General features: G+C 30.9%; 9 protein-coding genes across 22 annotated transcripts in view; 2 read left to right on the top strand and 7 right to left on the bottom strand.

The window, feature by feature from the left end:
• Nucleotides 1–253, bottom strand: part of LOC129920688 (uncharacterized) — a 4,873-nt gene extending 4,620 nt beyond the window's left edge. The window contains exon 1 of the mRNA XM_056002171.1: nt 143–253. Coding sequence (XP_055858146.1) covers nt 143–169 — 27 coding nt within the window. The 5' untranslated portion in view covers nt 170–253. The remainder of the gene's footprint in view (nt 1–142) is intronic.
• A 2,364-nt stretch (nt 254–2,617) lies between these two features.
• Nucleotides 2,618–9,090, bottom strand: LOC129920707 (uncharacterized). The gene is made up of 6 exons (XM_056002246.1): nt 9,005–9,090; nt 5,149–5,301; nt 4,753–5,080; nt 4,001–4,184; nt 3,295–3,927; nt 2,618–2,906 (listed from the first exon to the last, which is right to left on the bottom strand). Exons 2-6 carry the CDS (start codon nt 5,273–5,275, stop codon nt 2,628–2,630), a joined length of 1,551 nt encoding a protein of 516 aa, XP_055858221.1. The 5' UTR covers nt 5,276–5,301; nt 9,005–9,090; the 3' UTR covers nt 2,618–2,627.
• Nucleotides 9,091–26,608: 17,518 nt separating this feature from the next.
• On the bottom strand, nt 26,609–41,239 carry LOC129920525 (uncharacterized). Its single transcript, XM_056001820.1, has 12 exons — nt 40,711–41,239; nt 40,080–40,280; nt 33,520–40,009; nt 33,178–33,452; nt 32,619–32,748; nt 31,748–32,283; nt 31,312–31,689; nt 30,711–31,009; nt 30,053–30,103; nt 29,875–29,977; nt 27,143–27,220; nt 26,609–26,765 (listed from the first exon to the last, which is right to left on the bottom strand). Exons 1-12 carry the CDS (start codon nt 41,236–41,238, stop codon nt 26,733–26,735), a joined length of 9,102 nt encoding a protein of 3,033 aa, XP_055857795.1. The 5' UTR covers nt 41,239; the 3' UTR covers nt 26,609–26,732.
• Nucleotides 41,240–50,445: 9,206 nt separating this feature from the next.
• On the bottom strand, nt 50,446–80,415 carry LOC129920510 (mucin-2). Its single transcript, XM_056001793.1, has 4 exons — nt 79,606–80,415; nt 61,889–61,939; nt 51,669–61,539; nt 50,446–51,603 (listed from the first exon to the last, which is right to left on the bottom strand). Exons 1-3 carry the CDS (start codon nt 79,706–79,708, stop codon nt 53,678–53,680), a joined length of 8,016 nt encoding a protein of 2,671 aa, XP_055857768.1. The 5' UTR covers nt 79,709–80,415; the 3' UTR covers nt 50,446–51,603; nt 51,669–53,677.
• A 14,747-nt stretch (nt 80,416–95,162) lies between these two features.
• Nucleotides 95,163–133,769, bottom strand: LOC129920692 (calsyntenin-1). Of its 2 annotated transcripts, none has more exons than XM_056002187.1 (11): nt 133,656–133,769; nt 131,683–132,017; nt 104,732–104,874; nt 98,630–99,130; nt 98,445–98,552; nt 98,084–98,381; nt 96,670–98,019; nt 96,487–96,570; nt 96,276–96,409; nt 95,465–95,588; nt 95,163–95,371 (listed from the first exon to the last, which is right to left on the bottom strand). In XM_056002187.1, exons 2-11 carry the CDS (start codon nt 131,798–131,800, stop codon nt 95,313–95,315), a joined length of 2,919 nt encoding a protein of 972 aa, XP_055858162.1. In that variant the 5' UTR covers nt 131,801–132,017; nt 133,656–133,769; the 3' UTR covers nt 95,163–95,312. The 2 variants fall into 2 exon arrangements, with proteins under 2 accessions (XP_055858162.1, XP_055858163.1); XM_056002188.1 differs by having other exon boundaries at nt 133,673–133,767.
• Nucleotides 133,770–139,278: 5,509 nt separating this feature from the next.
• LOC129920691 (zinc transporter ZIP9) lies at nt 139,279–144,910 on the bottom strand. The gene is made up of 4 exons (XM_056002186.1): nt 144,409–144,910; nt 144,073–144,349; nt 143,901–144,002; nt 139,279–140,123 (listed from the first exon to the last, which is right to left on the bottom strand). The coding sequence occupies exons 1-4, from the start codon at nt 144,502–144,504 to the stop codon at nt 139,594–139,596; spliced, it is 1,005 nt and encodes a 334-aa protein (XP_055858161.1). The 5' UTR covers nt 144,505–144,910; the 3' UTR covers nt 139,279–139,593.
• Nucleotides 144,911–152,278: 7,368 nt separating this feature from the next.
• On the top strand, nt 152,279–174,631 carry LOC129920690 (dual specificity tyrosine-phosphorylation-regulated kinase mbk-2). Of its 13 annotated transcripts, XM_056002184.1 has the most exons (7): nt 152,407–152,781; nt 153,828–153,987; nt 162,585–165,166; nt 165,298–166,253; nt 166,312–167,044; nt 170,245–170,276; nt 172,723–174,631. In XM_056002184.1, the coding sequence occupies exons 3-6, from the start codon at nt 162,898–162,900 to the stop codon at nt 170,259–170,261; spliced, it is 3,975 nt and encodes a 1,324-aa protein (XP_055858159.1). In that variant the 5' UTR covers nt 152,407–152,781; nt 153,828–153,987; nt 162,585–162,897; the 3' UTR covers nt 170,262–170,276; nt 172,723–174,631. The 13 variants fall into 13 exon arrangements, with proteins under 13 accessions (XP_055858153.1, XP_055858154.1, XP_055858151.1 ...); XM_056002176.1 differs by lacking the exons at nt 170,245–170,276; nt 172,723–174,631 and adding an exon at nt 152,320–152,400 and having other exon boundaries at nt 152,581–152,781; nt 166,312–168,453; XM_056002185.1 differs by lacking the exon at nt 170,245–170,276.
• Nucleotides 174,632–181,851: 7,220 nt separating this feature from the next.
• On the top strand, nt 181,852–185,098 carry LOC129920703 (procathepsin L). Its single transcript, XM_056002229.1, has 6 exons — nt 181,852–182,067; nt 182,487–182,639; nt 182,702–182,952; nt 183,065–183,200; nt 183,266–183,426; nt 184,866–185,098. Exons 1-6 carry the CDS (start codon nt 181,951–181,953, stop codon nt 185,059–185,061), a joined length of 1,014 nt encoding a protein of 337 aa, XP_055858204.1. The 5' UTR covers nt 181,852–181,950; the 3' UTR covers nt 185,062–185,098.
• Nucleotides 185,099–185,310: 212 nt separating this feature from the next.
• Nucleotides 185,311–206,547, bottom strand: LOC129920556 (zinc transporter ZIP3). The gene is made up of 2 exons (XM_056001878.1): nt 204,515–206,547; nt 185,311–185,541 (listed from the first exon to the last, which is right to left on the bottom strand). The coding sequence occupies exons 1-2, from the start codon at nt 205,923–205,925 to the stop codon at nt 185,360–185,362; spliced, it is 1,593 nt and encodes a 530-aa protein (XP_055857853.1). The 5' UTR covers nt 205,926–206,547; the 3' UTR covers nt 185,311–185,359.
• Between the last annotated feature and the right edge of the window lie 8,643 nt (nt 206,548–215,190).

The following is a 215,190-nucleotide window of genomic DNA, read 5'->3' as shown; positions in this document are numbered from 1 at the left end:
AGTCATTCAAGAAGCACCTTTAACTGTATTTTATAAGAATTAAAATTTAAGATGCTATTGACTTAAGTTTAAAATTAAGATGTTAGTTTTTTTTTGTTTTTTGTTAGCTCTTAATGTCAATTGAAGCAAAACAAAAAAGAACCTTTTTCCTCAAAGCGAAATTATCCATCTACACAAAAATTTAAAAATATGTTTGTGATAAAACCTTTAAATGTAGATATTTATACAAAATAAAAACAAAACAAACTGACTGTTGTTGTTAAAAAAACAACGTATAGTTAGCACAAGTTTTCGAATACTTTTGAGATCACTTCTTGCAATGTATCGCCTTTTTATTATTACTCCATTTAAAATTCACTAGCAATTGTGTTGGCAAGCAACACAAATTCACACGGGATCTCTGTTGGAACAATGTGTTTTTTGTTGTTTTGAATTTCCCATGGACTGGGGCATTCGATGGTGGCGCGTAGGTTTACAAATAAAATTTTGAAACAATGCTTTTGAGAAACGAAATGAACATATACACTCCATGTTTCAGACAAATCTAATTAAGTTAAGTTGACTCACAAAGTTTTTTTTAATAGTTTCCATATGAAATGCTTGAATAAATAAAATCTGACATCAATCTTGTAATTTGGAGTGTAGGTACATTTGTCCATGACTTACAAGGGGAACTAAAGCGATATTATTTAATTGCATTAATTTTGTAAAATATGTATCATGGGCTAAATGTGTGAGCCTGTGTTAAATAAATTTAGGTATCAGATCAGGGTTGGGGTCAAAATCCCGAAAAACCGAAATTCCGAAAACCCGAAAACCCGAAATCGCGAAAATCCAAAATCCCGAAAACCCAGAATCCCGAAAATCCAGAATCCCGAAAACCCAGAATCCCGTTAATCCAAAATCCCGAAAACCCAAAATCCAAAAAACCTAGAGTCCCGAAAGACCAAATCTGGAAAACCCGAAATCCAGAAAAGCCAAAAACTTAAAAATAATACACAGATTAAATAACAATTATTTAAACATACAATTATTATAACTTAAATATTAAAACTCTTAATTGTATATCATAATATGATATTGATAATTATCATCATAGAAAAACTCATCATGGGGAAAAGCCATACAAAAAAAAAAAATGAGAGGGAACATTTTTGGCAGTTGTTATTTTTAGTTTTTTAAATTGGTTTTCTTGACAAAATGTTCCTTGTGATAAATTGTCATTGTTTAATGGGCTGATGTTTTGCTGAGGTTGGGGTCGAAATTCTGCCGAGGTCAAAAGTCTTTTTTCAAAATGCTGCTTTCAAAATTCTCCTTAACAAAATTCTACTTTTCATAATTCTGTTTTTTACAAAATTCTACAAAAATTTTCGAAATCCTTTTTTAATATTTTGCAGAAGAACCATTTTCTCACAAAAAAGAAAACAGAATTAAGAGAATTCAAGACAGAATAAAAAAGCTGAGTTTTCAAAAACAGAATATTCGTTAAAAAAAGCATTATTTAGAAAACCTGAATTTTGAAGTCAGAGTTTTGACCAACTCCCGTTTTGCTGCTTTCATCTCTGTTATAAAAAATCCTTACATTCGTTTTGTTTGATTCAGTTTGTTTGATTTTGGGCAAAGGGAAATGAAAACAATTGTTGCATTTTTTTTTCATATATGTCTCTATATTGTTTGATCTTAAAAATTAATTAAAAATTTTTCATAGAGTAATTGAGCGTTTTGTTTTATATATATTGTGAATGTGGATGTAAGTATAATTGAAATACACATACATAATACATATTGTATATGTACGCTTATTGTTTGGTATTATATTTTTGACGACAAAACAATTAGCTTCAGTTACACTTTTTTTTGGTTTTAAGCAGATATATGGTATGCAAATTCAAATCACTTATCTAATTAAACTTAAATCAATTGAGGGAATTTAAAAAATGCAAAACGGTGCAAACTGCCATTTAATTTACTAAACATTTCTTCAAAATTGCAACATATACATGGGTACATATTTACATACAAAAATATACAATTCTACGTTGTTCTTTTTATTTAACTTAATAAACACTCCTTGCGATTGTCAACTATCAATTGATTAAAAAAAAATAAAATAAAAAAATAGTAGATAAATACTGAAATTTGGTGTTTTAAAATCTGTTCAACTTTTTAATAGAATTTTTGAGTTTCATTTCAATTTATAAAAATAGCATCATTTCTTGTTTTGAAAATATTTTCGAATATTGTATTGAAATTTAATTTTTATCAATTGATATCTGTTAATAGCAATAAGGGTGATTTTTTAAATGTGTATGCAAGTTTAAAAAAAATTTATATTTTAACATATGGTGCCCTTGTCAAAGAGCCATTGTCATTAAAATGTTTCCAGAAAAAAAAAATGCAAAACAAAAGAAATTCTGTACGCATTTTTAAATTTTAAGGTTCATATCTACATATACATCTTACACACATATTCAAATGTGACGTAACTATAACAATATATTTTATTTTTAAATTGAACTTTTCAAATAACACACTCACACACACACGCATTAAAAGTGCTTGTTTTGTCATATACAGAAAAATACACATTAATCTCCTATGTTTATTTAGTTTTGTCACATTTATTGCTAATAATCACTAACCGATATATCTAAAAGGTTATCAAATAAATCGTCGCAACGGCTATCCATACTACGCAAATATAAAAATGCCTCATCAATTCCATCAATGTATGGCCGAAAACTATTACTTTCGGATAATGTTGAAACCGTACAATACGGTTCGGTCATTTGCTCCACAATAACATTTGGTTGAGTTTGATTACTACCAATTGTTGTGTCATTGCCAAGATACGATGATATAACGACACTTTCACATGGTTCTGGTATTTCATCTTCAGCAAATACCTGTGGAATTGAGAAGAAAATACATTTTACAATATTAATATGGTTTTAAAAGTCAACAAACAATTTTGCTTCAGTAAAGCTTTACAACATACTAAATGTAGCTACTGTAAAGCTCTATAGAAGCATTATAAATCAGGATGCAATTTATAGTAAAAATCTACTCCAAAATTGTATTAAATTTCAGAGTTGGCTTAAAAGCCAACAAGCAATTTTGGTTCAGTAAAGCTTTATATAACATACTAAATGCAGCTAATGTAAAGCTTTAAAATAGCAAAATTATAAATATGGATGCATTTTATATTAAAAATCTAATCCAAAATTCTATTAAATTTTAGAGTTGGCTTTCTCTGGTTAAAAAAAAAAACTGTGCTAAAAAGTTAAGTCTTACATTCACTTGATGTTGTCCAATGTCACAAATATTCATGCTCGGTACACCAAGATCAGCTGCAGTTGAATTTACAATAATTGTACCTAATTCATACTCGGCGTCGGAACATAAATTTGGAGAGTTTGATAAATTATTATAATTATTACTATCGACATTGGCTATAAAAACATCTTGCAGTTTGATTGAACCGTTTATATCATAAGGGCACATTCGACTATTATCGTCAATAGTTGTTTGATGATTTGATGATGACATAATGGACGACAAAAATTCTGAACTCATAACATTCTCCTTTTGTATGATTATATTTTGTTGTACATCGAGCTCATCCAACACAAATTCGTCAACATTATCTTTTTCTAGTCCTCCATTTTTTATGTAAGGAGGTATCGTTGATGATGATGTGTTGATAATATCTTTGTTGGATGTGATTTTCTGATTTTTGGCTTCTCCACCATCATTATTTAATGTGTTTCGATTTTTGTTCGATGATTTTCGATTTCGAATACGTTTGCGATCACATTTTTTTGGATCAATACCGAGCTCCCAAAAACCGCCCTTCCCTTTTTCGTATTTACTGCGATCAATTTTTTTGAAACAATGATGCAATGACAGATTGTGTCGTATTGAGTTCTAAAACACAAAAAATAATATTGTTTAAATTTGTTGATAAAATTCTAGAAAAACAGAAAAAAAAAATTCTTACATTCCACCGTTTTCGAACTCGAAAAAAAGCAAATTTTGATTCTATCCAAGAGCATATTTGTTGAAGTGTCATCCGGCCATTTTCCACCATCGCCATACCTATGATGTGTGAGTAGTTGAAAGGTGGTTTCTCATCTACATCCGTTTGGTAAATATCGGCTGCAAGATCGTACTCTGCTATGTCTCTAAAATAAATAGATGTAAAAGTTGAAAGTTTGTGTATCAACAATTTGAAAGCAACCAAAAACACTAGGAGTTATGAAATTACCACCGAAGAAATTGATTTTGCTTTTAAAAACATTCTGAAGTTACACTGAGGAGGAAAAAAACTCACCGTAGAATGAAATACTTAATACATCGTTGAAAAAAAGATCAACTCGATTTATCATAGGACAACTCATCATGACCCAAATTTCATCACACATTTTTTTTGAGGTCATTTTTATTTGAATATTCTTTTTTTTGAGGATGAATTTTAATTTTTTTTTCTCTTGCTGAAATGTTTTTTGCGTGGAATAGTCATTTGATAAGCTATCCATCATGAGTTGTCTTATGATTAGCTGTGAATATCCACAGCTGAAATCTATGGGTGGAGCAGTTGAGTGGAAGAGTTCAATATCTTCTATAACAGTAATTTTTATAGCAATCTCGGTACTAACATTGGGAACAATCAATTTCTTTTGCGATAACTTTCTACATATTTATGTTTTTTTTTTTCTTTTTTTTTTATGTTTTTTTTTGTCAAGCACTCACTTTTTAACTTTGTCCAAAAATGTATTATATCGTTCCGAAGGCGTTGGTCTCTTTTGTTGAGGAGGTGAGGTACTATTTTCCTCCGTAATTTTGGAATTAAGTGCAACCTTTCCATTAGTAGTGCTTTTACGATCTAAGCAATCGTCATCAACGATTGGCCTTACAGAATCGGGCCATGTTAACAGCTCATTTCGCAATTCCGTCAGCCATGTTAAATTTGTTAATTCTTCTGACTCTTCGCTGCAACTTGAGGCTGCATCACTCATCATATTATGACCTGATAGAGAACATTCCACTGAATTTTCTGATAGCACGGACGGCGTTAGACCTGTTTATATTCGATGAAGAATAAGAAATCTTATTAATAAATTAAAACGGCTTTGCTGCTACTCTTACTTCTTTGGTCTGTGACAATATTGTGGTTGTTATTGGTTGAATAAGGCTTTGGAATATTAAACAGATTAAAAACACATTTTATGTTATTTTGAAGAAGTTCTGTTTGGTTTTGTTCCACTGTTGACATAGCTTGAATTTTAATCTTTGATTTACCTGTAGATGAAATTAAATTCAATTCTTTCAATCTATCAAAAAAATAAATATGATTTTGATGTTTCTTCTTAAAGCCGTTTTGAATAAACTGAATCCTATGCATCTAATTAATCCAGTAGTCGCTTAGATAATTAATCAAACAAATGTTCCCTTTCTTCCTTTTACTCGGCGTTGTTATGATCTCGATGTCGAGAGGATCATAACTCTCCCACTTATCTTCTTCACACTAGTGAATGGCCTGTGGTAGAGATAAGCTAAGTCCTGATTTTTCAATCACAGGTATATCTTTGACTGTGATTTTAAACTGTGATTTTTAACGGGGAGCAAGACGTGATTTTTCAAGGGGGATCCTTCCCAAGCCATACGTGATTTTAAAACGTTAACCAAAACATTAATAATTTATCGAACGTGCTTGTATTCCGGTGAAAACAATTCATGTTTACACAAGAACTGTTGCAAAAGTTGTTTTGGCAAAAATCACAGGCTAAAAATAATTTCCAATGCATTTTTGCGTGAATTCTGGTCAAAACAATTCTGCCCAAAACAACTTTTGCAACAGTTCTTGTGTACTTGGAATTCTCGCAAAAATGCATTGTAAATTATTTTTAACTTGTGGTTTTTTTCCCAAAAAAAACTTTTGCCTAGTGTAAATTTCAAACAAAGAGATCATTTTTATGATTGATTTGTGTGAGAAAAATCAAATAATATCCTAGAACGAAGTCGTTCAAATCACATTTAGCGTAAAGCGAATACTGAATTCACTTTTAAGTTAATCACAGGTTATCTATGAACTGTTCACAGGTAGTGATTGTGATTAGTTATTTACAGGTTAAAAATCATAGGTCGTGGTTTTTTGCTCATCTCTAGCTTTTGGGGTTCTCCAGATCAACATCAGAAATCGACGGCAAACCTCCCGATTTGGTTTTTTGTAATTTCTGAGGCCAACTAAATTCTGGTGTTTTTGCATTTGCTTGTATCAGGAGTTTTCAGGCCTACCTTTCTTCTTACTTCGTATCAAACAAAATGTTAACTAGCAGGATTATTAATTCAACGCTGGCAGAACTGTCAGTAGAGGGACTACCTAAGGCGACGCGGCGCACTACCACTTCTCCCATAAAACTTTGTAGCAAATTTGCTGTTGAGATATTTGAAGGTGGGGAGTTACAGTGTGATGAATTTGCTATTGTCTTACTAGAAAAGCATCGCAGCGCCCTAAAAAATCACTACCAATATGCCTTAAACAAGCTAACAAATAAGATCTGTTCCTCTTCTCTAGAAAATACAAAATTCCTCATGTAGAATCCCCTTCCATTAAAGGTATCATTCTCTGACTAGTCAAAATATTTATGTTTGGTCTTAGATAAAAAGCTAAAGCCTGGTACGCTGTTCGGGCTAAATTTTAGCAGAGAAAAAATTCCCATACAAGTCATCGATAATTTGTATGGGATCCATTTTAGCTCTGCTAAAATTTTTCGATAATTTGTATGGGAGCTAAAATTTAGCGCGAGCTGCGTACCAGGCTTAAGCTGGAAACCTTACATTCAAGAAAGTATCAAAATGGCCACAGTGGCACTTCTCTCATGTAAAAAAGCCATATGGAAAATAAATTCTCTGAATAATGGTGGACTCGTAAATTGTGTTATGTTTATTTATGATATATTGTCTTACCATAATAAATGCCCCGATTTACTTAGTGTTTTAAATATTTATGTTCCAAGAAGAAATATTGGAAAAGTAGACAATTCTTTTTTATTCCTTTGCACAGATGTAATTATGGGTTAAATGAACCATTCTCAAGATGTATGTGATTATTTAATGAATTAAATTTTAATTTAGATAAAAGTCATGAAAGAAATGTATTTAAATTATCATTAATTGAAAATGTAAATATAGTAGGTTAAGATAATAACACCGGCACACAAAAAAAAAAAAGTGTCATGAACCAGAAACCAGACCTATCTTTCTATATGTTTTTGGACCCGCTGAATCCGAATTTCAAGTCCGTTTGGCCCTGTCACCCTCCAGTTTTGAGTAATATGCAAAAAAACTCAAAAAAAGGTAGTTTTTGGGGTCTTTTTTTACACTTTTCTCAAAACTGGAGGGTGACCGGGCAAAACGGACTTGAAATTCGGATTCAGCGGTCCCAAAAACATATAGAAAGATAGGTCTGGTTTCTGGTTCATACAACTTTTTTTTTTGTGTGCTAGCACTGTCGCGACATGTCGCTGTCATACCCGGCACACAAAAAAAAAAGTTTCATGTACCAGGAAGCAGACCTATCTTTCTATATGTTTTTAGGACCGCTGAATCCGATTTTCAAGTCCGTTTTGCCCGGTCACCCTTCAGTTTTGAGAAAAATGCAAAAAACTCCAAAAAAGTCATAAAAATTCAAACAAAATGCACTCACAGCTCAAAACTGGAGGGTGATGGGGCCAAACGGATTTCAAATTCGGATTCAGCGTGCCCAAAAACATATAGAAAGATAGGTCTGGTTTCTGGTTCATGACACTTTTTTTTTTTTTTGTGTGCCGGTGTAATCAATCTGTAATAGGAAACTCGATAGATGAATGAAATAAATAAATAAATGGGAGCTTAAATCTCTCAAGCTTCACCCTGTACTTGATCTGAAGCGCTCCAAATAATTAACATGTATATCTAAACGATCACAAATCGGCTTCATAATATGTGTCATACAAGTCAAATAAGCAAGCACCCAACACGCCTTGGAATATATTCTAACGATTTCCGAAGAAGCTGTGCATGGATAGATGAGGAGGAGGTGGGCGCGATTCGGCACCATCTCTATGAATGTCCTACGAATGATCGTAGTAATCTGGCAAATAAAGACAAAGGTAATCTCACTCGTTTTATTATAGGAGCTCGAAATGGATTAACGACTAGGAAGAACGTTCATTGTCGTAACACAACGGACGGACCAACCATCATGATCTAACGCAACCTAACCTTTCCTTTCGAAATTCAAAGTTCCACTGTTTAGACATCAATAAGCTATATATTTAGCACCATTTAAACAGAAAAGTCTACAAAACTAAAAGGTTTCACTGTAGACTGCTGGCTAGGGAAAATGATTTTCAACAATTTGAGGTGCCATTGAATTAGCCAAAACCGATATTTGTTTCACTTATAGTCTAATAATTTGGGTACTGCGTCGACTTTAAAGAATAATTTTCAAAGAAGAATAAGCTGGACTCGTAAATATTGGCAAAAATGTACAAAGTTATACTCATATTTTAAATGCGATTCTAACTTACACTGGAGTCTAAAATTATTACCCAGGTTAGAAGCAGCTCTTTTCCATTGAAAAATGATTAAGAAGTGGGTCTAAATTGTCTATGAATATGATATACCTCAATCTATCTTAAAAGCAAGAAAGTTACAGCTTATAATGAACTATGAATTAGCCCATTATAACTATTGTGTTTACTTAGCAACATTTAATGAATACTGAAAAAAGAAGTCAAATTCAGCTTCAATACTAAATACACGTAGATGAGACTTCTCGACCGAACTTTTCTGTGATTCTCCAACAAATATGATTGTCTTTTTTTATGCGCATTTGTTTCTATACTCAATTAGTTAAATGTGCTAAATTAAATTCTTTAATTAAATATTTTTAAGCAATTATACGCCCCGTAAGCCCATGCCCGCGCCCGAAAACTTTTCTTTATTTTATGATACTCACTAGTTCTAATTTTGAGCTTTTATAAAAAGAATTACATAAGTTGGCAAGATCTTCAAATCACATTTAGCAAAATTATTCACTTTTATAATATTGTTTTTATTTTCTTGTGTTTTGTCTCCTTTTTTTTTAAATTAATATTTTCAATAACTGTTTTATATTTCACACTTAAAAATATTTTATTTCGTTTAAACTTGGAGAGCAGAAAACTTCGTTTTAAGTAGAACTACTACTATTATTGGACAAGGATATTCGTCTTTTGACACGTAAGCAACTTTAAAGGTCTTGTAAGTTCTCGCAGACGACACACACTAACACCATAATAAGAATATATGAATTGACCACCGCCCACTAAAAGGATATTTTTTTTTATTATTTTTCTTCCACACTCAAAAATATTATTATTTTTTAAATAAGTTCCTATTTTTTTCCAGATTTTTTTTTTTGTTTTTTTTTTTTTGAAATTAGAGGTCATAAAATCTTAAGGACTTTGACGACAGAATACTTTTAATTAACCAACCGTTGGATGTAGCAAATTCTTTGTTCTTATTTCTTCTCCGCAGTTTTTTTTATTTTGTTGGCTCTAATAGAGGGTCTTTCTAAGCTCGTGAGAACATATTTTTAAAGGACTTATACTTGTTCGGTCACTCTTTCATTGAATTGGATTGTGTCCGTCCGGCAAATGTTAATACAAAAATCATTCAGCAATTCTAGTGTGCAGTATGGGTTATTCTAAAGGGGTACTACTACATTGGTACATATTTTCCCTACAAAAAAAAAAACGGCTACTTATAGACAGAAAAGTGTGACTATACATTAATTGCACTAGCACAGGGCTCTCCATACTTATATACACATAAAGACCAAGGGGTCATAGTTTACAGGTGACATACAAGTGAAACAATTGATAGGGAACCCATTAGAGGTTTACTGTATGCGGTAATCCAGAGTTGGTCTGCGGGTGAGTTGTTGGTTGAGGGCCAAATATATTGGAAGTCGAATTAATTGAATAAGGTGATGTGGAATAACATTTCTATGTTTAGTTTTATAAATTTTGTTGTATACTGGAGCGATTTTCTTTAAACTTGGTAGTTATTAGTTTTATAAGTTTTTCTAGATTCAATCGAAATTGAAATTTTATTAAGTTTAATACGAAAATTGTTTGTAAAAACAAGTTAAAGTAGCTTAAATTTAAAATTATGAACAAAAATAATGAATTTTGGATTTCTTTAAAATACATATAGGTATAGCTATTTAATTTTTTTAGGTAGTACCTATTTAACAATTTAGTTAATCGTGTCCTCTGATATGTTCTCACCAAGGCGTATTTAACTTATTAGTCCGTCCTGGTAGTGTATGTTGAATTCTGTTTTACACCACCGTTTTATTTTTTAAGTTGGTTGGTGGTCAGTTTAGGGCATTTGTTCTTAGTTTTTTTTTTTTCACAAAAACAACCCTTCTTGCTCAGGTGGTTAAAAAAAAATAGGGTATGATGAATATAATAAAAAAAAAGTAATTCAATACCCAATTTTGGTTTAGTTTATATTCAAGATAAATATACTTTTACTAAGCAGTTTCTAAAAAATTCAATATGTTTTTTTTCGTCTTCATGAGAAAACAAAAATAAAAAGACATTTTATAGACCTAGATTTGCTGCTCAGTATTTTATTAGATCTGAATTTTTAAATTTTCGACTCGCAAATATAAGTTGGCCAACATTTTCGGGGCCGATCATAGTATTTTGAGAAAAAACTTGTACAATAGTATGGTATAAGAAGAAAGAAAACAAAAACCAAAATAATGAAAATAAATTCATAATTTTTGTTTTGTGGACTTTATGAATAAAATTCAATTTAAAAAGTTTAAAAGTATAGGTACTTTTCAAACAAATATAGAAAATTCTGCAAAAAAAATAAAAAAGGGTTTGGAAACGTAAACAAACGGCCGCTTGTCTATCCGTCTGTAGTCTGTACGTATCTCGAATTACAGCGTAAACTACTGGAGCGATTTTCTTCAAACTTGGTAGTAAACAGTTTTGGACTATTCATTAGGGGAAAAATTAAAATTTTTTCTTGCAACCAAAACTAACGGTACCTGTTTCTTCGAAAACGGCTCTAACGATTAAGATTAAATTTTTTTTGTTTAGTATTACACATTAGAGACAACTTTTGTAGTTAAAAAATATTTTTCGTAATAAAAGTATTAAAAAACACATTTTTGGATTTTAAAAAATATATTTAAAAAAATTTGTTTAAATTTGTCAATTTTTTTGAAAACGGGTTGATAAATTTTATCGATTTTTTACTTGCGATATAGGTACTATAGGGCAAGTTTAGAATTCGTAAAAAAATCGAACTCGAGATAACAATTTTACATGACATTACGATGATGGAGAATGCCAAAAAAGTGGGTCCGGCAATTCTGTCTGTCTGTGTGTCTGTCTCTATCTGGAGCTGCAGCCTAAACGAGTGAAGTGATTTTCTTCAAACTTGGTAGTTAGCAGTTTTTGGTGATTCCCTAGAGGGGAAATTGAAATTTTTTTTTATGACCAAAACTAAAGGTACTTGCCATATAACGGAAATAGAAAAGTTAATTTTTGTGTGTAGTACTACACATAAGAGCCAACTTTTAAAATAAAAAAAATATTTTTTGTACAGTTATTAATGGTACCTGTCATAGAACGGTTTTTTTCGTTTCTGAATATCTCGTACAACATTAACCCTATTTAAATGAAAATTTTTATACAAACGTGTGTAAGTAAAGATAATATTAAGAATTTAGAAAATTTTCAAAAAACCCATTTTTTTAAGATAATTTAAAATGGAGTTTAATTAATTATAAAAACAGATTTAATTTTTTTATACTACTTATGAAATTTCTTCAAAATATCAAATTTTAAATTTCTTGAATAAAAAGCTTTAACATTATAGTTACTTTAAGCATAAGAGCAAGTACGTGCGACCCCAGTCGTGCAATTTATTTTTAATGTGTTGAACGACGCCACGTTTTCTTAAAAACGGCGTGCCTACCAAAAAAGTTAGAAAATTTAGTTTTTTTTAGAGTTTGCAGATCGAGCTAGAAAGTTCTCTATGAGATTAATTTAATCAAGAAAATACACCAAATTGTTATTGTTGATTTTGTAAATGCAAATTATAAAATAATTCCTTGCTTCGTTGTCTTTTGGTGGTATAGTTTTTTTTTTTCGTTTATAGTAATAGTTTTTATGCTATAAAGTCAAACCGGTGTCAACCGTTATTAATTGAAATTTAATGGAAAAATTATAAATTAATTACTTTCTTTAAAAAAAACGTTGACCAGTTTTCCCATAGTAGGTACATAAGGTTCTAAAATACAATAATATCTATTTTATTTTGTGATCATAAAAAATATATAACTTTGTCTGATTTTTTCTCAAAAAAAAATCAGAAACAGAAACATATGTAGCACTCGAAACGTAGAATCACCCTGTAGCAATCACTTTTGTCATATCTATTAAAGTTTAAAAAATTAAGATATGACAAAAATCAACCTCTTCTTGCAAATGTCGAATTGGGAACTTTTTTATTTACAATTTTTTAACTGTCTGTCCTTGCAATGAATTTGAATTTTCAGTTTATAAAAAAAAAAAAACTATCCTTATATACCCTATTCTTGATTACTTAAATTCTCTTCTAGTTTTCTCTTTGTCATGAATTCCACATTCACCAACCACATGCTTGCATTTATAACTATTTTTTCAATTGAAACCTTGATTGCTGCGTCGCAGCAGGTGCGCTCTATCTAATATACCACCTACTCGCAGGAAAAGGACACCGTCCTTTTCGTCCTTTAGATGAATTTGGACATAAAACAGTGGAAAAGGCACTGTCACTCATGCATGACGCATTTTATCGCGTCAAGAGTCGTGACTACATACATAGACCAGAGATACCACTCTTATCATTGGATATACAATATAAGGGCACTCTGAGCACCACCGCGTGAGAAGGTAGTTTGTATCATGTATATATGAACATACTATAATTACAATTGATCCACTTCACCAATTAAAGTTGCTGTGCAGGTGGCGGTGGTGTGTGAGAAATTGAAAAGAAAAGTTCTCGTCTCGAATTCAGTGCCATTAGAAAACGACACACAAACATGTTGTGATTTATGCAACTGATTGTGAGAAATATTAAAAAAAAATTTTTTTAAAGTGATTCCATTTGTATCAATAAATAATTGTTTTGTTGAAAGGACCATGGGAACTTTTGTATGGACTTTGGGCCCATTTTAAACATTGCTCAACAGTGATGAAACGTACGTCAAGCAAAATGTCTTGGAGAGTACTTTATTTTATTATATGGCGGTAAAGTCGAAATCGAGCGCAAAAGTGGTGTTTTTGAGCATTTTATATTTTATAAAAAAGTACTCAAAATGAAACAAAATTATTAAAAAAAAGTGGCAACACTTACTATAAAGTGTTTCACCTTTTTTAAAAGCTTGACATTTGACTTTTAATTCAATACTAAAATGAAGTTATTTCTACTAATAGTTTTCGAAAGAAATGAATTTTAAACAAAAAAAATGTTATAAAATAAATTAAAAACAAAATATTTACTACTAACTTTTTTTTCACTTTTTCTGACATTAAGTTTTAAAATGAGTTTTTTTTAAAACACTGATTCTCAATTAATCAAGCACTGAAAACCAAATATTTTTATCTCACCTAGTTTTTAAGAAAATCGAAAATAACTATAACTTGATTCTTTTTCAAAGGATTTTTATGTTGAGTATTTACGCTGATTTTTTTTTTTTTTTTTTTTTTTTGAAGTTAACGAAAGAAGAATATATGGAGTCCGAATAAATGACAGCCAGGTCTCCCATTTTGGCCACTTTTTATTTATTTATTATTAAAATGCTTTATTTTCAAAAACTATTTTGAGTCCAGTGCCGTCTGTCTGAGTATTTTATTTTTCTAAGACAAATTTATATAAATATCACAAGATTTGAACATTTAATGTTGAGCAAACAAGGACAAGTTATAAAAAAATTATAAAACCATTTTCTTGATTTCTGATTTCGTAAAAGATCCCATAAAATCGTTTAGGAAATCTTGATATCAAAATAAGGAAAAATTATGAAAACTCATTTAAAAAAATTTAATTTTTTTTGAAAAATCAATATTTTCAAAACCATCCAACGAATTTTTTATCTGTCCCGGGTTTCGCTTCCAGAAATATGGTCACCGTAAGTATAGGACAACTTCCTAGGAGGTGGCTGATATCTTCACGCTCTCTTATGTTGCACAAGCTGCATAGTTGTTCCACATCAGCTCTATGTGGACGATAATTAAGACATAGCAGTTCACCCCTAGCTTTAAAAATTGTAGATATTTCACTTCCGATGAGTGAGCTGCTAAAGTAGTTTTTCTCGCAATGGTTGTGGTTTAATGCTCCATACATGACTCTAGCTGAGGAATTTTGTGCCTGTTCTATAAAATTTTGCCTTTTTGCGTCATCCACTTTCTGTATCAGTTGATAAAGTTGGGGCTTCCAAGAATTGAGGTTCACAAGGTCTAGAGAAAGCTCATATCCACACTCTTTACCTAGATTGTGCCATTTCGCAAACCAAATTGAGTTGTTTCTGATGACTTGAATAGCAGTCTTTTTTGGGAGCCGATTATCATCCATTTCTACAACTCTTAGTAGATAATCAATTTGTAGTTTGAGGGTTGTCATGAAGAGCTCAGACAGGCCAGTCTTTAGATTGAACATATAATTTGGCACTGTGCTAGGTAGTTTAAACATTTTCTTAACGTAGTACCTCAGCAAGGATTCTACTGCCTCATCTTTTTGTAACCCAAAAATAACGGCTCTAGCAGTTCCTTAAAAAAACTTTGTATTTAGCTTGATGAAGTATGCAATTGTTGTTAAAAACTCTTTTCCAGTAAACTGCTATAGCAGCTTTGGCCTTTTTTAATTTACTGTTTATGTGTTTTTCCATGTTTAAATTATGAGTAAGTGTGATGCCGAGATTAGTATAATCTTTAACTATTTCCAATGGTTGTAGTTTAAATCAGTGTTGCCGATTTAAAAATAAGCAAAATGGCCCCTTTTTATTTATTGCTAAACTTTTTGTTTTAAAAGATGACAAATTATGGAGAATTATAAAAGAATTATAAAAGATAGAACAGTTGGCTTCAATTAGGAACTTAGATCTGGTTTCTGATTTCCAGCATTTAGTCGAATTGAATTCCGAGAAAATAATTGAGAAATATAAAATGCTTGAGGCTGGATCTGCGGACAAGGTTCTTGAAACATTTTTTGAAATTCATGGTGTAGAAGAATTTTGGCATGCTATCGCGGGTTATTTAAAAATGCTTTGGATGAAATTATGTTTGAAAACTCTTCTTAGCAGTGCCTCAATTAATTAATTAAATAATTTTATTGTTATCAAATCAAAGAACCACCCAAGATACCAATAATTTTATGTTATCAGCCACATCCTCTTAATTTCAGTGGGTCCTTTGTCTATCATGTTCAACCAAAAACAAGCTAACAGCATCATTTACAAATAAACCTTAGCTTATGGCACATGATATCAGGGTATTTTTCGTTGCTGCATCTCATGGAACACCAAGACGATCAAACTTCCCTGAAAAAAGTTTTGGTTGAAAAAGCACTTTATTGTTTGAAAATAAGAATCGTCATAGCAAGTTCCGGGGATGGTTTTTTGAAAAAAAATTTCATATTTGTAATATAGGTTGCAAAGTTGCAGTTAGATCGCATAATATTACAATTTGAATTCAACAAAACAGGGTTTTTCAGAACAAAAAACAACCAAAAATAAACACATTTTCTCGAACTGTTTGTTTATTTTTCTTTGAACAAAAGCCTCTATTTTTGTTTGTATTTTTGCTCTGAAAAACTCTGTTTTGTTGAATTCAAATTGTAATATATTGCGATCTAACTGCAACTTTGCGAACTTTTATACATTTTTGAAAACTAGAATAACAGGGCAACTTTTTAAAATAATAAACCATTCTCACACCGTACAAATTTTTTTTGCGGTGTTGCTCTCAAATAAAAGTTAGAAATTGATTTTTTATAAAACTTGAAACTGTTAGCTTATTTGCAGCGAAATGGCGTATGGGATAAAAAACATTTTGATTAATTAATTGTTCCTAATTATTTGCCAATGTTTTTGTAAAAGAATTTAAAAAAATAAAAATCAATAATGGGCGCAGGAAGCAAAATACTGTTGCAAAGTAGGGATTTTTCGAAATTTCACAAGAATTGCATTAAATCGAAAACCGTAAGGATTTGGGATGAACAAGTTACCAAATTCTGAGAGCCCTTAAGTTCTCCTATCAGCAAATTTCGTTTGATCCATTACTTTTGGGACACCCTGTATATTGGATTTGGTATTTGAATTGGAGTTTCGTTTCTCTTATGTTTCAGTCCCAAATATGAAATGCGAGTAACGACAATGTTCAGAAAGTAACGTTTCGTTACTCGTTACTAAAAAAAAACCCTCATCTAATTAACGATTTGCTACAGCTGTAGTCGGGGTAACTGTAATTGTATTTTCTATAAACAAAACATTGATAGCCCTGTTCCATTGGATGGTAGACTATTCATGAAAAGATAATTAGTAGATTTATTACTACAAATAACACATGGACCTTCGAGTAGATAGATTGTGTGGTTGCTGGTTGGTAGTAGGGTAAGCGGGGGTACATTTGACAACGGGGCACATTTGACTTTGCATTTTTCGGTATGATCGGGCCCTTAATAAAGAATAGTTTGGATGATGAAAGAAGATTAGTTTGATTTAAAGACATTTAGTGAAATTTCGCAGTCTTTCATTAACTTTTCGCGGAGTACCACGTGTTTTCTGTATTTCTGATCTAATTTTTGACCACAGGTATGTAAGCGATTTTTGAACCTAAAAAAAAAGTTTTTTTAATGGTGAATCAATATTTTGATAGCACTATGCTTAAAGTTTAGTAAATTAAAACCAGCTTTGTAAAAAAATAGTACTTATTAGTTATTGAAAAAAAAAAAAGCAAAACAGTTATGAGGCCCCTTTGGGGCACCTTTGATTTAGGGGAAATATATATTAAATAAATTATTTAAAAATAAATCGACATCAATTAATTTTGAATAAGATTTAAATGGAGGGATTTTTTGAAATATTTTATGGTTTTTTGTTTTTTCTTCGTCTTTTTAGAAAATTAATTTTTTGATTTATATTTTTCTTTATATTGTTTAGTAGATTGTTTAAAACCAAAAATTTATTTTTTTTTCTAATCAAACAATACACGAGCAAGATCCGCTGATAGTTTTAAAAATATAATGCACACTATGTGGGGTTTAATCCACCATTGTCAAACGTACCCCTTTTAAAGTCAAATGTGCCCTGGGCCCTAGGCACTTTTGTTTTTAGAAAACTTTTCTTTTTAATGTTGAAATGGTGTAAAACAAAAAGATTTACTAATCTTGAATAGTGAATAAATCAAATAAAAAAAAAAAACATTGGAAAACATTAAGAGTTTTCGAAAATACAGACCTTCAAAAACTAAATGTCAAATGTACGCCCTTCTCCCCTACTGGATTTTTACTCATAAGTGCACTACCACCTCCAAAGGAACGCGGCCGATGTTACTTTTGTTCCCTGATCTTTCAATTTTTTAAGTGTTTATGATTTGTAGGTCGCAACTTTAATTGAAGTCAGACGAATTTGTAATATATAAGAAAAAAAATATTAATAGGAAGAAATCAGCAATGGCAAAAAATCGCTGCAGTATGTGTCTGATTCACGTGCTTTGCGGACGTACCTTCATTTATTTATTTTTGATTTAGAATTTTTATAGTTTGAATAAGTGGCCAAAATGGGGGAGACCTGGGTGCCACTTATTCGGACTTAATATATTCTTCTTTCTCTTTCGTTAACTTCAAAAAAGTCAGCGTAAATACTCAACATAAAAATCTTATGAAAAAGAATCAAGTTTTAGTTATTTTAGATTTTCAAAAACTAGGAGACATACAAATATTTGGTTTTCAGTGTTTAATGAATTTAGAATCAGTGAATTAAAAAAGTCATTTAAAAACTTAATGTCACAAAAAGTGAAAAAAGTTAGTGCTAAATATTTTGATTTTAATTTATTTTTTAAAATTTTGTTTTAAGTCATTTTTTCGAAAACTATTAGTAAAAATAACTTTATTTTAATATTGAATTCAAAGTCCAAATGTCAACCTTTTAAAAAAGTTGAAACACTTTATAGTAAGTGTTACCACTTTTTTTATAAAATTAATTATATCCAAATAAGATAATTCTTTACATATCTCAAATATTTTCCTAAAAATTTAATACAAATTATAAAAGTGACAACTAAAACTGTCAGTCACAGCTGTCAGTCTGACAAGTTTCAGCCTTTATAAGAATATACTTATAAGGCCTTTTAGAGATAGAGCTTGTATACTTCTTCAATACATGTCTTATCGAAATTTAAAAAAAAAAGAACAACTACAAAAACAAAAAATAAACTTTTCTTTTTCAATTGGTTTTGATTTGATTTTAAATCATGAATTTTATCTTCTAATCTGAAATTATATATTACATTCCATTTGTTTTTGGTATATGTATCTATTAATAATAATTTTAAAAGTACATATATAATTTTTTACCACACCCAGGAATCGAACTTCTTATCTACTAGCCATCCTAGTATATTCATTAATGAAATCAAAAACTTAATCAGTTCAAAATGCAGAATTGTCAAAACAAAAAAATGTCCGAGCTAAATTATTTAATGTCAAAGGCAAAAAGTGTCCGATTAGATTATTCAATATCAAAACCAAAAATAAAATACAAAACATGATAATTTCTGTAAATCTTCTATAAATTCATTAACCAAGCTTATCCGAAAAACAAGCTTTCTTCGGTTAAGTTTCTTTAACAGTATTTAAACCACTTATTAGAAGTTGTTAAACAAGTTCGAACTTGTTTAAGCAATTAAATTCTGAAGCAAGCTCAATACAAGGTGCATAAAATGTAGAACCTGCGAGATATCAATTTACAGAAGCTGTTGTGTTAGTTGGGTAACGACTGGTTGTATAATGGTGGTTCAGTTTTGGTTCAAGAATTCAACTCGGCGAGTTAGCTGTGGATCAACTTTGGTTCAAGCATGGATTTTGTTATATAACCTTGAACCACTGCTTAACATAAACTTTACCACCGAAAAGCCAGTTGTACAAATATTTAATCCGTCGAGCAGCTACTTTTATCTTCTACGTTTCCACTGAGCAAACAGGTGTCCAAAATCAGAACACCAATCCATTCCACAATAGCACAATTTTTTTCGCTACGCAAATTATCTCATGCCGTCTTATTTTATCTTTTGTGCACGTGTAAGTGCCGGGCTACACGGTGATTTTTCAATCACCGCCGTGTAATTGGAACGTGATTGGGCTCAACACTGTGTAGCCACCGCTTAAGTTTTTTTCTTGATTCGATTCGTTTTACCTAAACATTTAAGAGAAAACCTTCAGCCTCCATTGGATTTTTTCAATACATGTTCATGAACTGGGCATCTTTCATTCCCGTTCCAAAAAATTCTTAAATTTCGATTTTTTGGTGTGTGAATTTGCGTTAAAATTTTTCATCTTGGTTTAATTTTGCGAGATTTGCGTGGTGAATAATGGGTTAAGATTTATCTGCTTTGAAACGCAGTAAAATTTCGACTAAGGTAAATGTTTTAACAATGCCTAAAAGGTTTTTTTATTTTTTGATGGTTTCCCGGAATATAAAACATTCAAAAATGGTGCAGAAAGCTTAGGGCCAGTGAAATAAATATTTAATCTCTGGTTCGGCAACTTTTGTCTTTTGAAATAGGTTGTAAAGCTGGGGTTACCCCACAAAATAGGGGCCCCCACAAAAAAAAAAAAAAAACAAAGAACCTGCATCATTTAGTTGCATTCCTTTGGGAACATTTATCTACTGCTTAGTACTTCGAACTACTTAGAACTACTTTTGCTGTATTGAAAAAGTAGTTCAAAGCTGCTTTAAGTACCAAGCAGTAGATAATAATTATTCCCAATAGAACGCAGCTATTGTAATCATGAAAAATAAAATGTATGACTGGGTTGCTCAAAGTTTTAATTTTTTTTCATAAAAATTTGTTTAATGTAAAACTATGAGAAAAAAAAAAGTAAAATTCCTCCTTCTAAGGCAAGAAACAATACCTTTAGTGAATTTTACCACCAAATTCAATTTTATTGGTTTGTACTTCAAAATAATGCGTTTCGCTTAGGAACAACAGTTGGGCTCATCAGTCAGATGATGTGGTACACTTTTATAATACGCAAAATTTTAGTTAAAAGTCCACGAAAAAAAAAAACAAATTTTCTTTAACATATTGTAATTTTCAATCAATACCGAAAACCAAGATTTCAAAACAAAGCAAATAGTATAAATTTCATATTACGAAAATTATATGTATGTATTTCCAATCCAAAAATTTCAAATCTTCTTAGAAAGCTCACCTCAACGTACCTACATTAAGAAAAAAGCTAGTATGAGAGTTTTTTCTGAAAGTATTAGCAATTCAAAAAACTATCTTAATACCTATTTCAGAAATTCCCGTTTTTAACTGAAAGCCAAACTTTGTCACAATGTTATTCGAAATATGTAAGATATCCAGTCAAAATGAGATTTGTAATTTATCTCTTCTAAGAATAAGGTAAAGCATATAATATCCAAAAATTTCAAGTGCATAAATTTAATTTTATTTAAACTAATAAGGAACACATATCTTTGGCGCCGCCGGGTACAAAGGTGTTAAGTCAGATAATGTAGTTTTGAGGAAAATGAAATTGAAGTTTCAATTTTTGTTTATAAATCTGAATATTATTATTTTTAAAAAGTAATGATGAAGAAACATTATTTATAACATCAATTTTGATATCCATATGCTGTTGACCAGAAAATGACCGTTTTAAAAAAAAACTTGTGGTGACTTATGGCAATTCCATGGTAACTCACGTTACATTCACAAAAATTTCCAACACATAAATAATTTTTTTTTGTCAATTTTAATGTAAATTGATACGAAATTACTATCCATGAATAGAGCATAACTATTACTTTCATAATTAACTAAAAAAATTTACTTTATTTTTAACATTTGCTTGGGAAAAATAAAAGTTTGATGGTAACTCACGTTACAAAAATCGGACACGAATTTTAAGAGTCCGACAGTATGAAGTTTTTATGTGAAATTAAGAATCTTTATTTGTTTTTAATGAAGATTCCATACATAAAAAATTACAAGCTTTTAATATAAGTGACAAAACGAAACATTTTTTCAATATTTCGAGGAAAATTTTTAAAATATTTAGGTAACTCACGTTACATTATTTTGGTAACTCATGTTACCTGTGATTTGTAGTTGTAAATGTAAAGAAAAGATGCATTTTCACTCAATTTTTTTTTAAATCGAATATTGTGTAACGAAGCTTGCTTAAATGTTAATTTATTTTACCAATAACGAGGGGGTTATGTCATCGTCACTATTAGACTCATCATGTTTTTAGTTTCCTTGTTTTTCCGTCATTTTCATCTGAAATTCTGTTGTTGGCAAGCTTATGCTAAAAAAATGCTTTAAGATTATTTAAACTCCCTGAATTTGATGTCTATCCATAAGGGAATACAACAAAGAATCTCTTCTTGCAACTTGCAAAAAGAGTTGACGTTTGTAAATAGAAATTTGCTAATAAAAAAAGTAAAAAAGACTGCATAATTTGTTCAAAATTCGTGTCCACTTTTTCATGAAATTACCCCTTAATACTTTAGAGCCATTTAGTCTTTAAAAATAAACTTGGTCCAAAGATGTTAAGTCAAGAAAAATCTTTGTTTACGTTGATAACAAGGTTTAATTTATAAAAGAAAGTTGAAAATATTAATTTGATTAATTACCACATGTGAAAATTCTTTTTAAAATAATATAATCCTGTAGAAAAATCGCTTTTCGTTTTTTTTCTTTCTCTTGACTTAACGCTTTAGGATCAATTTTTGTATTTAAAAATTAAAAATGAATGCAAAAACAAAGGAGTTAAGTCAACTTACGCCTTTAGTACCATACAATTTAAAATTTTTTTGACTTAAACCCTTTGTACGGAATCATTTCTAACGGAAGGAGATACGCTAGAGCTATGGTGATAGGACCAAACGAAAGAGAAAAAAAAAAACTGACTGAAGTCCAATAAAAATCCGAAAATCGATTTTTTTTACTTAACCCCTTTGTATTACTATGTTATTTCTAAGCCGCTGATAGACTTTTCTTGCAACAAGTTTCTTACTGAGTCGATACAATTTAAATTTGAAGAGTTAAATATTACGAAATACCTTGTCTCCTTCTGTGTGAAACAAATTAGCAATTAAATCTGCCCAAAGTACCTAACCCCATGAATTTGCGGCTTTATAAAAATAAGCTCATAAAAAGTAAAGGAAAAAGATTTTTGTTGGATCCCTGAACCCTGACCTAAACGCTTAATATAAACAATTTTGAATTTCGTCATTTTATATTAATTCTGTTTCCAAAGAAATGATTGGAAAAGCATCCCAGCACAATTCCATGTTTAAAGAAACTCTATGCCGAAATAAAACAAAATATTATCCCTTTGGGATGTTGAAAATTGCAACGTCAAGTGAGTTTGATATCGTCAAAAGGTAAAAATGCCAAAAATTAGTTGAAGTAGATCAATTGGGTGGATGCCATCACAAAATATCCATAAAAACTGATAGGCGAATAAAGAGTTTTTTGATAAAAGATCTTCTATTCCTTATAAATTTAAAACAATCCAAAATAATCTTTATTTTATTTTGGAAATAAATTAGCTGAGATGGGCGCCCCCACTTTTTTGCAGCCCCGGGGCCCCTCAGCTTTAAATCCGGCCCTGTTCATGCTTGAAACAAACTTGATCCACAACTAATCCATTGTGTGTGGTGCTTAGTCTAGTAATTTTTCATTTAATTTGAAAAACTTTTTCCGTCACACTTGAACATTAGAAAATTTGAACTGTTGTACTTTTTCACTTTCTCAGTAGAGTGTAGTTAAACCTTTACAAAAAGACCAAAAAAACAAGTGTAATCTGGTCCTTAGGTGAACCAAACCGGGAAAGTGAAACAATCCAAAAAACCCTTGCACACACACGACACACCATAGGTAATATTCCCGGTATTTCATACAATGGAATTTACCAAGCTTGGGTTTGTGTCTGTGATTAATTGATGTATACCAGAGGTTCCGGTTTTTGGTATATACTGAAATTTATGTTTCTGTTTGTGATTAATCGATGCTTTTTTGTTTGGGGTGAAATTATGTACCTATGGTGTGTAGTAAATGGAAATACCGAAAAAAAAGAATGAAATTGGAAATCAAACCAAGATATTTTCGGATCAAGATCAAGATCTCGAAACAAGATTTGGTTAACAGATATGAGCTCATAATGAATAGGCCTATCCATTTATGTAAAAAAAACATACAAATCTACTTTTTTAGGATTTTCGAGAAAAAATCAAGGTCTTACCTAAAAAAAAATCCATTTCAAACTTTTACTCCAAATCCATCGAGTGATGCATCAAAAGCAGCTCCAGTTTTTAAATAACTCATAAAAAAGTCACTTACAACTTTCTACAACTTACCGTTTAGAAGATAATTTTTGTTACCATGTTATTTAACCCTTTTCTACCCTATTTATATTTTATTTTTAGAAATCCTTTCTAAGCTTTCAAATAATCTATAGTAGATTTTGTCTTAATATTTTAATGTTGTATTGCTTCCTTAAATATTCAAATAAAAACGCCATTTATCATCTTCTTCAGGGCTATTATAAAATTATATATTTTGCTGTAACATACCTCGAAATATATTGGCAAATAATTTAAAATAAATATGACCTTTTTATTTGATTGATTGATATGGCCGATTTATTAGACATCATCAAGTCAAAGAAAAAAAAAAAAAACACAAACAAACAAAACAGAAAATAATAAATTTTTATAATAATTAAATTTATTAAAAAAAATTCTTCTCGATATGAGATACTAGTGTTATAAATTTAGCTTAACTTTAGTATGGCTAAGATAATAAATCTGAAACTCAATAAATATTTTTCGTAACATTATGTAATTACGTAATTTTAAAATTAAAATGAAAGTCGTTGGATAGATATTTATTATATAAAGATTATCTAAATGGCTTTTGTTTTAAACTTATGTTTAAATTTTTATTTTTAATTAAAAAATGTACTTTTTAAGGATTTAAGCTTGATTTTAAGCATTATTTCTATGCCTAACTTTAAGCCAAATGTGAATTTAATGCAAGTAAAAATCAAAACGTATAGAAAACATTTTTAATTATTTATAATAAAATTTTAGAACATAATTTATTTAAAAATTAAAAGAACAATTTCGATACAATATTTGTCAAACCAAGGTCGTGTTTGTTCAACTTTGGTGAAAGGCAAGGTCATGACGAACTCTTACAATAAAGTTAGTTTGTTTTAGAAATGAAGTTTTACGAAAAAAAAGAAAAAAAGAAAAATCATTAAAAAATAAACAAAAAAAGTTACTAAACTGTGAGAGTAGTTTTACACAAATGATAATTTTTTTTTCTCAATTTTATTATTTTATAATATTTTTATCGACTGATTATTATATTTACTATCGTTTTTTGTTTCAGCTAATACTATAATTTAGTGCTAAATACTATGTATTAATTACACTGTGTTACAAAATAAAAATCATGTCAATTACTTTGGAAGTGACCTATCAGAAGTTGTAGGTATTACTGAGTACATCATATTTCAGTACTTGAAATTTTTCGTAGACCGTTCATTTCCAAAACACGAAATGAAGTTTCAAACGATCTCCGAACTCTGAAAAACGATGAAAAAATGTTGTACTTTGAGATTCAGCCCATAAAATCTGCACCCAATTTGGTGCTTGAGCATAATAAAAAAAATATTTTCAAAAAGAACAAGTACTCCTCTGTTAAGAACTTAAAAAAATTTGAAATTGACCGAAAAATGGCTGAGTAAAAAATCGTTGAAATCTGAAAACATTGAAAAACAGTTTTTTGACGATAACTTGAAATTTTGGGGGTTTACGAAAAATTTCAAGTGGTGAAATATGATGTACTCAGTAATACCTACAACCTCTGATAGGTCACTTCCAAAGTAATTGACATGATTTTTATTTTGTAACACAGTGTTATTACATTTTTTAATGAACTTTTTTTTTAATTTTCTTTTACATAGTTTAAAAACCATAGTTTAAAATCAATAAAAACATATATTCGAATATAACAATGATTATTCATACATAAATAAATAAATAAATAAATAAGTAAATAAATAAGAAAACACATAAATAAATTATAAAAAATTAAAAAAAAAATAAATAAATAAATAAATAAATAAATAAATTACTCAACAAATTAGTAAAAAAAAATTAATAGATATATGAATACAAAAATAGATAAATATTTTAATAATTTCATATTCTAAATTTGTATTCACTTTTTTTTGTGACTTTTATATAATTGTAAAATGTATATAAATATTTGGTTCTTCTGGTGGGCTGCTGCTGATGTGTAATTACTTGAATTATGTTTTGTTTGATTTTGTAAAACCGAAAAATAATACGGTATTAGCACAGCCGAAAATCTTCATTTGTGAAGGTTCAAAACTGGTAATTTTGTAAATCATTTAAATGAAGGATGTAATCTTTAAATTAAAAAATCATCATAAGGCAATAAAATAAACAGCAGCCCACTGTAGAAACATTTTTTTTTATCTTATTAAATCCAAAACAACATATTGGTCAGTAAGTATGAGGGTTTTCACCTACAACGAGCAAAACATACAATATATTTCATCTTCAAAGTAATTTATTGTTTAACCGTAATTTATTTCAAATATCGCCCGTATTGCGATTAAATACTATCAATTGATAGTTGGTAAATATTTATGGAAAAACTGGTCAACTTTTCATGTAATTTTTTCAATTAGATATTAACTTACAATGGTTGACACTATCAGCTGTTTTTTTTTTAACTTTTATTAGTTAGATGCAAAAATTTAATTCTGATCAACTATCAATTGATAGTTGTTGTAAATCAAATTAAACGTGGGTGGAAACTTTTGTGCTTTACAAAAAGTTATTAGTAAACATCTTTAAATTTAAGTATTGTGGATTTTCATCTGCACACGTAGGCAAGTTTTTAAGAATTTCCACTCAAAACCTAATGAAGATGATAATATATGAGCATACGACCAGTTATTGAAATGAATAATAAAAAAATATTTTTTTTTTAAATGGCGACTGTGGATTAGTAAATTGAATAAAAACTAAATTCTTTAAAAAATAAAATAAAATAAGTTTCTTAAATTTTGAAAAAAAAAACAAAAATTCAAACCAAATGTTTTTAAATTTGATTAATTTTAAATACTTAAAAAATTTACATTAAATAATTTAACTTTAAAAATAAAAAATATATGACATATTGTCTAACTGTACAACAGTTTTGTTTTTTTCTTAATTTAATCTTTTGTGGTTTCGCAGATATTTCAGCTACTATTTTGAAGTAGTTGCATATTTTGTGTTGTTTCACTCAAATCTACATAAATTGGTTATACTGCTGTTGGCACAATTTTATTTGTGAAATAATTAATTCCATGATATTCTAAAACGAATCAAAGCCTGATACATCACTATCCTGAAAAAAATAATATTTAATTTTTTATTGTTCAATAAAAGGAAAATAAAGAAAAATAAATGATTTATGGAAATGTTAAAAAAATATTGAAATTGTAGAGTACAAGTTTCCGCCATCCGGTAGGCCTTTTATTGGGGGCTCTAGCGCTAGTAACAGTTTTCCTTGTATATGGCCTTACAGATGCTACTATTGCTTCTGTAAAGCTTTAAACAAGCAGAGTTGTTAGTTGAAGGAAAACAACGGTCACAAAATCCTAAGATATCTGCGTCTTAATGCATTTATTTTTTACTATGTTAAGGCTTGGATTAAATTGAAGTTTAATAAGCAGTTAACATAAGTATAAATTTTTACTTAATTAAAGGGGTTTAAAATCTTACTCTATCAGGCTTGTAAAGATGCGTATGAGGAAGTAAACAAGTCGAGCCCACGTCTCGTTCAGCCATTGTATTTGCTTCCTTAAAAAATAAAAGATATACTTTAATAGTAGTATCGTTCGAAAATTTATAATTAGCAATAATTACACTGTGTTACAAAATAAAAATCATGTCAATTACTTTGGAAGTGACCTGGCAGAGGTTGTAGTTATTACTGAAAACATCATATTTCGGCACTTGAATTTTTTCGTAGACCCTCAAAATTTCAAGTTATCGCCAAAAACCCGTTTTCAACGTTTTTAGATTTCAACGATTTTTTACTCAGCCATTTTTCGGTCAATATTTTTTTATTATGCTCAAGCACCAAATTGGGTGTAGATTTTATTGGCCTAATCTCAAAGTACAACATTTTTTCACCGTTTTTTAGAGTTCGGAGACCGTTTTAAGCTACATTTTGTGTTTTGGAAATTCTTTTTTATAAACAGTTTTATTGCTTTTTTTATGCTTAATCTTTTATTCATTAAAATCAGTTAGAAATTGTAGAGGTAATGGTTTTTTTACTCGAGAAAGAAATTTATTTTTACAACTAAAATATACAGATCCGCATCATTTTTAATGCGGATTGCGAATGTATGGAGCAAGTTCATTCACGTGAATAGTGGAATACCGAACAACAGATATTACCGACGACGTGAGTTCGGATTTACCCCATTAAAAACAGAATAGTATTTTTGGAGATTATTCCCCCCGATGGATAGCAGAATAGGTCTGTTAATTTTTAAGCGATTGCATAGATTTTAACGCAGGCCTGGCATGGGGAGCGAACCAAGAAATTTCGTAACGAAAAGTTATTACACCACACACTTAGGTAATTCGCTACACGTGTATAGTATGTGTGTATATGGTACGATTGTACGAAGCTTTCATTGATCGTTTGTGTGAATGGTTTAAGTTCAGACAGGGGGGTTATATAAATTGTGTTAGACAACAAAGAGACAACTTTTTGTGATTTGTGAACGAGTAAAGCGTTGCGTTGCGATTGCGATATTAAATCAGAAGAGAAAAAGTATTTTTGTGTTTTCTTTTTTTTTGATCTTGACAAGTCGCTGCCTCAAAACTATAATGTTCTATGTTTCAAAAAAATGTTTCGAGAAAATCGACTACAAAGTTTGGAGTATCAGAATTTCACCCTTTATGTATGTATTTTTGCATAAAAATAGAAAATTAACTACGGTAGCTGGATAATCTATCAATTCAAATGCTAAAATTTCTTTTTTGATGCTGGAAATCTGTTTAATTAACGTTTTTCTGTTTTGACATAGAACATTTATTTCATTTCCTTGCATTTCGGGTTGATTTTTTTGTTCTATGTTCGACATACAACATTATAGTAATGAGTATGGTATATGAAAATAACCAACTTAAAGTCAAGACAAACAATATTTTTGGAGTAATTATATTGCTTTTTAAGCTTTTTGTTGTTTTTTTTTTTTTTAACCATAAATTTAATGAAGTGCATTATGTCCAAGCAAGTTCAAAGATTTCAAATTAGTATTTACCAAGAAATTAGCAAAAAAATATAATTACACAGCAATTATTTAAATAAACATTCAAGTGAACCTTACTTACAAACTATTGCTGATTACTGTCAGTAACTTTTTCAAAAAAGCCATAATCGACTTGCCGCATGACCTTTCAATATTGCTTTAAAGGATTTTATTTTGGAGTCCGGCAGCTAATTTTTAAATGTAAAATGTTCTATGTAACTTAAAAGTAGTCATTTTTGTATGGGGTTCAAATGAGGCAAATTGTTCTATGTCAACTAAGAACTTTATAGTACTGAGTATAAGCCATTATATCCGAAAATTTAATATTTGTTTTGGCCATAAATATTGTATTAAGCCAAAACTAAAATTTTTGTGGACACAGTCTTGTAGCCATTGAAAAGACGAAAATTTTGATATAAAAAAGTCATTTTTTTCCATTTCTTCGACATAGAACATTATAGTTTTGAGGCAGCGAAGTGTATGACATGAGATTGTGTGTATGCATGTTTTCAAATGTGACCTTGTTGTTGTATAAGAATTGATAGTTAGATACATAACATATTCATTGGTTTGGTGTAGTGTAGGCAAACAATTTATAATTGCATAAGTTGAGAAAAAATGCAATGCAATAGCTTTACCGCGGCAGTCCTCGAGTGCCACAAGTCTTTTTTTATTTTATTCAGCAAAAATAGAACAATAAAATTGCTTATACAAAAAATGTTGCTTAAAACGGTCTTTGAACTCTAAAAAACGGTAGAAAAATGTTGTACTTTGAGATTCAGCCCATAAAATCTACACCCAATTTGGTGCTTGAGCATAATAAAAATATATTTTCAAAAAGAACAAGTACTCCTCTGTTTAAAACTGTAAAAAATCTGAAATTGACCGAAAAAGGGCTGAGTAAAAATCTTTGAAATCTGAAAACGGGTTTTTGACGATAACTTGAAATAATACCTACAACCTGTGTAATACCTACAACCTCTGCTAGGTCACTTCCAAAGTAATTGACATGATTTTTATTTTGTAACACAATGTTATGAATATACTATTGCAACTAACAATTTTTCTTCAATATATATTTCCATCTGTAAAGCTTAATTGAAGCAAAATTGATTATATTGTCGGAATGTATGTACAATATATTAAGTCTTTATACAATTTCTGTGGATATTTGTTGTTGAAACTTACATCATTGCCATTGCTCTGTGATAATTGTCTTTCATACGTACAACGAAGTGACTTTGTTGGTGCTTGAATTGTGGTTTCATTAAAGGATCTTGCTTCAGCCGCTCTATAAAATTAAAATAAAAGAAAAAAAAAAATAAATACTTTGTTACTTTTTTTTTTTTTTTGTATTGTAACTTACAATTCGTTTTGTTGAATTGTGTCAATCCAGACATCCATAGAATCAATAAATCTACGTAAAAATTAATTTAATTTCTTTAACATTGACATTAAAATAAATAAAATGCACGAAATGGCAGCGCGAACTTGGTCAAAACTTTTATATAAAAATTTTTAAGTAAATATAAAAAAAAAAAAAAATAAAAAAAAATGTACAGCTAATCGTGTCATAGTCACCATCTCCATCAGTCACAGCCAACAATCAAAGGACAATTGACAACAAGGAATGTTTCATCAAGACACAATGACAAAAAAAAAATAATAAAAATAACACCACCAATCACCAAAATAATGAAACATTTGAATAAATTAAACTCAAAATAAATTTGTGATGACTTTTCCCATGATGAGTTGTCCTATGATGATGTTATGTACTGTGATAGATCTGATTTATAGTCAATAACTGTAACTTTATTTATTAAAATTGTCAGTATTTTTAAATGTTGTCAATCAGGCAGACGGCAATGCGATGCTCAAATGATTTTGAAATAATTGTATTTATTACATAGACGATATTGTAAACAAAAATCAAAGTTATTAAATAAATCGAATGTGATAGATCCGATTGATCTGATTAAACAATTGAGAGAAACTGGAAAGTAGGACATTGTAATACATACTTGTCTCCATCCTTATAGTTATTGTATTGTAATTGTGTGTCCTTGTAGTTGAATTTTTGAAAATTCATATCTGCAGCCGAATCGTGCAATGACAAATTTGTCGTTGAACTAGATGTTTGTTGTTGTTGTTGTTGATTCACGATACTTCCTACCGTTGCAGAAACTTCAAATCCTGCTGATACAAGGGCACCGGTGTTCTTTGTGAGCAGAGCACCGTGACTCGAATTGATAGTGCCGCCACCACTGGCAACACCAGCAATTGCCGTAGTAGTTGGTTTATTTGAATTCTTATTAAATATCTTAAATTGAGCAAAAGAAAAGATAACACAAAAAAGGTTTATATACACAAAGGAATAAATAATGAAAATTATTTTTATTTTTAAGCGGAGTTATTGAATATAATTCAATTGAAAAGTTTAAGAGACCTCAACTCCATATGCATCTAACTGATGAGCCCACTGTCATACCTGGGCAAAACGCATAAATAGTTGTGGTCACTTGAACTTTTTAATTGAATCAAATAAGGTTTTTTAAACACCAAATTTTTGTTTTTATCAACTACTATCAAATGATAGTTGTGAACGGCAATATGGTTTCTTACTTTGTCATTGTTGCAGTGAAATGTTGATGCCTTCGAACTGGAACCACAAGTATCTGACGGGACAATCTTTAAGTGAGCTTCATTATTATATTCTGTAAGATCTAAGCCATCAGCTTGGGTCTTTGATGAGGTTTGGGCTAAAACAGAATGATGGTATTTGGCTCTAGGAATCATAACAGTTAAGGAGCGATCATTTTGTTCGGGGAAATTGTGGTGCTGGTGCTGGCTTGTTTCTGAAAATGATGGAACAAGAAGTCCTGATGAAGGATGACCACGCTGATTGATTATCTTGGTTGGCTTTAGACTATGATGTTGATTTTGTGGCTGCGTGTGATGGTGGTTGGTGTTCTTTGAAACGTTTTGCTTTTTAACGTCTCTCTAAATAAAATTAAAAAATAATTTGCAAAAAAACAATAAACAAAATATATAACCAAACCTTCAAAACATATGGAAGCGAGTTCTCGCTACCCTCACTGCTCGAATCTTTAATCATTGCACGTCTATCGATTGTAAGATTTTTAGCTGATGATGAACCATTGTTTTTCGGAGCAATTATTTGCATGCCCGACATAAATGACTGCATATTGTTATTGTCTCTATTGCGGCGTGTACAGGTAATGAGCACACAAAACAGCAAAAGAATAAAAAGTATCGTTCCTATTGTTATCAAGGCAATTAGGACAATTTTTAAATTCAACTGACATGATGCACCCGTGTACCATGAAAAACACTCGCATACAACAACCATTGGTTGTTGTTGCTTAGTTTTATTTGATTGAATACATTTGCCATGAAAATGGCATTTTTCACATCCAATAACTTCGGCTGAACAAATTCGGCCCGGATAGATGGAGTTCTCTGATAGATCGACGAATCCTTCTTGACAGCTGCACGTGTATGTCCCTTGGAGATTGAAGCATCTTGAATTTTCAGAACAGTCATGGAACTGATTATGAGCGCACTCGTTGAAATCTATGCGTGTGGAGATGTTAATAAAGGCAAAACAATTTTTTAGGCAAATATTTCTTTTAATGTTTTTTTTTTTTTTTTTAATTTACTAGAGCCAAAGATAACTATTATCCTTCACCCGTATTGTGATTGTCAACTATCAACTGGTTGTTGATAAATGCTGAAATTTGATATTTTAAATTTTTTAATTTAATTTTCAATTCGTTTCGATTGATTCACAAAACATTTGTAGATATAAAAATTTAATATTTTTTTATCAAATACCAGTTGGAAGCTGTAAATCGGTATGAGGGTGCTTAACTGAATTCTAGAATATACAGCTAATATATTTTTCTTACCATTAACTTGCAATGAATTAACGCCATTTTGAGTGGTAAATGTTTCTGTTCCACCTAAACTGAAGCTATTCAGACGCAGATATTTTTTGAAAACATCAACCAGTCTTTTTTCATCACTGCTGTCTGATAACTATAAAGAAACAAACACTGTTAATTCCATTCAATGCTTTAAGGTCGGCGGTATTCGAGCTCATAAATTAAATTTTTGGAAATTTTCGGAGTCAAAAATCATAATTTAAGAGCGCTCAAACCTAACTTAGGAGCGCTCGAAAATTAAGTTTTTTAGTTTTCGGAGTCATTAGTCATAATTTAAGAGCTCATAAGTCAAGACCGCTCAGAAATCAAGTTTTAAGATTTTTTTTTGTTGCATCAATCACAACTTAACGAGCTCATATAGCTTAAGAGCGTTCATAAATTAAATTTTCAGAGTTTTTCGGAGCTAGCAATCATAACTTAGAAAGCTCATAAATAAATTTTTCAGAGTTTTTTAGAGTCATCAATCATAATTTATGATCTCATAACTCAAAAGCGCTCATAAATTAAGTTTTCGGAGCTATACCGACACACTACTATTTATTTTTACCTGAATAAGAAATTTCCCCAAAATGCCACCTTCAGTTTCCGGAGAATTGGTTATATCGAAGGAAGTTACATGAACTCCATGATAGACATCACGCAGATCAGATTGCATAATCATTCGATCGACAGCGTTGTGAGTTATGTCAGCTAGTTCTTTGAATTCATTGGAATCTCGCTTGCGGTATTGCTCATTGAAGTGTAAAATTTGTTTGCTTATTCTATGTATAGGAATCTCTAGTGCATAGGTATATGTTGCTAAGAAAGAGATAGATAAATATATAATTTTGATGAACAAAGAGAAAATCGAAGAAAACAAGCTTACGTCTGCATGGTCGATCAGGGAACATACGGGCAAAGCCAGGACGACATAGACACTGCATGCGATTGTTAATAAGTTGACAAAGCTCGTTTCGCGATGCCTTGCATAATGGCCTGCATGTAGCATTAGGAGTTAGTCCAACGATGGATGATGTTGGATCGTCGTTATTATTAGATCTTGGTGGAGCTGCAATAAGAACTCCGCCAAGAAGTACATGATTAACCTCATTTTCTTCGGCCTCTTCATCTCTTGTTGGAAAATAATCAAATGTAATGTTGTAATCGTAGTCTAGTTCGATGGAGTTTGGGCTTTCAGCAGGAATAACTTTTTCACTGCCGTTATTAACGCCACCGGCAATTGCATTTATATTTTGCGGGGTGTCCATCATCGAAGGGCTGATGCTGAAAATTCCACCTTGGCTATTTTTATCCGTCATAACCACAAAAATACTGTTGTTGTCAAAATCTTGAGTAAGATTTGCATTAATTTTGGATACTGCTGTGTCAAAAGCTTTTGTCGGTGTTGTCGAAACTGGAATAGCTGGAATTCTTAACGTTTCAACGGAGTCATTTTCACTTTCTCTACTTGCTAGCAAAACATTGTCAACAACTTCTATCGTTGGTTTGATCTTGGCTGCAGGCCGCTGCTGTGAATGATGGTGATGGTGGTGATCCTCATAGTCTTCATAATGGATAATTTGGGTGGCCGTGGCCGTTGCCGTGGCGGTTGTTGTATGGCTTTCTGTTACTCTAGTTGGCTGCAATAGAGTGTGCGTTTCGGTGACAGTATCAACCAATGTTGAAGTTTTTGTTTCTGTGAGTGTTAGAGTTAGGGTCTGGGTAACTGGAACACCGAGACTTGTTGAGATACTAAGTTTTGTTGTAGTTACAGTTAGATAATGTGGTTTTGTTATATATTTTGTAGGGAAAATAATTGAAGAAGAGCTTGATGTTGATCTGGCTTGTGTTGGAACCATAAACTCTATGAAATCAGTTTTAATACCTGAATTTGTTGCTAGAGTTGGTAGCATAATTGTAGACTGTTGCTGTTTTGGATGGTTTTGGTTCGATTCGGATTGTTTTGTTTTTTTGTTTGTCTTTGGTGAATTTGTTTGCTTTAGGTTTTCTGTGAAGCTATTTGCAAGCGACTTAGTTTGATAATGTTTATCTGGTTTTTCTGATCCTTCAATTAAAATCTCTTCTGGAATTTCTTGAGCTTGAGCTAAGAATATCATTGACTCTTGATTTGAGTCTGCTGCTGCTGATTTCTCAATGCTCGAAGTCGGCGGTAGTTTTTTAACCGTTTGTGATATTACCTCAAGTTTTTCTTTGATCGATGGAACAGCAGCAACTTTAGCGGTAGAAGGTGTTATTGTTGATGTTTTCTGAATAAATGGATACAATGAAGTTGTTGCTATGGAAAATTCTGCAGGCTTTTTAATCAAAGTTTGTGGTCTAGTTGGTTTAGCTATAGCTTTTGTTGTTGTTGTTGTTGTTGTTGTGTAATTCGGCGGCTTTTCACTGATATTTGGTTTCGGTTTTGGTTTCTGGTTGCGTGGTTTTGTCGTACTGGAATTGTATTTTGAATATATGGAACCACTAGTAGTTGTTCGTATCAGCTTCTTTAGCGCCGGACGAACAGTTGGGCTTCGATTTCTTTCGGTCAAGTTCAGATTGAAATTGCCAAAACTATTTGGCTGTATTGTAGGCTTTAAGTTATTAATTGGTATTGATGGTGCTGATGCTGCTGATAGTGGTGGTGGTGGTGGTGGAGGATTTAGACCTAAAACTTTTTCTGTCTGAGGCTTTATTGAAAGTTCTTTTGGCGGTTTCATATCCGTAGAGGGCTCCGAAGCAAACTGATATCGATCTTTGTTATTCTTATAAATCGGGCGCTCTGTTCTCATATCGGCAAGTGTAAGTGTTTGAATAGTTGTTGTGCGCTGCTCAAGCTCATCAGTGGGCATAAATTTATGATTGTGACTGTTTGGATTGACAGTTTCATGATAATCGAAAACGTCTGCATATGATATATTACGATTACCGTTGTCATTAGGTTGGTTTAGCACTTCCATTTGGTTAAGATCCAATTGTGTTGTTATTGGTGATGGAATGTCTGTTACTAAAGTAATGGGCGCCGTAGGCGTTTTCGAAGGTTTTTTCGTTCTCTTTGTGTATTTAGGATTAAATGGGGTCTCAGTTTGATGCGAAGGACTCGTTAGAATATTATTATACTGTTGCTGTTGTTTAGCATCATTTTTTGTCGAATCTACTACTGGTCGTGTTGGTTGTTCAAGTATAGCATTTTGGGTTTGATCTGTCGCATGTGGACGGCCTTTGAACCCTTCACCATTATGATATACTAATTTTGGAATAGTAGTATTTTTAAGAGGCGATTTTGTACTGATTTTGCTTGTTAGTGGTATAAATGGTCTACCAGACGATAGAAGATTTATTAAAGTTGTCAAATTTTTAAGTGACGGTGGTGGAAGCTGAGTATCTAAATCATCCATATGATTTATAGTACTTGGTGATGGCTGAACAGGAATTGGGGTTTTCGTAGTTGAAGAAGGGTGAGTTGGCGGTTGTGACTTTGAGGGTTTAGTTTTAGTTATTTGCGACGACTCGAAAATTGTCTCATCATTTGAAGAATTTGAGATTTCTTCTTCGTCTCGTTGACTAGCTGATGGCAGCACACCTATATTCAAAGACGACGAAGGATTTTGATCATCAACTCGATTTGAATCATCTTTTGTTGGATGAAGAAGTCTATTTGGCAATTTATTAGAAGAACCTTCTTCATTAGGCGAGTTATAGAACAGATTTACAAGAGGCATATGATCGCTTACAGGTGGTGGCCTGTTGGGGCCCTGAGAATTTTGTTTGTCGACCATGATGTTTGAAAAAGGTTGAAATTGCTGATGAATATTTGGTTTGACCTTTGCAAATATTTGAAGTGTATCTTCTGTAGTTGTTGTAGTTTTTTTAGATATTAATTGAGTTGGAAAATTTTGCGAGAAGACTTTTTTGGCTGCTGAATTGGATGAAGATTCTATGTTTGCTCTTATTGGAATAACATTTGGATAGGAATGATAAGTTTTGTTGTTCGAATGCGAAAAGCTCAGTGAGTTAGGTTTATTTTGCGTGGTGTGATGGCTGCTATCGAAAAAGAAACTACTTTCTAAAGGCTTCAAATATTCTACAGGAAGCTGTTGTTGTTGTAGTTCTTCTTCTTCTTCATGTTGTTGTTGGTGTTGATGTTTTTGTTGTTGACGTTGTTGAACCTGTTGTTTTTGTTGCTGTTGTTGGAAGTATTGTTTTTGCTGTGTTTGTGGTTGTTGGTTTTGTTGGTGTAATTGACCGAATTGTTGTTGTTGTTCTCCTTCTATATTATGTTTTTGTTGGTGGTGTTGATATAGCAGTTGTTTTTGTTGTTCGAATTGTTGTTGTTGTGTTTGTGGTTGTAGCTGTTGTTGCTGCAGTTGTTTTTGGTGATCGATTACTATTTCACCTTCGGAAAGTAATTGATTTTGTGAAGAACCAACTGAAGAATAAGTGTCGTAACTGGACAAATCCAAATTTTCAGAGTTAACACCGGCACTATCACTATTAACAACTGTTTGCACATCATTTACAAAATGTCCTGACAAATTTTGAGTTATTATATTTTGTGGTGTCAAATTAACTTGAATTTGATTATCTGTTATCGGAATAGTCACATGTGGCATTTTGAATGGTTTGAACAAATTGGTCTTGTGAATCTGACCACGAACAGGTGTGGAATGCAACGGAAATTCGGAGTCTTTATTAAATGTTATTGGCGGAGCATTTATATCCACATTATGACTCAGCACATTCATATCGAGATTGATTTGCTGATTTGATAAGATTGGCTTTCGGGCGGGGGCGTTTGCGGCATTGTTGGGTGATGATGATGATGCTATTGTTACACTACCTGTCATAAGAGCATCTGGATAAGTTGTTGGCTCATCATAGTATTGGCCATTCTTATGCAATTCCACCGAACTCTCAACAACTAAAATCGATGCTGAATTGTCATGAGGAAACACAATATTTTTGATTTTCGACGGCTGTATGTCAACCAGCATTGGTTTGTCTGGGTTGATGACTTTTTTGACAAATGCCTTATATATTCCTCCGTCACCAGGGCTTTTGCTTCTGCTGCTGTTGGTTGTTGGTGATTCAGCAGAAGCCGGTAAGTCGGTACTGTAAACCTCTGGAATGCGTTTAATTTCAAGAATTTCGTTGTTACTGATGTTTTGGAATGGATGTCTTGGTGGATGATATTGCTGATCATAGTCGAATGGAGCGTAGGGGATATAATTTGGCATGGTAGGTTTAGGTAGTTGGGCATTTGGCCATTGAATCTGATGGTTCTTTTGCAGATGTGAGAATGGAATACGTGGTTGTTGTTGTTTTTGCGTGGGTTGGATATAATGCTGTGATGGGTGATGCATGTGGCTTGTCGCATAATGTGCCCTATAATTGACATTCTTAAATCCATGAGGTGGGGGATTTTTTGTGTGTTGGTGTTGTTGTTGTTGATTATTGTATTGCATTGAGTGGGGTTTTATTGAAGGTGGTTTAAGAATTTGATCATATTTCAAAGATGAAACTGATAATGGTATCGGACTAGGGCTTACTTTAATTTGCTGATGCTGAAACTGATAAGAATATGGTCCAATCGAAGGTTGCGCTGCTGGCGATGGCGGTACGAGTAATGGGTTAACAACACTGTCAGAAATTTTATTATTATATGGCACTCGTGGTTGTTGAATTCCATTTGGCTTCCCAACAATAACATCCGAGTTTGCTGTTATCACCTCACCCGGACTTATAGCTATGCCACCATTAAGCAAAGGAGTCTCATATTTGGGTTTTCCACTGGAAACTGTCCCAGGTCCAGGTCCAGGACTGGTATCTTGTTGTTTCACGCGATTGAATGTGGCTTCGTTAAACCAACTATTAGTTACTGGCGGCGATATATGCAGACCTTGCATTCCACTGCCGGGACTTATAAATTTTTCAGAGCTTTGGAAAGAATTTTCTGTTGGCAAACTTTGAACAGGTATATAAATAGGCCCCTCATGAGATTGTCCAACAAAATTTCCTGCTCCTGCTCCATTACTGTACGTTGAAATATTTTTAAAAACTTGTTTTCCTTCTAAGCTTAAACTGGATGCATTTTTTTTCAACTCTAAATTTGAATTTGTATTGGTACCAAAATTATTTAAATTGTTTTGTATGAGACCAGCCATTGCGTTAAACACTGGACCCAGAGCTTGAAATCGATTCAAATCAAACGAACCAATTAGTTGATTGACGGATGCAAAATCTGTTGTAGATGGAGCTGCTACAATTTTTGTATTATTTCGAACAACAATTGGACTCGGGTCGGATTCTGCCAGATATTGATCCGCTAAAAGTTCTTCGTTTTCCGAACTAGCAACTTCCGAATCGAGAATTTCATTAGAGTTTTCAAACGATGATGATGGTTTTTGTATATTAGCATTATTCTCACTCGCAGACAATGAATTTGATTCTAATTTAGTTCGAGTTGTATCCAATTTAACATCAGGATGATGCTTGTTGTTGTCATACGAATGTAATGAGGGATGTAATATGTTCATTGCAGTCACTTCAAGCGACTGGCCACCGCCTAAAGTAATCATTGTTACAAAATTATTTTGATTGAGTGGATTCCTAAGTTGTGTTTCGAATGTAGACAGAAGATCAGAGTTAATTAAATAACTGGGAATAGATTCGGTGATAACATTTTCGATAACTCTCGTATGAAAATTAACAACAGTTGATGCTGATGAATCAATGTTGCTGCCTTCATTGCCATTACCATTGCCAGTATTCATTAGAGTTGTAAAGTAAGTAAAAGTTGTGAGAAAAGTTTTTGTTGCATAGATATGCATGTCAGTTTGAAGTGAACCCTGAAGTTCCAAAGCCATTGCCGTGGACGAGGGCAATAACAAGGACGATGATGATGATAATGATGTTGAGGATGATGGTATTATAGTATTTCTCAACAATTCCGATTGAATCTTGCCTTGTTTCTGATTTTCAACATTTTCATCATCAGTATTGAAATAAGAATATTGAGTTGCGGTTGTCTCGTCAGAATCAAACGCAACATATGATGCGGTTATTGAAGAGGTTTGAGGTGGTTGTTGCATTGACTCAGTGATTATAACTTGTGTCAAAATATTCGAAGTACTGACAAGTTTTTCCAGATTCGAGTCCTTAAATGTTTTGGTTAGGCTGATTTTTGTATAATAGGTGTTTGTTTCAAGAACCGGAGTTGCAACTTCAGATGGTTGCAGAAATGAAATGTAATCATCTGGTCCGGTAATTGTGTTTGTTAATACATGTTGCGATGAAACGACAATCGAATGTTCACCATCAAGTATTGTGTTGTAGTAAGTGTATGTTGTGTGAAATACTCCTACGGCCAATTCGGGGGTCTTGTTGTGATTTGAAAAAAATAAAAAAAAAATTAAACAATTTAAAAATTTCTAACTGCAAACTCATTACCCTTGACAAAGTTATTCCTAGTGTCTCCGTTGGTTTGATTTTCAAGTAGTTTCTTTGTTCGGTTGCTGTATTTGATACGACTTTTTCACGACTCTCAATAGTCGTCTTGCCATTTTGAAGATACGTCGTTCGGTAGGTGTATGTTGTGAGGCATGTTTTGGTTATAAAGTGTTTCGAATTTATCGGAATTGTATATTTTTCCTATAAATTAAAATTAATGTGCGTGTGAATTATCTGAATATCTGAAAGCAAACAAATCTGATAGTTTTTTTTTCTTTTCTTCAATGTCTATAATTGCTACTAAAAGCTCATTAAATGTATTAACTGGTATCAACCCAACTATAATCAATACAAATTGTGTAGTAATTTATGACAATTCATCACACAGGGAAGATTTGATCAAGTGAAACAATTTCAAAATTAAAAAACAAACAAAAAAAAACAACCGCTAAAAAGTGTCTCTTTCAGAAGAACATTCAAATAAATTGAATTTAAAAAGAATTTGATTGATTCAATCAAACCTTGTGATGACTTTTCTCATGATGAGTTGTCTTGTGATGTTGTTTTTTTTTTTAGAAATAAGAGAACAAAACTATCAAATATAATAAGAAAATCATTAACTTAAAATTACCTGAGCATTTGATGGCATAACCAAAATCATTTGATCTTTTAGCGTGCTAGGTGCCAGTGTCATTGGTTTTCGCGACAAACTTTGAACTGTTCTCAAAGCATTCGATTTCAAAGAGGCTTTGCTATTCTTATCTCCTGCTATAATTACTTCAACACCATTTGACATAACACGGGTTGCTAGATTGTGCCTGGCTTTGTCACTAGCAATACCAGCTGTTTCTTTATCGTGGATTTGGTCTTCCTCATCCGCATTGGCAGCAGAACCAGAATTATTATCATCAACAACATCATCGTGACTTTCGGATCTGCTATCTGATGTCCGAATGTTGAACATATCATAGTGAAATAATCGACCGCTGTCCTCCTCCAGTGAGAGTTTGTCCGGGAACTTGCTAAATGTCAAAAATTGTGTGCTTTGGGTTTCATTCTGATTGATGTCAAGTATTGAATTCAAACTGTGTGTGTTTTGGTCTTGCAGTTGATGATGATGGTTTGTGTTTAAATCGGGTTCTGTATAAGTTACACGCATATTATGGTGAACAAGGTTAAAAATATTTTTGTTTGTATAAGTTTTTGGATTAAATGGCTTTTTTTATAATGTTATATGTACATCAACCTGTAATGTAGTATGTATTTGATTTGTACCTATACAATATAACAAGTGTATTTGTTTAATTGTTCATATTAGTATACCCAATCAGAGAAAATGAAACAACAAACAAATCAAAAACTCCAAGTAACCAAAACCCAATCAATGAAAAGAACATATGAAAACGAACAACAAACGTCAGACTATAAACCCTCTCCATCAGGATCAAAAAAAACTTAAACAAGACAATGAACAATCAAACATCTATACATTTTTTAAACCGAACTCTAGAGGGTAAGAAATAAATGCAACTAAGACGAATCGAATGATAAATAGCAAGTAAGACATAACAATTTGACCGTGCATTCAATTGACAAAACTAAGAACACTTCAAAACTAACAACTTCCTCAAGCCGGTTGGCCACCATGAGAAATGTAGGCTCAAACCCCCCAACAATAACACGAATATCAAACAATCGATACAAAATACTAAAACAACTAATCGTAACGAAAATTTCATTAATATATGCACATGCACATTTGTGCCCTTAATTATGAAAGTGGACTAAGTCACTCCTAAAAATGGCATCAAATCTAGCCTAAAAATAATTATTATTTAAGAGGTAAAGTTTATTTGAAAGCGAAATTGCAGTAAATAAATTTCTTTATTGCTCCTTCAGTGATTTCATAAAAGAAAAACAATTAAATGGTTATAAGAAAATTATTATGTAAGTTTTTCTTTAACCAATGCATAAAGTGACTTAGTCCACTTTCATAATCAAGGGCACATTTAATACAAGAACCCTATCAACAGAAGAACGACAACAAGAATAAAAATTGGCACTATGTGACATAAAATGGGACTTAATTGGTTTATCAGAAACAAGATTATTTAGTCAGAAAATCCTAATATTTGACAACGAGATTTTTTGCTATATAGAAGATACTAAAGGTTTATATGGTGTCGGCTTTATAATAAAGAAACATTTAAAAAAAGACATACGATTGTTCAACGAGAGGATATGTTCTATTACTCTTAGGGCCAGTTGTACAAATATTTAATCCGTGGATCAGCAACTTTTATCTTCTGAAATCGGTAGCAAGGCTGAAGTTTAGCACTGGTTCAAGATTCACCGAAGTTGACCCGCAGCTAATCCGCCGAAATCGGTGGGTTAAATTTCTGATCCGAGACTGAACCGCGTTTGTACAACTGGCCATTAGAGTTAAATATACAAAACTGACAGTTATACAAATTTGCGCTCCAAAAGAGAAAGCTTCTGATGAAGAACTGGAAACTTTTTATGATAAACGAGACTGCTTACCAAGAGACCAAATCGGAATTGATGTATATTATAGCATAGGTGACTTTAATGCCAAAATTGGAAAAAAAGAAGATGTCGACAATAAAATAATTGGTAAATTTGGATATGGACAACAAAACAAAAAAAGGCGAATGGCTCTTGTCATGGCTTTATGAGCCGAATATGAGCTTTGGAAACTCGTTCTTCAAGAAACATGAAAAGAATAAATGGACATGGAGATCACCAGATGGAAGAACAAAGAATGAAATTGATCTTATATTGACCAACAAAATATCAACGTTAGCAGACGTCTCCGTAATTAATAATTTCAAATTTGACAGCGATCACAGATTAGTAAGAGCCAACCTAAAAATAGATCATCAAACATTAAGAAGAAACAAACAAAAACTAAGTATGCCAAGAAATATAGAGAATGAACGAAAACAGAATTATAACGATTTACTCTTTGACAATTTAGACAACATCAGCAACAACATTCAGACAATATACAATACACTGGAACAGATTATAAAGTCAACTGCCAAAAACACGATAACGCCACATCCTGTAAAATTGACAAAATCTCACCTGACAAAAAACAACTCGTCGATTCAAGAGAAACCTTAAAAAATAAAACAAATCTTACAGAATAGGATAAACAAGAAATCAAAAATCTAAGGAAAACTATTAAGGCAAAATCTAGTGAAGACATTCAAAATTAAAACGAAACAAGAATTAAACATACCTATACTTCAAAGCACTAAATCCATTAAAAAGACGAAAACATTTTTGAACAAAGAAAAAGAATGGATCATTTCCATGAATAACAAGACGAAAACGATCGAGAAGCGACATCCTTTTTCCAACTCAAGCTTTGAACCAAACGACCAACTCAACTTAAACTTTTCTCCTGATAATAATTCAACACCAACTTTATTTAATTTAACCGAAGCTGACATCGAAATTTCTATTGACAACCTGAAAAATGGAAAAAGCCCAGGAAATGACGGAATTGAAGCCGAAATGCTTAAATATGGCAAACTTACTCTTACACCAATATTGACGAAATTATTTAACGAAATTTCAAAAACACAATTAATTTCAAAGCAATGGCAAGAAACCACCATCATTCTATTGCATTAAAAAGAAAACAAAACTGATGTTTCAAACTATCTACCCATCCGCATAATATCGACAATATATAAGCTTTTCTCAATGAGCCTTCATAAGATAACAAACCAATCATTCAATGACAATAAACCTCAGGAACAAGTGAATCGTTTATTTCAGAAACAGCATAAGTCCATTTTTCCCAAAATTTTTTTTTTGGAAATTTCTCATTTATTATTCATCTTCTGGAAAAAAATTAAGTATGTCAGACCATCCAAAATACGAAAACTGAAAGGAAAGGGTTTAAAATATATGGAAAAATTTCACCCGGTGACAACATTTGACTGTTAAATACATGACTTTTTACCAGTTTTAAATTATTTTGGCAGCAATCTTGACACGCACTTTTGTTATACATCTATAGAAAGGTTGGGAGTTACTCTATCTATATCTATTAAATTCATTAAAATTGAACTCAGGGTTCAAAAGTTATAGCCAGATTTCCTCGCGGTGGCAGCGTGTTTTACTCTTGAATATATGACATTTTACCAGTTTTTAATTATTTTGGCAGCCATCATGACACGCAAGCTTTAAAGTTATACATCAATGAAGAGGTAAAGATTGAATCTATCTACTGCTATTTTATTCATTAAAATCAGAAGCAGGGTTCAAAAGCTATGTCTAGATGAAAACAAAAGTTTTACCAACAAAAATTCGTTTATTTCAGAAACGACATAAGTCCACCGACTTTAAAGGCTTAAAAACCCGCTAAGACTTGAAAAAAAGTTTATACTTTTAAGGTTTTTAAATGCGTTTTCAGCTAGATTGTAAATCGGCAGACTCTAAATTTGAAGTGTTGTGGAGTTTTACATAAAAAACAGTTTTTTGTTGCTCCTGAAAAGTTAGTGCTCATGGACTTATGCTGTTTCTGAAATAAACGATTCAAGTTGGTTTTAGAGAAGGATACTCGACTTCAGACCATCTGCAAACAATTAACCAAGAAATAGAAAAATATAACGAATATAAAAAACCACTCTATCTGCTTTTTATTGCTTTTACCAAAGCTTTTGACACAACAGTATTTGGACCGCACTTAGAAACCAACAAATTCATCCCGACTTTATAAAGACAATGAAAAGTATCTATCAAAATAACAAAGCGAAGATAAAGACCGATAAAATTGGAAGGTACCTACTTCAACGTGAAGAGAGGAATTCGACAAGGAGATCCACTCTCCCCACCACTGTTTTCTACAGTACTTGAAGACGTTTCTCAACAACTAGGATAGGACAAGTATGGACTTGATATATGGGGACAAAAACTTAACAACTTAAGATTTGCAGACGATGTCGTTTTTCTTTCAGATTCACACCAAACGATATACAATCAATTACATGCAAACTCTATGGACTATCCCTTAATTTGACGAAAACAAAAATGATGACAAATCATATAAAAAAGTATATATTAGTTTTTGAAGACAAAATAGAATATGTGGACGATTTTATTTATCTTGGACAAGTCAAGTCATTCTCTAATCAGGAGGAAAAGGAATTAAACCGAAGAGTAGAAAACAGTTGGAAGCAGTATTGGAACGCCAAACAAACACTTGATTCGAAACTAAGTGACGACATGAGAAAATACATATATATTGGACTCTACAATCCTACCAACAATGACGTTAGGATTAGAAACACTAGGATAAACAACAAATTTGCATGATAAGAATCTGTTGCTGAACATTAGACTAGTACAAAGAATAAAAAATTAAGATATTAGAAAATAACAAAAATAGCTGACGTAATTCAAAGAACAAAACGATTAAAATAGAGCTGGGTCGGACACATATCGAGAATAGAAGATGGACGAAGTTGGTAACTAAGTGGATACCCTCAGACGAATAACGACCTAAAGGACGATGCAAAGAGCAGAGAAATTTGGGCATCTATGGGGGAGGCTTATGCCGGATAAACGACCTTCCATTAATAAAAAAAAATAACGATTAGAATACATATTAACTTTTAAACTACCTAACTAGATTAATTCGTACTAAATTTTTTGTTAACTATTTCATTTCATTTTATTTATGTTTATATATATGTTTATATTTATATTTTTATACGATCCAATTTTTAATCTGTAAGATTAAGTGGCGAATAAAGCTTTTAATAATAATAACAGTAATTAGTACACCCATCCTTTCCCTTTGCTGTTGCTTTAAAATCTCAATATTTAAATTTAAAAGTTGAAGTATTTTATTAAATTTGAAGTTTAATGTCATTTTTCTATGTAATTTTACTAAGCCAATTTTTTATCAGGTCACGTTTCTTGGAGGTCTATTTGCTCAGATATTGCAAATCAAATATTTTTTTTTTTTTTACATTCGGAAGCAGATTTTTTCGGATTTAAGTCCCAAAACAGATATGTTTCACAGTGAATAGACCTATGCATTCAGGCAAAAAATTAGAAATCTGATTTTTTTTTAATTTTCGTTAAAAAAAAAACAAGAAGTACTACTGTCTAAAAAATGGTAATTTCAAAATCCAAATTTATCGATTGAGACATGAGAGATGAGACATCTTAAAGACCTCTTTAATCTCTATTCAACCCAAAAAAAAATAATCTTTTTTGAAGGTTTTCGGTGTGCTGAACAAATCAAAAAAATTGTTAGTTCCTATTTTAAAATATTACCGTTAAAAAATTAAAACAAAAAACGTTTTTTTGCTACTTTGGACGATAATATTTTTTTATTTTCCGAGATATCTTCAGTTGTTTGGCTTATTATATATAGGTACCATAGATGTATCTTTAACACTTATTATCTCCTTTGTGATATATGTATGTATTAAGCCAAACACCCTAACTACATTCTAAGACAGGGGAGACGCACCTTTTTAGAGCTCCATGCCATTTAAAAAAAAATAATTTATTTGAAGTCCATTTGGCGTTTCTTACATTTTCCATCTAGTTTTTTTAGTGACTACACAGAGAAAAATAGACCACATAAAATAGAACGAAAACAAAAAGATTTCTCTATGGTTTTCATCCAATTCATCAAAGAAGGATCCCTTATTAAACGATTGTTTATTGTTTTACGGCCAATCTCGTTAAATCCAAACAAATTTAAACTGCTCTCTGGAGGTCTGTTTAACTTTATAAATCCAGATGTAAAATTAATTTTCACAGTGTTCAGATGTTTTTTCACGTATTTTGTGAAGGAAAAATAAAGATAAATGCTAATTATACAAAATTTATTGAATAAACATATAATTTTTTTTTGAGTGAATAATATGACCAAAAAATTAAATCCTTGGATTTATAAAATTCAGATTTAATGGATTGGATTTAAAATTAACTTAAATCCAAACTAAATCCTGAGTGAATAATATGGCCGTTAAAGGCTCCACTTGTAGGGTTTTGCCAGGAAAAAAAACGACGACCAGGCCGGGAATCGCACTAAAGACTTTAAATCATTAGTCGCACACTTTAACACCTTAACCAACCTGCTATAGGTAAAAATAATAAGAAATCTCCTTAAAAAAAAACTTCTTAATCGTTGATTTTAATAAGATTTCCTTATAAAACATATAGGCAAGAAAACATTCAGGCAATCTGTTAGTTTTAAGGTAGTCATATTTTTCTCTGTGTACTAGAAAAAAAAATTAATAATTTTAAACTACGCAATATTTCATTCGTAAACAATTTATTTGTAGTAGTTTTTTACCGACTTCCAAAAAGGAGGAGGTTACCAATTCGTCTGTATTTTTTTTTTCGTCACTTTAAGCCAAAACTGGATTCATCTGATTCCTAAGCGAATCTTTTATCTTTTATGTGATTCATTTCGGAAAATAAGGGCTCACACGCGTAGGTAAATGAAAATATCATCAAGACAGCAAAGGCCAACTTTTTCAAGCAGCTTTATGAATTCCATGTTTCCATTAATTTGGAATTGGCATTCTTCGTAGTAGTGCCCTGAGATTTCGATGAATTTTTGAGTCATTATCGAACTAGATAGAAATTCGTTAAGCTGCATTTAAATGATTTAAATTTCCAGCCAATCAAATTTTGACAGTTAAGTTTATCAAAAAGGATGTCATGTCAGGGTATATAATAAACTTAAGTGTTTCCGATAATTCTTTAAATTGTGAAAATTCTTCGATTGATGAAAAAATTACCGATATTCGTATGGTTTTTCATGTTAATTTTCTTTCAAATTGCCTAACTGCCTTAACTATCAATGTACGTTGCACGTGTTTCCATAAATTTGTACGAGTTTCCAAAACTTAGAAGCCGTTTTAATCAAAACTACAATTTTGCAGATTCGTTGTGTTGGCTTTAGACACATGAAGGGTCCAGGGGAAAAACAGCATAAACCCATTCCAACTCATTTCGAGAAAAACGCATTTTAAAATTTTGTTCTCCATACTCATTTGCAGTTTAAGCGGCTCCTGGAAATTACGCCATAGGAAATTACGCCAGATTTTTTTTTGGAAAAAACGCCAGAATATTTCTTTTGGTTAAAATTGGAAAATAGAAAATAGTTTGGAAAAAAAGGCAGAAATATTGGAAATTGTGCCAGACAGCTATGGAAAAAGAGTCGGAAATGAAATAGAAACTAGGCCAGAAAATAATACATTCTGGCTTAATTTCCTCATTTCGTTTTGGAAAAAGGACCTACAAATTAATAAATTCTGGTTTATTTTCCATTTTCAATTTGGAAAAAAGGCCAGAAAAGTTTTTTTTTAATTCTAACAAAAAACTGAAAAATATAAGTAAAAATAAAACTAGCTATAATCTGTAATTTACTGTTTCAAAATGCAGTACAAACAAATGTTTTTTATAATTTTATCTTTTTTTTTTTAAACCAACCATACAAAACTTAACATTTTGTAACAAAAACTGAAACTTTAAACTATGATACTTAAAATAACTAAGCATACGAAAATTAATTAGCGATGTTACGAAAACTAAATTTAATTATTTTAGTATTTTTTTCTGGCTCTTTTTCCAAAACAAAAAAGGAAAAAACGCCAGACGGTTTCTGATTTTTTTTCCAATTTTTTTTGTCTGGCTTTTTTTCCATTTTCTTAAATGGAAAAAGCAACAGAAGTTTTTTTGGAAAAAATTCCAGAAATTCTGGAAATATTCCCAGAAAAGTTTTGCAATTTTTGCCTAGGAAAAAAAGCCAAATTTTGTATGAAAAATTTGTTGGCTTTTTTTTCCAAAAAAAAATCTGGCGTAATTTCCGGGAGTCGTTTAAGCCAAGTACCCAGCTGAAGTGAAACAAAATTTTCCTTATAAAAACAGCACGACGAAAAATTTCGACATGCTTTTCGTATTTCACTATATCGTCGGCCTCATAAGGAAACCTCGTAACTCCCAAAATCAAAATTTTACAGGAGAGACAAAAGAGTAGAGAAACAACATAGTAGTTGGAGAGTAAAGTGCTGTACAAAATTTTAATTTTAGTCTATTTAGAATTTTCGGAATGACGTCAAATTTTCCGCTGATATATTTTCTAAAAAATGGCATTCAAAAGTCCTTTTCGAAAAAGGTGGAGTTACGAGGTTTCCTTATGAGACCGACGATATGCAGTTTTACAGAAATAATTCAAATTATGTGAAGCGTTTTCACTCATTTGTCACTTTATTTTCATTGTCCTGAACATTTGTCTTGATTCATAGAGCTGTTTTTTTCATTGTTTAATTCATTCCTCTTTTATAAACTTGTTTTGTAATGTTTTTTTCTTGATTTTAAATTTATTTGGATATTTTTTTTTATTTTGGCTTTGAAGGAATACGCGATTATTCTTTTTTCTTTAGCATTTTCGCTGTTGACTTTGGAGACTAGAAAATTTTTCGTTCATTGTCATTCAACTATTTTTCCAGTTACGAAAATTTGCAATGGATTACTCAATTGGTGGCGTATCGGAAATATTTCATGGCGTGCCATTGATTTGTTCGCCATCCCTGTCTTAGGATATCTTGTTTTTTAAAAAAAGATATCGCAAATATTTAAACAGATATTTAAAGATAAATCGAGTAAGCACACCGAAAACCATCAGAAAAGTATATTTTTGTCTAGGCAACAAAAAAAAGTTCAATTTTGTAAAACTGTGTAATTTAAAACCAAATGTTTCTTGGAGGCCTGGTTGCTGTATTACTTCCAAACAAACGTATTTTTCTTTCTTTTTCTAACATTCCGAAACCGATATCTTTTGGGAAAAGTCTCGGAACAGATTTTGAATGCAAGATATGAGTACAATAGGCCTTTGCATTTAGATTAAAAAATTAAAAATACATTTTTTGTTTAGATTTTCGAAAAATAATTTGCCAAAAAAAACATACATTTTCAAAAATTTTCTCATTCATCGTCTCTTTTTAAGCTCTATTGTTAAATATTCACCAAATCTTATCCTTAAACCATTATTTTAATTTTGTAATGCTCATGAGGCCATGATACTAAAATGTTAAATAAATCTCTGAAACAAAAAATTTAATTTTAAGATCTTTGGATTCCAGAGCAAAACAAGTTTGAAAAAAAAGTAAGAATAAAATTCACAATCCATACTTATATAATTTAGTTTTATTATGAATTACATAATTTGAAGATATACATATGTAATGTATGTATGAAAACAAAAATAAAATAAAAGAAAAAACAAACAACATTTTTATTCTAAAACATAGAAAAAAAAATAAAAACAAAAAATACAAATTATTATCATCAAGAAAGTAAAAACAAAAAAAAATCTTATTCTAACATTAGATATATACATTTACTTATTTTATTTTTTTTTTATAATTTATATAATATATAATTTCAATTTTAAGTAAAACAAGATTATGGCAAAGAATAATAAAAAAAGAGAGAAAGAGCACAGAAACTAAAAACTATTTTACATAAACATACATTAATTATACTGTGTTACACAATAAAAATCATGTTAATTACTTTGGAAGTGACCTAGCAGAGGTTGTAGGTATTACCGAGTACATCATATTTTGGCACTTGAAATTTTTCATAGACCCACAAAATTTCAAGTTATCGTCAAAGAACCATTTTTAAAATATTTTCACATTTCAACGATTTCTTACTCTGTCATTTTTCGATCAATTTCAGGTTTTGTACAGTCCTAATCAGTTCTAACTGATTTTGATCAATAAAAACTTATTTGATTCAGCATAAATAGAACAATAAAACTGTTTATACAAAGTTTTTCAAAACAAAAAATGTAGCTTAAAACGGTCTCCGAATTCTAAAATAAACGGGGAAATAGTGTTGTAATTTGAGATTCAGTCCATAAAATCTACACCCAATTTGGTGATTGAGCAAATAAAAAAATATTTCCAAAAAGAACAAGTTTTGTAAAAAAATCTGAAATTGACCGAAAAATGACTGAGTAAAAAATCGTTGAAGTGTGAAAACATTGAAACACGTTTTTTTGACTATAACTTGAAATTTTGAGGGTCTATGAAAAATTTCAAGTGCTGAAAAATGATGTACTCGGTATTACCTACAACCTCTGCTATGTCACTTCCAAAGTATTTAACATGATTTTTATTTTCTAACACAGTGTTATATGTGTTAACGTTAATATTAACGTTATATGAAAATTTAAAAAAAAATATAATATTTATCTTAAAAACATATAAAACAATATATTTATATACACAAGTTTGAAATAACAAAATTATTTATACATAGTTATAAGTTATTACAGTTTTATCATTTTTTTATGGTTTTTTTTTTATTACATTTTATGCAATTTTTCCCCATTTTATTTATTTATTTTTAAAGAATAATTTTAAAAGTTAAAATCCCCATTAAGAAAGAGAGAGAGAGACAGACAGACAGAGAGACATAGAAAACAACGTCGTACATCTTCCATTTTCTGAAATAAGTTGTGAGTTGCAAATATTATGTTTTTCTTTTAAATATTTTTACAAGAAAACTTACCATATTAACTGATTAATTTTATTAGACAAAATGGCTAATTCGCTCTCCATAAGTTCGTATATCTTTCTTTATTTTATTAGTTTTTCTTTTTTGACATTTTCGTGAAGATTTAAAAAATTTGTCAGTGCTGTTTTGACAGCAGTCATCAATCATGTAATTTTGGGTAATTTCGATAATTTTGTACCTCTGCTGTTTTCGAGATAAGATCAAGTAGTTCGTGTTGTTCTTTTTGGTACCAAATTTCAATTTTTTTTTTCTTATTTTGAAATTTATTTAAATATGAAGACAAGTTTAAGGTATTATTAAAAAAAAAACATAATTTAAAGTTTGTCAAAAATCTTATGAAAATATTGACTGTAATTTTTCATTGATTAAATTAAGATAGTAAAAAATCTTGGATCGTCCCGATTTTGTCCCTTATATTTTTGCAATATTAAATTAAAAAAAAAAATTAAATTCAGTATTGAAAGGTCACCTATCCAATACCTATTAGAAAATAAAATCAATTAAGACTGCAAACTTCATCATAGGACAAATCATCTCAAGGTTCGATTGCAAAACAATTATTTTCGAGTTCAATTTATTTGAATGTTCTTCTTTTAAGGAAGAAGTGACACTTTATTTTTATTTTTTCTTAAAAATTGGTCCTCTTGATGAAAAATGTTCCCTGATATGGGGATGGGCTGTGACAATGATTAATTGTCCTATGATTAACTCTGCAGTGATTAGATGAGTTCAAATGATTGACATTTGAATCCATCAAAATTTGACTCTCTAAAAAAAGTCAACTCAAATTTGGACATTTTCTTAAATAGAAACATTTGTGATTTATTTGTTATTGAAAAGTCATGCGTCATAGTACGCATTGGAAGTCATTGGAATTGAATTGGTGGTAAATGATATTGTCGGTACTATAACTTTAGTATTTGTCAGCAGTACTAAATTTGTTTTGAAGAGTGTGTGAGTTATCGTTAAGGTCCTAGAACGTATCAATGTTGACGATTGGATTTGGTGTTCATTGTCATGAACGCGTTCCACAACATATGTGTAAGTCTTTGGAACAATTTGAGTTTCAAGGGACAAAGTAGTTTCTTGAATTGTGGATGTTTCAATAAATGTCAGTGTTTGTTTGGAGGAGGAGGAAGGTGGAATTATTGATGTTAGTGATGATGATAATGCTGATGTTTTAAGAGTTTTCTTTTTAACTTGACGTCGTCGTGAGCATTTTTCGGTTTTGCATCTTCGCCCCATGCGTCTGATGGGTGTCATTACCGTGGTTGACATCATCTTCTTCATTGTAGTTTGTTTTGGCTCTGACGTAATCGAAGACGTAGATGTTTCTTCAACAAAGTGTGATGGTGTTGGTGAGAGCAAGAGCCTACTTTTATTTGTTGCTTCGTTTGTGGGTTTTTGGCTTTGAATCGATGCGGATGATGCTGTAGGTGACAGTTTGGATGGAGGTAAGTTTCTTTCTTGTGATGTGGATTTAGCAAGTTCGTTTGTTGTGCTACTGCTATTGGTACTTTTTCGCAGAGGTTTTCTTTTTCGAACTATCACCTGCCAACGCGGTGCACCACCACCTGGCATCGTTTGATTTGGTTTAATTGCATGGTCCTGCTGCAAGGGGCGCGGGAGCGGGCGCAGTCGTCGTATCAGAGTTTTTTTAATTTTTCTTCTTAAAGCTAATGACGTATTATTTGAGTCATTAGCATAAGAATTAGAGTTAGCATTAGCATTGTCTTCTGTCTTAAAATAAGTTTTTAATTCTACAGCAGTACGTTTTTTCCTTATTCTAGTGCTTAAATAGAGTTTTTTGTCGTCTCGGATAGTTTGCAACATTTTTTTATTTTCATTCATTAAATTATTATTGTCTTTTGGTATTGTTGATGTTGTTGCTGTTGTTGATAAGGCTGAGGTCATTAAGCGGTGATTTAATTTGTTTTTCCCGCTGCTGGCGACACTATTACTACTGACCTTGGAACTGAGTGGGGAGTTCTCAGTAAGGTCAATTAGACTAAAAAATGCTTTGACTGATTTGTTGTTTCTCCAGAAGAATCTAAAGCTATTTCTGACGAAGACGATAAAGATGAAAATTGCAAATTTGTATCACTACTACTACTACTTTGTGCTAGTAAATCTTCATAGATTGTTGAAGGTTCTCCACCATTATTGGAATTGTTTATGAACAAAGCCGATGTTTTGGTATACCAGAGGCTAACATCACCTACTATACTTTCAAGACTTTGAGTTTCTTCAGAAAGAGAATTGCTCTTTAGGCTGTGACTAGAAATAATATCATTACTAGCTGGCAACAAGTATTCTTCGATCTCACTGCCATCTGAACTGTAATAATCTTCAAAATCATCAACGTGCGGTGATGTGGATCGGAAGAGAGGTTGGACACGATTGATTTGTCGCTTGCGCAAAGAAGGTTCAGCCCCTATTTGGACAGTCGATAGAACAGTACTAAATTCGCCGGGTCGTCTTCCGGAAACATACAGTGTTATGACACTCGATTCGACAGCAGGTGGTGGTGCAGCTGAGGCTTGCTGCTGCTTATGGAATTTACGGCCACCTTTTTTGCGACTTCCAGATCTTTGATTACTGTGGTTGTTTGTATTTGTGTTTGTGTTGGACTCGATGATTTGGTCATCTTGAGTATTGTTTGGATAATCTTCAATATCTGAACCATAATCGTTGTATTTTTGGATACCATTGTGATCTAGATCTTGTAAATTATCGGGGAACAGAAGCTGAGGTGGAATGGAGTTTTGAATTGGTAGGGCTGGTTGAGATGGTAGTTGTAGTTGTTGTTGATTTTGGCCCTGAAGCTGTTGTTGCAGCAGATATGGTAAAAGTAGACTGTTTACCTGCTGTACCTGCTGTGCTTGTTGAGTTGGTGTTATTACAATAGTTTCGGTGAAATACTCAGTGGCAGTTATGACATCCGATGAACTGTCATAGATGGTGGTTAAAATCTCCTTTCCATGGAATGTGAGTGGTATAATGGTTGACATTCCATTAGTGACCGTTGTTACGTATGTAGAAGAACGTGTTTTGTACTCTGTAGTTGGTACACCTGGAACTTGTGAATTAGCTTGTGTAGCTTGGCCAGCACCAAGGGCCAATAACGGATTGATATTGGGTTGATTTAAGCCTCCCAAATTTCCTAGCAAAAGTTGTGAAAGTAGAATGTTTGCAAGTGGAGCATTTGCTGCGATTTGGGGTTGCATGGTAGACACGACATTTTCCACTTGATATGCTGTTGAGGGTATCATGTGAGCAAATGAAGTTTTACGACCCCTGATAGTTGTTGGTGTGAATATTACAGTAGTGGTTGGTTGTTCGTGTAATATAAATTGAGTTACTTCGGTAGCTCCGTTCAAGTTGATTGAAGTTTCTTCGCGATTAAGGACCAAGGTTGAGCTGCCGAGAGGGCCAATTATTGAAGTGTATTGATTTGGAGGCACAACTTCGGTACTGCTGGTAGTTGTCAATACGTTTTTGTATTCAGTGACTTTGCCATTGACAATAGGAATGGTTATTTCTGTTGGAGTGGTATGTGTGACGGTAATTGTTCCATCAAAAGCTGGAACTATTGGATCAGTTGTGAAATCACTTCGACTTCTGCTACGTGCTGTTGACCTTGATCGACCGCTAGCTGGAGTTCTTCCACGAGGAAGACTGCTGTGAGTTGTTTCGGTGCTAGGGTTGTTGCCATAGTTCTTTATTCTAGACGATGTTTTGGACCGAGAAGCTGCTGTTGTGGTTCTTCTTGATGATGCTGATGACGATGAGGTACCGCCATTTGGTACTGGACGCCTGAAATTTGTTGAAAGACGTGGCGTTGAATGTTTGGGTGTGGTGTCCTTTTCCCGAAGAGTAAATTGGGCACGATTGCTTGAATTTGGTTTAGTTGGGCGTATGGCTCGATTGTTGTGTTGTTGAGCCGCCTTATTACCGCTGGAATGTGGGGAGGAGGGTGTATGAGCTGGAGAATGAGTACGAGGTGTAAAACGTGATGATGCTCGTGAGCGAACTGTACTTGATTCATCTTCAGTGGTATCTTCAGAGCGTTCTTCAGATGTTGGTTTGGTCGAAGTAGGTCTTCTGAATCTATTTCTAAAATTATTCGCCTGTCGTTTGGATCTTTTTTTAACCAACGATTTTAAGGAGGAAATTTCACTTCGACGACGCCGACTCACATCATCTTGTTCTTCATTTTCAATACCCTCCTCGTCATTTTCATAATCCGAATCCTCATCTTCTTTTTCGTTATCGAAATCGTCCCCTGTGCCAGGTTTTTGTATCTCATCTGCAGTTGCGGCTTGATAAGCGTTTTGAGCTGGGAATAGTCTTCGCGGTGGGAAAAGGCTGTTTTGTGGCCTAGATCTATTTTGAATTTGTCCTAATGTTGATGGACGTGGAGAAACTCTTGGTCGAGAACGTTGGGTTGTTGTTGTAGTGCTAGTTGTTGTTGTGGTTCTCGGTTTCTGGCTAAGTGGTATTCGTCGAGGTGTAACTTGTCCACTTGTTGCTGAATTCCGCTGAACAGCACCACCACCTTGGAACGCTGGGCGATTCAATTGTGGTCTACGGAAGCGCAATAGATTGTTGTTGTTTCTTCGTAGATTTTCAGTTGTAAAATCGGCTTCTTCTTCACTTTCATACCTCTGTGTAATTCCACCCTCGTCCTCAGCACTATCTGTTGGCAGGGTTGTGTAACTGGCAGTGCTTGATAAACTGTCGTAAGACAAAGAAGATGATGGTCTTATTCTTAATCTAGAATTTCCTGGATAAGCGCTTGAAAATGAACGGGCACTTGTTGAAGAGCCTCTAAAACTTCCTGCTCCTCCGCTACGACGAGAGTTTGGAAAACCGCCACCAGCATTGTAGTTCGACGACAATCCCTGTTGTACGCCCCTCGAAGATTGAAGACGATTTCGAGAAGATGATCCTGGGTAGCTTGATGAGGAACCAAATGCCCCCCCAAATTGTGAAGATTTACTCGGACGACCAAATCTCTTACCGCCTTGTGAACTACTTCCACTTATTGCTCCCGGACTTGAAAAGCCGCCAACATTTGATTTTCTTGAACTACTGAAGCGTCCCCGTCCATCTGATTTTATAGCCGGAGTTGCTGTTATTGTTGGTGTTAAGTCAGATCTGGTTATAATAGTTGCACTGCTTTGTAGGATGTTTTTACGTTTAGGTGCGAATTGGGGTCTATTTCTCGAAACAAACGGTCTTATAACAGGTGTAAATGTTTTCTTTTTAGTTTGAAATGATAATCGAGTTCTAGGACGGCCACTTTCATCATCGTCTTCGTTCTCTTCCCCATTTTCATTTTCACTTTCATCTTCACCTTCATCGCCACCTTCATTATTTTGATTGTTTTGATTTTCTTGAGCATCGCTTATAGAACTTTCAAGAGTTTTTTCAACTGCCAAAGCTGGCACAAGAACAGTAGGTTTCACTGATATCAAATTTTGGGTTGATGAAGCTTCGATTCCGATTCCTAAGCCAGGAGCCGGGGTTTTATCAATAATAAAACTAGATGTACTCTCAATTATCTGAGCATAGCGCTGGTCGATAATTGTTCCAATGACCTTCGATTGATAAACTGTTGTTGTTTGGTTTGATAGTTTTGTTCCTGATATTAAACGCACTAGTCCGGTCTTATAAGACCTGGTAGAACTTGATTCACTTGATTCCGGCAAAGCCGCAATAGATAGAGTCTTTTTGCTTTCGTCAATGTTAATAGTTGACGTGCTTGACGATATTTCTGTTGAAGTACCATCAACAACTGTGGCAACTACTTGCGTTTTGAAGTAAAGTGTACTAATACCTTCGGCATCAACGATTGTCTTAAAGTCGTAAGAAATTGTTCGAGGGGGATTCATACTTTGGTCATCAGTTACTTTACTTGATGTTTCGTTTTTCTCCATCTCCTCCAAAGGCAATGTTGCTGTATTTAAATCCAAACTAGCAGTAATTGTTGGCATCAAGACATTTGTGACTGTTTCAAAGCGACTATCAGTGACTGTCTGATCACCGACATATGATGTTGTATAGTAAGTATAAGTGGTGTAAAAGGTTGTTGGTTCTATATCTTTCGATGATAACTCACTCGATGACGACGATGATGCACTAACAACAGGTTCAACAGTTGAAATTGATTCTGACGGCAGACTACTGTCAGTCACAGTCATTTCAGCAGAAACACTTGGTGTAACAACATTCGAAATTGTCTCTTCGCGACTTAAAGTGGTTATTTCGCCTTCTTTGGCAAGCTTAGTCCAATAAGTGAAAGTTGTAAAATATGTAATTGGCACTGTGGCTTCATCCACACTTAGAGTTTTAGTTGGCTGAAGTGTTTCCGTTACAACATTTGTTATAGTTTCTAAACGGCTTACAACATTAGTTGCTTCATTGCTGTACATTGTTGTATAATACGTAAATGTCGTAAAACTTGTCTGGAGGAGCAATGTAGCTGACGGTATAATTTCCTCCGTATTACTTTCCGAACTTATTTGATCTTCAAGAACGCCATTCAATTCAACAATTTGATTTTGGCCGTTCGAACCATTCGAACCGCTCGATGACAATTTAGAAACATCAATAATGGGTACAACTTTTTTCTCGCTCTTTGATGACGAGCTACTGGAAGATGATTCTAGCTCTTGAACACCGCCATGATCATTTTTGGGTCTGATCGATTCTTCTTTTGAAAACAGAACTGTTCTTTGTATGGTTTCATAGGTTGCTGTTGGTTGCAATTCAATAACAGCATTATCTTCATCTGAAACAGCATCGTCAATTTGAAGATATCTTGCTGATGGGCTAACTGCAGCTACTGGCTCCGATTCAGACGACTTCCCAACAATATTTGTGTGGACTTCGGTACGACTCATAATTTCTGTTTCGCCATCAACAAAAATTGTCGTATAATAAGTGTAAGTTGTGAAATAGGTTTTGGCAATTTTGCTATCATCTAGTTGTTCAGTGAGTTTGGTTGGTTGGTCGTCTGAATCTTCTCTCAAAATTCCATCAATTTTGATCAAATCTGACGATTGAAGATCGAATGTTGAAGTAGCATGATTTATTATTGGTGATTTTGTTGCAGTCGGTTCAATTTCATCGCCGCCATCTTCAGTTGAACTAATAGTTTCATGACTACTCATGCTAGATGTGATAACATTTGTAACGATTTCCTTATGACTTGAAATACTGGTTGTTGAATCGTGGAAGAATGTTGTAAGATATGTATAAGTTGTGTATAGGGTCTTGTATATAAGTTCGATTTCTTCACCAGATTCTTGATCACCATTGGAGTCCGAATCGGACTCAGTTTCGTCTTCTTCATCGTCTTCTTCTTCTTCTTCCTCATTCTTTTCAGTTCCATCTTCGTAACCATCACCTGAGGCTGCACTGGCCTCTGTCACTTCAGCATTCTCGCGTACTATCATCATTGGTGTTGTAGCTTGGAGAACTGCATTTATGTTTTCTTGACTGTCTTGAGTATTCGAAGAACTACTGATTTCTAGAGGGCGTTCCAATACTGGAACACTAGTGCTCTTTTGTAATGTAACATAACCTGGAGTTGGTTGAATGCAATAGTGCTTTGTTGCCTGTGCTATATCGAAACTTGGAACGGCATTTGTTTCAATCGACGTTGATGTTTCTGAATTATCATCATTGGGAATAAAAAATGTAGTGTAAAAGGTTACAGTTTTAGGAATTTGTGTTAAATAAACTTGTGACGTGCGGACACAATTTTCAACTTCTTCATCTTCTTGAATTTCTTTTATAATCGGTTTGAATTCTTCTTCTTGTGGATTAGTTTCTTTTTCTATATCTGAATTAGTTGATGATAGGACTGTGACTTCCTCTTCTTCTTTTTCGGTTGAAGGCTCTGTTGCAGGTTGCTCTGGAACAGCTGCAGTTGAAATTGAGTGCTCTGACTCGGGACTTTGTTCAAATGAAGTTGTTGTTGTTTGTTGAACAACATTTGTTTCCGTAGCACTCGGTGAAACAAATTCCAAAAATGGATCATCTTCAAAGAAAACGGTTGTAGCTCCTCCTTCGACTGGAATATCTGGTTGAATTTGTTCCTCTTCTTCTGGTGTCGTTGTTATTGGTGGGGTTTTTGGAGATGGTTTTTCATTGCTTTCAATTGATACCGGCGGCGGTGAACTTTCAGTTGTTGTAGTTTCCAAAGACTTAACACTTACCGATTCTGAGACTTGACTTGCTTTTGAAGCAGCCCTTTCTGCCTCTGCCTTTGCTAAAGATGAATAAATTTTAAATATTTCTTCATCAGATGGTCGAGAGAGCATGACGCGAGATGTGGTTTCGGTTGGTGTTGGAATTGAAATTGAATTTTCTGCCATACTGGAACTTGTATCAGACATTGAAGAAACCAACGTGTGTTCAAACTGATTTAAATCTAATTCAGTAGTTTGGTCGTCTTCTGTTTCGCTTGTTGGCGGCAGAGTTGTCAACTGGTTGGTTTCGTTTTCGTTATCGTTTTCAGGAGAGAGTGTTGTTGGTTGTTGTTGTTCTTCAATATCTTTCATCTCATCATAAAATGAAGGATCTTCAAATGTCACTAAAACATCTTGTTGTTGTAGGCTTTTCGTTGTGGTTTCAATATTTTCACGGTTTAGCATCGTTTCTACATCGTTTTCAAGTAGAGGCTTGTTGACGTATTGCTCTTGTTCTTCTTCTTTTTCTTCCTCTTTGTTCTTTTCTCTCATATCTGTTGGCATTATTCTTAGATCATTAACATCAGTAGAGAGCATTGGAATGACAAAAGTCGGCTCTATTAAATCTTGAGTAATAGTTATTGGAACTTTCAAAACATAAGATGGCTCTTGAGGTCCCAGCGTTGCTTTGCCCTTAATTGAAGTCACTTGAGCCGATGGTTGTTTATCAGCAGCAGACGTACTTGGCGAAAACACAATAACACTATCACCAACAATAGTTGTAAAATCAGCAAAACCATAGTAAGTTACTGTTGACAAGGACCTACTATTGTAGTCGTCTTTCATTACTTGATGATAAAGTAGTTTTGGAGATCTTTGTACTGCAAACGGGCTCGTGGTCTTGGAAAAGGATTTTTCTATATTTTTTTCATTCTTATTTTCTGTTTCCGTGTCCGTTTCGGTTTCCGGAGATGATTCCCAAGAAAATCCACTTGGGGAAAACATATTCTTTATGGTGTATGTTGGTAAATCAACAGCCGGCTGAACTTTGTTAGCCATAATTCTAACTGCATCATCACTATCTGTTGGTTTAACATTATCACCACCAATTGGTGGTTTATTTACATTGAATGGAGCCTCTAACTTTTGTTCGTTCTGATCATCTGCTGTTTTTTCAGGAAAAACAATGAACGATGATCGTTGTTTAGGTACGCTTCCAACAAAATCCGTATTGCCAACAAATAATGAGTTCTTTTCTAATATTATTCTGTCATCAATATCTTGCCAGTCTTTGTCAGCAACCAAATCGTTATGGCTTTGAAGTAATGATCGTGGCTTGGCATAGATATGAGCAGCAGGCTCTTCGCCAATAATGCTCGTATGTACCGCACCACCTCCATTATTACTATTTATTGCACTTGGAGCAATGAGACTTTCCTTGTCGTACAGCACCCTTGAGCTTTTCTTTAACAATTGGGCGTAAATACGTCCATTTTCTAAAGTTGTTCCTAGCACCTGAGTTGCATATTCAGTTGTAACACCTTCTTGAATAAATGTACGAGCCGTGGATGTCAAAAGTCCCACATTTGGACGGACGTTCAAATATCGGCCATGCTGCGATGCTGTCCGATTATCATTGCTTACCAAAAGGACTGTCGTTAACTCTGTTTTTTTTGTTTGTATTTATTTTATTTATGTTTTATTTGGGTTATTTCATTTTTTTTTTGTATCCATTTGCATATAGAATGTACATGTGTTTATATTTACAGGTTTTTTATTTTAAGTTAAGGAGACAGTTGAAGTGTAGAGTAGTAAGAGGAGTACAGAGAAAGAAAGAAATAAAAACACACAAAATTAAAAAAAAGTTAATACAAATTAAAATATTTACTCGTAATAACAGCTTTGTTTTTTTTTTTTTTTTTTTAAGTTAAAAAGAAGCATATTTACAAGAAAATTAAAAAAAAATTAATTATTATTTCTATTATTTAATGAAATATACAAAAAAAAAAATACCTTCATCTCCTAGCCTAAGGGCAGGTGTAGGCTCCACTATATAGGGTCCAACTGCAAAATTACAAAGAAAAACAAAGTTATTCCATATTCTATAACTTAAATTATAAAGAAAAATAGATTACAGAATAGGTACACAAAATAAAAATGGGAAATAAAATCTTAAGTTCCCCACGTTACCTTGTGAAAATAAACTTATAGCTACTGTTGTTTAATTTAATGAAGATGCCTCGTTCGAGACTTGTTGTAACCCTTTATATACCTAAATGGTAGCTATTTGAAGGAATGAGCTTCAAATTCACTGAAAGAGGTGTGAGTGTTTATTGCGTGACCACTGATTGCATTTTTGAGATACTATTGCTATTCTTATTTATTTTTTTATTTATTAAGTACAGCTAAATACTAACTTCAATTTATTTTTTTTTTTTTTTATATTCCCACGCCTCTTGCCCCCCCCCCCCCCCCCCCCCCATACCGCACGCGCTGGAGTCCATTTTCACCGAGTACGAAATAAATATACACATTTTAATAAACATAATAATTAGGTATACATTTCAAAATCGAGTAAAAATTAGATTGAAATTTTGGTGATAAATTAAGTGATTGGTCAAATGAATTATGAAATCTATAATTGAAAAAATTAAATAAACTGAACTTTACAATTAAAGTAGAAAATCGTTCTTAATTGGTACGATAGTTTGAGATTAATATACGATTGGGGACATTTCTGAAATTTCGTTGAGGAATGTTAAAATTAATGCGAAACAAAAGGTGCAAAGAGTCTATTTTTCCATTAATTAATTTTACAATGAACGAAAAACATAAATAAGACCTTCTATTCTGAAGACAAGGCATGTCAATAAGTTTACGTATGTCTATTTATGGGGAGAGGTCGTAAGGGTTGTCCCAACCTAGGCCTCTTAAGGCAAATCGCAAAAACCTTTTTTGAATCCTCGCTAGTGACACTCATAATGAGGCGACCAAACCTGACAAGCGTACTCCAGGATCGGTCTAACAAAAGTAACGATTAGCTGTTTTGCAATAAAAGGATCAGAAAACTGACGTGACTCTCTCTTAATCCAACCAAGAAGTGAATTGGCTTTATTACTTAAGTGTTCTATAAATTCCAGTTTAGGATCAAATAAGATACCAATGACATGTTAGAGAGTTTTCTTGTAAAACTCATGAAATTACATTACAAATACGAAAACACCAGTCAAAAAATGAATTAGGGGTCACATAGCAAGATTTCACAATCACGAACATTTGAGACACTTTTTAAGATTGTAATATCACCCGCATAAATAAAGCAATTCGAATGGTTCAAGACGGATGGTAAGTCATTTATGAAGAGTGTACTGAATACTGTATACAAATATAGGGCCCAAATGGCTGCCTTGCGGGATTCCAGAGTTAACACAAAAGTATTTTGATGAACAACCATATGGAGCCTACAAAATTCAAAACGAATACTTTTTCGTTGCTTGTTAAGAGATGGTTTTTTTTTTGGACTTTTAATGGGTTTAAATGATCCGTGCTGTTGTTTACTCTGAGTAATGTTGAAACACTTGCAGTAACACCAGCTTTTCGTTTGATTTTTGCCGCAGAGTCACTATAGAATTTGAGGCAGATCTCAAAATTTCTCGTCGATTAACTGCAATTTTTGCCGTTTTTTTTTTTGCCTCAATTCATGTTTTTCCTGTACGAACTTTTATTTCTGAGGTACGAATAGGCAACAATAAAACTCCTATCCATTTTCGTAGGTACAGCAGGCCCGGTCAGTCCTTGTTTATTTAACAAATCAATTTTAGCTCTTTCGACACTATTCAAAGCTTTTAATATACTAATTTGTTTTTAAGTTTGGTAAGCCAATGACCTCAAAACTCTTACAAACAACGAAGATATTGACGTTTAAGACTGCATTTTTCCATATGGGACGCTTTGTAAGAGAACAGGAAAAAATAACGGTACTTTGTGAATCATTCTTTCTGATTTGTTTTCTCAACATCACAAGCTAACGGTAAGCATCATCAAATAAAACATTAAAGCTCAATCTTTGGAAAAATGGACAAAATACCTTTGAAAATTTGTGTGCTTATTAAGCGGAGTGTATGTAGGTTAAGGTGGTACAATAGTGCGCACTTTAGACAAAACACCAAATAATACAATAACAAAAAGAATTTAACTACAGTTGAAACTCGATTATCCGAGATTTGATTAACCGGGACGCTCTATTATCCGTGATGAAAATATTTGAAATTCTTTCTCGACAATAAACAAAATTTATTTATTTAAACTCTATTATCCGTAATAAACTCTACTATCCATAATATGAGAACAGGAAAGAAGAAAGTTTAACTAAAAAATACAAAATCAGCACACAAAAATAAGGAAAATATTTTAAATTGTTTTTGTAGAAAGTCTTATTTTCTTATTATTATTATTTTTTTTTTTTTTTTTGAAAAGTCGAATTATTCTGGAACAACATATCAGGATTTACTGCTAGTTGACCGCATTCACATTAATTCAATCGAAGAAAAGCAACGGGTAAAATCCCCTGTCACACAATAGGTGTGTTTTTTATTACCACCGAGCTTAGCTGGACAAAAAAACGCCTCGGGGCTTAACCGGAAATCTTGGCAGCACTGCTTATTGAATGTTCCAAAATCAGCAGAAACAAAAAAAATTAAGAGTTTTTATACTTATCGCTTTCCGGTTTTCTTGTATTTTTCTTGTATGTTTTACAAAGAGATACAAAAATGTATGCTAGCAAAACTTGTTAAATAAATTTTGTCATTTCAAACGTCAGTTTTCCCGTTTGTAAACCAATTCTAAACAATTCATGAAAAAATTAGTTTAGTACCACAGATTTAAAACTGTTCAAAAAGTTAACCCAGAATTATAATTGGAGGAAGCAGTCGGAAGCTTATGTCAAATCCTACGTTTCTGTTGTTGTTTGCTTTGAATTTTTGATAAGTTTTCATCCGTCGAGTGCGGTTGGAAGCGCTGTTCCCCTCCGTTGAATCGGACGCTTCAGTCAATTATAGTTCTTCCTTTAAGCCCAGGGATATCATCGGGCTTAACAACTAAGCCCAAGGGGCTAAGTTGTTGTTGCATTTAACATGTAAATTGCTAAGCTAAGCTAAGCCTGGTGGTAATAAAAAAAACCTAAACATGCAACAATTTTTTAATTTTCCTTAAAGTTCATAATACTCGTAATTAATCTCGTGATATTGTAATGTATGTTCAAACAAAAATATGAATATTTACGTTTATGGAATAATTTTTTAATTGTTTTCTTTTTCTTTTAATAAATTTTTTAATAAAAACTTAAAAACATATAAATTTTTTCTTGAAAAAAAAAATTCTATTATCCGGGATTTTCGATTATACGTAATGGGCTCGGTCCCGACCATCCCGGTTAATCGAGTTTCAACTGTACTTGTTTAATATATATTTTTTAGTTTATAATCAAAGCAACGAAAAAAACTTAAAACTGGTAACAAAAATGTATAAATTCAATAGTTATAAACAAAATACTACATTAGGTCGTTCGCGCACTCTTATACATAAGAGTGCGCAGCTGGGTACAGGTGTAACTTCACACAAAAGGCGCAAATAAAACTGACTATAAACAGAGTATTTTTCGACCTATCACTCCTTGCATGAGGAACACTCTATTTAGTCTTCGATTATTTAGTCTTCCGATTCCGAGAAAATTTCAACATTTCCTAGTCCTAGTTTTGCAAAATGTTTTCTTTTTTTCGACTTTTCAATACCCCATTATTTGTTGATTGTAATTTTTTGTTGTTTAGCGGAAAATTTAATTTGTTTGGCAAGAAAAATTAGAAAAAAAAAGAGCTAAGAAAATTAAACTTAACTAGCACCTCTGTTTACAAACACATTTGCAGGAATTTTTCACAGCCGATCAAACTCATTTAGATCTTTCCAAAATAAGTGCATTCAGTCTAATATTCCCTTTCAAATCGTAGAAAATCACTTTGCGCACTCTTATCGACCGCGCACTCTTATCGACCGCGCACTCTTATACCATCCTACCCTATATATATTTTAACATTATTTGTGTATGTATTTGTTTTCTAAAACATACTACCCACTACCTAGAAAAAGTTTTACAAAATTATACTTTATTTGTTTTGTTTTCTGGTATATGAAAGGCGGATACACCAAAATCATTTCATACCATCAAAATATAAATGAGTTAAATTCTGCCAAGAATGGGCATCTATTCAGCTGCAACAACTTTATCTTGTAATTTCCATAGAAAACTTGTTTAATAAGGCTCTCTGTCATCAGGAAATGTATTACTTTTTGTGGATTTTGTACATGCCAACGCCATCAAGACTCCATTTATACAAATTCAACTTTTTGCTTAGATTATTTTTTAACCGGTTGTTATGATGATGTTACTCTGTTGCAAAAACAAAACTTTATTGATAAATTATCCTACAATACTGTGCGAAAATTGTATTTGATTTTTGCATATTTTGTCTGATTTTGTTAAGCTTGTTTGCTTCTTGCCTCACGAACAGATAAATGGAAATTCTAGTGATTCTGTGTTTATTAATATCATTCCTTATCTTTGCTAATTCACCACTCTCCAACAATTTAGAGGACAGACTACAGGGGTCTTCTTATTGTAAATAACAAAACGAACGGCAGTTTTAAATGAAAAAAAAAATATATATATATATTCAGGCTGCAAACTCAAAACAAAAGTCAGAACGATAGCTAGAGGCAGTCGTTAATTCAATACGAGTATCCTTTTTTTAACAATTCTCGTTTTACACAATTTCCCTCGGGATTGCGTACGGGTTTTCCAGCACGCATCCCCTTGAACTTTCTTAGTTGATATTCTAAAAGTATCTCCAAAAATATCTAAAAGCATATACAAAATACGTTGCAATACAATATAGCATTTCACCAGATTTATCAAAATCTAAAACTTGAACAACACAGCACTGTAAATGAAAAATGCAACAACATAAAAAATACACATTCCTTCGGGTTTCTTTATATGAAATGAACATGTTGTACGCACACGCAGAGTGTGTCAGAGATTGTTGCTCCCGGTTGTCGCTGCTGGCAACTTAATACCAAAAGGATGTCATTAAAGTAGATACTTGAGGTTCCATATCCATAATCATCATCATATTTATATTTATTTATTAATTGAAGATGCATTTATTTTTGTTAAATATAAAAACAATAAAAATGACAATGTTTTCACACATAATCAACTCGGAATTTTATTTACATATATATTTTGCTCAATGTTCATGTTAATCTGGTCACACTTTTAATGATACCACAACAATATTCTCCAGCAGCTTATTTGGTGTGGGAAAAATTAAACAAACGATGCTAATAAAGTTGCTACTTATTTATAAGTTGCGTAAAAATTGGTATAAGGTTTGTGAAGTTTTATTTAACATTACACATTCAGTTTGAACAAAAAAAAATTAACTTTTAGATCATGATTACTCAATCTTTTACACGAGTTATGATATATAACTCGCTTTTTAAGTTGAATTTGTAATTAGGTTTTCTTTTAAGTATTTTTAGCCAAACTCAAAAAATAACTGTAAAATTGTAGGAGTAGAATGGATTTGGAAAATATTAGGCTTTAAGGTGACATCATTTTTGTCTATAAACTTTTATATTAAAAAAATTGACAAATGATAAATGAAAAAAAGGTATTTTTTTCTTGTAAATTATAATAGGCTTGTAAATTATAATAGGCTTCAAAAAATTATTCTGTTTTTCTACAAAACATACAGATACAGATATGTCAAGTCTAAATCTTTTGCTAAAGTACTATATAACAGTACCCTTCAATATTATTAGGCCCAAGCGAAAAATTTTTTAATTTAAATTTTATTTTGTCTCATTTACTTACACTTATCATGTGGATACGGATTGACTTAAAAAAAGTTAAAGAATTCAAAAACTTTGATAAAAAATAATTCTATGGAATTCATACCCCGGAGAGTTAACAGACCTGACCATTTCTTAAATTTTTGTATCGAGAAATAAGCTAACATTCTTAACTTTCGGAGCTTATGTAGAGATGCCGCGAACATTCGGCCACTATTTGGTATTCGGCCTAATTTTCTGGTATTCGGTATTCGGCCGAAAAGTTTAACTATTCGGCCGAATACCAAATGGAGAAGAAAAAAGACATAAATTATAATACCAAAAATGTGTTTTATTAAAAAATTGTAATTTTAGTACTTATAATCTACTAAAGGCAAGTTGTGGTGAATGAAAACTATTAGTTCCACATTTGTTGGTAGTAAACGATCACGTTTATCTTCTTAGACTATTCCTGCTTCGAAAAATAGTCTTTCGCTGTAAAAATTTGTCCCAGGAGAATAAAGGTAGACTTTAGCAAACATGTATTCTTGAGACAAATTATAAAATTTTTGAAACTACCAACGTTTTTTTCTTAGTGTCCTTGGCCGAATATTCGCGGCCGAATATTCGGTAGGTACTCGGCCGAGGAGCGTGGCCGAATATTCGGTATTCGGCCAAATCAAAGTTCGCGGCATCTCTAGAGCTTAGTCCCTGTTGCACGTTATTTTGTATCAAAATCTATGAATTCCTTAACTTTTTTTAAGTCAATCCGTATCTACAATTCTACATGATAAGTGTAAGTAAATAAGACAAAATAAAATTTAAGATATTTCCACAAAAAATTTGAAAATTCAGCAACATGAACCAAAAAATTTTATTTTTTTCGCTTGGGCCTAACTTTGCTTCGCAGATATCTGCTTCCGAATGTAAGAAAAAAAAAATGTAGTTGCAAATAACTCAGCAACCTGACCTCCAATCAAATTAAAAGGATTATGTCTTGAGCAGGGCCGTCTTTAACTATCCTGAGGCCCTTGGGCACACAACAATTTGGGGGCCTTTGGGAAAGTAAAATTAGTACAATTGTTTTTTTTTTTTTGACGGTACCTACCTACTTGCCATAGAACCGGTTTCTTAACGTAAACGACACAACCGATTTTAATGAAAATTTTTACATAAAAAGGTTTAAACTGATATTAAAATTAAGATAACTTAAAAAAAAATTATTTTTGGATTAAAAAAAAATGATTTTTTTTTTAAAGTTACCTTTTTAATGAATTTTATGTGTCAATCTTTAAATACGAGAGCAATTCGCAATTCAAATTAAAAAAAAATGTGGGGGTGCCAACCATTGTACCATGGCGTTTTCCATTGAACCAAAACATTGATGTACTGTCGACGAGCCGGCAATAGTTTTTCTTAAACGTTTTCCAACGTCAAAAGTATTGATGTTCTTTTGCCGACGAATTGATTCTATTTTCGTCTTTTAATACGAATCTACACATATTTTTACACTGATTTTAACACACACTACAAATTTGACAATTTTGCAAACTTCAAACGAAATTATTATTTAAGGATAAAGATAATGGAAGAGAAATCATTGTTTTTATTAATAAATAATCTTACCTACAGTGGAAAAAAAAAGATATTTTTCTTGTTTTTTTGAAAATTGAATTTGGGTTTGGTCATTTGGATTTAAAATTTTGTCCGCATACAACGCCACATAATTTGCCCGACAAAAATGTTTTGAGAATAAATGAGTGAGAGAAATTTTCGTTCCTTCGGGGCCCCCTTGAGAATGGGGGCCCTGGGCACGTGCCCCGTGTGCCCTTATGGTAAAGACGGCATTGGTCTTGAGTGAAAATGTATATAAACAAAAGAACTGGCAAACGAACTTTTGTTGCAAGTTAAAAGGTAATTCAAAGAAAATTCGAACAAGAAGTATTTGTCTAATCGAATTACAAAAATTAAGTTTTAAATATGTATCAAAACAGCAAGTGGGGGAGTTGGAAACGTTGAACTATGAAATTATTGAGCTTCCATTATAAAGCTTCCAGTGCTTTTGTTTTGCAAGAATCCTCCAACGAAAAAAAAAAAACATTGGTGCAAAATTTTAAACGATTTGGTAAAATGCTTTAGCCATTTTAGTAAGTTAATAAGTCAAAAAGCAAACTGATTTTTAATTTAGTAAATGACTAAATAGCTTTAGCAGTTTACAAAATCGTTTAAAATTTTGCGCTATTGTAGGTATCTTGAATAAATTTTTACTTCAGTCAACGCAAATATTTAAAATATGTAGGTATAAATTATGATACAATTTTCAAAAGAAAATACCTGCACCTAGAGTAATTCAGATAGTGACGACCTTGGAAAGAATTTAATTTCGTAGTTATACCTACTATACGAACAAAAATAACAAATTAACTATTTCAAATTTGAAATTTTGAATAATTAAAGAAAACATTATGCAAATTTTGACTTAAAATTTGTGATTTCACTAGACAAACATGTTCCAATCTTTTTTTTATCTACCAATATTTTATTTGCTTAAATAATTTTTTTGGCAACAGAAGTAATTTTTTAGGTCGAATTATTATACATAGTTTGTTTAGGTTGAAAAGTTTATGACATATAAGTTGATTTTTATTTGATATGTTATTTGAAGAAAAGAAAACGAATAAAATGAATATGAATTGAGGAGAAAAATGCAAAAGATATGCAACTTCAACTACCAACAGTCAACACCACCTGTAATGTAACCTTGCTTTTGAAAGACGTGTTCCATTCGGCTTGAGGGGACGACGCTTTCACTTCTTCCACGATCACGACATCGATAGCTTGTGAATTGTGATATGTTTTTTTTTTTTTTTTTTTTCATTTATTTATTTATCTGAACAGGTATTTTTTGTTATTTGAAAGAAATCGGAATATTTTATTCATATAAACCTAATTATTGTATAAGATCTATGATATAGTTAATAACAATGAACTTTTGGAATTGATATTATATAGCGGCGAAAAAATTTCAAGGCAATGCAAGGTTTCGTTTCACATTTCGTTCTTTACAGGTGTATAGGTGGCGGTAGTATTATATTTTAAATCAAGTTTTAAAAGCCAATTTAATTTGACCAGATATCAGTGCAACTTTTTTTTGCAATGTTCCTGTTTTGTTGCAACTGCCAACAAAGTGATTATATGAATAATGATAAATCACGTCATCCGTGGATTTTTCTTTGAATATTTAAATACAAATAAAGGGGAAGAAATTAGTAAAAAAGAGAAATTTTTTAGAAACATCACTTCTTTTGTGTTATGCCATCTCTGCGATGAAATAAAATTATAAGATATTGATGTATCTAAGTGTCTAATGGGTGTTGGCATCATTATCATCTAATGACGACGCGACGGGTGTTAGATTACCTACATGTTGCTGCTGCTTTAGTGTGTTTGTTTAACTTAAAATACACATCCGCATCTTACTGTCTATCAAAAAAAATTTTGAAATCGATTCGCAAAGATCAATAAATATGACATAATGCTTAATGCAGTTGAGCTGATAATGTGAGGGTAAATAGTGTAAATACGAGTATGTATGTAGGTACCTACATTTTTAACACTTTTTGAGTTTGCAATTTGCTTGCGATGTAGGTATTGTAGGGCAACTTTAGGATTTGTTATTATTCAATGCTTTCCATTTAGCAACCTTCTTAAAATTACCACTTTGTTGGAAAAAAAACATTTATTACTCAGCATTGACATTTTTCAACATTTCTGCCAATCAAAAAATCAACTTTCTATGACTTTCGTTTAGAAAACATTTTTTTTTGTCATTTCACCCTTATTTACCCTATTAAATTGTTCAATCTTATCTTTTATGTTTTGAATATGAGTCAAATGCTGGAATGTTTTTCGTTTTCGTTTTTTTTTTCATTGGTCACCTTTTTGTTATAAAATTGTAGTCTCAAAATGAATTCATAGCTTTAAGCCAGAAAGAGCTGCTAAAGCGACCCAATGAACTGGATCACGAAGTAAAATAGAAAAAAAAGCAAAATAATTCTCAACCGGTGCTACGACCTAATAACTAGAATTCTTCAGCTTAAAAGCAACACATTATGTATGTAGATTAAAATAATAAAAAAAAAAAAAAAAAAACACTAAACAAAGTTATTCTGCTGTCCGATCTTTACCCAGCAACTATAGCAGACAGCCACCATCATGTAGGTACTCTACAATTACCACGACCAACGACGACGTGGATGCAATTATTTAAGACGTTAGTTGTTCTTTTCATTTTAAGGTCATTCGCTATGCCACACAGCATCTGTATAGTTGCATTTATGCACCTGAGAGCAGTGTTGCCATTAGTGCAGATTTATCTGTATTTTTCAGATTTTAAACCCATTCCCAGACATTTAAGAACCATAAATCTGCAGTGCAGATTTTATCTGCAACTGAAACTTAACGATGGATTTCATTTAAAAAAAAAATCCAGTTAAATGGTAATTAAAGTAAGGCCAAGGACGAATTAAGACATCATTTATTTTGCCAAAACTATCAATTTTTCCTAGGTATTATTTAACTTTAGTTTTTGAATCAGCTGGAATTTGTTCATAACATTCTATAATTTTCCTTCTTGAAATCTAGATTTCATTTTCCCAAATGCAAATTGTAACAAAAATTCAGTACGATATTAATTTTATACATTTTCATGGCAACATTGCCTGAGAGTGAATCTGCGAGACACTGCAGTGAGGGCAATTCATGCAATCTTAATCTTATATACAAAACGTAAGAAGGATGATAGAAAAACAAAAAAAAAAAAAAAGAGTGGGGGACAGCTTCTCAGAAACAGGTATTAGTGAGTTGACATTTTAAAAATATCATATCGATAGAGATTTTCTAGCCCGCCTTATAATGACACGCAACTTAGATACTTTTTCCCAACGAAATAAAAGCAAAAATAGTGGCTTTGGTGGGGGGTTCTTGTTTAGTCTTTGTTCAATTAAGCCTGATTCTAACACGACTACAAATACATCCAAGTTATTAAATCAAAATAAGAAAAAATATTTCGATTGCAAATAATTCAGCAACCAGGCTTCCAAGTTTTTGATTTGAGAGCTTAAAGAAACATACCTTTTTGTGTCTCAAGGGAATTGCAGGACTTTATTTGTAAATGTATTTTTTTCGAAAATCTTAGAAAAACAGATTTGCAATCTTTTTACTTGAATGCATAGGTAGACTAGTTTACTGTGAACTCGTATCTGTAAACGAAAATTTGTTTCGAGAATATCTGATTTTGAATGTAAGAAAAACAACATACAACTTTATGAACTAAGTTATTAGTTTTTCTTAAAGTTGGCTCCCTAGAATGTGTAGCTCTATCACCTACTTTTTTCATGTTGATAGCGCGCAAAAGTCCGTTGTAGTTGTAGATCTATCAGTCAAATTTTCAATGGAATTTTTTTAGACACAATGTTCATACTTCTTTTGTCTTGGCGTCTTTCTACATAAATGAATTGCACCACAATATGAAAATTTTTTATTATTACAAATGCTTCGGATATATGTACATACAATGCATTATATGCAATAAGCATTGTGCATTTCGTTCGTATTATTATTTTATCTTTTGCATGAGAATCGCGAACACGATAAGTTTAGCAAACTAAATTACCAAAGATCTACTACCCTGGTGCTACAGTACCTTGCCATATTATTAGGCCCAAGTGAAAAAAAAATACAATTTTTTTGTTCATGCTGTTTTTCCTTTTAAAGTTTTTGTCGAAATATCTTAAATTTTGCTGTCTCATTTAATTACACTTATAATGTAGAAAAGGATTGACTTAAAAAGAGTTGAATAAATTATAAATTTTGATAAAAAATAACGTGCAAAAGAGAATAAGCTCTAAAAGACGTTTTCTATGGAGTTCATGGCGGACCCATGCCAAAGACCCCATTATGCACAAATATAGAATCTTTGAGCCTCGAGCCTATTTCGAAATCGTAGGATCAAAACGAAAACGTCTTTAAGAGCTTAATCCCTTTTGCACGTTAATTTTTATCGAAATTTATGAATTCTTTATTTTTTTTTAAGTCAATCCGTATCTACATGATAGGTGTAAGAAAATGAGACAAAAAAAAATGTAGGATATTTCGACAAAAAACTTTTAAAATTCATCAACATGGTCCAAAAAATTGTATTTTTTTCGCTTGGGCCTAATAATATGGCAAGGTACTGTAGTTGTAGTGCTGTAACATAGCTCTGTGTAACTCCTTATAGATACATTTCTCATTTTTGTTTTGTTTTGTTTTTAATTATGTTTTTATTGAAGTCTTTTCTTTTAAAAAAATTGGGTGATAGATATGGTTATAGCAATGCACTCGAAATAGTTACACAAAAGTTTAAAATAAATTAAGATCTTGATCAAATCAGGACAAATTGGATTATCAACTTCATATATCAATTTCTTACAAATAGATTGTAGCTAGCTATAGGTGCAACTTAAAGTACCTACATAAACTATGTAACTATTTTTAATTTGCTAAAAAGAAAAAAAAAAGAAAATATAAATAAGAAAAAAACAAAGAGAAAACAATTCCAAATTACTTTCACTACTAAACCATACATTATCTACATACATATATTCACATAAAAAGCCATCAGTCTCCAATACCTTTATACCTTATTTTTAAATAAAAAAAAAAAAAAATAAAGCAGACAGACGGACGCGGAACGGACGGTATGTTGAGCCTGTTGTGGGAAATATCTTTGAATTAATTAATAAAAAAAAAAAAAAAAACAGGTAATATCCGTTATACATAAGTTCACAAAAGCATCTAAACTTGTATCTCTTTTATAATTCCGGCTTTTAGTCAAGAAGATAAGAAGACAGTAGGCTAAGAAGAGTTTTGTCGAAACTTGTTATTGTTTTCTGTTAGCCTTAGGGTGCATTATAGGCTCGAATATAAATTAAAATGAAAATATGAGTCTTTTTTTATTTAACTAAAATCTAGAAGAATTATTTGTTAATAATTATACTGTTGTGCAATTTCAATCATTATCTGTTCCAAACATTAGACAGTTATTAATTATAAGTATAAGTAGGTACGTTAAATGGGATTTTTTTTTTTTTTTTTTTAATTTGTTTTGGTTTTATATACAAGGATCCTACGTTCAAGTATAGGGAAATTTTTATTAAAAAGTGTGGAATCTGTTTTGTTTATGAATTTTTACTTTTATATAACTTATGTTATAACACATGTCACTCCCTAAAAATCATTTGTGTAAGGTATGCACGCTTAATGCGATTTAGAACCCAATTGATAGTTGATAAAAATGAAAATTCGATATCTTATTACTTAATTCAGAGAAAACATGAATTTTTTTCATTTTTAGTTGAAAAAGTTGATGAGTTTTGCACATAAATTTCAATTTTCAATTTATTTCATAGGCAACTGCTTAACACATTAAGATACAACATCTTATAAGATAGTGCAAGCATCAAGATGCAATAAACTAGATTTTAAAAAACCAAATTTCAGTTGATAGTTGACATTCGCAACACGGGTGAACATTTCGTAGTCATGAATAAACATAAAAAAAAAAACACGAAACGTTATAAACCTTTCTATAATGAAACAAAAAAAAAATACACAGATCCCAAGCTGCCCTTAAAGAGGTGGTTTAATAAAAAACCATATGATCTGAGTCTATTACAATATTCGCAATCATATATATTAATGTAACTAAGATAGCATAATGTACTAAGATAAAAGAAATAAAACAATTCCTCAAATTTCAGCTACAAACTCAATCCCAATTGCAAATTGTGCACTACTCTGCATATAATTATTTCATAGGTTATTGAATAAGAAATCGGTAAATTTTTATTGTTATGTATTGTATATGTACTTTGTAAAGCTGGTACAAATTTATCGTTCATTAAAAAAAAAAAAAAACACATAATAAAAAGAATGAAACTACGGTTATGAGGCCGATACTTGTTTTAAAATCAATTTTACTCTATATTTTTACTCAATTCTTGAACAAATCAATGGAAAATGTCATTTACCATACAAAATAGAGTCCCTTGAAATGATGAGAATCACAAAGAACGAACCTTTTCGGTACTTGTTGTTAAATCAATTTTTCTATTAAATTTTACTCAAGTTTTTAACAAATCAATGGAAAAGGTAATTTCCTATACAAAATAGAGTCCCTTAAAATGATGAGATAAACAACGAACGAACCTTTTCGGTACTTGTTTTTAAATCAATTTTTCTCCATACTTTTACTCAAATTCTTAAAAAAATCAATGAAAATGGAATTTCCTATACAAATTAGAGGCCCTTGAAATGATGAGAATCACAAAGAACGAACCTTTTAGGTGCTTGTTTTAAAATCAATTTTTCTCTATGTTTTTATTCAAATTCTTAAAAAAAATCATTTTGTATTTGCAGGATGTATGGGAACATAGAAGTATCCGAACTCTTGACAAACAAAAAAAAAAGAACAGAAAATGCTCCCTGGGTTCTCGCAACAACTTAATAATTCAGAACTCCGAAAAAACAAAGTTTAGGTGTCAATTTATACTTAACCACTATTTAGTGGCAAAGTATCTTATCAAAACGGATCCTTTAACTCTATATGTACTTATAGATGTTAGCATTAAACTGCGCATATTTCATCTCTAATTTACTATCATCAATTCATGTTTGTCGTCTTCATTTTTTTTAACGCTTTCCAAATGCGCATTTTTTTTTAATAAATTTTACTAAGTATTTAGATTTACCTATATTATTATGTCTTTGATTGAATAACTAACTGACTGAACTGGACAATCTTGAATCTGGATGATGAAGTCGATGAAACAGGTTATACCTATACAATCTGCATGAACGTTCCAGTTTAACGAATAAATTTTGTGTTGGTGAGGCCAGTTTAACTGTATAGCCACTTCTGTATAAAATAACTTAAATCTTTTATTATGCCTATTGAATTTTGAATTTAAATTTGAATAACTCAGAACTTGAAACTGGAACTCTCATAGAATATAGGTATGTCACCTAATTAGTCACAAGTTACATTGTATTTTGTATTTGTTTTATCTTTTTTTTTTTTGTTTGTTTATATTGTTTTTTTTTTTTTTTTGTTGCTTCGTTCGATAGAGAAAGTTCTATCATCATCATGCTTTACAAACTAAGCAAAAATTACCTTCCTTACATTAAGTATTGTTCGACGTTTTTCTACCACCTACACAAATTAATGGGAAATCTTATTCTGGCTAAGCGTAGCTAGCGTACGAGGATTGAATTATTCTATTTTGTCTTATAAAAAGTAACATTTTTGTATTCAGGCATTGAATAAATTGGGTGAACTGTATTTCCAATTTATAGTTTCTACATTTTGCATAGAACAATTTCAAGATTAAGGCATGTGTCTTCATTTTCGTCTAAATTCATTACAGTTTGTTTTTTTTTTTTATATTCTTTGTTAGAATAACAATTAAGGTATGAGTTGTTTTTTAATGAAATTCCCTCGCAACGTGAATGCGGATTTGGGGTCACTAATGGTTTTTTTTTTTTTCTTCTTTTAGCTCGATACGAAATATAAGGCGTTTTGAAGAATGATACTGTCTAATTTTTGTTCCTATGCTTCGGGTTATCCTGCAGATACAATACTGCAAATTAAGACCAATGATGAATTAAAACCTAATCAAAGTTTCAAACGAAAATACGAAATACAGGTTCGTTCTTTGTGATCCTCATCATTTCCAGGGACTCTATTTTGTATAGGAAATTATTTTTTTCCTTTATTTTTTTTAAGAGTTGAGTAAAAGGCTAAAGAAAAATTGATTTAAAAACAAGTACCTACCAACCTTGTTACCATACTTTTAGTTTCAGATTATATTTTTATAATAAAAACTTTGGCACAAATTTTTAAACATTTAAAAATTTAAAAATAAAATTTAAGACGAGAGTCTACTCTTTGATATTTTCGAACGACTTAAAGTAGATCGTCTAACTTTAAAAGCAGCAAAACGCTTGTTTATCTTCTTAAAGTATGCTTTTATTTGATTATTTTTCTCAATGAAAAACAATACAAGTAAAGAAAATTGGTTTATGAAGTGAAAAATATTCTTTTAAATAAATTGTTCTCATATTTGAACACATAATTCAACAAAACAATAAAAATTATGCTTCAGATCAACTTCACACAATTTATCCAATATGCGATTGGTCATTATTTGAAGCCAAGGCCAGTGTTTATTTTGTTTTTTAAGTTTTAATTTTTATTTTATTTCAGTAATACTTGATAGATAAAAACAAGGAATAAAAATCACTTGAACTTTTTGCAAATTGTTTATTTTGTTTTTTTTTTTTTTAAGGGTTCGTTAGAAGAGTTGTTTAAACTGTTTAAAAATGAGAAAAAGTTAGACGAGGACTTAGCCTACTCTAACTAGAGTGCTTTATCGCTTAAACGAATGCTGACTGAAAATTTGCACGTTTGTTTTGAAAAAAAGATTCTATTTCTTTATGATTTCAATTGAAAAATATTTCATTTGAAACTTCTCTATATAACATTTGAAGTTTTGGTCTTGAGTAATTGGAATTACTCATGTTATATAACTTTCTTTTAAATTAAAACTTTAAATAGTGATCAAAGAACGCTAAAACAAAATGGTCGTTGAATTCCAAAATTTAATACACAAAACATTTTACATTAATTTTGGACTTGAACGACGAATTCTCTCCAGCGTTCTTTTATCACTTGTTACTTGCATATAATGAACCGGATCAACACATCAGATCAAATTTTAATGATGACTTGACATACGTACGACTAATTTGTCAGTGATTAGTTGAATTGAAAGGTATATAACAAGAAATTCAATAACCATTGTTGCCGGCTTTCAACATGCAGACCGTGATTAGAATAAAACTTGACATTATATGATGAAAGAGTAAAAGTATAAGGAGATTAAGTAAAGCGATTTATTTTTCCAATTCAGTAGGTTCTAAAAGATGGTCCTTAAAGAAAAGATATTTACGGATTTTGAGTTCAATCGAAATATTTACACACAAAATTTGATGATTAAGCATTTAGGTAAGCTTTTTTCAAAGACTATTATCATGATCACACAAGGGCAAATCGTATGAAACTGTCACTAAACTACCAAATACATTTTATCAAAATATTCTTATTTAATCATAATGTATAAAAACAAACCTAGTTTCTAATATTTTGTACAACGTTTTTATAATCATTTAATATAACTTTTACAAGAAAATTTTATTTGTTTAGTTCTCATGTTTAAATCACACACAACGCAGATGTTAAAATTAACTATCTGATTTTTGTTTAATAGCCAACATTTTAGTACAAAATTGTAAACATACCTACATTAATAATAACTTTATTCAACTTCGCAAGATAATGAAGGTACATCTTATGCCATTCTGAGATTCATGATTAATTTCGTCAAAGTTTGAAATATTGTTGAAATGTTGATGGTCTTCCTGTGTATTTTATTCGTTTTCATTAAATTAACCTCGTAAAAATAATTTAGATTTTTCATTCAAGATGCTTTTTTGAAATTTATCTTCAGAAAAAAATAATAGTATCAAGGAGAAAGTTCTTAAAAATGCAATATGATATAATTATAATATACCAGAAAAAGCTTGTTGTTAAAAATTAAAAAAGATTTTGGAAAAATTTTCAAAACAAATAACCAGGACCCACAAATACTCTAGAGACATATTGTAAAAACTCTTAAAAAAACAATATTTAAAAAAAAAAATTGTTTACTTTGTTTCTTCTTTGAAACGAAATCAAGACTCACCTGTTTGCTGTGGTAACCCAAATGGAAGAACAAGCAGGGCAATGAAAGCTAGTATTTGATGGTGTTGCATAATCCTTAGGCCTGCAACATGTCCTGATATCATGGTGATGTTGGCACTTTTTTTTTATTTTCCTTGCTAATTTTCTAATTTATAATTATTATTTTTTTTTTTTCAAACTAAACTAATTTGTTTTTTTTTTTCGTCAAGACCGCACGATTATGTCAAATATTTATATTACCGTATTATGACATTCTAATTTTCATAAACAATTTATCACACATCAATTATAAGATTAAGAGATTTCACACATTTGTAGATGTATCCTTTCAGCATTTATAAAAAAAATTCTTAATCCAATATTTTTCTTTTTTACTAAAAAAAACGTCGTAAAAAACACCGATTCGTTCCAACAAATATAAAAATTAAATAAAAACAGAAAACGAAAATTTGTACTTAACGACGGCACGGTGGGCTTACACCTTTTACTCTATGTACACTCTGCCTCACGTAAAATGCGAATGTTCATTTTGAGTGATTAACTTCGAACAACTGAGTTGGAGAAAATATTGTTAAGACCTCTGCAGGCCAAATAGTGAGTGGTGTTCATTAAAGCGGCCACAACAACCACGAAGTAACAAACTAGCCACATAGTTTAAATCTGTGTAAGAATGAAAGAGGGGGGAGACCAAACCAAGCTTTTAAAAATTCAATTCGAATTCACAGAAAAGGGAAACCCATGGAAACAAACCGTCCACACTTCTCTTTATCACTTTTGCGCAGCCGCACATTGGACTCATGTTATATCTTCTGTTGACGAAAAAACAAAAAAAAATGCAATAAAAGATAATGAAAATGAAGAATAGCATTAGGACAGTTATACGAAAAGTTGTATTATGTTTTAAAAAGTCAATTGCACTCGAGAATCAGAGTTGAACCATATACTAAATTCTTATTACCAATTTTTATTTTTATTTTTTGATTTAGCATTCTACAAACCATTAAAAGAACCCTGAAAATATGATTTTCCTTAAACCCAAATAGCTTAATTAAATTTTAAATTTTAAATACCCAAATAGCGTTATCTGAAACGAAATTTTTGCAACTAGGCCGTTTTGGGGCTAAGTGCCTCAATTATAACCTATGTATATTCCTAAAAATATAAATTGGTGATAAGGATTTAGTATATGGTTCAACTCTGATTCTTGCATGCAATTGACTTTTTATATAATAGGATTTAAAGAAAATCATATTTTCAGGGTTCTTTTAATGGTTTGTAATAGTTATGAAAAAATATATTAGATTCATTGGCGAAACATTTTAAACGATTTAGTAGAATACTAAACCAATTTTAATTAGTTACCAAATCAAAAAGAAGACTGATTTTCAACTTGGTAAATTACTGAAATTGCTTTAGCATTTTACTAAATTATTTAAAATTTTGCGCCTTTGTTTTTCATTTGTTTTTAGCTTGGAGTGTTGGCTGTATCATATTTTTTTTATTCCGAAAGTAGTTTAGGCAATTTTCGCTGCGAAGCTAAAATTGATCCCATTAGAGTTACAAAAGTTTTCGGCTATAATTTTAACCCTGATTGATATACCTATACAAGATTTTTCTGTGTCCTCCGTTTGATTTTGTTTTGAAAATTTGAGTTATGCCTCAATTGAGTTTAAACTCTGGTTCATTCTTAATCCTCACGACTAATTTATATCTTCGGGAATCGATGCAATAACTGACTTTAAACTCTGGTTCAAGTTTCACATTAGCCGTGTTTCAAGAATACAAGTTAGATCCAGATGCCAGATGCGGATATAATTTTGATAAAGTAAGCTTAATTTTTCCTTTATCTATGTGCGTGTATATAAATCTTTGTTCAATTTTGATATTAAATCCGCCCAAATCAGTGAGTTAAGGACTTGAACCAAGAATGAATCGAGTTTGATAAACTAGCCTTAAATCAATACATAAATTCTTTGCCCCCTTATTTCTGTATGAAGTAGTTTTCTGAGATTTATGTTTTTGATGACACAATAAAGAACTTATGTTTACCTACTCAAATAAAAATTCCAAACATTAAATTCTGTGACTTAAGTCCTCTTTGCCTAATGGTAAAGAATTTACAACTGAAAGATTTAATGGAAAAAGTTATGATAAAAGAATAACTTATTATTATAACTTATTGTCTATTGAGTCTTATTAGAGTATGTTCTTTGGTTATCGTTGAAACGAATTCGTCATTTAATTTAAAATAAATTTGAAAACGTTACTCTTCATATACGAAGCCTGTTGCGCTTTTCGATCTGTTAAGGCTCAGTTCATGAGGAACTAAGAAATTTGTATTAATCTGCAACATTTTTGTTAACTACAAGAGAAAATGTAAATTCCAATGAAATACCAATGTTAGAAATTTTAAAACTTTAACGAACTTTGAAATCACGCAGTCCCACTGTTTTCTTGTACAACCACAATAAAATGATACAAGTTAAATAAGTCGAAGAAGCTTACCCAACTAACATTTCTATCGCATCCGTGGTTGCTGCAAAAAGAAGACGACATTCTTTTCTGTGTTGCTTCTTATAATTATGTTTGACTTAGCACTTGCTGCTGTTGGCATATTAAAGACATACTGTAAATTATACTCAGATTTGTCTTTGTGTATACACAAAAACCCAAGTCTTAACTGGTTTTGTAGCAGGTATTTCTAGGCATTTCTATCTAGTCTTTTCTCTTGAGTATATGTTTGCCAATTCTAAAAGAGGCTTTTATATCTCTATATTTTTCTGTTTTGGTTTTTATTTCAATATTCTTGTAATAATGCATTTTTTTTTTACTTGTTTATGAACTACACTCTATGTTTCTCGATTAGTCAATCTCATGTATTTCAAAATCAATAGTGAACGTTTTCGTTAAAATATTTAAAAAATAAGAAATATTTTTTTTTTCGAAAAAAATATTTGAAAACTTTTCCACATTTCTGTGAGAAACAACGTTTCATAGATAAGTTCCAAATTTCAAGTGGAAATATTCATGATGGACTGGGTCGATCCCGAGCTATGTTTTTGTAGAAGGCGCGTACAGAGAGTCATTGTAATTACACGCCATTTTGCAACATTTTTATTTCATAAAAAAAATCTAATAAGGTACCTAGGTACATTTAATTAGGACCAACATCGACAGAAAATAATAAGAACAATTTCTTCTTTTGGAAAGAGACACTTTTTGGTTTGGTATTGTTTCGCTTGATAAAATGTTACTTGTGTTGAATTATATATAGTTTGATGAGCTGTCGTTCATGATGAGTTGTCTTATGATTAGCTGTGACTAATAAAACACAAAAAAAAAGTTTTTTGCTATTACCTTTCTTATAATTTATTAAAAACTATCTTAAAAAAGTACACTTTTTCTCCAACACCTACAGTGTCATTTAAATAATGGAATTTTTGCTTTGTTATCTTTAATTTAATGCGATTTTTTTTCCTTTTTCATATTTATAACGTCACAGAGTGTGCACAACATTCATTTCAAAATCTTAAGAAGATAATATAAAGTTGTACCGACCCACTATCTATTCTTTAAGACTTTTATGCTATCACCAGGATCGCCGGGTTTCATTAAAAAAAAATTTGTCAAAAATAACCAGAATTACCACAGATGTGGAATTGTACTTTTTGTTTTTTCTTTCTTCCATATTGTATATCAAGAGTTGACTAAGTCTATTATTCTATTTTTGCAAATCACATCACAAGTTGAGTAATAATTTAGAAAATAAAATAATTAAGTTTTGCGAGAATAGAATTTATAAATGACCTCGATTTCTCACCTGCAAAATAAATTGAACTCGACGTTAAGAGCCTCAATCAAGTCTTGCTTGCAACCGACACTCTAAACCCAAGCTTAGATTTTGGCTAATTTATGTTTTTTTTTTTTTGCTCATGCTGAAAAAAATGTTGAAGTCCAGTAGTTTTTACATTTTATTTTTTGTTAAATTTTCGAATTTTAACAGTACTTCCAACTATAAAGCAAGAATTTTATTCATTACTAGCTGACCCGGCGGACTTCGTTCCGCCTTTTCTATTATTTATTTCCAATTTTTGGTTTTGTAATGTGTTAACCTTTTCCAAAACAAAAGAAATCGGGTCAAAACTTGATATGTGGAGAACATACATACATACAACTGTTTAAAATATTAAACAAAGCAAATCATTTGTTAGACAGCTATTATAAATTTGTATCAGAATTTATTTATCAAATAAATGTTATATTATTTACAAATATACAAAAACTAGATCTGGTTTTACTTCTTAATTTTTTTGCTAAAAGTGCTTAAATCGATGAACCCCGCCTGCATAATAGAAAAATATAACTCATTCTCCCGTTCCATTGTGAAACTGTTGAATGATTTGTCTTTTGCTCCAAAAATCTGGAGTTCGAATCCCATGGACGATTTTTTTTTTTTTTTTTTTTTTTTTTTGTTTTCACACCTGTTTTCTTATGACATTATCACGTAAAATTATCGTCCGTAAACCGACTTTACAACAACAATTTTTTTTATTTTTTTGACTTTCGTTTTAACTCCCGAGTCCCGATATATTTATATGCGGTATGTAGCTTCCACTTTTAACGCTCATTTTTAATCCACTTTAAAAATAGTAAGTTTGATCGTTGTGAGCTCTAGGGCACTCTGGGTCGCTCCGAATTCATTGTCAAGCGTTTTTTGTAGCTCCTTTTTCACCCAGAGTTATTTCCTCTGTGTTCTATGTTCGCTCTGAACGCAACCTGAACAACTCTGGGTACTTTGTCAGAGCGCGGAATTCAGAAGGTTTGTTCCAGACTTTTTGTGCACTAAATTCGGCAGTCTGTCAAATTAATGAGAGTTGGGAGAGAATTCTCTCAGAAGTAAATAAAACTACGAAAGACTGCCAAAAAGTCTGGAACAAGTTGAACACCATTATACAACACAATTTCATATTTTTTGATTTATACGATAAACATTAACACTTTTTTAATGCAAACACACGTAAACGCGATTCAATTTAAAAAAATCACTACAATTTGATTTGTTTTCTTCTCAATTTATTTGTTTGACATACGTCAACTTTTCATTTGACAGAACTCATATTTCTGCCGGAAGAAATTCTCTGGGCTAAATTTGTCAGGGTGGGGAAATTTTTTACTCTCTCGTGAGCGCTCTCTTCTACACAATTTTTGAAGTTGGGAACAGACTCTGACCAAAAATAACCAAAAATTACTAAATTCGGCAGTTGCAAACTGAGTGTGGAACGGACCTAGAGTTATCAAAATCAAATCAGCTGTTGTCATTTAAGAAAAACAAATTGTTAAGAGTGCGAAAAGTGATTTGTCATTTGTGGATACAAAATTTTTATGGTAAATATGAGATTTTGCACGAAATTCATGAAATAAGAAACTAATGTCGTTTTCTATTGACGAATCTCAGAATGAGATTTGTGAATTTGACAGCTGAAAGGGGGGGTGAAGAGGGAAAATAGTGGACAAATCTCAGATTTCATGATCTATTTGCGTCTTGAGATTCAAAAAAATGACAAAAAAATGAATCTGAGATTCAAGAATCTGATTTTGGATTTTTATCAAGATTCACGCATACAAACACACGCACTTTCACACACACTCCTCTGTTTGACATTTGTCTGAACATTTGTTGTTGTTTTATTTTTTTTATACGCACATATTTCGCACACAATTACAAAACTAGATTTCATATTCTATTTGCAGTGGAAAATCTGGGAATTTTACACACAAATCTCAAAAGTCAATAGAAAACGACATAAATAAAGAAAAAAATGTCAAAATAGAAATCAGCTGATGAAACTAAAGCTCTGCGGTGACAAACGATTGAAAAATCTAAATATATTCTATTCTAGCAAGAATTTCGTTGCCTAAGCTGCGTATTGTGCAACGAAAAGCAAAATTTTTGTTTATGTTTTCGTTGTGCTGGTTTTGTATAAAAATTTTCGTTTCGCCTCTAGACTAGGCTATAGTTTTTTTTTAAATGTTCAATTATTTAGTTACAGCTTCTGTTGGTCTGGTTGCTACACCAGGAAAAATGTATTTGAATAAAGAACAACATATGGAAGAGTAGATAACCCAGAATAGTTTCAAGACTTTCAAGGACATGTTAAAAGTTGTGTTAAAGATCATAAAACTTCAAAATCATTTAACATAAAATTAAAATGTTAAAAAGCAGCTCTCCCGATTTTGATTAAAAAATATTTTTTTAGAAGTTATTAACAGACATTATTATAAAACCATTTTCTTGATTTCTGATTTCGTAAAGGACTTAAATGATTTCAACAAAAACGCTCCCAAAAAATCGTTCTTGATATCAAAATAAGGAAAAATTATGAAAACTCATTTAAAAAAAATTGAAATTTTTTTGAAAAATCAGTATTTTCAAAACGATCCAATGAATTTTGTGTCTGTCCCAGGTTTGGCTTCCAGAAAAAAACCTTATCACTCACAAAGTTTCATAAAAATCTATACCCACAGTCATTCGGACTTCAAATATGGAATTTAACTATAAAAGAGAGAGCTATCACACACACAAAATTTCACAAAAATCTGTTAAGTCGTTCGTTGAAAATATGCAATTTTCCTAAAACTCGACAACAGCGCCACCTACCGGGTCCAATTATACAACAAAACCTGCCTCGGGTGACCTTATCACACCCACTATATAATAGATTTAACTAACATTTTTGCTAGTCCATAAAGTTCCAACTTGGTTCAGTTGGTTGAGATGTAAGATGTAACCCCCTATTACGGTTGTCAACTATAAATTTTATTGATAGTTGATAAAATTTAAATTCAAAATTTCTTTATCTGAATTAATAAAGGCTATGCTCATTAATAAAAAATTGATAAATAAATAAGTAGTTCGTCAATTCCATAATTAATTGAAATTGTTGGGAGCAAAATTTAAGAATTTATCAATCGATAGTTGACAACCACAAGAAATATTTGCGTAAACGTGGAAAACAAACAGCTGTTTGTTAAACGTCAAATTGAACTTATAAAATTTGTTCAATTAAAAAAATAAAGTCAAGCTAATTTTTCAAATACTATACAAATACAATAAAAAAAAATGTAATTTGCTCAAATAAAATAATATTCTCTTTTCAATATTAACATACATTGTGGTTATCTGAAAAATAAGACATTTGTAGCGTTCAAAAAGATATTCCAGATACGGGTATCCTAGAAAGCCTATCCGATAGTTGATTGAACTCCACAAAGTTTATCTACGGTTTCTGCTTCAAATTTGTGAGATAAAATTCTATGATTTGCAGAATATTTTTCCCATACAAATTTTGACAGCTCATTTCTACCTATAGAAAATTCTACGGTTTCTACTGTTTCTATGGGTTTTCCGCGTTAACGTTAATAACCCCTAGCCCTAATGTATAAGACCGAATCTCGTGCGAACAAAATAAATGCACGAGAGTGTGGAATGTAGTTTTGTTTTCCGTAGGCACAATAAAGGCATTTGTTGTTGTTTTTTTCAACCAAAATGGGAACAAAACGTGGTGATTAACTCGTAGTATATTAAGAAATCAAAAAGTCATTTTCGAAAAAAAAAATTGCTTTATACATTCTCACGAGAAGGTATCGATATGTATAGGTCTATAATATTCAAGAATTGCACACCTATCTAAATATCTCACGCGACGCCGCCGCTGATCTTTAATAAACTGCAAACAAAGCTGAAGTCTGACGATAATTTTAAAATTATTATTTTTAGTCGGTTTTTAGATTGAAAATTCATATTAAAATAAAATTAAATTTTAACAGAATTTAAGCGGATTCCACTTATTTTAGCCGAAATCGTATTGTTTTATAAGGGAGGGATTTGAGGTGGACATCATCATCTTATTTTAAGGTGACCTTTTTTTCTCCGTATGGCTTCAATAAAAATTCAACGGTCGAGCAAGCGCACCAGTACCTTACCTATACCTACCCCCACATTGCAATGCAAGGGCGCATTTCATCACTCTATGGTGAGACCGAAAACGCAAAAAAATGAACTTTAATAACCTGAAATTATTTTTTTAAACTGTGCTATTAAATATTCTGCTTTAAAACAAAACCAAATAAATATATACTTACTAGTGAAAAAAGCAGATCTTCATAAATTTCGCCATCTCATCAACAAAATGACATTTTTGGGCTCTTTAATTTTTGTATTTACGTGTAATCAATATACCCATTTCTATAAATCTTATATGCAATTGAGTTGACGCTATTTATAGGATTTAGAATTTTTTTAGTGAAATTATAGGTATCATTTTTTCTCACGGTTAATTTGCAATGAAAAAAAAAAATTAATGTTAAATTAGAATATGTAACAAAGATCAATCAAAAATATTGTATATTAAATTAGTATCATATATAACTTTCCTTATATAAAAATACAAAATCATATTCGAATGCTCTCTGTGAAGGGCCGACAGAAAATAGATGTAAGCCATATTATTTCGCCCCTGACAATACTGTTTTAGATTTTTTTTTTTTTTTTGAATATGAAGTATTAAATCTGGTTTGTGTACAAAATCTTGTGATATTTTTTTTAAGAACAACAAAAAGGAAATACGAGTTGATTTCTTTTTATTTATTTTATTATTTTACTTAAATTTTTCCTTCTTAAGCTTTTTGACCAGTTGGACGGTTTTTTTTTCTCATCATTTTTTTGTTTTTATATTTGTTTGTTTTGTTTTTTTTTTTAGAGTTCGTAAAGTTTCGTTATGATTTTTTATATTCTTTGAGATATTCGGTATTGATATATCTTAAAAATTACACTTTACTTGCGCTTTTGTTTTTGTTGTTATTGTTTTATTATTTATTTGATTGTTCTTTTATTTAATTTTTTTTTGTTTAATAAACATCAGATATAGAGAAGCTATGCTACAACTTGTTTGCTCATTAAATACAGAGAAGAGAGTGTGTATCACAAGACAAATATAGTTGTTAAAAAAGAATATAATAAACTAGATTTTCGCTAAATAAACGATCCATTTTTCGTACTTGTCTTGTAACAAAAATTAAAATAAAAAAAAAAAAAATGGTATCAGGAGATGATGGAAAAGATGAAAAAAGGTTAAAATATAATGATTAGAACCTTATTGAAATGTATCTTGCCTAATGCCGAAACTGCAATATCATCAAAAGACAATGTCATGAACGTTATTTTCGCTACTTACCCACCAATTTCAACCGACACGTATTAAAAATAAACGTAATTTGTATTATTTTTTAACTCTCATTTGATAGTTGATACAAATTAAATTTCCATATTTATTACTTAATTATTATTAAAACGTTTTGAAAACAGAGAATGATGCCAACTGTTATTAGCAGAAATTTAATTGAAAAAAAAATTATATGTATATTATTAAAAAGTTGACTAGTTTTCCCATAAAATAGGTTATAAAACACCAAATTTAAATATTTATCAACTATCAATTAATACAATTGACATTTGCAATACATTTGAGAGTTTGACGTTTGAGAGAGAAAGACAAACAAAAAGAGACAGCTGTTGGAGTGAAGGCTATACTAAAAAATAAAACGTAGAAATGAAAGTAGATATTAGAATTTTATAAAATAAAACTGTCCCCAAGATCCAAGGTTCAATACGATGCTTTTTTTATGGAAGAATTGAAATTTATTACAATGGCGATATTTTTTTAGAATTTTTATAAATATATTTGATTTATTTTTTTTTTGTTTTTTTTTTTTTGTGATTTTATTTAGATATAAACTAAAAGCCGGTAACGCCTTCAAAATTGACATCATATACGGCAATATTGCTTTTTACTTCGATATACACGTAGTATAGGTACATTATATCAATAGAATGAGGTGTATTTACATCTTTTTAGTTAGTCCAGTCATTTCGTCGAAAAAAAACGGCTTAGAAATGCAAATGAACCGAGAAAGCTTAATTTTTGATATGTTGTAGGGGGTGCTTAGAAAAGTTTAACTTGAAGTTTTCGACCAAGATTTCCTGTGAGTTTTCCGCCATTTGAAAAAAGGATAAAGTTGATTTTTGACAATAACTCCGACGAGATACGAACATTTTAATACGATGCTTTTTTGTACCTTTTACCATAGTCTACAATTCATGCATAGAAATTTTTGCGTATCATGCATCGTTATCGAGATATTGATTGAAAAAGTCCAAAATTTTGGACATGATATTTGTTTTTTTTTTTGATATTAGCTATTTTTTAGCTGTATCACGATCTCCAGCCGGCCGCAGTCATTGAGTCTGCGACCTCCGCCAAGCAAGGTTGAAGAAAAAAACAAAATCATTAATGTTTTTTTTTTATGTATATGTAATTTTATAAGTAACACATATGTATTTAATAAATAATGAGAAGAAATTGACAATACATAGTTTTTTTTCTACCCATTTTATAACTACACAGTACACCTTCTTAAAAATTTTATTTAAAGAATTCATAACATTTTTTTCTATTGAGTGTTCATTAAGTAGTTTCCTTCAATCTCTATGTTATTTTATTTTTCAAAGCTTCAAACCATAACCAATTTAACTTTTCTGAAAAAGCTTTTCAAAGCACCCCCTACAACATATCAAAAATTTAGCTTTCTCGGTTCATTTGTATTTCTAAATGCATATAATGACTGCACAATATTTGGGTTTTGGTATAAGTGGCCTAAGATTGATTGAGATTCTGTTTTTTTTTTCACATTACGTGGTGAAAAAAAAAACAGAATTTAAAGAAATTGATGATGTTGCTTTGTGTCTTAATCCAATGATTCTTATGCCACTTTTTTATCTTGGTTGTCAAATTCCTTTCAATCTAAAATAAGTTTCTCCAAGTGTCAGTGACAAGTGATATTTCAAACGTGACCAAAACATTCGAATCTTAGATTCGACCCTCTCATTTTGAAGGGAATTCGACATGGATATGTTTGCGATAAGAATTATATAGAGTTTTATGCAGTTTAGGTAGAAGGTGCTATACATATAAAAAAAAATTGGGTACTTAAAATAGAAAACAAAATACTGAAAAAAATCAACCGCAAGTAACTTCTTGTCGCAATAGAGAGCTCTTGATTCTATCATCTTCATCTTAAAAATAATTTATTAAGATTGTTTCCATTTGAGTATATTTGAACTGCAAATTATACAATAGGGCTTTTTAGCAAGCGGAAATTTATCTTTCTCCGTCCCAAACGTCAAACTCTGTACTTTGATTAATCTGAGATTTTATATATGTGGAATAAGTTTTTGAACTGTGTGAATTATTTATTTGTATGTCTGTCTGGTTCATCAAAATATGAACTTTTTCTTTAACTCTTTAAACCAATACGTTAACAAAATCTAAAAAAAATACTTACTTTTTAAATGCGAATATAACGTTTAATTTATATTGTACATATATTTTAACTCAATTTGAAATTCCACAGGTAACATCTTCTATAACCCTTCAATAAATGTTTTATTTTTTAGAACCAAACTTCTTATGAAATTGATAATTTCGTAGATAGCTCGTATAAAATTGTGTGAGAAGTCTTACCGAACTTTGGTAAGTGAGCTCATAGAGTTAAACTAAACATTGACTTTGGATATAAATATATTTCTTTTACAATTTTGATGTGACGACAGAATTTATCTAATAAGATCAATACTCTCAACTAATATTACTGTTTCGTAAACAAAAGACAAATTGAAATTCCATACTGCTCCGATAAAATTTTAGCTACCAACCAATTTTACGTATTGGAGGTTATTACATCGTATAAACAGCTTGTATAAAATTGTTAAAAACATGTTCTTAGCGATCTTCGGTAAGTGAGCTTATAGAAGTTAAATGAAGCAGAGACTGGGATAGGACTCAAACTCGTATAGCGTTACCCATTTTATATGTATGAAAACTTAATGGAATCTATTATATAGTTTAAATGTATGTAGCTTTTGCGACACTTTACTTAAAATGTTTGTTGAATTGGATTGAAGTATAGGAAAATGAAAACGTCCCCTAAATCCTTACCAAATATACTTATATGTCATTTTCTCTTTACAAAACAATAAAAAAAAAAAACTAACTAAATTGTCTTACTACAGTGTTAGCATTCCACATGAAATTGTAACATAAAAAATAGTAAGTTAAACATGTAGTAGTATAGAAATTGTAACATACACTCGAAGGAGCGTACAAGTGGAATTTTCAAATAACATTTTTTGTATCGAAAATGATAAACTAACAGACAAGCACAAAAGCATTACATTTTGTTATGTTTTTTAATATTCTTTAGATATTTTATCTTTTTTTTTTATTTTGCAAAAAAAATAATAATAGGGATATAGAGTTGTGATTATCGTCAAACACATATAAATAAGTTCAGCTATACATTTATTATTATGTTTTTTTTTTTAGTTTACTCACTTTTATATATTTTCATTTTTCTGTTTCATATTTATCTAACAGTTCTGTTTAAAACGCATTTTTTGTATTTGTTGTTGTTTTTTTTTTTAGTATTGCTTAGTTACTATTTCATTTATTTAAATATATATATATATATATATGTATATGCGGTGCATATTTGTGTGTTTTGTATTAAAAAATGAGAAAACACTAGATCTATGTGGGTACATTTATCTAAAACTATTTTTTTTTTAATAAAAAAAATAAAATCAACTGAGTGTGTTAAACAAACAAACAAATAATATTAAACAAATTTATATATATAAAATTATTAATTTAAATAAACAAACAAAAAAAATAAAAACCTTTCAAACCTTTTACATAATTTTATAAGAGTTAATTTCTGTTTTTTTTTTTTCAATTAAAGTTTTGTCTTAAAATTATTTTTATATATTTAAATGATGTAAATCATCATCATCTGCCTTTTAATCATTTTTATTTCTATTTTTAGTGTATATAGTTAAATATTTATACATTTGTATGGTGTATCAAGAAAAGCACGGCATTTATCGCAAGCATTTTTTGTGTGTGTGTATGTGTGAGTGAGAGATAAAATTGTATTTTTTTTTTACTAAATAATGAATTTGATGTTATATTTTTTTTTTTTAATTTTTCTTTTATTTTAATTTAAACACCAATTTACTCGTATATAATTGTTATTTTTTGTTCGTTATTGCATTTAAAAAGATATTTTTTGTTTTGTCATCGCGAGACTCGCACAAACAACAAAAACAATTCCGCTTGAAAAGAATGCATTGCCAAATTTACTATTATTTTAATTTGATTTTTGTTTGTTCACTTCGTTCCTCGTTAACGAAATTTTTGTCAAATGTTTTCTTTTTGTTATAAATTAAAAGAAATATCTGTTTTTATTTTTTACATTTAACACTAATACCGATATATTACAAGACTTCTTAGTGCACCAATATTATACTCTTTTGACGTATTCAATCGTGATCAATGGTCGGTCAAATAAGTGCGTCGAGTTTGTCACTTGCATAATCATCGAAAATGCGAAGCAACCTTTGTTTTGGAATCTGACAAAAAAAAAAATCCAATCCACATGTTAGTCACGCCCGTTACATACACCCTAATGCAGCATTGTGTTATATCTTCATCTAGCTTACGTATTTTTTCTTTATTGAAAATCAATGAAGTAATTTGGTTTATCAACATTTTTAGAAATAAAATAAAGTAACCATGTTTTTGTGAGACTTTGAATTTCAGTTAGTAAAAATCTAACACAGAGTCCAACAAAAAAAAGTTAGTTAGAATAAATGCATAGGAAACATTTAAAACTCTATGGAACATTCATACAAAAATATCAGATTGGCTTTGGATCGTTTTCGTAAAAAAAGCGTTTCCTTTACTTTGTTTAATTCTCACGAAATAAAATGTGATTAAGAAAAAACTCTATTTTGATATCAAAAATTTATGAAATAACTTTAAATCATTTTAAGTACAAATGAATGATTATATTATACAAATATGAAAATATAAATAAGCAATAGAAATACATAAATAAAAGTATAATAATAAAATGGAAAAATATTAATGAGATAGTAAGTTGAAGCTGGTGGTTAATTTTGTGTTAAATCGCGACTGTTCTTCTTCTGAAATAAATTTAAATTACATTTAAATCCACCTAAACAAGATCTTCAGAAATAAAAATGTTTTTTTCTCAACTTGAATAGTCTTGAGTGTATGCAAAGGAGTCCTTACACAACTTGATGTATTTCTATAGAATTTTCTTTCACTTGAATAGAGATTTTTTCTTTTTTTTTAGGAGGATTTTTAACAAACGAACGTCTGAAACTTTTATGATACATCGATGGCTGATAAAAACAAAATCTCGATAAAGTTTTGAAAACTGAAAATGATTCCAACCGTTAATTAATTGAAATGACATTGAAAAAATCCATTATAAAGTTGACCAGTAAACTAAGGGAAATCATATGAAATTTCAGTATTTATCAACTCAATTGATGTTTGAAATTCGCAGTATGGGTGATATGTTTCAGTTTCCAAAGTTGTTTCTTCTTAATTCTTTTTTTCGCCACGCTTGATGTAAAAGGAGAGGATTCAGAAAAATTTTGTAATACAAGACACATTATTTAAGTTAAGTCTTCGATGTCTTCGTCAGTGGTTAAGTTTTTCTCCATCTTGGATTTAAAATATTTCGGTGCACTAAAAATATGGTTAACAGCAGCTTCGATTATTTAACATCAAATTTTTCGTCGTCAAAAAATATCTTTCGAAATTCTAAATTGAGGCGTTAAAATTGTTAATGATTATAATGAAATGTTGCAAGAATGTCACATAAAGTAGAGTATGCCAAAAATATTATTATGTTTCCTCCAATAGGGTTTTTAAGTTCGAAATTCAAGCAATAAGTTATGTGGTTTTATGACAATATAATGTATGTTAGCCAATAATTATGTCTTCTTGTTTTGAATGTCATATGAGGGTTCTTAAATATCTTTAATAGCCTTAAATGTCTTTAATCAGACGAACACACACTCCACAATTTTGCTCAAAAATAGTAGGTAATTTCGAACCGCGAAAACTCTCAAAAGACGTCCTACATTCATATAATTTTGTTAATTGTTAGTTTTCATTTTTTATCGAAAAAAAAATTGTTTTTTTATCTTTCTTTTCTTTTTTTCGATATATATAAAGTTTGTTTTTTATTTTACAAAAATAATTGAAAAATCAAATATTATTTTATAAGTAAATACATAACATTTGAGTAATTCCGTGCTTGTCATAGTGTGTTTTTTTTTTTATGATGTGTCACCCTGTGTGTACAATACAATTATACCAGCTAAATATTTAGTTTAAATATAATTTTTGCTTCCTTGATTTTTGTTTTGTTTATTTAAGCTTATTTGAATTTATTGTTGTTGATTTTTCCTTCTAAATACTAAAATTTTATATTCTTTGTCTGTCACATTATTTTTTTTTTCTATTTTTATATATATATTTTTTTTTTTATTTTTTGTAAATGAACATACATACATACTTTTTTAGTAAGCATGTATGAACATTTAACTTTTAAAATGTGTATCTCTTGTTGCTGTTTTTTTTTTTTTTTTGTTTTTAGTTTTGCTTAAAAATGTATATATGTTTTTTGCTGTTTGCCTTTCTTTTTTATATCTTATATGTATTTCTCTAATACATTTATTAAGTTTGTTTTTGTTTATATTTTTGTTTAGTTTATTTACATTGTTGAATTGTCCCACTCCAGTTGGCTGACGTTTTGATATTTACCATTAACAACTAAAAAAAAAATATTTTCAATTTTTTATATTTCTGTTTTTTTTTTTTTTTAATTGCTATTATTATTTGAAAAAATAAAAATAAATAACATACCTTCTTCATCTTCTGAATCGGAATTTTCCGAATCAGAACTATCTTCAGAAACAACATCATTTTGCATGGGATTGATAGTGATTGTGAGGGCTGAATCATCCCAGACTAAACTTTCGTCTGCAATCTAAAATGAAACAAAGAGAAAAACATTTGTGTACCTCCTGTTGATTATAAACTCATATGTTTCAAGTTTCAACCATAACTTTTTTTGAGACTTTTATACGAAAATATCTGCTTTCGAATGTAAGAAAAAAAAACAATATATTTAGTTTGCAGATAAATCAGCAACCAGACCTCAAATAAACTTCTTTGATACATCGATTGAAGGATTTCGAAATTTCGTGTTCTCTTTTTTGGAAAATAAATGTATACAATACACAAAAAGGTGTCTCGCGGTGATATCTCTGATCCAACATACAAATAATCAGAAATAAAAAAAAAAATAATAATTTTAAGAATAGATGAATACAGGCAATGATCGAATAAATAGTCAAAAAATTTTTTTTTGACAAAATGGCGGGTTCCTAAAGAAAAATGGTTTTTTTTTCAAGAAAATTAACAACTAAAGTGGCTTAAAAAAATTTAATTACTGTCGAAAGCCTTACTTTTTTGATCATTACCTAACCAAGACATCAAAGAAGATCGTGTAAAAATTTCAAGCCAATCGACTTTGAAAACACCTTTTCCAAAAATCACGTTTAAAGTTTTGGGAAACCTTTTAAACTAAGTTAAGACGTCTTTACAAATATGTACGCTTATTTCTTGAACCCTTAAGGAAACAAAAAAAAAAAAGAAAACATTACATACATACCTTAGGACAAGGCTGGTGTCTATCAATATATTTATGATTGCTGTTTCTCATGCGCGCGATTGATACCCCACAAAGAAGGATGACAAAGAACACGCATATCAGTATTATTAGCATAGTTGGATGAGAGTTTGCAGCTGAAAAGAAAAGCACAAGTATTTTTTATATTAAGAAAATAAATAAACTAAAAAATAAACCTATATACGAAACTTACTGTGGTGTGTAATGGCATGCACTCGAGATTTGGGCTCTTGGACATCGTGCGAATGTATCATTGCATGTGCGAACATATTTGTATCTAAAAACAAGAAGAAAAGAACTTATAAATTATTCTGCAAAAAAAAACTTTCGAAAAATCTTCAAAAGTCGCCTAATCGAACTTTTATTACAAATTTACCATATTGCTGTTGAAGTGGTTGCATTGCAAGATTATTTGGCGCCGCCGTCGTTGTTGTAATACTTTGCTTCGGATGTAGTACGGTGAGTGTAAGTGTGTACTCAGCGCTCTTAAATTGAGAATTTAATTGTGAGCAAGATAGCTTAAAGACCCTATTCAAATAATATGCTGGCTTTTTATTGCTATAAACTAGAGCTTTAAGCACATCTAAATAATTCGATGTAGTATCATAGCCAATCATTTCAACGCCATCCTTGTTAATATTAGTTTTGATGTCCAAAGTCGATGATAGTGATTCATCGCCATCGACTTCAATCTCCTCATGATCAGGATTCAAACTTGGGAATACGATTACACTACAGGAATCCAAACTTTGGAGATTGTGGAGAATTTGTCCTCCAGTCATAATGCTTATATTTATGTTGCCCAAAATTCGAACGCCTTGCTTGATTTCTGGATAAGATACCAAATGATTGGAGTTACCAGTGATGACAATCTTTGCTTTGTCCTCATCTGGCAAAGACTTTTCATGATCTTCAGTACTCGATGATGAACCTCCAGATGAGGTTCCAGTTGCTCCGCTTCCACTACTACTAGTGCTGCCAATTTTTTGAAGCTCCGAAAAATCTTTGGTTGAGGCAGCAGCAGCAACCATAGAATTCGGTTCATTAACCATAATATAAGTCTCAACAGTGGGCAAACGAACTGCACTTTGATTGATGCACATCATTGTTGTTCGCACTTCGATGTTTCTGCGACCAATAGTTGGATTCTGTTTTGTGTTAATGTATTGAATTTTTTGCAAAAGGCTTTCGATATTCTCTTTGTTGCTGCCTTCAATATAAATTTCATTAAGCTGAGCATTCGATTGTACTTGCTGATCGGTTTCAAGTATTTTTTCTGGAGGTGGTACAAGATGTTCCGCACAATTGGTACCGCACTTGACATCTTCACTTGAAAGGACACTATTCAATGACAATTTTATTTCGGATATGTCACCAGTAAATCCATGTTTGAGGCGATTTTCAGAGCTTTGATAACATGCACCAACAGTTAAAGTTGTATTAACACCATGTGCAGCATGTAGTGGCCAATCATCAATTACTTCAGGATTACTGTGTCGATCTTCTACTGAATTTTCGAATTTGGAGCCATCAATGTAAAGTTCAACTTTAGATTGATCGACATTCAGCACATAGTGATGCCATTCGTTGTCACACACTTGTGGTATCTTCCAGCGCCACTCAGCTGGGCTGAATATATTCAAATCGCCTTCGTTGAAGTTCTTACGTAAAAGTAAAATTAATCTGCAATTTCGAACAAACAGGGCCATATGATGGCGATTCATTTCTGCAAGCAAAATAGAATAGAAAATACAAAAAATTGCAATAGTCATTAAATAAATAGGACTTACTGTGATCATCGGCACTACAAACAATGTGTTCTTTGGCATGTTTATTTGATGTCGGCAGACTGAAATGCCTGAATATCGTCACAATACTAAATGGACGGGAAGCAAAATCATGTCGCTGTACCAAGTTATCCGGTACAACAACCCCTGACGAACCATCAAAATGGAAAACCGGTTCAAAGCCCTCGTCATAGCTTAGATCTTTTGTCCATTCGGTTCCTCGAGGAAGCAAATCAATTAGCGAATAGCCTGGTGTACAGTTTGTTATATCACGATCACAGCCAAAAGATATATGCTTCGTCTGTGTAATTATTTTTAAAGTTTAACTTGTGAATTTTTTTTTATTATGACCCTTTTACTATACCTTTAAAGCAATCGACGTTCGGATTCCCATGCCCTCACCATTACAATACATATCGCACAACTCAAAACGTGCATTTGGAAATAACGAAAGGGATTCTATGGAACTGGCCTAAATTCAAATAATAAAAAAAAAAAATAGTTTCACTTTGATAAAAAGCCATTGATATATAAAATTGTCTTGCTTACCGTATAATCAATACGCTCCGGTATTCCAACTAAACGGGCTTCACACACCCTACGCACTTTAATGCTAACCATTATCGGTGCTGACTCCTTCATGGCACAGTCGTATGCCACCACTGATAATATATGATTGTGCGATACTTTATGCGACAATGGATCGGTATTTTTAATTGAACCCTCATTATCGATTGTAAATGGCTGATCGTTATTAAGTATTTCATATTTGCAAACATCACCAAATAATGGTGTGCAATCTTTGTCTGTTGCTTCCACACGAATTATTTCCTTATATAGACGACCTTCGTCTACTTCGGTTACATAAGATGGCTGAAGAAAAGTTGGTGCATATTCATTAATATCAATCACAGATATATGAACCGTTGCACTTGCTGAATGTGTACTATCACAGAATATGGCAACAATTTCAAAATGATAGCTCTTTCGCTTTTCACAATTAAGTGTTCGACGAGCTTTTAAGATACCAAGGTTGTTAACCAGTTCGATCTGTAAAAAAAAATTGAAAATGTAGCAGTGTCATTGTATTTTATTGATTGATTCGAGACTTTGGTCTGCTGTACGGAGATATTTTCGTCTGAATGTTATGTCGCATTTACACGACTGACAACTTGTCAGTTACAAAAATTTTTTTTAATGTTTTGACCTAAATGCATAGGCCTGATTACTGTGAAATCATATATGTAAACCAAAAGTTGTTTCGAGAATTTTGTTCGTACATACCAGGCGACCATGAAGTCCAATTTTTTAAAAATGTATTTGAAAAAAAATGAATGAAAAAACAAAAAAATGAAAACGATGTTAAATGCATATGAAAATAAAATAGCGACCCTTTAGAGTTGCGCTACAGCTCCTAGTTTTTGGAAGGGTTCTTTTCTTGTCAAGCACTAATATTTTGGGGGGGGTAAGAGTTGAAAAAAAAGAAGCACCCTATGGTACATGCATGTTTATATTAGTGGCAATTAATATTCTGTCATCTCTCCTTAAAAGGCAGAATAAAATAAATAGGATGTCTTGCTATTAAACAAGTAATATTTCAAGGGTTATCTCCAACAAGGTTTTTCACGTCCCTTACTTTCAAAAATCGCACACTAGCTAGTTAAATATAATTTTGTACTCTCCTATGAGTAATTTTTTATTTCAATTTTAAATTAAAAAAGTGCACTTTCGTTCAAGCCAATGGAGAAGTTTTGAAAAAAATTGCCTTTATTTCAATTTTTTTAGTAATTATTGTAGCTCTTAAACCATAATTTTTTGCGCGAACCCTAATTTTGTGGCTCGAACGCTTTTTGAAATATTCAAGGTTCATTTTAAACAAAATAGCCCACCGCTACCATCAGTCGCAAACAAAAAATTTTGAGAACGTAAATTTTAAACAATACTTCCATTAGTACAATGAATTAGTACAATATAAAACTTCAAATTGAAATAAAAATTGACCGATAGCCTATCAGCGCCAGGAGCTACAAAATATTGAAACAAAAATAAAAGGAAACTTTTATATTCTTGAAGATTAAGAAAGAGAAAAGGGGTCCCCAAATTGTATCATGCTCCGGGGCTTCAGCAGCTGAACGTACGTCTCTGGGTCCAATTTATGTCAAAATTTTTTAAAAACAAACAAAAATAAAATTCACGACTGGGGTCGCACGTACTTGCTCTTATGCTTAAAGTACATAACTCTAATTTTCAAGTAAATTAGGGAAAATTTAAAATTTGATATTTTCAAGGAATAAAAAAAAATAATAAAATCTGTTTTCATAATTAATTAAACACCCTTGTAATGGATCTTTTACAAAAAAAAAACAAATATGCAATTTTATATCTTATATAAAAAAGAATTTTTAGAAAAAATTTTTCGCAAATCGTTAGAATCGTTTTTAAAAAAAAATAATTTTTTGTATATAAAATTATCTAACATTCTTCTAAAAAAAAGTTGGTATGCAATTTGGAAGAAATAATTTATTTACATATTGTTCTAAGCTTACTACATTAAAGAATCTGAAGTGGAAAATATAAAAACGAAATTTGAAAATGTGTGTTATTTTTAAATTTTTTTAATATTATCTTTACTTAAACGCTTTTGTGCACTGAGAGAAAAAACGCAACGTAAAATGTTCAACGTTGATTTAATGTTGAAAAAATTAACATGAAACTTCTTCAAAATAAAATTGAAACAACGTAAGAAATTTTTTTATTTTTGTCGGACTTCATCTTTTGTTGCATTTTATCACTCTAATATCCAACAGTGAAATAGCAAGTTGCTAAAGCATTCGCCTAGTAACCCAAGAGTTGTAGGTTCGATCCCCAGCGGCTGCCCATTTTTTCTTTTTTTTTTAATGATGCTTTTTTTTAAGTTGAAACATTGATTTTAAAATCTTCGTCGTCAACGCAAAATCATTCCGAAAAATAGTTGAATCAACGTGGTTTTCGCTGATTTAAAGTTGTTTTTTCCCTCAGTGTATAAAAATTTTCGTTGAAATCGGGTAAGTCTTTTTCGAGATATTTAGAAACAAAAAAAAAACCGTTTTATGACAGGTACCGTTAAAAACGGTACAAAAAATATTTTATTTATTTCAAAAGTTGACTCTTATGTGTAATACTACACATACAAATTTTAAACATAATATTATTATTATGTGATTAGTACCGTTAGTTTTAGTCCTAAAAAAATTCCATTTCCCCTCTAGGGAATCGCCCAAGACTACCAAGTTTGAAGGAATTGCTCTAGCTAATGTTGGCAAAAAAAGGAATCTGATTAACGATTACTGATTACAAAATGTAATCAGTAATCCGGATTACATTTTTACATGATTACAATAATCAGTAATCAAAATACATTTTTTTTTATTACATTTGTTTTTATAATATATTAAAAAAAAATATCTAAAAACACAAACATAAAAGTAATTCATTAATTAATAAAAATTGGAACATAACATTTTAAAGGTAACGAAACTTAGAATAAAATCGAAAAAAAAGAATAATAATGGGGTGATATCTTATTATATTATTCTTTGTATGTGCGTTTGGTTGGTCAGATGTACATTTCAAAAGGATGTTCATTTTTTCTTGAACCCCACAACTGGACATCCGGGTCTGAACACCCAGAGGACAACCTAGTCAGCAGACTTTAAATTAAGTTTATCCATGTATAATATTTATTTATATTTTATAACTTAGTCATTGTATAAGGTTAGGCCCCCTCTGTGCCAACAAAATTTTGTATCTATCAATGAATCTTAGACATAAGTTAATTTTAAGTCAATTGTAAATAACAAGTTCAATAAAAACAAAATTGAAATTGAATTCATTTTTTCTTGCCCACAATAATTTTTAAATGTTCTTCGAGAAATGTGTGATTAACATAGTGTTTTATTAATTTATTCTTATGAGAAAAATAATAATAAACAAAAAAGTAGTTAAAAAATAAAACCCATACATTTGGGGAAATCTTGGGAAAATCTCCAACAGTTGAAATCTTAAAAAGATGTGTTTATTGTTTCAGTCTTTAAAATCCTAAGTTTTTTGAATTTTTAATTTTTATTGCGAATATTGATTAATGGAGGTGTTGCAAAATGACTTACCAGATCCAATCCAGGATATTTTATCGATTTAACTAAAGGCCCCAACCCATATGGGTTCAACTTTGCGTTGAAGGATGGGACAGAAAGGGGTGACCCATAGAATACGTCGTATGACGGATTGCTTTTTGACAGCTCACTTCAAATTCAAAGGTGTGTTCGATATTTTATCGCTGAATGTGCACTAATAAAGTTCTGATGCAAAAAATTGTTAACTATTATCGTCGTTCTTTTTTTAATAAAATAAAATGCGCGGCTAGATTTCATGTAGGTACTTGGTCTTCAGTTAAAAACAATTTTTAATAACAGATCTTATCAGTTGTAGGTATGACTTTGGGATTGTAAAATTGAACTCTACAACAGAATTTAGATATTTAATTGATATAATATATTATATTGTTATATACATATATCATAAAATGTTACTTTTATTTCAATTTCTTCACAACTGAACAATGAAAGTTCACAATTGATAAAATCGGAGAAGAAAAGAACACAGTTCTTAGTTCTGAGATTCCCCGGTGTGCACTCAGAAGCAAAAAATGGAACTGATCTTTTTTTGATCAAAGGATACGACGGATGAAAAAGTAGAAATTTGGGCTGCTTTTTCCGTCGAATCCTTCGGCCTCCGTCCGATCCGTCGCTTATGGGTCGCTTTCCATAAGAACGTGTGTATTTTATTGAGCTGTCAGTTAAAAACTTCTTGTTTTCCTCAATGTATATACAAGGGGGTCCCCCTCCTAAGAACTCAAAACTTAAACAAGAAATTGTTATGTGATACTGAAATCTCTTGAGTAAGATGATTTTCAAAATGTTGAAGTTTTAGAACATGAACAGAAATTAAAAGTTAAAAAAATTTCAAACAAACTATTTTACCATATTTTGGGGATATTGGGGATTATTTTGATTTGTTCGATAATATTAGTTGAGCTGTGCTGTAGAATTTTATATGAATCTAAAATCCGAGTAAGTATTATATTCAAACTTTAAAAAAAAAAATTGGTCAAGTCGCTTCTTACCAGCATATAAAAGAAGCAGTCATATATAAAAAGCAATCCTTAAAGTTGTTTATCTTTAATGTTTGCCTATCCTTAAAGAACTTCCAAGTTTGAGTAATGTTGATTATCATTAAATCTTTGCCACAAGGTAAAAAGGAGTTAAGTCACAAAATTGCACTTTTCTGGTTTTGACCAAATAATAAGAAGTGTATTCTCCTTCATTTGGTATCAAAAACATAAATTTAGATGTTCATACATTATTTAAACTTCAACTGCTATCATTTAGCAATTTTATAATTGATTTCGACAAAAACTTCAAGTTTTTGGAGTTTACCTAAAAAGGATCTACTTACGAAGATTTGTGCAATAACACGAACAGTTAGGATTTTATTTGATTATATGATGAAGTGCATAAAATATGTATTAAATAAGCTTTCTGTGGCATTGCTGTGTGGAGGTTAATTCTGTAGATGACATTTGTCATCGGCAAACTTTTAAAGAAGAATATCATTCCTCAAATTTTAATAATAAATAAATAAATACAAAAAAAATAAATAAAAAAGATTAGCTAACTGTTACATTTTTTGAAACAACTATCGATTTGTTAATCATCAATGGCAAACCGATTATAGATACGAATGTAAGCAACCTTGTTTGAGGCAAATTAAATATTATTATTAAATATCACTTAATCTAATAAATATAACTTAATTAAAAAAGATTTTTATTTTAAATTTCTGGGCTAGCGGAAAACAATGAACAGTTGTTTTAAGGCAAATTATTTAATCGAGAACAGTGTATTTTTGGGAGAGGATAGTCTTAATTGGTCAAAACTTAAGGCTTAACGCTTAACTTAAATGAATCTCGTACCGTTTTTGTTTTGTTATTTTAAGAAATATTCGGAACTTTTCGATTCGAAATACAAAACGCACAAATTTTAATGTTTGTAATTCAAAAAGCATATTTTCAAGTTTATGCCTGCTATCAAAACTTTCGAAAAAAAAAAAAATTTTGCCATTAAACTCCCCCAAGAAGCAAACCTGAATACGCCCCTGGAACAAGAAGAGTTTATTTTCAAACTATCATCAAGAAGGGCACAGCAGCGTCAGAATCAATCAATATTCGCAATAAAATTCGAAAAAAGAGTTCGAAAAAGTGTTTCGGAACTACTAAGTATGCAAATAAGATTCAAATTTAAATTTCAGTCTATTAAAATATGGCTTGTTTCACCTTTCACTATTAGCAATGTAATCAGTAATAGAATTACTAATTACTGATTACAAATGTAATCAGGATTACTTATTGATTACAAATGTAATCTGATTACTTGTAATCGATTACTTTTTTAATCGATAACGTACAGACGGACAGAATTGCCGGACCCACTTTACTCTATCATCGTAATGTCATGTAAAATTGTTATCTCGTATTCGATTTTTTTTTCGAATCCTAAACTTTCCCTATAGTACTTATATCGCAAATAAAAAATAAGAAAAGCAAATTTTACTTACTTGAAATGGTATCTCATGATATGGCTTCTTCAGTATACGAAAATCACAAATTTTTTCTTCGTCAACTTTAATAAGTGGCGTAATTTCGACTATAGTTTCATTTTCTCTTATTAAACCGTGATATGACTTTTCAAGAACGTGCTCTGCAAAAAAAAAAAAATTAAAAACATGTAAATACAATGTTATTTTTTATTTTGAAGGGTTATGAAAATATTCATCCTCTTACTAGGATTAAAAACAAACATTAAAAATTAACTAAAAGGGGAAAAACATATAGAATCCGTCACATCCGTTACGTAGATGTTTTCAACTGCCCATAAACCGCATCCGTCGAGTCCGTCATGTATGGGTCGGTTCTCATAAGAACGTGTGCATTTTATCGAGTTGTCAGTTAAAAACTTCGACGTAACGCATGTGACGGATTCTATGGGTTGGCCCCTTAACTCCCACCGCACCGAGACATAGTTCAAATAGAAATATTTCAGTTGGATCTTTCTTTGTTTTAAATTGATTTTAAAGTTTATGGTCAAAAAATTTTATTTTAACATTAGAAAATTATTTGGTAAGATTTCTGTTATACGTTACAATATAAGAGAAGCTAGAAAAACGCTGACACAAATTCGTCTTCAAATACAAAAAAAAAATTAAGATGAAATGCGAATTGTTGCAAAATTCGAAATCAATTTATGACACAATTATATACAAATCTGTCAAAACAAAAATAAAATAATAACAGTACCCATTAGGGTGGGTCAAAAAAAATCAAAATTCTTTTTTTTTTTTTATTTGGTACTCCGAAAAATCGATTGCTCTTAATATTAATGGGAAGGTCCTCCGCTTTGCAAGTTTCCATTTTTACATGGAATGAAAAGTAAAAAATGTTTTTATAATTTTTTTTAAATTTGACCTCGAATATCTTTAGAATGGTTAGATTAATGAAAAAAGTTAGTAAGACATTTTTTTGGAACAATCTATTTCCAACCAGAATAGCTATGCCTTGCGCGTTTGATTCACTGTTTTCGAAAATGGAACTTTTTTTTTCCGACAGAGGGCTCTCATATCTACTAAAGATAATTCGAGTATGCTGAACACGATGGCGTACTTAGTTTTTCTGGATTAGGTCAAATAAGAAAGATTTTTGCGTTTGAAATTTTGTTTGTACATGCAAAAAATGACTCTATAAAACACCATATATTTTCTAATTTTTGATTTTTTATCTATGTAAAATGATGAAAAATCTATTTTTTTGGAAGTATTATTTGTAAAAAAAAGGTATTTGAAAAAAAATCTGTCGAAAGACTATTTAAATCATTATTTTCATGGAAAAGTTCATCGATTTTTCTTCAATTTTTCTAATATTTTTCGTATTAGGTACTTAAATTAAAATGCAGCACTCGGTGGCAACGATTTGATCTTGTATTTCAGGATAAAATATGGAATTTTTCAACAAATCGTTACCGTTTATGTTTAAAGTAAGTTGCACTTTTTACCGTGAGATATTTAAAGTTTTTAACTTATTCTTTTTTATAATGAAAGTTGGATATTCAAGAGTATTTTTTGTGAGAGAATGAATCCTAAAGGTTTGAACCTTAAGAAAAAAAATATTCTAGAATATCAGGTAAGATCGGAAGGGGGCAAAACACCCATGGGCTCAAGTAGCTAAAAAAATTAATAAAAAACAGATGACCGTTAAAGGAGTCGAAACAGATAAGCGTGACAAACCCCCTTAAGTTAGAGATGGACTGTGACAAATATATTATGTGTTGTGTATGTAAGCTCATATAATGCAGTATGCAGATGGAAGTAATAGTAAATATGTTTTAATTTTAAAACAAATTGAAAGCATTTAAATTAAAATATTGATACCATGCCTGATTTTTTAATTAAATATCTACATCTACATATGTATAATATTCCAGAGTACTAACACATAAAAGGTGTCTACATAAAAATGTTGAGTTTTCGCATACATTTGTACCTTTATAGTTAAAAAATGTAAGAAAAATCGACGTTTTTTTCCATAAAATAATGATTTAAATAGTCATTCGACATATTTTTTTTAAATAACTTGTCTTACGTACAATGCTTAGAAAAAAAATAGATTTTCCATCATTTTACATCGATAAAAAATCAAAAATTGGAAAATATATGGTGTTTTATACCCTCATTTTTGGCATGTACAAACAAAATTTCAAACGCAAAAATCTTTCTTATTTGACCTAATCCAGAAAAACTAAGTACGCCATCGTGTTCAGCATACTCGAATTATCTTTAGTAAACATGAGAGCTCTCTGTCGGTTTTTTGAACTATCACAGTGTTATTACACTGGTTTACAAGGGTTTTGTTGCCGAAACAAAAATATACTTTTCTGAAGGTTTTTGGTGTGCTGAACTCGAATCCGAAGTCAGAAACAATTAATTAGCTCCCGTTTTTAAGATATTACCGTTAGAAAATGCAAAAATACGTTTTTTTTTAATTCTTCAGACCTTCTTCTTTTGTATAAAGAAAATTGTTTGAGCATATTTAGTTACGGTTTCTATAAGAACTGTTTTCCATCTTTCGACACCTGTTTAAATCTTTTCAATATCTTTTATATTGCCCGAGATATCTCAAACTGAAGTAAGTGGGTTTGACTTCATATATCATATAGAAGACAATGACGTTATAAAATTTATAAAAATACCAAACAACTTAGGATATCTCGGGCAGTAAAAAAGATATCAGAAAGATTTAAACAGATTTAAAAAGGTGGTAAATAGTACTTATGAAAACCGTTACTAAATATGCTCAAAAAATGTTCCTTATATAAAAAAATAAGGTCCGAAGTACTGCATTTTCTAACGGTAATATTTCAAAAACGGGAACTGATTAATTTTTTTTGACTTCAGATTCGAGTTCACCACACCGAAAACCTTCAGAAAAGTATATTTTTGTTTCGGCAACAAAAAAAAAAGTTTAATTTTTTTAACCAGTGTTATAATTTTACAATTTGTTACAAAATTAAGAACAAAAAACGAATTTTTAAAGGTTTTATCGATATTTGGACCTGAAATATTTATTAAACGGTTAGATAAACGAAAAAAGTGTACAAGGCTCGTACTGTGTTCACCATATTAAGGGTACTTTAATCCCTTTAGTACGCGCTTATTATAAAAAAGGCCTTTTTTGTAGAGCGTTCAATTTCCTACAAGAATATGTAAAGAAATTTGCTAAAAAGTCGATTTTTAAAAAAATGATTTTTTTTTAGTAGAAGCTTGATGTAAAAATGGAAAATTGCGAAGCGGAGGACCATCCCATTAATATTAAGAGCTCATATTTGTTGTGTATATTCTAGAGGTGTCTAGCAATCGATTTTTCGGAGTACTAAATCAAAAAAAAAGAATTTTGATTTTTTTGACCCACCCTAGTACCCATACTCAAAATTATGAATAGACAAACAACACATAAAGGTACATAGCAAAAACGTCATTCAGGAAACGTCATTTATGGAATATTCTCAACAATGTTATACCATTTTGAAAAAAAAAATTGATCACACCTACTGTTAAGGTAACTTGCCAAAACATTGTAGTGCATTTTTTTTGCACTACGGTTCATTGAATTAGAGTCATGTACAATTTTTGAGTACTAAATTGGGCAAAAAAGTGATATTTGCTTTAAAATTTATGCAGCTAAGTTAAAATGCATTTGGTAGCAGGGTTATTCAAGGTTCCGTAACAAAAGAAAAAAATGAGAAAATTTAAGATTTGTAGTCACGGCACATGAAAAACCGTCACAGGGTTTTTTCGATTTTTTTTCGAATGCCCATAACTCACAAAATATATGGCTGCGATTTTTTGTATTATTTTTCTGATAACTGTTACCACCTACCCTATCTACCATTTTCGTTTCGACGTTGACTTTTAGGACACCCTGTATAAGTAGATGTATGTAATTTTTTTTTTAATTACCTAGTTGAAAAAGAAGCAAAAATAATAATATGTGTCAACGCGACAACGATGCGAGGTCAAAATTCAAATTGAATTTCTTGCAGTTTGATTTTCAACACTCTTCCCCTTGCATTCACCTAATGCATTTTCCCCAATTTTATTTTATTCCTTAAAAAAAAAAAACAAAACAAAAACAAGAACATCCATTGCCTGATGCGGACGTTCTTGCAGTGCTCGGATATAGCTATATTGTTCTTTTAGTCCTCCCCCACCACCGCACCGTCCAAATTTGTACACATTCATGTATCCATCACGTCATTCCTACTCATTGCCTATCTCTCCTTCCCACCCGTATGCACTCTATTTTATGCCACAGCAATCCTGACCCATATATAGCTGAAGGGAATGAAAGCCACTGCGGGGATTGCAGCTGAAAAAGATTCATATGCATTCAAGTTGCTTCTGCCTCTGCTTCAGTTTCAGTGTGTTATAGCTCCTGCCTCCCTCAATGAAGATTTAGTTTTGCAGAGCGCTCATTGTAGTTGTGTTCTTGATGATGATGATGCTGATGGTAGAAATTATTAAAAAGGACGAATCTTGTTTTTTTTTTTTTTTAATTATGTTTCAGTGAAATAATGGAGAATGGTTTACTCGACGCCAAATATGTAGGTGACATGGCAGCGTGGTACGCGCGGCGGTTGTGTAATGTATGCATGAAGCATCCTAGAAAAAAAAACTCTCTTCAATCTTTGTGCTTGTGCCTATCTGTATACTATATAACTCTTTCACTCTTTTTTATATAACAAAATCTCTCCCATGTGTTCTAAATAAAAATATGTGTGACAGCCTTAAGGGCATCGAAGCTTTAGTTTCACATCAGGCGGTTGTTTCACAGGGAGTGCTTGTCCTTTTTTTAAGCCATTCATATATTCTTGTGTGAAGGGTTTCATTCTTATTTTTTTGCTGGTGCCATTATGTGGGTAGGTTTTGAAAGCGATTCATATTTCAAAACCTAAAAAAAACTAAAATATATCAGGGCACAGCTAGCGAAAAAGGCAAACAAATGAATTTTCATATCAGATTCTGGACGACGACGTCATTTGATGCAAGTAAAGTGACAGCTATGTCCTATGTTATGAAGAATAAATTAGGACTTTTTTCATAATAATAGTTTTAATTTGACAATATGCCTCTTCAGGTTTTTTTTAACAGGTTCCGTATAAAATACCGAACGATTTCATGTTTTATTATTATTATTGAACAAGGAATTCGTGTCAGAGTCTATTTCTCGCTTATTAGTCCTAAACAACACAACAAAATATTTAATAATTTGAGCCTATTGAGCCGATTGTCAACTATCAATAAAATCAATAAAAATTTATTTTTTTTTCTAAATCCTGCAAACTTTGCTATAAACTATCTGCCCTAAACCTTGCAATAATATTTATGAATTTTATTTCAATTCTACCTGAGTTTACGTCAATAGAAGTAATCAAAACTATGAGTCTTTAAATATCACAAAACCCTAAAGTTCTCTCGTAATTCTATTTTCCCCCTATTAAATCTTTAAGTTGTACAGTACTATTTTAATAAAATAAAAAATACATAAACAAGATCCTGTTGCATTTACAATTCTGCGCGCTGGTACTAATTGGAATTATAGGTAAATGTTGCATTTCAAACAAATCTACCTAATTACAGTTCATATTTTCAGTCTGTTCTGTTTGACCTAATTCTTATTGATATTATTCATAAACTGTCGAACACAAAAAACTTGAGTTCCTTGTTGTTTTTATTGAACGATTTAAAAAAAAAAAAATAGGAAAGTCACGTACGCTACAAATGCAGTCAACTAAAAAACAAAATTTAAAGACTTGGTATTATAGTGACTAAAAACCTATTGTAGTTACAATAATATTGTAAGATACCTAAAACTGGGTTACTTTGCTTCTTGTTTTGAAGTTTTTTCATTAAACAAGTGTCAAAACTGATAAAAATCTTAATTTAATAATTTTTTTCCTTAGCCTCTTATTAACAACATAAAGAATATGTAATTTTATTCACGGCTCTCAATATTTTTTCATTTGATGGAAAAGTGGGGCAAATTACACTGTGTTATAAAAAGAAGGTTTAAAAATATACGCGGGCGGAGACATTTCACGTTTTGTAGAGCTGGTCGCACTGATTACGAAACGGTATTTGAAAAGTCCCTAACACCCCCAAAATCTGGAGTTAAGGGTAAAAAACAGATAATTATAGCTTTTCAAAAATGTATAAAACATTTGACTCGGTTAAACCACCTACAATTTATAAGCTGTCAAAATTCAAAAATTCAATTTTTTTCGTCATTAGCCCAACTTCGACATCAATTTAAAGTATATATTTTCAAAACAACATGCTGTTTTTAAAAAAATATTCTAAAATAATATTTATTTCCAAACCGAACGAGGTATTTTTTATGAAAATCGGTTGAAAATTGGCTTAGAAAAAAAAAGTTACGATTTCAACACAGATACAGAAATTGGAACGTTTAGGCACCGAACAAAAATGTTATTTTCGCAAGTAGTACGATAACTTGGGCGCTAGGATTTGACAACGGTTTTTTGTAGAGGAGTTCAATACAATCTTTTTTTACTATGGGAGGGGGGTCTATCTCCCCCCCTTTAGGAGGGAGGCGTAAATTTCTAAAAATCCCACCCCATAGTTGGTTTTTGGCAATAATTATGAAGTCACCATCCCAAATAGATCAGAATGGGACAATGCCGAGATGATTCAATTCATTTCTACACAGATGGTTCTAAAACCAATGACGGAGTAGGTGGCGGGGTTTACTCAGAAAGACTAAATCTTAGTCTCTCCTTCCGTCTCCCTAATCACTGCAGCGTGTTTTAAGTGGAATTAATAGCGATTAAAGAGGTATTGACTTGGCTCAAAGAAAACGTGATATCTACATCGGATATCCGCATCTTCTCTGACAGCCAGGCTGCCCTAAAATCGTTAGCTGTTTCCTGTTTCCACAAACTCCGTAACTGCCCGCGACTGTCGATCATCTCTCATGGAGATGTCGGAACAGTTTAACATTCACCTCTTTTGTGTGCCGGGCACAGAGATATTTTGGGAAACTGCGAAGCAGATGAACTCGCCAGAAATGGACTTCTAATACCAATTTTACCCAGCAAAGCAAATATTGGTATACCAATCGCAACGTGCAAACTCATGCTAAAGCAAGAAGCTATAGAGGCAACAAACATAAGATGGTCAAATATTATAACATACCAAACGACCAAGCAGATCTGGCCTAGGCTATAGATCCAAAATGTTCAAGGAAAGTATTGTCTCTAAGCAGATTACATATCAGCTCTGTAATAGGTGTTTTGACAGGACACTCTCTTAGAGGTAGACACGCCATAAGACTTGGCGTAGTCTCTAACGACTTCTGTAGAAGTTGTCTTGATGAGGAAGAAGAAGAAGAAACAATCCAACATCTTCTCTGCTCTTGTCTTGCCCTTTCCAGTAGACGTAAAAAATACTTGGAAAAATATTTCTTAGAAAATACAAGTGTACTAATTAATACCGACATCTTCAACCTTCACCGCTTCATTTAAAGCTCCAATTTAATTAGTTAGGAATTTCCTTGCGAAATCATGGTATCACAACGGACCAATAAGTGGTCTAAGTGTGCCAGTCGTTTTCCTGACAGCCATTTCTACCTAACCTAACCTTGAAAGCCATAACCTGAAAAAGGCTAGCTTGTTGGTATTTTATTTGAAGTTTATTTCGTTTGTATAGAAAACAAAACATGGTCTAAGCTATTGTTTGATGCACTCAAATAATCAAACATTATGATTTATGATTTCTTTGACAATACCCTATTATTTCAAGTCTTTTTAAACTCAATTTTGCACCTAACCTTAATTGAGTAACCTGAAAGGCAGACGCAAGAACGTGTGAAACACTACACCGACACCCTATACAAATAGTGTCGCCTATTATCGCGGCAATATTCTTATTTAGAAGCTCAAGTGAGTTTAAGGCAAAATAAATTATTTGTTTTGCCACGGTTATTGAGTGTTCCATTTTACACCATTCGTCTGCAGGTACAATAAGGATAAGACGAAAAGCTTTTAAATAATGAGAATTCCTTAATAATACTGCACTTATTCGATTTTTTCTTTAAAGCCTTTTGAATAATTGTGAATCTTTTATTTTTGCATATATTCAAAAAATGCAAAACAATATAAATCCAACAAGCTTTATATCAACTACCCGCGACTCTTATGTTGCTTTTATCCTTGTGCCGAAACTAGCAACTAGTGCTGCTACTTAAAAAAAGAATGATGTTGTATAGCTACTCCCTTAACCCCAAATGGTAAATAAAAGTCAAATAGCTTGTTTTCACATTGTACGAGTATATGAATGTTGTGCGAAGGAAGAAAATTCGTATAAGTAGTGGTTGAGCTGGTGGTTGTTGACTTGACATATTGACAAAGAAGTCCAACCCGAAAGCGGAAGGATGAACCAGAAATAAAAGACGAAACTTTTAACCTACAACTTTACCACCAGAAAGGACATTAGGGATGTATTACAAAGTTCTGCAACCTCATTTTATACACAGGGTGATTCAAAAACGATATGACCGTTTGTTCTTTTAGTCAGAGAAGAAAATTATTCATTTAATTAATATTTTTATAATTCTTTGTAAACTTAGAAATCTAACATGAACAAGCGTATATATAAGGTCAACAAGAAATTTAAAAAAATTTTCGATATCGGAGTAGTCCTGATTGAAAAGCCATGATTTTATCTCATTCGAAAAAGAAGAATATCTTCGCGGGCCTCTGATGGAATCAAATAGCTTATTAAAAACTGTAGGAGCAACGAAAAGAAAAAAAAGTTCTGTAATAATTTTTTTTTACGACGGTATCTGAACATAATTCCTTGAATTGGTTCTTAAATTGTGAATAGGATGGTAAGTAAAAAAGCCTGAAGACTTTATAGAAGTATAGATACCTTGGACCTTAGAGGAAGTACTTTTAATTGGCCGAAACAAAATTAAACTACCTGCAAATCGATTCTGGTTGCAAATAATGCGTATAATATGTTTTTGTGCAATAAAAATAGGGCTAATTTTATTGAAGTAAGCACCTCCACAACAAGTGATACCACACTGAATCTTGGACTGTACAATACCATAATAATCTTAGAACATTATTCGTAGACATCAAATGAACAAGTAGAATGCTAAGCGTCAACAAAGATCTTGTGACGCAGGCAGTCGGGAGAATGATAGATAAAGTTACAATCAACAATATTAGAATTACCTTGTAGACAATAAAACACAAGTTTGGTGTTGTTGCTTAAAATCATTTTACGTTTAAAAACCCACTTTCTTAAGACACCAAGATCATAAAATATGTCAGAAATTAGATTGAAGTATGTGTCCCAACTCCCAAGTAACGATTTTGGCATGCATAAGATCCATTTCGTTCGATTCGATAAGCTATAGTTTTTTTTTATGCAAGTCAAGCATTTTGGAAAAAAGGTGGTTTGCTTAAGGCTATATAGAAGCGTTTAGAAAAAACCTTGTAAATATCAGTTAAAAGAGGCCTTTATAAAACTTGTTTGAACCGTTCTAAGGAAGTCTTGTTTTTTTCAAGTGACAGAGTGGCCTGTATAAGTCTTCTTGCAAGAGGTTCTTGTAAACATGCAATGTTTTCATCTTGTAAGTATGCAATGTTTTTCACGTATAAGTATGCAAAGTTTTTATATTGCAGACATGCAATGTTTGTAACGCATTTAAAAAAAATTGCATTTCAATGTGAGGTTTCAATTAGCTCCCAATTTTTCACTCATCTTTAGTGTTCGAGCATGGTGTACTGGTAAGGTGCTGGCTTGGTATGCAGAGGTACGTGGGATAAATTCCTGGCTGGTCCATGTGAAAATAAAAAATGTGTTCTTTTTCAATTAAAATAATATTCTTACCATTTCAGAACAGAAAAAGTAGTAAAATTTCCAATTGGGCTTTTAAGTAATCTGTCTTGGTCTTTTTCCTTTATACTATAACTGTTTATTAAAGAAGTACAAGAAAAAACCAACCAATCAAATCAAATAAATTCTGAGGAAAACAAAAGCATACATGCAAAATACACGCCACTTTTCCTCAAAATTGAAATGTCAACAGTTTTTTTTTCTGACGTTTGGCTTAAAAGCCCAATTTAAGAGAAAAAAAAAACAGAAAAAATTAAAATAAATAAAAAAATAAAATAAAATGGAGAAAATGCAATCAAAAGAAAACAAAAATAGTCAAATAAAACTCAAAAAATCTTTTTCGTTTTTTTTATGCATAAATTCAGCATCTTAAAACAACCTCCTAAAGGCCTTATGATAATATCCTACGCAAGTAGTCCGGCATTAGATTAACCCTTTGAAGGCAGACCCCCGTAAGACCATTTTAAGTTGTTTGTCACAAGCAATTAGTTTGTGGATTACCTGTGAAGAAAAGTCTTATGCAATTTCCGTAGAATGCGCCAAAGTGAATTGTACAAGACTTGTCCTTCTTTTTACGCAAGCCAAAAAATAGCTTGCATTGATCCTTATGAAAGCTAAATTGTTACTTGGGTGTTATCATATGAAGAAGCAATATCATCAGCAAAAGCTGTTAGTTTACCTTTAAATTGCTGTTTGAAGATTGAGTTGAAGAAATTCAAAAACAACAAGGGTCCAAGGACTGATCCTTGTGGAATCCCTCAGACTGCTAAAACTTTCCAAGATTTTTGCTTACGTTTGAATAAATAAGATTCTAACCAATTGTGAACAAAACCACGCAACCCAGCCTTATCTAATTCTGAAAGGAGAATCTTATGATCAACAAGGTCAAATGCTTTTGTTAAATCAATAAAAAGTCCAGCGATATTTTTATTATTGTTGATTCCTTCATAAATTTCGCCACAAAACTTCACAAGAGCATCTTCAGTCGACGAACCAAACTCGAAATCCAAATTGATTCTCATAAAAAAAAAACTATTTTTTATTCAAAAAACTAAAAATCCTACTTTTTATAGCCTTTTTGAAAATTTTTGAACAACAGGGCAGCAATGATATAGGCCTATAATAATTTTATTATTCATATCCTTTTATGAAGTAGAATAACCTCAGCTAACTTTAGGGCATTGGGAAAAACATCACCAAAAACACTATTATTAAATATGTTTGTGAGAACATCAACAATATTACAAGCAATTTCTTTAAAAAAATAAAATTGGAACAACAATCATCAGTTTTAGAATATGAGTTTTTGAGTGAATTAAGGATTTTATGAATTTCTTGCGAAGCAAATGGTACGAAATATATTCTATTATTAGAGCGATGCTGGTCAATAACAATCTTTTTTTGTTTTACACTTTAGAAATTTCCGATGTAGTGAGCTTAGAGCAAGCTACGATCTACAATCAGAGGCTCATCATAAGTGCATGTGTTAGTGGTTAGTAAATAACACATGCACAAAAATATATACTACGATACAAAACTAACAATTAACATATATTACATTATAAAATTAATACAGACATTGAAAAACAATTACGATAGTGGTGTACTGGTCTATGAAAGTCAACGTGTAAAAGTTCAAATCTTCGTAGGTGGTAAGACCCTCCGCGATAATTAATCCCGATACAGGCTAACAAGGTTGGAGCATCAATGTGTCCATTAAGAAGTTGATGGAGAAATATTAGGTCATTATTAACTCGTCTTTGATATAGAGTTTGAATCTGAAGAAGTTGGATCCTTTGTTCATATGGAGGTAGGTTATAAGGATCAGACCAAGGAAGTCCCTTTAGAGCGAATCTTCTGAAATTATGTTGAATTCATTCAATACGGCTTTTATGAATTTTATAAAATGGGGTCCAAACTTGCGAAGCATATTTAAGATGGGGTCGAACGTAACAATTGTATGAGGAAAGTGTAACATAAGGGTCATTAAATTCCTTTGCCCAACGTTTTATAAAACCGAGCATAGAGTTCGCTTTATTTATAATGTAATTGATGTGTTCAGTGAATTCTAAATTTGAGCCAAAGTGAACACCCAAGTCCCTGAAACGGTCAACCCGTGCAACTTATGAAATTAAAGCTATATGAATCATCCAAAACTTTATCGAAAATAGAAGAAAAAAAATTGTTAAAACAATCAGCAACTTGGGTAGGGTTAGAAACTAATAAACCGTCTTTCTCAATTACTATTCGTCAGCGGTCTGACGATTAAGAATATTATTGATTACCTTCCATTAGCCTTAAAAATTACCCCTAATTTTCTTTAATTCAGAAAGGTAAAAATTCTCTTTACAATTTTTTACTTCAAATGAAATTTCCTTACATAATTTTTTACAACGTTCTTTCAAACTAGTGTTTTTGGATTTTTGTCTGCATTTGTGACTCAATTTGTTTTTTTTTTACCCATATTTTATGTTGGAGCGAATCTTAATGCTTAAAAACATAGTTGGCAAATATATAACACCAAAGTAGTCAACTTTATATGAAAATAAATAGGAAAGATGTAAAAAATGTGCTAACTTACTTTTTGATTTAATTTTTTAAATTTTTTATTTCATTGAATATGAATAGTTCTACATAAATCTAAATGCGAATATCTTTTAGACATCAATTGAGCTAAATTTATAGCTAATATTCAGTTTTGAAAAAAAAATTCTATAAACGCTTATTCTTTCCGCCATTTTGGAACCACAATTTTGAAAAAAAAAAATAAAAGTTGGAAGATTTTTCGTTTTTCTCATACTAATATGCTTCAGTGTCCTAAATATCATGACTTTTCGTCAAGAAATGGCCGCGTAAATGATTTTTGACGCCATAAAGCACCAAATGCACCATTGTGCGGCGAGGAGAATGATAAATAGTCAAATTGCTCTTGACCGATCTTAAACGGGGTCATATCATTCACTGATTATGTCAACTTCATTTTTACTTCAAATTTGTTAAAAATAATAATTTACCAAATATTCTATAACAATTTAAAAAAAAAAAATTGGTAAAATATGAATTTTGCCATATTTCGACAAATTTCAAAACGCTTTGCGACCGGAAACTCCTTACTACTTAATATTTAGCTCATATAAGAGGTGTCCAGCTTTTTTATTAAAAAAAAAAGATGTTAGGGTGGTTAATTTTTTTTTTTTTTTTTTTTGTAAAAATACCATTTTTTAAATTTTTTTCAAGCTTTAGAGCCGATGCGCGGGCAGAAGATATTAACTGATTTTGATAATATTTTAACCCCTTCTTAGTCTTCACCATTCACAACTTTTTCGCGCTATTACGATTTGAAATTCGAAAAAAAAAAACAAAAACGACCCACCTTAACGAGTATTTCTGTCTATACAGACCTACTATGCACTAAATTAAAACAAATCTTTTGCCGATATAATGGTAAATACCTTTCGTTATCGAACAGTGCATCAAACGCAGCAAATATAACCCGTTGTATTCGGTTGGAAGCAAAGATAAACTAAAATTACTAAGGAGTAAAATTTGGTTTACACTTTTGTGGCGTTAAGGAACACAAAAAACCTTCAAAAGTGCAAAAATGAGTAGGTACTAAAAGGGTAATCTCAGTGGAGTAAAGTAAAATGACTTAAAACTTTATCAGTATACAGTTCTTTAAAAAAAAAACTCTAAAAAAAGATGCTGTAATTTTTTGATATTTTCAAAATTTTACTATAATATAAGTATTTTTGTTTTCGTTTTAATATTAAATGTCCGCCTAAAGGACCCCCTTACTTATCATTACTTATTGTCCTAGCTTAATTTCGCATCTCCAAGAATCACCCTGTATACAAGTGCACAACCTTACAATTCAACTAACTATGAGTAGATATTTGCTTGCGTTCTGATTTTGTTTTTTTTTTTCAGAAAAAAAAACAAAAATTAACTTTGATTGTGATTAAATCCACCCTTACGTAGCTAAAAAACACTTCTAACTAGCAGTTCTCTTTGGAACACTCTTCCTTTTTGTAGCTTAGTAAACGAACCCCATTTGGATCGTTGAATAGTTTTTGTCTATTGTCCTTTAGCGTTGGGGTGTAAATAGAAACTATAGAACATCATAGAAAATGTACTTTGAAAATTTCTAAATAGACTTTATAAGGAATACAAAGCAAACATTAAAAGGGGGCGCCTAGCCGCTCAAAAACCCTCAATGTTGAAATACATGTGATTACTTCCAATAGATATGAGTTCACAGCGAACAGTCCTAGGAATTTAAGTAAAAAAATCCCAAATCTATTCTTTTAAGATGTTAGATATTTTATTTTTGTTTCTATCCGGAAGTTCTTTTGCTTATAAATTTGTTACTTCGCCAACAAAAATGTATATATTTATCTTTGTCTACATTTTGGATGCAAGAACACATTCGGTGTTATGTCCCGACAGTCTTCAACTTGGATACCCCTACCACTATTATCTATACATAATTCTAACCACCATCTAAATAAAGCAAATAAGTTGAGCAGCAGTAAAGTGCAAGTGCGAGAAACGCATGTAAGTATGACTAAGGATGCTTTCGGCGCTCAAATTACACGTTTCAATAATTGGTATTGACATTATTATAATGACGAAATCAAATTACATGCATGCAATTTTCATTTTGGTGCCGCCCTTGAAGTAAAAATAATGATTTTACCATCAAAAAATCTGCCGGTGGCAATCAAAATTTAATTGCTAAGGAAGCAAACAAAAAAATCATCAAATGAAAACGTATATGACAGCTTTTATTTTGTTGGCAAATGAAAAAAATGTCTTCAATTATTCTGCAAAATACTTTAAATCCCTTCACAATTCACATGGTACTTTTTTTTTATTTTGTAGAACTGAACTAAGAGTTTATTACACAAGCGCATGCGTTTTCTTTCATATCCAATTAAAATCAGCGGAAGCAGATATCAATTTTTCACCTGAATTCCATAAAATACAACCCATACACAGCCATAGGTTACGTGCGTATATATTTTTGTATATGTATGTTAGTATTTACTAGTGTATACAGAACCAAAACAAAAATATAAACTATAATTAATAAGAACATTAATTAAAAGTAACGAAGACCCCACACATATCGGATAAATTTTCCATTAAATTTGCTCTATATGTTGGCATGGCAAAAGACAATAGACTTTTGTCATTGTGACAGACGGTATTCGCAGAAAGTAGAAAGTTTTGTTTTATAAATTTAAAAACTTGTTTGGAGACTTTGATCCGAAAATAACTGCTCCCGAATATATATTTGGTTGCAAATAATTCAGCTACCAGACCTCCAAGAAACTTTTAGTTTTCAGCTATGAACAGAGCTTAAAAAGACCTTTCTTTTGATGTTTCACTCGATGGATTTGAATTTTTTAGAATGCATTTTTTTAGAATGCAACCGAAAAAAATAAATTTGTAATTTTGTTACCTGCATATTTTCACTTGTGAACTCTTATCTGTAAACCAAAGATTTGTTTCACGACTTTTGTCTAAATACAACAAAAAAAAGACCCATGTACCAGGCGATTATGAAGTCCAGAAAAGATCTGCGCCTTTGAACTTTTTATTTCAGCAACCTTCCACAAAACAGAAATCTTGCTGGTAAAAGGGAAGGATCCAGAGTCAGTTAAAGCTCTCGTTGCACAAAATACATAGGTCTGTTCACAATGAACATATTTTCGAGACTTTTATTTTAAGAAAAAACATATATCTCTCTCGATCTCGAAGAAACTTTTGGTTTGCAGTTTTGAATAGAGCTAACAGAGACCTTTTTTGATGTCTTACTCGATGGATTTGGAAACAATTGTTTTTTAGGTACCTAACCTACCCCTAGGATTTTCGAAAACATGAAAAATAAAGTTGGTATGCCACAACACAGAAAACCCAAAATTTCAAAAAAATTTAATGTCTCGTTTTCAAAAATTCAAAAATAATTTCTTCTTCAAAATTTTATTTCTGATTTATATCAATGCAATATTAATGCTTTTACATACAAAAATTCGTTAAGATTAAACAAGTTATTTGGAGATAGTCAGAAATTAAAAAAAAAAAACGTATAGTTAATAACAATTTTTGAAAAAAATCTTTTTTCATTAGAAGATACATAGACCTTGTCTTAAAACTTTTACTTGAATATTTTAATCAAAATAAGACCCGATTTTTAGAAAATTAAATTGGTATATGGCAGGTACCTACCGTTATTTTTGGTAAAAAAAATTAATTAATAATTAATTAATGAGAATGTATAACTCTATATTTATTAGGTACCTATATCGCTAGAAAAAATTTTTAAATTGTAAATAACTCAGCAACCAGTTTTACCCCAAACATGGAAACACCCCAACATTGTATTGCTGTGGATTAAGGCCTCAACCAACAAACTTCGCCAGACAGCTCGCTGTTTCCAGTTTCGCACGCCAAGTTGATTGAGGTCCCCTTCCACTTGTTTGCGCCACCTCAGACGAGGCCTTCCTCTACCGAGCCGGGTTGGAGTCGAAAACTTTCCGGGCCGGAGTATTGTTGTCTTGTTGTATAACACAACAAGGAAACTTAATTAGTTATACACTTGATTATGATGAGGAATAAATACTGAAAATGGATTCGATTCGGATTTGCTTCAGCTTCAAGTTCTTCATTACTCACCTATTTCGTTATTTTTTTCGTCGAATGTTCAGGTTTGGCAAACGTATGGAATACATATTCTCTTTATGTACAAAAACGATTATGGTTCAAGGTAACAACAAAATAATAAAAAAAGTTTCTACGTGTTTCATTTTCCATTTAAGTAAACGGTAGACTCATCAATGACTGTAATTTAGCAGCATCCGATACTATACTGGTGTTATAAACCATTAGCCGTAACCCTTCTCCATCAGTCTAACTATCCGCCAAACATAAACACCAATGACGCATTTTCTTCCTCGCAATATGAACTTGTTATGGGTAATGTTCGTTTTGTGGGAGCTGGCAGTGATGGGTATCAGCAACATACGGTTAGAATCTTTGCCAAATTTTTGGCCCCAGCCTTATGAACGATATCCTTTTTTCGATCAAAATTTGTTGGTCTTTTCTAAATTGATAGTTTAACATATTAAAACTAAGCCAAAATATAGTCAACATTCATACACAATAATAGAAAAAAAAAAAGAAAAAAACGTTTCTCATATTTCACATGAGTCACATTTTTTTTTACGCATCACAAATGTTTGGCTTTGATCCAAAATTTTGAAAAAAAAACTTCAACAACCGCAATGAACTAAAAAATAAGGTACTCTTCTAAAAGTGGAAACATAAACCGGAAGTCTACGATAAATGCAGTTATATTTATAGTTACTCAATTCAAAACTGGGTGACATTGTGTTAAAAGAGATATTTGTTCGAAATTTGTTTTATTAAGCCTAAAACCGTAGTTGGAAACTATAGAACGACAAAAAAACAATTTCTTTGACAAGACATTTGTGCTTTTTGGCGTCAAAACTCATCTGCCCGGCTATTTCTTGACAAAAAGCCTTATGAAATTAAGTACATTGAAGGCTCTATTAATTTCAAAGTGTAGGTAGCGACCCCCTGGGCGGTCGCGAAGAGTTCCTAAAAAATAATAATGCTAAATAAAAACAAAAGACAAAAAAAAATGTCTCAGTGCGACAAATGTGTTAGTATGTTTTTTGAAATCTTGGAATGGTCTTTGATACTTTAATGATTAAATCGTTTTCCAAGTTAAGTGTGTTTCTCTTCATAATTTTGATGCCCAAGATCCAACATTGAAGAGAATTCGACTTCACACAGAAACACAATACGCAGGTATCTATGACAAACGACAGCTCAGAAAACTTAATACTATCCATTATTAGCATGCCACCTGCAGCTAAATGTATAAGGTTTTCTTTTAGTTTTACAGACTTTAGATTAGCAAGTTCAACTATTCAAAAAAAGATTTGAATTAAATCTTAGTTCTATTTTCACTTTCAAAGTCCATTTCTTGAAAGTAACCTAACTGGCGAAGAAAAAACTAAATGGTTTCATCTTTCATCTCCAAATTTAGTACTATGAGAGGAATATGGGAGCTAACAAAAATATTGATTCTTCCGTTAAATTTTCTTTATGCATCTTTTGAACGCAGGGAAAAGAATCAAATTTGTCTGCTTGAGACATGGACCTTAACCGAAGTTTTCCGAGAAATCCTCTGATTTTGTCTTTTGCAGTTATAATGTTTTCCTCTCTTCCTTGGAGGCTCTTATTTAGGATATTTAAGTGGGCAAAAAGATCAGATTTTGAATGTTGTAAAAAAACACCAATAATTCAGCTTAAAAAGCTTTTTCACCGTCGCTACAAAAAGCAACACATTTTGTCCAATCCATTTCGTAGTCGCGACAGCTTTCTAAAAACATGTGGTACTAACAGTGGCCGTTAGTGTAACCACGAAGAGCTTTAAAAAATAAAATGAGCAACTGGGGAAAAATTTTCTTCGCGAATAAGTAAAATCTTATTTAATTAGATCGAGTTTTGAACGGGTACAGTGTAAACAGCTATTTAAAAATACTGACACATCATAGCGTGAGGGGGTCAAAGTTTTTTGTAATTTTTTGATATTTTGTTCATTATATTCGTCAAAGATCCAAAAATGTATATTTTGTTGAAAAAAAAAACATTTAAAAAAGACAAAAAACATAAAAAAGTTAACATACTAAATGAAAAAGTAAGTTTTACCCATGTTTTGTAAGAACCCAACTTTTTAAGGGGCACGGTAGTGCCCAGCCAAGTTCTCTAGCAACTTTGGCACTACACCCTTATTTACAGGAAACAACTCAGGCCATTTTCGACCCCCCTCTAACTTCCACACCAAAGATGCTAGAAATTTCATACTCGCTACATTTATTGAGCTTGTCAAAACCAAACTCCTCACAAAATTTCAGCCTTTTACTATGAGTAGTTTCTGAGATATAGGGCTTCAAAAATCGCAAAAACCGTAACTGACTGACTCACTCACTCACTCACTGACAGATCATCAAAATTATGGAGAACTTCCCGTTAACGTAGAAACTTGAAATTTTACACGGTGATAGGGCTTGTGGTGTATACAAAGGGAAAAATCGAAAATTTGAGATTTTCAATTCAGGGGGCGTGGCATCCGCCCATTTCCGCTGAATTATCATCAAATATTATAGAGCACTTCTGATTATCGTAGAATCTTGAAATTTGGTAGAATGGTAGAGATGGTAGTTTATACAAAGGAAAAAATTTAAAATTTGAGAATTTCAGCCAGGGGGCGTGGCAACCACCCATTTTCACTGAATTTTCATCAAATATAGAGATTTTCAATTCTACAGCCATACCTTGCAAAAAGTAGTGAAATCACAACAAAAACATTACTGTTAAAAAGGAGCCAAGTTCTCCTATGTTGAAATTATGCTGGCACAAAAAGTACTGAGATGTAAAAGTGTACCAAGTTCTAAAGTTTGGGTTCAAATTCGTATCAATAAAATTTTGATTGTTTACTTGGCAATTTTTGAAATAACTTTAAAAATCGGTAATTAAAAGAAAAATTGTGAAGAGAACAATCAAAATTTCATTGATACGAATTTGAACCCAAACTTTAGAACTTGGTACACTTTTACATCTCAGTACTTTTTGTGCCAGCATAATTTCAACATAGGAGAACTTGGCTCCTTTTTTAAAAGTAATGTTTTTGTTGTGATAAAATTTACAGGACTGAAAAGATTTATAAATAATTTTAAAACCAATAATTCATTTGTTTTACAGCTTTTAAAAACTATTCAGTCACATCAAAAATGTATACCAATTCACACAGCTAAAGATCAGGCAAAATTTTTATACTCGCCTAAATATTTAACCCAATTTACATACGGCCTTAGTACATACAAATTGTATTAAAAAATGTGCACTGCAAGAAAACCTATGTATTTTATTTATGAGCAAACACTCAATTTCAAAACTATAATTTTTATCCTTTTTGTGTGTTTTAGCCGAATTTGGTATAAATATAAAAAAAAGTTATTTTCAATAATTTTGCGTGTTTTCTATTAAAAAACAATAGGGGTATTCACGTAAACGCGGAAAACCCGTAGAAACTGCAGAATTTTCTATCGGTAGAAATGAGCTGTCAAAATTTGTATGGGAAAAATATTCCGCAAATCATAGAATTTTATCTCACAAATTTGAAGCAGAAACCGTAGAAAAAAAATCAGATAAACTTTGGGTGTGTTCAATCACCTATCGGATAGACTATCTGGAATCCCCGTATCTGGAATATCTTTTTGAACGCGATTTATGTCTTATTATTCAGATAACCACAAATAAAATAATGTTAATATTGAAAAGAGAATATTATTTTATTTGAGCAAATTAAATTTTTTGTATTGTTGCATAGTATTTGCAAAATTAGCTTGACTCATTTTTTTTTTAATTAAACAAGTTCAATTTGACGTTTAACAAACAGCTGTTTGTTTCCCTTGCTTACGCAATTATTTTCCGCTGGGGTGTTCATTTAAACTTTTTGCGGAATTTTCTATTTTTCTGCAAAGTAGAAAATTATCTCGTTACGTGAATACCCTTAATGGGAATAATGGTTCGTATGTGAAAAGATGAGATCGAAGTCTATTCACTTTTTTGAGAACTTTCTAAAGGTGGCATGCCAAGAAAAAATTTCTGAGCGAGTTAGAACTCAGGTTGTGAGCTCAATCTCAGAGTAATGACATCGATCTCACAATAAAAACTTTCTTCTCGTTTTCATATGCAAAAAAAATCGATCTTTTTTATCAATATATTTTCATTTTTTTTTTATTTGACATAGAATGGTTATTCTTTTATCTATTATAAAATACCATTTGCAGCGTTGTTTTGAAAGATATTTCTATATTTATGCATTCTATATTTAAGCGATCGAAAAACTAATGAAGTACGTTACTTAACTGAAAACTTCGGTTTTATTTATAACAACAGTAACAGTAACAACGCAAGTCTCCTATGAAGTTAAATCAGAGAAAAATTAATTTTAATTAAATATTCATAATAGTTTATTTCATTGTGTTACCAAAAATTAGCTTAAAGACTTTGAATTTTCTAAAAACGGATGAAAAATAGCAAAAACGTAATTCATCTTGCAGTTAGAAGCTTCAACTTATGATGTTTAATCGGGATGTATGAAGTTAGGACATTTTTAAGTAATCAGAAACTCCAATACAGTTTAAAAATGATATAAAAAACTGGTGAAAAAAGGTAACGCAATGGTAATCTTAGTACCAGAGTATTACTTTGCCTACAAATATTTTGTACTTTCAGAAGGTTGTAACTATTAGACTGGAAAACAAAATAAAAGACGATTCCACGTAACATAATACAACTTAAATACCTTAAAATTATTAAATCTAGAATGTTTCAATACGTACAATAAATCAATAATTAGCTGGTCCGGAAATGTTGAAATGTTATGAAACTTCCTCTCTTATAGTTAAGGTAGAATTTGACGCCAAACCTTATAAAACCAAAATTCGACAAAAAACGAAAAGAACACATCGCAGATAGTACCAAATGACAGTGTTATTTATGTGATATTCTATTTATCATTATAACCATATACAATTTTCATTAGACATAAAAGTGTATGTATCTACAGTGGCGACAAAATAAATAGCACATGTACCCTAAAATTTCTAAAATGAAAGTTTTTCGCACTTTTTTATCTTAAAAGAGCTGTTTAATTAATGAGGAAGTAAGAACACAGATATATTTGATTTATTAAAAAAGAAATTAAGTACATTGAATTCTTTAAACAAAAAATAACAACAAAATCATTAATACAGCTCAAGTTTTTTAGGACAAAATAAATAGCACACTTCCTAAAAACAAAAACAAATTAACAAAAATTTTAACACAGTTAAAAGAAAATAACTAGTATTTGGTAGGGTAACCCTTATTATTTATCACAGAATAAAACCAGCGGTTAATAGACGTAAAAAGACTCCGAAATCGTTCAAAAGGTACTGAGTACCAAGCTCGTCGAAATTCCTGCCAAAGTTTGTCCAAATTTCAGGTATTCGACCTATTAATCGCTTTTCCCACGTCACTCTACAAGTCCTCAATAGGATTCAGATCTGGGGACTGGCTTGGAAATTCCATAACACCGATTTTTTGGACGGATAGCAATTGTTTCACAGACTTAGTCTTATGTTTTGGATCTTTATCCTGTAGAAATGTCCACTTTAAAGGCATTTCCTTCTCAGTAAAAGGTAGAATAGTGTCCCTTAGGATTTCTTTGTATTTAAAGTGGTCCATAATACCCTCTATCCGATGAAATGGCACCACACCATGCCAAGAAAAACATCACCAAACAAGAATACTAGCCCCACCATCCTTAACAGTCTATATTTTATACTGCGGGTCACATTTCAACTGCCCCACGCGGGGGATTTCCGTATGGAGCATTTGGAAATGTCCCCTATGGGGCATAAGAGGCATTTCCAAATGCCCCATACGGAAATTCCCCGCGTGGGGCTATTTATTTTGTCCTAAAAAACTTGAGCTGTATTAATGATTTTGTTGTTATTTTTTGTTTAAAGAATTCAATGTACTTAATTTCTTTTTTAATAAATCAAATATATCTGTGTTCTTACTTCCTCATTAATAAAACAGCTCTTTTAAGTTAAAAAAGTGAGAAAAACTTTCATTTTAGAAATTTTAGGGTAAATGTGCTATTTATTTTGTCGCCACTGTATATATAATCAATAGGTTTTGGCGAAGGTTTCAATAAATTTTGACGCATTTCCTCCATATTTTGATTAAGTTAAGTGAATTGGTATAATCATGTAATAAATCTGTTCAATTGTAATAAATGAATGATATTTATATACCTAGTAACACTCCACAATAAGCTGAAAGCTAAAATCCAATTTATTTATATGAAATTTGTTGAATTTAATAACTTAAAAATAATTCTAAAGCAGCTGTTGTACCAATTTACTCGTTTTGGTAACGCAGTTGTGAATATCTTATTATATCTTAAATATGAAATTAATTGAAAAACAAAATACAAAAATGTTGTCACTGGTAAATATTTTATTATTGATTTGCTTGCAATTATTATTTTCTTGAATAAGTAGCGGTATAATTCTTTTTCGCTGTTTTCAACCGACTTCCAAAAAGGAGGAGGTTATCAATTCGCTTGTATTTTTTTTTTTATGTTTGTTACCTTATAACTTTGGACTGGGTGAACCAAATTTGATAATTCTTTTTGTATTGTGATAAATAAATCCAAGTTTCGGTCAATAGAAGTCGGCATTGATTTTTTTGATAAAAAGGATAATACCAACTTTTTATTACATTGAAAGTTTACTGTTTAGCAAAAAAGAATAAATTAAAAAAAAAAAAATGTATTATCCATCTGTTTTTATTACCTACATTTTTTCGTTGCCAATTTTATTTTTTTTTTTCTTAAATCCAATTTATAGTTAAATTGAATTAATATTTACTTGCTTAAACGTGGTAAGATTTCACGTCAAAAAAATGAAGAAATAAATTTTGTGTCGCTGAAGATATTTACTTTGAACTAAACTTTACTCTAAACTAGAAGCCTTAGGCCTTACCGTCGAAGATAATATTGTTTTGTTGATAAATGATAGATTTTCTAAGCAAAATTTTAATGTATACTAACAGTTATCTGACCGAAAATAATAACATATTCATTTTTCATTCAAAGAACAATTTATCTCCTATAACTAGCTTCACATAAAATCAAATACGCCTTCACATCAAACCTACACAGTAAGCTTTGAGATCGATTTCAATTCCTGCGTTTTTTTTTGCATATGTAAGTGATTCCGACTTCGGTTCTGCTCGATGGATCTCACAGGTGATTACAAGCTATTGCTCATCTTTTAGAATATGGCCCAGTAAGTAAATTGTAATTCTAATTTTGGGGGAAATATTGACGTTTAAACATTTCGATGACACTTTTCTTGAAAAAAAAAATCTATGGTGAGTCACAGAAAATTTGATCAAATTGGCAAACGTGCCTATGTGCAGTGAACTGTCCTTCTTACAGCTTTGACAAAAGGAGAGTAATATAACGTACCGAAAAGCACTATCAAAAAAAAGAAGAAGTAGCATGGTTAATAATTTTAGCGAATCTATAAAACAAATGGTTTTTCTGAATTCAGTTAAAAAAAAATCTGAAAATATTTTATATTGAAATCGCCAAACCAAATGGAAAATTAACGTTAATAGACACCCGTATTGAAATTTGGTGTTTTGAAAAACCTAATTTATGGGCATACTTATTCAAGGATTTTTTTTCCAATTTTATTTCAATTATAATACCGGTTTTCAAAAAAAAACCGGTATTATCGGTATATCAAAAAATTAGCCGAGCTAAAATTTATTTCAAATTTCAGCCAAGTTGTGAGCAGATTTGGTTAGAAAATCACACATTCGTTTCCAACTGTGAGCATTTTTATCTTTCACAAATAAACAGACGAAAAATTAATCAAGCGAAACGTAGACAAAAATATGAAAAATAAAATTTAACGAGATCTGTACGCAATTCGCGCTAAGTTTTAGCTGATATGTTTGTTCTCCGTATTTCTTCGCTTTTTTTCGTTAAATCAAATAATAATAATAATAATAATTTTAACTACATGCCTGTAAGACCTAAGGTCTTTTTAAATGCATACTGCATGGCACTAGTTAGAAGGAATAGAAAGATAGGAAAGAATTTTTTGTAGGTACAGTGAATTGAGAATAAGATGATTATTATCTCATATAATCCCACGGGTGGCTTCCAGGCTGGGGGATAAAGAAAAGAATGCTGCCTGAGGTAGAGCTCGAACCCACACCTCCAGGTTAGCGGTCAAGCACTACATCTACTGCACCATTGCCACCCGCAAAACCACACTTAACTCCTTTTTTTTCTAAAATAATGTTTGATCATAATGGCATAACTCAAATTGTGCCGTTTTGACCAATCTAAAATGTTTAAATTTTTAAATAAGGGATTGGTCAAAACAGCATAGCTCAGTCCAAAAATCTAAAAGTTCTTTATTCGTTTCGGTTATTTAATACTGAATTCTAATATATATTTTTTTTAAGTTTTTACTCATTTTATTTTGTTAATAAAAGTGAAATAATTTTACTTTCTAAAAAATAGGTCTTAGTTTGAAACTTATTCCAATATTGGACACAACTCGAAATAATCTTTTTCTTGAACCGAAAAAAATTTGGTCAAAACAACATATCTCACTAAAAACATATAAACAAACTTAAAAATTAATATTTTTTACTATATTTGTGTGTATAAAACTGGATTCGGAGGAATTTTTCTAACTTTAAAATGCATTTATCTTAAAATGAAGATTTTGAATTTGGAAGACTTTTGTTATTAAAACCAAACTCCATAGAGTAGATAGCTTGGAAATCGCAATAAGTGTGACACATTTCTTCCCGATTGGCGATGGCTATAGATTTATCACTAGTGCAGATGGCATTAAAGTTTAACATTTTTTTTAAATCTTTAAGGTATTAGATCTGTGTTTTCATTAAAATAAGGATCGCTCACGGGTTCATCAATCTGATATTATTGGCTACTTTTGTAAACGTTGTGAACACCTTTCGTTCTGCTATTAATCTATTATATTTCTATTATAGTAATAGACCTCAACTGTAGTAGTCACTTTTTCCAATACAATAAAATTAAAAAAAAAAAACAATCATGTTTATGTGAAATAAAATTGTGTATTATACAGGGTGATTCAGGCAGTAAAATAATTTTATTTTAATAAAAAACAATTAAATAATATTTTCGCAAGTGGTTTATAATAAAAAAAGGACATTTTTAATCATATTCATTGATTTTTAAGGTTTCCAGAGAATTTTTTTTTCCCTAGATATCGTTTGAATTATCTTCCTTCGTATTTGCCTTCTTTGTCATTGATTTATCTTTGCAATCTATTATTATTTGTTGTTCATTTTTTTATTAACAAATCGCGGTTTTATTGACTTAAGGCCCTTACAGCTTGGGCGATGGGCGCCCGAGACATAGTAAAAAATATTCTCAGGTAAGTTTTCAGGTGTTATGAATAGAAAAAGTTGATCAATTTAGGGTTAATCCAATACTGTGTCACTTTGTTGCATCCTCATTTAAGTCTGAATGTTTAAAAAATAATAGACGAATGGCTAATGTTTCATAAATGAATTTATCAACGGGCTCAGTCACGAAAAAAAAATTAAGAGGTTTCTTAGAAACAAGTAGTTTTTATTTGGTTTTTTGTTTATTTCTCGAAAATGACAAGATGTTTTTGGATGCAGTTTTCTGTTCTTGTTTAAAAACAAATAAGAGCATCGAATTTTAAAAACTAAATTAGTAGGTACTTAATTACATAAAATTTTGAAAAAAAACGAGTTTAAAATTTTTTTTCCAAATTTTGATTTTGAAAATTAATTTTTCAAAAACTATGGTACCTTTTAAAATGGCTTAACTTATAATTTTTGTAAAAGACGAGGTTTTTGGCTTTACAAAAAGGTATAGCACGTTATTGTAGGTATAACCGTTGATTTTTAATATTTTTTTCCAAATTAAGCCAATATTTTTTTTTAAATTGCCCCTCTCCGCTAAACGAGGGGGGAAAGACCCCCCATCCCATACGAATTTTTTCTTGTCTCGACCCAACCTTCATGCTTTTTGGAACATTACTCCTGAATCACCCTGTATTTCAAACCCGCTTTGTCCTGCTCCATGTTCTGCACTCCTGCTTCTGAATAACAGAGCAACACATAGGTATAAAATTCCCCCAAAACGAAACCAAAGAGATATTGCAAACACTTGGTGTGTTAATTCTTATAGATAACATACCCTAAATTTTAATGCACATCAACTTGAAGAGAGACAAAAAAAAAAGGAAACAAATTCCTTTCAAGGAACATACAGGTATTGGAGCACATAATGACAGTGTAGCAAAAGAAAAAAAAAATAAGTATAAAAGAATACTCACCTTTTTGTGATAAATAATCGTCGTCATTCTCATTGGCGAATTTTCCAGACGTTAATCCATAATTAAAAAACAAATTCAAAATTGCAAACAACTGACAAATTTGTAAAACTTTCAACATTTTCGCTGTTTTCAACAAAAAAAGTTATTGTTTATGTGTTGAAGATTTTTTTTTTTTTATTTAATTGATGATTGATTGGTTTTTTTGTGTTCGGTGTATTACTAGTTTTTTTTTTATTATGTATTTCCTCTGATTTTGATCATTCGTTCACTTTTTTTATATAGATATATTTTTTTATATCATTTAAAATTATATTTTTTTTATTTATTGTATAAAACTGAAAATATAAAAAAAAAAAATAAAATAATAAAAATATTTGCTCTTCACTTTAACTTTTCACAGAAAACAAGAAAAAATACAAAAAATAATAAATAAAACACAAACAATTTTGAGGATTGCTTTGAAGTTTTGAAATATGTAGTATTAAGTAGGGGTATGTGTATATAAATATTTTATTTGGAAAACGACTGAGTTAAGACTGATTGCCAAACAACCGCCAACCAGGACAAGGACTCCTTGAAGGATATTTCCATTTGTTATGTGGTGCCAGTGCCATAGCCAGAAAGAGTGGTTGTATAAAATCGTTGGTATTGGTATACTTTCTTTCTTTTCTTTTATTTTTGTTTTTTTTTTTTTTTTTTTTTGTTTCGTTTCGTTTCGCGCATATCAAATAAAACCCAAAGCACAAATAAAAACAACAAAAAAGACAATAATCTTTATTTCTCTACGCCTCTACCACTCTATATACCGTCATTAGCTGAAAGCTGATTGGAGGAGACAATATCGAGAGAAATTTTTGAAAATCCAACTTGTACCTAGTTTTTTTTTTTTTTTTTTAATTTTTGAAAACTGATGTTTGCCTTTGCTCCAAAAACAACAATCCTCCTGCTGTTGATTGACTATCCTCTATAGTATAAAACATGACAAGTATTAAAATTTGATTAGGTATTAACCAAACAAATAAAAAAAAAATGAGTAGGTAATACAAAAATCAAAAACAAGTTAGGTACCCTCAAAAATGTGTTTTTCTTAACTTAGAAAACCCCTGTCTCTCTATTCAATCATTTTATGGGCTCGAGGATGAGCATGCGAAAAAGAGATAAATTTTCATTCCTTTACCTTTGCTTTGTGATACCTTACTACATACATAAATGTATCTATATAATTCTGCTGATGCTGTCGTAAGAAAAGGTGTCAAATAGTAAATGGAAATCGAAAAAAAAGAATCACTTTGAAGAAAAATCGAAGAAACACGTTTATAGGTGTATAAATTGTGTGTACACTTATGGTACAATGTATCTACATTATGATATTTGTTTGTCCGTCATTAAGCAGGAGGATTCAAAAATTGACATTGGTTTATGTTGAATTTTCTAATGAATGATTAATAATTACAATGCTTGAAGAATTGAAAAAAAAAAAAAAATATTTCAAGTGAAAACAAACAACAAAAAAAAAACAAGTTTTTGAACTTAATTTTTCTCTCTCCCGTGAGTTGTCCTTTTCAAATGTTAAAAATAAATAAACAAATAATATGAAGAAAAAACTTGACAATTAGGGCATCACGTCGTTTTTCTTTTTTTTCTTCAACAAAAAATCGAAACGAAATAAATTCCTATATTAGAATTCTCACAGAAATTGTATCACACATTCCAACTTCATCACAGTTAAAAGAAAAAAAATATATTTAGTCAACCAAGCGACAGGAGTTGGTTGAAAAATTTTGTCCTGGAAAAACCACACACAAAAAAACAGTGTTAAAAACCACACGAATTTTGTTTCGAATCGCTTTTTTTCAAAAACTGTCGTTTTGTTTAATCTTATTGATTGTTTAAACAAAAAATTGTTATATTTTTTGTCTTTTGATCATGGAATAAAATATTGAAGAAAAAAAAAATTGAAAAAAATGCTTAACATCGTATTCGTTTATACCGCAACTTATCCGAATTCATTGCGCAAACTGTTGAGAATGTGAGACGAAGACAATACAATTCTAGCCGATAGCTCTCTACTATGGATATTCGTTCGTATCTTATAATAAGAAAAACAAGATGACGAGAAAAGAAAAAAATAATCAATCCACTATAAAAAGTAGAGAGAACAAAATAGAATACCTGCTGTGTATTTGTATTTTGTATTTATCCGAACCGAATCTAAAAGTATGTTGTTGTTTTTCTTGGGCAGCAGCAGCAAGTAGAAGGCAGAGCAGAGGCAGATACATTTTGCTTGCACCCGCGCAGTACATTTTGTTCGAGACGAGAGAGAAAACGTTATACGAATACCTACGATAAATAAGAGAGTTATCCATATCCACCACATTATATTTATGTTTATATATACAAAATAACTCTACATTTACATGAGTGACAAATTACATGTAACATTTGTAATCTTGATAGACATTTGCCATTTATTTCATATTCCTGCTCGAGGACTGGAATTGTTATGGAATTTTTAAGTATCCTTTGACTTTTGACATTTGAACCACAAAGTTCCGTTTGACATTTGAGAATGTGTTTGAAATTTATAGGTCGGTTTGGGTACTGCCTAAAACAGAAATATTTCTACTTTTGCAACATTAAGAGTGTTTTTTATTACCACCGGTCTTAACTGGACAAAAAAAAAACGCAGTCGGGGCTAAGCAATTTACATGTTAAATGCAACAACCCTTTAGCCCCTTCTGCTTGGTTGTTTAGCCCGGAGATTTCTCTGGGCTTAACCTTTTCAACAGATTTAAATCTGTGCTACCAAATTAACTTGTTCGTAAATTGTTAAGAATTTGTTTAAAAACATCAAAACGGATGTTTTGAATGACAATTATTATTTTAAATATTTATTTAATAGTTAGTTAAACTTTTTTTTCAAAAACACACAAGAAAACCCAAAAGCGAAAAATATGATAACTTTATATTTTTTTGTGTCAGCTGATTTCGGAACATTTAGTATGCAGTGCTGCCAATTTTTCTCGCTAAGCCCCGAGGCGTTTTTTGATGAATAATTATACATAAATGAGAAATCTCCAAAAACAAATTTTTGGGAAAAATGGACTTATGCTGTTTCTGAAATAAACGATTCAATTCCTGTTTGTACTCTGGAACTGTGTATTTTTGTACATTGTTTTTGAGAAAAATTGAAATATTTCTGTTTTAGACAGTACCCAAACCTTAGAGGATGTAATATGGAGTGCTTGTTCCTATACCTAATACATTTTAACGCCATATGCATGGATAGGGGTCGCTGCCTTCGTTTTTCAGTGCGAGTCCGGTTCCGCAGCTGTAAATAAACACGCTTGTTGATGACAGCCATCAAATGAAAATATAATGGAGGCATGCACTCATCGAAAAACTTAAAGAAACTAGAGCCCTCTATAAAAGCTCACGGAACTAACAGCACAAGCACTCCATATATTATATCCTCTAAGACCCAAACAGACCTTATATAATTAGGGTGAGCCAAAATGCAAAAGTATGGAATTTTCAAATGTAATAGCTTTTAAAAGTTGCATTGCTTATCAAAATTAAATCCTGCGTTTACAATTTTCATTTTAATTAATATCTTTGGCTCGCTCAAAATATAGGAAAAAATCGAAGAAATTTTGATTTTTAGAGGTTTTTAAAATATATGTTTTTTTTTTATAAATTGCGTCGTTTGGATACAAAAAAAATATATTATATATTTGTAAGGCTTTCACGTGAAAGATAATTCCAAGAAAAAACTTTTAAGCTTTTAGCCCCGTTCCATTGGAGGTGGTAGTTTACTCATGAGTAGATCTAGTACTAGAATTAACACATGATCTTCTACTCGAGGAGATAGCAATGGAACAGGGCTTATATTTGTTGGAATTGAACACTTAAGCCAGAACTATAATTGGCGGATGGAGTCGGAACGGAAGCTACTGTCAATTGTTGTTGTTTTCCATAACTTTTCATCCGACGAGTGCACTCGCAAACGCACTCGACGGATGAAAACTTATGGAAAACAACAACAATTGACAGTAGCATCCGACTCCATCCGCCAATTATAGTTCTGGCTTTAGTAAAGAAGCTGCGGGAATAATAAGTGAATTAAAAAAAATCATTTTTTCAGATAAAATCGTTTTTTTTTCTTAACAACTTCAACCGATTTTAGTGAGCCAAAGACGAGCGATATTATAATTTTTTTTACATATTATTAAATCTCAGACCCTTATACAACTTTTGACCACTATTACATTTGAAAATTAAAGAGTACTTTTGTCCAATACAATAGTGACATACCCTATTATATATACATTAGGGCGTTCGTTATTTTTGAATCAAGTTCCTAAGTGGAAAAACTGTTTCTAAATAATAAAAAACTAACTAAACCCTTTGTCTTAGAAAAATGGTTTATACCTTTTTGAAAACGGTGTTTAACATAGACAAGATCCTCATCAAAAAAATTTACCTTAAGGCCATAATTAAAAAAATGGCCGTATAAGCCAACATTTAAATTTTTTAATTAAGAAAAAACTTTAAACCTCTTGGGGCGCCATCTAGCGTCAAAATAAAAATCTGAAAAAATTAGGGGATTTTTATTATTTAGAAACAGTTTTTCCACTTAGGAACTTGATTTTCGAAAAAACACCTAATTAACGAACGCCCTAATATACATATTTGTTGTCCCAAAACTGAGGGTTTTGCAAATGAAAACAAAAATGTCGGCGCTTTTTTGAAAAACATATAAAGCCATAACTACAATGACCTAAAAAGTGAGAATACAAAAGTAAATTTTTTTTATTTCTTTCTAGCGCTATTTGTTTTTGGAAAAAACTAAAAAAATTGTTTTTTAAACCGAAAAATAAGCTTTTTGCATCATTATTTCTAATTTTGTGGCCACAAAATGAGTTTGAAAATTTTCACTTTTTGACTTTTTGCAAAAAGTGCCCGTTGTAGTTATACCTTAACTCAAAAATCTTAATTCTTCAGAAAAGCTGTTTTATACTAAGTTTCCACCTACCCTAAATGCGAGATTTAAATAAGTAGATTTAGCATAAATCTCGAGTTTTATTCTAAATCTCGGATTGAAAGTAGGTGAAAATCTTAGATTTAGGGTAGCTGAACCCAAATCTGAGATTTAGCGAAGTAGATTTAAAATAAATCTCGAGATTTATTCTAAATCTACTTAGCTAAATCTCGGATTTAGCGTAGGTGGAAACATAGTATTAAATTTCCAAGTTTGTCAATTTTTCATATTATTTTCATAAATTGAAGAAAAAGAATCAGCTGTGTAATAGCATGCAAATTATTTTAATTTATACTGAGTTTACAAAAATTAATAATGCACTTTGTACATATATGAATTAATATACAATGGAATGTATTGTTTCCAGTATATTGGCATTAATAACTTCAAAACCAGGATTTTTGAGTTATGCCGGTTTTCTAAAACAGCGACAATATGTATTTCCTGTGTTCAACGTAGACCACCTGAACTTAAGATAAATAAATTTTTAGAAGCGTTTTGATATGGTCAAATGTCATATCAACAAAGTTATTAGATGACATTTAAAAAGAACTTGTAAAAATTCTTAACTAAAGTCTAGGTGGCCTCAAAAAATTATTTCCAGGGAACAAAAATATTTATTGCCGGTCGGTACGAGTGATTGTATAAAAAAATTTCGCATCTGAACGTTGATGTACAGGTTTGGAATTTTTTTCATACAATTATAATTGGATATATCCAATATCCATACCGCTACAGAATACCTTTCCAGTGTGACCACTCCTAAATTCAAAATTTATCTAGCACGTCCTAAGAATAATGTCGTTTTCTTTCACTCCAATGAGAGTACTTATTTTTGCACTTTTGAAGGTTTTGTGTTCTTTGACGCCACAAAAGTGTAAAAAAAAAATACTCCGGAGTAATTTTAGTACTACGGAGTACCCCGGATTTACTCCACATTTTTAGTCAGATTTACACCGATTTGCAGACACACTTATGAATTTGAAGTTTGACATTTTAAAATTTTGTTTGAAAAGTGAAAAATGCGAAAAGTTTTTTTCAAACTCTTTTGTTATTAACAAGAACAACCATTATGAATATATTTTCTATTGTATTATATTCCGCCAGATATATTTTTTTCGTTAATTCTTCACTTTTTCCAAAATGAAAATTGAATAAAAAAAATTTTCAGCCAGTGTTCTTCATCAATTACAAAAAAAATCCTGTGCCATATAGCAAAAAATTCCCAATTTTTTCTGCGTTGATGGGATATTTTTATTTTACAATTATCAAACTAAGGGTGTGTGTCAATTAGGCTGAAACCCCCGATCCGAAACGTAATGAAAAATATACCAAAAGTAAAACTAAGTGCGCTCCTACACGAAGACGCAAAGCGCGAGACGCACATAAGAGGAAGAGAGAAATAAAGTTGTATGAGAAATAAGGGTGTATGATTCTCTTCTTCGTTGGATTAGAAATTAAATTTCAAACCGTTCAATTCAAGCTTTACAAAACATTTCATCCACAGCTTTTCATATTTGTTTGAGGATTCACACATGTACTTTAGATGTGGAACTTCAACGGCAAAATATGATTAGCTCACTAAATTCCGATCTCGAATGCATTGTCCATTGGGGTATATAAGAAACCGCGTAGAATTAAATGCTTCTAAAACTATAGTCAAAAGGAAACTCTCCCCCTTTGTCACTATCCATAAAGGGAACCTACTTCTATCGAGGAAACTGAACAGATTTCGATTCTATGTATGTCTATTAAAAATCACCTTCCGTGCCATGAGAACATATTCCATATCGTAAAAATCTCTGCAAAACATTTAGGTTTCTTTCGATGATATAAGAATTTTTCACCCTTTCTGATCTATTTACAATTTATAAAACGTATTCGTCCAAGGCTTGAGTATAATTCACACATGTGGGAATATCCCAATTTAGCTATTTGTACAGAATACAAAACAGAGACATAATTTAAATAATTTCGGATTAGCCGCGTTTTTTGCAAAAAACGCGGCTTATCCGAAATTATTTAAATTATGTCTGTAAGAAACCGTGAAAGCCTAAAAAGTTATACAAAACAGAGATTTAAAAATTACACTGGTTTACAAGGGTTTTGTTGCCGAAACAAAAATATACTTTTCTAAAGGTTTTCGGTGTGCTGAACTCGAATCCGAAGTCAAAAAAATTAAAATTAATCAGCTCCCGTTTTTGAAATGTTACCGTTAGAAAATGCAGTAATTCGGACCTTATTCTTTCATAGAAAGAAAATAAAAACAAAAACGTGAATTTGACATTATCTTCCGACTGCTTCCTCCAATTATAGTTTTGGCTTAATACTTGTACTTAAAGGAATGTCCATCAATTAACATTTCATTTCAATTAATATTTCTCATTTTAACGATCAGAGTTTCAAAAGCAATGTGCATTTTCTAACGCTCATTCTGTGTTAATACATATAAGGGGGAGCCAAAACCTCTTTATTGTGCGCACACTCTAATCTCTCCAACATTGATATCTTTCCAATTTCTAACATACATAATTGATGGTTAAAAAATGCCCAAGTTTCGGTTCTTAATAACAATAATTATAATAAATTATAATTAATGTTAAACTGTACTTCTATTTTAATAAACAATCACAACATATTCAAGCATAATGCAAATAATACACAATATCCATAAATATATAATGATATTAATCAATTAAAAAAAAAAATATATCAATAACTATATTATAATGTATGTATATAATTTTTTTTGTTTTTGTTTGTACAAATCAATCAACCGCACATCCGATTATGTATTATTTTGCTAACTAATTAAGATTGTAGCCTTGCGACATTTTTATTTCGTCATATCATAAACTAAAAAATTAATATCAGTGATGATGTTCAAATGTTATAACCACTGGCAATAGAGCACCAAAAATCATTATAATCAATTCACTATTTTTAAGTCCTTTAGGTCGTTTTGTAACCGAACTACTCGTACTTGAAGCATCTTCCAATGATGTGTATACAACTCCTGGATTATTATCAAAACCTCCACTACCTCCTCCACCATGACTATGGCCGCCTTGCGTCAGTTCTGGTAATACATGCACTGTGGCAACAAATAAAAATGTTCCAGCTGAAAATAACATTGCAATGCCGGTTGCATTAACTGAATTTAGTGTTTCTTTTTGTTCTTGACCAATTCCAAAATATGTAAGAATTGTAAGTAACGGAGCCGATAGTGAAAAAATCGCCAGATGCTTTCGTATTTGCTGACGTTCAATTTTTTCATGTAATAAAAAACTTACTAAACCAAAGGCAGCTGGAGCTTTGTGTAGCATAATGGCAAAGAAAACAATCATTTCAACATCTTGATGACTGGTTGTGGCAGCAGCACCTAGCGCAACACCATCAGCTTGAATGAAAAACAATAAAAAATATATATATAAAATTAATAAAAGTAACTCGTACTTTGGGTATATTATTTTTCTTATTTTTGTTTTTCTGTTTGTTTGACTGTTGGTATTGAATTTTTTTTGTTCAATTTAAAAAAAAAAAAACATAAAAAAAATTAATTACAGTATATATCATCGCTTTCAAGGCAAAAGGGCATAAGTCGGAATTTGCTAATTTTCAGGAGAGACATTTTAAGTTTTTTGAATCATTAAAAAAATTCGTTGTCAATAAAAAACAAAACTCAAAAGTTATATACACTGAAAAATTGCATTTTTTTTTGCTATGAGATGGTATACTCAGTTTTATAGAAAATGCAATATTAAAAAAAAATTGTTTGGAGTTATGCCGTTTTTCGAAAAAAAGAACTATTTTCGAAATTGTTTTTTTTTTTACTCTATGGAAAAAGTGCCGTTATTAAAAGACAAAACTAAGAATATAAAAATATTATATTATTTTAAGCCAATTTTAAGAAAAAGGTACACAAAAATACGATTTTTCTAGCATATACGAAAAACATAAACAAAAACTTATTTAAATTCATCTTTTTAACTCAGTTATAGAACTGCACTTACGAACAGTATAATACGACAAAAAAGCCGAAATGATGAAAAAATCTTACCGGAATGCTCTTTTTTAATGTGACATTTTCTTAGTTGTGCCGTTTTCTTCTTGTTTCTTCTTGTAAAAATTAACGGAGGCACTTTTTCATAACTTGGGAACTAGAAGAAGTAGAAAAGCGCTGATTATACAGAAAAACAGTTGTGTGCTCTAAACTCAAAAATGACAAATTTCGACTTATGTCACTTTGCCTTGAAAGCGACGATATTTGTTTGTGAGATACATTGAAATAGCCAAAAAAGCGGCTTTTGCACCCCTATCATCAATTTCCACTCCGCGTTTTTATTTTATAACCCATTGAACGATTCTTGCAATAAAAGCCCGTGATCGTCTTAGTTCTTTTCTATAAGACATAGTCAATAGCCTAATGCAAACAATTTCTGCGACTAATATTTGAACATCTTTTGAATCATTAATACTATCCAGTACATATTTTTTTAGTTAAACTAAAAGCCTTATATTTCATCACCTTAAACCCACAATCTATGGTCTATCTGACTTCTCTAAATACTTCCCGACGACGCTTTGGAATCTGGATCAACCAAAAATGACACCTCATAATATCAAAGAGAATTTTCTAGTTCAAATGCTAAAACACATTTGAAAATTCCAAAACAGTTTAATAGGTTAAATTGGAGATTCCATAAATGTGAATACACGACTGAAACCAATCGAAAAATATATCAGAAGAAAAACAACATTTTTATGACGGGCTAAAATTTTTTTTTAAAATTATTGAGAGAATTTTAACGATGACGGTAACTTTAACGGTGGAATTCGGGGTAGACAGTAGACAAGACAATCAATATCGATTCCCCATTGAAGCGGGGTTTTTCGTATCCCCAGCGATCTCTTTTTTTTTTACTGTTTGTAACTGTGTCTGAGCAAATTTTGTTTAAACAAATTTTCAATTAATTCACTTTCTCAAGAACTGGTCATCGCCAGGACTACACATTTTGGCTCGAATTTTCCGAAGGGTTATTCTAACCATTTTTTTTTTTTTTTGGCGGATGCTGTGGGAGTGCACCTTAATAAAAACGGACCTGTTATACTCCTAAAGATAACCTTAGAGAATATAGAATGCGGAGAGTTTGAGCAATTGCAAACGTAAAACTTTTATAGGAGGGCACTAATTTTTCGCTATTTTCCATTTAATTCTCATTTGATGGCTGCTACAAAAGAAATTTATGCAAGTTGACCACCAATAGCAACAAAATTAAAATGAAAATATAAGACATTTAATAATGGTTTTTAAATACTAATACTTTTTACTCTAATAATTTCATACTATTTATATACCTTAAATTACATTTTTTTTTTACAAAATGAGGATTTTTTTTTAGTAAAACGGTGGCATTGCATTTTTGTCCAAAATTAAAATAATTTACTCAAAATATATCGACATCAAAATTGTCTAAATTAGTTTAAAAACAAAAGAAAATAAAGATTTTTCTGTAAAAAAAAACACATCGTAAACGCCATGTCGCGGGAAGGGCTCGATATGGCAACGTAATTAAATCTTTTTTCATATTCATATTTATGATCTCCAAAGATGTACAATATGGCTTCTTAGTTACCGAAGCAGATTGAATCGATTTTCTAACGTCACACCCGTTACATCTAATCTTAAGAGTTTGTGACGTCGAAAGACAGTTTAGCAAAATGTTATTTTAAACATATATTAACAACTAAATATATTAGGTGGTGAAGCTATTAAATACTTTATTAAGTGATTAGTACACAAACCAGTAACAAAAAATTAAGTAACTATGTCACATCCGTTATAATGGAAATATCCTATTTGTTTGTTTGTGGCCCGGGTCAATGCATTTTATACCTTTACACTGTATTAGAGATAGAAACAAGCACTCAATATCATATATTCTCTAAGATACCTACAATTTTAAACTGAATCGAAGTGACTATGAGCGTTTTCTGCCATTTTGAAAAAAAAAGTTAATATTGCTTTTTTTTAAATAACTCAGCTCCGAAAAGATACGAAAATTTTAATAACATAACACATGAATCGACATTATTTGCTTATCATGTATCGTTATCGAGATATCGATCAAAATATTCGAAAATTTATTACATGAAATTATTTTTATGATATGTAAAATCTTTTTTCTATTAGTGCCTAAACGGGTGGATGAATTTGCTTGAAATTTGGAACAGATAATTTTTTTGTAATTTCCTAAATTCGTTTTTTTTTTCATATTTTTAAAATCTTGCCTAGAAATTGTACTTCCTATACAATTATTTTTTGTTATTGCAATTTTCTCGAAAACGGATCTTACAATTTCGATCAAATTTGGTGTACGTAATGGTTCTGAGGTATTTTAACAAAACTGCGTTTTTAGTTTTTCTCAAAAAAAAAAAATCGGATTGCGGAAATATGACTTGCCGTTTTTATCGAAAACTTTAATTTTCGTTATTTTCCTATATCGCCTTAAAGACTGGACCGATATTATTCAAAATTGAAAGGCAAATATCTATCATTTTAAAGGATTATATATTATTCAAAATTGAAATTCGCTTCGCTTAAGCCTGGTACGCAGCTGGCGCTAAATTTTAGCTCCCATACAAATTATCGAAAAATTTTATCTGAGCTACAATGGATCCCATACAAATTATCGATTACTTGTATGGGAATTTTATCTCGGCTAAAATTTAGCGCGAGCTGCGTACCAGGCTTTAAACGGCAAGTCCATATTTTAACTATACGAATATTTGACAAAAACTAAAAAATTTCTAGAAAATCAAATTTTATAGAAATCGTTAGAGCCGTTTTCAAGAAAATTGCAATAACTAAAACAATGTATGGGATGTAAAAGTTCCAGGCAAGGTATTTGTATGATATCTCGATAACGGTGTATCATTTTAAATTTTTGTATCTTGTCGGATAGCCGATTTATTCACACAAAAAAACAAATGTATACCTTTTTTAAAGTCGAGTATAACGCTCGAAATCTTCAAGTTAAGATTTTCTAAGCAACCCCTACGTCTTATCAAAAATTTAGCTTTCTCGGTTCATTTGCATTTCCAAATGTAAATATGACTAGACTAAGAATGAAAACCTTTTTAAGTTCCTTACAAGACAACAACAACAAAAACTTACCGGCAGCATGTACAACTAATCCTAAAGTAGCTGTAATATTTTGATCGTTTGCGGCACTTTTTCTTTGTGATATTTGATCAATAAGCATCATGAAGACAAAACCTGCAAATAATAATAAAACGCAAACTTGTTGATTAAATTTTACAATAAAACAAGATCAGAGCGAACAAACCAAGAACTAATGACAATCCTATTGTACTTGAATGGTCAACTTCTTCATGACGATGACGATATTGATAAGCCGCTGCTGGCACAGCAGGTTCAATAACAACAGATGGATTTTTTGTGTCTTCTGAGCTGGCAATTATCTGATTACTTGCAAGATTCAATTTTTCAGGAACTATAATATCAGACGAATACAATGATCTTATGCCCTCTGGTATAATAACAGTTAGGGCAGTCCCAACTAGGAGCCCAGCACCCAAAACTGTTACAATCTTCAGTTTTTCCTTACAAGATAAAATTTCATATTAATATGATTCCTTGCACCCCGAAAAGCTGCGCTTACCTCGGATAACTTCATAACAAGTGGAATACTTCCGGCCAAGTATGAGCCAACTAACATAACCATGACCAGAAGAATAAGAATGAATGTCTCCTCCATGGTAAGCAATTGATTAATTAATTCTGTTTTGGTTAGACTGTCTGCGTGGGAATGTTTTTTTTTTTGTCTAACTTTTACGAATGTCGACGTCTAGTTTTTTAAGAAACTAACAAGAACAACAATGATTTTTCATACTGACTGATGTTGGAAATTTTGTTTATTTTTGTTTTCAATTCGAGTATATCAATGAAATTTAGTAAGGAATGGAAATTAGTTAATCGGATTTGGTGGGTTCTTTTGATTTTTGTTGGTTGGTTGAGTTGACTTGACTTGACCAACCAGCTACAGCATTGAGCAAAACAGGAATAGAATTAAACATAAAAAAAACCTAGACAAAATAAGACGTGTCAGGTTGGTTTATTTCTTCATTTGTTTTTTTTTTTTACATGACGATTATGCTAACGAAGGTTGTTTTTTTTTTTTTTTTTTTTGACAGCAGAAGTGCGTTCTTTTATAAAGCGGGTTTCAGATTAGCCCTGTTCCATTGGCCACGTTCAAACAGTTAACATAAGGGGTTTTCTTGTTTAGTTCAGAAGAAAGCTCTGAACAGAGTCTGAACATTCTGAGCACGCTCTGAACATTCTCTGAACTGAACGTGTTCTGAGCACATGAATAAATTAACTTTATTGAGACTTCAAGAAGTTATACAATATACATTGGTGTTTTACATTCGCTTAAGTATAGGTATTTTATGTCGACCGACTTAGAATTGGTCTGATCTAAGGTTATTAATTATTTACATTTTAAATATGTGTATTAAGCCATAATTACAATTGGGCTTTTAAGCTAAACGTCAGTGTCGAAGAAAAAAAAACAAAACAGAAAAAAAAACTTTTGACATTTCAATTCTGATGAAAAATGGCGTATGTATTATGCATGTATTCGTTTGTTTTCCTCAGAATTGATTTGATTTGATTGGTTGGTTTTTTCTTGTACTTCTTTAATAAACAGTTATGATAGAAAGGAAAAAGACAAAGACAGATTGCTAAAAAGCCCAATTGGCGATTGGTAAAGTCGAAATGGGCTACCGGTGGTCAAAACAAAAACTAAAATTAACAGGACGGATGGAAATAGCATCCGACATTTTACTTTTTTTTTTGTTAGGACTTTTGACATGGACGCCATTTTTAGAAATACAAAATTTAAACATCCGTCCTGTTAAAATTAGTTCAAAAGTTGAAACTACGGCGTTAATAGTATGTGCTCCAATCGCCAATGACCAAAAAATTTAAAAAAAGTAAAATTTTTTTATTTCTTTCTAGCGCTATTTGTTTTGGGAAAAACCAAAAAAATTGTTTTTTAAACAAAAAAATAAGCTTTTTGCATCATTATTATTAATTTTGTGGACAGAAAAACTGTCACAAAATGATTTTGAAAATTTTCACTTTTTGACTTTTTGCAAAAAGTGGCCGCTGTAGTTATGCCTTTAACATGTAATAAACTAGTTATCAAAACAAAGATAAATTATTTTGTATTTCGTGTTGCTCTACTCCAGTCAAAGCGTCGGAAAAAAGGGCCTCACCTTGCGCAGAGAGGCACTGTCAGTTTTTATTTCATGGATCGATAGGGGTATATTTAAAAGGCTTAAACCCAATTTCTCACCACCTGATCATTCTTTTTAGCGGAGTTATTCACAAAAATGCATTTTTTGGGATATTTTACTTCTAAGCTAATATCTTTGCTCCAGATTGTCGTAGACCAAAAAATAAACATACATTCTCTTCCTTATAATATTTTCTATCGTTGTATGTAATTTCATTGTATTTGAGTGAGTAAATACAAAATGGCAGCCATTTAAAGTCAAATTCTTGCTGTTAAAAAACACATTTTTGTCATTATTTCAAAAAAAGCTTATATCATGATTGACATTTTTCTAATTTATTTTGTAGCCCTATTCATGTCCTGCATTTTACAGAAAAAATCAGCTCTTTATCACCAAAGATGGCCGAGCAATTGATAAATGAACGCATGCAAAACCGGTGCGAAAACACCCAAAAATATCGTTTTTTGGGAATAACTCGGCTTCAGAGTGTCTTACGACAAAAAATAAAGCTATTAATTGTTCGTTACAACATTTTCTATCGATTTGGTGCACATTACTTTTGTTGAAACAAATAAAAAATAAGTTATATTAAGTCAAAGGCGTTTTTTTGTTTAGCAAACTTTTGCCTTATTATTTTATAAACAGTGCAAGTATTTGCTAACAAAATAAAATACTGTTGTAGCTCTCTACGACCCACACGAGCCGAGAAATTAATTTTTTAAAAAAGTTCCAAATGCCCAACGAAAAACATGAGACAAATCTTCTTATAACAAGAAACAATGAAAACAACCCCTCTCACTGAGAACTATTATTCGACTTATAAACAAGGGAAATTTTTTTAAATTTTCTTACGGAATGATGCTTTCTTAAAATTATAATAACTCGGCTCGTGTGGGTCGTAGAGAGCTATTTTTTTTTTAAATTGTAGATAATTTAAAGGGCTACAAAAGTATTTTATTTTGTTAGCAAATACTTGCACTGTTTATAAAATAATAAGGCAAAAGTTTGCTAAACAAAAAAACGTCTTTGACTTAATATAACTTATTTTTTATTTGTTTCAACAAAAGTAATGTGCACCAAATCGATAGAAAATGTTGTAACGAACAATTAATAGCTTTATTTTTTGTCGTAAGACACTCTGAAGCCGAGTTATTCCCAAAAAACGATATTTTTGGGTGTTTTCGCACCGGTTTTGCATGCGTTCATTTATCAATTGCTCGGCCATCTTTGGTGATAAAGAGCTGATTTTTTCTGTAAAATGCAGGACATGAATAGGGCTACAAAATAAATTAGAAAAATGTCAATCATGATATAAGCTTTTTTCGAAATAATGACAAAAATGTGTTTTTTAACAGCAAGAACTTGACTTTAAATGGCTGCCATTTTGTATTTACTCACTCAAATACAATGAAATTACATACAACGATAGAAAATATTATAAGGAAGAGAATGTATGTTTATTTTTTGGTCTACGACAATCTGGAGCAAAGATATTAGCTTAGAAGTAAAATATCCCAAAAAATGCATTTTTGTGAATAACTCCGCTAAAAAGAATGATCAGGTGGTGAGAAATTGGGTTTAAGCCTTTTAAATATACCCCTATCGATCCATGAAATAAAAACTGACAGTGCGTCACTGCGCAAGGTCAAATGACGCTTTGACTGGAGTACTCAAGGCACGATGACAATTTTGTACGCCCTTCAAGCAAACGAGTCCGACCTTGTTCCGAATCCGCTCCAACTGAGTCCGACCTCAACTACGAAACATGTCCCACGGCGGCTCAAATTAGTATGGAAATTATAATCACCGTGGAGCCGATTTTATATGTATTGGTATTTTCACCACTATTTCTCTTTCGGCTTTGTGTTCATACACAAAAAGTTGCAAGTGTGTGAGTGCAACCTCGTTTTTCACGTTTTGGGGTCGGAGTGTCTTTTCTGAGCTCCATTTTCTTGCTTGAAGGGTACTCCTTCCATTTAGCAAAAGTGCTGCCAGTATACATTGTTTACTAGATATATGTTTTTTAGTACTACAGTACTATTTGTACTTTTCTTTATATCACAATTACGGCCATATTATTCACTAGTTTAAAAAATATATCTGGATGTAAAGAAATTGAAATGTTAAAAATAAATCCAAATCCATAATATTCACTATCACACAGAGAAAAAATAGTAATTTTTAACTATTTTCATAGTTAAAATCGGGATAACTATTTTGGATTTAGATTTATTTTTGACATTTGACGATTTTACATCCAGATGTATTTTTTAAAATAGTGAATAATATGGCCGTTACAGTCTCAAATTGTTTGTTTAAAAAATATTAGGTATTTATACATTTATTTATTATTATTGATTGTCTTATTTTTTTTTTGTACTTTTAATTAACAATAATAGTGAATCTTAAATTGTATTTCAATTGTAGTATATATATTTTTTTTCTTTTTCTTTTCTTTATTTTTTTTTTCTTTTTTTTTATTTCTTTTTTTTTCGAAAACAGAGGCTATCCTCTGAGGTTTGAAAGGCTTGCTTTGACATAGAAATGTGGGAGGCGGGTCATCATCAATATAGAAAAGTTGTGATGAGGTTTGAATAATTAAACTTATCGGGGAATTATAGTATCTGCTTTGTATTAACACTAATATCTGTGGCCACAAGCCTTAACCGCCTAAGTCGAGATAGGATTTTTTAGAGATCGTCTCACTAAAATGCTTGCCATTTATTAATTTGCTGCACTATCAGCTGAAATTTTTCTTAACTCGACTTAGGTTTTTTTGCCCTAATATTTGTTCGTATCAAATAAATTATGCGAGCGCAGGTTTACCCTAGGGAGGCAATATAAAATCGTTAATTAATCGTTTTCCTATCTCGACTTAGGCGTTTAAGGCTTGTGGCCACAGATATATTTTCATCATAGATATTTTTACGAAATGATTTTCATGGATTTCTAGTTTTTTTCCAGTCTTTTAGTGGCTAAAAACTGTATATGAGTGCCAACTTGGCGAAAAAACTTTCACCGATCCAAACGGGACTAGGTGCATACCCAAGTAACAATTTAACTTGCATAAGGTTCAATACAAACTATTTTCTTCAAGACCTTCCTCCACAGGCAATTCACAAGCTAATAGCTTGTGACGAACAGCGTAAAACGCCCTTATGCAGGCCTTTTTACAAAAAAATGAAGCATTTTAGCGAAGCTATAGCTTCGCTAAGGAAACTATCATTTGCATTGGATGTTATAATAAGGCCTTATAGAGGTTTTTATAAGATGTTGAATTTATGAATTTAAAAAAAAAATATTATATTGAATTTTCTTTTTTTTTTCTTTTTATTTTTTTCTATTTCGTTTTTTCTTCTTTTTTGACCATTGCAATGCTTCTTCTGTTGTTCTTGAATGGGAAGAATTTTATTTTAGTTGAAAAAGAACACTTTTTTTTAATTTCACAAATGGCCGGCCAGGAATCGATCCCACGTACCTCCGCATTACCAGCTCGAACCTTAAAGATGAGTGGAAAAAAGGGAGCTTCTTGATACCTCACATTGAAATGCAATGTTTTTTGTTGGAATGCACTAGAAAAGTTGCATACTTTTAAGAAAAAACGTTGCATACTTACAAGAAGAAAATATTGCATACTAAAAAGATAAGAACATTGCATACTTAAAATAACCTTTTGGAACAGGGCTTATAGAGGCCTTCTGTCACTCGAAAATACGAGGCTTCCTTAGAACGGTTCAAAAAGGTCTCAAGAAGGCCTTCTTTAACTAAAATGTACAAGGCTTCCTCTAAACACTTCTAGGAAGTCTTAAGAAGACCTCCTTTCTTTCCAAAATGGTTGACTTGCGTAATCAAGCCTTAAAATAAACCTATACAAACTAATAGCACACATAATATAATCATACAGATCTGCTCAGAAAAATATGAATAATTTTTTTTCCTTACCAGACCAGCCTTACCAGACAATTGTCTTTCAAAAATAAAGCTGAAAAAGCTCTTTTTCAATTGGACATTTTTTTCTCTGTCACTCTCATAGGAAAGAAGAGGTTTTTTTCAAGAAAAAAGATGAGCGAGATGATTTTGTGTGTATTTACGGAATATTTTAAAGCTTTTGGAAAAGCTCTTTTTTGGTCAATTTCAGTTTCATATATCATTTCTCTCCATATGAATAAAACATTCTGTATAATTTATTATCTGTGCTACCACCTCCAATGGAACAGGGCTATTTGTTTAATATTTTTCTCTGCCTTCTTTCTGCCACCAAAAGCATAACAAAACCGTCTGCCAACAAAAAATTTTGCTTCAATTTAACCGGGTCCCAGAAGCCCATTAAATTTTTGACAGCTGAATATGTTTTATTCACCTCAATATTGTCAAAAATTTAACAGGGGTGAACAATTCACCACTTCACACACGACCTAAAAATTACCTAGTTTGTATTTTATTCCATAAATAACCGAGATAAATCCGACTTTTTTATGAGGTAATTTTTCCATATTATTCAAGTTTTGTACCCTTTCAGAACCTTTCAGAATACAAAAACTTAAATAATATGGAAAAATTACCTAAAAAAAAGTCGGATTTCTTAAGAAAAAAAATTTTATCTCGGTTATTTATGAAATATTCCCAACAATGTTATACCATTTTGAAAAGGGAATTGAACACACCAACTTTTAAGGCAACTTGCCGAAACATCGTAGTGCATTTTTTTTTACACTACGGCTCATTGAATTAGAGTCATGTAAAATTTTTTAGTACTAAAGCCTAGTACATGGAGAAAACATAACGCCAGGGATAACTTTACTTCTAGTATATTTAATCAGAATAAAGTTGAATATACCAGAAATAAAGTTAAATATACCAGAAGCATAGTCATCCCTGCCTTATTTCTTCTCTGTGTACGCAGATCGCGCTAAAATTTATCTTTCACACAAATTTCCTTCAAAGATAAATTTTAGCGAGGATTTTTAGCCATCTACTACTACCATCATCTACTACTTTTGCAAAAAGTCTACACTCAATTTAGCTCGCGAAATAATGCTCAGCGCATTTTTTCACTGATAAATTTAGACATTTTTGTGGTTGTTGTTGTTGCTGTAAGGAATAAGAGGCAAAAAAAACCTTGTAATATATAAAAGAAGAGGAATAAAACAAAATGAGAGCGTAAAAAAGGTATTCTGCAGGTAAAAAAAATATGTAATGTTATATTGAATGTAAAGCCTGGTACGCTGCTCGCGCTAAATTTTAGCCTAGATAAAATTCCCATACAAGTTATCGATAATTTGTATGGGATCCATTTTAGCTCAGATAAAATTTATCGATAATTTGTATGGGAGCTAAAATTTAGCGCGAGCAGCGTACCAGGCTTAAGTTGGTAAAAGTAAATGAAACTGTAATTCAGCCGTTATTTTTAAATTTAAATTTATCTTGGCTTTTAGCGAACGCGTGTAGAGATAAAAATTGTCGAGATAAAATTTAGTTTAGCGCGATCTGCGTACTGGGCTTAATAAGTTGGGTGAAAAAGTAATAAACTGTCATTACCTACCCTATCTACCGTTTTCGTTTCGAGTTAACTTTTGGGACACCCTGTATATGCATATTTTCGATTCAGCTCCCCGAGTCGGATCGGATCGACAAATCCGGATTCAATTCGATTCAGGTATATATAGTAATGATGGGAACTATCGAATGATTTGAACTATCGATACTGAATGATTTGAACTATCGAATAGTTCATTCATTCATTTATTCATTCGAATAAAAACTATCGAACAAACTATCGAATAAACTATCGAATAAAAACGAAAAAACTATCGTTTAAAGCCTGGTACGCTGCTCGCGCTAAATTTTAGCTGAGATAAAATTCCCATACAAGTTATCGATAACTTGTATGGGATCCATTTTATCTCGGCTAAAAATTTTCGATAATTTGTATGGGAGCTAAAATTTAGCGCGAGCAGCGTACCAGGCTTAAGGAGATATTTTTTTTGTTTTTGTGGTGAGGTGTGAGTTAATAAATTTTTTTGCTTTGAGGTGATGGGACATTTCAGAGTGGTGTATGGGACATTTGTATTGCCTCATGTATGAGGTACCCATCACTACGCATCACTAATATATAGACCCAAATCCTGATTCAATTCAGATTCAAATCAAATTCAATTTGGATTCAAAATGAAAAAAAATTCCTCATACGTACGTGAACGCACCCAATTCCCAATCTAGTACAATCAAGAAGAGCATGCTCTCGCCCATCTAAAACCCCATGAAATGTATTCTCTGTCTGATGAAAAAAATTCTACATCCTTCTACATCTTTTTCGTTCGTGCCTCTGTTCTGTGTCTCAAACCGAAGCAAAGGTGAAATATTGTGATGTTAACAAAAAAAAAAAAAACTAATTAATTATAAACCTATGCACCAATAATATAAAATAATTCATTAAATCAAATAAAGCATTTGCATTTTCATTCAGAAACAGAAGATTTTAAAGTAATGCGGTACTTGCTATGTTTTTTTTTTTCATTCTCTCACTGTAACAGTAAAATAGGACAAAAAATCTGGTGATATCTGAACGTTCAAACTAGGCGTAGTATTTTATTTATATGCGAGAAGAGCAAAGAATATTTACTCGACTCCTCGCCTCGGCATATTGGAAATGAAATAAAACAACAACAAAACAAAAAAAAAAAAACAATATATCTATATCCATAGAAGAAGTATTTGCTAGTGTATGTGAGTGTGTAAGTTTTTTTTTAGGTGATGTGCTGTAAAACTCCTCGCGCTGTACTTTCTTAACATTTCCTAATTTTTTGTGTTCCATAATTTTTTTTGTTAAATAGAGTTAAAAAAGTGCGTGCTTGTTTTTTTTTTTCTATTTTTCATATTCATCTTGGTTGTTATTGTTTTATAATAAAAATAAATTTGTTTAAAACAAGATCCGGTAATTGGTTAGGTCTGTTAGGGTTTGTTTTTTTTTTTTCTTTTCACTTTTTCTTTTTTCTTTTCTTTCCAATCAAATCCAAAGAAAATTCAGTCTAGTCCCGTTATTTGGTTGTTCATTTAAGAAAAAAAAGGATGATATTATATTTAGTTTCAAATAAAAGTGCAAAATAGCCAGCCTACTATCCTTCAGGGCTTACTTCATCGTGTTCGTCCGTGTGCTAGCCCAACATCTTTGTTCTTTCCTCGTCCGTTTTTTTTTTTTTATATATATAGCTATATTTTTTTGTTTGTTACAAAAGTTTTTCTTCTTATCGAACTTTTGTGCACTAACACTAACCACCCATGTATTTAGTGTTATAGTTGTTCTCCTCTCTTTGTGCAGCAAAAAACAAATATATTTACAACAATGCGTGCAGTTTTGACAGCTTGTTTCAAATAAGAACAAAAAAAAAAAAAAGAAAAAATTAAGCTCCAATGTTCACACATTGTTCTCGATTACTTTGATTAAAAAAAAGAAGAAAAATATGGAACAATCTGAGAATGCATCCTGTGGAATCACGCACGGGGCAAGACAACACATTTAAAATTGTTTTTTTTTTTTTTTTTTTTTTTGTGAATTAAAAAGGGAGTTCTTTTTGGTTAGATTTTCTCTTCTCATCTAGAAGCAGAGTAGATTTTCATTAATTCCTCTTGGTCTAGGATTTTATAAGAATTCCTTTAAATACTTTCAAAACATCTTAACAACCAATCTGATTGAAAAAAAAAACAACAAACAAAAAAAAAACAGCAATATTTTCAATATCTTTAATTTTTTTTTTTATGTTTTTATTTTTTTTTTTTCAAGAAGAATAATTTGGAGTTAAAAATTAAAAACTAAAAAAATACAAAAACAAGAAAAATCATAAAAAGCCGCGTGGGTTCTCTTCTGGGTTCTGTTCTGGTCGTCGTCTATTGTATCGCATATCGTACAAAAAAATTTATTGTGAAAGATGAATACGTCAAAGGTAAGTTTTTTTCTTTTTTATATTTATTCACTTTATTGTCTCTGTGTAATTTAAGTGCCAAATTGTTGTTCCTTTTTATATTTCCTTGTTGTCACTCGCCCTTTTCCCACTTCCATCCATATCCTCCTAACACAAACTATAAAAAAAAACCCTTCTTAAATACTACCTTTACACTTATTATTGATTTCAAATCAATGATAATAATATTATTTATGATGACCTATCCTCTAATAATAAAAAAAAAGTGTTGTTGTTGTTGTTTTTATTTTTCTTTCTTTTTTTTTTATAGAAGAAGAACAAAAGAGTATGTATCTTCAATAGGACATTATGGGGGAAAATGTGATTGGTAACGATTGTATAATTTAAAGGGTATTTTTCTACTTGAAGCTCAAGTCCTTTTGTTGTTAAACTATAAGAAACCTTTGTCGTTGGTTGTTATCCTTTGCAAAAACTAATAAAAAAGAAAGTAATGAGTAGTTTCCTTAAAACACTTTCTTAATATGTATCTATATTAGTTGGACAAAGGTATTATACATTCTTTGTTTAAATGTCACATTACCTTAGACTTAGATAACTTGCAATTTACTTCTGCAGGCAATAAAAATATAATGTTTTCATATTATGCAAGATTGTCGGTAAAGTAAAGGAATTGACTAAACTACTAAATACCTTTGCTATTTTATATAGGTATTTTCTTAATACATGTTACAGAAGTTATCATATCAGTGCATGGTCAGGACATAAGGGTACAATAAAAATAAAGCTAGACAGTCACAAGTCAGAAAAAGCTAATTTTTACAAGGGACGATTTTTAAGTTTTAAATTGCTTTAAAGTGATATTTTTTTGCTCGTCGGTAATTGAAGTTGTTCTTTGATTTTGAATAAACCATACAAACTTACTTAATTAGTAAATACATAATGTACTAGTTTTTCCTTAATAGACTTAGAAGAAAATATGGGACTTAGAACAATCAAGAATACTTGGGACTCATTTTAAGAAGGCTACTTACCTGTTTTAATCTTTTTATGTCCCATGAAATTATTTTTTTAATATTAAAAAGCCATTCAAGTAAGCCTTAAAAACTCTTGGTACAAGCAATTGCAAAAGCACCAGCACACAGTCACACTGTGGGCTAGAACGCTATTTTAGCAGGAATTAATTAAAAAATCAACTTCTTTTAATATTGCTAATTTTAGTCTTATTCGATAGATAAATGGACTAGATATAGGTAATTGTTCATTCAAAATTGAGGTCAAAACATTCATTGGCTACATAAAAAACACAATCGAAAAGCAAGTTTTCGAAAAAAAAAAAAAACAAAAAAGGCCACTTTTTCCTCTATCCAGATATTCGTTTACTGATCGATTATGAAAATTTTGATAGTTTGTCAATGAGTGATGTATCTAAATATAGTATTTGCTAATAAATTGTTATTATATTGAACTTTTGTGTATAAATTTTTAAGTAAAGTACGTTACTAGCGCTGATTTCATATAAAACGAATGTTCTTAAGCTTTAAAAAAAGGCACGAGTAGACACACTCTAGAAATAATTTTAAAATGTAGCTAGCCTATATAGCTTTATGTTTTATTTAAAACTATGTCCTACAAGAGCAAACTTTTTTCGCTGTAACTCTGAAAGTATAGTGAGCAAAATATTGAAAAAAAACCACTTACGATGAAAAGAAAAACGAGTTGAATGTTTTCAAATAACGGTTTTTTTTTATTTGCATTAACAGTTTACCTTCCATGTTTAGTAAAAACAACTTTTGTTCGCGTTCAATGACACCATTTTTGAATTTGATGCGTTAAAACTTGAAAGAACTCATTTTTTTGTTTTTTTAATACCAAGAATATCTGTTGTAAATTGGAAAATCTTATTTTACATAATATTTCGTTTATTTTTGTTGTTGTTCTTATATTTTGTGTGTTCTATACCATAAAATTATCATTATTACATACATAATTCGAAATCATCTTAATGCCTTTAACTGCAATTTTAGACTATTTCGAGAATTTCTATAATTAATTCCAGCTAAAATAGCGTTCTAGGTTCTAGTCCACGGTGAGTCGGCCTGAAAAATGGAATAATACCAAACCGGAAGACTTGCCACCGATTTTTTAGTACCGATTTAGCTGCACAAAAATTTAAACTGATTACGCGATGTCTGTAAACAAAAGCAATGGTAACTTCCAAAGTGATAAAATTTTGTGTGCACCTTCTTTAAGGCTGAAACAACAATATTATTAAAATTAAATTAGGTTACCTACTAAAATTAAATTAGGTTACCTACTTTTTACTAATCGTCTATGAAAGTCGTTTTTTCTAGGTTATTTGATGGAACTTATTTAGAGCGTTTTTTTTTTTTTTTGTATAACCAAAATTCGTTCCAAGATATAATAATTTCCTTTTAAGAGACCATTCTTTAAAATAAATAACATTCAATAAGATACATTCATAAACTCTGATAAGTACACAATCGTAACACATGTCTCACTGAGGTGTTTTATCACCCAAAAAGCATTCACCAAGTTCTGAGGCTTCAAACGCAAAAGTTAAAAACGTTTTACGTGAATACACATATAAATAGATGTAAAAGAACATAAAACAATCGACTTTTGGCAGGCTGAATCGGTGGTTTTGCCGTGTGTGAGGCGGATCACTAGTGTGAAAAGATACGTGGGAGAGTTATGATCCTATCGACTTTGAAATCATAACAGCATTGAATAATTGAAAAAAAAGAGATTTTGAATGTAGGTACTATATTTGAAGTTGTCATTAATAGATGAAAATAGAAAAATAATATTTATTGAAAACTGAAATCAGTTGTTTTAATGGTCAAAAACGCTTTTCAAATTCGGAAAGAGCAATAAATTAGTAAAACTGCATCATTACCTCATTTTTGGTAAAAAGTGGATTTAGAACAAAATTGTTTTTTCCGTCGACAAGTCTGTGGCAAAAAGAAATAATAACATCAATAAGTCAAGTCTTGTTGATATTGAGTTTATTACAAAATTTGAGCCATTCCGTCTGCCATACTTTTATCGTATTTTTATTTTAAGCGGTTTATGAATTAATAGGAAGCCAAACATTCAAAACGCTCTCCTGAAAAAGCCCTGTTCCATTGGAGGTGATAGCCTACTAATAGTAGATTTTTTGGTTAATCTAGTACTATCATCTACTCATGCTCTTCTTCCCGAGTAGATACGATTTGTATTGAATTCGTTCAAAGTGCGTTCCATTGAAAATCGCTAGTAAACTTTGCCACCTCCCAAAGGAACAGGGCTAAAGTAGTAAAAACTGACATGTCGTTTTTCCTTGTTGTCACAGTATTTTGTTCCGTTTCTGCTCGAACCTCGTAAGTACATTTTTTTAAATATTTTTTTCTCTCTTAAACATTACTCTTTAACTTATAAAAATAATAGATACAAAAGTTTTTAGTTTAGAAAAAACTCAATCAATATGTCTTAAACATAACTTTATTTCCTTTTGTTCAATTCATATTTTTATTTTTGAGAAAAATGTATATTTCTTTCCGTCAAACAAAATTTGCTGCTTAGATACGTGGTTCAGGCAGAAACAGTACGATTTCTTACATTGAGAGGGATACATCTAGGGGCGACATTCCTTACCGATCACGAAGTACGATTTTTTTTAGTGGTTAAATTTATTACGGTAGAAAAACCGTTAAATGTGAAAACAAATGCTTACTAAGTTTCCATGAAACTTTTGGTTTCTGATTATGAATAGGGCTTGATGTCTCACTCACTCGATGGATTTGGAAAAAAAATTTGAAATTTCTTAAGGCAAGGAGTTAAATTTGATTATTTCTCAAAAAAAAAAAAAAAATTAAAATATACATAATAATAATAGAGTTTCTGGAACCATCTCGGCATAAGCCAAGAGCACCTATGCTGCCGTGCTAAGCAAAAAGGGCGCATATCCATTTTTGTAGTTTTGAGATAAATGCATTTTACTGACAAGGGATAAGGTTGAGAATTGTAAGTGCGCTCAATTTCAAAAATGATTTTAAACAACTTGTAGTATGAAAATTATAATTTTTAGTTTGCACAATAATTATTAATTATATATTGTTCAAGCTTTTCAAATGCGTATCTAATTTTTTTTTTAATTTTTAGAGTTAGTAATAAATGCATTTTTCTATTGAGGAATACAGCGGAGTAATATTGTTGAGCTCATCTTCATTGACTATTTTGAGCCACTTGGAATTGGAAATGCGCTGTTTTTAGTTTACATATAAATGAGGCATTGTTTCAGGATGTCAAATACGCCTTTAACTCAATTTTGGATTTTTGGCTTATGCGCCCTTGTTGCTTAGTACGGCAGTATGTATCTCTGCATTGCAGAAGATAAGGTTCTTTGGTGTGCCCTAGATCCTAAAATACTTAGTATATAAGGTTAGAAAACATTTTCGAACAAAACATAATGGGGCATATTCATAGACACTGTTTAAGCTGCTTTTAAGAAAAACTCGAGTTCATTTTGGAAGACATTTACACTGAGCTCATTTTTTCATTTACTCGGAAGGTCATTAACAAAATTAAATAGGTCTGCACCTCTGTATTAAATAGGTCTGCACCTCTGAACTTTTTTATTGCAGCAATCTCCCACAAAAAAGAAATCTTGCTGTAAAAAGGGAAGGATCCAGAGCTACTTCCAATTCTTGTTGCACTTAATGCATATGCCTGTTTACAATGACGCATATCTGCGAGGCTTAAAAAAAAATATATTTCGATTGCAAAAAATTCAACAACCAAACCTCGAGGAAACTTTCAGTTTATAGTTATTAAAAAAACTTAAAGAGACCTTTCTTCTGATATGTCTCTCGATTTATTTTTCAGGCATTTTTTCTCCAAAACTTAAAAAAAAAAAAAATAGATTTGTAATTTGTATACCCAAATTCATAAGCCTGTTCACTGTGAACTCAGTGGATGTCAGTTATTTAAAACTTTTTATTTACTTATAAAACTGAAATTAATTGAAATAAAAGTTCCCAGTTTAACATTACCTTTTTCGACTTTATTTCTTTTTACTGACTGTACTTAAAATGAGCATTTTTCATATTAAAAACACGTAATAAGTTGCGCACTGCACTTGGCTTGGAATAAAAAAAACTGCAGTGGTGGAAAACCCTGCCGTATTAACCCTTGCAATAGTTCGTTGCTTCGCTAAGAGTATTTGTAAAGGCGCCAGTATTGCCCCCTCCCTCAACTTGTTGAAAATGTAGGCAGTATAGACGATTTAGAATGCAGTTTTTTTTTTTTTTAAGCAGAAAAAAGAACCTTGCCAAGTAGTTGGCGGAGAAAAATTTTACTTTCTGCAGGCGGAATGTTAAAATAATAAAGAACATACAATCAAAGAAAGCTCAATTTCTTTTTAATTTAAAAGAAATTCTAATGACATAGACTTCGAGTTAATCAAAAGTTCCTTTCAAATGTGTTAACAAATCATTTCACAACTTCGATAACATCTGCAGTGATATGAACTCACATAGGTAAAATTAGCATGAGATGACATAAATATTCCAGTGGTCTTTTTAAAAATGTTGATATTCTTGAAACTAGCCCTAAATTCCAAGGTTATCCGCTATCACCTAAATTCATTAGGTATTTAAAAAAGAACTTCATTCATCCTGGATGAATTGAATCGTTTATTTTCAAAACATGATAAGTCCACTTTTTTTCAAAATTCGTTTTTTAACTGAATATGTTCTTGGGGGATAACCACACCTGCCTTCAAAATATGAAGCATCTACTCAGTCTATATTCGATTTTACAGCTGAGCAAAAAAAATTTTTATTGTCAAAAGTCCCGGACTTATCATCTTTTGAAAATAAACAGCAACTTATTTATGAGTAATTGACTACATATAGAGAAGCTGACTACTGACTCAAAATCTTAAGTTGAAAGCGTCTTTCAAGTAAAATAACTACTCGAAACATTATATTCTATTCCCAAATGCAATTGTTTGATAGAGGCTTTAAAAAAATTGTATATGCATTTTAAAACTAATTTCACATTCGTTTATTTTCAAAGTATGATAAGTCCAAAATCGTTTTTATTTTTTATCTTTTAAACAATCTGTTCAAAAAGTAAATACCAAACGATATTCTGTAGCTAGGTAAAAGTTCTACAAAATATATTTTTTATACATTTTGCTACACTTAACAAAAGAAAATAGAACGTTTTTTTCTTCTCCTGAAAAATTTGAAATCATGGACTTATCATGTTTTGAAAATAAATGATTCAATTATAAGATTGATTTTGGAATCTAAACATTTTTTTGATTCTGCAGTCCTGTTTTATAACATTCTCACTTGCGATAAAATCCATTTTAACCATATGAAAAGAAAGGTTGAAGGTCAACACTGATACGCGCCATGCAGGTTCCAATGTTGATTTTACTGAACAGTTATTATAAAATTTAATACCAAATGCATTGCTTCTTTTTGAAAAAAATTAGTTAAAATAAGCTTTCAACTTATTTCATCAATATTTTGCTCAAAATAAAAGTTTAAAGTATTCAAAATAGTTAAACAAAATTTTTACTAATGGATTTAACTGATAGCTATAACCAGGGATAGGATCTTGTGGACCTAAAAACTTAAAAAAAGGCAAAATAAAACTCCCAAAAAGGCATAAAAAGGCATTTATTGTAGTAATTTGAACAATCATGATTTTTTTTTAAATTTCAGGTAACAAGCGCCTGTGATTGTCCCTTAAGAGTACTTTAAAGGGGCTAAAAGAATTCTCTACATCTGTAGAAACGAGTTGAGCCGAATTAAAGCACTTTTTTTTTCGAGGGTGCTGTTTTCAAATCAGTTATTCTTTTTTTCTATCTTTTTTCGTTGCTGAGATATTCACGTATTGTTTGACGTAAACACCAAATTTTAGCATTTACGTCAAAATTTTTATTGCAATTTATGAAAATTTTGAGAATTGTTTTGACATACATACGTCGATGTTTTTTTTTTGACGTACAAACGACGATGTTTTTTTTGACGTACAAACGTGTATGAACAAAAGAAACTTCTGATTTTCATGGCGTATACGGCAAACTCATTTTGGACAAAAATTTAAATATTTTGAATACTAAACGAATTTCAGATGTCCAATTACATGTATGTAGAAAAGATAAATTTTAACTATGTATATATTAACTAAAAATCAAAAAATGCCGTATACGGCACTTAAATACTAAGGCGACGATATGCATACATGAATATTATAAATTGAGTAAATCCTAGTACTCAGCTGAAGCGAAACAAAATTTTCCATACAAAATTTTCCATACGAAATTTTCACGAAATTTTGAAATTTTTGTTTTGTTTTTGCTTTAAGACTTATTTTCTGATGTTTTTTCTTGAATTTTTTTATTTGTGGTATTTTTTCTTTAATATGTTCGCTATTGACTTTGGAGACTTCAAAATTTTTCGTTTCGCTTCAGCTGCGTACTAGGCGTAAGTTAGCTTGAGTAGTTAGCTTTTGAACGTGTCGGTTGCCGGCCGCGCAATAGAACGTAGAAGGCAATAAATGGTAGCAATAGCAGACAAACAAGTTGCATAGGTAGATCTTTTCACTCGAATTTGTTTGTGTGGTATAATTAGTGAATACTAAATATGGATATTCAGGCCTATCGAGTTATCCGTTCGGAGAAACGATGGCCCGTTCCGATCGGAACTTACATATCTTTCAAGGTATCCACTTCTGAACAAAAAAATAAAGTATACAATCGCATTCATTTGACACATGTGTCAGCGCGATTTATTCAATAAATAAAAATCCTTGTGATGCTCAAGTCTTCTTAATTTCAACCAACCTCTCTTGCTATTTCCATTTTTATATTTCTTTCTGTGAAATTCCACTTTGCTTAAAATATTCCGCAACGCAACTATTTCATGTTGGAGAATTTCCGATGAAATTCAAAGCACAACTGTCAAAAAATCTTTGTTGAACACACTTCATCGCAATGCGTTGATAGGCGCCTAGTTTCATCGGAAGATTCTCCGATATGTCAATCGGAACGGATACCTCGATAGAAAATTTCTCCGAACGGATACCTCGATAGGGCTGATTATATTGAGAAAGTAATATATTGAGTGAATTATCTTTTTGTTTGTATATTTGAGTGTTTTGTGTGTAGGCATTACTTTAAAGACGCTAAAAAGATAAAAACATAGGAAAATGCAAAAAAAAAGGCAATAACAGGAGAAAAGGCAAAAAAAGGCAATAACGAAAGAAAAGGCAAAAAAAAGGCAAAATAAAATACATATATTTGGCACGAGGGGGACGTGAAACGTGTTTGTTTTTAATCTATAATGTCGTAGGATTAAGCAAGAAAAAAAGGCAAATTCCACAACATCCTATCCCTGGCTATAACAGAGCCCTAAGGTGGAAGAGACAATAAAAATATAAAAGAAAAATATGTATAAACAACGGTACCACTTGCAATTAAAAATAACACCTTTCATAAAAACCACTGTATCAATCCTAACCTAGAATCTATGCATATTGCTTGTTTTGAAAAATTTCTATCTTTCAATGATAAAATGTTTTTTTTTTTTATTATTTTGCAGACAAAAAGCAGATTCCTTTACTTGATGTAAGCAAAAAATGGATAGTCAGTTTCAATTTTTCTGGCCAATGTGGGCTGTACAACGACATCTTTTACCACCAGCGATCAATGTTCAATTTAAACAACGATATCATCAATTTCAATCAAACCACGAGCAACAACAGAAGCAGTACCAGCAGCAAAAACACCAATTGCCACAATTTTATTCATTATTTGCTCTCTTTTCACTATCATCTTCATCATCATCAACTAGCAACAGTAGTAGCATCAGTAAAATAAATATGCTTAGCTTGTTCTGAAGTGCATTTTGGGCAATGATCTTTAGTAATCGTTCAAAGAAACAGTCATTATCGTCTGGAGAAGCAGAAAGCAGAGAAAGACCCACCAAACGCGACAGCCAAGAAAAACGTAGTAAAAGTCTAGAAGAAAACAAATCAAAACAACAGCAGAATTCATCTAATAATTCCACTATATCGAATTTAGAATCGTTAAAAAAAGAAAAAAATCAAAATTCAACACCAACAAAGCAACAGAGAAATCTTGTAAAATTCAATATACTAAATGGTATATTTGGTCGTTCATTAGGAAATTTAGAAAAGACAATATCACCAACATCACAACCAGCAACATCGGCAATTTCTTTCTTACCAACTGTTGCATCAACATCATCAATACCAACACCCCAACATCTATGGCGCAATCAATATTACTATGTGCATTTTCAACAACAACCATATAAAAATAGTTTGGTAGACATTCAAAATTTAAAATCTGACGGACAAGCTTATAGAAAATTCATCCAAAATACAACAACACGATCACCATTTATATCTCGTTCGTTGTTTGATTTATCAAATATCGGTCTCATAAATCAACAATTTCCATTGTTGAGTGAATCTCAAAATCGTAATAAAACACAAGATTATATTTTAAATTGTGCTGATTCTGCATATAATTGCAAGGCGTCAGAAAGTAGTAGTATTCCAGAAAAGCAAGAATTTCAAGAATATCAACTCCCATTTTCTGCTCGTTCTCGTTTTTCTGGCTACCAAAAGGGTCAAATATTATATGGAGGAAATATTTCAAATGTAAATGCAAGTAAATTTAATTCACCTATACTATCTAATCCAGCATCAACAGCATCATTAACCACACTTAGTGAAGAACAAGAGGAATATATAGATTTTCCAAAGAATTCATCACTATTTTATTCGCCCAATTCATGTCAATCAAATTTTAAATTCGGCACAAACTATTCCGAACAATCATTGTCTTTGGATCGGGAAGAGTTATTATTCTCGCGAATAGGAAGTTTTTCTAAACGATCAAGTATTTCACTGCCTTCGCCACCCCTTTTTTCACATAAAAGTGTATCCCTAGACGAATGCCGTACTTTTAAAAGGCATAACCAACAATTACACAAACAGCAGGAGTTCGAGCAGGAGGCAGTTTGTGAAGAAAAAAGTTTTATCGAGAATCTTGATCGTTACACAACTGCTATTGATAAAAATTATGACAAATATGAATACGACGACGACGAATTAGAAGACGAAGATATACTTAGTGATTTAAGTGAAGATTTAGTTGAGAAAAAAGTCAATAGTCAATACAACAAACTATCATTATTAAGTGGAAAAAAAGAACAAATACAACGACGACTACAACAACAGCAAAATAAAAAAATTAATCAATGCGGATCATCTTTATTTGTAGATGTCAGCAATAACGAAATGTTGGAATCATCATTGTCACAACACCACCTTACACAGCAGCAATCGCAGCCACAAAATCATATTCATCGAAGCACACAGAGTCTATCTAATAGCAGCACACTAGCAGCTAGTACTAGTGCCACTACATCGTCTAATAAATTTTTGAATGATATTGAATCAGATCTTCATAATATAGTTCCCAGCAGTATTTCATCATCATCGTCGTGCATAATAAACAAAACTGATAAAAATAATATTTCTTCTACATCATCATCTACGTCGTTAAACAACAAAGGCTGTGAAATCTTGCCACATTTGTTAAATAACAACAATAGTTGGAATAACGGAGGAGCAACAACCAGTGGCAGTAGCAGCTCTTATCGCCTCTTAAAAAACCCTTCGACGACTTTGTGCAATAACAATATAAACCGATCTGGCAATCCAACAAATACAAACTCAAATTCAAAAGTAAAGATGGTCGGTACTGAGCAAATTCAACAGCAACAACAACAACAACAATCTCAGCAGCAAACGCATCATATTCATCATCACCATCATCATCATCACAGTCTGCCCACAGTTGCTGGCTCGGTAGGCAGTATTGCCGCCTCCTCGAATAACGAAAATAGTAGTAGTAGTTCAATGCTTGGTCAGCAGTGTGTTTCCTATTTACATTCGGACACAGGCGTAGGCGTAGGTGCAGGAGGAACAGCAATGGTAACAAATAGTAACAGTGCTAATGGTCAGAGCCATCAGCATCACATTCAATCTTTATCCATTGAGGGAACGAATAGACTAATCGATGATATTGATCAACCTTTATCGGGTAGTTTTATTTCATCAAATGCAAGCACATCGTTATCTTCAATAGGTGAGTGCATTTATTTTAACCTTTATCTAAATCTTCATCCACAAAAGAGATTTAAAGCATTTGATTTGAACTTTTTTATTATTTATTGTTTGAATTATTTAAAACTATTCAATTATGATTATACATTTTAGCTACTTGTAATTCCTCTTCAATGCCTGATAATATTGTTTGTGGAAGTAATAATGGAAAAATAATAATTCCTAATTCCACAGAGGTATCACCTCAAACATCGACCAACACCAACACAAATTCGACAGCAACAATAACAGCAACAGCGACTGCAACAACACCATCTAGTTGTGTTTTTTCATCGGCCACAACATCTGGAACAACTGCCACAGCCATATCAACAAGTTTGGTACGAGTGGATGGAAGCACGTACCCCTTTCATGAACAAATCATAATGTCTGGTCAACAGAAAAGTGCCCTGCAAGAGAAACCAAAACCATTGGTGGTATCACCACAACAAGTTATGGTACTTTATATGCATAAGCTAACACCATATGAAAGAACTGAAATACTAGCATATCCACAAATTTATTTTATTGGTGCAAATGCTAAAAAGAGACCAGGGATCTTTGGTCCAAATAACTCAGACTATGACAACGACCAAGGTGCCTATATTCATATTCCACACGATCACGTTGCATACCGATATGAAGTATTAAAAATCATCGGCAAAGGCAGTTTTGGTCAAGTAGTAAAAGCTTATGATCACAAAACACATGAGCATGTTGCCTTAAAAATGGTACGCAACGAAAAGCGTTTCCATCGTCAGGCCCAAGAAGAAATAAGAATATTGTATCATCTACGTAAGCAGGATAAATACAATACTATGAATATAATTCATATGTATGATTATTTTACATTTCGTAATCATATGTGTATAACATTTGAATTGCTAAATATTAATCTTTATGAGCTGATTAAAAAAAACGGATTCAAAGGATTCAGTTTGCAGTTAGTGCGTAAGTTTGCCCACTCATTGCTGCAGTGCTTAGATGCTTTGTATAAAAACAAAATAATTCATTGTGATATGAAACCGGAAAATGTGTTGCTTAAACAACAAGGACGATCTGGAATTAAGGTAAATAAAAAAAAACTTGTATGTAATTGATATATTAAATTTTGTGTATATTATCTAGGTAATTGACTTTGGATCATCGTGCTATGAAAACCAACGGGTTTATACATATATTCAATCACGTTTTTATCGTGCCCCAGAAGTAATACTTGGTGCAAAGTATGGTATGGCAATTGATATGTGGTCTTTGGGGTGTATATTGGCTGAACTACTATCGGGACATGCATTGTTTCCGGGCGAAAATGAAGACGATCAATTGGCTTGCATTATTGAAGTGCTTGGAATGCCTAATAAAAATATCCTAACTAATGCGAAACGCACAAAGAACTTCTTCAATCCAAAAGGCTACCCGCGGTATTGCATGGTACGGACAATGCCTGATGGTAATGTGGTACTGATTGGCGGGCATTCCCGTCGCGGTAAACCGCGTGGCCCACCATGTTCAAAAAGTTTATCGAAAGCATTGGATGGTTGCAAAGATCCATTGTTTTTAAACTTTATCCGCGGATGCCTTGAGTGGGATCCGGAGAAGCGTCTAACTCCTGCTGAAGCCCTCAAACATCCCTGGTTACGGCGACGGCTTCCACGACCTCCAAATGGTGAACCAATACCAGTGGCAAGTGGAAGCAGCTGTGTTGGAGGAACTGTAGAGTGCACCAGCAGTGTAGCAGCGTTATCAGCGAATGCATTGGTTGTAACATCTTGTGCAACACATTCATCATCTAGTATTGTTTCGGCTGAAGCCAGTGAACGATGGGTCAGTAGCAGTAATAGCACCTGCAATAATATCGCTGGTAAGCTTAAAAATGCAATTCAATTGCCTACTTCAGTTACGCATGGTAGTATTGTTTCTGTTGAGCCAAATGAACGATGGGTGGTTAACAGCAGCAGCAATAGCACCTGCAACAATTTAGGTTCAAAGCTAAAAAATGCAATAGAAATACCAACTTCAGTTGCCCACGGTAATATAACATTCTGTGAAACCAGTGAACGATGGTTCAACAACAAACAAAGTAACTGCAACAATACCAATACCACTGTTAAGCTTAAAAATGCAATACAATTACCTTCAAATTCAGCTGCCAACGGCGGCGTTGGTTCTGGTTCTGGCGGCGGCGGTGGCAGCTCATCGTGTAGCAGCTCTAGCAAAACATCATCATTCAATCAATACACAATAAGTTTAAATAATAGCATGGCGCAATCACAATTTGATGGCACAAATTCTTCAGTGCCCGCTGATCATCTTCCCAAACATAGCGTATCAAATATCTGTGGTGGTGTTACTCTAGCTGGTTCTGTAGGTATTTCATCTTTTTCTTCATCATCTCAACATCAACAACAAACGCCACAAACTCAACAAACCACCCGGCATTTATACCATCACAATCATCATCACCACCATAACCACTCGCATCAGCATGCTCATATGGAGCAGCAACCTGTTTCTCATCATCATCAAAACACAGGTAATGATAATAATACCAACAACAACAACGCCAGTAATAAACACAAAGTCATTGCTTGCCAATACGATTTGTAGTATTAAAACTAAGTTACATATCATATTGGTAACTATTTGATGAAAACAAAAAACAAGCCAAACTAAACAGTGGGTTCGGTTCGTTCTCCGTAGATACACATACATAATATCTATATATGTATAAATAAAACAAAACAAAATAAACTTTTGTGTTTGTACAAGCTTAGATATCTTAAACTTATTCCAAATGTAATAATAATCCTCGGTGTCATGTTTGTATTTGTATTTGAATAGAATGTTCTCCTGTTAAATCATTTAAATAAGTAGATCACATTGAAAATGCTGGTGATTGCTGGTTAGTACCTAAAACTCCTGGCTGATATGAGATTCCGTTGTGTTTTGAAGTTGTTAACTACAATGGGTACACTCTCATTTATTTATGGCTTGCTTTGATTTTCTTGAAAAAGATCAAGGTCTGAGCACACATTGGTCCAAATCCTCCAAAACAGTCATAGTTTTTTTGACTGACTAGGAATCGACTGATATTAAATCAAACGAGAAATTTACTCAAGAGTATTTACAGTACACTGTAAAGGACTGATTCACTATATTCAATTGTATTGATTGACTCAAGTCCACATGACAAATGGTATCCTTTTTTTCATTAACAACATCACTGCCTGGTGAAGATGAGAGATGGTCAAATTCGATGATATTATTTTCTTTTCATCTTTTTGTTTTTGGAAAATAAGAGTAAACTCTCAAAAATCATTTTCCAGTAATCTAGGTTCGACTTATTTATTTAATTGTATCAATTTGCGAGACACTTTTCTTAAATCAAAGATTTATCGGTGGCATATAAGATACCCTCTAAACGAGCTACATATACATAAATATCCGGCAACATCTACTAATTTTCGTTGATGTTGTAAAAGGTCGTCAAGCATTGCCTCAATATTTAATTTCAGAGAGTAAATCCTGAATGAAAAGAGATTTAATTATGTACTTGATTAAGTCGACGATTTGTTACAAGTTCGTTTCGTTTCATAATCAAAGTTAAACGTTTACTTTAGCTTGGAAAAGTTGTTGTTTAATCAATTCAATCATATTCTGTGATGCCAAATTCATTGAAAGTTTTCTTGCGCATACAATAGTTCTTATATTGTTTTTTTTTTTTTTTTTTAATTCCGCGATGGATTGACATTAATAAGTTCTAAATACATTTTTATTTCAACTGCTTTGTCTCCCGGTACAATCTAATGGAATACCCCATATAAAATACCTCAACATTTCCAACTGCATGTCCCGGATAAGAACCACCATAATACATATATTATTATGCTTTGTAAAATGAATTCATTTGAAACACAAAGGCCAACATTAACTACACTTTATATTCCATTTTTTGGAATAAGACTCATGTTTAAAAAAAAAACACTTTCATGTCAATTCACTTCCAGATGTGAAAGTTTGGCTATACCAGATTGGTGTAGTTGGAATAAAAATTCAAACACATTTGATTGGCTTTAAAAAAAAAATGGATAATATCATTAAATCGCACTAAATAGTACAGGGGATAAAATACAACTAAAGTTCTCAGAAAAATAAAACTCTAAATAAGCTCAATATCATCGAAGTAGTATTTAATAATATCATCATTATGCATTGAGCTTAAAAAAGGAGTTTACATAGCCATACTTTCATACAAACACCCTCATTCTGCATAAAAACTCCCCAAGAATTACGGCGAAAACCCAATTTAAACGAAAAACGAACGTCATTATTTGAAAAGCAACGAAATTCCCACAGTTTTAAGATTTGGCAGTCATCTTTCCGGAAGCATTTTTATTAAAAATTTAATTGACCGGTAAAAATAAATTAAAAAAAAATTGATTGATTCAAAAATAGATGTTGGAGGTAACATAGAGTTTTCTTGAATAATTTTTTTTTCTGAATAATTCACCCATAAAATATACATAAATTAGTCATAGCGGCTAGAAATAAGAGTTGTTAAAAATGTTTGCTTAATTTGGGAAGATTAGCGATCTTTATTAAGTTAGACATGATCAGCATATTCACAAAAAAAAAACGTATACTCTAACTGTGGTCTAGATAGTTAAAAAATATTTAATAGAAATATCGTAGGTGCTTTTTTTTAGATGATTAATTATGGTAAGTGTAAACAAGACTCTGAATGTTATTAAAAAAAACATAGTCTATAATAATTTACATGCATACAAATAGTTTTTTCTCATCTTGTTTATTCTGTAATAGAAAACATATTTCACGAACGATGATAAAGAAGAAAACCTTTAGCAAAACAAATCAACAGTAATTGCATTTCGTATGATATTGTCATTAAAAAAACTCACAATCTGTGTTTTACTTATTGAAATTCATTCTAAATAAATTTTGATGTATTTCCGCAAAAGCTCTCAAATAATACAGAAAATTACAACGTTTCTCTTCTTACTCTTTTCTTATTTCTCTTTTTCTTACTTTTTTTCTTTCAAGCTCACCTTTCAATTTGATCGCAAAGATTTTTGGTAAACATTTCCTGATTTTATTTTTTTTTAGACAACTATTGAGTCATTTGGTCGATTCAAAATATTGAGGACTCTTTGCTTTTTTTTATTATTATTGTAATGTTATACTCAACGAAAAATAGGATTTAGTTTGAGTTATTGATTTAATTGTTAAACGGAAAATTTGTTACAAATTTTTTACGTTAAAAATGTGTAATAGCTAACTTTTCGGAATTAAATCGATTATAAAAAAAAAACAATTGATTCAATTCGTTTCACCTTTCCGATAAAGATGAAAGTAAATACCTCAGACCTGTTCAATATTGATAACTCCTCAATAAATCTGAACCGACCTTATTGAAAAAAACACATTTATTTTAGTTCAATCCATCAATATTATTGCTTTTATTTTATTATTTTCTTTTAATATGTTTGCTCTCGCTTCATATACGTAATAAAAAAAAAAAAACAATTACGTGAGGATGTCAGGGGTAAAACGGCACAAGCAATCCGGAAAGGGCACATCGCTTTAGTTTAATTTAATTTAATTTTTTTCTTTGTAAGAACTTATACGAGCAATTAAAAAAGAAATAAAGACTTATGCCATTTTTTCAGATCCCTCCAATTGTTTTCAACACTATTGAAATTTAAGTTTTGGAATTGCTTTTCTAGACTTAAATTTTTTTAAAATTTAAACGAAATAATGGATTCAATTAATTTTAATTTATTTACTTTAGTATCAAAACTAGCATTTCAGGCATTTTAATTGTATTAAAAAGAATTAACAAAAATTAAAATAATTGAACCAACGATGTGTAAGATGTTCGAGTTTATAAATTTTATTAATATTTATTTTGATTAAGATTGCATTCGTTATAATTATCGACTTCAGTTTTTCTTGGATGTGTAAATTATACTTTTTTTTTGCTCAAGTAAACGAAAGTAGGTACAATGAATTTTCATCGTAATGTTTAAGCATATTAAATGTATTCTGCGCATATCGTTAAAACTCCCGTTCAATGACTTTAAACTTGTTTAGAGAAATAAAGTACCACATAAGAAAACTATAGCTTATCTGAGTAAATGAGTTTCTTTGATTTGTCTAGTCCAGTCTTTTTGAGGACTGGAAAAAAAATGATGGAACGCAAAGGTCTTCTTAATCACAACGATTAAGCAATTTTAATTAAAAAAAAAGTGGAAGGTGAACCCAAGTTATTTTTGGATGCTTTTATTTATTCATCTGGAAGTCTTAGAAATAGATTACTTGTTGTTTTCCGAGTTCGGCAGTCTGTTGTTGGGTGTTTGTACATTGTGTTCCCCAAAACCTGGTAAAATATTCATCGATTAAATTTAATTTTGATTTATTCAGTAGGTGAAATAATTTTCTGAACTTTGAGGGTATAAGTTTTTAAGTAAACATCTTTGCCTTTTTTTTATTTCTAATTCTTACAAAATAATCTCTTTCGTTTTTGAAACGTAAGGTTTCAGCCGCTGATAAAATCTGCAATGCAGATTAATGGTTCTCAAAAGTCTGAGAATGGTTTAAAAATCTACAAAATGCACATAAATCTGCAACACTGGTTACGTGATTCCTGTTCTCAAATAAAACATCAAAAGGCAAAATATCGGATAATTCATAATCAAACTGTGCTGATTAAGTTGTATCTTTCCCGAATTAGATACTTTTGGCGTATGTAGACAAAAGATATATTTTACCTTTCAGTGCACCGAAGAAATCGCAAAGCAAGTGCTGCAAGAGCTTAAATTATGTCGAATAAAAAAAAAACAAAGCCAACGAATGTAAACAAAATCTTGTATTTTATCGTCGTTGCTTCACTTTTGAATACAAATTTCCTTGCAGCTTTCCATCTTACTTGCACTCTGTTACAAAGTTCTAAATTCTAAGTTCAAAATTATCTTTTTCCTGTCGACAATTTGTTAACGAATGCAACATTTTGTTATTTTATTTTATTAATATATATTTTTTTTGGAATGATGATTTTCTTCTAAAACTCCCGTTTTTTTCAATCTCAGCCTAGAATGCTACTGCTGCCATCTGCAATAATAATAATAATAATAATAAAAAACACGAACATAATTTCTCTGCATTTTTTTCAAGCATTTATAACAAAATAAGCAAATAATAAAATTAATAGATAAAATCATCAGACTAACACCGTGGCAAAACGAAGTATTTTCCTTCCAAATTTTAGTACAAAAAATTTCAAACATTCATTTAACATAATAGTTCCTAATTTATTATATCAGTTATCACATTTATTTTCTAAGTATTTTCTTACCCTTCAACAAAAAAAAAGTTTAAAAGCATACACTAACAAAACATTTCGTTTATTTTTTTTTATTCCCTTTCCCAAAAAAAAAAACAAAACCAACAAAACCAAACAAAAATAAAACAAAATTCAAACAAACAAAACAAACAATCAACTTTCCATGTGCAACTTTATAGGATAGAATCTTAGAATCCACGGAGAAAATTAAGGAAAAAAAAATAAACAAAAATATGAGTAAAATGCAATCATAGGCCAGAGAGATAAACAAAACAAAAAAAAAAACAATAATCGCAAAGCTCACCCGTTGTAATTTAATTCTAAAAAAGGTTAACAGACAGGATCTTTTAGTCAAGAACAAATAAGGATTTATTTCTAGTTTTTAAGAAATTTATATTATATTATAATAATTATATTGCTCAGTCGTCTTGTATGTTTGTCACGTAGGTTGGCTGTAAAATATGATTACTATTTTTTTTTCGTGAATAAGTATTTTAAGTTTCTTTTCTTCTGTTTGTGTTTCCTCTGAGTATGTTTAGATTTTGTTTATGAATTATCATTTTTTAAGTCAGCCTACGTAGTGTAAATACATTATTAAGAAGCTGTGAGAGCTTAAGAGTATGATATATAACCCCAAGATTTCTTTTGTTTCTAAACTATTCAGACGAGTGCTCTGCTCTAATGAAATTAAAATAAAAAGACACAAAATATGCAAAATCCTTTAAGAATTTACTTGACCGCTCACAAATTAATTTCTGCACTCAGTTCAAAATAAGAAAACAAAATTTTTTGCTCTCACAATCTTCAATAGAAACATTTATAGCTATTATAAAAACAATATTCTTAAAAGCGTTTAAAAATATTTATATTACAATATTATTAAAAAAAAAAAAAACAGAAAAACTAAAATAAAAAAGAAAGACTTATACTTTTCTTGTGATGATGGTCTCATTAAATTAAAAAAGATATATGTACATTATATTAACTATTAAATGCCTAGAATTTATATGCTGTCAGTTGCTGTTAAATAATAGTGTTATAGTCGTAAGATTTATATATTGCTAAAAAAAAAAACAACAAAAAGAAACCTGTGAAAAAACCTATTTTATAAAGTGAATCTATCTTATACATTGTTCTTCATTATTCTTTTTTTTTGTTTACATAAACATATGTATCAAAAACTTTGCGCATATTTATCAATTAGAATTTTTTTTATATTTTGTTTAAGTGGTTTTAACATAATTTTAAAATAATTTTTAAAAAATGTATAAATGTATCTCTAATCACTGCCGTAACATCTAATGCAAAGTAGCTTACAGTTAGTATCCCTGTGTGGCGATGAAAAAAAAAACAAAAACAAAAAAAATAGAAAAAATGCTTGTATGCCCAAAAATATATATATATATAACATATATATATATTTATCAAGGAAATGTATCTATTCATAACTATTAGTTTGTTTTATATTGTTTTAAGAATTCAAAACTTGGCAGCATTAAATAAATAATATTAAAACTTAGTGCTAGACATACACACTCACGAATTCAAATTAACAAATTTATTTAATATCATAAAAGAGTTTACTTTACTAAATTCTTGTAAATAAATAAAAAAAAAACACATAATTATAAACTGTATATGCTCTAGGTAATTTTTTAAAAACAAAATAAAATAAAAAATTACATGCTCTCTTTTCACTTTTTTTTAAATTAATTTTTTTGTTTATGTGAATGGTATAATTGATTGCAGGTTTTTTTCTCTTCAAAATAATATCTAATTGAAAGAAGTTGTTGGCACATATGCAAAAAAAAAATGAGATAGATAAAAAAATTAACTCAAAAGTGAAAAAAGATCTTAAGCTCATCTTTTTGCATATGAACCAATAACGGATTTACAACTGTTTCTGTTTACATTTTGCTTCATACGAAATTACTTCCTTACTTTCAGCAGTGTAAAATGCGGCCAACATAAATAATAAATCAATCATATAGAGAATAGAGATATTCATTTGCTTATAACATTACCATCCAATAAAGTCATAGCATTAATTTATATTATTTCTTTTTTTAAAGCTCCTCAACACATTTGTGTTGTTAAATTCCGCTTAGACTTAATATAGAACTTGAAATGACTTACCTGCCATAACACTACTTAAAGTAAAAAATTTCAATCGTGTATTAACAATAAAGACGCTTTTATAAGCAGAAAATAAAGCTATCCGAATTGCTCTTAATCACCTGCCACAATTATACCAGAACGCTAGTATTTTTTTGTTTAGAAAGTTAAACTTATCCCATAAATACGTTTATTTTATTTTTCAAATTAATTTTTTCATAAAAAAAAAAATTAAAACTAAATTTAAACATAAGTATTACTGTGTCTTATAAAGCTTTCAAAATTAAATGTAAATTTTTTTCTAGATGAGATTTTAATTAAAGGAATTATTTCTGTAAAGGACAAATTATTTGTTTTGATACAAAAAAAAAAATAAAAAAAAAGTAAGAAAATATTTTTTTATTTGTGATATCTTATACAATAACAAAACAAAAATCAAAGTTTCATCAACAGCTCACATAAAAAAAAAACAACACCATTGTATTTCTTGTTATTTCATTATTATTTTTTTTATATAACCAAATTAATTTCTTATGTACTTTTCAAGTATTTTGTATTTTCTAAATTCAAACTCGTTTATTCCAAGAAGAATTTCACAATGTCATTTTTGTCGCTAGAATTTTTAATGTAACATAATGGATATAAATAATTTGCATTACTTTAATTTTTTTTTGCGGTAGAAATTATTTTTTTTTGTGAAAAAAAAATTTTTTTAAAAACAGTAGAATACATCAAAAATTGTTTCTTCGTTAAGTTAAATAAATTTATGGAAATTTATAATTTTTTGTAATAAGCTTTTTTTCTTTTCTATTTTCTGCTCATTGTAATTTCTTATTTTATTAAGTTTACTATCGAAACAATAACACAACCGATTTTAAACGATTAAACTCAAGTATTGAAAACGATATGCTTTTTAATTTTTTTTAATTGAATTTTAAAGATTTGTTTGTATGTGACTTAATAGATTGGGTTTTTAAATTGAAGTTTCCATGACACAAAACTTAAGACATCATAGTCATCATCACCACGTCATCATTAGAACGTCCGAAATATAACAATTTATATGTAACAACAACACTATATAGGAAAAAAATAATTAAAGAGCAGTTTTTTTCTCACTATTGTACTTGATTTTTTTTCCAGCAAATTGCTTATTTAAACTTAACAATTATTTCTTGTATCTAAAGAATCGTAAAAAAAGTGATGTTCTTTTCCCATTTTTGAAGTGTGTTAAAATGAAATTGGTTATTGAAATATGTGAAAAGTTTGAATAATATATTTAAGAAAAATAAAAAAAAAACAAGTTCTGTCAAAAAATGAGAAACAAGATAAAAGTCTTAAAAAAAAAAGAAATTGTATTCATGAGAATTTGTTCCTTTATTTTCGCACATAAACTATTATATCAAAAGTTTGTTTCAGAATTAAATGTTATCGAAAAGTAATAATGTTTTTCAGTACCCCTTTTCGGCAAATATCACTGTTACATAAATTGAGCCCAATTTCGTTTGAAATTTTTGATTAAAAAATTATGATTTTATTTTTTATGGGATAAAAATTGGTATTTTTGCTATTTTGAAATGTCAATCGCCAGTGATAAAGTTACAGGGGCACAGTTTAATTTGGCTAACATTTCATAGGATTATTTTCTTTGGGTAATTAATAAAGGATCAACCCAACATATTAAAGCAAAAATCCATCATAGCGCAACTTATCATGAGAAAAGTCATGGCAACCTGCGATTGGAACAAATTCATTGCGAGTTTATTTTATATGAATATTCTTTTAGGAGTGTCCTTGGTGGTTGTTGTTTTTATTTTATTTTGGGCCCTTTCGTGAATCTTCTGGGGAATTTTGTTTCACTCAGAATATTTTTTTCCCTCGGAATTTTTTGTGCGGTAATGAATCTCCCTTGGACTTTTTTTTTTCAAGGGAACAAAAAATGAAATGACAGCTAAATTATCCTGAAAATTTATTGCCAATACAAATAAATTCCGAGGGAAACTTTTCATAATCATTTTCGTTCCCATGTTTAAAACATGGGAAACATTACCAGGGTAATTTTTCTTCACAATAGCCCCCTTTGTTAATTTGTTTCTTTTAATGAAATATCTTCTGTGTTGAATTCTCCTGTGATGGCTTGTTCTATGATTAGTTGGAGTTGAGACCTATTAATTATTTCGGGGTAAATTTACGATACCACAATAGATTTCGAAGAAAAAACAAATTTTCCAGGGAAGCAAAATTAACCCTGAAGATTTACGATTGAGTCCGTTTTATTTTGTGCAACAATAAAAGGTAAAAACTTGTTTAACTAAGGTCAAAGTGGTATTTTGTTAAAAAATTAAGTCAAAGTTGCTCAAATCGAAGAAGAAAATAATCTATATTCTGGCGGAGAAGAAAAATTAATCGATTGTTCATCATAACTATGAAGAGAGACTTGAAATGATGCAGCAAACTTTACAGAATAGAATTTTTGTTTTGTGTTTAATTACTTATTAATCCAATATTTGGCGTTGTCTGTAAATAAAAGTGATTTAAAAGACTATGCAAAACAACAACCAACAAATCAATAACACATTCACATTGTTAATAGTTAAACTTAGTCAATTTAAACGCTTTAACTCGCTTTGAACATAAACTTTGAACATAAACGATTATACAAGAATCTGAAATTTAATGATGTACTGTGTGGTAAATACTGCAAATATAGTGAGTAACAAAAAAAAAAAAATCTTTCGTATTTTGTTGAAACTTGTTTCACAAATCAAAAACAAATCTATTATGCATAATCGCCATTATTATAAAACTCCCCCCTTCCATGAATCAATGTTGAGAACATAAATAATCTTACTATTATTATTATAATTATTATTGAATATATCTGACATCCAGAGTAATATTTCGATCTTAAATGTTTCCCAATACTAAATTATCACTTAAAATGTCCCCGTGCCCGTAAAGATATATGATTTGATTGTATCTATCTTCTCTATCTTAAAGATGAAATAGAAAATTTGAACGTCGATATTGCTTTGGATGTGTGATGCAAGTATAAATTAAAGAAAACGAATATAATAGTAAAAACAATGTATAAGCGGATTCGAATAGCAATTATATGAGCAAAAAAACCTCAGTTCAGTTGTTTTATGTTAAACTTATAATATCATTGAGATTAGTATACCTACTTACTTATAATTAAATTTCTGTTCCTCTTTATAAACAAAAAAAATATAAAAAATACAAAAGTCAATGAAAATTTGTGTTGTCATTGAATTAATGATAATGAATAAAAAAAGCAGAAAAAATATATTGTGAACTTAAATATAAATAAACAAAATTAAATGAAAGAAAACTGAGAAAAACAGCAAACCTAAGCAAATCAATATTCGATTTTATAAAAAAGAAATGACAGGTCAAGAAGCTTAACTATAAGATTGTAATAGCACATAAAGTATTTATGAAATATCTTAACATTTAAATAATAGAAAAATAATAAAATTAAATATAAAATAAATTGATATAGATAATGTTAATTAATCTAAATGTTTGTACAGTTACTAAGTCGAAAGGTAAAAAAAAAAATAAAATAAATAAAAAAATAACTGTTGCTTGTTTAATTTTATTCACATGTTTCCAGTCTCCCGGCTCCATAACATCGACATCCACGTATCAATTGAATTTTTGAATTTTGAACTGACATGGACCTTTGATTAGAAGTCTCGGTATTTCGGTATTTTTTGATCGACTTCCAAAAAGGAGGAGGTATTCAATTCGTCTGTATTTTTTGTTTTTTTGTTACCTCATACCTTTGGGCTGAGTGAACCAATTTTGATATTTCTTTTTGTATTGGAAAGCTGGTGGCTGCAATGTGGTCCCATTTCAATTTCGTTCAGTTATGGAAATAGGAACTATTAGAAAAACCATAAAACGTAGTTTTGATCCATGGAAGTCGGTTTTGTTTCTTTCCAAACAAAGAATTGTTGATGCAAAAGCAGAGATGCGTTTATGAATTTAACCCCTTGTAACCCAACATCGTAAATTTTAAAATTAATAATGTCAATCAAAAGGGCTTTAGCTATAATAAAACACGTATTTTTTAAAAATTTAATAAATTCATTATTTGCTTAGTTATTTCGAAATTTACGCAGTAAAAAAAAAGTTTAAATAATTTATTTTTGTATATAAATGAAAAAATTCAAACAAAAAGCTATCTAATATTTATTTTTAGGCGCATTCCTAAAATCCAAAAATAAAACCCCGTTAGTTTATGCACGAAAAATATTTTTTCTGAATTTCGTAGTTTTTACATAAATTTGTTTGTTTTCCAAAAAAGCCGAACTTTCAACATTAACTGCCAATTAAAAACTATTGGTGCTATTTATTAGAAATATGGCGCATTATTTCGATAAAGCAATTCTTAAAGATTATGTAAGAAGCTTTAAGCCCATGCGCGCATGAGCGCATGAGCGCGCATGGGCTTAAGTTAAAATGTCATGAGTGAGTTATGAGCCATGATGCGCATATATGCGCGCTTCGTTAACTTTCGTTAAGCATATTCCGTGCGCTCGGAACCGCGCGGCATTAGTAAAATTCTCAGAATAAAATGAAAACAACATGGATGCAAGAGGGAAGGAATAATTAAATGAATTTTCACTTACTAAAATTGTGATAAACGAATTGTGGAATAAATTAAAACAGTTTTAAAAATGAATTAATGATAATTTGACCAATTATTTGAACTATTAATGTTTATGTTGAATCGGGCTTTTTTTATTTTTATTTTAACTTTTATTTATTAAATGTCAATAATTTATATTTTTATTTTAGAAAATTCAAAAGTTTTTAATTATTAATTATCTGTCAACTAATAAATGTAACAAAATAATATTTTCATGTAAGTTTAAACAATTTTTGTAATAGTGTAAAAAGTTTTCAATATACCTAATATTTAATAGATTTAATAAAATACCCCTGAAGAAGTCGAGAAATTACGACGAAACGTAGGGAGAAAGTATGTAATAAAGATTTTTATTTGCATATAAAGGGAAGTGACCAAAAAAGTCCGATTCAACATAAACAGTTTTAAAAATATTTTTGTGTAATTCAACGTGTTTTTTTTTACAAAAATGTACAACCCAATTCTGCTTTTCACGTGAATCTCAGATCCGATTCACACATTCGATCCACTTTAACTGCACCTTGGTATTCTGCTATCCATCGGGTGAACTGCATTATCTTACCTTTGTTTGACATCTACGTGAACGTCAAATTAAAAAAAAAAAATAGCGACGAAAGATAAAAATTATTGTTTTGTTTTTTTTTGCACAGAAAAAATAAAAACAACCTATTATATACTAACAAATACGTAAAAAGTTGTGAGAAGTGGCATTTTGTTTAATTTAAACGATGGTGAATTTATTTTTACAACCAAAAGTGACAGATCAGCAACATTTTGTATGCGGATTGAAAATGTATTTAGCAAGTTCATTCACGTAAATAGTGGAGGAATACCGAACAACATTACCGATATTACCGACGTGAGTTTGGATTCCCCCGATGAATAGCTGAATGGTAATTGGTGAATATTAAGAGATTATTTCCCCCCGATGGATAGCAGAATAGGGCTGCTAAATTGTGACAGAAGGCTATGCGCGCGTATCTTCTGTTCATTATTGCTACTCCTCATGTTTTCAGAAACATTTGTAAAACGATAAAATCGTTGAAACTACTTCGTTCTCTTTGAAATGCGACTACGTATTATGATAATTGTTTCGTTTAGGTGTAATAATATTGTTGCGCCTGGAGTTAGAATGCACGTGAGCCTTAAAAAAAATATTTTTTTTCGGTTTAGTTTGGCCAAACGACTTTATCGTTTTACATAATCGCTCTTTGTCGTGACTATCGTTCACTTCAGTATCGTTGACTTGTCGCTGGTTTCGTATTACGTAATAGACCTCCAGGACGAAGCAGTTCGTTCGATTTTGACAAGCCTATGCGAGCTCATGCCTATTTATAGTTGGTCCTATCCCTATAGTCCCAAGAAACAGCAATTGGAAATAGTGAGTCTTCGGTTTATCTTTGCACTGATGTCATTGTGCGAGGTTATTATTAGCCGTGTTTTATTGGTACTCAGTATTTTACTGAGTAAACATTTTATGCTGTTAACAACAACAATTGATTACTTTTAATTATTTATTATTAATCAGTCTGTCTGTTTAATGAATCTGATCCGCATAGAAAAGAACAAAAAATATATCAAAAGTACAGGTTTATGTGTTCCATTAAGGAAAATCTTGTCACAAAATCGGGTACTCTTTAATCTTAACGACTATCATTTGCCTATCGTTTTTCTTGAGAATCTTCTAAATATGAAGGAAAAATTAATTTCGCTTAACTGCTTTAAGCGCAATGTTTAAGAGGTTGCATAATAGTGAATCGCCTCGACATTAAAGGCTTCCGTTATGTTCTAGTCGACTTTGATGGAGCAGCGAGAATTCTCCATGGTCATTCATGGTTTGGCAGGGATGCCGAGACACGAAATGGCTCAATATACAGCTCGTTTCTATTAACGCTATCATAGGCGATTTTAAAATCGATAAAGAGATGGTGTGTATCGATTTGGCATTCTTGGGTTTTTTTCTTAAATCTGTCGGATTGTGAAGATCGTTGGTAAAAGGTTTAAGTTCGCACAAGATAGCTGAAAAAATTGTATGTTCCTTTTTTTTTGGGCAAGGGAATTTTTTGCGAAAATAAAAAACAAAAGAGTTGTAATTTTTTTTACCTTTGATCCTATGTATATTGTATATCTATTAACTCAACAAACATAAATTATTACAAAGCGACCGTGAAAAGTAGCATAGTTTTTCCTCCTTTGAAAGAGGGGACATCCAGAGCGAGATCAAATTCTCGTTGCACTGAGTTGAATAATGCAATGCTGACTATCAAATGTTGTATTTTCATTGGGCTAGCTAATGAGATAATTCAGAGACATTACCGTCACTATAGTTCAAGCTCATGAGCATTGAAAAACAAAAAGAAAACAAAATTCTAAGTTTTGTTGATGTCAGTTAATTATGTTTCAGATTCTTTGAACTGTAAAATAAACTCTCAGCATCTGGTCAAAATGCTGACACGTTTTTTTTGCTTTGTTTTATTTTTGTTTTTTTGTAACCAAAGCATCAAGGTTTTAACCTTGTCAAACATATCCAAAAGCAAGAAAATACTATTGGCACCCGTACTTAGTATTGTTAGTTTTGTTTGCCAATCAACAACTGAACTTGATTTTGTGTGTGATGATTATCAAAATATTTTTTAGTTTACAGTTGTTACTAGTTATTGTGCGTATGGTAATAGGGTTCCTTGAAGAGGATGGTCGAGTTATTGAGTATGATAGTTTTGATGAATTCAAAGTGAGTACCTATATAGTAACTTGGCATAGTTTAGTTTTAGTAATTTACCTAGTTATGTAGAATGTAGAAACTTTATTAAATTCGTTCTTTGTGATACTAATATCCGCGTTCCTTTGGAGAAGGAAGACTACTCATGAGTGGCAGATCTAGTACTCCGAACCATGAAAAACTCGTGTTTTATTAAATTTTAAGCTTATCTGTCTAGTTCATCAAAGTGAGGGTTGTCACATTTGATTTGAGAGATTCGGAAACTTTCTTATCTTTATAAGTACTTGATTTTTACTCATGAGTAGTCCTCCACCTCCAAAGGAACGCAAAGGTTTGTTATCGATGTCGATAAAATTTCTGGTCTAGAAATTCTTAGAAATATGAGATAAAAAAGTTGCAATTTCAAATCGGATATAATTATCAATTTTTAGGGACATGGAAATAAATCATATGCACATTACTATGAGGAATTTCGGGGACGAATTGCCTATCAGAATAATTTAAAAACCATTCGGGAGCACAATGATTTGTATAAAAGTGGGAAAAAATCATACCGTTTGAGAGCAAACAATCTAGCAGACTTGGTAAGCAAACTAATTTTTTTTTTTTTTAAACATACATTCTAAATAGATTTTATATTTTTCAGAACAGTGGGTCGTATTTAAAAAAATTCCTTAGATTAGTTAAGAGCAAACGTTATGAAGCTCTTGACTTAATATCAGATATTGTTGGATCGCCTCTTATGAATAGTACCCCTGAAAGTTTAGATTGGAGAGAAAAAGGTTTCGTCACAAAATCAAATAATCAAGGGTCATGTGGTTCTTGTTATGCTTACAGCATAGCGCAGAGCATTGAAGGTCAGGTATTCAAACGTACTGGCAAAATTCTAAGTTTAAGGTATTTTTTTTTTATTTTTTGAAAGTATTTTAATTTATTTTGTTGCAAAACATTATGAATAAGTTACACATTTTTTTTTTTTGTATTCAATTTTGTTTTGTTGTATTTTTAGTCCACAACAAATTGTTGATTGCAGTGTTTCGTATGGTAACCAGGGATGTACGGGGGGATCCCTCCGTAATACTCTTAGATATCTTGAAGCTACTGGAGGTATAATGAGGGCTAATGACTACAAATACACTGGAAGGGTATTTTTACTTAATATACTAACGCTAAAAATATTTTTTTTTTTCTAAATATAAATTTTTCCTAGAAAGGTAAATGTCAATTTGTTCCAGAATTAGCTGTTGTTAATGTCACATCATGGGCAATAATGCCAACAAAAGATGAAAAAGCAATTCAAGCTGCCGTTGCTCACATTGGACCGGTTGCCGTTTCCATAAATGCGACGCCTAAAACATTCCAGCTCTACAGGTACATATAATTATGGTTTTTCTTTTAATACTAACTTTCACTAAAGCCAGAACCATAATTGGCGGATGGAGTCGGAAGCTACTGTCAATTGTTGTTGTTTTCTTTGTATTTTCGACAAGTTTTCATCCGTTGAGTGCGGTTGCGAGCGCTGTTCCCCTCCGTTTTCATCCGACGATCCGACAATTATAGTTCTGGCTTAAGAACTACATATGTAACTTCCCATTCGAAATATTAAACCCCATCTTGAGTTTCACCTGGAATTTCACTTTACCACTTTTATGAATTCCGGGAGAAAAGTTGTTCACGTTCGGAAAACTCCCCGTCTTTTGATTTTTTTTTTTCAATTAATATGTGAGTTTGTAGACATAATCTCTTCTCATTTAAATTTTGGGGGTGAACAAGAAACTAGTTTAGTGGAAAATGTTAAATTTCCTCCTGCGGAAACTCACAATACGAATTCCGGGCGAACAAAAATATTTTCACGCAAACTCCAAAGTAAGTTCACAATGAACTTCTCTTAAGGTAAAGGAACTGCAAATAGTGCTGTATAAAATTTTTGTGAACAATTCAGGTGCTTTGTATCTTCGGGGACCTCTATTTTTCAAGAATCCTGTATCACTAATACAGTTGAAACAGCAGAAGTTATGTCTCTTGGTTGATTTATTAATTTAGTTGAATTCTAGAATACCATTGGCGTTAAGATCAGAAGAAAATGGAATTCTATTAAGAATGGTTTTGCTCACAGGAACCTTATACAGGTTATCCCGTAAGTAGATAAGGAACATATAATAGGTGGTGCTTGGATATATTCTAAGAAAAAAAAATTTGTCTACAGTAAACGCTTATATCTGCAAATCTGATATCATTTACCGATGATTTAAGAAAACACTTACTTTGATATAACTTGATTCATGTTACCGATAAAATTTATCTGTTAAGGCCGTGTGTGAATTGCGTTAAATAGTTAACACCGTGTAAAATTTTAGACACTATTGAGGTTAATAAAAAAAATTTCAGCTGTATGGAAAAATTAGTATAATGGCAGAAAAAAGGCAGAAAAAATTTTAAACAATAATCCATTCAGCTGAAATTTTTTTTATGAACCTCAATAGTGTCAAAAATTTTACACGGTGTTAACTATTTAACGCATTTCACACACGGCCTAAATAAGACTTTGTTAAAATCTATTGAATAATACTGACATCTTTTTTCGTTGTTTAGACGTAAATAATAATGTTTTAAAGCTATTCCATTTTCTTGACCATGATAATAATTTTTGATTTTGAGGTCAATTTTTTTTCTATTAATTTTTTCTTATGAAGAAAACAATAATTAACAAAAATGTCATTTAAAAGTTTGATAATAACTTGTTTAATTCGTCTTACTATATTTATTTTTTTTTTTTTGATTTTTTTTTTGTTAATATGTTTATTCCACAGTGACGGTATTTATGACGATGAAGATTGTTCATCCAGTTCTGTTAACCATGCAATGCTTGTCGTTGGCTATGGACGAGATTTTTGGATTCTCAAAAATTGGTGGGGTGAACAATGGGGTGAAGATGGATACATGAGAATTCGCAAAGGCAAAAATGTTTGTGGAATTGCCAACTATGCTGCATACTCGGTTGTTTGAGATTTTGAAAAAAAAAACTACAAACATTTTCAGCTAGTTTAATTTTAAAATAGATATACGTACAAACGATTTAAACTTAATAAATTATTTATATTTACATATATATATATATATATATATATATATATATATATATATATATATATATATATATATATATATATATATATATATATATATATATATATTGCTAAATAAATCCTACAACACACAAAATATATAAAAATATATTTTCTAAGTACAAAAATATTATATTTTTAAATTTATTTATTTTAATATATACAAATATACATAATAATTAGTTTTTATTTAAAATTTGTTTGAGACTAGTCGAAGCTTCTCTCAAAATTTGCATTTGTTTCTCCAAGCTGAGGTTTTGCGCATGTGATGCTAAATGCCTTTGATGTTCATCGTCATGATTGTGAGATGGATCAGACTCTTCTGAATGATGACATCCATGACTATGGTGATGACCAGAAACTAAAAAAAAAACAAAATTAAATCGTTAGAAATTTGTTTTAACAATAACAAAATGAAAATAAATAAAAGTCTCGAAACAAGTTTTGGTTTACAGATACGGGGTGACAGTGAACAAGCCTATGAATTCAGGTAAAAAATTACGTTTTTTTTTCGAGAAAAAATCCATTGCCTACAAAAAATGCATTTTCAAAAACTTAAAAAACCAAAACTTTCCTAGAGGTCTGCTTGCTGAATTATTTGCAATCGAAACATTTCCATATGCCAAAATAAATCAATTACACTGGTCGAAAAAAAAGTATGTTAGGTATGTTGAATTCAAAATTATTTTCAGAACTTAATTATTTTCAGAAATTAATTTTGAACTCTGCACATTACTATTATAAATATGCAGTTTCAAGAACTAGTTTTGAATGAAATACTTTTTGATGTTTGATCTAAAATATATATTTTTCAGTAATAGTTTGCTATTTTATCAAACCAGTAGTCGAAAACTGGAATTTACCTTTTGAGATTGCATTATTAGTTGTGCATAGTTATTTTTCACGTGTCAGTGAAATTTTGACTTCGGTTTCGGAATCAACACACACAAATCTGTTAGAAAAGTATGGTTTGGTTCAAGCCAGTGTTGCCAACCCATTCAGTCAAAATTATGCCTCAATTAAAAAAAAATTATGCCTTTTCAAATAAATTATGCCTCAATTTAAATTTCTTAGTTTATGCTTAAAAATTATGTATATACAAAAAGTACACAAGTACACAAAACGAAATGTTTATTTAATCAATTTATACATAAAGGGCCAATTTTTCAATAGTCAGATAACCCTCAGATAGAGATTATTCCTAGGAATAAAATTTTTTATATTGAAATTTATTCTTCTGATAGTCTAACTGACGATTGAAAAGGCAACTTATTTGTCACGTAACGGAAACTTTTTTTCTTCGAAAGGAATATTTCAAGACGTTGCTTCATATAATTGGAAGAAATTTTTTTCACCAATAAAAAAAATTAGCCTATTTGCAAGCGTTTTACACCTTTTTACAGCAACAAAATTACATTCTTTTCTAGTAAAAGTGATTAGTGTGAACAAAATTCTTCGAAAAATTAAACACTACCAGGAGTTAAATGGTAAAAACAAATTCTGTAGATAAAATTTCGAACAACCTTTATTTAAAAGATATAGAAAATATAAGTTTTTAGTCCTTTTTATCAAAATATTTAAAAAATTATAAGAAACTTTTAAAATATAAACCAAAAGTAGAAAGAAAAAAATTATGCCTTTGTGGCAAAAAATAAGCCTCAATGCCTTAGCTAATAAAATTATGCCTAAAAGGCATAACTATGCCTCAGTTGGCATCGCTGATTCAAGCTCTATTTTCGATGTCAACCAGTGTTGTTTTTGATTTTTTGTCAAAAAATACCGGAAAATATTGGTAACTCATATTTTATTTTCAAAAAGAGATCAAGTTTTTTTTTTTTTATCTGAGATCAAATTCCCCAGATCTCGCGCACATGCGCTTTCACACATACCGCTTTATTTGACATTTATTTTTGTACATTTTTAATTAGGTTTTTTTATGAAATAACACGGTGTTACAAAAATGAGGTTTTAAAATATACGCGGGCGGAGACCTATCAGGTTTTGTAGAGCTAGTCGCACTGAATACGAAACGGTATTTGAAAATCCCCTAACACCCCCAAAATCTGGAGTTACGGGCAAAAAACGGTTTTTTGGACCTTCACCCATTGAAAAAATTCTAGCTTCGACAATTTTTTACCCATTTTCGATTTTTTTACAGTTTCTGATAGAAGATAAATATACCTTTTTAACAATGTATAAAACATGTAACTCGGTTAAACCACTTAGAATTTATAAGATGTCAAAGTTCAAAAATTCAATTTTTTTTGTCATTTGCCCAACTTCGGCATCCATTTAAAGTATATGTTTTCAAAACAACATGCTATTTAAAAAATATATTCTAAAACTATATCTATTTCCCAATCGATCGAGGTATTTTTTATGAAAATCACTTCAAAATTAGCTTAGAAAAAAAAATTTTTCGATTTCAACCCAGATACAGAAATTCGAACTTTTAGGTATAGAACAAAAATGTTGTTTCGGCACGTAGTAAGATAAGTTGGGCGCCAGGATTTGATTAAAGGTTTTTGTAGAGGAGCTCAATACAAACATTTTTTTTCTTTGGGAGGGGGGTCTATCTCCCCCCGTTTAGGTGGGAGGGGCATTTTTCTAAAAAAAATTATCAAAATAAAAAAAAATTATTAAAAAACAACGGCAACACTTACAGTAATAAATGATACCATTTCCAAAAGGCAAAATTGTGCATTTGGTTCTAATTTCTAAATCAATATAATATTACCAATAGTGTTTGAAATAATCGATTTCAAAGTTAAAAATAGGCGAAAAAAAATTTGTAAAAACTCATTTTATACTATATTTGCCCAGACTGTGAATTTTAGTAAATAAATTACTTAAACAGAAAACTGCCTCAATTAATTCCTTATCGAACAGTGAAAACTATATGTTTCTATGTCTTCTAGTTTTTGAGAAAATTGAAAAATAAAAACAAATAAAAACAAAAAATATTTTGAAAAAAGAAAAATCTGATAAAATAATTTTTCAATTTTCTCAAAAACTAGAAGACATAGAAACATATAGTTTTCACTGTTCGATAAGGAATTAATTGAGGCAGTTTTCTGTTTAAGTAATTTATTTACTAAAATTCACAGTCTGGACAAAAATAGTATAAAATGAGTTTTTACAAATTTTTTTTCGCCTATTTTTAACTTTGAAATCGATTATTTCAAAAACTATTGGTAATATTATATTGATTTAGAAATTAGAACCAAATGCACAATTTTGCCTTTTGGAAATGGTATCATTTATTACTGTAAGTGTTGCCGTTGTTTTTTAATAATTTTTTTTTATTTTGATAATTTTTTTTAGAAAAATGCCCCTCCCACCTAAACGGGGGGAGATAGACCCCCCTCCCAAAGAAAAAAAATGTTTGTATTGAGCTCCTCTACAAAAACCTTTAATCAAATCCTGGCGCCCAACTTATCTTACTACGTGCCGAAACAACATTTTTGTTCTATACCTAAAAGTTCGAATTTCTGTATCTGGGTTGAAATCGAAAAATTTTTTTTTCTAAGCTAATTTTGAAGTGATTTTCATAAAAAATACCTCGATCGATTGGGAAATAGATATAGTTTTAGAATATATTTTTTAAATAGCATGTTGTTTTGAAAACATATACTTTAAATTGATGCCGAAGTTGGGCAAATGACAAAAAAAATTGAATTTTTGAACTTTGACATCTTATAAATTCTAAGTGGTTTAACCGAGTTACATGTTTTATACATTGTTAAAAAGGTATATTTATCTTCTATCAGAAACTGTAAAAAAATCGAAAATGGGTAAAAAATTGTCGAAGCTAGAATTTTTTCAATGGGTGAAGGTCCAAAAAACCGTTTTTTTGCCCGTAACTCCAGATTTTGGGGGTGTTAGGGGATTTTCAAATACCGTTTCGTATTCAGTGCGACTAGCTCTACAAAACCTGATAGGTCTCCGCCCGCGTATTTTTTGAGTGTTACACCGTGTAATTGTTCATACACAGTCACGAATAAAAATATGTATATCTTTAGATCATTGTATTTGATCTTATCTGTTTTAAATAAAAATTGACATTACATTCGGAAGTAGATATTTTCAGATCAAGGTATCGGAAAATGATTTGGTTTACAAATACGACTTCACAATGAGCAGGGTTATACATTTCGTTAAAAAAAAATTACAAATCTATTTTTTAAAGACTTTCGAGAAAAAATCAAGGTCTAAAAATGAATTTTCGAAATAGTACTCCAAATCCATCGAGTGATACATCAAAAGAGAGGCCTCTTTAAGCTCTATTCATAACTGAAAACCAAAAGAAAGTAGTTCTAGTCTAAATTATATGCAGTCAAATAATTTTTACTTGCTCTATAGGGCAAGTATTGGTTTCGTGTAGAAAAAAAAATCGAGGTTTTAATCAAAACCAACATTACGATGAAGGAGAAGATCAAAAAAGTGGTTTTCGTCATACCGTCCGTCGGTCTGTGCGTGTGTGCGTGTGTGCGTCTGTGCGTCCATCTGTACATCGAGCTAGGGCCTAAACGGATGGATGGATTTGCTTGAAACTTGGTACAGATGATTTTTACGTAATTCCCTAGACCCGTTTTTTTTTTTATTTTTTTAATATCTTCATTTTAACGCATACCTCCCATATAACGTTTTCGAGGTATTGCAAATTTCTCGAAAACGCTCTAACGATTTCAATCAAATTTGGTGTGCGGAATACTCTTATTGATTCCAACAAAACTGCGTTTTTAGTTTTTCTCAAAAAACGCGCAGAACGGAAATATGGCGTTGCCGTTTTTCAAAAATTGACATATTTTTTAAGTTCATATATTTCATCAAAGCATTAGTTATTTTATTTAAAATTTACAGAGATCATTAAGTATAAAATGTTAAAAAAAATTTTTTTTTGAAAAAAAAAAATTTTTAATTTAATTTTTAACTTTTGATTTTTTTTTCTACAAAATCTTAAATTTCCAATAGATATTTAAGATAAAGATACTGTGAACTACAAGAGCAAGTACGTGCGACCCAGTCGTGCATTTTATTTGTTCTTACATTCGGAAGCAGATTTTTTCGGATCAAAAGTTATGGCTTACCTTGGGCCTTGCCCATATTAACCTAGAATAAATACGCCCATGGGTACCTATAATAACACGAATCTGTGTTAATTACAATGCCCCAAATCGAAAACAGCGTTGCAACTGTTTTGGAATCTTTTGTTTATATCTTATATAATAAAAACACAACGCAAACATAAAGTTTTAATTTCATAAATGCAAATATTTTTTTAGTCATCATCAGTATGTGTGCTTTTCACAAAAATTATTTCGACTTCAGGCTTAATAAAGTAAAGCATTTCATTTTGTAGTTAGTTGTTTTTCAAAATGCCTAACCCTCTTTATGGAATGCTTAAGTTGCACAACTTACTGCATTATTTATCTCAGTATCTGACTGACAAACGTAATAAATCTTTATTCAAGACTACTTTCAAGTACAAGATATAAATATATGGTGGCAGGAAATTATACTTAAGGTAGGGTCGCATATCAGAAATAGTTTTAAATACTTTTCTTTCTTGAAGCCAATAATAAAAAAAAATAACAAATTATATATTCAATTGTATTAAGAATTGCGAAATAAAAAGAAAGGTAGGCCAAAAACTCCTGGTACCAGCAAATGGAAAAATACAAAACCGGGAGGCTTGCCGCCGATTTTTGAGGTCAACTCCACAGGCGGATCACTGGCGGTGCTCCGCGGTGGTGTGAAGCAGATACGTGGGATAGTTATGATCCCCTCGACATCGAGATAACATCGATAACAGCGCCGAGAAAATGAAGAAGAAGATTAAGAATTGTTTGATATATTCTTGAACAGTTATGGACGTAAGGTTGAGTCCCTTTTGCCGTTTTGGGATTACAAAAATGCTGTACGGGTCATAATACTGTATTCAAAATACTGTATTTCAAAATTCTGTATGTAAAAAATACTGTGTGGCCAAAATACTGTAGGGGAAAGGTGCGAACAGTGAGGCAATCCATTTTTCTCTTTTCTGAAAATAAGCACAGTAACGCTAGTTTAAGTCAAAACGTTTATTACCCCGTCTGCGTCTTTTAATTTTGTCCTGACTAAATTAAAGCTGTCCATTTTCCTATGCCTTCAAATATCACACAAAATCAGATGAAGTAGTTTTTGGAGTGTTATAAAAAGAGTGTAAAACACAAAAACATATTTATTATATTTATATGTTCTTTCATAATAAAAAATAATAAAAAAACATGTAGGTAATTAGAATTCCTTCTCGTTTTTTGTAATTTTATATTTTTCCGAAAAATGACAAAAAGTAAACAGTGAGACATTATTAAAAAGCGAAGAGTGAGACATAGATTTTTTAAAAGCAAACAGTGAGAAATAGATTTTTAAAAAATCTATTATTTTAGCATGACTTCAATATGATTTCGTAGTGTTTTTTCTTTCGTTTTTTGCTTGGCTTTTTGTTATTTTTTTTTTTGTTGAAAAAATGGGTTAAAGTAACATAAATTAATTAATTATATACCTTTAAATTACCTAATTATTTGACGTTTTTGTTAATTTTTTCACCTAAGAATGTCTCACTGATCACACCCAGTGAGACGTTTTGACTTTTTCTACATTTAAGTCAAATGTGATGCTCTCATTCATTCTTTAACTACAAGTTTTTTTTTGCAACATTAAGATAAAATATGTCTTAAACTGACTTCAAAGTTTCGTTAAGCTATCTTGAAAACATTCTAAGATATACGAATTTAAAAAAAGGGTGTCTCACTGTCCGCACCTTTCCCCTAATGCAAGTTTCTGCATTTCAAAATTCTGGTTCTTCAAATTAGGGATCGGGTCAAAATTCTGACATCAAAAATCTGGTTTTCAAAATTCTGCTTTTTTCAAGAAAATTCTGTTTTTCAAAATTCTGCTTGTTTTATATTCTGTCTTTCAAAATTCTGCTTTTTAAAATTCTGCTTTTCAAAATTCTGCTAGAATTTTTTTGAAGAAAAAAAATTCTGCTAATTCTACTTTTTTTCATAGCATATGCGTTTTCTAAACAAAAAAACACCTCATTGATGTAATTTAAGTTTGGTATGTATACCTTCCTAACTGCCTAGAAGACTGACTTTCTTACAATCTACATCTACCTATATACCGATGAAAACTAATTAGAAACGATGTTGTGTAATAAAAAATATTCCTTTTTGAATATAAATTTTTATTTGATTAATTAAAAAAATTTAAATTATTTGTTTTTCTGAAACATTTATCATTCAAGACCTTTTCTCAATATTATTTTAAAATTTATTGATTTATCAAAAAAAAAAAAAGAATATTGCAAAAATTGACATAGTAGGTACTCTTAAGTAAGTAATCTTAAATAGGCAGCAAATTTTGCGAGATGATGATTTTACAAAATTTCTAAAACATAATTATGAAAAACAGAATTTTAAAAAGCAAAGTTTTGAAAAGCAGAATTTTAACAAAAGAATTTTGACCCGTCAAAATACTGCATTTCAAAATTCTGTATTTCAAAATTCTATATTCTTAAATGCTGTAAAAAGGAAAATCGTTTGGATAATGTAAAAAAAGTGCGCAGTGTTTTACATTATCAAAACGATTTTTCTTTTTACAGAATTTTAAAAAGGCAATAGGACACTAAAACGTTCTTATAGACATCACTTAAGCAATTCCAGTTTTTTTTTTAATTTTCATTTCCTTTTTTTTATTCCTTTTCTCCTTGTCTTTTTAATCCAATTCATTGCTTTAATCAACCACCAATTCCATCAAATTATGTGATCATTGTAAACTTTTACGAATATTAAGGCATTTTTTTAAATTTCTTCGACATTTTGCGAAAATACAGTATTTTTTGTATTGCTATTATTTCAAGATACAGAATTTCGAAATACAGAATTTTGTAAATCAGCATTATACCTAATATACAGTATTTTACTCATACAGTTACAGTATCTTAATCATATAGTATTATGATTGTGCAGTAATACAGAATTTTGATGATACAGAATTTTGAAAAACAGTAATACGACCCGCTCCCAAAAAAACATATATTATGTGAAGGGCGATTTACACCCAGTAACTGACTGGTCACTTCTGTCTGAAGCGACATTTAACTTATTAGCCGATAGTCCTTACTTACTGTTGATAACCTCCCATAAAGCCTGGAAAAATATGAGTAGTGAAATTCAATTTTTCCGGGGTATATCTTGTTAACGAGGTTTAACTGAATTTACCGCAATTATTTAAATACTCTTACCTCTACAAATTATAAATATTATTAATAACAAGAGTCTTTCAATTTACCGTCAGAACTCAGAAGTGTCCATGATAATTATGTCATAAAGAAAAATGTCATTAATTTCTTATCAATTATAAATTGATCATTCATCTTCGTTAATATCGCACATAAAAAAAGCTTTTAACTCTGTCAATCATAATTCTTAGAGTACCTAAATTTAATTTTAGGCCAGTTTATAAACTATCAAGATTAGAAATAATCTTTTCTGTTTCAGATTGATACAGAGAAATAAAATTTTTGAAATCAGAATGACGAAATAAGTTATAAATAAGAATAATAGTTTGAACTATGGCTCAGCAGCAAAAGAGTAATTTTTTTTTATTTAATACCTACTTTATTTATGAAAAGATAAAAGTCAGTTAATTTATAGTCGCAGTGTTGAAGATATAGAATGATCATTTTTGGAAGTATTTGACTATCTACAGAAAAGGTTATGAATTTGTATGGATGAGTGAATTCAAACAAAATAATTGTTTTATTAATTTATTTATTTACTTAGTTTTAACTCAGTAAGTAATTCACACCAAACATTTTAGTAGGACTTACGGCCATATTTATCACTCTGGATTTAGTTTGGATTAAAGTTAATTTTAAATATAATCGGTAAAATCCGACTTTCATAAATCCAAGGATTTAATTTTTTGTTCATATTATTCACTAAAAAAAAAAAAAATTAGAATTTTGTATAATTTACATTTATCTTTATTTTTCCTTCTCAGAATACCTGACAAAGCAACTGAACACTGTGAAAATTAACTTTACATGTGGGTTTATAAAGTTCAACAGACCTCGAGAAAGCAGTTTAAATTTTTTTTGAATATTATGAAATTGAATTTATTTTTGACATTTTGCATTGTTTACATCCAGATGTATTTTTTATACTAGTGAATAATATGGCCGTTAGGCCGTGTGTAACTGGGTTGAATATTTAACCTCCGATGTTAAATTTTTGACACTATTGAGGTCTATAAAAAATTTTCAGCTTTTAAAAATTTTGATGGCCTCTGGGACCCGGTTAAATTTAATTTTTTTTTTTTTGTTACTAAAAAGAAGTATCATGGAAGAAAAAGGGCAGAGAAAAATAAGCCATACAGCTGAAAACTTTTTTATTCACTTCAATAGTGTCAAAAATTTAACAGAGGTTAAATATTAAACCCAATTCACACACGGCCTTAGTTCAAAAATAAGGGAATACGGAAAAGCAATTTTTCCTTCTGCGTGTTTTAATTTTGTTCCGGTTGAATTGAAGTTGTCCATTTTCCTACACCGGGAAATATCACACGAAATCAGATGGAAGTATTTTTTGGAGTGTTATGAAAAGAATGTGGTAATGAACAAGTCTGGTTAATGAACAGAACTTTTAGTTAACATATGTATTGCATTTATATGTTCTTTCATAGAATTCCTTTTGTTTTTTTTTTATTTTATATTTTTCCGAAAATTGACAAAATCAAGGTAGTAATATTTGAGTTCTTAATACTTTTTATTTTGATGAATTATTTTGATGCATGCATAAGATTCGATTATTTTTTTCTTAAAAAAAAAACAAAGTTTTAGTTTTTCAAAATAGCTTAACTCCTTAGATTGATTCAATGTCAATCCAAAACAGTATTAAAAAAATTAAATTTTTAGTCTGAGTAAGAAACAAACACAAAACAAATAGGAAATAGGCCGTTCTAAACCAACGACCAAAATTGTCACTTTTTATGCTCTCTAAATTACAATTGATATTTGATAGTTTGGCATTGGCACTCAATGACAGTTCTTAATTCTTAAAAGAAGAGAAAATCGATTCGGAATCTTGAGGCAGAATCAAAACGAGAATCACATTGTTTGTTGTTCATTTTTCAATTTTAAGATTTTTAACTATCCATATCCACAAACTTTAAATTATATTAAAATAATATGAAAAAAACAAAAAAATAGATACGACTGACAGGCAGCGAATTTTAACGACGCACAATGCGATATTTTTGGTCTAAAACCTGGCCAAAAATATTTGGGCACATTTTCCTTATCAAATAGGTACCAAATGACAAAAAATGTATTCGAAAGGAAAAATTTTCATTTTCTTGGTACAGTAAAAGCCACTTAAGTGATAACCCTTACCTCTCGATTACCCGGGAGAAAAAAAAGAAAATATGTATTAAAAATCATAAAATGAACGTACAATCCTGTGCTATAACTTTTCTTAAAGTTAGTAATTTATTCGTTATTTTATTTTTTGACTCATGCCTGATTTACAATATTCCTAGATGACGAGACGAGAGCGTTACGTTTTTTCTGAACGTTTTCGATTAAAAAAAAATCGTTTTTAAATCGTATAAAAATTCACAATACTGCGATTTTTATTCTATAAAGTAAAAAAAGAAATAAAGAATATTTTTTGAGAATCGAACTCCGGACGGTGAGATTACGAGGCACTCACCAATTTTAATTTATTTTTTTTTTTCAATTTTAAATTTATTTTTATTTTTAATCATTTTAAAACTATCTTAAAGCTAGACAAAAATTCATAAAAACTAGCCTATTTATCAATTACTTACAAGTTACAACTAACTTACTGGCCCTATACGGGCACTCTAAGTTATACCTCCTTCATTTTTCTTAATACTAATGCCTTTCGGCTATTCATGGTTTTATTTTTTCCAAGAAATAATTTAAAAAAAACTTGGATTCTGATCACGAGGCACTCACCTTATCACCTAGACTAACTCGAATTCAGAAATTATGAAAACTTTTATCCATATAGGTAAGCTGTCTAAAATATTTTAATATTAAAATTTCATTTTCGAAAAATTGTCGTCTCGTGCGTCCCTTTTCAAAATTTTCAACTCACGAGAATCGGAATATTGTGTATTGTTTCATATATTTTCATTATTTGGACATTTTTAAAATCGTCAATGTAAATCTCGTCTCACTCTCGTCTCGCAATATTGTGAATCGGGCATCAAGTTGTTTCATTAAACAGTTTTTGGGAAATTAAGTTTTAAAGATGAAATTAAGAAAAAAAATGTTTTCGCTTTTTAATTGATTTTGTATACAATTTTGCAATATTATGGACATATTTATACCATTATTTAATGACCTTGTAGTTTTTAGTCAAATACTAAAGACTACATTCTAATAAATATTAAAGTTCCTAAGAATAAAAAAAAAACTGAAACTTTTTTCCCGGGAAAATGGTTTTTTTTTTTTAAATTTTTTAAATTTAAATTTTTTTTATATCTCTAAAATATTGTGTTCAAATTGTAGGTGTATTGGAGCCAAATTGAGCAAGTAATGAGTATTTTCATATTTCGTTTTAGAGTCCAGAGTTCAAAACTTTAAATCGTTCTCCCCACAAGTAATGTTTTCAAAGCCGGTTCACCTCATAACTTCAAAACTACTGCACCGATTCTTTTGAAATTTGGAACACTATTTCTTTCCATATTTTTAAAGGTATCCCTGGAGAAATTATCATATTTATAAAAATCTATAAGTAAGGGTAGCTTTTGAAGAGTTTTTTTTTTCAAGGGGTCTTTATTTTCGGGGGTACATGCTTGGGCAAACTCTTATAGGTTATGTAATGTTGTGGCGTGTTGCGCTATTTTAAAAACACTAATGTAAAAAAAAAACAGCGAACATTTTTTTGACTGTTTACCTACTTCAACCCCTCCGTATGACAAAATAGAGTTGCATATACAATTAAATTTTTTTTTAGAATACCATTCATACATTGATTGTCAAAATTTCATTAAAATTTTTCAACAAAATCACTTTGAAGTTAAAAAAAAACACTTTAAAAATTCACCTTTTTTTTTAATCGAAAAAAAAAATTCGTGTTTACCCAACAAATAAACAAATAGTTTTTAAAGATAATAAATATTACCCCTGAAGAAGCTGGAAAATACTAGCGAAACGTTGGGTAAAATATGAATTAATTTTTTATTTAATTAATTGCATCTACAAAACGGATCATTTAAGCCCAAATATCAATTAATATAACGTATAATATATGATCAAATAAATAAACTAATAAACAAATAGTCGTTTATTTATTTGTGAAGAAAAAGGATGCAACAAACAATAAAATTCGCATTTCCAGCCATAGGCCAGTCATTATGTCGGAAAAAAATGGCTTAGAAATGCAAAATGACCGAGAAAGCTAAATTTTGGATATGTTGTAGAGGATGCTTAAAAAAGCTTAACTTGAAGTTTTCGACCAAGATTTCCTATGAGCTTTTTCCGCCATTTTGAAAAAAAGGATAAAATTGGTTTTTTGACAACAACTCAGCTATCTGACGAGATGCGAAAATTTTACAAGAAGCTTTTTTGTAGCTTTTAACGAGTTCTACAATTCATGCATACACATTTTTTGTGTGAAAAAGCTCATAGGAAATCTTGGTCGAAAACTTCAAGTTAAGCTTTTTTAACCATCCTCTACAACATATCCAAAATTTAGCTTTCTCGGTCATTTTGCATTTCCAAATGTATATAATGACTGGCCTACCAGAAATAGACAAGAGTTTCACTCAAGTTTTTTCTGTTATTATTCATATAATTTCAACAACTCTTATAATTTGATTTGCTTTAAGTATGAACCAGTTCTGGGGGGGCACGTTCCCCCTCGCCCCCCCCCCCCCCTGGATCCGCCGTTCGTCAGACGTTCGCATTTGACGTTTCACAAATACAAAGAAACCCAAACTTCAGAATCAAAAACAAGTATTCCGGATCGGACAGTTCTAAGAATTACCAAACGAAAACGCTATATGATGGCTTGGAAACATTCTAAAATATACCAATTGAAAAGAAAATTGCTCACTGTTCGCACCTTCTCCCTACTTAATTTACTTTTAAGTTTATGGTTTTAAAATGTCGCTATTGAAAATTACAGAACAGGGATTTTACAACTCGTTTCCGAATATGTACCATGTTCATTAGGGTGGGTCAAAAAAATCGAAATTCTTTTTTTTTAATTGGTACTCCGAAAAATCGATTGCTAGACCCCTCTAGAATATACACACCAAATATGAGCTCTTTATATTAATGGGAAGGTCCTCCGCTTTGCAATTTTCCATTTTTACATCAAGCTTCCACTAAAAAAAAATAATTTTTTTATTAATTGACTTTTTAGCAAATTTCTTTTCATATTCTTGTAGGAAATTGAACGCTCTACAAAAAAGGCCTTATACACTTTTTTCGTTTATCTAACCGTTGAATAGATATTTGAGGGCCAAAAATCGAGAAAATCTTTAAAAATTCGTTTTTTGTCCTTAATTTTGTAACAAATTGAAAAATTATAATGATCAAACGTGCAAGACATATTCTTGTTGGAAATTGATTGCTCCACAAAAAAGGTCTTAATAACTTTTTTCATTAATCTAACCATTCTAAAGATATTCGAGGTCAAAGTTAAAAAAAAATATAAAAACATTTTATATTTTTAAAAAATTTCTAATTCACTGAAACTTCATTATTTTCAAATTAGCAAGATATATTCTTGTAGGGGATTAAACGTTCTACAAAAAATTCCTTGGAATGAAATTGGTTGCTTTAACCGTTTAGAAGATATTCGTATCCAAACCAATGCTCACTGATTTCAATAGTTTTCTTATGACCCGTATGCATTGCGATTTGGATACGAATATCTTCTAAACGGTTAAAGCAATCAATTTCATTCCAAGAAATTTTTTGTAGAACGTTTAATCCCCTACAAGAATATATCTTGCTAATTTGAAAATAATGAAGTTTCAGTGAATTAGAATTTTTTTAAAAATATAAAATGTTTTTATATTTTTTTTTAACTTTGACCTCGAATATCTTTAGAATGGTTAGATTAATGAAAAAAGTTATTAGGACCTTTTTTGTGGAGCAATCAATTTCCAACAAGAATATGTCTTGCGCGTTTGATCATTATAATTTTTCAATTTGTTACAAAATAAAGAACAAAAAACGAATTTTTAAAGATTTTCTCGATTTTTGGCCCTCAAATATCTATTCAACGGTTAGATAATCGAAAAAAGTGTATAAGGCCTTTTTTGTAGAGCGTTCAATTTCCTACAAGAATATGAAAAGAAATTTGCTAAAAAGTCAATTAATAAAAAAATTCTTTTTTTTTAGTAGAAGCTTAATGTAAAAATGGAAAATTGCAAAGCGGAGGACCTTCCCATTAATATAAAGAGCTCATATTTGGCGTGTATATTCTAGAGGGGTCTAGCAATCGATTTTTCGGAGTACCAAATCAAAAAAAAAATTTTCGATTTTTTTGACCCACCCTAATGTTCATGTTCACTATGAACTCATATCTGTAAACCAAAACTTGGTTGATTTCGATCCGAAAATATCTGCTTCCAAATGTAAAAAAATCCATATTTGTTTTGCAACACCTCAGCAACCAGACCTCCAAGAAACTTTTGGTTTTCAGTTCAATATTGACTAGACTTTTCTTTCGAATTCTCACTCAATGGATTTAGAGAAAATATTTGAAAACATTTTTGTTTTTTCGAAAATCCAACAATCCTTATTCATAATTATTTTTTTGACCTGAATCATGTTAACTGAACTCATATCTGTAAAAATGTTTAGAGAATTTGACCGGCTTTCAAAATTAAGAAAACAAAATTATTTGGTTGCAAATAATTTAAAAGACGTTATCCCTTGGAAATAAAATTGCCATATTTTGTGAAATTTTTTATAATTTTTGTATTTTTTCAAAACAGGAATTATGATTGATGGAAAAATGTTGTTCAGCAACAATCTTTATATCTAAATAATCAACCAATTAAAGTTAATTTGAATTTAAGCACAAATTTGCGTCAGCTTAGTGTTGGCGCACAGTGCGGCGACTAGTGGAAAAAAATCAAAAAAAAAAGAATTTGCCAAAAATGTGAAGCAAGTATGCCAAATTCAAGGTAATAAGTCTGAATGAATAAATCGACAGTTAATTTATGATAAAGTTCAATTTTCTGTTGTCAGAGATCCTCAGATGATCAATAAAAAAAAAAACAATTAGAGTAAGATTTGTAGTTACCGGTTAAAAGACCATTTACTGAAGAAAAAAGGAACATATGATATTTTTTTTGTTAGGTTCACATTCAGGAGAGAAAATATAATTATTCTAACTGCATATTTTTTTTTCTACATGTAAATTTAAATTTTTTTTGAGAGTCCAAATCAAAGCTTCTTTGTTCGTGGTAAGTACTAACTTTGATAAGCCATATATTTTGAGAGGGGTCAGATGGGAAAAAAGTGTTTTTATTTAAAGAAAGAAAACAATAATATCTTTTAAAAAAAAGTAAGTTTTGTCTGCAGAAACTTGCGCTTTCTCTTGCAACAAGTGTTTGTTTACGAGTATTTTTTACATAATGTGTTCAGCTAGGGAGCTTTTTGATGTTTGTTTTTCCAACCCAACAGTCCGATTGCGTGGTGTTTTGCAGTTAATGAAGTCAAAACTAAATATGCAATCAAATTTAGAGGCTGAAAATCAAGAAATCTTAGCAAAACACTTGTTTTTTTTTATTTTTTTCCCGAATTCCCATACATACAAGTTCCTGGATCGAATCATGTATACAAAAGTAGGCGTGGCAGGGGGCGAATAGGGTCGACACTATTTTGTACTTTTGAACTCGCCTAGATAATCAAATTTCTTCAATTTTATTCAAATTGTGCAAGCCGTTTTCTAGATATAAATATGCACACTCAGAAGTGGGCGTGGCAGGGGGCGTGGAAATTTCGCTAAAGTTTGTAAAACGTGTTGTTATTACATTTAAAAACAATTTTTTTTCCAAACTCAACTTTTTTTTAAAAATTTGATTTTTTTCCAACATCTCCATACAATCAACGCACTGTGCGGCGTTGCCTGCCGTGAGCCGTGTCGTGGCGTTGTCATCGTTGTTCTTGACAATTTAGACAAATATTATGTAAAATGATATGCATACAAAATAATTAACGAGAAATTGTGTTTGTTGTGTGTTTTTCCAATAAAGTCACCACAAACTTTTTGAAAAGATTTGTGTACAGTTTCAATTTAAAAAATCACCGCTTCATCTAAACGAGTGTGATTTCTTGCAAATTGAATCATCAAAAATATTATGTGTTGACATTTTTCATTAAACTTGTTGTTTATTTATTTATTAAGTAAAAGACAACAAAAATCCCCGAGAGTAGATCTGACAGACTAAAAAAAAAAAAAAATCACATACATTTTGTTGCAATTTTCTTAATAAATTTGTATTCTTTTAAAGTAGGTAATAGATTATTGAGGTACTTTTCGTTACTTACGTTTTTCCTTTTCACAAATACTTAATTAATTTATGTCTATCATATTGTTTAAGAGCCTATATAAATAAATGCTTATCGCAAAACCCATCATCCTCATAATCATCATAATTATTTATTATTATTAATATTGCAACAAAGAATATTAATAGTACCGTGCAATAGGGGGCTTTGTTTGAAGTTGAAGGAATTAATTTATTATCCCAAGTATCTACCACGCGCTTGAAAACAAAATTAATTCAAAATGATTCATGGTTTTTGGTGTGTTTTTTTTTTTTTTTTTTATATTTCCATTTGAATTTTTATGTTTTGGGTTTTGTTTTATTTTTCGGTTGCGGAAACCGGAAACCATTCTTGCAAAGTTAGGAATAATTTAATTTGTAGTTTTTGTGTGTAAAATACGCGACGCGCAAAAATTTACAGGGTTATTTATTTGTATAAGAAGTGACTTAATGCTATGGGGTATAGGTGGTTTTTATTAAAAAAGAAGTGTGTGTACATAATGTGTACACGCGATTGAAAATTCACTTACTAGGTTGATGTTAACACCATCACAAAAAAATTTGTTTTACAATTTTGAGAACAACATAGATGGTGCTTGGATCACTATTTAATCCTTTTGACTTAACATTCTTGTCAAAAAAGCATAGCTTTAACAATGAACTCTCGGTGCTTGAATCATGCCCCACTTCCGGTGTAAATGCGATCCCAACTCAGCCGTTCTGCGAGGATGGGCAGAACATGCTTCGTCCGCCACCTAGTAGAGTCGTTAGGGGTGAGTGTACGCACTTTCGGCTTTGAAGCACGATTCCAAGCGAAATATAGAAGATGATACAGCGCTTCATAAAATTGCAAAGCTGCATATTTTGGCTATTTATTAAATAAAAAAAAACAATGTTTTTTTTTTTTTTTTCATTTAATTACATTACCTATTAATGAAAAACCAAAGCAAGTGAAATTGCGCACACTTGTCCCCTAAAAAAAGGTGAGTGTACGCATGGGTCGGGGTAAGTGTACGAATGTCCAACGTTTTGAATTTAAATACTTATATTACAATCGTAGTGTCCGACCGAAGGTCGATTTTCAGTCGAAGCCGAAGTCTAGGCCGAATTATTAGGCTGAAAGAAAATCTTCAGCCGACGCCGAAGCCTAAGATTGAAAAAAGTCAAGAATTCTCCTTTCCAATTAGATATGACCCGTATGCATTGCGATTTGGATACGAATATCTTCTAAACGGTTAAAGCAATCAATTTGATTCCAAGGCATTTTTTGTAGAACGTTTAAGCCCCTACAAGAATATATCTTGCTAATTTGAAAATAATGAAGTTTCAGTGAATTGGAAATTTTTTAAAAATATAAAATGTTTTTATATTTTTGTTTAACTTTGGAGTCGAATATCTTTAGAATGGTTAGATTAATGAAAAAAGTTCACAAGATCTTTTTTGTGGAGAAATCAATTTCCAACAAGAATATGTCTTGCGCGTTTGATTATTATAATTTTTCAATTTGTTACAAAATTAAGAACAAAAAACGAATTTTTAAAGATTTTCTCGATTTTTGGACCTCAAATATCTATTCAACGGTTACATAAACGAAGAAAGTGTGTAAGGTCTTTTTTGTAGAGCGTTCAATTTCCTACAAGAAAATGAAAAGAAATTTGCTAAAAAGTCAATTAATGAAAAAATTATTTTTTTTTAGTAGAAGCTTGATGTAAAAATGGAAAATTGCAAAGCGGAGGACCTTCCCATAAATATAAAGAGCTCATATTTGGTGTGTACATTCTAGAGGTGTCTAGCAATCGATTTTTCGGAGTACCAAATCAAAAAAAAGAATTTCGATTTTTTTGACCCACCCTAATATATATATACTTATAAGTTATATATACTTAAAATTACTTTAATTTGCGAGAAATGAACTTCCCCGATGCAAACACTAACCCCGTCCCACTCTATAAACAAAACATTTTAAAATTCTATAAAGGATTAGTCATGTACGAACTGATGTTACGCGGGTATATATTCTAACTAAGAATGTGCAACTCAATATTCCTTAAGATTTTGAGAAATACTCAAATACCACCTATATAATAGCGTTTTCGTTTGGTCGTCCGGGACTCTCCGGAATTCTTCCGAACAATTCTAAAACTGTTCGTTTGGCACTCAATGACAGTTCTGATTCTGAAAAGAAGAGAAAATCTATTCCGAATTTTAATGCAGAATCAAAACGAGAATCACGCACACATCTTCACACAAAAGACGTCAAAGTAATGAAGTGTTTTTGTTTATTATTCATTTCTGAAAATTAAGACTCCTTACTATTCCAAACTTTAAATTATATTAAAATAAAGTGAGTAAACAAAAATAAAAGATACCTTTTTATGAAGTAAACAAAAATAAACAAAAAAAAACTTTCATCAGACGTTCGCATTATTTGATGATTCACAAATACAAAGAAACCCAAACTTCAGAATCAAAAAGAAGTATCCAAGTTTGATCGTTTGGCATTCCGGATCGGACAGTCCCGGACCGTTCTAAGAATTACCAAACGAAAACGCTATAAGTAAACAGTAAATAGATATGTCACGATTATAATTGAATTTCCAAGAATCAATGTTATGATATCTCATTGAGTGTTTTGTTTGCACGATTTCTTTTGTTATTTAAAACAACAGTTATTGAAATTTGAAAAGGGTGTTTCAATTAACAAAAAAAAAAAAACAAGTATTAAAGGCATATAAACTTACCAAGTTGTTGCAGTCCAAACATTAAACAAAATCCAATAATAAGCGCTAAATATGCTAATAATCCAGATCGATCTTTAGAAAGTATCTCAAAAAAGACCACATAAAGTAAAGTGCCGCAAGCCAATCCTTGCAAAATAGCCGAAGGAATACTTGAAGCTGTCGTATCGTGACTGCTAACTAACATTCCAATACCAATTCCAATTGGACTCACTATGGCAAATGTGAAAACAAATAAAACTGATAGATAAGTTCTAGTTCTGGCGACAATTAATTCAACACCAACACAAAACGCCAGTACTAGTTTATGAGCTGAAACAGCTGCAAACATAAACCAAACATTGCTGGCGGAGCCTTCAAGGCCTATTGCTAACCCTTCGAATAGTTCGTGGACTGAAAGAGCCAGAACAATTAGCAAGCCACGCAAGGAAGATGCTATAATATCACCATCTCTATCACTACTATCTTTAAGTGGTAAGTGGCTGTGAAAGTGATTATGGCTGTGGGAGTGCGAATTATTGGAATGATGATGATGGTGGACATGGTGCGGTTGATGAGTTTCATAGTTAGTTTCCGATGTTGTTGCTGGTGGTGCTGTAGGGCATTCAGCAGCTTCATGTGCTAGCTGATGATTGTTGTGTTGGTGTTTCTGATTTTCCATATCATTTGTGTATAAATCTCGAGGTGATAATGTTTTTATAGTCCCACCACCACTATTGATGCTTGAACAATCAAACATTTGAGTGCCGTTGCTATCGTTATTATCCTTACATTTGTCATTATTTCGCATAACATAACTGTGACGAATACTATGGCCTCTTTCGAAAGCAGCTGTCTCCTCGTCTAGAATATTTCTATTCCTATGGATGTATGTGTGTATGAGCTCTTCAATTAGGAACATTAAAAAAAATCCTGCACACATTAGAAGTTCGACCAATGGAAAGGACATTTTTGGAAATGCTCCACATTCTTGTAGACTTTCCACAGTTTCCCTTACTTCGGGCAGAAGATGCAAAAATGTGGTGCAGAGCAACACACCCCCACCAAAATACAACAAACACTTGACTAGTGTTGCCGATCGTGTATTTGTATTGTTTTCACCACTTCCTTTGAAGTGACGGTTTAAGAAGAACGGCGTCGCTCCGCAAATTGTCGTTGCACAAAACAGAACTAACATGGCAGTTGCTTTAGCCACAACAACTTCATGAGAATTTGAATTTTCATGATCATGATCATGATCGTGGTCATGATCATGATCGTTATCACTCCTGCCCAATAATGATGATGTTGATGGTGTACCGTCATTAAAAGAGCTGCTGTTGAAATGCTGGTAGAGTAAACGATCTCGGTCATTGTCCGCCATTGTCATACGAGACAGGCATAAAAGAAATCCGTTAATGTCCGATTGGTTCATTTTTGGTTGACCTCGATTTGAGTCGATAAAATGCTTTCAATAAGTGCTCTTCGCAAAAAAAAAAAAAAAAAAAACAAAACAAAAAAAAAAAAACAAACCAACAAAAATAACAACACACTTCAGCAGGCACGTTTTTCTTCAATTTTTGTTCGTTCCTATTACTTTCTTGAAAACCGAAAAGAATTTCAATATACTTGAAAGACCTCCTCGTACAGATATGTGTATATTGACTTGGGCACTTCAAAACATAAATAACATAAAACACAAACACGATAAGGCTGTAGGGTTGGGTTCATGAGTCCGCCGAGTCCGAATCCGAGTCCTATGAGGTTTCAATTCTTTTTATTATTTTTACCTGGAACCTCATCAATCTCTACGAGACACTAGAGAAACTCGTATGAATTCCACATTGATGAACAGGTTTCATCTGAGTTAAAGACAAAACAAAAAACTAAACAAATCACGACAATGTATCAAGAAGGCACGAGCTTTTTTTTTGTCACGATATAGCCAAACCTTCCAAACGACGACGATGACAACTACGACGACGATGATGGTGGAAGAACAACGAAGGTGGCGATCAACATTCGAACGTGCAATGGTCTCATTACGCGAGAGCTTGAAGTTTTTATAGAAGACAAATAACGCAAACCTGAATAAGCTATGACTGGCATCAAAAGTACAGTGGAAATCATCAGTCATAATTTTGGATTGTTAATTTTTTATTTTTTTAAACTTTTTCGATCCTGCAATGTGAGTTTTTCTTCTTTATTTTATCATTTCAAAACATTTAATTTTTGTTTGTATTAAAAATTTATTTTTATGCCGTTTTATGAACAAAATTATAAAATCTTAAGAACTTAACTTATCTGAAACTTAAAAAAAAAATTAAAAAATCTCATAAAATATATAAAAATTCCAACATTTTTCTAATTTTGCCCTTTGCCTTCTGGCAACACTTGACTACAATTTACCTGCTAGAAGAGATGCACTTTATCATGACAATGATACTCTTGGAGGCTTTTGTCAATTCCTCGTTAGAGGCAGTACCCCTTAAAAAAATATTTTGCTTTTTTTATTTAGTGGTTGAGGCGGGGATACAAACCCATCATAGCCTTTCGCATTTTAACATTGCAACAATTTAATGAGCAACAAACAATTTAATAATTTCATTTAGAATATTTGCCCAAGTTTGTTATATAAGTTGTTCCACTGTTGTTTTCTGTCGCAACGGTAGTTCTAAAGTATGGTCGCAACTCGCAACTTGTCACCTGCGGTTTTATCACTATCAGCTACAAACAAAGCATAGGGCTGCCAGAGCATGGTGCCATCGAGTGATAAAGAGAGATTGTTATTTTCCACTCAAAGATTAGGCGTACCAACCAATCGTTTTTAAAAATCTAAACAAAATTATTTTTAAATAAATAAAATTTCGGTTGTGTTTTCACCATAATCTAAGGCAGTTTTGTCTTTATAGTCTGAAGTTAAAAATCATTAATAATAAATTAGAATTAACTTAATGAATGAATTGGAGGTAGATTGTGCCTCTCTCCGCAAACACAAAGACACAAATTAATTTATTGAAATCTCTCAATCTCAAAAATTTTGTGCGAAGAAAAAAATATTATAAACAACATTTATGCGTGCAAATTAAAATTAAATGTCTGTCAGTTCTGGTAGAATTTCAGTAATATACCGTTACCATGTGCAAATTATAAAACATTAAATTTTCGAAGTAATTTATTATACCTACTATTATTTTTTATTGTATTTTAGATATATGAAAATCTTGCGTCAGATAAATATTTATTGATTTACTTAATTTTATTGTTTTATAGTTTATAGCAGTCTACTTATAGAATGCTCCGAAAACAGCAGACAGACAAAATTTGGAGTATACATATTTTTCGCTTTCAGGGGTGGAATCGGCTAAGGTGATTTGCGATAGTTGACAGTCACAAATCACAAAATCGGTCTGCCTAAGGTGATTGTCACATGTGATTATCACATTTGTATGACTTTTTCTTGTGACACCTAATTTGCTATCACTTTCACACAAATATAATATTAGCTCCGTGAAGCCAGAACTGCGACCTCAAAATTTTTATCTATACGTTAGGGTGGGTCAAAAAAAATCGAAATTCTTTTTTTTTGATTTGGTACTCCAAAAAATCGATTGCTGGACACCTCTAGAATATGCACACCAAATATGAGCTCTTTATATTAATGGGAAGGTCCTCCGTTTTGCAATTTTCTATTTTTACGTCAAGTTTCTACAAAAAAAAAAAATAATTTTTTTATTAATTAACTTTTTACCAAATTTCTTTTCATATTCTTGTAGGAAATTTAACGCTCTACAAAAAAGGCCTTATACTATTTTTTCGTTTATCTAACGGTTGAATAGATATTTGAGGTCCAAAAATCGAGAAAATATAATAATCAAACCCGCAAGACATATTCTTGTTGGAAATTGATTGCTCCACAAAAAAGGTCTTATTAACTTTTTTCATTAATCTAACCATTCTAAAGATATTCGAGGTCAAAGTTAAAAAAAAATATAAAAACATTTTATATTTTTAAAAAATTTCCAATTCACTGAAACTTAATTATTTTCAAATTAGCAAGATATATTCTTGTAGGGGTTTAAACGTTCTACAAAAAATTCCTTTTATCAAATTGATTGCTTTAACCGTTTAGAAGATATTCGTATCCAAACCAATGCTCACTGATTTCAATAGTTTTCTTATGACCCGTATGCATTGCGATTTGGATACGAATATATTCTAAACGGTTAAAGCAATCAATTTTATGCCGAGGCATTTTTTGTAGAAGGTCCCTACAGGAATATATCTTGCTAATTTGAAAATAATGAAGTTTCAGTGAATTGGAAATTTTTTAAAAATATAAAATGTTTTTATATTTTTTTTTAAATTTGACCTCGAATACCTTTAGAATGGTTAGATTAATGAAAAAAGTTAATAAGAACTTTTTTTATTATAATTTTTCAATTTGTTACAAAATTAAGAACACAAAACGAATTTTTAAAGATTTTCTCGATTTTTGGACCTCAAATATCTATTCAACGTTTACATAAACGAAAAAAGTGTGTAAGGTCTTTTTTGTAGAGCGTTCAATTTCCTACAAGAAAATGAAAAGAAATTTGCTAAAAAACCAATTAATAAAAAAAATATTTTTTTTTTAGTAGAAACTTGATGTAAAAATGGAAAATTGCAAAGCGGAGGACCTTCCCATTAATATAAAGAGCTCATTTTTGGTGTGTATATTCTAGAGGTGTCTAGCAATCGATTTTTCGGAGTACCAAATCAAAAAAAAAAGAATTTCGATTTTTTTGACCCACCCTAATATACGTGATATACGTAAAAAACTCGAGGTGGACAAACGACAGAAATTTGAAATTTTTAAAAAGAGTAATTTTTGGGGAGTTTTTGGGACTTTGAATTTTTCAGTACAAATTTTGTTTTTTGAATAGCTCATAAACGTTGGGTAGATAAACGATGATTTTTTGTTTGCATCCATTTCTCGAGGTGGACAAACGATTGCCTATTGAATTTTTGAAAAAAAGGTAATTTTTGTGGATTTGGAAATTTTCACTGTGGTGTATGCGTAATTTTTTTCTTCGATTTTTCAGTACAAACTTAGTTTTTTGAATATCTTTTAAACGCAGGGTGGACAAACGACGATTTTTGGTATATGTACGTATAGAACTCGAGCTGGACAAACGACAGAAATTTGAACTTTTGAAAAAAGTAATTTTTGGGGATTTTTTGGGACTTTGAATTTTTCAGTACAAATTTTGTTTTTTGAATAGCTCATAAACGTAGTGTGGACAAACGATGATTTTTTGTTTGCATCCATTTCTCGAGGTGAACAAACGATTGCCGTCTGAATTTTTGAAAAAAAAGTAATTTTTGGGGACTTTGTAATTTTCAGTAGGTACACTGTGGTGTATGCGTATTTTTTTGAGAGTTGCTATAAACAAATTCTTTTTGGAATATCTCCTAAACATAAAGTGGATAAACGATGATTTTCGATATACGTGAAGAACTCGACACCATTTTGAATTTTTGATAAAAATTGATTTTCGGGGATTTTAGGGGAATTTTAGTTTTTCAGTGCAAAATTTGTTTTTTGAATTGGGGGTGGAAAAAAGATAATATTTGGTATCTATATAGAACTCGATTTATATGGACAACAGTCGCAGTTGGTTTTATACGTCTATCTCAAAATTTGAGCGTTTTAGACGATTACATTTTTCAGACTTCCTATAAAAAAAAAAGAATTTCCTCTAAAATTTTTTTGAAGGGTGGACAAACGAAAATTTTGGGTGGACAAACATGGACAAACGGTGCACAAACGAATTAGACAAGTTTGGTTCAAAAATTTTGAAGTCGCAGTTCCGGCTTCTCGGAGCTAATAATATTTATTTTTTCAATTTCCAATGCAAAACACAATTAAATAAACAAATTTAAATTAAAAAAATTTTTTTTTATTGTAACGCAAGGTATATAGGTACACAATAAAATAATCATTACTTTTGTGTGAAAAAAGTTTTGTTCTTTTGCTGCAATGAATTTTCCAAGCATTTGGCCTCCCGGGAACTCGAACTTGGTAAAACTATTTGGATCCGTTGTTTAAAAAACACAGAAATATTTATAAAATAAATTTGACGTGATAACGTCTTATAAATCGATGAACCATGGCAGCCACCACAAAAAAGTGACGCCATTTTCTCTCGTTCCACTCTCGCATTTTCGCAGTGCGGCAAAAAAAATTTCAATTAAAAATTAAAAATAAACTATTAGAGGTACAAAAGTCTTCTATAGCTTATTTGAAAGATAATAACCTAAAACTTAATCCAAATGAAGGATTTAAAAAATCCGTCATTTAATGGGGTAAATAGGGGTAATACGGAAAGATGAAGTTTGGGCTAAAATCTAAACGCGAAGTCGTAGAGAGTTGATTTTTTTGCTATAGATAGATAAAACCAATTTAAGAATAACTGCATTTAAGAAAAATTTTGAAACTAACCTACAACGTTTTGTTTGAACGTTGTACACGTGTTGGGGCTATGACAAAATGATGATTTTGGGTAGGGGAAACTTTTTTTTTTGACAATTCTAAAGGTGCCAGGTGAAAGATGAGAGAAAAAAAAGTAGGCGCCTGATACGGATTTTTTTCCAACACTCTGCGTTTCGAAATATGAATTTTTGAAAAACACCTTGTTTTTTATTGTCGTTTTTGATTTTTAGCTTTTTTTTTGAGTGTTCAAAAAACGTCATAAAAAACGTTATAGGACATGTAGGTTTTAGCCTTTTGAATACATGTGCAAAAAACTGGAATCATTTAGTGAGTTTTGACTGAATAACGGAAGAAACAAGTTTTTAAAAAACACGTTTTTCGACCGTTTTAACCGATTTTCATCGTTTTTTTTCTTTTTTTCTTTAATAGATACAGAAATAAAGTATATGGAGTAATGATAGACCATGACCACGACTAAATGTGTGCAAAGTTTCAATCATTTTCGGTAACACAATTTTGAGATAACTGTAAAATAAAATTTTAGAATTCAACAGCCACCAGTGTGGGAAGTACTGTAATCTCAGTCTGGAAATTCGACGTGGTTGACTTTAAAAAATTCTAACTTCTCTTGTAGGCATCTTTGAAATGGGATTGATACGTCATAATAAGCTTTACAATTTTTTACAATTTTGTATAGGTTGTCAATCAAAAAAATTGATTCCATAGCGTGAGAACATTAAAATAAATGTTTTTTTTGCTTTAATGAAATTTGATCGAGTTAAAAAAATTCTAGCTCTTTTTGTAGATGTCTCATAGACCTGATCGATATATATATTTTGAGCTAAGCCAATAAGCTTTCAGATGGTATAAAATTTTGTATAGATTGTTTGTTAAGAAAAAATGGAATTAATGACGTGAGAAGATAAAAATTCATGTTTTTTTTTTGGTTTTTTTTTTGATGAAAATGATTGTTTTCAATAAATTATTTTTATACTTTTTGCGCATTGTAAAAATTTAAAAATGGTTTTATTCTTAAGAAGAAATTCTTGGCTTTTAAATTGCATAATTTTTTTTGTAAGCTTTTAAAATAAAAAATTAAAATAATGAGAAAATAAAAAAGGTATTTTTGTTTAGCTTTTTCTTGTAAATTATGATTGTTTGAAATAAGTAAACGCTTCAATTGACTCATTTTAAACAAAAGCACACAACCTGTTTCCTGGCGACGTTATCACGTAAAATTATCGTCCGTTAACCGGCTTTACAGGCAACCTCTTTTTTTTAAGGACATTGCTTATAAAACATAAATATAACACTCACGTATCTACGTAGAAAATTTTACAAGTGACGACACATTAGTAATAAATGAATTATTTTTAAATTATTTTGTTAAATAAAACACAAGAATGAAGCAAAACAAAACAACGACACAATAAAAAAATTATTTATGAATGAAAATTTGACAACGAAGTGATGCCAATTGCCAATTTATCTAAAGAAATTTTGATCACCTTACGGAGACGGAAAATTTTATTTGATTACATTATTGTACCAAATGTGACTATCACTAATCACCTTATACGATTCCAACCAAGGGCCCTATTTCACCAACTTACAAATTTGTAATTACAAGTAATTTTCACAATATTTGTGAAAAAATCGAGAAATTTTGTTTCACCAGTTTCTTGTGATCACAAAATTTTTTCTTGTAATCTACAATTTTAAATTCGTGAAAAAAATTCATTTTCTGTTTCACCGAAACTTGTATTTTACAATAACAAATTTGTGAGTTTCTTGTGGTAGAGTTTCCTATTTGCGGCCGTCTCCAGTTACCGGCCACCTTTAAGAAAATCGTTATAACTATTTCAAAGGGGTTTATTCCAAATTTTCACTCGTATGCTGTTGTAACATATAAATGAACAGCACAAGAGAGAAATTTTGGAATAAACCCTACGAAATCCCTAGTTATAACGATTTTCCGAAAAGTGGCCCGAAACTGGAGACGGCCGAAAATAGGCAACTCTACCCTAACTAATGTATAGTCAAATAGCCAAAATTGTAAGAAATTCGACTAATGTTACGAAAAAATATTTAATGCACAAATTTTTAATTGATTTTTTTTTCTTTTGATAAAATTTTTTATTTGCGATAATTTTTTTTTAATGCAAAATATTTTTATTTGCAATAAATATTTTAATTTAAGACAAATATTTTGCAGTTGCAATATTTTTTTAATGCAAATTTTTTTCAGTTGCAATAAATATTTTTTTTAATGCAAATTTTTTTTATTTGTAATAAATATTTTTTTTAAATTTGTAATGGAAAACAAATGGATCAAAAATTGGTATAGCATTTGTGTTTCAAATCGAATGAAAATATCACAAAATATCTACTTAAAAATTTTTCCTGATGGCTATAATCTGCCTCTTAAGTGTGTAAAAACTCGTTCTCTTTTGATTAAAGAAGCTTTAATAGTGTTTTTATTTATTCCTTATATTATTTTATTAATTTTCCTCACTATTGAGAATTTTGTTTGGCATTTAAAAAAATTTCTTATTTGGTGAAACTACAAAGATATGACAGTATTAGTTATTTTACGATTTTCCGTTTAAAATAGCGTTGCCACATCGGAGCTATAGTTTTCAAAAGTTAAGCCCAGAGAAATCTCCGGGTTAAACAGCTAATCCCAGCCCAAGGGGCTAAAGTGCTCATGTATTTAACATGCAAATTGCTTAGTCCCGACTGCGTTTTTTTTAGTCCAGTTAAGATCGGTTGCAATAAAAAAACACACCTGTTATGTGGCTGGCTACCAAGTACCAATGCATTATGCATTACACTGAAGAATATAATTTCTCTCTTGTGTCCGTAGTGATTCATATCAATTATCTTATCTTTTTGCCTCGTTACTTTTTTTTATAATAAGTTTCCTCTCTGTCTCCAGTCACCCCGGGGCACCGCCCGGCCCCGCGTGCCCCAATAATCCTACATTTTTGTTGTTGATTTCTTTGACTTTTTGATAAGTTTTCAGCATTCATAAAAATTTAAGACAACACTAATTTAAAATTTTGACAATTTGCTTACCATTAACCAAAATTCTTAAAACCTAAACAGTTCATAACGTCGGTTAAATTTAAGTTGGTTAAACAGTGAACTGATCGAAATACGAAGTAAACGAAAAACTGTTTAAAGGATTGCGAATTTATCAATAACTATTGTGTGGAAAACGAAATAACAGAGATCGAAGTGAAAAAATCGAAACAATAGCCACTACTATACATGAAAATCTTTTCTGCAGGTACTGGTACAAACAAGCCCATGTAAAACTGTATTAAAAATGTCATGTGTCGTGTCCAGGTATAAAATTACTTTGTCTCTCAAACACGCCTTTGATTTGAAAAAGATATACAAAACTTTCAATTTCTAATCGATAAAGCTTTTTCAAAGACAAACAACATGTTTAGAACTTAAAATTTATGGATACGTAGACCGAAAAACACATGCGCCATTAATAGTTAAATGTGTTCATATTCTTGATGTTTTTCGAGAAGGCTCCGAAAGATAAGGTTTGTCCGCCAAGATCTCACTAATTAAAATTGAAAGAAAAGATTCTTTTAACCATTCAATTTTAATAAGAGTGTAAGTAATGAAAATTTATTTCATAATTACTTTAATAGTTATAAATCGCAATGAGGGTTTGGTTCAGCTTCTCTACTAACATTACAGCTTCGTTAAAGGTAGTACCGAAGCTACATTTCAGCTTCTGTTAAGCTTTAGTAAGGTCGTTGAGCATGGCATAAGGAAAACGTTATAAAAGTTATATGTACCTAAATTTCGGAGTTCCAGAATATTTCCGAAAGTTCCAGGGGGGGGGGGGGGGGGGGGGGCGTTTCTTACTTCCAGTGGGATATTTTGGATGTTCTGTGGTGTTATATGAAGTGTATTCAGATATTTAATAAAAAGATAATTTTTGGCAGTGCGTTCAGATAGGTATATATGTTCACAATAGTAGGTAGTGTACTCAGACATTTATATTAAAGTAGTTTAGTAGATCATCGTTTCAGTCTTTAAGTAGCTTAAACGAAGATTTACCGAAGCTCTACCGAAGCTGTAAAATTTGATAGATAGCTTGTATAGTTCTTTAATACAATTCTTATCGAAATTATAGAAACAACAACAAAAACACACAAAATTCCTGGAGCTTCATCTTCTTCTTTGCTAGAGTTTCCTA

This window comes from Episyrphus balteatus, chromosome X, assembly GCF_945859705.1.
Source record: "Episyrphus balteatus chromosome X, idEpiBalt1.1, whole genome shotgun sequence".
NCBI classification, from domain to species: Eukaryota; Metazoa; Arthropoda; class Insecta; order Diptera; family Syrphidae; genus Episyrphus; species Episyrphus balteatus.
The sequence above is the reverse complement of the archived record's forward strand: the minus strand, read 5'-3'. Positions and strand labels throughout refer to the sequence as shown.

Bases quoted from the DNA above. Each gene is read 5' to 3' on its own strand.
- LOC129920692 (XM_056002187.1), bottom strand. From the start codon at position 131,800: ATGTTGAAAGTTTTACAAATTTGTCAGTTGTTTGCAATTTTGAATTTG. The intron at 99,131-104,731 runs GTAAGTAAAATT...TTTTTTTTACAG, and splicing joins ATCATGAGATACCATTTCAA to ATCGAACTGGTTAACAACCT. The intron at 98,553-98,629 runs GTAAGCAAGACA...ATTTGAATTTAG, and splicing joins CGGAGCGTATTGATTATACG to GCCAGTTCCATAGAATCCCT.
- LOC129920703 (XM_056002229.1), top strand. From the start codon at position 181,951: ATGATTATCAAAATATTTTTTAGTTTACAGTTGTTACTAGTTATTGTG. The intron at 182,640-182,701 runs GTAAGCAAACTA...TATATTTTTCAG, and splicing joins CAAACAATCTAGCAGACTTG to AACAGTGGGTCGTATTTAAA. The intron at 183,427-184,865 runs GTACATATAATT...TTTATTCCACAG, and splicing joins AAAACATTCCAGCTCTACAG to TGACGGTATTTATGACGATG.
- LOC129920691 (XM_056002186.1), bottom strand. From the start codon at position 144,504: ATGGAGGAGACATTCATTCTTATTCTTCTGGTCATGGTTATGTTAGTT. The intron at 144,003-144,072 runs GTTTGTTCGCTC...TATTATTTGCAG, and splicing joins AGGATTGTCATTAGTTCTTG to GTTTTGTCTTCATGATGCTT. The intron at 140,124-143,900 runs GTAAGTTTTTGT...TTTTCATTCAAG, and splicing joins ATTAGTTGTACATGCTGCCG to CTGATGGTGTTGCGCTAGGT.
- LOC129920510 (XM_056001793.1), bottom strand. From the start codon at position 79,708: ATGATATCAGGACATGTTGCAGGCCTAAGGATTATGCAACACCATCAA. The intron at 61,940-79,605 runs GTGAGTCTTGAT...GTAATTTTGCAG, and splicing joins TGGGTTACCACAGCAAACAG to TTGGACCCTATATAGTGGAG. The intron at 61,540-61,888 runs GTATTTTTTTTT...CAAAAAAAACAG, and splicing joins CCTTAGGCTAGGAGATGAAG to AGTTAACGACAGTCCTTTTG.
- LOC129920556 (XM_056001878.1), bottom strand. From the start codon at position 205,925: ATGAACCAATCGGACATTAACGGATTTCTTTTATGCCTGTCTCGTATG. The intron at 185,542-204,514 runs GTAAGTTTATAT...TTTTTTTTTTAG, and splicing joins GTTTGGACTGCAACAACTTG to TTTCTGGTCATCACCATAGT.
- LOC129920707 (XM_056002246.1), bottom strand. From the start codon at position 5,275: ATGTCAACAGTGGAACAAAACCAAACAGAACTTCTTCAAAATAACATA. The intron at 3,928-4,000 runs GTAAGAATTTTT...TTTGTGTTTTAG, and splicing joins GAGTTCGAAAACGGTGGAAT to AACTCAATACGACACAATCT. The intron at 2,907-3,294 runs GTAAGACTTAAC...TCAATTCCACAG, and splicing joins TTGGACAACATCAAGTGAAT to GTATTTGCTGAAGATGAAAT.
- LOC129920690 (XM_056002178.1), top strand. From the start codon at position 162,898: ATGATCTTTAGTAATCGTTCAAAGAAACAGTCATTATCGTCTGGAGAA. The intron at 165,167-165,297 runs GTGAGTGCATTT...TATACATTTTAG, and splicing joins CACATCGTTATCTTCAATAG to CTACTTGTAATTCCTCTTCA. The intron at 166,254-166,311 runs GTAAATAAAAAA...TATATTATCTAG, and splicing joins AAGGACGATCTGGAATTAAG to GTAATTGACTTTGGATCATC.
- LOC129920525 (XM_056001820.1), bottom strand. From the start codon at position 41,238: ATGCGTGTAACTTATACAGAACCCGATTTAAACACAAACCATCATCAT. The intron at 40,281-40,710 runs GTAATTTTAAGT...TTTAATTTATAG, and splicing joins TTATGCCATCAAATGCTCAG to GAAAAATATACAATTCCGAT. The intron at 33,453-33,519 runs GTAAGCTTGTTT...TCTCTTTCTTAG, and splicing joins CCCTGATCGACCATGCAGAC to CAACATATACCTATGCACTA.